Raw genomic sequence first — 276,406 nt, 5'->3', positions numbered from 1 at the left:
TTAAATGCAAAAAGTTGTGTGGACTATTAAACTCCAGCATAAAGGCGACACGGAGGTTTAAGCACTTATGCTTCTGATGAGAACAGGGTGTTTTTGTGTCAAAGCTGTGAATCCACAACAGTTTTTTTTCTATACCCAAAACGTCCCCAAAAAACAACTCTTCCTTTTTTGAAATGTGACATAACAGACCCTGGTTATAGACACAATGTCCGCTGTGCTGTTGATAGAAATGATGGACAAAATTCTCCAACTAAAGTGCCATAAAGGAGCCACTGTAGGGGACACAGAGCCAGATGATTGTTAGTTCTTAGAGAGTTTGATTTGTGAGGGATTTAATCATTCTCTTGTAGGATGTGTCCTTGTAGATGTATTTTTATAACCGTTAATCAGTGTCTGGCACAGACATTATGATCATCTGCTGTTAGAGTTCAGTTAGTGACTAACACCATGTGGGGTTCTTAGACTTTTGTTTGCAGACCGACAGCTGTTAACTCTGTTCCCGTTTTTGTTTCTTTTTATGACAGAATCTCACTGAGTTGTATTACTAAGCGAAGTGCGTAAAGCTACAAATTATATCCGCACACGAAAGACAATCCAGCGTGTAAATGTAAACTGTTTTCAGAAGCGGTGTTTGGATTTCTGTCATAACTTCGAAACACTTCTTTGTACATGTCTCAACACATACATTTTTGTAATTTTTTAGATTTTTATTTTTACCTGTGTTGACCCAACCGAACATGAACCATAGCGTTCCTGGAAATCATCATATTTGAACAATAAAGGGAATGATTAGTTGTAATAAATTTCTGAATTCCTCATGATCAGTGTAAAACCTTTTCAGTTTTTTTTTTTTTTTTTTTAAGAAATGCTGATTTATGTTATTGTTTAATTTACATAATGAGTCTATTGGAAATGGATTATTACATTGGTTTGCATTTCTCACAAATATGTTTCCTTAAAGTGAGCTTAATTCAGAAGTTGTGCACTTTGTGTATCATAAACACAATTTCCAAGAGGGAAAAAAAATGTTCCAAGTAATTTTACCCTTCTTTTCTCCTTAAAACATCTGAACTCTGAAACATTTGCATGTGGAAGGCTGGCACAGCCCCCCCGTTGTGCTGCGCTCTCTTTCGGAATGGAACGCTCCACAGAAATGTTCCCAACACCCACTGATGGAGAAAGCTACTCATGCTCGACTGTTCCGCTCTTCTTTGTCATTATTAGATTACTGAAGGTCAGAGCTTCACAATAACAGTTGGCCTTTCAGTTCCTGCAGACTGAAGGAGCAGTGAGCAGTCACCAGGACAGCAGACAAACATTCATTGGGTAAACTATAGTAGCGTTCAATCATTTCTCACTTTTCTTTATGTTACACACATTGCAAATTTCTACAGTTATTTTTCATGCATTCATGTCTGAGAACTTGTGAAAGAATTGGAATGCAGAGAGCATAAATTAGTTTTTCTGCACGAGATCCCGCAGGAATCCCAAACTCTAAGCTGTGCACACGGGGGAAAAGCCAAGTTAAAAGATATTTGTATGCGCATCTAAAATAGGAAATATCTGATAATCTGTTTGAAACTTTTGTTGTGTGTGTATTTTTTTTTGTATTTTGTTTTGTATGAAACATGTATTTCAGCTGTTTTGAAAGTACATACTTTTATTTTAGATATATATATATAAAACATATCTGTTCAACGTCAACAAGTGTCATTTCATTATACAGCTTCACAAGGTTTTGTCGAAGTAATCAAATATTATAGAAAACAGAACGAATCAATGCTTTTAAGTCACCTTAATTATCATGTCTTTCTTTATTATACACTGTATTAGCACGTTTAAAAAGAAGAAAAGTAAACGTGTTGTGTCTGCAGCTGATTTGAGCGCTGCCAACAGGAGCTGATTCTCAGCTCGAGTCCTCTCCAGAAACCTGAGCCAAACCTGCCAGCTGTGGTCAGCTGACAGATTTGTCTCCGTTCAGTCGGCTGGATCAGAGAGCGCTTCAGACCACTGGGCCAAAACTTGGCAGCAAGTTGGCAGGTTAATCAGCTGGGACTATATGGGTCAATTCATCAGTTACTCTGCAATAATGGTGTTTTCAGGAAGACTGAGGCTGATCCAAAGTTGGTCTTTTTCTATGAAAACTTCCTCAGTATCCAAGTAACTCAAAGAACTTCACAAAATTAGTTTAGATGTAATAGTGTTACTTTATCCTATTCAACAAGAGATATTTATAATAAATAAATAAATAAATAAATGAAGTACATTCAATACATTAAAAAAACAACAACAACAATTCAAATAAAAAAACAATTGTAACATTGCAGATAGCACCAGACCTGCTGGACCCAGTGTAAGGATGCATGGATGACCAACTATCATATGACTGAAATGAGAATTAATTAAAAAATCTTTCATTGCTAGTTTCAGTGAGAAAGATTTCAAAGACGACCTCCAGGACACAATGAAGGCCTAAAGCTGTACTCTACCCCGACTGGGGACACCTGGAGGCCCCTGGGTAACACTTTGAGGGACGCTGCTGAAGCTTCAAGTTTCAGCCCCTTTGAGCTGAAATATTTCTCCTCCCACGTTGTCCCGGCTGGGCTGGGAGAAGGAGGAGGAGGAGAGGCTTCAATAAGGCCCGCTTTGTTCAGGCGTCCCCCTTTTTCGCAGCGCCGCAGAGAAAGGGAGACACTCGAACAAAGCTGCATATCAATCGCCGTCCACCGCAGGAGTTGCTAAGCTACAGGACACCCACCACCTCCCACCAGCTGCCTCTGTGGCTGACGGAGTGAGAAGAAAGGAGGGCAGAGATGCAGAGGAGGAAGAGCTGTTGTTGCTGCTGCTGCTGCTGCTGCTGCACCGGATAAGCCAGAACACAAACCCTGCTCTCATCTTGATTGCCCCGACGACCAGCTCAGACACGGCAGTACGGTGGCCTCAAGTTTAGCAATATGTCCTTAATCCACCAAGACACTCAGCTTGAACCACAGTTTTGTTTGTGTGTGTGTGTGGCCTCTGCAGAGTTCATGTGGGCCTCCCTGTGTGATTTGCATCCTTTTCTCTAAACTAATGTTGATTTTTCAGATTTCTTTTTTATTCATTCATCTTCTATATCCGCTTATTCCTATTGAGGGTCACGGGGTTCTGCTGGAGCCTATCCCAGCTGTCTTAGGGCGAAGGCACGGTGACACCCTGGACAAGTTGCCAGTTCATCGCAGTAGATTTTACAGATTCAAGGAGAAAATGAACTATTCTTCTTGCAAGAATAAAAAAAAGAACAAAAAAAAATACAGAGCTCCAGCTAAATAGATACATACAAAATGTAAGAAACGACTTACTGAATGACAACTGAATCAACTGAAAAGACAAGAGAGAATGACTACTTTGCAAGTTCTGTATCCTGCATCAGTACTTTCTGCCCTTGCTGCATTGGATGTCAGTTTTGTATGTTTGTGAGAGTTTGTGTACGCATACACTTGACTTGTTGTGCCTCCAGCCACAGCAGGGTCAGGAAACACCCGGCGCTAGCGCTGGCAAGCAACCATCACCAAGACGACGGAGCAGCGCTAACCAGCAATCCTAGCAAAATCCTGTCAGCGAGTCCAGCTCTCTGTTGACTCGACGCAGAGTGAGCGCGAGGCACTCGAGAGCTGTGAGGTTGCCTTGGAGCCTTTGTTGATTTCCACCAATATTTACTGGATTTACATGGAGGTGATTTTTTGACATTTGTTGATCATTGGTGCATAGAATTACATCTCTTCTCAGTTAGTCAAATTTCAAATCAACATACACATGTAAACGTTTAAAGGTGGTATATTTCTTATTTATTTCTAATTAAATAGTTTCTCATTTATTTTTTGCGCTTTTGTCTAGTTAGGCAGCACTAAATCAACCACTAGTTCTGTATAGAGACACAAATTAAAGTTCACTCATCTCCAACATCAACAACAACAAACAAACAAACAGCAAAAGAAAACAGTGGTTTTGTATATGTTATGTGTATACGTATTTGTAACATCCTCCCAATTGTTTGAATATTCAACAGAAATCCACTCCAGCCCTAACCCGGAAGGCCTGGGCTCTCTCTGCTTGATGCTGTTATCCTGCAAAGCCACTTGAACCCCATGCTTCCCGTCACTGCCCCTCAATGCTTTGCTGCCTTGTGTCACCAAAACAGTGAAAGCGGTCGAAGTTCTGCTGGCGTCAGTGTGAGACAGCAGCAGGCGGCGGAGGCCCCCGAGGTGGGCAGCCTTGGACCGCTTCCTCTACCGAGCTGTCTGAGAGGACATGGGAAAACATCGGCAAAGCCTACAAATAAACCGTGGGGTCCTCTTTTAATCCTCATCAAACAGCACCGTCGTTGGCTTGCTGGAGATGAAGCCGTGAGAAGCCAAAATCCGACAGCGAACACGGTGGGACTTTTACACCAAAGTCATAGTCTTAAATCTGAAGCCCTCCGCAGTCTGCATATTTTTTGACACATGAAAAGAGCCGCAGTAAAGCAGCTGCATATCAGAATACTAATGCTAGATGCTTTGAAACATGCATAAAGGCATCGACTTGTATTATCTTACTAATAATCGGCTGGACATTCACTAGATAAATGGTGTTTTTCCTGGAATAGCAAGGGAGTGATAGCTAAGGTATCTATCTATCTATCTATCTATCTATCTATCTATCTATCTATCTATCTATCTAGTGTTGGGCATGAACGTGTTCAACGAAAGATTGCTCATGAACTGTGTAGCTGAAAAATCATCAACCTGCCAACACCAACCACCACAGTCGCAGTGTTGCACCGCTGCATGCGTCATCAACTTGTGAACGAAACATGGAGCCAAAAACAAACGAAGGCAGCGCAGAACTAGTTCAGACGGACTCCGTCCACCGCTAATACACCTTCGTATGATTACTTGAAATAATTTTTAAGAAAGGGTTAGTGATGATACTACTACGACGACGACGACGACGACGACGACGACGACTCTCCTGTTTCTGTTCGCATATTCCTCATTAAAAAGACCATTCAAGCAGCAAGATGTTCCTCATGTTTTTGAGAATAAACTAGGGGTAAAATCTACAGTGGCTAGTGTGGAGTGAATTGGCAGGAACAAAGTGTTAAAGTAACAATGGGGAAATAACAGTATTCTGAGGACTGTCCCTTTGATGCTAATATAAACCCTCATAAAAATGATAAATTCATAAGGATTTGATATTGGATATGCAAAAGCTCGCAGCAACATATTGGGGAAGTAAAGAAAAGAACTATGAACAAGGTCGTTTTTGGAAACATGAAAAACTGGTTCATGAACTTGAATTATGAACTATGAAAAGCGGTAGTTCATTTAAAATTTTGTGAACTGAACTTTTAACTCGTTCACTTTCGCAACACCTCATCTATCTGATGATGATGATGACTTTCGACAGTGGTTAGTCTAAAATGCTGTTTTTCTCTCCTCGGCCACTTGGCGGCAGTGTTGTCTCGTGTCTGAGGTCCAGACGTCTTGCATGCGCCGACATCCTGACACCGGGATGATTGTTCAGGTATGATGCAACACTTATGAGCGATAAATGTGAGATTTCTTCCAGACGGTGCGAGAAGCTGATGGATATCTCCCAGCCTGCTGTATTCGCACCATATTTAATAAATGGTGAACATCACCAAAAGAAAATGTAAGTGACTATGAAGGAATGTCACGGTGACGGTCAAAAACAATAACATATAGCACGTAACAATTCAAGGTCAACTGGCAACAAATTCCTCTGTTTGCTTGATATAATACCAGTTTTCTTTAAAGTTTAAATCCAAACATGATTGAATGCGTCTTGAACTTGCACCTTTACTGTAGCATCCTGTCATAGGCCAACGATTTACAAAACAGGCAAATCATCCACTTAAGCATTAGCTGTCCTCTGTCAACAACAATCTTTGCTGGATGAAGAATTTTAATGGGGAAAAAGGTCAGCATGCTATTACATTTTGCACTAGACTCAATGTTGTGTGTGAAGACATGTTGCGTTTCATTACTTCGCTACTCCGTTTGGCACAGATTTGGCACTTTGCGGCCCACGTACTTCTTATTGTGACTTTTCTTCAGCTCTGCTGTGGTTACAAAATCTAAAACATCTGCCGTCAGTTAGCTGTTTGCTGGCAAGGATACAGTTTTATTACAGAACATTAGTGCTGAGGACTTTCCATCAGCAGGCCCGAATGTGACGCAGGGTTCCTCGGTGTGCAATGTGTCTGTGTGTTATCAGCTGAGATGTTTGTACAAAGGGCCTGCAGCTTCTCAACGGCCATATTTAGACTCCCGCTGTGTCCTCCTGCTCCACTTGTTTATGGCAGCGAGACACAGGGAGACACAAAGACACAGTTCAGCATTTTATACCCACATATGGTGCGTGTGTGTGCATGTTGAAGCAGACACAATGAATCTGTGGGAACGAAACACATCTTCATGAGGTCAAAGGTAGTCTAGATTAAGGTTTGAATAAATCAGTTCCTACATGATATTCAGCTTATTATGATTCAGGAAAAACAATTTTTGCTGGATGGAGCAGTGTCATGAATGTCTAGAATAGAAAGTGAATGTCACAGCGCCCCCTACGTGTCTTTTTTTCAATGACCTTGTTTACTGACTAGATTAGCAGCTCAGTTATGCGAGTGTCTGTGAATCTCGCCTTCCCTCCCTGCCTTGAGAACCATCTTGGCCTAATAATTTGTCAGTCTTTTTTTTGCAAACACTTATACCATATTCTCCTAAAATGGCAGCCCCAATTTTAATTTACAGAAAAACAAAAGGACGCCAGAGAAATACCAATGTAATGCACAGAACAGTGATTTCATCAATACATCCTTGTTCACTCAGTGAGCGTTCAGTGCACCATTACTCCGGCAGAGCTAGCTGACGATGTACAGGAAGTCGGTTTGTTTTGGTATAATGCAGAACTAGGACATCTAGTGGCGAAATTAAATTGCACACTGCCCCTTTAATCTCCATTATGGCCATTCCCAGACTCAATACATTTGTTTTGGTGGTCTACTTCCAACAATAAACAAGATTTGTTTGGTCAAAATACTCCTAATTTGAGGCGTGCAGTCCTCTCAGTCAGCCAGAAGAGGCTGTTCTGTCCATCTTCCTCCCTCCCTTACCTGCTCCGCCTTGAAACAGCTAACTGCGTCGTGATTGGCCCCTGCCGCTCACTGGTAGCGCGAGCTAGCGGTTAAAAAATAAATTGTGATGTAAGAAGAAGAAGAAGAAGAAGAAGAAGAAGAAGAAGAAATGCTTGTTTCAGTGCAGGAACATGGACATGGCCAGTTTTAATTTGATGTTAAAGAGATGAAAAAGTCAGTTTTTCATAATAGAACCCCTTTAATTTTTATCTTTGTGAGATGACGTGGATGTTCCAAAAACCGTGTCAAGACCTTTTCTTAGGTTGGGACGACTCTGCAAAGTGGAGTCACCGTTTCTGAACATGGCCTCGGGACATTAGCGACAGGTTATTCTGCAACCACAGGTTGGTGGTGTGTTGTTCTGAGTTTGTCTATGCCTCAGGGGGGCTGTCCACGGCTAAAAACATCCAGTAAATAACAAGTTGTACTATGTCAGAGGTGCAGAGGTGGCTTGGCGCAGAATCCGCAGTCAGCATATTTTGCACCACTAAACAGCTAAATGGAAAATCCAAGATTGTCCTTGAATACTGCCAGCTGATTTTGTTGAGAGGGGAAAAAGCAATGAAGTGGGGTGTGACCTGTCAGAACACACGAGGCCGCAGTAGAAGAGTTTTAATTTTTAATTCCGTTTCCACAGGGTTTCAGTCTAATTTGATTTCCCTTTAAGATTTGCTCTTTTATTAACTAAAAGTCAGATTTAATTATCTCCAAAAATTAAATACTGGCACAATCGACCCCTCAGAATGACCGGCCGCTCCGACTCGCCTCTATTTGACTTGTGTGGTGCACTTGATATTGAAAACAGTAATGACATTACCCTAATGCATTACTGCCCACAGTGCAGGATGTAAGTGTGTGTGCACATTTGTGTGTGCGTGTGTGTGTGTGAGGGCCTTTTGTGTGCGGAAGCAAACGGCTCGTATTCTCATTTTTGATTTGCAGGAATCAAACTGAGCAGCTGCTGTAAATCAGCGTCCAAACCTCCATGCAGCCGAGAGACATCAGCTCTCGCTCTCTCTCTCTCTCTCTCTCTCTCTCTCTCTCCCTCTCTCTCGCCGCCTGTCTCTCATTCGCCGTGTCTGTCTCTCTACCTTTTTTTTTTTTCCCGTTTGAAGCGCCGCTCTATTTAATTCCCAGTTTCCCTCCCCCTCAGAGACTCGGCACTCCATCCCATCCTGTCCTTCCCTTTGTTTCTCTCCCTTCCTCCCACACCTTCTCCCCCTCTTTCATTCCATCTCTCATCATCCGCCGCCTTCAGCTAACCAGCCTCCCAGCAGAGAATTATGAATAGAATTCAAATCAGTTGAGCTTTAGTGTCTCCCGCCCCCACGCTACCTGCCCCTTCCGCGTCTGCCTCTACTTTCCAACTTTCTCCAACTGTTTACTATCGATTGTTGCGGTGACCTCGCGCCCACGCCTGCGCAGCCTCTTATACATTAACCCTTTCCGGTGCCGTCCGTCCCGTCTGCCGCTCGCTTCTCGCTCAGCCTCGGCGCTCAGTCAGCGGCTCAGTGTGAAAATAAAGATTTCAACCCCCTCCTGGAATTGGCGGTGCTACGCCGCGAGGGAAAATTTTGATGTTCACATTTGCCCTCCGTTTAGCCTGTATTTAAAATGAGACATTTTGCTTTTTGTGAAAAAGGCTTTCTTCTTTTCCTTTGCCTTTTCTTATGGTTAATTTCACATTAGAGATCAGTGTCTCGCATTATTGGACAATTTCACCATTTCTTCTCCTTCAAAAGTATGTGACAAAATACATGCATCCTCACAATACTGGAGCCTTACTTGGGCTATTGGGGTTTCGCCCTGGACAAGTTGCCAGTTCATCACAGGGCTCAACACAGGCAAGCATCCACACTCACACAGGGTCAATTGAGGGTCAGTAAACCAAATTGATCATCTTTGGACAGTGGAACGGAAGTGAAGAACCTCCAGGGAAACCGAAAAGAGAAAAAGCAAACTTCACACAGAGATACCTGAATTAGAACTGAACTCATAATCTTGTTGTTTTGAGGAAATACAGATAGCTCCAGTTATTTATTTTGCTGTTTTATGTTTTTTGTTCAAGCAACAGCGACTCACACTGAAGAAACATCAAAAAGCATGTCAGCAAACTAGAAAATAAAAAGCAATTTTCTAATGCAAACATAGGACAAGGCTGAGTTGATGTTCCCCTTCATCATCATCATCATCATCATCATCATCATCATCATCATCATCATCATCATCATCAGCATCATTAGCAACATCATCATCAGCATCAGCATATGAAAGAGGCCTTACTGCAAAAGTCTGTATTGTAGCCAATGGCATGTTGTTTCATTGGGATAGTTTGAGGCTCATTCAAACTGCATCATCAGAGGAGCAACATGATCGGTAGCACTTATGCCATATGCCGTCTGTGATGGTCTTTTCATGATTTGTCTAGTGTGTAAAACGCTTGCCACTTCATGTTGTAGCAGAAATGACTGCGGCACAGATCTGAAGTGAACAGGTTTCCGTGAATTTCAGTCCGAGGAAGGTCAGACACCAGCATACAGAATGAGTGGCGGTCTGCAGAGTGAGGCAGAGAGGAACTCTGACACACAACCCATCCTGTGTCCCACTGGGATGGAGAATTGGCTGATTTTGGGAGTGGAGACAGCAACGGTTGGAAGACACACGAGTCCCACCAACGACAGCGTCATCAATTATTTGTTTGTCAGTGGCTTTGAGAGGTGCCTGATTGCTTCGAGACTGCCGGGTGACTTGCTCTCAGCCGTGATCACTTGACCCGACAATGTCACCTTTTGTTGAGCAAATTGCAATTCCGAGAGGCGAGCCCCGTGACCTTCTGCAGCCAAACATTTTGACAGAGCCGCTGTATCTTCCTGAATGCTCTTCTGACTCAGTGCAAGTCATCAAGTCCGCGTCTTTATTTTACTGCAAAAAGAAAAGTTTCAGTCTCACTGAGCTCACTGCCACAATGCAGTTGTGGAGTTTTGTTGATGTGCTTGTGTGCCATCGTCTTTCTTTGTTGTTTTCGTCTGCTTGTCTCCTGCTCCCGGATCTAAAGTCTGTCAGCTCAGCCTGCTCCTCCTTCCACATGATCCCCAGCACACGCTCAACCTGAGCACAGGAACGGGCAAACTATGACCCAGGGACCACATACGGTCTGTTAACTTTTTAATCCAGCCTGCCAAACTTGAAGAAATGATATTAATAGGAAGTAAGTAATAAACTAGATGTATTTAATCCATTTTTAAAGTGTTTTAAGAGTCATTTCACTAAAGAGCTAACTGCCTTCAATGACATATTTTGTTGTAATGCTTGTGTTAATTTTCAATTGACATTAAAGCACGTTATATATCCAATGATATATTTTTCCTCCTATGAGGTGGGTCACTACAACACATCCATCTGCTCTTGCTCCGGCCCCCTGTGTCAAATTTTAGAACCCATTGTTACCCACGAGTCAAAAAATCCATGATCTCCCTGCACCTAATCAATCCTCAGAATCTTCTCCTTAGCCTTTTTCAAAATGACATATTGTTCAGCCACATGACCCCCTGCTCCTCGGGCTCCTCAAACTCTCAGTGGTACAATTAAGTGATTGTGTTGTCTTTGAGATAAAGCAAACACAAGGCTGTCTGAATGTATTGGATCAATGACTAAAAGGCATCAACCTCTGAGAAGCATTTGTTATCAGGTGGAACCCGAGGGAGACCCGTGTCAGGATGTGGAACCTCGAATCATTGCGACATTGACGTGTGGGCGGTCCCAAATGAAAAGCCAACCCGTCAGCTCCCCTGGATCCTGGATCTTCTTGATTGATAACACTGCTGAACCTTCCCATGGAACGATGACACCTGCTTTCCTGAAAGGGTTGAGATCAGATCCGATGCTTCCTGTCAAAACATCATATTTATACCCAATCACCCACTGAGTTTGAAGAACCTCCTGGAAGAGAAGAGGATGGGACGCGGTTGTTAAAGGGACCAGTTGTCAACATCTCACCACATCTCCGGAAAAGGTAGCTTCTGGTGCACGGCTGCATCGATCTTCAAGGCTCTTGGCCACAGAGACATGAGCTGTCAACTTTGAAAAAATGGAGCTTGTTCTCAGGTGAGTGTGACTGACGGGGCACATCTGTGTGGGGAAAAAAAATACACAGTGTGGGTGGAAACTGTATAATCTGTACGCAGAGCAGCACTGAATTATACTCTTTAGCAGACACGCCAGAGGCAAGAGTTGAGCCAACAAAATTTTCATTATTTCACATCAGATCACAGCACAAAAAAAGCCCCTAATTTTTGTCTGTCTGAGGTTTTTTAGGGTTTTTTTTCTTCAAGGATTCTGCTCTGCTTTGAACATTGTCAATGACATTGTTGACTGGTTTCCTCACAATGAGGGCGTTGAACCAATTGAAGTAAAACAATCCGATCTTTTCCCCCAACAGCAGAACATTCACTGCAAGCGATTTGTCATTGCGTGCAAATACTTGCAAATACGTGCTTCCAGCCACAGCCTTGCCTCTCAGGCCGGATGTTGTTATTGTTTTTCTTACAAGAAAATAAAGATTTGTCACAAACATACACTCATACATACATATGCTAACATAAACAATAAAATGCAAAATAAATTATATTTATAGATAAATACATACAACATGTAATCTTTCAGAATATAAAAAAAATCAAAATTTAAATAGAAGTAGAAGCAGAAGAATGTTCATTGTCCCAGCAGCAAACAATATTGTGCTGTGCATAAATGACAAGTGTATGACATTGCGGTATAATGATTGGGATGCAATGTTAAAATGAGGGGGAAATTAAGTTGTCACCAGTAGGGCGGCGACAGAGATGTTGAGTCAGGGTTTGTTGAGGGTGAACGTGGGGTGGAGGGATTGGCTGACTACCTGGAACAGGAGCTGAAGGAATGTGTCGAGGTTGGGAAGAGGAATTCTGAGGCAGCTCACCTGCTCTGTTTCCCCCTTTTTTTTTTTTAATGCATTTACTGTTCATTTGCTGTTCAATGTTAAAGAATAAGTAGAAGCTGAAGAGGTAGTGGAAGTTAAATTAGGATTCCACTGTGCACTAACAGAATTCTGGGCCGGAGCCTCTGTCCTGCTTGGTCCGCTTGAAGACTGAATCCTATCTCCTGCTCCTTGGTTCTTATTATTTTCTTGCTCCAGCGTTATTCTCCTGTGAGCCAGCTCCTTCCTCCTGCCTCCCAGCCCTGCTTGTGTTGCTGAATCATCCTGCCTACTCTCCGCCACTGATTCTATCTCCCAACCCGCCCTGTGCGCCTCTGGAATATTTTCATTTCCTTCCTCCACCGTTGAATTGCTCCCTGAGCTGCTATTCCCCCATAGTTTTATATTAAATCCTCCATTTTATTTATTTATTTTCCCCCTCCTGCATTCCGTACGGGACTTTTTTTTTTTTTTTTTACTAAATACGCTTGTATGGTAAAGTTCTGACACAATGCATATTAATACTAGTTCTTAGTTTCCTGGCAGGACGCTACATGTCCTACCGCTATTTTGTCCAAGGTCAGACATCTGGAATTATAATTCAGAGAAAAAATGTTGATGTCACTGCATGCTTTTGTCTTTCTATTCATCTCACATCTCGTGGCAGGCGGCATTTCACCTTCAGATGCACTTAGTCGAATTGTTAGTTGAGAGATTGCATAATGGGAGGGGAAGGTCGGATTTCTTAATTTCTGGAGGGTTCCTGAATTGGCTGATAAAAAAAACAAAACAAAAACAACACAGAAAGAAAAATTTAGAGCTGTACATTCTAGTAAAACGTGTCCTTCACATAGAAACCTTCGGACAATGCGCTCCACTCAGATACCCGTAAACTGATGCCGCATGCCGCATTTTTGACAGATTGTAAGCGACGGCTAAATGAGAAAGTGTGTCTTTAAGTAAGAGGGTGAGAGGGGAGGGAGGGAGAAAAAATGATTAATTTCCGCATGTGGAGGTTGAGCTGCTCAATTTAGAAGAACAGCCACCAGTTAATCAGTGTCCCAGCTTGAGCACCATGACTGCAGCGCAGAGCTGGTTATATAATGTATGACTGTGGGATTCCCAGCAGCTCTGCCTCCTCCACTCAGCAGTCTGAGGAGAGGCGAGAAAGAGGAGATGGAGGAGGAGAGGGAGAGGGAGGGGAGAGGCTACGGGATGGATGGCGGCGAGGGGAAGGAGGCTATCGAGATTGCGATCATGAGTGTGAATGGCTCAGGTTGGCCACCAGCTCCTCCGCTCTTCAATAATCCAATAATTACAAGGCCGCTTTGGAGCGAGAGGGGGATCCCTCCGCCGCCGCTGCCGCAACCCGGAGCTGAGTGCCGCTTGCCTGTTAGCGCTGAAATATTACACGGAAATTCAAGAGAGGATGGAAGAGTGTTGCTGAGTCGCTGGGTAATCCAAGGAGCGCACGCAACGTCTCTCAGAGCACACGCACAGACGCACACGCGCACATACATACACGCACACGACTGTCAAGATTTTTTTTTTTTTAAACTATGACGTTGTACGAATGACCTACAGGTGGCAGCAAAGGGGCAAGAAACGCAGTGATTATTCAGTCGAAGGCAGACAGGAAGTGGGCGATTAAAGGCCTAGGGTGATGACTTTGAGTCAGATAGAACTGAATGCTAATAATAACTGAATTTTGTTGGTTAGACCAAATCAAAATCAATAAACAGCTGCCGTGTTTTCATTTACAAAATAATTAGCAGCTGCATTTCCATAAAGAGTCAGTCTACTGAACGCCACATTCCAAAGTCCCACTGCGGTCCTGTTTGATTCACAACTTGTACGATCAAGTGGGACAACATGACACTGCTCGGATAAAAAGATGTATGCACTTTGTACATCGACAAGACGGCAGAGGAAACAAACAAGTGGTAAGAAGAAGTTGCCGATCGACACAACCTTCCGCCAGCAGGTCATTTTAAAGCACTGCATCAGTTTTTGTATTTCCTCCCGGCGCCGACTCTCCGGGCTAATGCTACATCTTGGTTTGTGCACTTTTCCATGCTTGAGTTTTTACTCCAACCCTGCAGTCATTGTAGAGTTTGACTACATTCGTCCAAATGAGAATAAATATTGCATTGTTTGGGAACTATTTTCTGTGATGGATTAACACACATTTACCGCTTTCCTCCATTCTCAGCAGAGGGACTAAGTGTGTCGGAATGAGCGGAAATAAACTACACGGTTGGAGATTGTGTGTGCCTGCGTGTGTGTGTGTGTGTGTGTGAGAGAGCGCGTGCGTTTATGGTAATGAAGAAACGTCTCACACACAGCAGTGCAGCAAAGGCAGTTGTGTAATTCATTTTTAGTCGTTTTTTTAGTCAACAATGGAGCACAGCGGGGCTAAAAAAGATATCAGATTTAGGAAATGCAGAGAATGTGGAAGCACTGAACTTCTTTCCACGCTGCACTTCCTGCGCCTCAGTAGTTGCAACGCTATCTCTCGGCTTAAATGCATAATGCAAATGCACGCGTACCAGTATTCCCAGTTAGATTTGGGCTGCAGTGTGCAGCGTTTCTCGTGTGGATGTAAAGCTAAGTACAAAACATGTGCGTGCATGTCTGCCGCTTGCGGATGCTGCGTGTTGAGTGCCGTGCGCTCGCTGCGCCACTCAGAAACTGTAGCTTTGGTCAAATATGCACAGCCATAAGAGCCCACCCTTATATAACTTATACATTATTCACAGTGTGACATGGGCTTCTCACAGAGGCCCAGGAGTTTAAAGATGCGAGCTCGCCTCCTCCACATCCCGCAGCTTATCTTCGCTGTCAGCTCGCACTGCATCAGAACAGAACTTATGACTCCACAAATCTGTTCGGCTCGGCTTTGCTTCTTACAGAATTTCTTCTATCTTTTTTTCCCCTCCCGTATTTCTGGATTGAACAGGTGTCACGGTCAGTCGATAAACTCTTTGAGTCCTTTTGAGAAATGTACGCCACATCAAGAAGTCTTGTCCAAAATGCATGTTGATCATATTTCTATAATATTTAATCAATAGGAACCGGTGGTGTAGCTCGAAACAGGGCCGTCGCACCAGCAAGTGAAAGAAACCGTGTGGGCGCTATGGAGATACCTTTCTATGCAAAACACATAATTGTTTTGTTAGATATGCAGATTTTTTTTCACAGCAATGGTACAGTGGTGAGCACTGCTGCCTCACAACAAGAAGGTTGCGCGTTTGATTCCACCCCCCCGTGTCTGCGTGGGTTCTCTGCAGGTTCCTCCCACACTCCAAACACATGGACGTTAGGGCTGATTGGCAACTCTGAATTGACTGAAGGTGTGAATGCAGTGTGCACGGCTGTGATACGGTGATAGATGGACGACGGCGTGTATTGACAGGCGCAGGACATTTTCTTCTACCAGAGTGCTTCATTATATGTGCCTGTTTCCACTTTGCAGAGATTAAACTAGACCCCGGCGCTTCTCATGTAGGTGATAAATACACACGGCCAATCTCTAAGTATGCACAAACTTTACTGGCTAGCCGCCCGGGTCTCGCTGTCGTTATTGCTAAGTTTTCCACGAAGCTTCCACGAGCGGCCAAAGAGTTCTTCTTCTTCATGGCCTCCGCTAATCTCTTTTAGTCGAGTGACCAGCACAGCCCGGAGCCTCCAGGCTACGTAGCCCCCTGGAAGCTTCCCTCTTAAGCCAATGATGTCACGCCTCGCCACGGTTGCCACCATGACGACCGTCGTCCTCCTGGCGACGGCTCCTTCTGCCAGCGGACGCCTTGATCTTGGCCTACCACAACCCCAACTCAAGTAATAATATTAATATTCTTAGGAGATGGGAGGAAAATAGCAGAAAGACAGACAAGGCACAGTTTGAATTTCCCAGGTCCAGCCTGCATCTCGCTCACCTCCGGCCGGGGGAAACTAGACCAGGGATGGGCAAACTATGGCCCGGGGGCCATTAGCAGCCCATTAAGATTTTTAATCCGGCCCGCCGAACCTGAAGAAATTATATTAATAGTAAGTCAGTCATAAAATAGCTGTATTTCATCCATTTTTTTCATTGAGAGTCATTTCAATAAAGAGCTAAATACCAAGGTGCTTCAAAGACACTGATTTTGTTGTAAAGTGTATTTTCTACATAATTTTTCGCCCTATGAGGTGGCTCACCAAAACACTCCATCCATCAGCTCCTGCTCCGGCACCCTCTGTCATATTTTAGAACCCACCAGTCAAAAAGTTTGTCCATCCCTGCACAAGAGGTTTCCGAGGTGTTGGTTGGGAGTGGATGTGCAGGACGGGAAGGTTGGGGGCGACCAAACGTGTCTCGCCAGGTATTCCACATGGACACCACATTGCTGCTGTCGTGACAGAGACGTCCAGCTTAAAGTGGACAGGAGGGGCCCCTCGAGGAGATCAATCAGCGGCGGGCTGAGCGAAGCGCGATAAGGCAGACACAAAGCTCCTCCTCTTCCTCTTTCCAAGGCGTCTGACCTCCTTTCTCTCTCTTTCATCTGCATCACCCTCCTACCATCCCCTTCCACCCCCTCCCACCCGGCTCGGCCCCACCCTCCCCTCCTCTTCCATCCCTCCCCTGACCTGCTGACTGATATTGCAGCAGAGAGTATTTCACCGGTCCATTGACACGCCATAAAACTGGGGATTTATCGCCCTCTCCCCTCTCCTCCCTGCTTCGCCCTCCGCCTCCGTGCACCGCCGGCTCCAACACTCAACCAAATGACCAGGGGCTCGATGCGTCTGGTGCGTCTGGGAGAGCTCCTCATCTCGCTTCTCACCCGCGTCCGCGATGGATGACCGCTTTTAATCTGCCCTCGTTGACTTTATTCACCCGTCCGTCCACTTCACAGTCGTGTTTGAAAGGCTTCCCAAATATTCGTCCGGAGACCCAACTTCCTCCGCCGACGTGGACAGGGCGAACGCTCGAAGACACAAAAGAGGGGGGAGGACTGTCAGGGAGCCACACGGAAGCACAAACACCAGCTGATCGACACAACAGCCTCCAGTGTTTCCCCCCCCGGGAGCTGTTTCCTCTTTGCGCCATGAATCAATGTGGATTATAGGAGCTCAGCGTTGACACATGCAGCAGCATGCAGCACCGATCGCACGACAATGTGCTCGAAGATGCTCCGTAAATGTGTGCGTGTGCATGGTTGTGTGTGTGGGTCTGTTTTGGAGAGAATGGGCTAAAAAGTGAGTGCAGCACTTGGCTGGAGCTCGATGCCGCAATGAACAAATGAATGAGTACTGCACCATTTGCTCTGTAGCGCGCGCGCTCGCTCGCACACACACACACACACGCACACACACACACAGGAGCGCACGCAGGCAAGCAGAGCCAGTGAGGCACAATTTACAGATTGCTTTTCTCATCACTGGCACAATTGATTTTGACATGGAGGCTCTCTCTGGAACCTTCAGGTTAAGAGTTTCCAATCCGCAGGTGTGATGGATTGCGGATACCGTGCATGTGCGCACACCCGCTGAATACATAAAGGGGAAGACACACCCTGGGAAAGCCTTGACCTGGTCTTTTCCAAGAGCTAACGTCAGCGCCTTTCCCCCCCTCATTCCCTCAAAGATAAACAACAGAAAGTATGATTCCCACAGACGAGACGGAGGAAGAGAGCATCAAAACAAAGGTGCAGCGGATGACGCAGCAAAGACTGTGGCCCGGGGAAAATTACAGTAATTTAATACCTGAGCTGAATGTTTGGAGGGCATATTTACTATTTGTAAATGACTCATAACATAAACAAGTTTTTAAATTTTTTTTTCCAAGAAGTAGACTCACCGAGAGCTGCGAGACACCTGCAGTTGAAGCAGGTTGGGCAGGGTTGTTGTTCTGTGCTACAGGAAGACTGACAAAAAAATATTTATGTAACATAATTTCCAATACAGTGAAGTGTTTGTCTTTTACAAAGCGAATAAAGACATTTAAGTAATTTTACAATAGACATTTCACCATGAACCTCTTTTCCGGATGGACATTTAAGACTCCATTTGAACGGTTCAGTAGTAGGACAAGCCCTTTCAGGGTTATGACTAGGTGGCTACGCTTTTGAACAGGAAACAAACAGCAGGAGAAAAATAACAGCCTCAAGAAAGAATCATTAAAAGAAGGTGTTATATTTAAAGGGTTCAAATATGTCAGACGCCCTCGGTCTGACGTTCAAATGGCTCTATTGGGATGAATTGGACCCAAAAAAAACATATATGTGGGCTCTATTCTTTATATTACTTTAAAATAATAAACATTTTTATTGACATAAGAAATCTAATAGTAGAAGGCACAATTGTATAGAAGATTTTTCACAAATGCTTCTCACCATTTGACTAAATCTCCCACACTGGGCCTTTAGATTCTGATTGACAGATTTTTTTTTTTGGAATCTGCGTTTTACTGAGTACAGTCACATCTTGGCAGTAAATGCATCAACGGTGTGGGCGTGAGTTTCCGCAGCGCATGCCGCTCCCTCCCCTCCGCGGGGGGAAACCCGACTAAACGTACGAAGCGTTGCGGAGCCTGAAGGTTGATCAGCAGCCGGGGGGGCCGAGCTAAGGAGGCTGCTTCCGCTCAATCGATGGCTGATCAATACATCTCACGCTAACCGAGTCGGTTGGGGGGAGGGGGGGCGTGTCGAGGCTGAGTTGTTTCAGTGCTAAGCGGCTGCTGCTGCTGCTGCTGCTTACAGGTGATTTTGATTTGATTCCCACCTCGAGGAGCAACGACGCTCCCGACACGTTCCCGCCGTCTTCAGCCGTGTAGACATGAATTTGAAATGAGAGAGAGAGAGGGAGGCGGGGGTGGATGGGGTGTGAGAGAGAAAGAGGAATGATGAAGATAGGGACGGAGAGAGAGAGAGAGAGAGAGAGCGAGAGGGAGAGGTGTTGCCGCGGGGGGGGAGGGGCCGATGATATGTGTCCTGCCGCTGCAAGAGTTATGGCTGCTGGTCAGCATTTCATCGCGGGCTCATGTCAATGAGGAAGGAAGGAGGGGGTGAACGCATGCACACACACACACACACACACACACACACACACACACACACACACGTTTTTCCCTGAACATTAATAGCGTGCACCGAGCTCCTCCCACTGATGGTGTTGGAGATCCTCCTCCTCCTCCTCTTCCTCTTCCTCTTCCTCCTCCTCCTCCTCCAGACAACGCCTCCAGCGGCCCCGGAGCCCGAGGCGGAGCTCCCGCAAAAGAAATTAAGCCTTGTTTGCCTTATTGCTCCCCCGTGGTTTTTAACGCAGTGCCATCACGGCCGGCCGAGTGTTACCAATTTATCCGGTGACCTTGCAGGTGCTCGGCGGAGCTCCGCCCTCGGCGCTCGTAAAGGGAGTTCCGGGCCTGCCAATCAGAGGCGAGGATAACGACCGCTCCGTCAATGGCAGCCGCTACCTCTTCTCTTTGTGTCAATCAGCCGCGCCCTGGCGTCTGCTTCATCGACTCAATGTCTGCCATTTTCTTTCACGTCCTAAATCTTCACAATTACGCTTTCCGCTTTGTATGAATCACAGCTGAATGACTTTCATTGATGCGAGCAACAGTACTCCCCCATTTTCAAAGCCTAATCTCACCATATGTCCCATATAACGAGCCTCCCCCCGCCGGCCTTAAATCCCAACTGGCTGATGAAACAGCTCTGTGCGAATGTATCATTAAATAAATAAGTCCCAAACGTCTCGCAGAGTTCACGTGCGGATCTCAGAAGAAATATATCAAGTTGTGATCCAGGGATCAGAAAAGCAAAACTTCTCTCCTCAATCTCTTGTCATATCTCTTCCGTCTCGTGCTTTGTCAAGAGGAACGCTGTCGAGCCGGTCATCTATTATTGAGCAGCCTTGGCATTTAATTATAAATGGCTGTGTCCCTTTGAGAGCGCTAATGAATCTCCCCTCACACTACATATTCCCAGTGGCTTGGCTCCTCTGTCAGTCAAACCCTGAGCCCGCCCACCCGGGGAGAAACGGAAGGATAAAAATAGAAAAAAAAAAATCAACTTCCCTGTTTCAAATGGCAGAAAATGTTGTTAAATGGCAGCGTGGTAATGCCCTCAGGTCCTTTCTTCTTCTTCTTCTTCTTCTTTGATTGAACTTTGACTCTACTTTCTTTCCTTATCATGAAGTCGCGGCCCAAGTTTATTCCATAGCAATCAAATTTATTCTACAAACTTAAAAACTCTATCTCACTTTCTGTCATGTCTGGTAAATAAATTATTAAAATTATTTAATTGAATTGTGTGTCTTGCAAAATTAATGTTGAACGTTTTCTCGATAAAAGTGTGTGTAAATGTATGAATATATATATATATATTTTCAAATCCCTTTAAAAAAGAGAGGTGCGGGGGGCTACTCCTCATGAAGCCATGACTCAATCAAAACTGGAAGCGCTGTCTTAGGCATCTATACAAAGGCCAGAATCGACCGGAAACAAATCAGTGAACATGCTGCATGTTGGTGACAAAATCAGAGCGTTTGCTAGGGTGAGTTTAAACGTCGGGCTAAATTCATCGTTGTCTTCCGCCTGCAAAATAAAAACACAATGTTTCTGTGTGCCAGATGTCCAACAAGTTTCCCTTCGTTCTGCAGTTTGACTCGTGCGTCTCCTCCGTCTCTTCCTCCTCCTCCATCTCGTTGCTCCTGACCTGATGTGGCTGACGTCAGAATGGGAAATACATTGCATCTGAACAACTCTGCAAACAGAAATGAGGAATTATCTGGCAGCGACCTGCTTCATCAGCAGCCATCCGTTCATGCAACAAAAAAAAACAGCATTTTGTGTTGAACAGGCCAGTATCATCAGCGTAGAGGGCGAGTGTTGCATTATTCTATTGACGTGCCGACCTCATTAAAGGGATCATTCACCCGTTTCACCCTCTTTTGTTGCACGCCACCTCGTCAATGAACGCTCTGGTGACATTTTCTAATCCGCTTACCTGTTTGTAACTGTGTGTAGTTTCCATTGAGGGAAATCCACCTTACGATGCTTACAGTAGTACTGACGTGGAGATAAAGCAAATCAAACAAAGAGAAAGCCCACAATAAGTCTCCATACAGCACTACTTGTGTAGGTGTCAGGACATCTGTGACAATCACTGGGACTTTAACTTTAACTTTAACCTTCAACTTTAACCTTCAAAGTCAACTCCGTGCCTTTAGCAACATACCAAATGTGGCTTTCAGGTGAGTTACTGTGAACGTGGACAAGATTCTTCCGGTCTTGTCGTTCACTCAATCACTCACTCACTCACTCACTTGCAACACATTGAGCGCGCCTCTTCTTATGCGCTGTAGTGTCGAAAATAACTCTGAAGAAGCAGCTATACAGCAGCCTGTGCATAGCAACCTCCAGGAGCTTATAAAGATCGACCACTTTGTTTTATGTTCTCAATGCTGCGGCTGGGAGGCCGACAGTGGATGTCATGGCTAAAAACAGAGAGGCAACGTTGCTGTTTTGAGTCCGGTTCGATCCTCACGGCTCTTGGATAACACCACACAAGCTGGATGGGAACAAGTGTTTTTTTTTTCCCTGCAGGATTTTTGTTTTGCACATAGCCACTGTTGGAATGTGAAACAATGTGGATTGGAAGAGAGACTCGCGGGTCTGGGAAAACAATATGGACATTCCAATTTAAGGTAAAATTTCCCTTTAAGAGTTTTGAATTTTCAAAGTGTTGGTGAGGAATGCAAATTCAACGCGAGACAAGGCGCTGCTTAGCGAAAAGGGAAACAAATCTCAAATCCACCGACGGAGGGGGAAATTAGAAATAATCCTCTGAAGCAGCGGTAAATAAATCACAAAGGAACTCCAAAAGTTTCAACGCTTGAGCTCCAATTCATCCACCCCTAATTATTTAGCACCAGGTTTTTTAAACCTCAGCCGCTTCATCTGCGGCTGCAACTCCCGACGCTCAAACGAGCGCGTCTGGGAGGACGCTCCTGTCTTTTTTTATGCTGTTTCACCGCCGTTCCTTCTCTTTCTATCCCTCCATCCTCCTCCACTCCTTCCTCCCCGTCCACCCGCCCTCGGCTCCCTTGATCTCTCTTTAGTCTCTCTCGCCTTCACCCAGAGAGAATCATTAAAGCTCAGATAGGATGGTTAGGATACATCAGAGGGGAGCTGCCGTACCCCCACGTTCTGGCGCTTCACCTCTTCCCCTGGCCCTTTTTTTTGTAATCTCATTAACATTTGACAATTACATTCCCTCCTTACCAACCATCCATCCATGAGCAGCTCTCTGTGAACCCTCTCATACTGTCTATGCAAAGGTGAGTAGATAACTGCTTTTTTTGGAGGGGGTGGGTACCCAGACTCAAACCCCAAGTGATTAATCAAATAAATATTTTCATTTTCTGGTTGGCTGAAGATTGAAAAAAATGACCTTGAAGAGCTCGGAAGATATTTAGCTTCTGCCAAATGATAAATGAGAATAAATATGAAGTGCCTTATCTGTGTGTTTCCAGTGTAAAGTATGTATTTTACAATAATATAGTCTTGGCTGCCCAAAGTTATATCAGTGGATGGTGGAATGAATGTACTGTACATTTTCAACAAGACATGAAGTAAAAGTGACTTCCTTAGCATCAGGAAAAGTGATTATTTGTTTTACTTTGTGTTGTCCAATGCAATCCAGTTTCACATACTTTTGGAAAACATTTTCGACACTGGAAAATATCCAACAGGACAAAAGTCAGGTGGCCTGATTTCATTTTTATGTGCAGCACATGTTCCTTGGCGCGCCCCAATTTCGAAGGTTTACCAGCAAACCTGTTTACATCATACATAACCACAAGTGTATTTTCCTCAGACCATAAATACTTTGCAGTGGAGCTTTGCTAGATGGATGTGCAAAAACTTTGGGAGCTCAGTCAGACTCTGGTAATGTTTTATTAATTGCCAAAAAATACAATTCAAACTAAATCTGCAGAAATGTGTCCGAGCCATGACCACAAAGTCACCAAACCACTTCAGTTTCCAGTCGTGTCTCTTCTCTTCTTTTTGTCATTCATAGCGGCCGCCAGTTTCCTCTTGTGAACCTCTTCCTCCTCTCCTTCATCGCCCTCACTCACTTGCTTGCCCTCTCTCTTGCTCTACCTGTGTTTTACTATGTCTCTCGCCCTGATCCCCGCGCCACCCCACCCCACCCATCTTACCCACTCTCCTTCCTGCTGACAGGTAATCAATGAGCACGCATCCACGAGGGGGGTGGAGGCCTCTCCTGCATGGATTTCCAATGGAGTTGGGTTGAAGAAGGAGGGGTACGGGATGGAGGGAGGAAGGGAAGGAGGTGGCGGAGTTCCACCGAAGCATCACAGCACAAAAAAATGGACCACAGGGTGTCACATCCAACCAGAGTGTGGGTTGGTAGCTCAGTCTTGTGGCGCATCCGGCCGGGGTGACATTACTGTAAATGACATCAGCTCATTGAGGAGCCGCCGCTGACTCACGGCTCATTACGAGATCTCTGAGGGACGGCCCCGGAGCAGGAGGGGGAAGAGGAGGAGGAGAGCACATTGATTTCAAGCCCACTTGTTGCAGCGATACTTTGAACCGTGAGACAGGTCGGCCCCGCCGTGAATTATTAACGTGAGAAAAGTACATTGCCGAGCGGTGTCCTTGTGACATTCTGTCAAGGTAAAGACTCGCTCAGATCTGCAGGGCGAAAGCCAACCAACTTTTGAATTCACCCTCAGTCACAGTGGCAACTCGTGTGTTTTTTTTTTGTTTTTTTTAAACTTGTTTACTTGTTTCACACGTAACCCAGAGCGATCACCGTCTGCTTTTCACGTCCCACCCTATTTGTGAGACAAACCCGCAGTGTATTGATGGGGTTCCTCGGTGAACGCTCCCTCGGCTGTGGGATTCCGTCCCCCTCTTTTTATCTCCCAGTGGTTTGTTGCTTCTACGTGCCTGGACTGAGAGTTCAGATGCTTCTTTGCCGCCGTCAGCAGACACAGTGGATTCATGAGAGGGACTCTGCCAGTGGATCATAGCTGGGGATGCACTGCTCAATGGGCTTCCCCAAATCCTCATAGATAGATAGATAGATGTACTTTAGTTATGCTAAATTTGGAATCTACAATGTTGCAGCAGTAAAAAACAGTACAAAAATAAACTATACAGTAGTTACAGAAACGTTACGAAAACAATCAAAATCAATCCATGTACAACAAACAACCAAAGCATATGTGCAAAAGACGGTTAAATTGTGCAGATGCAGGGATAAGCAAGGTTTTATTATATTTAAACCAGTAGTGCATTATTTGCCATTGGGTCAAGGGAAAAAGTCCATCTGTCACACAGTGGGGAAGAGTTATAGAAGGTAATGGCTGATGATAGAATCAAACAATAACAGCTTATTAAATCTATTCTCAAATTTCAATAGTTTCTTTTTTTTAATCTTTCCATGAACGCAGACAAAAAAAAAAAATCTGAATCAGAATGCTGCTGCATTTGATTTTTAACAAAGAGTTGAAGTCTTGACAGAGATGAACCCTTTGTTGATGATGGAACACACACAACAAACATACAATACAGCACTTATTTGATCATTTTTAAAGTTTTTCCAGTGTGTGATTTGGGTCTGTGGTGGATTAATGTTTGACTCCCGCGTCCCTCAAAGGGTGCTGTGTGACAAACGGTGTCTGGACGTAGATTTGAAGGCCAGCCAGGAGCTCCCAAGGCGAGAATCCCCTCCGAGACAGCAGCCTGTGATTCCCTGCCGTTGGTGCTCAGAGTCACCTTGAACCAAAGCCACATGTCTCCTTCGAGTCTGCTGTTTACTCTTTAGGAGGTGGAAGAAAATAAATCAAAAACAGCTGAAAAAGAGCTGGGGGTTTTCTGTGTGTTTTTTGGGGTTTTCTTGGATGCACGATTTTCAAAGTATTCACGCACGTTGACGCAATTTATCCATTCATTAATTCATAGTGATTTAGTGCTGCATTTTTCTTTTGACAGGACATGATAAATGTTTGCTCCTCAGCGGCGGAGACAGCTGACAGCAGGACACATGGGGTGGCAGTGACCTCGATGACAGCATTTATTTTTAAATTCCGCACTTCAAATCACTTATTGGAGGAACATCGTGTTTTTCAAAAGTTGGCGTGAATGTACCACCCCCTCTACCCCCTTTCCCCCACCACCACCCCTGACCTCACCATGATGTGCCAATGAGCCACAGCTGCCAGAGCTTGAAGTCAGAATATAAATGTGCTACACCACCAGAGGGTTTTGTTTTGTCTCTGTTTTTTTTTTTACCTTTGCTGGATTAGAATTGAAGCGAATGGAGGGCGAAACCTCGACAATGACCATTCTGGCTTACGTGCGAAAAGCTTTTTACCCATTTGTTTATTGAATCATTGCAATGTGAGCGGGCGGCAGGACAGAGATGATGATTAATGTGCAGCCTCTGAGGTTTCAACTAAATGACATGAAATGGCACGAGGCTGCTCTCAAATAGCCAGTTAGGGGGGGAATATCCTTCGGTCATCATTCTATATTTAACATGACGCCAAAGATGTTTTACTGAGATTTTAAACCCTGCACAACCTTGAAAATGAACTTTCATTTTGTTACAAAACAGCGCTCGACACACCGTGAGTCATTTAAACAAAAAAACTGTGAAGCTTTTGCTTTTTTTTTTTTGCCTTGTTTTGCATACTGCAAACAAGATAATTTGGACGTGCCCTTTCACCGCTGAAAGGCCGACAACTGCATTAGCGTCAGTTTCACGAGCGGCACCCGCAGCAGCTGCGAACACTTCAGGCTCATCACTGAGCAGGATGAAGAGTCTGCCGCTCCTCCTGCTGCTCTCCCCATTGAGGTTTCGTCTCAACGAGCACTAAAAGGGCTGATGTTTACCGAGAGAAACGACGGACTCCGTGAATCGATTCGCATCACGCACAGTCGGGCTCAACCACACATCAACTTCCGCAGCGTCACTTTCGTCTTTGAGAATAATATGCACCCCAAAGCAATCATTTACCCAGCCCTGAAGGAATATTAATTTGACAAACGATTAAAAAATACGGAAACGTAACCGCTGAGCAAGTGTGATATTTGCAATTGTGCAATGCTTCTGGATTGGTGACATTTCAACTCTGAATTTGCACACCGATCTCGCCGAGCAGCGCTGGCTGCAGTGTTTTCTGTCTTAAGTGTTGAGGACTCCCTATAGTTGTGACGAAAGCATAAACAGAGCACCTGTGGCAGGTCCACTGCTGTGGATCGTGCAGGTTTGTTGTTTGAAAGGCCCGGCTCCTGCTCACACTGTCCTCTGTGCGTAGATATTTACTTGGATAGCGCCGGTCCCTCTGGCCTTGCAGTCACAAGCAGTGATAGATAGTGGGTGGATGAATGATTGGAGGGATGAATGGATGGGAAACCAGATAATTATTATAACCTTTAAAAGCAAAGGACTTTTGGTAACAACACAAAATAACAACTATGTGGGCTTTTTTTCTCTCATTCAATTAACAGAGCTAAAGATATTGTGCTGTGATTAAAACAGTAATTATGCATGGCAGCAAAAGCACCAAAATTTCAGCTCTGAATTTTATATATCCACCTTGAAACGCTCTCATGAGCGCTGCTTCCAGCTGAGTATTGAGTTCAGTTCAGTTCAGTTTATTTTACAAGTCAATTCAAATACAAATACAAATAACATTCAATAAAAGTACCTTTGTTAAAATGGGACTCCCCAGAAGCTACAGCTTAAGAAGAGGGGCCCAGACACCAAACAACAACCATAAATCACAAATCAATTCCCCATTTCCACCAAATCCAGCCCAACCTAAAACCCCAAATTTCCTCAGATTCCCCAGATACAAAGATACTCACACAGATACAAACACATCAGATACTGGCACATGAAAATACATACATGGATGCATACATACACTAAAGAGAGAAGTTCATCCAGTATTTCCAGGGCCAATCAGGATCCTTTTAGGAAGCGGCAGCTGCAGCCAGGAGTTAGCTGTGACCAAAAGCAACGCCAGTTCTGGAAGCATTACACCTTGCATATGACTTTCTAAAACCACCATTGGTCTCTGTCTGCTTGCACCTGTTTTTCAATGTAGTTTTTGTGAAAAGCAAAAGCAACACCATTTGCATTGTGCATCCATCAACATATTTTATCATTAGTCCCGCAAAAAACGCAGGTAAGAATGTGACAAAGTGCAAATTGGCCATTGTGAAGAAACAAGCTGTTTGAATACTGATTGCAAAATCAAACTCAAGCCCCTGCTGTAAACACATTAATGGTCTAATTATGACTCGCTGTGGCGTTGAACAGCTGTGCCACCGGGCAGATGTGGCAGGTTGGAGACCTGAAACAACCCCAACAGGATATCAGCCTGAGTTCATCCGTTGCTGCTTGCAACTCGTCCGCATGAACGCGACGGCGTTTTGAGTTGGCAAACGAGAGACGATGCCGAGTCGTGTCCTGTTAGCGGTGCACTCAACCGCTCAGGCCCGCAGAGCCGGATAGGGGCTGACGGCTGTTTGATGTGCACGTCAACACCTTCTTATTTCTGTAAGTGTGATGGAGACGCTCGCAACTCGGACACACACCCGATGGCGCTTTTTTAAAATATCCACGAATGTCAAAGGCACGTCTGCTCAACCATCAGCGAGGGTGCTGAGGTGTTCCTCAGTTCTGCAGTATTAGCAGGCACATTTTTCTTAAATTTTTTTTTGTTTTGCTTCAAGATGACAAAAATGCATGATAATCTCAAAATCAAGACAGGTGGATATGCGCTGACGCTATACACACACACACACACACGCGCACACACACACACACACACAGACAAAATTGTTGGTACCCTTCCGTTAAAGAAAGAAAAACCCACATTGGTCACTGAAATAACTTGAGACTGACAAAAGTAGTAATATATGAAAAATAAATACAATTTTGCTGGAAAATAACCAATGAAAATCAGTCATTGTGGAATGGTACCAACAATTTTGTCCACATCTGTGTGTGCATATGTATATATGTGTTAAAAAAAAATATATATATATATATGTAATGTATATTATATATACAGTAAATAACAATTAATTTATACATTTATCAACATTATGTTAAGTAGCTATAATAAATAAAAAAATGTATTGATGAGTAAACAGATGTGTGTGTGAGTTAGTATCGCCTCTAACACAGGAGTCCACCACCCAGAGGTCTGGCGTTGTGACGCTGTCAGGAGACAAATGCTTCGGGGCCCAGCGCTCACCCCTGTGGCGCCCCGTCCTGGTTGACGCCGTCATTGCTCTCAGCTGTCTGCTTGTCGATATCCATCTCAACTACTGATAAGTTTCCTCCTGACTGCGGTGATGAATGGTGTTGCCGTGAGTGGTACGTCCTCCAGGGGACACTGGGACTTTTTGGACTGATGGCATTTCTGTTGTTTCACCTGACTCGCAGCCTGAAACAGATGTTTACATGAATGAGGCGATGTGAAGGACAAAGTGAATGGCAGAAAAATAATACTACACGCACCCTCCTGAAAAAAACCCTCTGCTGCAGAGGGCAAATGTGATTTCTTTTTTTCTTTACTCTTTACTCCCAGCTCCCCGCACTCTTCATAGATCAGGTGGGCGTCATCGATCAAGAGAACATCCACACCCACACTAAAATAAGTTCAGTAAAGGTCAACAAGATCACAGTCAGGTATGAACCAGGAACACTTGCTATTTCTATTTCCTATTTCATTGACTTTTACACTCTTTGCTTTGCCGGTCGTCAAGTCAATAAACTTATTGCCACCCAACAGCATTCTTGTCATGATGTGAAACACAACCTTCTGCTCAGTAGAAAGCGGAATTTAGAAAGTGTTTATCTTAAGGTCATTTAACCACAGTCTAAAAAGTCCTCTGAGTTCCAGTTCACAGTTTCATACTCTCTTATCAGCGTTTGTAAAGTGTTTTGGACTCAGCCTTAAAGGGGCTGTATACAAAATGATGCTCACGAGACTTTGGGGAAAAAATGCAATATTGCTGGGTGCAGATATAGTAGTGTCATGAAATCTAGGATAGAAAAAGAGGCACCATCTGCGTGTGTGGCTCTCCAATGTCTTTTCCACTTGCAGAGTGGGTCCGTCCACTTTTGTGGATATGAATCTTATGAATCTCCCTCTTTGTCAATAGACAAAAAAGGCAGCAAACACATACAACTTAATCCTAGTGACAACATAGCCTGGTGAAATCGTAGCCTTAATTGTAATTTCCTGGGACCCGAATCCAGGAACAGTCGTCTTTCCACTGACTTTGTCACTAAACAGCGACAATACAGTGATGATACGACATTTTGAGGACGCGCAGCTGCTGCTTTGTATTGGTGTGCCCTATGACAACTGCTAATGAAATTATTTTGTACTTTGCTCCTTTAATGGCTGTTTTGGTGATGACAGCACTGTCTCTGTTGTGTGTTTTGACTCCGTCCATCTCGCCAAGGATTTGACAAGTTCCCGTCTTTTGTCTCAGTGTCAGGGATGTTTTGACTGACTGCTTGACACGGTGCTACTGAGAGTTACACTAATATTATCAAGCTCATTCTGACCTGCCGTGTGGCTGTTTCAAATGTTCTGACTTCCAAAAAGGTGTTTAACCACAACTCTGAACATTGTGTAATTTTTACTACTTATGCAAAATCAAGTATGTATCATATTTTATTGTTTTACTTATTACTCATTTTGAAATAGGACGCTAATTATCCCGCCCTCTAAAATTATTATAAAAGAATCCCAAAAAAGAATCCCAATGTAGTATTTAATTTAAATACTATAATGCTATTTCAAATAATTTGATTTCCAGCGGCAACGTGAATGTAAAAATGAAAAGAAATAAAACCACGCATAAGACACGACAGTTTATATCATTTATATTCATATGTTATTATACAGCTGTAACCTAAACCCCAGAGGCTAAACATTGAACATATACTTTTCATTTATTTTTACACTGGAGCAGAGCTTTGATAAATCCTCCCCCAGCCGCGCTGAACTCTGTTGGAGAACGGGAGATGTCGGTTTTAGCTCGGGGGGAAGAAGCGGCAGCGTCATCCGGACGGTTGTGGGCCCTTGAGACAGTGAAAAGCACACGGATGCAGAGGCTGCTGGGCAAAAAAAAAAAAAAAAATGTTCGTAAACAAGCAAACAGCATAATCAGGCCAGCTCCGAGGATCTGTTCGCAGGAAAAGTGTTTGGGAGTTTGAAAAGTGTGAATTAATAATTCATGAGCTTTTCCCTAGAAGCAGGTGAGCCGGCTTGATGTATGTTCAATAAAAAAGGAAAACAGCATTCACAGATAAACATTCCTAGAGAAGAACGGAAGGTAGACATTTTATTCCATCCCAGAAATCATTGTGAAATTCTCTCACAAAATAAATAACAAAATGCCCCCAGTGTTGAGAAACCGGAAGTTTATCATCCTTGTTTTTCTCTCCGTTTTCGTCTGTTGAATGTTTGTCCTTTCAGTGTCACAGTATTTCCTCATAGTGTTGCTTTCCACTGAAATGAGGTGACCCTCACTGCAGCAATGGAGAGAAAATTGCAATGTTATGACACTGGAGAGATTGGTAGCACTCTAAAACTGATATAGACTTTTTCTTTTTTTTTTTTGGCGAAAAGGTGTTTTTCTGATGTCCTGGCACACAACAACACTACCTCTTTTACTTTACTCCTGCTGCTTCTCCAAAGTGAACTAGAGTGATGCCAAACTCTTTCCATTATGAACTTTATTTTCTCAGTCCGCTCCTTTCAGGTCACATACAGGCTGATTCTATTTGTCCCTATTGCGTTCATTTATTGTCTCTCTCAGTGTATTAGAGTACCTTCAAGCAACAAGGCCTCAACCTGCTCTTCTGTCAAGCACCGTTCGATGGCTTTTTAAACTCCACCTCTCCAGACTGCAGTATGTACGCTACTCAGTTCTGAACACTGAATTTGAAACTGCATGCCTCAATGAGTCTGTGAACTGTGATGCAATTTTGGAGTCGTACAAACACGCAAAGACACAGAAATAGCTTCATAGAGGTACTAAACCGTTATCTGTTTCAGGATGATAATCGCTGTCTGGATAGTTCATCGGTGGACTGACATCAGATCGACAGTTATTGATAGCCGCTGACCTTGCGAAGTATGAACACTGCAATACAACTCAATTGCCTGAAATCTACCCTATGAGATCTTGCTCATCCATCTTGAAAAGCTCCAGTTTAAATCTCTTCATGGAAAAATTTCAGCTGTCAGCCAATGGGCACCCTTGTATCATGACAAAAGTAAGAGGCGCCTTCTACAGGCAGAGAAGAGGAAAACGGTTCCAAATAACGGCTGTTGCTGCAGGGATTCATGTAGAAGATGACACATTGTGGCTCGCCAGGGAAAAGTGATACCCTTCCAGACAATGAGAAGCGTCAAGCTGTTGCTAGCTGGCTCAACTGGCAGTGAAAAAATTCGGATTGGTATGATAACACTGTCCTCTCTGTGTTTCTTTCTTCTCTTTGTACAAGAGGTTCGATAATTCCTGCGTGCGGTTGTTTCCATTTGGTGAAATTCAACTGATGGGAAGCTAAAACCTCTGGAGAATGTTTGTTTTTACCAGTTTTGGCATTGTTTCATTTGTTCCACTTTTAACGGCCTTGATTCTTGGTGGTTTAAGAACGTGCTTTGTTTGATTGGCGGACTTTTGCCTGGCTGTTTGGAGAAACATCGGTAGCTTGGAATAAATTCAGTGTGCTTTTGGATATGTTGCAGATTAGATCATCAATTGAAGAGGGACGTATCTAAAGAGAAAATCATTTGGCGGCTGCCGTCGTGTTTGCTTGGGTCACATCCCAGAAACTGTACGACAAATTACTGGGTCAGTTTTCAGCCTGTTTCCTAACATTTAATTAAATTTTCCGCAGTGATTAAGTCCCGTCACTGTTTATGTGTACGGCTCATTACACTGAAGAGGTACTTTTAATTTGTGAATGAGAGACTGACAAACAGTCCTGCCCCAAATATAGACGGGAATTTGGGTGATGAGGAGTGCTTGGCGAGGAAAATGAAAACCAAGTGGCCGGGCGGTCTTAGATCACTCTGTTTCATTTTAATACTCACAGCTGGGATTTGAAGCCTCCTTATTGTGCAACATTCATGTTCAATGAATTTAATTTGAAGATAGGGGAGGGGCCTGATACCTCCAGCCAGATACGGTTTCTACCTCGATCAACCTTTTTATTTTTTGTCCTCTTCCATGCACGTGGAAGGTACAACAAAGCTGGAAGCTGCAAAGACATTCACCGAGCTTTATAGATATTTAAACTGCTACTGTAGTTCAACATAAAAAACTGGTATGATATGTGAACTATTTTTAAGAAACACTTTCCTATAAATTTCTGTTAATATCTGCAAAAAAAAAGTCTTCAAATATATGACATCATTGACTCTTTTTACACGTCCTGACTCATCCTTCGTGGCGAGAGGGTGTTGTTAAAGGCATGGATGTGATAACAGCAGACTTAGAAATGGCAGGTTCTTTGGGGCAGAACATTTCATCATCAGTATGACAGCAAAGGTGAATAAAGACATAAAAAGGCAAAAAAAAAAAAAAAAAAGAATACTGCAGTCTTTCATTTTAATTACCTTGCACATAAAAATACTGCAAATTAGACCGTGTTGCCTTCAAGTGACTTTCACGACTGCAGTCTCGTTTATTTGGGAAACCTTTTGTTCTCTGTAAGCACTGATTTAGACTGACATGGTTGAAGCATCCTCTCGCTGTCCATGTCAATATCTATCTTGGCTGGTGCCATGCTCGCTCGCTTTGTCATTTAGCGCCGTGCTGGCAGCAGCGCTGAGCTGCGGCTGCAGCCCATCTCACCACCTTACGGTGAACGTGACTCAACTATTGCGCTGCCGTTGCGCTTTGCGCTCCTCTTTCGTAACATTAAATGGAAGTGCTATGAAAAGCAGCGTCTAGTCTGAGAGTGAAAAAAAAAAAAACGATGAACGAAAAACATTTACCTTACTTAATATCACCATGGGCGATCTTTTGGCTCGTTTTTTGGAGCGAGATCGCGTTACCTACCTTTACGCAAGATCTGGAGATGGATGACGTACGACAGTGCAAGAGACTTGAGGTGGTTCAGTGCAATCTGGGTTACAATTTTATGGCTCTTGTGCAGCGTCCCTGCGCGGAGCTTATGTAAAAAAGGCTGAGAGAAAAGTGATTACCACCCACTCCCAGGGGGATGGTATATGATATATGATGGAACTCAACCTTAAAGGCTAATTCGAACAAACTCCTATCGGAAGCAACTTTGCATTTTAATCTCTGCGTTCCTCCTCGCTGTTTGCGTGCAGCTGGCGCTAACCATAGCAGGTGCCGCCGTCCTGACACTTCGAATCCGACTGGTACCGTGCGACTGACGGTGATTCACAATGGACTTGGAACCCCACAAAGATCTGCAGATGGGTATGGCTGACCTAAATGCTTTGAAGGTTTGAGGCTACTGTTGCCATAGTGATCCAGGTCCAAAATCAGCATTTAACGAAATGAGAAATTGCATTGGCCGGAATGACTGAGGCACAGGCAGCAGGACTGAAACAAGCCACATGTGCGTGTTAAAGAGGTCTCGAAACGCGTGGGAAACAGTGAGGGGTCGCGCAGACTGCGGCGCAGGACGACTTTGGAGGCAGTGACGAAAGCTGATGTCTCTCATTAAAATGAATCAAAGCAAAATATTCCGGGGTAATTCTCAAGGCAGAGCTACAAATAAGCTGGCGGCTCGCAGTGTCAATGCGGCCCCCAAAGATCAGACGCTGGCACAAATATTAAGAACTTCAAACACACCTTGAACGCTTGGACGCATTCCACTTTCTTTCCATCTAGCCTTCCGTTATTCCCGCATGCGTTCCACTCTCAGACGCACAAGGGGAATAAGTGGGGGATCTGAAACGAGATCAGCGGCGGATCTGATCAAGTTTTGCGGCTCCTCAGGTGAGTCGGTCCCGTTTCTGACCAGTTTTGTCTCCTTGTTTGGAAAAACTCTGATCGTCTTTACGTAACCGCGCAGCTTTGTGTTGTTGCCATGGCTTCGATATCTGACACTCTGCTGCAGCGCCTACATGATTTAGGTGGCACAGTCACATCTGAATCAAACGCGCTCACACACACACACACACACACACACACACACACACACACACACACACCATAGCTGCAGAGTCTGTCTTTTTGAAGGGAGAACTGTATTTAGTTTTATTCAGAACTTTTTCCACCCATCCATTTTCTACAACTGCTTGTCCTTGAAGGGTGTGCTGGAGCCTATCCCAGCTGTCTTTGGGGTGAAGGTGGGGATCACTGTTGGCCAAGTATAAGGCTTTGGTTGGCTGCCTTGTACCCTACTGTCAACCAATTGATCTTTAAGGATTATTTTCAATTATAATTTCAAGGTTAAACATACATAGTGTTGCTTTCAATTTTAACAATTTTCTTATTACAGATTATAATCCAGTATTATTGTTGGACTGTTTTTGCTAATATTCAATTTTTACATCAGATCAACTAACGTGCAGGGTTAAAAGAGAGCGATGTGTCCCCCAGTTTTGCCTCATACAGTCAGACGCTCACCACTGGCTGTGCGCGTCTGTCTAATTGGATTGTGTTGCTATGGGTTTGCGCTCGCTCGCTGTTAGCTGTTGATAACAAACATTCAAACATTTAGAAAGCTGATGCCTCTGTTTGAGACAATAAAAATGACTCACAGTGGTGGTTTCCGATAACGTTTTATCCCCCCCCCCCTCTCCGCCCCCAGATGTTCACCCACTGATGTGTCAGACCAGATCATCGACATGGTCCATCAGCTCCCCACTTTGCTCTGTCTGGGCTGGATTTGCAATAGAGTGCTAAACGTGACGGTATGCAAGTCGGTGATGCGCAAGTATTTCAAGTAAGGATTTGTTTGATTGTTGTTTTTCTTTTTTGCTTTTTACAGTGCAAACGTTGGCGGCAGCAAAAGCTGAGATATTTATCAGAACCCTGATTTGGTTAGAGTGAAGGGGACAAAGCTATTTCTGCTGTTGTTCAAAGAGCATTCGGGGGTTTCCAATTACTCAACAATAATTTGCGTATTATTTAGTGTCCTTGTTTCACCATACAGTCTTATCTAACTCAGTTGGGATTACTTGAAACATAACATGCAGCCTCATGAGTTCAAGGCTTGCTAATCAGGCGTTCATCTCTCTATAATTAGTGTTTTGTCCACCCATCCATCCATCCATGCACCCATCCACTCATTTAGCATCCACCCACCTATCCATCCATCCATCCATCCATCCATCCATCCATCCATCCGTCCATCCACCCACCTACCCATCCATCCATTCACCCACCTTCCCATCCATCCATCATCCGTTCCCCCACCCATCCACCCATCCATCCAGGTAGGCTAGTAAGCCATCAGTTCATCACAGGGTCAAACAGAGAGACAGGCAACCATCCAAACTCACATTCACACCTACAGCTGATTTGCAGTTGCCAGTTAGCCTAATGTGCGTGTCTTTGCGAGGTGGGAGGCAGCCGGAGAAGATAGAAGGAGCCCACGCAGATGCAGGGACAAATTTGCATCCTTCTTGCTGTGAGGCGATAGTGCTAACCGCTGCACGGCAGCTATTGGAGTTTGCCGATTAAAAACATTAAAAAATGATTTTCTCTATGTAAACATATGGATGGTTGGATGGATGGATCAATGGGTGGGTGGGTGCGTGGATGGATGGATGGAATTAATGGATAGATGGTTAAGGGAGAAGCTGCAGAACTCTGGTTTCTCGGATCGTCTCCGTGCACAAATGAAGCCTGGGCCGTGAACAGACGCACTCGGGCTGCATCCCGCTCATTAGGCTTAATCTCAACCACGGCAGGAAGTCTGTAATCCTGCTGCAGTTCTGCGTCCTTGTGCGCGGCGAAACCAGGGGAGCGCGTGAGAAACGGATTGCCTTTTCCGTGACATCAGTCCCAAAGAAGCAGCAGCCAACACAGATGTGATTATTTCACAGTTGTACGGACACGCTCCTCTGGAGACTGGAACACACGAAAAAAGACCCGCTCACTTGTCACCGCCGCTCTGGATGGCGTTCCATTAAAAGAGCAGCTTCCATTTGAACGTCTGCTAATTAATGCACTCTGCTCTTGTTTCTCAACCAACCCACCCCGAATGTTGGGAATGTGTAATTAGAAAGTGCCATCTGTGTTGAGGCATGGCTCACTTCTGAGGTCACTCGCACATGAATCCATGGATTTTTTACATGATGAACAAGCAGCAGCAGCAGCAGCAGCAGCAGCCTCCCCCTTCCCCGCCCATTATCACCGGCATCATCCCGTCTCTTAATTGGCCGCTGCTGGAAACCACGCGGCTGCGGCTCTTTCACTGAGAGCTGCGTGTTCCGCGTCTTCGCCGCATACGAAAGGTTTTCTTCATTCATTCACTCGCCGTGCGTAGCCGTCACCCCGGTGTTGCGGTTACATATCTGAGGAGGTGCGGGTCAGCTCTGGGGGAGGCTGCAGCATAGCTACGGTGGCTCCTGGGCTCTGTTGCTATGCTGCAGCCTCCTAACTTGCACATTTAAATCCCGGCCAAACGTTCCAGCACAACTGCTCGAATTTGGAAAGAAAAGTGAAGAAACAAGAAAACATCTGAGAAGGTTTCTGCACATAAGCTCTCTCTCTTTCTGTGTGTGTGTTTGTGGGAGAGTGATTAGGAGTGTGCGTGCATGCCGGGCTCATATTGCGTGGGCTGCTGTGTGTATGTGTGTCATTTACTGTGTGGGTTGAAAATGTCAAAAAAAAAAAAAAAACACAGCCGGTTGCTGTGTTCAAAGTGCATTTTTTTTCCCTCTACAGCTGCAATATATGAACTTTAATACATGGTCATAGCGCGACAGCGTGCGAGTCTGCGCGCGCGTATATGCGTCTTTGCCTCCTTGTGTGTGTGTGCGCGCGTGTGTGTGTGGGAGCTGAGGTTGTGCCGCTGTTTGAAGTGAGCAATGGGGTGCAGCGCTGCAGCCGCTGTTTGCATGCTAATGCTGCGGCAGAGCTGGTGGACGTGGGAGAGGAGGGGAAAAGGCCAGAGCCCACCTACACATACACATACACATACACACACACACACACACACACACACACACACACACACACACACACACGCAGACAGCAACCTGCCAGTTCACACTTCTGTTGGTGGAGAATCGGGGAATCGGCTGGAAGCGTTGATGCGTCGCTGCCTTATTGCCGAGCATCAGGAGAACAACGTGCAACGAAGCGTCGACGGTGCAGAAAAAAACAACAACCCGGTTTGAGATGAAACGTCGTCAGACAGACAAATGATGGGAGCGAAATCAAATGTGCCGTAATCAGGCTTCCCTTTGAAGTTGGACTGTAGCTTTTACACAGAACGTGTCTGGATCACTCGCCCCCAACGGCCTTGATCAGCGAGTGGCGAAGGCACGGCTGTCAAGCCGTCAGTGGATGGCAGGTGTTCAGGGTCGAAAGGGAGAGAACGGTAGCAGAAATTATAGCCATTAATTCATGTTGCATTAAATTAAGCAACGTCTCAAAATGAAAGAATGGCACGCTGCTTGTCGTTCTCGTTTGCTTTCATTGTCAGACGTTGGCTGATTGTGGTTTCATAGAAGAGAGGAGATGGAAAAATGAGTGCTAAAATGATATGAAATAATAGCCAACTTCAACTTATTTCCCAAAGTAAAAGTAAGAAATTACAGGTTCTAAAATGTACGTAACTCACATAAGTACTAATTTCTAACAGAATTTGGATGTTAAAAGTTAAAAGAGGTTTATAGAGGAAAGGAGAAGGAAATGAAATGAATGCTTGGGAAATACAACAACAGTTGTTGCACCTGTCTGTGAGACGTCAGGTGAGCACCTGTGTTCGCACAGCAGCAAGGCAGGTCGTACACCGTTCATGTACACCGTTCCACTTGACATACAAAACGCTGTGGCCGTGTCAGCTCAGCAGCAGCCTCCCGATCCTGCGGTTGCCAGACGGCTGCTCGTGGCTTCAGAGGTGAAGCTGTCAAGAGCAGTAGGTGTTGAGCTCAACACTCCTCGCGCTACATTTTGCATCAGATTTTTATTTTTTTATGCATGCTGCATGCTGCATGCTGGCAATGTGTAACGAGGAATTTTGATTCAAAATAAATTTTCAGGAACACGAGAAAAACATTTTTCTGAGTCGTGGTTGTGTAGGCCACCTGACAAACACTCCTTTCCCGCCCCCAAAAACTGTGCAAGTGGGTCAAAGCAGCTAGTCCAGGTACCGGCAGAGTCAGCCAAAGACAAATTTGCGATCGCTGAACACAAATGTTGACTGGAAACGTGCAGACATGTACACACTGAGGGTCCTTCGCAGGGTCGCGGGGAATGCGCTCGCATCCCGGGTTCAGGCCTTGAGATGCACGGGCAACGACAGCGTCGACGTCGACTTCTTCAGCGACGCTCACCGCTTAATTTAGTCCTCAGCTGGCAGGAGGTTGACCTTTGACCTCGCTGCCTCCTCACTTCATCCTGATTCCTCTCTCTCTCTCTCTCTCTCTCTCTCTCTACGCCGACTACCTGTAGCTGGACGCTGCAGGTTTGCCGCTGAAATGTACTCATGTAAAAAGTAAAAAACATTTTTTCTGTAATTGATGAAACATTGCATTCGTTGTTATGCATTTGTTGTTACATACAAGTTTACACTTTTGATAACGATAACCAGTGTTGTTTTCAACATTTTTATTTTTGGAGTATCTTGGCGAATAATGATCTCTCTAAAATATCATCCAATATTATATTTTAAACAACGCAGCGTTCAAATAACTCCTCTTCAAGCAACAACTATTATAACAACAAGTGAATTACTTTCAATTGAATGTGTATCCTTTAAACACAAAGTACAGATATTGGCGTACAAATGTCGGGAGAAAAAGTAAAAAGTAGAAGAAGAAATACTCGATACCTGAACTAAAATGTACAAATAATAAAAAGTAAAATATAGGAAAGTCTTTGTACTTCCCACCTCTGATTGTCAGTGTAAGATACCACAGCAAAAGGTATGATTAGTATGATCGGCCTGCTGCTTCACTCTGGGGGGTTTTCTTCCACCCATTCACAAAACCATGACGCATAAAGAAATGAAATGGGGGAGATTCACAGAGACAAGAACAGGAAGAAAAAGGAAAACAATGGGAACGGCTTGAGGGGAGACAAAGCACAGATATCCCCGTCAGTCAATTCTCCAGTCAAAACACAAGGCAACAAGACGAGGGGCTGCTTAGCGAACCAGATACACCCACAGGTAAAACTCCATGAGAGCGCTTTTTAAATAATGCTTGATCCCTGCCGGGCGGAGAGCGCCGCGGCGTGAATTAAATCCCAAAGTCAGGGCTGCTGATGAAAAGTTAATGGTATCAGCACGCGGTGCCTCCCCCTCCGCCGTCGGCTTTGCAGTAATGAGGGGCTGCGCCTCCGTGTCAGGGACCACCGGCGGCGCTTCCGGCCAGGAGGGAAGCCTCACCTTCCTGACCGGGACGGGAAGCCCTCTGCCCGGGAATCCATCAGCTGACTGCAGGGGCTGCCAATGATGAGGAGCTCCCTGAGTGGGTGACAGGGGATTAATGTTCCATCTGGGACAACTTCGCCTCATATGGATTCACTGGTGACCTTTAACCTTGGCTGCTAAAGGCTGTATTTCTTCCTCATCAAGGTTGGAAAAGTGCTGACGGCAGGGCCAAATGGCATACATTTGAATTTTCAATGCATATATTAAAATAATTTAAAATGTACGTATGGGTGTTTTTCTCGGGCTGTGTTTATCAACGCGGCATGAAGGCATACGATCAGATGTGCGAGATAAGACTTTGGAAGAGTGTGTTTGTAAATGTTTTTAATCATTTTCAGACCAATGTTTTTGAAAAAACAAAACAAAAAACAAACCCTGCATATCGTATTATGAAATATGAATAAGCTGATCAAGCTATTTCAAGTTAATGGCCGCCTCCTGCGTTGAATTACAGTCTCATGTGGGTTTGACATTTGTGATTAATATATGAATTCAGCATTAGCATGTTAGCCATTCTAGACAGGGCACATTAATAACATACGTTCCCTGAAACATTTAACCAAATAAATAATTTCCAGCGTTCAAAGACCTCACATTCTGAGTTACTTAGTAATGAATTCACAGTCAGAATATTCATGTTACATTACATTCTTGTAGATAACAAATACATTATTTAGAGTCATGCTGTCATGGGACATTCTGCTCTGAGCGGGATGCAACGTACATATATATATGTATATATATATATATATATATATATATATATATATATATATATATATATACATATATATATATATATATATATATATATATATATACATATATATATATATATATATACATATATATATATATATGTATATATATATATATATATATATATATATATATATATATATATATATATATATATATATATATATATACACACATCTGTGGACGTCTGTAGAGGCAAATCAACTGACTGTATGTCACTTCAAGGAGTGGAATTCATGGGGCTAGCTTACTGGGCTAGTGCACATCACAGCTTAGCGCTGCGCTTGTGGAAGAAAATCTGCTCATGGTTTTCACGTTTCGTAATTTTTAAGGCTTCACCCTAAGCATGTGCAAATCTCTGTCTGGAAATATATCCTTTCTCACCAGACATGTCAGCAGCTAAAGAAAGAGACATATAGATGTTGTTACAACCCAGCTCGTTTTTAAAAGTGGGAGAGTTGTAGGAAAAAAAACTCTGGTGAAAGAGTTTGGTGAAAAGAAAGTAAATATGCTTCAGTATCCAATAAAAAAAAAGGCAAGGCAGAAGTACAACTTAAAGGGACCAAAAGAGACTCCTGACTAGAACGAAAAATGCCCCAAATGAGAAAGTAAAGCCTTGGTATATAAGCACAGCAGCCCTAAACCCTAAAACTCCTAACATAAGTACGGTACTATAACAATAATATCCTAGTGCACTATTTCTGAGGCGTACTGGCACGGTATTCAGTCGAGCCGTTTGAAAGGGGGGCAAAGGACTATGTAAGGTGCTGATCCGTGCTTGGTGTGCTTGATTAGCTCGGTGGCAGGCGGCAGGTGGTGTCGAGGCTTGGGAGCGGGAGTCAGCACACCAATTGGCGTCCAACAGGACAACAGGCAAGGCAGGTAGGCCACCCATCAGTTTGTAGCGACGGCACACCTGAATTAGCATAGACTGGCAAGGTAAATGGCGCGGAGGGAGGGGGCGAGACGGCTGGTGGCCGTAACAATGTTTAAGTTTCACAACCAAGGAAGAAGAAAGAAACGTGAGGGTGTCCCCCCCCCGCCCCCAAAATGGTAATGAGCCATTATATTGTCGTTGTGAATTTTTGACTCTGCACCACACTGCTTGCTAAAATATTAGTCAATTTTCAAACTGCATAATGTCGCAATAAGTTTTCCTGCGTGATCCGTCTTTCGTCTCCAGGGGTATTAATTCTGCAGGTGGCAAGACCCTTTTCACGGCACTATTTTCACTCGTCCCTGTGGCCCCAGGAGTAGATGCATGCTGCTTTCATTTTTTCCATTCATTTTTTTTCTGATTATGTAAAAAATGTAATATGTAAAATAACAAAAATACACAATCGGCTGTTAATCGAAAGGACTCAACAAAATTGAGGGTTTTCAAAAAACAACTTACAAATACACAGAGAGAGCTGTCATGCACAATGCTTTAATTTGGTCCGAAAACATAATACTGCAAAGAAAAACCCAGCATGTTAGCATTAGCTAAAAGCACTGCTCTACCTTTTTACGCAGACATACACTTGGCTGCATATGTTATAAGGTTATCGTTCCTCTGCCAAATATAGAAGCAGCGACTTATTGATGTTAAAGTTAAAATATCCAATCCATTCACTGCAGCAAACTCCAAGAAAGTAGAAAATGCATTGAGCCTTATTCCTGCGAAACAGTTTTTACTCAAGTGTAGCAACTTATTTTTTTTTTTACCAATAGGCTCGCAATTAATTGGCTCTCAATGTGTTCAACAGAAGTTACACAACTTAGAAAACAGCCGTTGGGGGACTCGGACCAATGCTGGTCTACATTTATCTGCCAGACAGAACAAATGGAAATAAGATCCGCGTCTTGTGCACCTTCTGACATGGAGCTCATTTGCTCTCCAGGCTGTTAATAAAAAACCTCTGCTGTACTTGCCCCTCTTTGGGTTATCATCCCTTCACATATAGAACTGACTCTCTGTATACTGTGTTCGAAGGAAGCTTGGAGAGAAGAAAAAAAAGAAAAACAGAATAAGGCTTTGTGATAAAAATAATACAGATTACGTGAGAGGGTAGCCATGGATACAACATCCAGTCACACTTGTCAGTGCATATATGGAGAGATTTATGTGTTTCCACCTCAAGTAGTTGTCTAAATGCTGTGTGTTTGTCAGATTGCTGCAGTGTAGGTGGATTCTGACCCCAGGAAGTCACAGCATTACATAAGCCTGATGGATTTGAATCACAGCCTCCATTCCATAATTAACATAAACACTAAAAAGTTTCCCTCGGAAAGTGAACTGCATCCGAACAGCCTGGCTGTTGTCCGATGATTTCATTCCGATTAGCCACTTCACAGAAAGCCTCCATGGTGATATTAAGCCTCTGTTTGAGGCTGAAGCAAATGGTTCTGACCACACACACGCCAGTCAGATCTCTTAATCAAATGCAAAAGGCTGTTTCTTACATTCATATATTGAGAATACCGTTATAGTTGTCACTGCTTCTACCTGGGATTCAAGGACAATGGTAGGCTTGGTCTGTTGTTAGAAGTTTAATGTGCCTCCTTGAATCGAATTAATGCCCCTTTGCAATGCTTGATGATCTGGCTGGCTGATTGCGATTGGGTTTGAATAGTTTAACAACACCTTTTTTATGCTTAGATTGTAAAAATTGACCAAATTAAGTGGCAAACTGTTTCATTTTATTGCAGAAATTGTATTTTTAGTATTTCAAGTTGATTAGGCCGTTTAGTCACACGGAAATCGGGACTTCAGGGTTAAATACGGCCTCTCCCTTTGTCAACACTGAGGGGACGCTGTGTGTTTCAGTGCTTGCTATCTGCTTAACAAAGGCGCACGAGCAGTTGTAAAGTTGTAAGTAGTGTAAACACTTTGTTGAGGTTGCTTACATATCCAAACTATCGGGTAGTCCGCTCCTGTATGATGGCTTTGGCTAACACCACAGCCAACATCTATGACTGGAACACTGTCAGTTCAAACTCTATTAAACTATGCGAACGACGCTCACAAAACGGCTCCAGATTTCTCTTTCAGACATAATAAATGGTGTCCTTTGCGTGAGTGCAACCCACCACTCAGCTGTGGCTTCCTTCGTCATATGTTCTGGTCTACTGTCACCGGCCGCCCGCAGCCTGTAGATAGCCTGTGGATGGTACATTGCTGAATGAGACGAGAAGCGCCGTGACAAAATGTCAATAACTGTCGGGATGGGTGTATGCAAACGAGATGTTCCATCTCACAACAGGACCCCGCCAGGACTCTGACAACGTCCCGGCGCACAGAGCGCCCGCCCCACCCCCAACCAGGGAGAGACTCTGCCAAGCTGGTTCCCTCCATCTTTTCTTCCTGCCTTCAGCTGACATCGATCCATCGCGGCATCTGTGTGCGCACAGCCGCTATTTCTCCCTTCATGCTCTGGTTTTCCATCCCTCGTTCCTTCACCCCCCCCATCCCTCTCCCTGTCACAGACTGTAAATTGTTCGGAATTAATGTCCTAAAGGCTGGGTTTGTGTTTGTGTTTATGCAAATGTTTTCTGAATTAGATCCAACATTTTTGTCTTTTGGCAAAGAATACCCTTGTGGCCAGCAGCTTGGAATTACAAGTTATGCAGAGGTGATGGTTAAACTCTGGTACCTGAGAACCAGTGTTTGTGATGACAGTCTGTATGGAGGTCGATGGAAATTTTTACTTGAGCAGACTTGATATTAAAATTAATATTTTTTCCAATGTTTGTATGATTGATCATGCTATATCACTGTTTATATAATTCCCAGATTGATTTGATTTAATTCTTTGCATATCACTTTTCAAAAAGAAGTTACGTTGTTTTTGAAAGAGACTGCAAAAAATAAGAAACTTTGTGTAATGACAAAGATGGTTGTTCATTCGACTGAACAAACAACCATCCACACTGGATGACACACACTGGAGAACCCTCCTGGACTGAAATCCTGCATGCTCTTGTGGCTGCTGATAATATTCTACTATACCTCTATGACTACAACTATGAGTATTCCTACTTCTACTGGCTGCAACATGACAGCCCAACGGTACAGCCATCATTCAACAGAACTGTGCTACATTTGTTAAAGCTCATGGTAGCGACAAAATGCTTGCTGTTCAACCCCAATTTGCCACTGCAATTCAAACAGCACTGCTGCCTTCGGCAGGTCCACAATCATAGAAGTAGCACAAATATATGTTGTAGAACTTCTTTGTTATGTTATCCAATCACACTATATCCAATTAGTTTGGCTTGTTCCATTGGTTTTGCCTGACTTGTGTATTCAAGCATGACTCTGGTTTTATTTCCCTTAGAAAAATTCTGGTGTTTTTTTGTGATGTGAAGACAAAGAAAGCTTCATGCGTAGACATAGAAGAGTGAGGCTGTGTAGTAATGACATCCCCAAAGTATCAGGCTTCAGGCAACAGGAACAGATTTCCATTTCCTGTTCTGTCAGATGAGCAGTTGTCTGCGTCTTTGTCGATATTTATTGGTGAATCCACAGATAAGGAGGTGGTACAAGTATGTTAAAATGTGGAGGTTTAATTTTAAAAAAAAAGAAAAAAAAAAAGCTTTGGGCAAAAAAATATAAAAGCGATTTAAGCATTTTTCATTTGATCATCTACCCAGATTTAATTTTCCTTTTGGGGGGGGGGGACATGTGACATGTTAAAAACATCTAAAATGACATTTTTGGTTGGCAGCTGGGGATTTCATCGAATATCAGATAAAGTAATGGTTTTTAATCATTTCTATCTTCCCAGATGGTTGCTATCTAAGGTAAAGAGTAAAAAGTTAGGTTGTATTGAAAATCTGCTGTATTGAAACACACACACACACACACACACACACACACAGGGAGACAGAGAGGGAGAGAGAGATGGATAGAGAGAGGGACAGAGGGAGAGGGAGAGAGAGAGAGGGAGAGAGAGAGAGAGAGAGAGAGACTATCTAACCTGAATTGAATGCCGGAGCAGATTTCATATCAATCTATCCACCAGTTTACGTGTTTCCCTCCAAACCAACAGGTTCTCAGCCATGAAGCATAAATGATTAAATGGCTAAAAATGTAGCAAACTACATTTCCTTGAGATGCTGCAATGTGTAGCTGCTCGCTGCTGCAGTGCCTCTGAACTGCAGGTGGAATCAGTCTCTTGTATCTGTGAAACTGCGGGGCAGAAGCACCAATAACACATCACACGGTGATGTATGACGCTATTACACTCCAGACAACCAGATCAGTCAGCTGCCTCTCCTTGGTCTGTGCTGCACCGTGCATTTTTTAACAAACACAGCTTACCATAATGTAGCACAGATAAAAGTTTTTCTTGTTTTAATGAAATCATGCCATACGTCTCTCATATAATATGATAAGGGCTGAGTACCTCATAAACTTGAGTTTATTTGAAATGAGCAAAGAGTGTTGTAGGAAATGTTTTAAAAGTGGAATGATATGGTTGATTCAGTACAGAAAATTGGCATTAATCTGCAACACAACTCCATTTATATTATCTGGGGACAAATGTATTAAGGTCTATCCAAATAAAAAAGCTTCGTGTAATGCTGGAAGATTCACAATGACTTGGAGAAGTCATGGCTCTTGCGGCTTTGTGTGTAAGTGGGCAATCTTTGTTTTGTGTGTGAACTCTCCTTCTGTCTCTGTAGCCAACAGCAGATGGATATCTATCTTTTTTTTTAGCCTGATCTTTTTTCCTGTTTCCTGTTGTCTTTGTAAGGCTGTGTCATACACGGTGTTTCCCTTTATCCTCTGTAAGTCTTTTTGTGTGTTTGCTCTAGATTCAGTGTCTGCATTTGTCGGTGAGTATAACTCACCTCGCTTAACTCCTCCAGTAAGGTCAACTCAATGCTTGTAAATTATTAATGTTAAAATACCCTCTGCTTCTGTCAGACATTGAAGTTCACTGACTATGAAACAAACCTTCCCATTCTACACGTTTTTTTGGTTGTTTTTTTTTATCACCCAAATCCTCCCCAATCATCATCATAGCTCAGTCAGTTGTCAATCGCCAATTACTCAGGCAGCTAGAAATTGTGTCCGATCTTGTGTTTGTTGTTCAAACAGAAATCCAGTTTTTGGCTTTGTTTGGACAGCTAGTCACCGTTGGCCTGACCAAACAGATGTTTCATTGTCTTATGTGGTTTTCCCAAAGAACTCCAGGTAAAATGTTTTTTATTATTCGCTATGAAAGGAGTGGCAATGCAGGAATACAACAAATCTTCTAAAGGTATAAAATCCGAACTTGGCACAACCAGGCTGACCCTTCAACTTTAACTTTTTGTTAAACTAAGATAAAGAGTCCAGGGGGAAATCATTTTAGAGTTGAGTGAATTTTATTTTTGCGTTACACATGAACCTACTGTCTCTTGTGTATTTAAGGCTCATCGTCTAAACAGAAAGTGGGTATGTAAGAATTTGTATGTTAGTCCCTGGATATTCTTTCTTTAGCCTGATCATTTTTTTTTTTCCAGACAAAACATAACCGCTATACCCACTTGTCCACAGAAGCTGCACACACTATTAATATTACACATTTAAATTAGAGTTTGACAAAAAGGCCAAAGTATGATTATCTTACCTGGTGCTCCAAATAAGTTATACATTTAATATGGCAATCTATTAGCTAAAGTCATTGTTGTGACTTATATTTTATGCTATTGGTAAAACCTGCGAGGTAAAGGTATTTGGTTGGACATTGAGTTTGTTTGTGGCTCAGTAGTTTTTAGGTTATTTCCTTCTGTGTGGTTCTGGGGGTTTTACTTCAATTCCTGTCCTGTTTCTTTTTTCTTCTTTTTTTTGAAGGTTAAACCCATCACAAACTCCCATGGGGTATACACGTGTTGCACTCTCTCTTGTTCCTTTTTTGTCCTGTCCTGAACAGGAAATCAGGGTGTCATGACCCTGGTGCTGTCTCACCAGAGAATAAAAGAACAATATGGCAGTTGGCCATAAATGTGGTGGACTGCAATAGGGATATGTAATCCCACTTTAATGGCATGAAGTATAACAGGGATAAGAAAATAAAAATATAATACACATCACAATTATTTCAGTTATGTTCTTTCCATAGTTCATGTTGTTGGAGATCCATGCTGATGTATTTATAATTATTTACATGAGCTCAAGGTCAAATTAACTGACAAAATCTATTTAGGATTTAGTTTGACATCAAATCAAATCATTACATTGAAGCTGTAGACTGTTACCTAAAAGTCTGCAAAGGCTCAAAGGCCATGTCAAGAACATCTGACTCTCCAGGTGCTAATACAATGATATTGTGCTTACTTCTGCAAGAGGAAAATAGAGAAGAGCTTTTAGAAAGGCATTCTCCATTCACCTCACCAGCAAAATCAGAACAATGTTACCTCGTGGGGAAGAATGTCTGCGCAGCTTTCCTCTACTGGGACTCAAATAAATAAAATAGAGAATGGAATATCTCAGTCAGCTGTCAGAATGATTCACAGAGACAGAACCACCATTGTCCCACAGTGCTTCAAAAATCTTCATGAAACAAACTCTACCAGTGAAAGAAAAAGTTGATTTTATGACCACCACTTGATGATTTTTTGGTTCTTCATAAGGAACATGGAAAAAAGCATCAAAACTCAGATCTGATGAGTATAATACTCATCATTGTAACAGGTGCTCAACCTTGTGATCAGTATCCCTTTATGTTAATTGTTAAACGGCCTTTGTCCCAACTGGCCTGCCTGTCCCTGCAGTGTGTATTGACAATAGATACACAGTCCTGTTGTGGCAACAGAGTGAGTGCAGGAGTGAAGTACCGCTGCAAATAAGGCAGATGAGTCCTGTCATAGCAATGACATGATCCACAGGAGAGCAAAGGAGAGGTCAATCATCAACACAGAAATATTATGTAAGAAAAGGTAATGGGGAGTTTTCTGTGATTCATACTCAAGGAGTACTCAAGTCTACTGCCAAATTAAATGTCAATGAAATATCCTGAAAAGTTTTAATTAGCAAACATCTGTGAGGGATTGAATAATTTAAATCAATAAATATGTGCACACAGATCGTCCCACTCCTTCGTATCCAAGGGAAATCACACATCCCAAATCAAATGAAAATATAACATTTGTGGAAAACGTTGAGGAAACGGTGTCGATTGCAGACACACCGAGAGAATTAAAAGCTGTTGTTGGAGGCAAAGTGTGGTGACTGCGAGCAGAATCAGTGGCATTCCGTCGTCTGCAGTCAGCAGCAGCGTTCTGTGCTGGTAAGTGGCAGCTTTAACCACCTCTCTGCCTCTCTGTCATTAGCATAGCGTAGGAGGCAGCACTGATTGAGTGGTCACTTGGCAGTCAGATAGAAATTTTCTTTTCAGATTCTTTGTTTGTGTTCTGCATTTTGGAGCAGAAATATTCAGCATGCATTAACACAGTGAGTGTGGGCATCTTCATCTCCGGTTTTAAAGTGATGTCTCCGTTTAGTTCAAAGAAGTGTGCACTACACCAAAATGTGGATAGTATCAGAGACATTATATATGTTAAATGTTTTTTTTCCAGACAACAATAATATATTTTCATAGTCAGTAATATGTTTTTCATATATAATAGCAGCCATTCAACTACCATTATGCAATAATAAATTCTCCCTCGTGACTAAATGGATTTACTCTGCAAGTCGACTTGTGGTTAAAAATTGTACTTTTAAATAAAAAGTATAAATATTAAAACGGGCATGTTTTACTATAGAGCTTTACAAAGCAAATGACTGTGGGAAACTATTTTGTCACCATTATTATTACAAAATAATGTACTATGACTTGGCACATGATGATATGATTGAGAAATTATTCCCTGGACATTGTTATTCTTATTACCTTATTCTGTACTGACATATAATAGACATTAAATTAAGTTGTTTTTTATGATATACAGTACATTGCTCACTGTTATGGCTAGGCACCATCTGCATTTAGATTGGTTCCATGTAATCCTCACTTGCACCATGCTATTCATTGGATTTCACTGGACATATTCACTGGACTTTTTTTTCTGGCACAAAGGAAGCATCCGCTATAATAGAGTCCTCCTGGTCACTATTGCCATGTATCAGTTTAACAAATGAAGTGAAATTATAGCCTGTAGAGAAAAAGAGCCCCATGAGGAGAGAGGTTAAAGAGGGTTGCCCTCCCTCCACAAGGTATTCATAACAGAAAACAATCCAAAATTTGCATTTTAGTAAATATGTGTTTATCTCTTACCTTGGGCAAAAGACAGAATTCAAACACAACATTTTATCTTTTCCACCAGCAGCTAACTGTTGAAATTCACATTTATCCTAACCGTACTTGAGGGGGGGGTGAACGGCTGTGACATTTATCAGCTCACCGAAAAATGTCTTCCTTTTTGAAATATTAAAATGTAATGTATTTGAGAGGGTTTTTTTTTTCAATGTTGATGTTCAAGTACCAAGCACTGACTCATGATAGATTCCATCCATTCTGAAAGAATTTCCTGTTGAAGATAGTGATCTGAATTTTCGATCAAGAAAGGAGGCCCACGCTTATACTGCTCAAAGAATTCTATATGGGGGTAAGGGGCAATCTGAGTTCTGGAGAACATAAATGACAGAATAAATAATAGATTTGTTTTTTAATCTTACACTTTCAATGATTCCTCAAACGTGACTTTTTTTGTTCTACATGACATCAAGTGAGCTAGATGCATATCCAACGTATCTCCCAACATGTTTCCCAAGCCTAACCCGGATGAAATGTCCTCCTCCTTGTTTATCTCAGACTTCTTCCTACCCAGTTCCCATAGATAACAGCCACAACCCGCACCCTGGGGGCGCTGATATGATGCTCCCGATTGCGGGGTTCTGCTGCTGCTTCATCATTACCTTTATAAATTCATAGATCCACCTTAAATGTAGGGTAATCCCGACCTAGTCCCTCCCTCAAACGCGGTCTCCGGTACAGGTCCACCCCCACGCCCCAAGCTTACAGTCCGGTAAGGACCCAGACTCGGACGCCGGGCTATTTTCTCCGGTCCCGTTTGAATGTGTCGGAGCTATCTGCCGCCGCCACACCACCACCACCGCCCCGCCTCGACAGTTCCACCCACCGCTCACCAACACAAACACGCCACCAGACCCCCTCCCGTCCCGCCCCCCATTTACCGGATCAGCTCTCTTCTACAGAGAGCCCTTCCACAACCTCTTCCTTCTTCGGTCTATCTTCCTGGAAAGAGAGAGGAGTCTATTATTTTTTTTCTATCATTTTTATTCACTTTTGCCTGGCTCATCCCCCAGGAGCGGCTTCCTTCTTCCTGTCCGCGCGAGGCTTTCCTTTCGCGGGCACGCAGCTGATGCCTATGCCAGTTGATTAACTCCGCACGAAAACTGCTTTATTAATCAACGTACCGGGACAAAGGAAGACGTTAACAATTCCCCGCCACCATACACCAGCAGCGAGTCCGTCGGTCATTTCCCTCCTTCTATTTCCCCCCCTTCCACGACTGCAGTTGTCAAGTTGGCGGAGCCCTAGTGGGAAATGGACAAACCCCTCTAAATTGTAGTAGACGCTGCCCTGCCTCGACGACGCTACCGCAGGACGTGATTTGGATGAGGATTCCCCGAGTGGAGGTAACGTCCATTTTTCTCACCCTCCTTTTCCGCTTCTAAACTTTATTTGCTATTATTTAATGCCACTCACTCGTGGCCGGACGACCAGAAGCAAATCCTTTTGTACATGTTTGAGTCATTTTGTTGTTGAGGAGGAGACTGTCTTGTCCCCAGTTGTCCGCACTGCTTTGCATTGGTGGTGTTCCGCTGCTTTTACCTTGACTTAAGACCTACTAGCAACAGTCCGGTGCGGTTTTTTTTCTCTTTCTACAGGTGTTGAGCGCTTCTACTTTCCTTCTCTGTGTCACTTCGACGTCATTTCGGTTTTCATTTCCGTGTTACGTTAGAATTCTGTTTTTATTAAACTCGAATGCTGCGTTCCCAACAGTGAAGCTAGGTTACAGCCCCGGTACGCGCCTCTCCGCCTCTCGCTTGTCTGCAGTCAACACTGACAAGTCTGTTCAAAAAAATGCGGCATGCTTGAACATGGACGTCGCTCTTCGACCGGGCACAAAAACTGCCCGTAAAAGCCCCACGCGGTGACCTTGTGAAATAGTTTATCAGCCCGCATATATACTTGATCGAACCGCGGCGAACTTTTGGTCAAATGTGAACTTTAAGACTTGTTACGCAGTGCTCACTGGTGCCCCTAAACCTATCGCGATGCGCCCGTTTAGCATTCGATAAAATCTTCCGTTTTTCTCGGATATATAAAGCATACATGGCATTGCTTAAAAGCCGAAATGAAGATAAGACCGGTGTCTGTGTCGACCGTCAGTCAAATGTGTACGGGATACAAAGTTTGATTATTCTACGTACGCGAGAAGATTAAATAGTTGATTTCTAAATGGAGGTGTTGTGACGGCTCCCCCACCGAGGAGCCGGAGAGCGGCCACATAGCGACTGTTGCAGTGGCGAGGGGTTGGAAACGGACCGCCCGTGGATGGCACCGAGTGTCTGGAAACTGTTTGCTCACAGTCTCTGTCGGCATTGTTTTGTTTCCGACCTATTCTTCCCCTGGTTACCGATCAGCCGCGTTTTGTCGCCATGAAATCACACGGACTGCGGTAACTTGAGCAAACATTCCCCCCCCCCCTCCTAACACCGGTTGCTGCGCTTGTTGCGCTTATTCTGTTCTTCATCGCGTCGTGTGTGCCCCCCCCCCTGACGTCCTTCAATGCGGCTCCTTCAGGACGAGCTTGTTCAGCTTGTCGGAGTGGTTTGCCCACATTTAGCCATCTCATTGTGCATGGTGTGTTCCTGCTTCTCTCGGGTCATCGTTACGAGAGGCGGCGGTTGAACGATGTGTGTGTGTGTGTGTGTGGGGGGGGGGGGGGGGGGGGGGAATTTAGCGAGCTCCACAAGCTCTTTCCATTTTAATGAACGGGCGTTCATCTAGCGAAGAACCGCCCTTGCGTCATCCTCTAAGATGGGCGGATGAGCTTCAGTTGCAGGGGCTGCTTCGTTTTCTTCCTCTCCTCTCATTTCGTCCATCTCCTCCTCCTCCTCCTCCTCCTCCCCTTCTCTATCTGGGTGTGTCCTGCCTTATTGCGTTAAGAAGGAGGGGGATCCCGCATCTCTGCTCACAATGGAGACTCCTCCTCAGCTTGTGACCTCCAAACGAGGGCATTGCTCCTCCTGCGACGCTCAGCTGCTAATTTAACCGAACATAAGGCTCCTTGTGATGGAAGCCAGAACACTGATATGCGTCTGCAAGGAAATGGTCGAATTCTTGGTGGTTCCGACACTGCAAATGTTATTTGCTGGGTCTGAAAGACGGGGAAGAGCTGACTTGTTATGCACGGGGAAAAATGCTCTTGTTTTTGCTAGTTGAGAATTGACAGGTAATGTTCACACCAGAGAGCAGGTAATTAGTGATTCGCTGATGTACATTATTGACATGTGTACTGGAATCTGACTGAGCGACATTTCGTCACAGTTCATACCACATAATTCACATGTAATTTGTTTCAAGTCTTCTGTCGGCATATGTTTGTTAATCTGTCAAATCCCTTTTTGTTCATATTTGCAAGCCCACATGTACCCAGCCAAATACTGTTTCATGGAAGTGTTCATAGAATTGGTATAGCAAAAAAAAAAACATCTCTCTTTGAGCATATTTATATAATGATGGTATCAATATGAAGAAGACTTTAGGAATGACATTATTGATATTTTTCATATTTCAGATTTGAGATTGCATACCACACTCATTTGTTTAAGTGAAACAATTTCTAATTTTGCTGCCAATGATTTGGTCAAATCCCTATTATTCACAAAACCATGACAAATATTTACTAATATGCAATTCAAAAACAAAGGACTTCATGATATTTGTGCAAAAATATTTTAGAAATAGGTATTCAACATGTATAAGAAAATTAATTATTTAGCTGGAACCCTGACACCCGTCTGGAGATCAATTTTCAGGTTTCAAATATAACTGAAATGTGAAAACCCCTTTCCTGGTGGAATCCCTGCCTATAAACCAAATGCAGCAGTACACACTTTGTCTCTTATGCAAGTCCATATGCATTATTGATGACTCAGTCCTATATTTAAGGCATGGAAGCGCTCTGCCCTGCAGAGTCTATGTTTGTGCCTATAATAGGGCTGTTGGCCTTTATCATTCTTTTATAACTCCACTGGCAGGAAGAATATTTTTCCGTTGCAGTTATGAACCCAAGTGTGTTTAATGTTTAAACATATGTGTATTTGACCTTTCGTTTACATGCAGCAGGTTGCTTTCGGGTTAAGACGGGCACGTAACGTTGACTGGTTTCGGACTAGATTCAGCAAAACGGCTGAAAGCTCTCGCTGTAGCCATGGGTCCGGTCTGTTGCTAATGACCAGGTCATTAAGATGAGGTCTGACTCTTGGTGTGCGCCCTCTCACCAAACCCCCAAGTCTTCCACTCGGCAAGACGACGAGATTTAGTTTAAAGTCCAGGTAACCATAGTAACAGCAGTGATGCTTCAGGCTTATTCAGCAGGTAGCTGACTGACACTGACCACAAACGATGAGGCTAAAATGATGTGCGCATAGAGAAGATGGCAGGCTATTCTGTTTCTCCTTGGTGGGCTTGGCTGTCCCTCGCTGAGATCACTTCTTTGTCGTTATGGATTCCCTGCAGTTGCTTTTTGGAGTATTTGCACACAGATGACACGAAGGCGTCAGCAGGATTGACGGCCGCGGCTCGGCTATCTGAGGGTGTCCCCCTGACACACTTGCATAACGCCTGTGGTTGCACGTGTGAGAGATGGTTGGCAGGTGTTTAGTGGGTGTGATTGTGGGAGGGTTTTTTTTTTTGTGTCTGTGACAGATAGTGAAGGGTGTTGTTGCAGAATGGAGATTGAACAGCAGCTTTAGCAGCTGAGAGCACCAGTGGGTTTCTTGGGACGTGGACTGTTTCAGAGGCAAAAGCAGGCTGCTGTTCAGGGTGTGTTGTTTTAAGACCTCAGCAACTGAAGATGCAATGCTTTCTGTCGGTTATGCCTGTCTGTTATATGTTCTGAGTTTGATTTCTCAAGAACACCTGTAGGGAATCCCTCAAAAGGTAACCTTCTTTCAAATATATATACATGTGTATTTTTTTTTACCTTTTGGAAAATAATATCAGCACCACTGTTGCCTCACATCAATATTTGAGTTGTCAATAAGTTAATGACATTTTTTAGCAAGTTTGACACAGAATTTTGCCAATGAACTCTCAAAATAATTAAACATTTTAAATCCTTAGATGCTAATGAATTTTGCAAGTATTCAGCTTTATAGCGCCATATTATGGCAAATTAACTTTACCTTTGTATAGCAATGTCTCACTCTACCCTGTCGCTGAAGGCCACAGAAATTAGCCCCTCTTTAAGTTTTTTTTTAATGCCCGCTTCTCCTTTGATAAGGGCATGCAAGACGCACATTTCTGAAAATCACCCCTTTGCGAAGTCACAAATGACACGGGTACCTCCACCTGGACAGTGAGCACAGTGTTTATGCCACCCTCAGACTGCACCATGTCTCCTTTCAAACATGTGAAAGGTCCAACATAGCTTCAGTTTTATCTGGAAATTAAAGTAAAGAAGTAATGTGGACCCTTTTGTTTTAAGGCTTTTGCTTTTGCACAGAGATCGTAAAATGTGTCTGTTGTCTCTGTTGCAGCTCATTTTTCATTCTAACTTTAACTTTTCACATCTTCAGGAGGTGAAGTTGTCACAGTGACACATTCAAATCTGTGACATGTGGGTGTGTGTCTTTAACGCTGTGTGCGTGCTTGCGTGTGTGTTACTGGGTTTGCATGATTCTTTTAAGTATATTGAGTGAGTGGATTGCAACAGTTGCAGATATGGAATTATTGGTATGCAAATATGTATGCATGTTTAATCTAAAAGTCCTCAGTTTAGATGTCTTAAAATTATTAGAAAATTACATATTTACATTGATTTGATTTTTTTTGTATGTGTTAATTCTATCTATCATAAAATGTTGGTTAAAAAAATGTTTGTCATTCATAATCACGGAGAGAAGCCAGTTTAAGATGTAATTTTTGGCTCATAAAATTTTTAACAGTAGCTCTTGAATTTTTCATGGATTGACTAATCATGGTATAATCAGATTTTTTAATCATGTAAATAAATGTTTGTTGTGACCCTAATAAACAGAAAGCAGTCGACTAACTCGGGGCCACGGCTGAGAATGTTGCAGTGTAATTTAGATCTTCAGCTCTGCAGCTGGGCGAGGACTGTGTGTTGGTGTCTATCGAACACTGCCAGTTAACTTGGCATCCTTCTGCAGCATGTTAACAACTGATAAAGATGAGAGACCTATAAAGGGATGCTGCAGTGAGGAGAAGCTTTTCTTTTTTTACCAACTGGCTGCTGCAACTGACACATTTTGTTCAGAGCTGTAAGTGAACGGACTCAGTTAGTGCTTTATGTCATCATAATCTGGAACTTGTATTTAACATTGCATCTTGTCGGTCACTTGAAATAAAGGTAGTAACTAGTACTCGGAATGCAAATAAATATAAATGAATATTTAATCATGCTGTCTCACGCTGCTCGTGAAGACTGTCAATTTCAAGGCTGCCGATGCGCAAGTGTGAGGTCAAGGCTTAGCGTTTTTTTTTTTGTTTTTTTTTGTGCTTCCTTGTTGATAGCAATCATGTCCAGGGTTGGACCGGGTGATACGACGATGATACACTGTGTTTCATCTGAGGATTGAAAGATGTATTTCGTTTCATATTGTGTTGTGTTGTTGCTCTCGTTGTAATCTGATGATGCTTGGCCAAGGCGGCATTATTGGTACACACAGTGTGCAGATCACAGCACTGTCACAAACGGCCGTGTGTGTATGTGTGTGCTTTTTCCTGCGTGTTCGAGAGGGAAAGGCGTTGGTCAGAAAAGTAAGGGAGCAGATGGAGGGCGGATGGAAGGCCAACAGGAAGTGAAGGCTCGATGATTTCCTCATGCTGTGCTGGCAACCGTTGAGATTTGACTTCCCTCTGCTTGTGCTGACAGGTGCTGTGGGCCTCGCACGGTCCCTCCTGCTGTTGCATAAAATAAACCCAGGCGTCTATAAATGCGTACTTGCATACAAGTGCGGCTCGTGCGCGTATATAAATTCCTGGGGAAGCCGAGTCAGGATCTCTGTGGCTACCAGGGTAAGGGAGGGTAGTGGTAGGGGGGGAACCCTGTTCTTGTTCGGGCTGCAGGTGCCACAGAGGCTCCTCGCTGTGAGCGCACTCTCTCCTGCTGTCATTGTGATACTGAGCTCACTGGGACCCCTGCCAACAGGGAATTCTGGCGCACACACTACTCCTGTCCGGTCCGAACCATGTTCAAACCCTGGTTTCGTGCATGTGTGTGCGTGCGAGGAGATGGTTTGGCGGAATGCCGTGTTTGTGTTGGACGGCTGGGAGTGGCCCTGTTTGGCCACGGTGACTGAACACAATCAGCATGCAGCCATTCATCACAGCCCGCACACTCAAAAATATGGGGCTCAGAACTGAACACGGACTCTGCTTGTCACAGCCAAGGCACTCCAGACTGGGACCAAATGAAATGTGTGGAAACGCACAATGAGAACAGCGACCGTCTCGTTCCGCTGGTATTTAAGGAGAAGGGGTCATCTAGTCTTTTAAACAAAACACTTGATTTATTTTCACCAATATATTGATGTCCGTGCCATTGAAACTTGGTGACTCAAAACTAGAACCAGATCTCATGGTTCGATGGTTTGAGATATGAGTGTCTTTTTTTTTTTTTCTTCCACTCTAAATGACAGCAGCCCTTTGGCAAAGGCGCACTGAGATCATGTGTGCCAAGCAAATGAGTGGTTTTTCATATCAAAGTTCAACAGAAGCAAATGAGCAGAAAAGGAGCAGGGTGACTGTGTCTGGAAGACAAGGCTATATCGTGTTCATGGGGATTCTCGTCTTACTTTGAGTACAATTCACGTTTTATGACTGACCGTGTGTAAAAAAACAAACGTTTTCCGTCTATTTGTGTTTCCGTCTCGCTGTAAGAGCGCAGAATAGAACAGGTCATCGGTGCGTTTACGGCTTGTTATCAGGTGCCTTTTTACCTGAACGTTCTAAAGTGCCCTTGAGCACGAGGACTTTCTGAAAAGAATTCAACACCAACATTTCTGTAGGAGAGTGAATGAACGCGTCAAACTTACACAGCTGTTGCTGTTGTTGACTTGCAACGTTTGTACCTGTAAGAAGGTAATGAATGTACTTAAATGTATGATGTGCAACAAACATTGAAATTTAAAAAAACCCCAACAACCTTAGAATCTAACCCTACCTTTTTATTTATCTTATTTAAAATCTGATCTTAACCCTCCCCTACCTGCTGTCCCTGAATGCCAACACATGTTTTAGGGAGGGGGTTGGCAAACAGTCGTTCTCATTATTACTGTGAACTTTCCGGGTGCCACATTGTTCTCCATCTGGTTATCAGTCTCACAAACGGCAGACTGTGAAGCCTTTATTCCCCCTGTCTGCACTCTCAGTCACAAGATGCAGCACCAACAGTCATCTGAGGCTGAGTAATGTGCTGTTTCACAGCATAGAGCTGGAAGAGGCAAACTGTTTTGGGCATTTCACTGCACAATAGGCACGAAAATGTCCCACAAATGCAGCAAACACGAGCTTATTAGGTCACCGAACAAAGGACCATCTGTATTATTTCTATACCAAGGCCTTCGACACTGGAGTGAAGAACTGCAGCATGACTTTAACACAGCTCACAAGTGTAGCATTTTTATTTTATAGGTATAAATAAAGACACTGAAGTACCGCTTTGGTCTTGCTGGCTGAGAAATGTAGCCTACTGGGAAATTCTCTGTATTTGAGACCTCGTCTTCTGGGGAACAGCGCCCCAGGGCCCTATCCAGATCTTTATCAGTGCATTTGGTCGAGGGCACCGACTGCATGCTCACCATAGAATGCACGTCTTGATCTTGAGGGAAACCAGAACACTTTGCGGAAACCCGCGCAGACATAGGAAGAGAACACGACGGCTCCTCACAGAAAGGCCCGTCCTGCCCTTGGAAACTGCCCGCATGACCTCCACGCTGTGGGGTGGCCGATATGACCACAGTGCCACCAGACCTCGCATATAAAGCAGCGCTGCTTTCTGGTGCTGCTTCAAAGCGTTGGTCCTTGCTGTGAGCAAAGCTAATGAATGCTTTTGCGCTCCATCAATACTAAAATTATTGAACATGAGCCATTTTCTGTAATTGAGACCTCACACATTCTTGGTTTAAGGTCTGCACTTGTTGATTTGATGCTCTATGATTTTTCGCTTTCTATAGCGAAAAAGAGTGTGTGTGTGTGATATAGAGACTTGTATTTGCATTTTTTTTTCTGAAGGTTTTCCTCTTGACTATTAGTCACTTGGACAGTTTTGACCTTTTTACCAACAGCTTGAATTTTGAAGAACCCGTTTCCTGACATCCATCACTCCAGTCAATATGTAGCATAGTTTGCCCCAAGTCTTAGTTAGATACTGTGATGTTGCAACATGCTTTCATTGGTTTGTGCAAATGGACGTGGATATATTTATATTTTTCTTTATTTTAAATTTCTACGTAATTAAGTTGCACGCTCTGAAGTGACTCTTCAATCTTGTCTGCTGGGATTCTTCCTGGCCAAGCGTGCACCTCGACAACTCCACCACCCAGCCGCGTTCCAGCTCTAGAACTCCTGACTACTGGTTGTGTTCAGCGATGTGCCTGTAAACTCTCAGTTACAGCCCAACGTGCACTTTAACACTCAAAACCGAGTCAGGTTCAACTTGAGGAGCTGGACAAGCCGGAGGCTGCAGATGTGTTGCAGCTGTACCCCAAAGTGTGGCTGTTGTAAATGCATATGAAATGCAGTCATAATCTTTGTAAACGCACCCAAATAGATGCAAGCAGTGTTGATGATTAGCTGAGGGCAACTTCCAGCTTTGTGGCCGTCTCTCTGGACAGTAGCATGTTTCAGTTGGTGACAGAAAGAGGAGGAATTGGGAGCGCAAGTGATGACAAGCGGTGGAACATAAACCAAAAGTTCAAAGAGGCCTGTTCAAGTAATGGTCCCACATTTCCCTCTTGATAAAGGGAAAACAAAGTGGCTCTAAATCTTGGCAGCTGCAGCAGTTTTAGCGCAGGAAGCTGCCAACTGTACCCAGTGCTAGCAGTACAACGGGCCTATGGCGATGGGCTCAGGCTCAAGCAGTGTTGCTTTTTAACAATTCTGATCAATTTAAAAAGCCATTTGCCAATCATTGTACTTTAACATGCAGCACCACAAGTGTGTATGTACTGTAAAAAGACCCAGGAAGACAGGAAGACATGTACACGCTAAAGTTCTTGGAACTTTAGTGACAGTACCGTGAACCTGATGTCAAAAATTAGAGCGGGTCAAGTCATTCCAGCCTGTGATATCATCCATTTAGCTTTTCATCTTGCTCATTTACCTCGACAAGCTCTGTTGCTCTGCCATTTATCTGCAAACCCTGCTTATCACTTATCACTCAGGTACAGGCATTCAGAAACACACTCCATGTCTTGCACACAAACACTTGCAGCACCTGCTGCAAGCACTGTCATGTCCTCAACAGCAAAAAGTGTTGCAAGCATAAGACTGTTCACTTATTCAAAAGCAAAAAAAACCCAACGCAGTGTTGTAATACCCCAAAGTGCCACCTGTTTCCATTGTTTGATAAGGTCTTGCAGTCCGACAACATTACTTTGCTGCTTTGCTGATGACTGTGGGGACATAGTTTGATCCCTGCTGTTTGAAACAGTTTTTTTTTTCTCCTTTGTTTGGTTGTTTTTTTTTTTGCCGTATGTACGTACAACAGACAGCCAAAATCCTAAAAGCTGACCTATGGCTTCTCGCAGAACAGAACTGTGGCGTGCCAGCTTACTGAGGCATGCAATTAAGTGTGCTTTATCACTGGGCCATTTGTGAATAGAAGAACAAAGGAAAATGAAATGGCTTGATCTCTACCAGCTGAGTGTTTTCCCCAACACCGTTTTGTGGGCATTGACTACACGGCTAACTAGAAAATTGGAGTTATAACCTTTGTCTGTGCCTTTGTCTTGTCAATGTTAGAAAATTACTCCAAATCCCCCCCACCGGCCCCCCCCCAAAAATGGGAACAGTTCGACCTGTATTTGTCTGCGACCTGTTGCGACATATTTCTTTGATTCATTTGAGCAAATCAAATGAGTATTTTTGAAAGACTTGACCACAACAGTTGTCACCCCAGTCATGTGCCTGTTTCGTTTCCTCTTTGAGCTCTTTCCCAACAGTTTATGGAAACTGATGAATCAGTGGAAAAAAAAAATTGCAAGGATTACTATTGTTAGCGGTTGACGTTCAATTTTAAACCCTTCTGCCTGTTTGAACAGCGTTTGTTTGAATTTGGCACCGTGGGAGGGGGGTGGATTTGCTTTGAGGCCGCACCTCTTAAGTACGGAGCCCCGGAGGAGGAGGCCAACTGGCTCTAAACCCCTGCTACAGGTACCTTCACCTGGGCTCTATCAAAGCCGCTTGGAGCTTGTTAGCCCTCATAACTAATTGGGAGGGACTCCCTTGAACAGATGCTGACGCACTTCAAAGGAACCCCCCCCTTCAAAGAGCGCGCAGGTCAGAGAGGGAATAGGAGGTGCAGCATGAATATATGTATGAATACATGTTCAACACTTTTGATTCCAAGAATTTCTTACGGAACAAGACAGACAAACGCAGATTTTGTATCTTTCACTCTGTAAAACAACCAAAGACTTAAACTGCTGATGATTTTAGGAATTGTACAACTTTGGGCTTTTTTTTTTTTTGTGTGTGCCGACCGCTTTCCCAATCCATCGAAACAGGGTGCTCGCAGGTTTGGCTTTGCCCTGCTTTGATGGTAAATGGTAAAAATGGGGTCAAAGACAAACTGTTGACACAGAGGTAGGCACGCTCTATTATTTCCACTTTAATTGTATCCTGGGACGCAGCAAAAAGGCAGTAAGTCACTTTTATCTTCTATAATGTGCGTTTATCTCAGCAAAACTAAATATGTGGGTGTGTGCTGCATAAATACCAGAGGGATTTAATCAAATCCTGTAATTTCACTGTGAGGCCCAAAATTCCCCCTTGACTTATTAAACAATATTCTCCCAATTTCCTGTTGGAATCACAAATTGGGGGTAAAAAAAAAAAAAATCTTTTGATTTTGTCTCTCAATATTAAAAGCAGCGCCTTGAGGAACATGCAACGCGTTTTGGTCCGCAGAAAAACAAAGTTAGAGTTGGTTAAATCTTCACTTTTTTTCCGTGAGAGAAACGATCAGGACGGCAATAGTAGAATAAAACCGACTGCTGACGGTACGGGGCGACCGCAGAGTGGCATTTCTTGTTTCGTAGAGTAAATATTTAAACCCCTCCAGGAAAACGCTGGTGACGTGTCGCTCGTGGTAATGCACCGGTAGGATGCAAACTAGCACAATTGGTCCAAGCCAGAGCCACTCTAGAGGATCAGACGATCCTTCTGTCAAACTTGAGATTAGATTAGAAGCTCCGATTGGAGAGGCCACCTTTTATTTTCAAACGGTGCAATTTCAAATGGAGAATTTGTGTATTAATGGTACTTTTCTAATTCGTTCACAATGCAAAAGAGATGATGTTGATTTGATTGTCAATCTTATAAACACTTATTTTTTTTAACACTTTCACAGATCTATAAGTATTTTTAAGAAAATTTCTCAAACGTTGGTAACAGCCTGGACTGAGGAGGTCGTCTGGCCTGAGAGCTGCTCTGCTGCTCCCACGGCCTTTTAGTGAAATGACTGCTGTTTCAGTCTACATTGCTATTCATCAGGAAGGCACAAAATGAATGCGTACACACTTTTTAGTCTCGCATTTCGCGTTGCATTCAAATTAGTGATCAGCAGTTTCTCTCTCTCTGAGGGAGGAAAAAAAATGGGGAAGTGGTTTCTGATGCTGGCTTCCTCTCAGATGTGATTGGAAGAAGTCCCGGTCCATATTTATTCTGATGTTCCGTTGTTGAGACCCAAGCCCCATTTCTTTTTTTTTTCCTCCATTTTTTCCTCTTCCCCTTTCTTTCATGATTTATTGGTGGTTTGCAAACAGCTGCTTTTATTTTATCCTTTTGTCTAACTAGTGGCCATTTAAAGGTAAATAATGCGAAAGGTCGCGTTGAGTCAGTGTTTGGTTAGCTCAAACTGCTGTGTAAACACTGCGATTTAACATGGCAGACACTGTGGGAAACGAGTGGTTCCCTCTGCGGATATAAATGTCTCCAACTCCAAGATTCTTTAGCTCGAGTTCTCAAAATAAAACCTACCCTCCGTCTCTGTCCCTATACGCACATTATAGACATTAGGCTCCATTTACTCATCAATAATGGCTTAAACAAACAAACAAAAAACACACTTTTTTTTTTAAGGATTAAATGACTTGTTGCATTCTAATGTTCATCTTTCCTGTTCCGAACTATAACTTCACAGGGACTGCAGCTGGAGCACTTTGATTTCAACTCGAGTGCAAGCCATCTCGTCCACCTCAAAGGTGTTTTTTTGTTTGTTTTTTATATATCCGTCTCACTTCCCTTAAATGACTCATCAGGTTTATTTCTATGGATAAAGAGGCAGAAGGTACAAGAAGCGAGTGTGCCACGCTCCAGAGTTACATCTCGAGATGACGCTGCTATGACTTGTAAGCAGTGGCAACTGTTAAGCTCAGGTCGCCCTCAGGTCACACGGTCGGTCGGTTTCTGTGTGATACAGGTGGTTCACCCAATCACCTTGCACTTTCTTTCCTTTCCCAAAAAACTTTCTTTCGCATTGCGGTTTCTTTTGTTACAACCAGACTGCAATTCCCACTCTGTGCATTTCCCTCGATTTGAAATCAACTAGACATGTTGTTTTTGATTTATTGCTTGCAACATGTCTTTATTGCAATGAAACACTATTGTCCATTAGGCTTTTCTCCAACAGACGATGCTCTAAATCTAAGCTTTTTTGTTATTTATTTTTTGCTGCCCATTTACCTTCATGTATGAGAACAATAGTGGCTTTTATCTGACTGTTTTTCTCTCTATCTCCCTCATGCACACGCGCACATGCACACACACCTGGGACTGAGAAGGCCGCTGCAGATCTGAGTGCAATATGATCAGGGTTTGAACATTAAGGGCCAGCATTCACCAGTGATGAGTGAGTCGGGCTTGGGGCTGTAAACAGGATTATTGAATCTCTGGATGCTCTCCAGATGTTGCTGGCTCAGATCTGGCTCTCCCCTATTGCTATCTCCTCTCAGGAAGCAGGCTTGGATGACCAAAGATTAGTCACTGGACTTCTGGCCTGCGTCTCATCTGAGAATTAGCCACCCTTTAACCGTGTCCATACTTCATTTTGAAGAGGAGGCTCTTGATTTCACTTGGGTGGGCCACACTTGCATAGTTAAATTGATTGGGCACTTTTTCTCAACATAATGACCCTGCATAGCAAACCTCGGCCATGTATAACTCGGACTGTGGCTGCGTTTCCATTACCCCTAGAATTGAGCGAAACCTAAATATCGCAATAAAAAATAGGTCATGGAAACACCTAAACTTCGAAAAACCTCATATCGCGGAACGGTTTTTACACTCAGTTTTTCAGACGTATCGATAGAGGTATATTGCAAAAGTGTCATGGAAATTTTACACGTCAGTGGACGTGATGTACAGGGTCACTTCAAGTGAAAATGGCGTGTTTTTTTTCACAGAGGTGGAGACAGAACATTTTTTACAAGTAATCAAAGGAGGAAAATATAACAACCATTCTTCACGGCAAACAAACGTAAACAAACAAAAGCAAACATTGTCATAAAAACCTGTGGGATTCGTTTTTACTCATGCGCTTCACACCATTCAATAGAAACACCCTGCAAATCGCAATTATACTTATAAAAACTGTAATGAAACGCAGCTTATCAGGTCATATACACAAAGTACAATGTTGTTGAGAATAAGAATGTCTTTATTTATCCCACATTGGGGACATTTGCCTGGTTATAGCAGTATAGACGGTGCAAAGAGAAGTAATAAAATAAGTGAATTAGAAGGAAATGAAGAAATTACAATGACAAAAATATATATATATATATTTTCAGTATTTACATATGTTTCTGCCTTTGCAGGTCTTTCTTTTTAATCTTGAAATTTGTGTAGGACAACATTTGACAAAGATCTGTACTCTATTGAACCTGGCACTTGCCCCGCAAGGCAGTACACTCTTACTCACGCCTGCAAACAGTCATACTTGTACTCGTAGCTCACACACAGCAGCACAATAGATTGGGTTGTCCTCTGATTCAGCCGGTTGATCAGGAATCTAAGGAATGGTATTCTTCTTTTAAAGCCAAACTATGAAGCGTGCGTCTGTTTCTGTGTGTTTTGACACCGTGTCGCGCTGTGGTGGAGGACTACGGCTGAAGTGGAGAGGCGCAGCTGCTGCTTAGCTACGGGCTTTGAGAGAACTCACTCTGGATTTAGCCTCCCCCAGGCGCTGTTTGCAGGCTGGATGTGAGGCTCTAGTAGCTCCAGATAAATCCTTTGTTGACAAAGGTCCGGGGGCAGCCGTGTCAGACCGAAGGGCGATTCTTCTGCTTTGAATGTTCGTTGACGATGGAGAAATTGGAGATGAGCATTCAGGATCTCTGAGTGACGTCCTGCGGTGGTTGAACTGGCCTGAAACGGACACGCCCACGCCTGCAGGCCAGCAACGGCCATTGTATGGTTAATCAAGTTTTCCCTCAGCCTCCCACCCTTGTTGTTGGTGGTTGTAGTATGGCATTTTTCACTTATATGTGAAGGGCCGTTTTGCACTGCTGTACGGACAAGTACCTCAAGAAGGCAATAGACCAGGAATGGGCAAACTATGGTCTTGGGCCCATATGCAGCGCATTAAACTTAAATTTACTGTTTAAACTTTAATCAAGCCCTGCTGAACTTTAAGAAATTAAATTTATAATTAAGTAATAAAATAACTATCACACATTTTCAGTGTTCTGAAAGTAATTTCAATAAAGGGCTAAATATCGTTGGACACTTTGTTTTATCGCATTTGTTCATTTTCAATTGACCTTAAAGCACATTTTTTCTACATAGCCCATGATATATTTGGTCCCCTCAAATTTTAGAACCTGCTGTGGCCATAGATGAAACTGAGTGTATTTCTTCTGTAAGCAAAGGCTTGAATAAATCAATTGAAGTTTCTCATATTTGTTTGTGGTCCTTGTGTGCAATTTCCAATATAACAGCATATAAAGTGATTTTGACATGTTTACAAGCCACCGCGATGCACTGTGCTAACTTTCAAGCTTAAACATTAAAACACCCGTCAATGTTGACTCGGTAAGCAGGAATCCTAAATGCCAAGTAAATGGTAAGCCATTAAAAGAAGAGAAAAAAAAACTGCAATTTTCCTCAGTAGTGCACATCTCCTCCCCAAAATACTGCAATTAGTGCACTCACACACACGGTAAACATTGCATAAGTTGTTTTACATCAGCCGGTCGATTGTGTGGTTTACGCCTGTCCATCATTAGGTCACGGTGGGTGACTTTAATAACCGTAATCGAGCTGCTTCTGCACGAGCTGCGAGATGACAACCCGGTCGACTCTGCTGACATTATCATCCCAACGTCCAACGCCGTGTTTCTCATCTGTGGGTGAGTGAGCGGCTGGGCGGAAGATGACAGAAAAACGCAACGGACGACTCAACGGCGGGCTAAAACTAAACAGTGGTCAGGGCACACCAAGGGAGCTTGTCGCCCTGAAGATGTCATGCTGATGCACCGACCTCTGTCGTCGCCCTGATTAGAAAGTGCCACATTACCGGTCAGGCTCACCTGCTCCTTTAGCATTCGTGTTACCGTTGGAGAGTTACAAATAATAATATGCCAGTAGTTCTGTCTGCTCAATGGTGCCTCAGTGTGAAATTCAGAGATAAAATAAAATGGAATGCCTTTATTAATCCCACATTGGGGAATTTGCATAATTACAGCAGCAAAATGTAGTGCAAAAGAAAAGGGGAAATTCTAATCATGAAGAAAGTGAAAAGACGAGATATTTACATGTTATGAACTTCAGAACAGTGTTCCAATGTTTGTTGCCAGTGATTCTTATCGCATCGTCGCTGGGAGAGAAAACTCATGTAAATGATGCAGGGAAAAAAAAGATCTTTAATCGTTTTCTTCTTCTGCTTGGGGGTAGTTGTGTGAACTGGAGCATCAACGATGTGCAAACACACTTCCATTGCGTTAAGCTGACCAGATGTAAAGATTGATAGCCGAGCCTCAGCTTTGTCTCACCTCCAGCGCTGCGTGCCGTGACTCACTTTTCTGCCGCAATTAGAGGCTCGTTTGTTAGGCAGCAACGCGGCAAGGCGCCGTAGAACTTTGCGGGGCGAACTCGTGCGTTTCTGTGTGTGTGCTTGTGCGCGTGCGTCTCATCCTCGGCATTCCAGACCTCTGCCTCATCTCTCTGCAGTGTGGGGATTTCCTTTTTCCACCCGGGTCACATGACTGCAGACATGGGTGTGGTCTCCTGCATTCTTGGCCTGGCTCTTTCTCTCTCTCTCGTTTCTCAGTCTGGCAGGCTCCCTCTCTCCCTCCCTCCTGCTCTCTCGTGCACACATGTCCTTGTCTAGACCAAACACACACACACACACACAGTCAACTGGTAAGTGCGCCCTGTGTGGAGAATTGCCTGCATCCAGCAGTCCGACTCTATTGGACGTTTGCGTACATCGGCGCGTCCTGAACGCATTCGGGACAAAAGTTGCTCACGGCGGCGGAGGGTGTGGCCAGCAGCCGGTTTGCATAGTGGGACTGTTTGTGCAGGAGGGCGGTGCAGGCTGCTGGTTTAGTATGCAGAGCAGGTGTGTCTGCAGAGGCAGAGAGGAGCGAGGGGAGGAGGAGGAGGAGGAGGGATGGGGGGGAGGGAAGGAAGGAAGGGGGGGTAAAAGCGGCTGAACAGAGGGATGGTCTATTTGAATGAAATGAAGAAGTAAACCTTTCTCATGAATTGAAACCAATCCTCTGAATAGGCCAAATGTGCGCTTGTCAAAAGGGTTTCGTTTGATTTTAACATCTATTTATTTTTAACTAGCAGACAGATTGAAGCGTTAATTAAGTGTGTGTGTCTCTGACATTAAACACTTCTGCAGGTTCATGCTTTTTATTTAGCCCTGTCGCTCAGTTTTTAACAGGCAAATTAAACTCTCACTGCTGCCTGATTGGCAAGAAGTTGGACTCACTGAAAAATTGATAACAGATTTAATCTGTTGCATGAAGATTCTTGATTTTATGTCAAGATCAGTCTCTTTTTGTGTCACTTGGGTGAATTTATGCAAATGCAAATCAAGCTATCTGCTGGTGAGATTAAGAAAGTGGGGGAAAAAAGAAAAATGCATTTACATTGCAGCGATTGCTTTAATTCCACACTTTGGAGTCCAGAAGAACGTTTCAGTTTCCCCTCTGGTTTGGTTTCTGTCCTGCTTTAGTGTCTTTGGTTTTCACATTTCCGTCTTTGTCTCAAGTCCTGACTTTCTAGCTCCTTTTGGTCAGTTGACGGCACACATTTTCACATCGTGCGTGTGTGTGCGTCAGTCATCTGCTCAGTGTTCTCTCCCCCAAAAGCAAGTGACACATTTTTATGACACACGATGCCATAAAGCTGTAAAAAGATTTTTCCATCTGCACATTATATCAAAGCGGGGCAAGACGGAAAGTGTGAGGGTTCAGTCGGTCAAAATAAAGTTACATCATTTCAACCGTGTGAAAGTAAAGCACGGCAATGAAATTATTCAACCTTCTGGTTCACCTGCACAGTGTGTGTGAATATTAAGTCTGCTCTGCCTTTTTTTAAATATATTTTTGCAGGTTTTTATTCATGTGCACATTGCTTAAACACACACACACACGGGGGGGCTTCAACTTAATTTTAGCCGGTGTGGATAACAAACAGATAAGATGAGCAGAGAGCAGGCACACTGTCTGTCACGGGGACACCGAGGTGATCTGTCAGGTCTCAGGGCGGGACTCCGAAATGAGAAAATACTTCCCCATAACTGCAGGCTGCTCCGTCTCTGCCTGGGAATCACAGTGAGGTATTGAAAGTAACCACCACCACCCTCTCCCACCCCGTTCACTGCCGTTTTACTGCTGTTTGCCAAGCAACAGCTGTCATTTCACATGCTCTTTGTAATGCCGGAGTTGGTTGGAAAAATAATACGCACGCATGCACGCACACACACACACAGCTTGGCAATAGTGAATACTGATAAGGCCTAAAAGCACAAAGCGCTTCTCCCAGGAGATAGCATGGCTGAGCTCCACAGAGGAAGAAGGTGTTTGGAGCTCAAAGTGTAGATAAAAGAAACTGAGCCGTGTAAATAAATTTCCGAGCTGATCTTCAAGAAAAAGTATCAAGGAAGTAATAGATGATGTTTGGATACGTGGATTAGCATGACCTCTGCTAATTTTCCTCGGTCCCAATAATTTTCATAAAGTATTTGTGGGTTTTTTTTTGTGATTAAATGGTTTGCCTGCATCAGAGGCACGCAAACTAATGAGAAAACAAAATGCTTATAGTTGTTGTATTCTGGATGTTCTGCAAGGGATGTCCTCTTGCTGACACATCCACTTCTGAGCTGGACAGTGCACGTGATGCATGTGGGTGAATATTGGCGACTGCACTGAAATAAACTGCACTTAGAGACTTGGGCCTGCCTCTTAGCGCAATACAGTACATAACAAATGCATGAGGTGTCCCAAAGACTTTTTTTTTCCTGCATATCTAACCAGTGGCTATCCAATGCTGTAGTTGTTGTGGCTCTGTTTATTGTATGTGTGTTTATTAAAAGAAGCGCAGAGGCCTGTTTGATTGGTCTTTATCACCGGGTAGTAAACAGTTTGACTAGCAATCTTTGTTTAAAGGGGCTGTATGAAGTCTTGTTGTTGTGGAAAACTTCTCTTTTGTAATCCTGATGAGAAAGAGGTTCAGAGGAGAATCAGCGGATGGAGGACGACCCGTTGGGTCCAATGTGCAGCTGTGCCGGTCAACCAGTAGCTTGTTCGTACCCTGAACAGCGTCGGCGGCGTGGCCAGTCAGGTGACTAAAGCTGCAATATGTCATGCATTGGTCTTTTCCTCTGCCGCTGTATTCAGCTGGGCCACATCGTCGTTGTTTCACTTCTCCATAATCTGATCAAGTCTGAGCAAAATGTGTGGTACACCAGATGTGTGAATCATTCAACATTATTACAGGAGTTTCAAAATTTGGGCCAACGTCGACTCTGATGAGAGGAGAGGCTGAAAACAGGACAGGAACGAATCGATCTCAGCAGAAAAGTGGATTTATTACTGAAGGGAACCTGCGACTGTGTCCAACGATCTGCAGACTGTCATGTGATGGAAATATTTTTCTCTCCATCTCACTCTGAAGCAAGTTTATTCTGTGTGTGTGTGTGTGTGTGTGTGTGTGTGTGTGTGTGTGTGTGTGTGTGTGTGTGTGTGTGTGTGTGTGTGTGTGTGTGTGTGTGTGTGTGTGTGTGTGTGTGTGTGTGTGTGTGTGTGTGTGTGTGTGTGTGTGTGTGTGTGTGTGTGTGTGTGTGTGTGTGTGTGTGTGGCTCTAAATTGTGTTAATTAAACACGTGCTCATCAAAGGACGTTTAAAGAGCACGGCGACACAGCCGCATGGCTGGTCACATGACATGGGAGGGGAAGAGAAAAAGTGTGTGAGGGTGTCAGCAGGTGTGTCGTGAAGGTCTAAAGATAGGAATGCTCACCTTTGTGCTGCAGTGGGTGCGCCGACTTCGTTAATAAGCGGCGAAGGCTTGCGCCACTTCAACTGCTCGGCGCACTCGTGGCCTCGTCCGCTTATCCTGAGGGTCGTTGGTGTTGATGAGGAGAACGGCAGCATCCCACCGGCCAACCTGCAGTTGGAGATGTAGAGAGGCCCCGCTGGCGCTCTAATGGTCTGCCTCGCTGGCTCTGTTTGACCACTCCCTTCATCCAAGGCTGCTTCCTGCTAGTACCAGGACGACTTCACGCCTACACATTCAAGAACAGGCATGGGCAAAACTACGGCCTGGGGGCCATATGCGGCACGTTAAGCTTTCTAATCCGGCCCGCCAAACTTGAAGAAATTCTATTAATAGTAAGTGAGACATAAAATAGCTGTATTCCACGCATTTTTTTCAGTGTTGTAAGAGTCATTTCAATAAAGCTCTGAACACTATGAGGCTTCAAAGACTTTCAATATTTCATTAAAGCAAGATGTTTTCTACATATCCCACTATCTTTTCCTCTGAGGTGGGTCGCCAAACACTCATCCATCTGCTCCTGCTCCGGCCCCCTCTCTCAAATTTTTGAACCCATTGTGGCCCCACCAGTCAAAAGGTTTGCCCTCCACTGCTCAAGACGTTTCATAGCTTGCATGCAACATTACCTGGAACCACGTGCTTATACCGGACCTCCGTGCCCAATTACTGTGTTGTCATAAAGTGAATTGTTGAAATGCACAGAATCTACTTCCACGCTGCAGAAGGATGATCCGTTTGATGAAAATCCCATAGCATCGTGTTATAAATGAACAGCAGTAATTGGGATGAATACATTATCCCCACCACGTGGTGGTGGTAGTAGTCTCATTATAATAAAGATCGACCACTTGGTTTTGTGTGTGTGACCCCTGGGTTAACAACCACTGACCTTGGCCATTGTCTCCGTCACCCACAACCACCACAATGTAGAATCCTGCATCTCACATTAGCTGCTCTGTGTGCCTGTGTGTGTGTGTGACGGCACAATGCAGTGAAAAATGGAGGGCACCCTTTGATGTGCACTTATGCAATTGGTGTTGATGGGTTGGAATGCTGCACTTTGCACACATGCACACACTGGCCTAGAGGTGTGAGAGCACAGGCAACCCCAAATGGACTATTTGATCCTGTCGTTTTCAAGTTTTCTCCTCACTTTCTATTTCTTTATTATGTTTAACCAGTAAAACCATTCACCACAATTTAAACTATTTGATTTCAGCAGTAAGTCTGCATGTATCTTGTGGTGGGGGCAGGGGCGGTGTTGCTGAGTTTTTAGACAGGTTTACATCCATCTGCTTTAACTTCCCTCCTTTCGTTGTCGAGCATGAATTGAATTAAACCAGCTGAAAGTGACGTGGTCGGGCACTCCTGTTGATTGTGTGTCTCGGAGGCGCTGGGTAAATGGATAATCAATTTATCTCATAATGAGCCTCATGATTCAGCAGACCTCTTTCATAACCAAAGAATTAAAAAAAAAAAAAAAAAAAAAAAAAAAAAACTTTCCTCTAATTGTCCTAATTGGTGTATGTGCTATTCATTAAAATTTGAACGGAACCGAACTGTCTCGACCTGATAGTTTTATCCACCGAGTGTTTCTACACCGTTTCCTCTCTGGTTCTGGCCCGTAACAGTCTGCTTTCCTCTTTCTGTTTTCTCTGCAGTGGCAAGAACATGTTTACTTCCTGGTTTACATGGTAACCCGAGAGGAGCATGCCCATCCTGGTCAGGAGCTAACCTGGAAGCCCAGCCTCTCTGATTGCGTCCTGTGACAGCCACGAAAGACGTCTTCAGCAGCCGCTACGTTTAACGCGCACATCCGACTGAGAGACGTCTGACGGAACAGCCGCGACACCGCAGAAATCGCCCCCTCCCCTAGTCCCAACCCCCCGCTGCTGAGAAGAAGAGAAGCAACATGGCCAACAACACGGCGGACCACCCTCCGGGGAACTCGGTCGCAGAGGGCAATGACAAGGAGTTTGGGATCTCCGTGGCAGATCTGAGGGATCTTATGGAGCTGCGGAGCGCCGAGGCCGTCAACAAGATCCAGGACACGTACGGAGACGTGCAAGGGATCTGCCGCCGCCTGAAAACCTCACCCATAGAAGGTAGGATGGCCCCCCCCACGCTGCAAACGCATAATTACCACGTTTACTGTTGAACTTTTGCAGAGGGAGACTGTGATTTTTAAGGACTATGTAGTGTGGTATCATTCTGCGTTTATCGAAATCATCATGATTTCTTAACCAGAACCTGGTGCTAGCACATAGGTGTCAAACTGTGGTCCACGGGCCTAACATGGCCCGCACTGGAGTTATATTTGGCCTGCGAGGCAATACAAAATCACCACTACAGCTGACCTGCTGTTATGATACAGCACATGTACCGCTAATACTACAAATCCCAGCATGCTCTGCTGGTATTCTGGTAGACAATTCATTTTAACAGACCATTAGTAATGTTTTCTTGATGCTCTTTTTCTTCTTTCTCCAAGGCCTGGACTTAAACAGTTGCACGTTCATTGAAGAATTATTATTAGTTAATTGGTTTATTCTTGGTATTTTTAAATTTATTTTTAGGCAGTGGAAAAAGGTTACTGTTGAAATTTAAATCAAAGGCTGCAAATAAAAAACAGGCATACTGTTTTATTTACATTTCAATAATTTTCATGTTTTTTGGTTTTTTTTTTAATTCGATTTTGCATGTGTGCAATATGAGGTTATTTATTAAGCTTTGCTTCTTCCATATTCAGGTTGAAGCAAAACTTGTCTAGGTCAATATAAAAAAAGTTCACTCTTCACTCATTGCATTTCCTATTAAGGGCACTGTCTGGTGGGCTTCCTTTAGTAATAGTGGTGCAAGATGGCAGGTGACTGGGAGCAAGAGGCACCTTGCATCAAACGGGACCTCTGATTTGTGAAGCCCTAATGGAGGCTTTTTACAAGATTTAACACGTTTTTTAAGGGTGCGACGTGGAATGCATTGAGCAGCCTCATCATGTCTGAAAGGGCAACAGGCAGAATATTCACTCTCCACCTTATTGATAAAAATGCTGAAATGGAAGCTTGGTTCAGTAACGGAACCCAACTGTTTAAAAGATTGTTAGAGGTTAATGCATTTGAGTATTATTTATTGTCAATGTATTAGCTGTGAGAGACAAACATTGGGCCTTTGCTGAAGCAGTGGCTAGGCAAACGAAGAACCATTAGCTGTCAGAACGGTAAAACTACTGTTCTGACAGATAGATAGGTTTCACTAGATGAGTCTAGTGAAACTACATTTCACTAGATGAATCAGCGTGAAATGTTTTGCACCAGTACAAAACCAGCTTCAAAATGAAGAACCAAATAACAGATGAATTTTTGTAAGTGAAACCATTAAAAGGGTTCATTAAGGATTCAGATAATACATTTATTGAATTTCATGATGACGGCAACCAGAGGAGGAATCATGTCATTATAATTATTGCTGTGATCTGTTCAGTCAAAGCTTCATATGAAGCTAGAAAATGGCCGATGCGCTTGTTGTTTCTCGCTCCCTTTTTTCATGTGTGAGAGAGGGAGAGAGAGAGATTGTCTTTGCATCCACCGGTCCATTCCAGGATTGAAATTAGTTCCAGCCCGTTCCCCTAATGGCTCCATAGATCATTGTTCTGTTCCATTTAGTAATCAGAGGACAGCTGTAGTCGTGTCTGCCACGCAAGAAATTACTCACTTTAACTGTAATTATATTTTCACTGCAGAGGCAAAGGTAGAGAGAGAGAGAGAGTGTTGGGGGGTGAGGGAGTGCAAGATCCAGGGCAAACGGATAATGATCGACTGTTGGAGGTGTGTCTGTTCAGTGTGTCTTCGCACTGGATCAAAAAGTGCAACACTTTACACTTAGAGGAATTTCAATTTGACACTGAGAGCAGCAAATCGGCCCTCACCCTTAATGCAACGCAACTGTGTGCGTGTGTGTGTGTGGAGGGTGAACTGATGGAAAAATTCAAATATGTCATCCAGGTTTCTGAACTAGCGCCGCAGAACTGTTTGTGTGTTGGTGCAAACAAAGCCGGCACTTCATCACTTTACTCCGGTCTCATTGTGAAATGTAAACGCACCGAGGAAGGAAGTTATTTCTAGGCAGCCCCCCCCCCCGACCACATGCGTTTTTAAACAAATATATCAAAATAGTGACACAAAAAGCATTTATCTGTCCCATAGTTGTTATATTTTTCAACGTAAAATAACATGGGTATATTGATTCACGATTTAAAGGTCATATGCAATGTTTATCACAGTTAAATACCTTAAACAGATTTCTTACAACTTAAATATCGACTTAATTGATTACGTCGACGAATTGTTGCAGCCCTAAGCCAGATGGGTAAGCTCACAGATTCAAAGTTGGCAGTTAGTGATTTTTGATCTTTTGATTAATGAAGTGCGGGCATATTTCTCACTGAAACATCACCCTTTATTCCCCTGCCCCTGTAATGAAACATCACTGTGTTGTTGCACACAAAAATATGTTAGCACACAGGCTCATATTTCAGTGATACAATGTATTTCTTTTTCCCATTCCAAAGGCAGGTCACCGTGGCTTAAAGTTTAGATAAAGCTGCGCCGCACTTGAATTGCAACACTGACATTTAGAAATGAACTATTATTTCTGCTTCGGTCATTGTAAGTTTATGTACAATAAAAGGCTGTTTCGAATGCATCTAATGTCACGTTGCTGGTAAAATGTTGGGTCTAATTTGTTTTGAATGGCTCTTTTTATTCAACGTTCCAAAGAGCCTCGCTGTTTATTTACTGAGTGACGGACTTAAAGGGCAGGGCTGATTCGAATGATATAGAAAAGCCAGCCACATAACAAAATAGGAACGTATGTAAACACAACGCTTGCAGAAATAGATAATCCAGCATCCTCATGCCAGACCACAAAGCCCCGGCTCTGCTTGTTTGTAGACTTTCTGGTACTAAACGGATCATAAATGGAAGCCAGGCTGCAAAGATTCCATTTCTTTTATGTCTATGGTTTCTTTATGTATTTTTTTTTTGCTTTTTTACACAAAATCCACATCAATAAAATGAATCTGCTATTGCAGGCAGTCAACAATGGACCGGGTCGATTGAGATGTGGGTTAAAACTGCGGCCGTATTTGCAATGCACGCCACACTCTAGAAAACATTGATTAGACTTTAAAGGACGATAAAAGATAAAAGATGCTGACGTCTGACAAGCGCGTGCATCTCGAGGCAATTTGTAAGCAAGTGGGGGAGCGTTTTAAAAACAGAACCCCAGGATTCTGCGTGGACCTGCAGTGTCTTTATTTGTGAGGCGAATTTGTTTTGCAAAAACGAGCCACGGCATCCTGCAGCAATAGCTGACCAACTTTTAATTGTGCACGTGGAGGGAAAATATGACGAAAAGCTAGACAATTTGTGATTAAATACCTCCTTGTGGTTGGTTTGTTGTAATTATCAGCACACCAGGTGGTAATGTTAAGCTGTTCGCCAACGTTCCAAAAAAAAAAAAATGGCTGCATGTCACGGCTCGTCTGAAGGCTCTTAAAACGTTCTGGATCCAGTTTTATGACCACACGCCACAGATTACACAAGATTGCACACAAGATTACAGGAGTTACCATTCTAATGGTTGAGCAAAGTTGAGAAAAGTTAAAGAAAACTTTGTCTTTGTGGCTAGTCCAGGAGTGGGCAATCTAAAATTTGACAGAGGGGCACGGAGCAGGAGCGGATGGATGGAGTGTTTCGGTGACCCACCTCATGGGAGGAAAAAAAATATGGATGTATATTGAAAATGAATAAAAGCAAAATTACAGTAAAATCGGTGCCTTTGAAGCCCCACGGTATTTAGTGCTTTATTGACATGACTCTTAAAACAAACGTAAAATTGGATGAATGCAAATATCTTACGACTTACTTACGATTAAAGGTGCTTCAAGTTCGGCTGTCCCTATTGGAAAGCTTAACGAGCCATATATGACCCCCAGGCCATAGTTTGCCCATGCCTGAGCTAGTCCAGTTATTTAGTCCATCCTAAAAAATTATCCCAAACGCGCTTCCCTGTCGCTTCTGACCGGTCAACAGTCGGCCCAAGTGATTACCTCGGTGACGGGGGCATTAGGGCAGCACTTAGCGACCTCCCCCTCTCCCTCTCACGCCACCTTTCTCTGTTAGCGCGTATTTAACCGTGTTACGGTATCGCTTCAACGTTCTGCCTGCGATAATGAGATGTTTCCTCCTCAGCGGCTTTTACTTTCTGTCAGTCGGCTTCGGCTCTCAGTTGGACACTTAGTCTCCATCGTCCAGAGTTTAAACGCGTTCGCACCTGCACGTGCACAAACACACGCGCAAGCACACCGGAGGCTCGTTTGCAGCCGTTGCGTCCTGCTGGCTAATGTGTATTGATGGATCAGTCTGCTGCCCGTTTGGAGGTCATCGATCGTCGTTCTCGTCGCTCTTCAAAACGCAATTCATGTTGCGAGGACACGGAGGCTTTGAGCGTGAGAGAGAGAGAGACGCGCTTTCAGATGTGAATTTGCTCAGAACGGCAGTTGAGACACAAAGAGCTTAACGAACACGGGCCTAAAAATAAGCGACTATTTTTAGGAGTGACATGCCAATGAGCCGTTTGTTCTGTCACTACTTCTCGCAGAAGAAAGGAGGTGTGTGTTGCCTCCCTCCATTGCATTGTCATGTCAATTCTTTCAATGAAACGTGTTGTCTAAAAAAAAATTAAAAAAAACGCACGGAGGTCTGAAACCGGCAGATAAAATTTAGTTCCAACCGTAACGGCCATCTGCGCAAAGGTTTTTTTTGTTTTGTTTTTTTGAGAGGAGATTGACTGAGTCTGTTCAAACTGATGAAAATTAATTAAAAATCATTTGTATTCATTTGTGCCGGGTTAATTGTTTTGATTGATTCGGAATAATCGGATTATTAATTTGGCTGATTGATTTCCAGCCTAGGCATTCTTGCCGCCCCGTTAATTAATTCTGTAATTACCAGACAAGTTAAGTTAAAAGATTTCCTCGGCCAAGTTGAGAGGAAACATCGTGAAAACTGAGTGCGGGGAGACGGCTAAACAAATAGGCCGGGATCTGATTGTGGCAAGACATCGTCTAAGATTTAACTGTCCAAACCGCAATCTCTTTCAGCCAGACTCCTTCCCCTTCTCCGACATTACTCGTCACCCCTCGTCCAGATCGGGTGCGCATCGGTCACGTTATTAGTTGCAGCGTGCCGTGCACTAAAGTTAATTTTCATTTTACTTTTGCAGCCGTTTGCACCTTCTTCTAACCTCGACGTGAGGTTTTTATTTTCACATTAAGACTTTTTAAAAACATTTTTAATCATGCATTTATTTCTTTTTTAGCAATCCACCACATTGAACATTGATACAGTCACAAAAGTTTAGTTCTATCTCAAGTTTGGTAAAGTGTACATGAAGTCGTTAGGGAAACGATTGGAAGAAGAGATTGATGCATACTGCCAAGTTTGGAAACCTGTAGGCCAGAACCGCTGTCCTACAGCATGTGAACAGCACTGCTATGCCGGTTTAATTGGTTAAATTTCTGTTTGTTTTTTTTTACGGAAAAACGGACAAAGTTTCTATCTAGTGGTGATGTAATGGTCCCCGGCCTAGACGAGGGCTAGGCAAAAGAACAGAGATGACTTCAGAACAAATGCATCATGTTATGTTGTGTGAACTGAACAATGTCCTCTGTTTTCACAAAGAAAAAAAAAGGATCTTGGTCTTAAAATACTGCATGTTTTCAAATTTTCAGAAAGCCAAAAGAAGGAAATTGTGATAATATATATAATTTTAGACACTAACTGCATCTTGAGAATAACCTAAGACATTGATTTAAGCATTAAGATTAAATGCATCCACAGAAGAATATTTATTTGTTACAAATGTCCTTGTTTTTGCTGCCACTCAGTATCTATTTTGGATCTAGATGAAGCTCTCAAAAAGAATACATGTTTATTACTAGTTTCAACTTTCTTTCCTTTAATCTCTCCCTCTCTGTCCATCTCTCCCCCTCTTGCTCTCATACACACACACACAGCGTATAAGAAGGCTCAGGGAATTCTTGCCCTCATAGCGTGTTGGGTCCTTGAAAGTGCTGTTGTGTGAGAAGGCATGAAGCAATCTGAGATTCAGCATGATCTGCATAGCACACACACACCCCCTCAGGTCACCCATTCACCCATGCCAGCTGAAGCAGAATGCTCCTTTGAGTGTGTGGAGGAGGACACAGACATGCAATGCTCTTAACCTCTTGTCTTTTCTCCCTCGTATCTGCTTCTGTATGTTACGTATCCTTTTCTACCAGAAGTAAACGCAAGTTTTTCTCCTTCCACCGCGACAATTCTTTTTTGTTTATGCGTTTGCCAGGTTTCCCCTCAGAGTGACATTATCGCTAATGCAGATGCAACACTTTTTCTGTGCGCTATGCATACAAACTCAATTTTCATGCTATTTGTAATGCAAAGCTGGCAGTAGAGCAGTATTCATAACCTGAGGAAACACAAAAATGCTTATCGGTGAATGTCGGAGAATGATTAGTTTTAAATTGGAAGTGTTCACATTGTGACACTAAATCCTTTTTTCCTCAAACTTTCTGAATTTATGGCGTGCCCCGCTTGCAACTGAGTGCTTTATCATCTTCACTGCTGCAAATATAATATCACCGGACAAGGGAGCACATTTGTTTGTTTCCCCCTGCCCCCCGCATAGATCAAGGTACAACAACAACAATAATAAATGCTGTTCTCTTATTTGGACAGTTTATCAAACCTCGCCTTCCATTTATTTTCAGTGGTACAAGCTTTCTAACACAATTAGCTAACTGTGCTTAAGTTGGAAGTCTCAAGCCCAAGTGTGTTGCCTTCTACTCTGCCCAAGCAAGAACACCTTTAAAAAAAAAAAAAAAAAAAAAAAAAAAAAAAAAGTAGGCTTTGTTATCAGCGAGCAAGTGTCCTTGTGGTTACACAATGACAAACTTGTACCAAGTTCAAACTTGAAATAGTTTCCTTTCTTAGAAGCCAAGCTTCACGTTTCCTGCTGGTCAGGAAACACTTAATCACAGCACAGTGGACTGAGGGGATTTGCTCTTCATGAATGCAAGCACCAAAAAAAACTCAAACTTGGACGCAGTTCATTATTGGCCTTTCAGGTTTCTTGGCTGGTTGTGGAATTTTCTTATTGGCCATTTTGCCCTCTGCTCTGTGGTAAAATATCCACAGCCTGCCATATTGGCACGTAGGCTTCCATTTATAACTCTGACTACATCTCTGTGTTGAAGCAGAGGTTCCTATGAGATCTCCCATGATGCTCTACTGTATACTGTGTTATTACCCAGGGTTGAAACAGAATGGGACAAACAACCACAAACATGCCACATGCTCTGGGTGGAATAATGATGAGACAGACAGGAAGTCATCAGAATGAAGGAAATTTCCTATATTTCAGGAAATATAGGACAAAAGTTCTATTGCTTGTTTGCATTTTTAGTAAAATGTCTTTTTCATACTCATGTATATGATCAGTTTTCTTCTTAATTTCTTTTGTTTGGCAAAGGTATTGAATGTGTGCATGTATTTTTTTTGTGTGTGGTTTGTGCGTCTGTGTTGTATTGTTGTTGGACATTTGTGCTTTTTTTTCTAGGCCAAATCTTGAGGGGAAAATATTTCAGTGAGGTTTATCTTTTAACCTTGTTCATAAACATTGGACTAGTACACGTTTGTTATGTGTTCGACTTTGGTTCCCTTACAGATTTATTGTTATATTGCCGCCTTCCTTAGTCATCTAACTTTTTTACAACTTGGTGGCTATTAGAACTCCTCATTTTGAAGAAGTTTCTCCTTACAGTAGTTGGATTAAGTTCACCAAGTTCACCCGCTGCTCTTTGATTTTGAATAGTTGAAGTTTTGGTTCCCTTTAACATATTTTTGCAAACATATTTGCATTATTCATGATTTGAATATAGCAATAGAAAAATGATGACATTAAAAATTGACCTAAATCCCTTTGAAACCCTTCCGAATTACCAGGAACCGTAAGTGATGCGGTGACTTGGCCCCATACATCAGTGAAAGGACAAACGGCAGCAACACAATATGATTAGTATTCAGTCGACTTCCAGGATGGATGGAACAATAGATGCACCTGAGGTGGGACAAAACGATGACCTGTTTTTGTGCGACAGTAGCTGCGTTTCCATTACCCCTGGAATTGGGGGTGGAGTGGAGGAGATGGCGATCGACACTCATGTTGCTCTCTAATGTATCAGGTGACCGAGACACGTGGATTGACATGCGTCAAGAGTTGAGCGTTAGATGGACGTAACGGAGAGAATCCAGTAATTTTTCAAAATAAAATTGTACAGACTCAGATCATGAATGAAACGGGATTCATTTAATGGAAGTTAATTATTCTTTCTGTCCGGCCCGGTACCAAATGACCCACAGACCAGCACCGGTCTGCGGCCCGGTGGTTGGAGACCTCTGCTTTACACCATTCAACGGAAACGCCTGCAAATCGCTATTTGACTTAGTCGAAATTTTAGAAATATTGCTTTTATTTTGCGAAAACCTGTCATGGAAACGCAGCTAGTGACTATCGGGGGGAGGGTAAGCGGTGGTTGGAGATATGGAGAGCAGGGCGGCTTGATGGCCCGTTAAAGTGTGAGAGAAGAGAGGAAACGGGAAGTAACCCGGACAGGGGGTGAAAGTGAGGAAGAAGCACTTTGGGAAGAAATAATGTTGCTGTGCGCCACTGGATGATTCTCTGATTTGGGCGAGACCTTATTCTGGACACATCTCGTCTACTTCTGCCGGAGGCTGAAATTCCTAAACATCTCCGACAGGCCTGTGTGTATGTGCAGTTGACTGCTCCACTGCCACTGAAACATCATGTTGGAGCTTTCATCTGTACCGGTAGTGGCCGACAGCAAGCACCAGAAGAAACCTGCCATCACAGTCAAAAACATGAAACCCAAAAATGGAAAAAATTAATTTAAAAAAATAGGCTCTTATCACTCGGAGAGCAGGAAGAAAGTTTCTCTTTGCTTTTATTAGTGTGACAGGAGCAATCACCGGCTTCAAAAAGATAAAAATCAAACTTTGAACTGAGCCGTGCAGCAGTGGGACGCAGCCTATGACGGACTTGACAGCTGGTGTGTATTTTTAAAATGCCCGTTTTTTTTTTGCCGAGCAGCGCATCATACAGATGTTCACGTTCCCACTCTCGAAGTACAAAGCTCCTCACGCAGCGTCCGAGTCAGAAGGCTCGCTCAAAATCAAACATCCGCGCTGAAACAGACTTATTTAGGGAAGAAGAAGAAGGAGAGGAGGAAGACCTGGGCGGGGTGCGTAGATTTTTAATAATGTTGAAGAGGCCTTCTGAGACAATGTCACCCAAGAAAAGAAGCTTGACATGAGGAGCTAAATTTAGAGCACATGGCTTTATTTTGTGAAGCCCATGGAATGGAATGCTCATGCTTTTTACTTGGGTCTATCGTCTTCTTGCACTCATGCTGTTGGAAAAGTGTGGGAAAATTTTCTTCGCCAAGGCAAACCTCCAAAGAACCTCAGATTTTTCTGATTAATTAAAAATAATTATATTCAGGATTAATTCATTTTCACAAAACGCAAATCACGTAAACACATTTTTGGTGTAACTAATGTCAGCAGGTTTGACCCGCTGACCTAAAGGCGATGGCAAGGGGAATTCATCAGTCAGTCAGTCACTCTGTCTGCACAGAATGTGAGACGGGTCCCGTGATGGGACATGTGAAGGCAGAAATGTGTTCATGCTGACACTTCATGAGACGTCCTGGCAGCGCCAGCTGTTGACATTCTCGTCACGTTGCCCTGCATGTCTCCCACTTCCTCCGAGGATCCACACCAGCCATGTAGTTGGCAAAGCTGTCAATCAGAAAGTACCCCCAGCTCCACCCCTGAAAATACCCATATATATAGGCTCTGTGTGATTTTGAATGATAATGAAATTGCAATTCAATATTTTTCACTGAAAGGAAGGTCATTAGTGCATCTCAAGCTACTAAAACAGAATAATGTGAAACTTCAAATGAAGAAAACATAAAAAAATGCCTGACATTGTTTTGAGTAACATTCAATGACTGATTTGCTTATTTTAATAAACTATAGACTCTTAAAACACGGAGATCAGCAGGTCAGTTCATTTCCGTTCCTATTGAAAGGAACAATACCTTTTTCCATTCATTCCTTTTCCATCCCTCGAGATGGGACCAATGCCCTCTTCATTCCTCTGACTCTGTTTATGTAAACTGCATTGTGCCATGTCACGCAGTCTTGTGTCAATTCTTTACCTCATTGACCTCTGGACTGCGTTTCTCACACTACCCTGTGTTTCTGTTGGTCTTCAAAACTCACTGGGCTGCAATTTAAGACCATTCTAGCAAGCTCATGCAATTCAATCGATGACATTTTGCATCACTTTTACCTCAATTATTTATTTTTTCTTCTTTCTTTTTAATCTCGGAAGCCAAAATTACAATTGACAATTAAAAGGGATTAATTTCTAATTTAAGTGGCCTTGTGGCCATTTTCAATGAATTGATTTTGGTGGTCTGAGCTGTACAGGCCTTACAGTACAGGTGTTTCTCTCACTCATCCTAAAGAAGAGGTACTGCCCCCCCCCCCCTCTCTGCTCCATCCATGGCTCCGCCTTGGAACAGCCCAGTCCCTTGTGATTGGCTCGCTAGTGTTGGCAGAGCATAACCGAGCTAAGCTCATAATTCGTCTTTTTTTTTCATTCTAATCGGACTTCTCTTCTTGTCCCAGTTTACAAGCAGCTGAGAAAATCAAATTATTGACGGGAACGTGTCCACCTCCCCCACACTAGGGGGCGATATGAGTCTTTGCAGCGTGTTAATTTTTTCTGCTAGTGCTAACTAGCACGGAAGATGCTACTACCACTTGCTCATTCTGCAGTGGCGTTACTATGATAATCAGGTTGGCTTCTTGCATAGAAAGTCGAGCCAAATCCAAACGACTCGTTTCAGAGCAATAGCACAGAAATATGTGCAAACTGTCATTTTTTTTGTACTGGGTGCGTTAGTTGGCAATGCAATGTAAGAATACATGTTTTTCAGAATAGGAACTTCTTAAAATCTAATTTCACATTCTACTGGGCTCTGAAGTTGAAGATGAATACCATTTGCTAAAGTTGAAGTTAATGAGGTCAGTTGGTGGACAGCTTAGCTCTGAAAATCCGTCGGTATCAAGTATGATAAAGACTTCTCTGATCTGATTCGCGCCCACATTTTTCTGGAAAATGATGTTGAATTGTTGAGCCAAGAGACTCCCCGCGATTCCCCTCTGCATATGGGAAACAGATGATTCCCTGCTGGAAAAATGACAGCCACGGCTGTGGAATCAATAACTCATAGATATTGTTTGGTCTTCAGTCAGCGGTGGGGAACGGATACTCCAGCTGAGGGTCGATGTCCAGCTGCAGACATCTCCAAATGAGCTATTGGATTTGTGTAGTCCTATTGTCATGGACGATGATGCTTCCTTCCTGATTATAATAGAAGTTCTTATTATTTTCCCTATAAGCTGACCCAGACGCTGCCTGCTGATAGGGTGCAGGTGGAGCAGCACATGCTGGGATGTTATTGGACAGTGTAGTGGTTCACCACCAGAGAATCTAATGCCACCATAATGGCATAATGGCAGGAGGTTTACCAGGATGGACCAGTCATGGAGAAACTTTGGATATTAACACACTTGCACAATATTTTTTACCGTTTGGTTAGATAAACTAATACAATTAGAGAAAACTATTACTTTGTTAAAAACTGTAGCAGAAAAGGAACTGTTGCTGGAGAGATCGCCAGGCCAAAAGAACCACACAGGAAATGTCAAACGCAGGAAAACCTTGACCAATCAGATTTTATTATCCAGTCCCAATAAAAATACATCTTAAAGTTACATGAAAATGTTTCATAATCTTTTCCTTGATTGATCATCCTTGATTGAAGAAGCTTTGAGGCTGCGTCCCTCATTGAAGCCAGTCAATGGGACGTAAACTGCGACTCGACAGTCTAGCTCTATTCTGCATTTGAACGTTCACTTGAAGCTGTAATACTTAAGGGAGGACCTTGTGTCTGTGGAGGTGCCGCTGTTGCTATGTGATGATCTAATGATGTTGGGGTATGTTTGGCCCCACATTAAAAAAAAAAAACGTCTCAAGGGCAGTGACTGCAGAGTTCTGTGCAAGAGAAGATTAAGTGTGAAAATGACTTCAGAGGGAAACCGTCCACCATTTCAGCACACAGTGACCTTAACTCACCCAGTGGTTGTGTTTTTTTTTTGTTTTTTTTCTCAGATAAGACGGAAAACAACGGAATGCTCAACCTTTTTCGAACCTGAAGCTGAATGAGTTCCTTTGTCCGTGTGTGCAGGTCTGTCTGGGAACCCCTTTGACTTGGAGAACCGTCACAATGCATTTGGCCGGAACTTCATTCCCCCCAAGAAGGCCAAGACGTTCCTGCAGCTGGTGTGGGAAGCTCTGCAGGACGTCACCCTCATCATCCTGGAAATCGCTGCCATCATCTCACTGGGCCTGTCTTTTTACCATCCACCAGGGGGAGACAGTGAAGGTGGGTACACTAAATGCCACTGAGACGACTGGAGACATTTGGCCATGTCTGTAGTATATTTATATCAAATAATAACTCATATGTTAACATCAGGGGTTTTCTGTCGAACCTAGTTTTAGGTTTTGTGGGTGTTTCAGGCCACCAAGTGCAGTTGTTATTTTTGTCATTCAGTCCTTACTGTAATCTGCATTGTCACGATATTATGTGAGAAAGATCCTATTAGATGGCAGCATGGTTTTAATCCAAACCCGCAAAGTACATTTTACTGTTTAATATACCATGTTTCATGTTAAATATTCTCAGTTTGCTGGTGTTAGATGAATATAGATAGAACCGATTCTTGTCTTTTTTCACCAGCCTCCTAAAAAGGCTCTGCTGAATACTAATCAGATAAATCATATCGCTTATAAAAAAAAGTATATCAATATCTTAATGTATTTTTTTAACTTGTAATTTAAAAAAAAAGCTTAAAATCTGTTTCTATATATATTTATATAATTTCTTTCTTTGTTTCTGTTCTCTTAATCTTTTAATCATCATTCAGGTCATTCATTCAAAGTTTAATCAGCTGCAGTGTTTTAACAAGGACGAATCATTTAAATGCAATTAAAATGTGACATAACTGAAAAAAAAAAAAATTGTGTTCTATTTTTTTGCCCTTTTAAATCGCCAACCCTGACGGCTGTTCATCCCCCTCCCAACAGCGTGTGGCCTGGTGGGCGGCGGCGTGGAGGACGAGGGCGAGTCTCAGGCCGGTTGGATTGAAGGCGCCGCCATCCTCTTCTCCGTGATCATCGTAGTCCTGGTAACGGCATTCAACGACTGGTCCAAGGAGAAGCAGTTCCGTGGGCTGCAGAGCCGCATCGAGCAGGAGCAAAAGTTTACCGTCATCCGTAAAGGCCAGGTCATCCAAATCCCCGTGGCCGAGCTCGTGGTGGGAGACATTGCTCAGATCAAATACGGTAAGAGCTCCCAGACACCCGAGTTGGAACCACACCTCCAGTTATTTGTTTTTCTGTTTTCTTTGAACAACACGATTAACAAATGGTCAACAAATAACAGATTCCCATCATCCCCATGTAATCCTCTACGTCTGGGTTCACCTCTGACAACCCGTCGTCAACACCATTTACCTGAACATCCTTCCCTTCCCTCCTCCGCGGCCACTCACTCCACCCTCTTGACCCTCCGTCCATCACCGCCGCTGTGGTGGATGTGAGCAAAGTCTTCAACAGACTCGATGCGGTCAGGTCCTCGAGGCTGGAGCCTCACAGTGTTCAATGCATAATCGACCTGGCCGCGCAGGGTTTTCCCTCTCACACATTGTCTGGTTCCCGATGATCAAGAAAACAAACCAAGCACTCAGTCACAACAGCCGTTTGAGAGGCCGAACCTCCCAAACCTCACCAATCATCCCTGCATTGGAGTGGGAGACGTCCCTTTGCTCCGCAGGGCTCGAATCTTAAAAAGGGGACTCCAGACAGCGCCGGGCTGTCCTTGACATTTCAGTGCTTCACAATAACTGACCAGATAGGAGGGCCAATGCCTCGCAAGCACCATCTGGATCCTCAACTCCCATGTCGGTCACGGTGCGGTGTAAGAGCAACTCGCCAGGCATTATGATGAGCTGCACGGCGACGCCTCGAGCGGCGCTGCCGTCTTCCCGACGCAACTCACACTCGAGTGCTCAACTGCAGACGTGTTGCACTCTGGGACGAGTCGGCGTCAAGTCTTTGGTGTCGACTGATCCCCCAGCCACACGATGTTACAAAATCTAAGCGGGTTTTATGTGCTGAATTTTCTCCGGGGAATCAGGTTTGTTCTGCACCTTCCTTCCTGGGATTCAACATCATGTACTGTGGGAGCTGCTTCTATCTAGTCAGTGAACCAGGATTCAGTTGAAAACCGATCACTTGAAGTCGGTCAACGCAAAACGAATCTGCTGTTTTTCTCTGCTCCTGTCTGCACTACGAAAGAGGATTAGAGCCGCAAGAAGAGAAAAAAATATTACAGGAAGATTTTTATTCAAGTTTTCGTTTCGAGTTTTAAATTGAGATTTCGTGAATAGCGTCAAAATTTCATGAAAAAGGTTGACGTAAAAAAGACAAAATTTTGTAAATCTAGTCAACATTTCATTAAAGTCTAGCAAATAAAGTGGCGAGTAGACTGGATGGATGGTGGATTAACTCAGTTACCCACGCTAAATATTTAAGGAGCATTTCTTTCGCAATAGACTGTTTTAAAAATCAGAAGGGACCTGTCATGCCTCTGCTACTAACACACATTAAAGATAGTGTTAGCCACTTTTTTTGTGTTGGACAATTGAGATTTCCTTTCATCTGAATGTGTGGAGTAAATAATAGCATTCAGAAATGATGGCTAAACAGATTACAGACATAAAAAAATGCATCACATGGATGGTGAATTAGTCCCAACCTAAAATGGTACCTTTGGAAAGAACATTTTCCAACCAGGGTCTTAATGACTTCTAAGTGGCGACGTGATGGCACAGTGATAAGCACTATTGCTTCACAGTCGGACTGAAGTTCTGGGCTGAATTCCCTCATGAGGATGTCCTCTCAGAGTGGCGGGAATGTTTTCTCCACCAGATGCCCCAGTTTCCCCACAATCATTAAAACCTATATTAGGTTAATGACCTGCCAGCGTTCCCATGCAAATGGACTGGCGGAGTTCCGGGTCTGGTCCTTTTGGTGCAGCCAGGCGGCTGCTCCTCTCAGGAGCATGGGACAAATACACAGAATATACTTGACTGCGCATATATACATGACCAGTGAAGTTTATTTTGTTTAAAGCCTGGGAAGAGATATGCATCAAATAGTGAATTTTTACACCCTCTGATGTCTGTTCCTGCAGGAGACCTGCTTCCTGCTGACGGCATCCTCATCCAAGGCAACGACCTGAAGATTGACGAGAGTTCTCTGACCGGGGAGTCGGATCAAGTCCGCAAGTCTCTGGAGAAGGACCCTATGCTGCTGTCCGGTGAGTGCCTGTTCACATTCGATGAAAAAGGCAAAACGAGTCCAGATATTTGAAATAATTACTCTTCTCTCTCACTCACAACAAAGAGATTATGTTTTGTTCATCAACAATTAGCTTTAAAACATATTTATTAGCTTAAAATGTATTCTGTCATTGTAAAAAGATAAGGATGTCCTTTAGACACATTAAAACATAATGGGTCTGTTTTTGGTCCCTTGATTGTCTATTAAGTTGTGCAAGAATCGTTTTTCTTCCCATTCCCGTCATGGGTTTTAATTTTTGGCCTCCCTTTCTTTCAGGGACCCACGTCATGGAGGGATCGGGCCGGATGGTGGTGTCTGCCGTCGGCCTCAATTCTCAGACCGGCATCATCTTCACTCTGCTGGGCGCCAGCGAGAACGATGAAGAGAAGAAGGTCAAGAAAAGTAAGACCCTCCAGAAATCCTCTCTCAAAAAGACACTGCTGACTGTCACACGAGGACAGCAAGTGTGTGAAGTGTTGGGACGAAAGTCGGTTAGAAAGACTATCTGCTTGTCTGAATATTTCTACTCTACTGTTTGAACAGTGCGGATTGGAAATATTGGCACTTTTTATCGGCCGGTGTTGATTTGACTCGTCTCCTGTCGTCACTCGCTGACTCTGTCAGCAGGTAGAGTTCATCCAGTCTGAGCCGTAACAGCGGAGCTGTTTGAAGGGTCTAAATATCACCGTTTGACTTTAACAAGCTTCAATCTGACCAGAAAAGGCCACCAGGGAATAAATGAGATCACCGCGGAGTTGACCTACCCTACCATTGGAACGATTCATCCACATAATTAACTCGACTTTTGATTATTTGACTTTTTGAGTCAAAGATGTATATTTCACTTTACACATTTTCACGAACTTCAAATACAAAGCTGTAATTCCAAGCAGTAATTCTCTGGTCAAGGTGTAACAAACTTGCCAAGGTACAACCTGGAGTAGCCTTTATGGCTCTGTAATAAAAAAATAAAAAAAATGACCTGCATCTTGAGGGTTATTTTGAGCTGACAGCATGAGCTTCCCTGGCTACGCGAGTTCACACCTGCAGTTGTAGATTTAAATGATTTTGCCTTTAACTTGAGTCTAAAATCTTAACATTCAAACTATTAGTACTCTGTTTTAGTACATACCTGCTAGAAAAAAAATGACTTTCATTTTAGAAGCCCATGTGGAAAGTTTAGTTGTTTTACACAACAGCCCTGACCAGCAGCCACTGGACGGAACAGCCTTTTGGTCTTCTCATTTATTCGTGGTAGTTTTAAGGCCTCTAGCCTGAGTTGTTGATTTGACAGTAGAGCCGGTTCAAACGTCAAACTTGAGTTCCTCTACTCGCACATGCAGTTGCATTTTGAAGATCCCCTTCAAAAGCCAGAGTCCAGGTGATCCTTGTACAGTCACAGAGCAGTGTGATGTAAACCAACAGGCTTCTGCAGTCTGTCTCGGTTGCTTTTGATTTGCTTGTGATCATGCTAACTCCCTTTGGCTCATGTTTTTTTCTTTTTCAGTTTCTTTTTTTTTTTTGTCCGTTCATTTGTTTTATTGGCTGAAGTTTGAGTTTGTCAGGCATTCATTGTGAACTGGCTGAATGAACCCACTCAGCGGTGAGAGACGCTCAAGATCTGTTCAAATTCGGCCACTTGTACTTCATTTTTAAATTAAACCAACGAGTTCCTAATAAAGAGAACCGCATTTTATTTTTTTATTTGATGCAATGGCAATTAAATGGGAATAAGGATCATAGGGAAATATTCATCAGCATCACCGAAGTCTCTGTTGGAGGGCCACTAAATTGTTTGCGCCCGTTTTCAATAAAAGTGTCCACATCTAGACATCTTGAAATGTTAATGAACCACAAAGAACCACCAGAGCACTGTTGTGGACCCTGATAACAGCAGTCCTTACGGTCACAAACGGCTACTTCAAGCACAACACGCACGCACGCGCCCACACACACACACACACACACACACACACACACACACACACACACACCACCACCACAGTAGTTAAATCTATCTCATCAATCACAAACCACCAACAGCATTACAATTGGCTGTGTCTGCTTCTCAGGCCGTGTGCGTGCGTGACTGTGCGTTTTCACAATAAAAGCACTTTACTGGGCCATCAGGAAGTTAACTTCCCTGAAAGGTCTGCGCGGCTCACATATCTGATCAATGACGGATGTTTAACTGAACATACACAAACAACAACAGCAAAGGTCAGACTTGTGGCGTGACCTTTTAAGTGGGGAAACCAAATCCATTACAATCACCTCCTGTCCTCTTCCTTCAAGTCCTGTAAGACAGACAGACACACACACGCACGCACATTAGGATGAAAATACACTCTAGTGAAGCACAAAATGGGAAGGTAACGCGTCCACATATCTTTCAAATAGTGTGCACATTGATTGATATCAGGGTAATAAGATAAGGCTGGCAATGAACATTAATGCACACCGAATAAATGTGCACTCCACCAATGCAATAAGACAAAGTCCATGTGCATATCACAAGAACGCCTACCTGGAGCAGAACGATCTGATGTTTAGGAGCCTGATCGGTTGGATGTGTGCAGACTGTAGTTGTGCATAATGCATAACTATTTGCATTGCAAATGAAATGAAAGTGGGTGCCAGAAGGAAGGAAGCCCAGGGGAGCAGGGGGGGCAAAGAAACAGTTGACCATATTAATGAGAAGTTGGCACTGTAGGTAGAGCAGGCGACATCTTTATTCCACCTCATACATTAGTGCAATGTAATAACACCTGAGCTTTAATCTGTATTTTTTTAATGCATACCCTTTTATTTTATAAATTCAGGACATAAAGCACCCAGTTAGTCCACAGAAATAAAGACATATAAAAAGAAAATGGAGATTGCCAAACCAGTGAAATATTGCACACCAGCAGCAGCATGGCTTCTTTAAAGAAACAACCTCTGAACTGAAGGTTTATTAATTCATTGATCCCATTACAGACTTATTGTCCTGGCCCTGTGCAGGTTCACCGTGTCCCCGGTTCTCTGCAGAAGGAATTTGCGCGTCTCTCTCCTCTGATTGGTCCATTCCTGCCCACAACACACACACAGTACACACACACCTTGTGGGTTTCAATCAGTTTGAACTTTGTGTTCTCCCCTCAGTTTATTTGATTTGAGCTTATTTTTTCCTTTGAGCCATCTTATCAGCATTCCGCCCTCTCTCTCTGTCCGAACAGGTAAAAAACAAGGACCCCCCGAAAATCGCAACAAAGGTAACCCCTCCATTCATCCATTTGTCCCTCTGTCCTCCATCCTCCCTGTTACTCACCCTCTCCTCACCCTCCACCCAGCGGCAGGAGGGGAGTGTCAAGTCCATCGCCCTCTCTCTTTCTCTCTCTCTTTATCTGCTGTTTTAGGGGGGGGATGTTTTTCTGCCTTGCTTTACCTGTAACAGGGTGCAACTCTCAACTGTCCTAGTCTTTAACAGCCAATCACAGCATCCACAGTTGTCATGGTAACTTTCTTAGGTCACTGGACTGCAGGCATTTGTGCCCGAGTGTGCGTTCTGACATTTCAGTGGGTATGTTATGATACTGCTTCGGTACTGCTTGGATTTGGTACCTTGAAGTATCTACCATTTAAAAGGACCAAAATGCATCTCTGGTCTCAGTTTGTGTTCTCATTTTTGTTCTGTAAATATTATAAATTCTGATAAACATATTTAAGCCTTGCAATAACTTATTGAGCCTTTCTAAAGGTTATTTCTAAACATTATTTAATCAAATGTTTATTTATAGTTGAACATTACAGTTTTATTTTACTTTTTATAAACATTTCCGTCAAGATTTATCAATAGGAAGTAATTCACTGTTTAAATGTTATTATAAAACACAATTGGCTTTAGAAATGTAAATGTTGAAATACATGGTTCCAAATAAATACCCATTGCAAACACACACACTTCCTCTCAATTTTAAACCCTAGCACCATAAAGTATTTAGTGCAGAAATATGCAATTTGGAACACACCCTCCTTCCTCCTGTAAATTTCCCCTAGGATCCCGCAAATTTTCTTCCCTCTGACATCCCTGGAGCCGCCAATGCGGGGTCCTCAAAAGCTGATGCTGTTTTTTGAGTCAGAGGCTTCCTCCTCCTTTGCCTTGAGGAACTGGTGATGGCACATTTTTGTTGACGCCGTCCTCACTTTAACCTCCAAAAATTGACTGGCCAACCGTGCACCGTGTCCCATGTGACCAAACGCATGTCTAACTTCCTCTGCAAGCTGTCACTGCGCGTGCATGCACACACACTCACACATACATGCTCACTCTCATGTTCCCCTTCTCCAAACCTCCTGTGGTTTGAGCATCTGCTGCAGGCATAATGTTTCTCGATATACATAGGAACGCACCTTTCACCAAGCTGCGACAAAATCTGAGGGTAAAAAAAACAAAACAAAAAAACACCTTTTGTCACATCCCTTACTTTCACTTCCATACGTCTTCGCTCTCAGGGACGTCTTGCCGCCGTCGAGGCTCTTTTGTGCATTATGGCCTCTTTATCTTCTCTGCGATTTCACCGCACATTTACTTCTTGGATTTAGTCTGAGTTTCCTCAGGCTTTGCGCTCAGCAGCACTGTGAAGTTGCTCTTTCATGCCTCCAGTGGGATGAACATGTTTATCTGTGTCTGGTGTATGCAGAGGAAGAGGCACTGGCTCACACTTCACAATGTGTCAGAATCTATTTTTCAGTTCATTTTAGTTTGAAAAAGTGGGCATCGAAAGAAAAAGTGCCCAATTCTTTAGCCTCGTTCCGACTGCCAGCCAACATCCGATTTTTAACCCATCCAGATTGAAACCTGATGGCTCTTTTGTAGTCTGAACAGTCACAAATCGCATGAAATCCAATTTTTTGCAAAATGGATTGAAACCACCTTCTGGAGGTAGTTTCAAATCGCATTTGGACTGATGTGTCTCAGTCTGAACAGCTCCAAACACACCAATGGGTTTTGGCTGTCCGTGACGTCACTCACTCTACACCAGACACAGAGCGCCATTCCAGGTGCGTAGCTACAACATAATGGAGCGAACAGAAGTAGAAAACTTGTGTAATGTCACACACTACACGTGCCAGACGACGCCTCTGCTTTGACGTCGTTGCCACAGCAACCTGTCAGAATGGTCAATGTGGCCGAGTCTGAACAGAGCCAGAGCTCATTTGGACACTTGCTAAAAACAGTGTGGACAGTCGGCCCTAAAATTGGGATTTGAGAAGGAATCTGATTTGAATCAGATTTGCCTGTAGTCTGAACGCTGCCTTTGACTAACTGGTGTCTCACTGTAAACTAGCCCTTTCTAGCTGCTAACCTGGCCGCTTCCTGCTGGTGCTTCTTCTAAAGTTCATTCCCACACACTGGTTTCATGACATATTCTGATTTCGTACCTCCTGGTCAACACCAAGGGGAGGTGGGGAACCAACAGCTGGTGACAGTGCAGTGATGTATTTTGGCTGAGGGCCGGGCTGCCAGTCTGTGTGGGAGTTGCACCCTTGCAGTATTAGTGGGCTGTGGGCTGTTGTCTTTTCCGTTTGTGAACCTTTTTGCTCCTTTTTTCTTTTCTTTCCTTCCTTGCCTTTTGATTCCCCATCTCTCTCACCGTTGCCTCCTTGCAGGGTGTTGCTCAGGACTTCATGTTGTCTTGTAATCACCGTCTGACTCTCTCCCTCTCTCCTGTTATTTCCATGTTGCTGAAGTCTCCTGCAGCCACTGCAGCCTCTTCCTCTTCCCGTCTCACTCAGTCGTGGTTCTGCATCGCTGTTGTATTTTTGTTGGCGCTGTTTTATTCATTTATTTATTCATTTATTTGTTTTTTGGGGGGGTCGATCCTTTGCATTCCCCTATCTGTATGTTGACTTGCATTCCTTTTTTTTAGTCGTCAGACATGCCACCCTCCCCTCTGCCCGCCATGCGCTCTACCATGGTTCAGTGCTGCGCCTGTTTACAGTTCTGTGATTGGTCAGTGGGTCTCAGTCCTGTTCGTGTGCAGCTGTGTCAGTTAGTTCAATGTTGTGGCTTGTCTTCAGAGTGGACCATGTGCATAAAGCTCCACAGCTTCCTGGTTTGACATGGACTCATCCCCGCATTTAGAATGTCTAAATGTCATGTTGAGGTCATGCTATCATGAAGTGGGTTTCATTTTAGCATTTAAGGCTCTCCAGTTCTTTCTGTGAACCTGATGAAATGCAGTGTAAGACAGTGATAACTGCAACTATACAGGGTTGTTTCATAAAAATGTGTCTGAAAATGAAATGTGCAGGTTTCTGCTGTAAACCTTGACTAGATTTCAAACCTATGAAAACGGAGCAGGTAGAAAATGATGCAGTCTAGCATTCTTCGACTGTCTTCCAGTGTCCTTACTTCATTCATGGTAACAATTGTAATCCTGCTACTTGTGATCTTTGTAATCCTGCAGTTGTGATACTCATTCAGTTTGCTAAATATTTTCTTTACTCTGTAACTCAGAAGACGTATGTGTGGATCAACTTTATATCAAATGCATAATACAGCTAAATTATTTACAACTAAAACACTTGTTAAACTGCCACCTGTCAGCAACACATTACAACATTTTTAAAGAGTTTCACCATTTTTTCCTAAATTATTGTTGGGTTGATAACCTCACATTATTTAACTTTGACAGAAGTGAACAAGCAAGAGCACAAAGTGCCTCATTATAGTCACTGAACCGTGTGTGTGTTTAAAAATTATTTTTAAAGAACATTTTCTTGAGGTACGCCAAATTAATAAGAAAAAACACTACTACACAAACTAGATTTAAAATATTTTATACAGTACTAGTTTGCAGCAGTGCAAAAAAGCCATACTCTCAAAGTCAGCATCTACTGATGACCTCATCTGCTAATTTAAGCAGATCAGAAGTAGAGTGTAATCTAGAAAAGTGTAAATCTTTCTCAGCAGTCTGTCAGACATGTGGTCTCCAGGAATATAATCCAGCTTCATGTCCTTTTTTAGATCTTGTCTTTTCAGTGTTGTAGTTGTCTCTATTAAAGGCAAAAATCACACAAAGACTATATTTGGGTACCAATCTAAAAACACGATAAGCCATCAAGAAATCATTCGGCTCCGACTTACGTTTCCTTATCTTTTTTTTGTACATGAGGACAGACCAGCAACACGGCATCAGATCAGTGTTGCTCCTCTCTGTTTCTATTTATCTCCCGTTCACATTCCTTTGGTGTAAAACAAACCGATTAAAAAGATCCATGTGCACGACAGCCCAAACAGCATCGCTGCTGACGAAGTGGAATGCAAATGCAGAATTAGCTTATGCAAATGAGGAGCAGGAAGTGCAGACAGACGCCATGTCAGACTCGTGTGTGTGTGTGTGTGTGTGTGTGTGTGTGTGTGTGTGTGTGTGTGTGTGTGTGTGTGTGTGTGTGTGTGTGTGTGTGTGTGTGTGTGTGTGTGTGTGTGTGTGTGTGTGTGTGTGTGTGTCTTTCTTTCGACATGTCTGCGACACTCGTTAAAAAGCTCCTTGGACCGTTTCAGTCGTGAATGTTCTGTGATCCCGTAATTTAATGAAACGCTGCTGTCTGCATTCAGCCAGAGGTCACCGTGTTGTAGATAAAGAGTCAGAAGCCTCCTCTTATTTCTCAGAGGACCACGGTTGTTGGCGGCTTCCCTTGGCGACAGAATCTGTAACGCTTTCTCTGCTTCTCTGCCCTCCATCTCCAACCACTCCTGAACCCTGATCCTCCCCTCTTTTCCTGTTCTCCAATTGATTTCATTCATTTGCTCCTTGCCAACTTGTCCTGCCTTCCCTCATCCTCTCCTCCTAATCTTGGTCATGATTAAAAATTTCCTTATGTCTTATTTATTTATATAATTTTACCCTAAAACTTCTTTCCCTATATCTACAAATTCTCCTCTTCAATCGTCCTGATAACACCCCCTTACAAAAACCAACCCTGCCTTTCCTTACCCATCGGTCCCCTCCAAACCTCCTCTCCACCCACAACCACCACCTTACCATCCCTCTCCCCCAGCCAAAACGCAGGACGGCATCGCCCTAGAGATCCAGCCGCTGAAGAGCGAGGAGGCGGCCGAGTCGGAGGAAAAAGAGGAAGTAAAACCAGTGAAGAAGGTCAATGTGACCAAGAAGGAGAAGTCGGTGCTCCAAGGCAAACTGACCAGGCTGGCTGTACAGATTGGGAAAGCTGGTAAGACGCATGCAGAAGACACGTTGGCTGATCTTAGAATAACCCCAAATATTCCGACTTTTAGTCCTGTACCCCTGGTACCGCCCCTGGTACGTCAGGCACAATGAGAGGCTGAGAGTTACTGCACTCAGATTTATTGGATAGATGTTTTATTAGGGACATGATCGTTCCGGAATTGAAGGTATTTCCTGTGTCATTTCAATTGACCTTAATACACCATGGGGCTTTCAGGACAGAGTGCAGACGCCAGCCAGAGGGTGGCTCCAGTAATAAACAGCCCGTCATTACACGGCAGAAATAGAATTCAGGGCAAAACAACTGGATACAAGGCGACAACGGGAGAAAAAATGTTGGTTCTGCTGTTTCACCTGTGCTCACCCATTTCATGTCACAGTTTCCTTTAATTTACCTTTAACCTGAATAGTAACGGAGTCAAAAATGAAATTTTAATTCAATTTCTTGTTAGAAATCATTTTGAAGACCTGTAACAGCTACCAGCACAAGGTGCACAATTAACCGGGTTGTGGATGAGAAAAATGTTCTCATTCTGATACCTCAAAACTCTGCTTCTCCCACCCAGGTCTGATCATGTCAGCCGTGACTGTCATCATCCTCATCCTCTACTTCGTGATCGACACCTTCGGTATCCAGGGCCGCTCCTGGGTTGCAGAGTGCACCCCCATCTACATCCAGTATTTTGTCAAGTTCTTCATCATCGGAGTGACGGTGTTGGTGGTTGCTGTTCCTGAGGGGCTTCCACTCGCCGTCACCATCTCTCTGGCTTACTCTGTCAAGGTAAAAAGGGGGGAGATTTTTCTTTAGTTCATGCCTTTAAACACTAGAAAGGATTTATCACTGCCAGACATTTGTGGCCTGTTTTTTTTTTTATTTTTTTTTTTTAATCTTTGTCCTAAATGTTGAGTTTAAAAAGATAAAGGTGGATATTTAGTCTTCAATTCATTTGCTCTTTGTGCAGAAAATGATGAAGGACAACAACCTGGTGCGTCACCTGGACGCCTGCGAGACCATGGGGAACGCCACGGCCATCTGCTCTGACAAGACGGGAACCTTGACAATGAACCGCATGACGGTGGTGCAGGCGTACATCGGCGATACACACCACAAAGCTGTCCCGGAACCGGACAACGTTAAAGCAGAAACTCTGGAGCTCTTGGTCAACAGCATCTCCATCAACTCGGCTTACACCACCAAGATCCTGGTGAGAATAGAAACCTGCCGAGAGCAATAATGGAAAGTGCGATTTCGGTCTGTGTGGTTTCAGTGAAAATGCCAGATTCGCAAAAACGGAAGGCCGAGCAGCACAGACCTTTGTTTCAAGACAGCCGTACACCTTTCTGAGCTCCTTCGGAAAGGCCTTTTAAAATGACCTGTTAAGATTTGCACTCATGCCGCCACCCATTGAACAGTTGAATGCAGCAATAAATTTGTTGCTCAATTTGGCCATCTATTTACTGATCTACTTTGTAAACCTGTCTCTTTTCCATTTAGCATTGTTTTTTTTTGTTTTGTTTTGTTTTTTTTGCAGAAATGCACCGGCGTCTTGCTTAACTTGTTGGACGCAATCCACGGCTCTGTGATATAGAGCAGTGCACCTGACAACCAAAACGTTTCTTTGGCCGAATATAAAGTGTTGGCCTGAAGCGCTTGCCATTTCTTGAGAGCTGGACAGTTAATTACACTTCCTTTCAGTGTAAACAAGAGTTAGACAAGCCTGCAGTCTCTCCCACCAGCCTGCTGGTCTGGTTTCAGTACAAGGAAGAAGCGTTTCCCCGCTTATTTACTTTTTACAAGCTTTTCCACTGACTCATCAAGCAGACCCCTCAGCGTGAGATGTAATTTTAAAACGAACTTTCAAAACTTGGAAACAAGGTAAATGGTCTACACTGAGATGAATCATTTTCTCAGATGAGGAAGATTTCCTGGAATGAAAGAATAGTAAGCATAGTAGCTCTTCCTCACCTAAAATTACTTTAATGTCAGCCTTTCCTTTTTTGCTGCTGAGAATCGTACACCTGTGTTCAGCCTTTGTAATTATCCTTTTAAACCTTCCTAATCCACGTAATGAAATTCCTCTTCGAGACCCGGCTCACCTTTTATCATTGATCAGGTCAGAATGCAAAATAAAGCAGATAGAATAACAACTTTGACTTTTTAAAGAACACAACCGGCAAAGTTAAACACCAATACCTGGAATTGCAGGGCTGCCCTTCTAGCCATGTTCAGACTGCCAGTGAAAACGATTTTTAGCCCATCCAGATTTCAAGCAGATGGACATTTGCAGTGTGGATAGTCAGCCCTAAAAAAAAAATCAGACATGAGAAGGAATCTGATTTGAATCAGATTCGTCTGCAGTCTGAACGCTTTATCACCTGTGTTAAAAACAAATTTCAAACTTTTATTGAAATCCATACCTGTGTCTGCTGCTCTCAGCCCCCAGAGAAAGAGGGTGGCCTGCCTCGCCACGTGGGCAACAAGACCGAGTGTGCCCTGTTGGGCCTGGTGCTGGAGCTGAAGAGGGACTACCAGCCAATCAGAGACGAGATCCCAGAGGAGAAACTCTACAAGGTTTACACGTTTAACTCCTCCCGCAAGTCCATGAGCACGGTGCTGAAGAACGCAGACGGCGGCTTCCGCATGTACAGCAAGGGAGCGTCTGAGATTGTCCTGAGAAAGTAAGAGCTGGGGGACATCGGAGGGGGAGGGATGGTTTGACAGATCCCTGGTTGGATGGAGTCCCAAATTGATGAACGTCATCTCTCTCGCTCCGTCCTCCCAGGTGCTCCCGCGTCCTGGACGCCCAGGGCCAGCCTCGTGTCTTCAAGCCTAAGGACCGCGACGAGATGGTGCGGAAGGTGATCGAGCCAATGGCGTGCGACGGCCTGAGGACCATCTGCGTGGCTTACAGGGACTTCCCAGCCGAAGCGGGGGAGCCAGACTGGGACGTCGAGAATGACATCCTGAACGACCTCACCTGCATCACCGTGGTCGGCATCGAGGACCCCGTCAGGCCTGAGGTACTGTGAGCACACTGCGTTGTTGATGCTTAACTGCAGGCTCACTGTGCAGATCTGTTCAGCCGCTACCAGTCATCAGCTGTCATGACAGTTTCTTAAATAACCAGATGGAAACCAAATGAATTAAATAAAAGACTCAGAAGTAATAAACAACATGTTGATAGAAAGTTCCTTCAAAAATTGGCTGAGGATGTCTCTGTTAATCGGTGATTATGATCTGTAACCGCCACTAATAACGCTGTCTGCAGACCAACTCTGACAGTGAGGCAAATCGCCCCGGGTTCATACAGCAGTGGGAGTGTCATTTAATTAAAATAACTAGAGCCATTGTGAGTTGTGTAGTTTTCTAAATTAGCCACAGCTTAACTCCAACGTGTGGTAACCAAAGGTTAGGCTTAAAGCAAGTTTTTGGTTTTTTTCTACTGCCGCACCACATTGTAGCTTCATTCCATGTAGAAACTATTTTTTTGTCTCAGTCTCATCCTATTTCTTGAAGAATAACGCTGAACAAAAGAGACGCGGAGCTTAAGTCATCCACATAAAGAGTGTAATGGACCTAATCGTTGAGGTTAAGGCTCCATTATTAAAAAAAAAAATCAAATGGCCTTTGTTCGGAAAAATAGAATATGATTAACGCAGTTTAGGTGTGCAAAGTTCGGATGTTCTGAAACGGAGGGAAGATTGAAAAAAAACGCTGTTGCTGTCTGCTGCTTCAATTTCAAAGCACAAATATATCAGAGAGGATCCAAATAACAGAGGAGCAGCAGGTGTCATTTGCCAGCTAATTTTCCCTCTAAGGTAATGGACACACAAACTCAACTCATTCATCTATTGAATTAATCATAAAATTAGAATATACATAAAGTTGAAATCAACCAAGAGCCCATTAATATAGTTTTTTGCCGCCCCAAAACCCCCACCTGTCCACACGAATCAACTGAAAACAGTTTTCCCAGTGCCACAATGTGTCTGCTGTGGCTGTAAGGAAAGTCGTCAACTGTGATCAAGAGGAAGGGAAGCTGGTCTGTCTCCCTGAAGGATTCGTGTTGCACATCCCAACCCCCTCCCCGGGGAAGGCTGCCGCCAAGGTCGTTCTGTTTGGAACACAAGCTCTGTCAATATGGAGGAAAGCCGTCTGCCAATATGTTCTAAGAATCTCAAACAGCTTTAGGAGATCAGTGGCACCAAGTGTTCTGTGTCATGTTAATGATTAAAGGCTGGAATTTATTGTTATTACCCCCCACTTTTTTTTTTTTCCTTTTTGAACAGAACAAGATTGCTGGAGACCTCATTTGTCTCACATTGTGCCGTTTAAAAATGTCATGAGAGGCTAACAAAGCAGGCCAAAAACAAAGAAACCCAAGAATTCTGAGCTCTTCCAGTCGTCAAATGGTTCCAAAGAGGATTAGCTTGAAGTGCGACGTGTGTTCAAAAAGTGACTTTACCCTGTTTTGGGATGTCCTGATTTGAAATGGACAACATTAAACCACGTTCAATACTATTGATGGCAACGATGTTGAACACAAGCACACACTGTGATTTGTTCACGTTAGCCATCCAGGAAGCAGGCGGACTGAAGTTGGGAGCGTAACAGAGGAACGGCTTGGTGGAACGGCCAACGCTGTGTTTACTCTAAAGTCGTGTTTGACCTCATGAGAGAGTCGAGACTCTCTGGTTGTTGCTGGATGGAATCTTGAGTGCACTGTGTGCACCGTTCGTCATCTTCTTGCACAAGACACATGGTGGTGGGGGAGGAGGTCACGCGGTCACTCGCATTTTCTGATTAGGTTGAGATTTTGAAAATCTTTTGGTGCGTGCCTAATGTTGGAATGATACTGTGATGGTGTTTTAAAGTGGGCACCGAAATTTAGCCGTCCCCCTATAAAAAATAATACTCTAGGTCAGGGGTGGGAAAACCTTTAGACTTGTGGGCCACAATGGGTTCTAAAATGTGATTGATGGGCCAAAGCAGGAGCAGATGGACGGAGTGTTTTGGTGACCCACCTCATAGGAGAAAAAATACATAATGGGATATGTAGAAAACGTGTGCTTTAAAGTCAATAAAGTTGCAACAAAATATGTCTTTGAAGCCTCAAGGTATATAGGTCTTTATTGTAATGACTCTTACACTGAAAAATGGATGAAATACAGCCATTTCATGACTTACTTACTATTAATGTAATTTCTTAAAGTTCGGCAGGCCAGATTAGAAAGCTTAACGGGCCGTGTATGGGCCCCAGACCGTAGTTTGCCCACGTCTGCTCTCGGTTGTGTCTGTAAAGGCTTTTGTGGGCATCACTTGCAGGTACCCGAGGCTATCACAAAGTGTCAGCGTGCGGGCATCACGGTCCGTATGGTCACCGGAGACAACATCAACACCGCCCGCGCCATCGCGTCCAAGTGTGGCATCATTCCTCCCGGTGAAGACTTCCTGTGTCTGGAGGGAAAAGAGTTCAACCAGCAGATCAGGAACGACAAGGGAGAGGTGAGGCCAGCGTGGCACCGGCCGAGCCCAGTGAACTTTAGAACGTGAACATGGTAAATGTATTATGATACGTGGTGTTCCAGGTCTGCAAGGAAATGAATAGTCACACCTCTTCACTGTGAATTTTGATTAATAATTTAATATTTTTGCAGGTTTTAAATAAAACAAAAACAAAACAATGTTGATGGTTCTTATTTGTTTTCTTCTTCCTTCATTTTAGGTGGAACAAGAGCGACTGGACAAAGTTTGGCCGAAACTTCGTGTTCTTGCTCGTTCTTCCCCAACTGACAAACACACTCTGGTTAAAGGTGGGTTTCCAGAAACAGGCCACATGCTTTCACATTCCTTCTAGTTTAGTATTCATGACTGAGTCCCAGACCCAAGTGTCACATTACTTGATCGTAATTGGATCATTGTTTGGATCAATAAAACCAAGAACTAATAGACAACCATGCGCTCACACACAGCTGCAATAATCTTCTCCACCTTGGTTGCCTGGTGTATCACCAAGTTTTTTGTTTTTATTTTTAGAATGCACTCACTCATTTGTGGAGTCGTTCAAAGAATTCATGATCAATTTGTGTTCTTCATCAGGTATTATTGACAGCACGGTGGGTGAAACCCGACAGGTGGTGGCAGTGACTGGAGATGGTACCAACGATGGACCTGCTCTCAAAAAAGCTGATGTGGGCTTTGCAATGGTAAACCTTTTTTTTTCTTCGCACACGCACACACACACACACAGCTCTATTATCCAGGTTGTGATGTGGAATAATACATCAATATATATTGAGCTCGTCAGAACAGTAGGATGAGTCTATCCTTTGCGCCACAGACTGTAACATTCCATATTTCATCAGTCAATGGAAACAAAAGGGACATCATAACAATGTTTCCGTAACTTGTTTTTCATCCTTTAAATTAATTCAAAAGCAGACTGGATTTTTGTTGAACATGGGATTGTCATTTGTCCAATTTAAATTCATCCGAAGTCATAAAGTTGTCTAAGGAGACTCTCTGTTCTTTCGTGAAACTGTTTTTTATCGTTAATAGAAAATGCTTTTGGGACATGTTGCAGCTTCAAAATTTTATTAGTCCATCATGCTCCCAAAATACAGTATATTTTTTGGTAAAATATTAAACCAAGACATTATTGCTGCCAGTCTTGTAAATAACAGTTTGTATGTTCTGGCGTAGTTCCCCCACCAGACGCTCTAAATTGATTCGGTTTGATCGTGAAATGTTCGCAGCCTGTTTCACTCTGCTGACATCAGAACGAGCTAGACTCAACCAAAGATGAGCAGATAGCTGATGGGGATCAAATGAGCACACATTAGAGTGCATGTGGATGGGATCCCTGACATCGAGCACATCCTCTCTGTGTTGCTGTGACCTTTATTTATTCAGGAAAGTCATCGGAACACCCGTCCCGTGCCGCCTCCTGCTGGCGGCTGAGCAGCTGCTGTGCTGTCAGACTCTCACTGCACACAGTTCCAAAACGCATCAGAGGGCCGGGCAGGGGAATTTCAAACGCAGTCACTTCCTGCTCTGTTGTGTGTGTCATCTGGATTATTTTTTCAATTCGCGGCCGAGTGCCCCTGAGCAGTTATCACCAGTTCAGCCAAAACAAAGACGGCGGCTCACGTCGCAGTCTTAGAATGGTTCCCCTTTTGAAGCGAACGGGTTAAAATATTCTCACTTTACCTGTCAACCCCTAATCTCTCAGAGGGATGGCCAGGTTCTCCCTTTCCAGCAAAGAAAGTGAACCACTGACGTGTTTTTACACAGATAATTTGAACAAATTCCCACTGCGACCGGAGCAGCTGGTCTTTTTCTACGGGCCTGTACCTGTCACACTGCTTGCAATTGGAGAAGAATTACGGTGCCAAGGCCGAGACACAAAGCTGGCGCGTTGAATGAACCTTGTGAAATAGAGCCGGGCTTCCCTTTTCCAGCGCGCACACACGGCATACGCGGCTGAGGTTTTTGTTTATTAGAGGTCGGCCGTTTTGTTTTGCTCTGCAGCTTCGCCACCTTAACCCCCCCCCATTCACATTACACTCAGTGAGTGTGTCACACAGCGATGAGCCTTCTAATTGTCTCTACCCTTCAGCAGTACAGCCTCCAGCTAGCACCGCTAACTAATGAAGTGAGGAGAGATTGCCTGGCACCCATTCATTTTTCTTTGTGGAATTTTAATAATTTTTATAGCCATTACATAATGGAACAGATATTTAACATATTATCAGTTAGGGCAAGGTGACATTCTATGTCCCTACAGCCAGGGGCTGTTTCCGAGGTCCTGGTCGTCGAGGCCCTCGACCTCGACTGCCGCCCAAAACACATTGCACCCGCCCCCCTCGACTCCCTCTGCGGGTCGTGAGCCCACAGGAGGTTGAACCCATTGTGGTGAAGAAGGAGCTATGGCGATGCTCTTGATTTACCAGACTGTCTACGTTCCCACCCTCCCCTATGGTCATGAGCTTTGGATAATGACTGAAAGAACAAGATCGCGGATACAAACTGCCGAAATGAGTTTCCTTTGTAGGGTGGCTGGGCGCACCCTTAGGGACAGGGTGAGGAACTTGGAGTAGAGCTGCTGCTGCTTCTCCACATTGAGAGGAGCCAGCTTAGGTGGCTCGGCCATCTGTTTCGGATGCCTTCTGGATTGCGCCCTGGAGAGTTGTTCCGGGCATGTCCCACTAGGCATGAAGCCTTGAGGAAGACCCAGACCATGCTGGAGGGACTACGTCTCTTGGCTGTTCTGGGAACACCTTGGGGTCCCGCCAGATGAGGAGGAGGAGGTGACTGGGGCCAGGGAAATCTGGGTGTCTCTGCTGAGACTGTTGCCCCCGTGACCCGACTCCGGATAAAGCAGCAGTAGAAGATGGATGGAAGATAGGGCAAGAAGCTAAATTTTCTTTCTTTTTTTTCTGTATGTCCACTGTACAGTTGTAAACTTTGACCCGTCTGCAGCACAAAACATCGAGAAGTCATCACACCTTCCCTCTCCAGACCACTGAACAAACGCTGCTCCTGTTTTCTTTGCTCCCTCCGTCAGGGAATCGCTGGAACCGACGTGGCGAAGGAGGCCTCTGACATCATCCTGACGGACGACAACTTCACCAGCATCGTCAAGGCCGTCATGTGGGGAAGAAACGTGTACGACAGCATCTCCAAGTTCCTGCAGTTCCAGCTGACGGTCAACGTGGTGGCCGTGATCGTGGCGTTCACCGGCGCCTGCATCACACAGGTAAGCCGCCGGTTTTATCACGTCTACAGTGGAAGCTGAAGAATGGAGTTTCCAGTGTCTTTTCAGTGGAAGCTGAAATTAAATATTTAGTCAAACTTGCCTGGTGCTGGTTTGGAAATCCACCTTCACGACCTACCTCCAACATTAACACACACAGGTTGCAAAAAGCTTTACTTCATAAAATTAGGAGGAATCCTCCTCCCCAGCCTTTGCGCTTTGATATCTGCCGTCTTCTTGCCGTCTTACTCGCCTGATTCCGTTTGATCCGGCGCGCCACATTTCTGACAGAGAGGGAGCCCTGATGACGAACAATCTAAACAACTGGGACCCGACACCGCTTTTTGTAACGCAGCGCCGAGCTGAATCGCATTTTAGCCCGTGTGGATTTCAACGATTGAACTGCCGCGTGTTACTCTTACTCCGCGTTCCGAGCCTCTCCTGCTCTCATTATATTTTTATTTTGATCCGACCGTCTCGGAGCTGCGCGGGCCGGCCAAGCAGCAGTGTCACTTTTCCTGTGTTTTTAATAATGTCTCTCTAATCAGGGAACTGAACTCCTGACACAATGGGGGGAGGGGGAAAAAAAGCAGTGAGCCAGTAACTTGCGGCTGTGTATTAATTGAAAGACTCACAGCTGGCAGGACAGATAACTAACTCATCTTCTGAGCAGAGAGCACAAAGTAGGCTAAGATACAGCCTGAAACCATGGCAACACGTCACCGCCATAATCCTGAAGTATAGCGGGGACCCAGCAGGTCTCGGTTCTCCGTGCTGCGTTCAGGCTCACTGATCATCCGCCGCCGTGTTCTGCAAGCCCACCGACATCGTCGGCACACATCATTAAAACGCAGTCGCCTCGCGGCGGAGCACCGCTCACAGCTTGAAGGAGGTTCTGTGTGTCTTGCATGCAAAGATCAGATTACTGGTCAGGTGTTATTTGTGGAAAATTAGTCAAAAGAAGTAATTTGTTTCTCAGCGCTCCCCTTCGCAGCTTGTGACTCTTCCCTCACAAATTCATTTGGCCATAGATGCATCATTTTGATAATTCCTACAAAAACAAGTCTCAGCTCAGCCTGATGTGAAAATTTTTTTTTTTTAAATATCCCGAATGGCTGTTTTTTGAAAACAAGCAAAAAAAAAGGCAACAATGACCTCAATGACCTATTTTTCCTAAAAACAACAACAACGAACAAACAAAAAAAAGCAACACATGTTGTCGCTCGTGGCTGTATGTAATCTCACTAGCTCGTCCGCCAGCACGTCTCAGCAAAGCAATGCTTTTTTTTGACAAACTATATGCTGTCAAATTGTGCTTCACGCAGAAATCTCCGCTTTGGCGAACAAACCCGAGTGTCTGTCTCTCGCCGGGGGCTGCAGACACGCCGTCGCCATGTTGTCTCATCGGAGTTCTCACTCTGATTGTCGGGTCGATTTAGTGGCACTGCAATTAAACTTGATGCAGATGTGTAAATTAGCAAGAGACGTTTTTTTTTAATACGGTCAACAATCATTTGAATAATTTACAAGTGTTAAACTGTGGCGGTAAAAAGCAGTGCGTCATGTCTTAAGTCTCAGTTGTTATTTCCATCCCTAATATTAAAGTAATGTAAAATTTGGCCTGATTTAAGATTTTTATATTGGTACGAGCTTAATTTACTTCCCATAAATACATTCAATTCAAACTTATAACTTAACATAATAAAATACTAACATAATACAATAAAAAAAAAATTAAAACCATTACGATAAAAACGTAACTAATTCAATGGAATTCAACCTTCCAATTGTTGAAACAGCCCGAATCAAACAACAAAAAATTATTCCATTTCACACGATACAAGAATTTCTTAATAAATCAAAGGACTAGAAACTTAATCAGACAACTAGAAACTCAACCTCTCTACTTGCAGGACTCTCCCCTGAAGGCCGTCCAGATGCTGTGGGTCAACCTCATCATGGACACTCTGGCGTCTCTTGCTCTGGCCACCGAGCCACCCACCGAGTCCCTGCTGCTGCGTAAACCCTACGGCCGCAACAAGCCCCTCATCTCCAGGACCATGATGAAGAACATCCTGGGTCACGCCGTGTACCAGCTTGTCATCATCTTCACGCTGCTCTTCGCCGGTACGTAGGTGATCAACGGGTTGATCATCGTGGCAGCGCTCCCTCCCTCAGCGGTGGGAGGGATTTGGAGGGGTCTTTTCTTTGGAGGTGGACAGGAAGTGACACGGTTTCCCCCAACGTTGCCTCACAGGGGAGAAGTTCTTTGACATCGACAGTGGCCGCAACGCGCCCCTGCACTCGCCGCCGTCGGAGCACTACACCATCGTCTTCAACGTCTTCGTCATGATGCAGCTCTTCAATGAAATCAACGCCAGGAAGATCCACGGCGAGAGGAACGTGTTTGAGGGCGTCTACAGGAACCCCATCTTCTGCAGCGTGGTCCTGGGCACCTTCGCCCTGCAGGTGAGGCTTCGCACGGTTGCGCTTTTCCATATTGAAAAAGTAGAAAGGTTAAGTTGGGGCAGCCGGACTTGCTCTTGCGATTGTAGCGTCTGGTGTATTGTATTTCTGACTTGATTTACACAAGGTCTGTGGGGGTAGAAACAAAAGGTGAATCTTAAAGGATGAACGGGCCCCTGATGTTGAGAGAGAGTCAGTAAGATGACCTGGATGACTTGAGAACCTTTCCAGACTTTTTCAAGATTCAAGAACTTTATTTGTCACACGCTTATGCTGGATGTGCAGTGAAATGAAAAAGTGGCAATGCTTACTAGAGCTCATGCAAACAGCAAAAACAACATTCACAGTAAGAGTAGCAGGAGCCATCTAAAATACGATATATTTTATACATTCTTGCAGTGGTAGAGTGAATTTTTGACCCGCTGGAGGTGGCGTGACTCACTCGTGCTCTTAATGGGTCTGTTTTGATCCTTTCCCCCTTCTTAAAAATCATTTTATGTTCTCCTCCTCAGATCATCATCGTCCAGTTCGGAGGGAAGCCATTCTCCTGCACGGCTCTGACCATCGACCAGTGGTTGTGGTGCGTGTTCATCGGCGTCGGGGAGCTGCTGTGGGGACAGGTGAGGCCCGGAACCGGAACCGGAGGCGGCCAGAGAAGGGGGGGGGGAGGGGGAAGCGCGTCGCGGGGGAGAGAAAAAGGTGGCGATGGTGGTGCAATTGTGGCAGCTAACTGTTGCCTGTCAAACTCTGCCGCTGCTGCCGCAGGGTTACCATCACAACCATCGCCATGGTAATGAACTCGGCACATGAAAGCAGCGCGACTCCTGTTTACGAGCTCGGAGGGAAAACAAACCCAGCGTGTCGATTCCTCTGTGGATAGACGCACGCACTCAAACACGCGCGCACACACACACACACACACTAAGTGTTAGAAAGCATGCATTATGTTGACGGGAGAAAAGAAGGGGGGAAAAAAAAATCAGACACCCAGAAGCCTTGCGGGTTCAGTTGGAGGGCAGACATGTAAGAGAGGAACAACGATGCTGACAGAAGCTGATCTCGGCTCTTTGAATTATTTTAGAGGTAAAAAGCCTTTTTGGTTCTGTGCTGAGATGGCCTGGTAGAAATGATGAGCAGCTGTGGTGGCCACCCTTAACGTGCCAGTTACGTCTGTGAAGCGATGAAAACGGTCGAACTATACTTGTAATTGAAAAATATATCTATATACAGCTGGAAAGTTGAGCAAGGTTAGAATGAATCCCGTTTCACCTCACATAACTTGTGCTTGTAATTGTGACATCAAGAAGAAATCCACCTTGCAAAAATCCACCTTTGATAATTGGCTTTGTTTTTATCATCCTAACAGTAGCATTTACATAAATATAGAACAAAAGAGAGCTTGAACCGAGTTTAATTTCACTTCAGCTGGACTAAAAGCTCATTTTTGCGTTATTTAATGAGTAAGCACTCCTTCTGTTCCTGTGATCCTGTATCGTAGCTTGATAATGAAAAATCTTTACAACGGAGTTCAATCACCAGAGTTTCACAACAACCTGAGTGGACCGACCCAAACCCCCTAACAATATTTTTTTTCTAACCCACAGCTGGTGACCTCCATCCCAACGCACCACCTGAAGTTCCTGAAGGAGGCCGGCCACGGCATCACCAAGGAGGAGATCCACGAGGAGGAGCTGACGGAGGGTGCCGACGAGATCGACCACGCCGAGATGGAGCTGAGGCGAGGCCAGATCCTCTGGTTCAGAGGTCTGAACCGCATCCAGACGCAGGTACGAGCGCTCGCCTCAAGACTCGGAACTTTGAATGTAGTCGTTCACAGGTTTATTTTTTAACCCGTAACTGATTATGTGCATATTTTACATATGATGATGTGGCAACAAAGTGCTGAAAACACAAGTTCCCAGCCACAGAGTTTCACTCGCACGTTCTCAGCTTCGAAATGGAACAATTTCACTTGACACATCAGGCTGAGCTGAGTGCTGCGAGAGGAAAGGTTTTTCCCATGTCATATGCAGACATAATGATTGCGTTGCATCACAGTCTGCCTTTAAGACACGAAAACAAAAGTATTTCTTGCATAAACCAAAAGAAGCACGCAGGCGATGAAATGTTTTCACTCTGCCTCGAAATCCTTACAGAACTGAAAACAAGAGACTGCTCGGGGAAATGAAATCCTTCATTGATCCTTCAATGATTTTATTTTTTTTTCCTTCTGAACGAATTTCAGTCTTGATTTATCAGGAAACATCTTCACTGCGGAGCGGGGAACTTTTTTTTTTTCGTGCCAAACTGAACTTTTTGGTTTTCTCTTATAGAGAGATTTAGCCGACACAGTCCCAGACTGTGTGATGAGTCAGAGGAGCGGATGATGCTACGCAGCTTCTGCTGTTTACCTCCGCCGAAGAATCAAAATATCTCATAAGCTTTTTTTCCCCTGACGGAAGCCATCTTTAATTTTGGTGTTTTAATAACATGGTTCTGTACCGGAGCTCTGCAGCCGAGTGTGAAATTAACTGGACAACCACAGAGGTGTGTGTATGTGTGTGTGTGTGGGGGAGGGGGGGTGGGAGGGGAGTGCCTGTGCGTGCTATCCTCCTCTACAGCCTAGATAACGCTCAGTGAGCATTAGCATGTCCACAGGCAGTCCCATTCGGTCCCTGTTGGGTTCGTTAGCCTCGCTGCTAACACCCACCTACTGTAACATCAGCCATTGCTGTACACACACTTGGGCGAAAGCACGCACACACTCGCACACACACTGGTAATTCTGCACTTGCAAGGACCCTGTTTCAATAGCGCAGTCCTTGGGCCTTTTTAGTTCAGCCTTCACCGTCGCGGCTAGATTACCTACAAGCCGAATTGGAAGTCGACCCTTTAAGGCAAGTCTTTTCTCCACGCAGCCTTTGAAGATGTCAAAACTTTTTGCGCTATCCAAAAACGTCCTCACCGGGCAAGAATATTTTGCCAGCGTGCCAGTACTCTAGTACGTGCACGCTTTCACAACAGGCCAGAGAGAGGGAACAAGTTTCTCTCTCAGTAGAAACCAGCTTGCATGTATGGCCGCTGCTGTGTTTTTTATTTTTATGTCCCATGACTTTAGACTGATACCAGTCGTATATGGATACATGACAGTTTTGTTAAATTTGATTTTCCCAGCATGTCTTTCTAGAACATGGGGTGACTGTCGCAAGTTTGACTGCAGTACAAACACAAAAGTCATTCTATAATGTGTAATGGCCTTTTCAAGTACTCGCTACTTGAGTACTGACATGCAAGTACTCCTCCTATTAGTTTTTAACTCTTGTTTTGCAGTTTCCCTTTACACCCAATCTAGCAATAATAATCTATTGCCATCACTTTCTGCATAAGTAGAAAAAATGGTCACAGGTTGAATTGAATTGAATTGCTCGATGAAGCACTGCATGTAAACCCAGTCAGTGTCGGATATTAGCTGTTAGCCGCGGAGCACTAGTCCTGGCAGCGAGGAAGCCGACTGGAGCTCTGCCCTACTCCTGTCCCGCCAAACGTTCAACATCGTGTCAAGAAAAGGAGGGAAGCTCTTGATGTCTGCGTATCTGAAATATCAGCACCGGCGCCCTCCTGGGGATGGGAGGATGGGAGGGGGAGGCAACGAAAAGGCTGCGAGCTAATTAGGTTCTTATCTCTTCACGCTCCCCTTCCTGTCCTCCTCCTCCTCCTCCACCTCCTTCTCTCTAATCCTTGTGGGCAACGTGGTGCCGCTCAACGCCTCGACAGTCGAACACAGTGGGGGAATAATTGGTACAAGCGGCAACTCGCCGCCGACGAAACTTTATCAGTCATTCAAAGTGACACAGTTTCTGCCTTTCCTACCCGTCTCCACGTCAAAGAGCTTCCCGTCTGATTCAAAAGCTTCTTTATCCGTTCCAGCCTTGTCTTCCTCCGTTCCTTTCTGCAGGATTTTCACATTTCTTTCCGTTTACTAATCAAATGACGGCTTGCTCTCTTTCTCTCCAGTGACGCTTTATTTTTATTTTATTTTTTTCGTCTTAAACTTCTCGACCCCCCGCCACCTCCCTCCAACACCTTACCTTCTCGTTGCCTTGTCTCTCCCTGTGTATTTGTCTTTCTGCTGAGAAGCTCTTCACTGTTTAGGGTAACCTGTAGGAGGATGGGTTGTGTAAACTGTGCTATAAAAAACACACTTCTTTGCTCTTTTTTTATTTTTTTTTTACATGAAAAGAAACGCAGATCTTGCTTGCCGTCTCTGTGGTGCTGTGTCCTTTTTCTGTCAAAACAGTCAAACTTGTGCAAAAAAAGAGGCTGAAAATGTAAAATACTTACCAAGAAGTAAAGGTTAATTTCCACTTGGCTTGTATATCTGCATTTTGAAATAACAAAAACAAAAAAAATTAGATTTTAATTAGACAACTATGATGGTATCAGCAAATTTAGTGTTATCAAAAACAATATTTCTCATATTTTAATAATTGTGTTCATTTGATGCTTCCATCTTGCATACAATTCTTATTCTTTGACACTAATCTGTCTCTTAAATGATCATCAGTTAATCAGCTGCAAACAAGTCAACATGTCCATCAATCATCAGAATGCAAGTGCAAGTCACACTTTCCAGAAAATCAGCACTTCCTGGTGCCTGTTCTCACACAACTTCTGCTTCCTGTTTCCTCTGACTTGCTTCCTCTGTGACTTTTTAAAAATTGTAACAGCTGACCTTTAACTCACACCAGCTTCACTCTTTGCCTTCACCAGCTCTCCTCTGACCTCCTCAGCCAGGGGTCCACCTCTCTCTCTCCCTTTCTCTGCTGTCTAACGCTGTGTTGTGGCTGTCCTCTCTTCAGATGGATGTGGTCTATACCTTCCAGACGGGCCAGGCGCCGGTGCCCGGTGCCCTGCGCCGGCAGCCCTCTGTCGTCAGCCAGCACAACGACGCCGCCGCTGCCAAAACTCTCTCTAGCCCCACCCACGTAGGGCTTAGCGCCTCCTCTTCTCTAACCAACTCGGCCGGGGCCCCGCCCCCCGCTGCCGCCGCCGCTGCTGCTTCCTCCTCCACTGCAGGCAGTGAGTCGGTGTAGAAAGGCCAGCTAACCCTCCCCCCCACGCCCTTCACACGCCGTCCCAGCTGGACTATCTACTTCTGTGTTTTATGTGCAAAGAGAACATGAACGCCGCATGACTCATCTGCACGCTTTCCATCATCAGCGCTTGTCTGCACATCCTGAAAGTGGCCTCAGCGGATATTAGATGATTTGTTTGATTCAAGTTATTTAAAGGTCCAGTGTGTAATATTTCATTTATGATTTTTATTTTGGTAAAAGGTTAATATACGGCTCATAAATACATTAATAAGTGTATACTAGCAGTACCATAAAAAATATTTATTTTTCCTACCCTTAGAACGGTTCTCATATATAGATATAAGAACATTCATATAGACAGGGTCTTGCTCCCAGTTGGCTGCCATCTTGCACCGATATATTTCTAAGGAAGCCTGGTGTGGACAATCCAGTCCCCCTGACATCACGTTTCATATTTAGGGTTCAAATAAACCAACGAAATGTAACACGTGCAGGTGACACTTGTTTATCGAACACGTCATGGACATTCAGCAATTTACAAGGACGCTACTTAAAACCAACATTTTTCTGGACCCATTTTAACTATCAAAAATGGTGCAGTGCCGAAATTTATCCAGTCAGCAGTTAAAGTGTACACAGAGAGCCCAGCGTGACAGCAGAAGCAGCAGACGTGATCAAATTGAGCCGTGGCTCAATAAAATGCTGCTCATGATAAGAATTTGGAAAATCTGCTATTAGTTCTGCTTAAGCTGGTAAACAGCTTAACACTGATGACCTCCAATGTTCTTTTTCTCCATTCCTTTTCACTTTGGTCATCGACCTATTATCATGAAGCTAAAATACAGTTTAATTAATGTTTGGAAACAGGCTTATGGATGAGTTGAAATAGCAAGGCAGTTATAATTTCACTGCTTACTTATTATAATTATTATTAAGATTATTATTATTTTGTTAGTTTCTTTTAGGGGTTGAACAGATTGGGGTGCTTACCCATGGTTCATGTTAAGACCCAAAATGATACAAAGCTAGAACACAAGTTGGCGTAGGCTGCAAACGGGGAAACCTCAACCGTTGCTCCGTCAGCCAAACGGGAGATACAGGCAACACCTTCAAAGTTCTTATTCTTCTAATTGGCACGTTCTATCTCTCCCGTTGAACCTGTGTGGCTATTTAACCGGATCACATGCCAGTGACCTGATGCAGACTATCGTCAGGATTTGTTTATTAAAGATGCATTTTTACACTCGCAGTCAAAGTAGCGAGTGAAGCTCTGAGGATGATGATGATGGACTTGCAGACAACCTGATCGCCGTCATTCCTTCTTTTTCCTCTGCTTTCTTTTCTTCTGCTGTTGTTGTTTTTTGTTCTATCTGCTGCTCTGCTTCTGTTACTGCATCTCACGGAGATTCAAACTTCCCACCACCCACCCCCACCCTGCCCGATACAGAAGTGTTGGCACGCATGGCCGGTAACCAGACAGAGAAGCTGTATATCGCGATGGGGGAATGAGAGGGGGGTAAAGAAAAATCCCCCAATCCACATTCTTTGTTTTATTCCTTTTCTTTTCTATCCATTTTTTTCTTTCTTGGTGGCGACAGCCTGGGCACCAAGATAATTTTATGGGTTAATCCCAAACAGGGTTAAATCTGTCAGGCTCAGCGAGTCCCTCGCGGTTTTACAGCCAAGAGCTTTTTAACTTTAGTGCGTGTGTGTTGCATGTGTGCGCTAAGCTGCAGCGCAGGGCACCGCTGCTCTCCTGTGGTTCGGTAATGGAGAGCTTTGAACTGCAGGGTTGTTAATTGTGATGAAGAGTGCTCACTGGTGCGTATAAATCGGTGCGATCAGCTGCAGCCTTGGTGGAGTTATGACGGAGCGGGAGAGGACAAAAGACACTCTTAGCATTACGTGTGTCTGTGTGTTGTTTTGCCAGGACCGTGGATCTGGATCTATTGTCTAGTTCAAAACTGCTGTCAAAACTGTTTTATTGATGGAGCCGTTTTAAATATTGCAGATTTTGGTGACGACACGAGAGAGACGGAGGTGATGTCAATGGATTGGACATTATTCAGTCAACTCCCAGCTCAGATGTGAACAGTTGACACCAGATGAAGAGATTTCCAACACGCCTGGTGTTTGTCCAGAAACGGTCGTCAGCTCTCTGATCCCAGGCAGCTGTCCAAAGCTCGCCGTCTCACAATAAAGGGCTTTCTGACGGAAAGCCTCATCCGTCGGACGTGTCGTATTATTAAAGGTCACTAATACCCCGGGGTCAGCACATCCACGGGTCAAATCGGTTGCGTTCGGGATTTGTTCCTGCGTCTGCTGGGGTTCCTTCATGGCCTTGAAGTTTGTTGTGGTTGGTAGAAGCAACAAGACTTCCCCTGTTTTGTTTTCTATCAAAATATATCAAAATAATGATACGCAAAGCATTTATCTGTGACATAATTGGTACATTTTTCAACGTAAAATATCATTGGTGTATTAATTCACGACTTAAAGGTTATGTGTGCTGTTTATCACAGTAAATACCTTTAATAGGTTCCTGACAACTTAAATATCAACTTAATTTGCCCTAAGTAACACGGTTAATAGCTGATAAGTGAAAGTGTTGCAATTCAGTATAAATGCTCGTATTGACAGGGCATGTAATTCACTAATTACAATTATTGTCGTAAAGTACGTTTTTTACCAAAGTGAACTATCGTTCGCTAAGCTAGCTTGTTCCATGGTTTCCCGACGTTCGGAAAAACGTATTATGTACTTGCGTCATAGGCTGATGATTAACAAATAAGCATGTCATTTAAAAAAAAAAAATATCTCCGACATTATTTTTGAATTCTCTGCGGCGCGTAATGATACAGCGACGACGACGGGGTGTCCGCGTGTCGCCGTATTGCTAGCACGGAATGCTCAGTGAACTTCACAGAGTTTGCACCCTACGTGTTTCGTTGCTTCATTTTCTATGAAATATTCCTAACCTTTTGAAACTTGGAGTCAGTTTCCGAGCCTTTTCAGAGAAGAAGCCTTTCTTCTTCTCTGTTTTTGCAGGGCGTAAACAACGAGCGACACCACCCTCAGCGCTCAGTACTGTGCTCCATGTACAAATGAGCATGTAGCGGCTATTATGATTGAACCAAGTTATGTGTTCCTCTTCATTAAAAAGGCAAAACTAGTAAGGTGGATATGGATCACATGACAGTGGATCAATCAGATTTTTTGGCTCAAGGTTAGCAAATAAGGTCAGTAACTCCCTGCTGCTCGGAGGCTTCTTATCAGTGTTGAGTTGCTTATATTTATCGGAGGCTTCAGAGATGGATGAGCAAGATTTCAGAGAAGTCCGAGCAGCCATGCGAGGTTGGTTCCTCAAAGGTCCAATGTGTAAAATGTTTTAAGGAAGCCCGCCTGACTGCGCGTTTCGTATTTAGGGCATGAAACCGCTTACTAGTAGCAAGAACCTTATGAGAACTTTTTTTAAGGTTAGGAAAACCAAATTACTTTTATTGTACAGCAAGTCTAGAATAAGAAAAACAAGCGAGCTTCATTACAGAAGAGGGGAAAAACAATTTGTGTGTAAGTTGGCGGTTGGTGTCATATTTTTTCATTTTGTTCAGGTTTTCCCCTCCCAAAAAAAGCTCATCTGCCTCCAGTGATTAGTTTCCGTGTTGATGTGTTCTTTTTCGTTGTTTCGTTGTTTCTTTTTTAATTTATAGTGTGGTTTTTGTGGTTGTGCTTCTCCCAGATTCATATCATCCACCCCCCCTCCCCGATCTCGGCTCTCCCCTCCATCACCTCCACCAACCACTGCTCTGACCTCTCCCCCCCCCTTCCTCTTGTCTCTTTGCAGATTAAGGTGGTGAATGCGTTCCGTAGCTCCCTGTACGAGGGGCTGCAGAGCCCAGAGTCCCGTAGCTCCATCCACAGCTTCATGGCCCATCCCGAGTTTGTACCGCTGTCCGAGGAGGAGGCTCGCATCCCCCCCATCCAGGAGACCGGAGACGAGATCGAGACGCTGCCCGGCGGCGCTGCGGCGGGGGGAGGAGGAGGCGGGGAGCCGCCGAGCGCCTCCGACCGCGGCCGCCAGTCACCCGTCTGAGCTCCTCCCACCCCCAATGACCCCTCCTTCCCTCCCTCCCTCCTCTCGATCAGCGTCATCTGTCATCCCACCAACTGAACTGTCCCACCAAGGAAGGAAGTCATTGCTCTGCTCATCCCCGCCTCCCCCATTCTACACACACACACACACACACACACATGCGTCGCCTCTCCTCTCCAGTCATTCCTGCCACGTTGTTTTTTTTTGTCATTTTTGTCGTTTTTTTCATCCTGACTGTGGCGTCATTCTGCCTGTAAGTCTGTTCCTCCACCTCCTCACGCCGAGGATGGAGTTCACTACGGGAGGCGCCGCCCTCGTCCATTTGTGTAATTTTTTTTTTGTCTTTTTTTTTTTTTAACTTGTCGATCCCTTTTTGACAAAAGCTTTTTTTTAAAACTCAGGTCGGGTTCGACCTCCCCTGCGATGGGACTCGCGGCAAGCATGTTGTGTTCTGTACTCGCTTCATTCCTGCGCAAAACGCTCTCCGAAACAAAATCAAACAGACGAAACAGGAAAACAAAAAAAACACTGCACCGAACTTTTCCGAGAGTGCAGCGATTCTCGTGTACATAACGCTTCGGCACCTCGACGGCGCTAACCAGCCCGGTTTTGCTGTTCGCAAGATTTTTAGGCAAAATGCAAAAATGTATCCTTTCTCTGTTTCTTTTAGTTGTTTTTTTTGTTTCTTTTTTTAATTTTTGTTTTTAAAATCTAAAGATTGTTCAATGATTGTTGATTCAAGTTGCTCAGAATGTCTTGAGTGTGACACTACAGTCTTTCAAGGTTCAGCTGTTTGGAAGAAAAAAAAAAATTCTCCTCTTTAACCGTATCTGTGATTTATTTTTTTCTCCTCCTTCTTTGTTCAGCCCTTTATTTTCTCCCTTTAGCTGCTGTGTTGCATGTGGAAGGACAGAATGTTTACTACCCCTGCTCCCAGATTAACTAAATGTGGCAGTGTTGTAGGGAGGGCTCACAGTCTGCCCCTCATCCCCCCCATCCAGAAGCGTGGAATCGCTGCCTCTTGACCGCTAGTAGGATGCATGTCTGTGTTCCGTTGTCGAGTCGCATGATTTTCGAAAAAAAAAATTGGAATGAAATATGTGGGATTCCGTTTTTAGACAGCCATATGTATGTGTGTGGGCGTGTGTGTGTCTGTCAATCTCGAGCAGCGTCTCCTCAGAGGTCCAGTTACTTCCTGTCTGTCGGCCTGAGTCGCCGATTGACGCAAGCGAACCGTCCGTCACCTGTTCTCCTTTAAAAAAATATCCAGTTGGGTGCAGACTGTGGGGGGCGCTCTGGTACATTAGGCCATCACAGAGGTGTAAAGAGGTGTGGGGCTGTGGGGGGAGGGGCGGGGGGAGGGTCGATCCAGCAGAGTTGGGTGTGAGCAGGATAAGTTGTAGAGTTTGAAACCGCCGTGAAGATTCCCCCCCTAGTGACCATGTTGTGAAACCTCTGAGTGGTGGTAAAAAAAAAAAAAGGGCTTCTGAATAAAAACGGATAAATAAGATCACCCCCCCGTGTCCCCCTACGCCGGAAGCCCAAAACTCCCGATGACCGACACACTGTGAGGTGTGAGGCCCCGCTGAAGCCGCTGGTCCTCCCACAAGAGCCCCACGCTGACAACAACCATCCCTCTGCTAGAAAGTAGGAACCTCGTGTCGCTTGAGTCGCCATGTCTTCTCCATTTGCTTCAATTAGTTGTTTGTTTTGTTTGTTTTTTTTTTGGTTTTTTTGATGGATCCGACCAATCAGGGGGCAGTCTAGTCGCCCCTCCCACCCTTCCCGGTGTATCCCTCAGCGTTCCCAAACCAGACGGGATGTTTAATCCCATCAGTGGCTCCTGCTGCTGCTGCCTCCCCATCATCATCGTCATTATTTGAATCATTATCGTCAAGACGTCCTCAGTTGCTGGTAAGCGGAAACACGTTTCACCTCCAGCTGACTCCCTGTTTGCAAGACACATTGGAGGGGGGCCGTCGCTCTCCCGACCCAGTCGGACTGGAAGTGAGTGGATCTCTGATCGGGGCCTCGACTGTCAAATCTTAGTAACCAAATTTGCACGTTTCCGCCCCCTCCTTGTTGATTTTACTCTTAATTTCTTTTTAAATTCAGAGTTGACGGACAGAAACTCGACCCGCTGTCCCTACTGAAGCGATGTGCTACTACTGCCATATTTTCCCAACTTTTTTCCGTCATGACCGCGTTCTTCCTCTCGTTCCCTCCACCCCGTGATGAGCTTTTTCTATGTAACTCAGAGCCATATTTTATAGGTTGTCTGTATTGCTTTTTTTTTTTGTTTGTTTTTTTGTTTTTTATCTCATTGTTATTGAGGTTTCCTTTTTGGACTCCCGCCCCATTCCCACTCCCGGGCCCTTTACTCCAAAAAAAAAAAGAACATGACCAAAAAAAAGCAAGGAAAAAATCTTCAGTCGTCACTGCCGAAAACAAAGGTTAAAGGACCTCTAACAATGTTTACATGAAAAGCGAGTGGGTGGCAGTTTCGCCTGCGCTTCTCTCATCCCACCACTTCCCTTTTCATTCCCTTGCTTCCCTCAATATTAGAGTTACCTATTTGACCAATTGGGGAAAAAAAAAGAATCTTTCTTGCATGGTTTTCATATAAAAATTCAATGTTTTGCTCATTTTTTTACAATTCTTCTGTATTTTTATATTAAGTACTTTTTAATATTTTGGAGATATATGAATATATATGTATAGGCTGAAGAGTTTAGTGACGGTACAGTACATGAATGAGATCCATCTAACCTGGACTGTGTCTTTTTACAATTCTGAATATTGAATGCCACGTGTATCATCTTGGTCACCTGATGCTAAGGCTCCAAAAGGAAAGGAGAGGAAAAAAAAACCTACAGTAACTTGTTTACTTCCTGTTGGCTGTCCAATTGGATTCTCGACGAGCTCGTCCCATCGACCCCCGCCTCCTCAACACGAGTATATTCGCTGTATCGACAATGTTATACACTACACACCGTGTGATTTGTTTTATTTTCTCCCAAACCTATCCAATTCCATTAGAGTTCAGTAAATGCAACATGAATACGGCATTAAATGGGAGTGTGTAATTCTTTATTCATCCCTGGGGCTTTCTTTGTTGTCAGTTGAGAGCTACTATGACTCCAGTTTTTTCTTCAGTGAGCGGTGTTTGTCGGAGCTGCCGTTTGTTTCTTATTGAGAGGTTCACTGACACCTCCCACTTCAGGCTCCGCCTCCTCAGAGGACCATCCAGTCCAAAGCAAAGTTCCATTCTCACTGTGTGTGTGTTTGTTTAATCTGAGAGGAGTAAAGTATTAATTTAGCAACAATTTATTAAAAGGTATTTAAAAAAAAAAAAAGCCTTTTGCAGTTGTTGAATGCTGCAGGTAAGATTAGTTGCGAGGACACTGAGTGGTAGGCGGGTGTTGTAATTATGACTCAAGACCGAAAATTTCTTTCCCCACCCCTGGACCAGGAGTTCTGTCCATAGTCCAGAAACAAAGAGTGAATAAAGATGATTTAATGTCATAAATTAATCTTTTTAATTGGATGATTATACTTGGAGGACACGGTGGAGCAGTGGGTAGCCCTGCTGCCTCAGCAAGAAGGTCGTGGGTTCTCCAGCGTCCTCCCACAGTCCAAAAACATGCATGTGGGGCAAATTGGTGCGTGTGAGTCTCGTCACAGTTCTGTCACCCTTGTCCAGGGTGTCACCCTGCCGTCGCTCGATTACAGCTTGGATAGGCTCCAGCAGACGCCTGTGACCCTGAGTTCAGGTGGAAGTGGGTATTGAAAGTGGATGAATGGATTAAACTTCGGCTTTAAAGGGGGGCGGGGCCTGTGAGCAGACAAAGCGGCAGCTGTTGTCATCACCCTAACTCTGATTTTTTTTTTTTTATTAAAAAAAAAAAATTGCAGGAGGAGGACCTAACTGTTAAAATATCATTTCTTCTTCCTGTGACATGTCTTTCTTTTAAGACGTACCGCTCACTAGTTTCTTTTTTCCCTCCCTTTACTTACCAGAACAGCTGACTCCCACAGTCGATACCATGTGTATATATATTTTTCTATTGGTGAATGACGTGAACCTGCTTGTCTGTGACCAATGTGGGCAAATGGGGGCAATCAGCCAATCATCACCCTGCAAAGCTTTAAGAATGTTCTGCCAAAGCCATCGGTTCTTTTCTCGCTCCGCACAAGTCGACTGTCACACGGCCGAACCCTCTCACCCCCTCTCACTCTCTCTCACCTCCCCATCCACCCTCATCTTCCCCCAAACCTCAAAGTGAATACGTTTTCAACCCTCTGTTGGACTGGTTGCCCCTCCACCACCACTACCAACACCACCATCAGAGACTCGACCAACACACATGTGCTTCTGGTTTTAGCCGCGTCCAGATGAGACTCTGAAAAATAATTTCCGTCAGGTTTTAGTTTTCTAAAAGGTCCTTTTAATTTTTCTTTTTTTTTTCTTTCTTTCTTCGTTTTAATTTTTTTTCAAGAAACCAACTTTGCCACCAGTCGGACTCCTGTATGGAAAAGGAACTCACTCGGCTATCCAGTCATTGTTGCATTTTGACGGCGTTGCTTCCTCTCCAGAGCGCGCCGCCTTTCCTCAGAACAGCTTCCTGTTGTCGGATCTTAAGGAGCGCTGCGGAAACGACGCCATTTAGCCGTTAAAAAAAACAACTGGAATATAACACTTGGGGGTTGTGGGGAGGGAGGGATCATAACCACAATACATGTGTATCTGTATATTTATATATTATATCTACATGTTTCTATCAAAGATGTCGGATACAAACATGTAGATGTATGTGGTTTCTCAGTTGAACTTTATTGCAAAAAAAAGAGACTGAACTTTTGTTTTTTTTCTGTAAGTACTATGATACACGATAATAGGCATTGGTGTTATTTTTGTAAACATAATATCATCTATGTGGCATGCATGACATATATACAAAAAAAAAATTGGTGGTTTAAAGCAATATGTCCAACCTGGTGCGATTGATTGCGTTGTGTTCTGTGTAGCCTAAAGCCACTCTGTGCTAAAAGAGGAAAAAAAAAAGACCAAAAAAACAACAAAGAGAAACTGCATTTGGATAAAGCTAACTGTTCAGTATACGTGTTCAATGTTCTGTGTTCTGCATGTTTTGGTATGGAATGAAACGTCCCCAAAAACTGACTTGTTTTCTAATTCGATCACAAACGCACCCTTTGGAACACACGCACAAAAACACACTCACACACGTAGATATTTGCACTGTGAGGTGGAACACGATGAGGAAATTAAAGCTGTGTGACTTCTGATGGATGGATTGATGTAAGCTCGAGATTTGTTTGTTTGTCTGTCCGTTTGTTGCCAACTCATCTGTCCATAACTGCAAATTACGATTTCACCGACTCTCCTGTAATCATCTGTTTTGTTGACATTGACAAATGTGCACCAAAAAAAAAAGAAAAGCAAATCCTATCTAGTCTGCGCTGGTGCCACCGTCCCACCAATCACAGTCGTGATCCATCGTCCCCCCCGGCTGGACGGGTCGGGGGACTTTGTTTTTTATGTGTGTTGTTGTCTGTCTTGATGATGGAGTCCCACTGCAGATCGGTGAGAGTGCAGAAGAATCTAACATGGACCTGTAGTTTGTCACTAACACCGAAACTAATCTTCATGAGAGAATCCATGAAGCTGTCGGAAAATGTCCCTCATGATTTATTAAAGTGCAAAGTGACTTTAAAAGCAGACGTATACTTTTAGAATTCTTCTTCCTGTCTTAAAACTCAAAATATCTGGTTTACCAGATGGTCCACATTGACTTGTATCCATCCAGAGATGTGACAAGTTGGCTGACACCTGTATCCAATAAAATGGCAAAACCTTCTCTCCATTTAATCGTTTTACTTGCTGAACAAATGGTTTTGACGCCTTCGCCATCCTGCTAGTCAAGCCACTAGTTCGCTAATCTGGCAGGTCGAAATCACACGCACGCAGAGCCTCATTAAAATGTGAGTGAATGCGACACCTTATTTTCCATTTTGTTCATAAGGTGCTCGTTAGTCGTAGCTAGCGACGGAAAGGCGAAGGCGTTTGAGTTGCTAGAAATGTCTGAACTTCGAAGCACTTGGGTTAATTGTCTAAAAAAAAAAATAATCGCACATTCCATCTTTAGTATGAGTCGCAGGTATCCTATCTGCGGGCCTGGTGGATGAAGTTATTCAAATTCAGCCCCGGCCGCCTTAAATATTTCACACGCACCACTTTCGACTGGAACATTCCTTTGATCAGTTATCCTCGAGACGTCGCTGGAGGGTGGGCGAGGGGAGATGAGGTTGTCTGAGGAGGCTGGAAGTCACATTTTAAAAAATAAATAAAAAAATAAAAAAAATCTGCATGTTACCCAGCAGCCTCAGCCAGGTGGTGGTGGGGTTTCGGCTAAGAGCTAATGGGGGGGGGGTTGCATACGGCTGTGACACCTGTGCGACATTGCATTGCTAATGTTGTCGTTCCACCGCTGAAAGCCGAGGACGAGAGCCAAAATAGAGCTCTGTGTGTGTGTCTGATGGGAAGTGTGTGTGTGTGTCTTGCACTCCGTCCCTCCCACCACCACCACCGCTCTCTCTTTCTGTCTCAAACATCCTGTTTGCTTCAATCTATGCAACAGAATCCTGCAGTTGGACTCCAGCGGTCCATCACACTCTTCCTCTTCCTCCTCCACTTCCTCACGCCGTCCGCTCGTCTTCGTCTGTTCCCACCTTTAAAAAAAGAAAAACGTTAAAAAAAAATAATATATAGAACTCGACGAGAAGCGCCGTTTGTCGGTTCCCTCTCAGCGCACAGAACCACGACACCTGTACATTGCTGTATGTGTGCGTTGCGCGTTCGACAGGTGAAACACTCACTCATGTTCTATTGGTTTGGGTTTTGTTTTTGTTTTTTTTTTCCTTTTACTCTTTTGTAAGATAATGATTGTGTGGAATGCCTTGGTCTTAGTGTCATGTCGTTTGAACTTAAGCTGAACAAAAGATGATAATCAAGCAACTGAGTAATAGTTGTGACAATAGTATATATAAAATATAAATATATATATATATATATATAAATATATACAAATCTATATACATAAAATAAAGCCATTTGAATTTGAAATAAATTGGTGTCACTGTGATTTTTTTTTTTTTCTGAAAGAATATATCCACCTTTAGTTACTGAACTGTGAATGGAGAACAGCCAAAACATTTACATTTGTATTCCATCCCGCCAAGCTGCTGTTAAAACTCCACAGGAAGAAGACGTAGTGAAGCCTCTACATGACGGCGGCTGCTGCTCATGTGATCACCGTGGATGAACAGACAGCGCGAACATGTGAAACGTTTTGGCTGGATGCGACGCGACGAGGCCTCACTGGGCAGTTGACGTTTGCAAAAAAAATATATATATATATAGACCCTTTATATGAATATTAATGCAGCTGAAGGTGCCTGTGACTGTGCCTGTGACTGGTTCTTCATCATAACTGACTGACTAGCACACACAAAATGACACCTGCTGTTATTTGTGTGCTGGTTGGGAAAGGTCAAAGCTCATCATCACCATGTATCATATTGTTCTATGTCATTACAGTAAAATAATGACTCAGGTCTTCTACATAACACATCTTAACTTCTATATAAATTGAAAAGAAAACACAAAGAAAGAAAATACAAAAATGATTATTATTAGCAATAGTAGTATTAATAATTTAGAATATTAATTAAAAAAAAGAAAATACAGAAATATTGCTGAAGACTGTATGAAAAAAAAAAAATACATTGACATGACATTGGACAAACCTTGGACAATTAAAACAGACCAGCGGCAGCTCCAGGCTGCCTAATGTAAAAGACATCAGATGCTCAGCCTGAGCTCAGACACAAACATTTTCTTTCACAGAGAAAATGTCTCAGTGCTGTTTGCTTTGTTTTTCTGGGTTTTTTTTGTCCTTCCTAACAGTCACACTTGCTGTTCGCAGAGGCTGCTTCCCGCTTTTGTCGGTGCGGATCAACGCACTGCTTTCAACAACATCAACAAAAACATATATGTATATTAAAAAGTCTTTGGGATGGGAGCTTGGCGAGATGGACGTGCAGCTTCTCGCTGCAGGTCTCGGTTGCCACCGAACATCCACTGCAGCTTCTGTAGCTTCTGGATCCACACCTGTTGTATGTGGCATCTGGCCCTCTCATTTCATGACTCTCTGCTTCAGCTGTAATCTAACTGGGAAAAGGATGAAGCTCTAGTTTTTCCAGGCTGAGGAGGGAGGGCGGGGTAGTTGAGTGGATTATTGTCATCTAAAGGAAATAAAGAATCAATCAAAGTGATGGTGGTGATGCTGCCAGACGCAGAGGTCTGACCTGCAGTGAAGGCCCAAATCGTCGCCAACATCCGCTGCCTGCAACAGGATGCAGGCCAACCTCCAAACACGTTGTGATACTGCGCCACTTCCATCTCCCCACGGCCAAGCAGGCCGCCAGCATCGTGGTACAACACTGCCACCGTGCGGACGTGGGCTGTATCACACTGATGAGTCATGGACCAGGTCGATCACACAGGGATTGATTATTATATAATTGTGACGAGAGATTAATTTAAAGGACCAGTCTGTTGTATATGGCAGCCTCTACTGGCAAGAAAGTATGTTGCCAAAAAAAAAAAATTGTTAGTCTTCTTAGACTTCTTACTCATAAAACCCGGAGCAGATCATGTTCTGGTCTGGAGTACTGTAGGCTACATACATATATAGTACAAACTCCAGTTAACAGTTAGACTGAAGGGTTTATGACTTGCTTGTATGTTCAGGCTATGGATACTTTACCAGTCTTAAAACTGCAGACGAAGCATAAACAGCATGAACCTGACACAAACTTAATGAGGCCATAAAACAAAAAGAACAACTCTAGAATATATATTTCTTTCAGAAATTGGAATGAATTCATGTGTCCATTAAGTCAACATGGCTTGAGTTTCTGGCTCCACTGTGTATGTCTGCACCCTCAACACCTGGAAGTAAGTCCATGTTTTTAACTTTACACTCTGCTTCAACGTAGATTGCAAATGATTAACAATCATCAGAGTGATGTTGATTGCGAATCCAGGCGGGATTCCTTCTCTGACATAAGTTGGAATCAATAAAGTTGGTATCAGTAATAACTGGAGGACAGCAATCGTGTAATTGTCTCTGGTTCTTTTCCGCTTATGACTTCACCATCCGCCCAGAGCAGAGATACTGTCAACACGCCATGATTCCTGTTTCCTCTGTCAGCACACTGCCACCAGAAACCGCCTCCGTCCCCTCTTCAACAGAACAGCAGAGATGTTGTTCACGTCAGCGTGCAGCGCGACAGCCTTGTAATGTGTCTCACAATTAAAAAACAAACAAGCAGTGTCTCAACCTCAACACCATCATCTCCCGGCTTTCGAATTCTGCTTTGTTGTTTTTTAGGGACTGAGCCCACGGAAGACCAGTTCGAAACGAAGCAACTACAATAGGGTCTTTCGCCCCTTGCGAAAGACCCTATTGTATTTGCTTCGTTTCTTTTTATTATTATTATTCGTACACGGCTTTCCGCCCCATTTTGACCCCCTTCCCATATGTTAAAAGTCTTGGAAACTTCTGTGCAGGTCAGACCTGCTAAAAAATGTATTAATTTGAAGGAAATTTTCAAATCGGCTCAGTAGCACCACCTACATAAGCCAAAACACAAAGACTGTGTCATGAGTTGACAGTGGACAATTGGACATGTTTAAAAGGCCAGGCTTTAATAATAATTAAAGCTGCAAGCAGCATTTGCGGGACTGAGCCGCCATGGCTGACGCAACCCCTGATGACCCCGACCTCTGCCAACGCCTGCAATTGACCCCCGTCCTCTACTGACGCCCGGCGACATCTGCTGAGTCTGAAAGAAGTCTATGCAGGATGAGTCTGGGGGGCCTCGGCAGAGGTCGGGGGTCATCAGCATGGGACGGCAGAGGTTGGCGGCTCAGTCCCGCAAACGCTGCTTGCAGCTTTAATATTCTTTTTATATTTGTACAGCGGCCAGCTAATAACTTTTTCTAGTTTATACACAAACTATATTTGCAAATTATTTATTGTTATTCGCACTTTGTCTCAAGGAAATGTGTGGCAGATCATGCCGAGTGGTGATAAAAGCATAGCAATTGAAGATAAATGCTATCAGTATGAATACCTTCAAGAATATATATTGTCTTGAGAGTCACGTTTTCTTTTAGAATCAGAAAATATTCAGATTTTATCGTCATATTACAAATGCCAGGAATTTGACAAGATGTGAGAGATTTGGGGGGGGGGGTACAAATCTAAAAATCAAATAAATTATTTTAAGTCAGAGGTACGTGAATGTTTGTTTATTTTTAAATTAAAACACACAGTGTTAATTAGAGCAGAGCTGGTCTAAGACTCGCTGCTGGGTCTTAATTACACAAATTAACCAAACTAAGCTCCTTGGAACAGACATCCTTTCATATAGGCCTGCTTCAACTCCATGCTGCGTGTTCTTCGGCAGCGAGATGGATTTGCGCTGATCTTGCAGCCCTCGATCGTCCAGTCTGAGAGTCTGGGAGCCGCTGAATACCAGAACACGGCTCCTCCAGCCTCGTCTGGCTGCACCCTGCTGCTGCTGCTGCTGCTGCTCTCCCCGTGTCGAGTGCTGTAGGCTGCGGCCCCTCCGCGATCGTGTGCAGGATGAGCTGTGACAGATAACAGGGGGGTGGATTTAGCAGTCAGAGCGGGAGGTAAAGCGGCCTGCGTCTTACTGGAGGGGGTTTTATAGCCTGTGTGTCTCAGAATGCCCAGTGCACGCTGGTATGAAACCCTGCTGTGGGCTTGAGATAATACAGATTGTTCACCAGGCGGCGAGTCAAAGAGACGTGATAAACAGCTGCTCCGCGCCGGAGGAGCCACAGTTTCTGGATCTGTGTCCTCATGACTTTCAGAGGTGGAAGAGGAAGAAGTAACAAAGCACACATACTTTGTTACTTTACTTTTAACAGTATCTGTACTTTACTTGAGTGTTTATTTTTCTGATGACTTTTTACTCCCTCCAAATATCTGCGCTTTCTACTCCTTATATTGCAAAAAACATGCTCGCTACTTTTGTGTTTAAAAGACCCAAAGTCTGTTCAAGGTAACTCACTTATAATTTGTTAGTTTTTATGTTGTTGTAATGTTGCTTTAAGTGGAGCCACTTGAGCTATGCTTTTGTGTAGTTACAAAATAAAAGTGGATGATATTTTAGAGGGAGATTAATTCTGAAATCAGTGTTTTTCCACCGTTTTTGAGGACATTTTTTACATTGAAAAATAGAGCAGGTATTGGAAATGGATGGACAGATGGATGGAAAATAACATTGGTTATTGTTATCAAAAGTGTAAACATCAAATAATGACTGATTGACAAATACATTTTTTATTTAATGACTGAAGTACATTTCAGAACCTGTGCTTTCTTACTTTCACTTGAGTAAAATAGTTGAATCAGTACTTTTACATTTTTTTCCCCCAGGAGTATCAGTCCTTCTACTGAAGTACACCTATGGATCTCAGTGATGTTTGAACCTGACCAGGGGGGCTGATTCTATGTATGCTTAACACGCTCCTCTAGGGAAGGAGGGGGGTCCCAAACGAGTTTTGCTGGCTGCGGCCCTGCACGGCAACAACCTGATCTGAACCATCCTCCTCCTGCAGATGATCCCCCGCCCCTTACGCCATTTTTCTTTGTACGTCTTCACATCATTGACTTCCCATAATGGGATAAATTGCCTGCCAGTCAGACAGAGTGGGTTGGGGGAGGGGGGTGCTGCTGCATGTCTCACAGGGAGAAACTCATCCCGGGGGCCGTCGTCAAGACGGCTGCATTTCTGAGGGCGACATGGCGCGGGGCCGCGGCAACCGGGAGACTTTGTTTGGGTTCATTAACGGCTGGAAACGTGTCAGCGAGTGGCAGACGAGCTCCGAGTGACGACTCGAGGAGTCGTAAAAGTTTCCACGCGCTCGCTGACGGGCGGTTTTGGGGCGACGCTCCATGAAAGCCGCTGTGACTCATCCCTGCGTGCTTGCACCCTCAACACCAGTCGACCGCCTTCCCCACATCCTGCCTCGTCAGCCGACTGAATTTCTCTGATAAGGAATAAGAATAGAAAGAAATGGAATGGAATAAAATGGAAAATCTCCTCAATTGAATTTCATCCCCCTTTTCAAAACACCTGATTATGTAAAGAGGCCGTGCGAGCGTTTAAACCTCCTCAGCTGTGGTATCGAGGTGCACAGGGGCCTCCATCAGCACAAATAAATAATAACCTCCAAAACACTGGAATTTTTTTGGTCTCCTCTTTTCTCTCCGACGCAAACGTGGAATCACATGTCATATGATGAGGCTGCTGACGTGTGTTCCGTCAGCTAATCAAAGTCCAGACAGTGAATTAGCCGAGACTCGCTCTGAAGCCTGTGGGAGGTCCGAAAAACGTTTGTGTGTGTGCGTGTGTGTGTGCGTATGTGTGTGTGTGTGTGTCGGGGTTTTTTATAAAAGGTCTTCAGCTCGAAAACTGGAGTCAATTAATCGTCAGATCTTCACAGGAGCAGTCGTGCCCTACAGAGACAATGTAAGTACTTCTGAAAATATGTGTACATCCATCCATCCATCCATCCATCCATCCATCCATCTTCAATTGAGTTTGTCCCAAACTCAAAGTTGCGGGGGATATGTGTACATTTTTTTTTTAATAAGTGACTTTCACTGCCGCGTTTATTTTATTGAGATAAACTGCTTGAGATTTAATAGAAATGTTTCCATTTTTATATTTTTTTCATTTAAAAAAATAGAGCAGAAGATTGGGAGTTCCATCCTCTTCCTTCCGTTGTCCAAACAGGTTTAAGTGCACGGTAACTGGAAGCGTCTGTAGCGTGACTGCTGATGAATGCCGAGTGATTTAACACCTGAATGTCTCATTCTGTGGCTCAGCCTGAGGTCGAATCAAACACGATGCGCACCAGCTGGAGCGGAATTGACAGTCAGTCATCAGACATCAACATTTCTCAGCACAGAGCTGCAGAAGCTTTCAGTGTAATCCAGATAGAAGTCTCTTATTGACTTGTGTATGTATCAGGACTGTCTTCTAACCAGGAAATCCAAAACACAGAATTTGGTTGTTGATTTGAATTGATTATAAAGGTTTGTTGCTGTGGTCAGTGCAGATTGGAAGGGAAATGTGAGAAGTCAAAAGCATCTGCAACATTTTCCTTCTTTGCTTGAAACAGGGCACGCTTATCGTGGATTTGTTTCACTCTGCTGGGAATTGTACGTCTTTTTTCATAAGCCGGCTATAGAGGCTGAGAGTAAGAAGAGCACATGCAAATGAAATGCCGCAAATAAACATCCTGGATTTGTGTTGTTTTGTTTTTTTTGTTATTTGACATTTCTCATTTCATTCAAACGGTAATTCAAATTTCAACAGATCTGACCGACACAGCTTTACCACTGTGATTAATGAAAGTCAAAATTTTACATTGCATGCAAATTGCATTTCGAGCATTTGTGTGTTTTTAATCTTGAAGTGGAGAGTTTTCTTGTGCTGCTCTGATAGCAGATTTTTTTCTTTGTCCTACAGAAGATGCAGACACCCTGCAGGCCAGTGCGATGGCTCGCTGTCATGCTGCTTGTCGTCGTCACACCTGGCCAGTGTCAACAGGTGGAAAGGTGAGACATCGGTGTGTGTGTGTGTGTGTGTGTGTGTGTGTGTGTGTGTGTGTGTGTGTGTATTTATACTGACAAAGTTGTAAGGTCCAGAATTCAGGACTGCACTGCACTGAACTAACACACAGCCCCTTTTTCCGCCTCCCGCAGCCGCCGTTCTGTGTCTGAACACCAGCTGATGCACGACCGCAGCAGAAACATCCAGAGCCTCAAGAGGCTCATCTGGCTGTCCAGCGCCATCGAGGGCCTCCACACTGCCGAGACGCGCTCCGCACCCCTGGAAACCACAAAGGGCCTCAATCTGGCTTTGAATCCGGCTCTGGTCTCTGCCGCTGGAAGTCCCCAGACCAGCCGCGTGCACAACCTCCTCAGAGACTTCTTTAATCCCAACCTGATTCAGGTGCCAGATAGAGAGCCCGACTATTAGGCTGCTGCAGCAAAGGCACTCCAATAAAGAAAGAACCACTTGGAGAAGATCAGCTTGATATGATAACTAAAAACAAAACAAAAAACTAGAACACACGGAGAAAACAGCTATGATAGAATGTGCCCCAGCAAGACATGAAGCCTTTACAAAAAGATAATCTTTGCATGTTCAGTGGTTTGGTGTGCTGTTCTTTTTCTGATTGTATCTTTTTCCTTGTTTTTGTTATTTATTTTTTTTTGGTGGGGCGGGGGGGCGTCTTCATTTGTTTGCCATAAAAGGTACCATCATCCTCTGAAAAATGTGCACAAATAGCAAAATAATTAAGCTTTGCAATGTGTTTCTTTTATATGCATAAAAAGTTGTTTGTTTCTGTTTGATTGCAATTCGTCTTTTCAAATTCATTGAAGAGCATCAACTGCAGCGTGTTTAGCATTTTTCTTCTCTTTTTTTTTAAAGAAATGTTTTTAAATTGAAGCAGTCTCACTTCATTTTTCATGGTGAAAAACGAAAACATTTGTATTGCACATTTGCTTTTCATTGCTAAAACTCTCATCCCATCAATGAGGGTACTCTGGTTTAGGTATATAGTAGACTATGAATGCTGCTTTTACATAATATTGCATTTAATTGACACCATTATTCTTAGTGTGTACAGAATTTCTTTTAGAGGAGTAAAGACAAAAATTTGTTGTGAATGACTAAAGTGTACAACGTTATAGTTAAGCCAACAGAAGCTTTTTGTGGCATCGTTAAACCACTCAGTTGTTCGTTAAGGCTTACTGCAGATCTTTGTTAAGGTCTTTGTCAAATATTGACCACTTAGCATTTTTGGTGCTTAAAGCTGGAATTGAGTTAATCAGGGCAGCAGAGAAGGGACTCACTCAAAAGAGATGATGGACTTGTAGTGATAAAGAGCTCTCTAGAGTTAATTTCGTTTTCCTGTGTGTGCGCATCATTCATTGTCACTTTTTTTGCACTTTTTGACAGAGACATTCTGTGAAACAACAAAGATTTAGATTTTAAACATAATTTTTATTTTATATAGTAATTTTAAATAAGATGATCCCAAGTCAGATTAACTATTTATTTTTCAACAGAAGCAAAATGTGCAATAAAGCATCCTGGTCAGCATTGGTCGGAACTTGAGTCAAACTGAATCACGTTCCATACATCTGTAGATTTGTGGACAATGTGTTTATCAGATATTTGTTATTCGTATTTTTTTTATTCCATTTGTCATTCTTATCACCTACTTTGTGAATAATTGTGTTAAAAATCAGAAGTATTCATTGATGTTTGAGCACCAGTTTCTTGGACCTCAGTCATGCCTGATGCTGGGTCAAAGTGCAGTGACAAGAGGAAGTCAAGAGAACTAAACAGTGAGAATCTTCCATTGATAGGTAATAGAAATACGAAAAACAAAAGATTCAATTAAATGAAAAATGCTAAGAACAAGAAATACAGAAAGTCGAAGTACAAACAAAAGCATCTGGATAAATGTGTTTTTTAAATAAGCAAAAGAGTCAACAGGCTGCAGGGAAACAAGATCCAGTTTTTGAGCTACCGTTTTAAAAGTCTTAACGTGAGTGAGAGACATGTAAATTGTGTGCAAACTGATGCTTCTGGGTCCTGCTTCTTAAACGAGCTGGAGCCAGATGTCCCAGTGCTTGAAATAGAAGAGGGCACATCCAGAGAAGCAGGAAGTTTAAGTCGAAGAACTTCAGGACAGAGAGGAGACTTGGCGAGGAACATTCACCAAATTGAAAGCTGGATGTAATAGCTGCTACTTTTTTTTTTTTTTTTTTTACAAAGAAGGTAAGAAAAATATACGATAACCATAGGTGGTTCAGTCCTACTGCGAGAATGTAAATGAGTTAAGTTTCTGAGTTACTGTTTGTTATTTGGGGGGTTGGGAGCATATAAAAACTGAACCTCGAGTTTTTGGTTTGAGATAGTATGTGATTAAAAATTGCTTGTATAAATACAATAGGTACACTGCAGAGCAACTATTAAGATTTTATTCCACACTTCCCCCGCCACTGGCTACCATCTAGCCAAATTAAATCAAATCAAAAACTAATTTGTAAAAACAGAAGATTCAAGCTTGAATATGGATAACAATAAATCATATTTCGTTCCTTTAGATTAATCGAAGATGTGACCATTATAACACGATTACAAAAAAAAACAACCCACCACCACCACCAACAACAACAAAAACAAACGCTAATTTACGTCGATGCCTGAAAGACGACTCTCGGGGCGCGAGGCTCCCGCCCTCCCGTTAAAACTGAAAGCATCGCGAGATTTCCGGCCGATCGCTAACGTGAAGTAGCTCGCCGTGACAACCACAGTGACACCGGTCGTGGAAAATCCACCGACAGCTGCCAGCGTCCCCGCGGCACCTCCATTCATAGACCGGGTGTGTAAAACAAGCCACCCGCGGGGAGTGCCTGTCCGTCTGCCAAGCAGCCCCCCTCGGCACCCCAGGGACACTCCGTGGCCCGCGTCCTTTATCCAGCCAGGTCAGTCCGCGTTGCATCCGTCGGTCTCCGGGGGCAGGGGGGGAGGAAGCAGCTAAGTCAGGCTAGCCGAGGCGTCAGTGGGAACGGTTTGATTTACGAGCGAGCGAGATGGCCATTGATATTTTCAGCGTGACAAGTGCGAGTGGTGAGTCAGAGATAAGCGGCTAACTTTGCAAGGTGCGAGGTGACATGCGTTCTCCCGCAGCCGAGCTTCCCCGGAGATGGTTCTAAGCAGCCCCGGCTAATGCTAATCTCCCCCAGAACATAAGCGATGTGTCAAGAGAGCTAACCGCAAGTAGCCTGGTTGCAACATCAGCAAACGAGCACCGAGGCAGGCTGTGTTTGTGCATGTGCGCCGTTCAAAGTCACAGGAAAGGCTTTGAGTCGTGCTGACACGCAGGTCCTTGCGGCGAATGCCAGCAGAATGCTGAATTTAACCGGACCGTACACTCCCCCCCCCCCCCCTCCCTCTCTCTCTCCCTCTCCCTCTCCCTCTCCCTTAACAAAATGGTTTGTTGTACAATGTCAAGACAGGTATTCCATGTAAATAACAACATTAAGCTCCCTCCAGTTATTCTCGCGATTGTTATCTTTAAACCTAAGTCTAAAAGAGGAAAATAAAATAAAATAAAATAAAAAATAGCATTACCACAAGTTCATATTGAATCCAAATGATCACACATGAGAAATGGACATGCATGCGTGGAGAGGTTCAGAAGGTTCTTGAATTTCACATTGCTGTCCCCAGTTTGTCGCCGCACTGCAATTACCACAATTGCCATTAGGCGTTTGAAAGGTCAGGTCAGTGGATGAAAGCGTTTCTTGAAGAGTTGACGCTCCTTTACTTTTACACTTTAGTCTGAGATTAAAGGCCATGTGAAAATGAGTGTGTCTCTTAACGCTCGAGTGTCACATGCGTTTCAAAGAAGTGAAAGCACGTATTCATTCGATTTGAGCTCGTTGAAAACATTCTGTTCAATTTTTTATTTCCAAAACATTTCAATCTTATTTCAGCCTGGCACGTGCTTTATACCATGACTACAGCGTCTTGTGTTGTGTGCAGTTGGAGCCTTGCTGGTTGCGTTTATGAATTTCTTGACCTTTAAATTGCCTTACCCTGTTTGATAACCTCGTCTCATTTGAAAGCATCAAAATACCGCCAAACATGCTTCATAAAGAGAAGAGTGACTGGGTGTTGAAGAACGCAAGTGTTAGAATGCTGACGGCGGCCACGCCGCTGCAGTCGCTGCCGCTCTGCGCTGCTTTGCCGTATGCCAGTCAAATGGAAAGAAGAGAAGGGAACCGGAGGGAGAGACAGGGACGAGAGCGAGGAATGCAAACAGAGTGAAGCAATGCTCGCGCCGAGGAAAACACGAGGTGCCGTGAGGAAAAAGAAAAGCTTTCGCCTTACCTTCCTCGGGTCATTTTTGCAGCAGCAACTTCGGCAACTTTGTTCCCTCACACCTTTACTGATGGTTGCCTCCTCCCGTGGAGGATCTGATTAGTTCTCCGTTAAAATAACTTGTTGTTCCGCTCTCACAGGACACTACTGCCGTACAGGTGTGGCCCACCCTCGCTGCGGATCGTTAGCCGACCTCAGCAGGACAGTGGCACAGCCAGAGCCATCGGGGACCAGAGCGGCAGGCAGCAGGGCTCCATGACCACCACCACCACCGCCGCCGCCGGGCAGCAGCAGCAGCAGCAGCAGGGGGCCGGCCTGCGCTCTCGACGAGCCGTCGGCCGGGACAAGGACCCCGGGCCGGACGTGGGCATGGACGCGTCCTGTTGCATGGTCCCCGGAGTGCTGCGCAGGCTGATCGAGCTGCCCTCCCCTCCTCTGTCCCGGCACCAGCTGAAAAGGCTGGAGGAGCACAGGTACCAAAAGGCCCATAGATGATAACACACATCAATGAAAGAAAAGACATTCAATTCATAGGTTGTGTCCAAACTTCTGACTGGTAGCGTATGTATAGATTTATACATTTCAAAGGGGGAGAAAAAAAATCTGTGAAAAATAAGTTGACATGCTAAAAAAAAAAAAAAAAAAATGTCAACCTATCAGAAGCCGAGTTAGATGAAAAGATGAAATTCAGTAATGAACCTTGTTGATACCGGAGTAGGTGGGTGACTTTGACTGTGCTGTGTGCGCCTGCAGGTACAGCAGTGCCGGCCGCTCTCTGCTGGAGCCCCTGATGCAGCGCTACTGGGAGTGGCTGGTGGCCAGGATACCGTCCTGGATCGCACCGAACCTCATCACCATCATCGGCCTGGCCACCAATGTCTTCACCACCCTTGTGCTTGTCTACTACTGCCCGACTGCCACCGAGCAGGTCAGCCATCCCGCCAAGCATGCGATTGCAAAAGCAACTGATGAAAATCGTGATGTTGTCAAGGAGCCATATTTGAATTGATTGTTTTGGGGGGGGTTGACTAGAATTCAGCCTGACACAAGTCGAAGAGCGTTTCAGCGAATACACAAGTGAGCCATTAAAAATGTCCAGATGCCTCACCTTGAAGACAAGCTGATACATATTGGAACATGTCAGGCGTGCTGACGAAGGCGAGGCTGCTGAAGATTAGTTGAATTTCAATGGCTGTGGAGGAAACTGAGGAATAGGGTTTTTTGTGTTGGTGTGACTGGTTGAGAACAATTCAAACATTGTTCATAGTGCAATACAAATCCAGCGCTTCACATGCACTGACAAGGTGCAGTTATAAGAAACTAGACTAATCACTAGTCAACAAGTGGCCCGACTGGGCCAGCTGGCTCGACCGCAGTGTCTCTGCACCGGCTTCCTTGCTCTGCTCTGCTGATGCACTGTCCCTTACTCATTAATCTTGTGCATGTGTAACATTTTAAAAAGGAAGGGCATTTTAGCCAGTGGCTTCAGGCTAACTCATAATGATAATTAACATTTTATCACATTTTTTGTGTGCATGTGCTCAGAAAAGTGCATTGAAACTACCAGTTTGCTTAAAAGTTCATATGAAAAAATATATAATATATAAAAAAAAAATGTATTCATAAGAAAAGTCAAAGCCCAAAGATGTGGTTTCTTAATTAGCAAAAGAACAGGAGAGGGATTAATATTATAATAATGTGCTGCACAAGGCAAACGCATAAAAAACAAAGCATGATTGTTTTCTCCAGTCCCAAGTCAATAGACGGTGAATAAACAAGAAGGGACACAAGGCAAATGAGAGATTAGTAAGTTAAATATTCAATACTTTACGTACACATTCACCACTGATCAGGCAAACAGACAAGTAGGACCACACTTGCACTGCGTGTCAGCTTTATAGGGCAAAAAATATTTATGTTCACATGTTGGCCACCACATGTGACTGAGCCGACGCTGAACCAATCAGCATGGTTCTATTTCTACTACTGGGGACCTTTTGAGACCGAAGTCTGACTCACTTCCTCCACTCTGTTTCTGCCCTGTGAGCCAACGAGAGCAATGTGTGCCCTCTAGTGGTTTGGATGAATAGCTGTTAATGATTAAAAAGAAGAATGGTGCCCAAGCTAAGATGTAGTTTCTGAAAATGTTTAAATATGTATTTTGTTCAGCATCAGTGTTCGTCAGACGCTGCTTCACCAGGTGGTGGTGCTTTTCTTCAGTGCAAGTAGTGTAGCACAGTGTGAAAATGTGTTAACAGTCATCATTAACTGTGAAACAGGGTTTAGATATCTTATTTAGAAGATCCTTCAGATGGTTTTCAGTTGAACGCTGGTAGCTCCCAGTTTATTTAGCCTGGATCAGCTCATGTGATGTCAGACTTTATTAATTCCAGTTTGTCAGTGGACAAAGCGAGACCTGTGAGTTTTCTGTCTTTCCTGAACATGTCCTTGTTGTTTTAGGCTCCTCTCTGGGCGTACCTGCTCTGCGCCGTGGGTCTGTTCATCTACCAGTCGCTGGACGCCATCGACGGGAAGCAAGCCAGGCGCACCAACAGCAGCTCTCCACTGGGGGAGCTGTTTGACCACGGCTGCGACTCCCTCTCCACCGGTGCGTCTGCCGACCCGTCAATGGCGGTACCCCCCCCCCCCCCCCACCCCACCCCCCACTGTCCTCCTCAACCAAGTCAAAGCTCTCAAAGTGCCTTCTTGTGTCTTGTCTCCACAGTGTTCGTGGTGCTGGGAACCAGTATAGCCGTGCAAATGGGAACCAACCCAGACTGGATGTTCTTCTGCTGCTTCGCCGGGATGTTTATGTTTTACTGCGCTCACTGGCAAACCTACGTGTCAGGGACACTGCGCTTCGGCATGTGAGTCGATAGAGACCGCCTTCTCCATCTTCTCTGCATGAGATAAACAGTGTGCATGCTAATTATGTTCAGCAAATCTGTTTTTTTCAGGGTTGAGGGTTTTTTGTGGTGGCTTTTGACAGAGAAGCTTCAGTTGAAGTTGTTTGTCAAGCGTTAAGTTGTTGAACTTTTTGTTCTTGTTTTATCGTCATCCTTGTCAAGACAGAAGGTTAAATTTCTCCTCAGGCAGTTTACTAATTTTTCAAAAAAAACATCAAAACAAGTCCTTCGTCTCTCCGCCACAGAGCTGAACATGAAGGACAAGATGACATTGCAGCACCTTCATTAAACTTTGCTGTAAAAAGTACCTGAAGCTTTAAAGCTTGAAACTGTTTTTTTTTTTTTTTTAGTTTAAAAAGTTCATTGTCAAGTGTAAACAACTACATTAGATCCATCCCTCCATCCATTAATACCCACTCCATCCTTCACTCAGGGCTGTAGGGGTCTGCTGGAGCCTCTCCCAGCTGTCACAGGGTGAAGGCAACATTTGAGTCATCACACCATAAATCACCTTGTGTTTCGCTCAGTTTGAGTATTGGGTTTAATGTGAAGCTGAGCTGCTGTCAACGTGCCTGTATTGTGTGTATGTGTGTAGATTTGACTGGACAGAGGTGTGGCTCTGTCTGGTAGGGTTGCAGACACTCACAGCCACTGTGGGTCCCTGCCTGTGGAACATGACGGTAAATGTCCCAGCAGCCGCTGCACACAGATCTCCTTCCACAGTGCGACTGCTCGCCCCTCCCTCCACCCCCTGCTCTCAATTGGAGTATCAAAATCGGCTCTGCCTAAAGGTGCAGCCCGCATGATATCAAGACCGCAGTCTCGGGCAAAAACGCCAAAAGCTCCAACATGACAAAGACGCACTCTCTCCACTCCTCAGCCAGGGACTTCCTGTTTCCTGCAGCTCGATTTTTCTCAGAGGTTGCCCCATTACGGGCTGCACCTTTAAAACCAGCATGAGCGCAGTCACTGTGGAAGGAGGAGGCTGTGTGGCGACGGCCTGCTGGCCTGTACCTCGCTGAGCTGCCCTGTGACGTCTCTGCTTTTTCTCCCACCCAGCATTGACGTGACGGAGGTGCAAATCTTCATCATCCTCATGTACTTGCTGGCCGCCGTGGGAGGATCTGCTTTTTGGCAGTCGCTGGTAATTGTGACATAATTGGCTCTAATTCTTTCAGGCTAAGACCAATGATGGCGTAAATCTGGGTTTTTGGCTGATGACTTCATTTTGCACTGCAATTATTTTTCTCTCAATATGACTGATGTGACAATCTCAACAATTTTCTAACCGTACTCGTGAAGCTTGACTGTTAATGTGCTAAGAGACGACAAACATAACTGGAATCTAACGTTGCGCTTTCACCACCTCAGTGTTGCCGCTGATTTCTTTCTTTTTTTTCTTTTTTTTTTTCACCTTGACTTGTAGATCCCCATCCTCAACATCCAGATGAAAATGCTTCCTGCCATCTTCACCTTCCTGGGTGCCATCTTTTCCTGCACCAACTACTTCAGAGTTATTTTTACGGGGGGCGTTGGCAAAAACGGATCCACAATAGCAGTAAGTGTGTGTAATGTGATTATTGCAATAGATTAAGAACTATGTTTTTCTGAAATTATACATGTTTTGGTTTGCACGGGTTTATTTCAGTATCTCCTTAATCTCATAATAATCTGTGTTTTGCTCTTCCGCATGCGTGCCGTGCCGTGCCGTGCCGTGACATTCACCGTCTGCTTCTGTGCCTGTGCCCTCAGGGAACCAGCGTCCTCTCCCCAGTTTTCCACATTGGCTCAGTTATAATTTTGGCAATGATGATATACAAGAAGTCTGCTGTTCAGCTCTTCGAGAAACATCCCTGCCTCTACATCCTGGCCTTTGGCTGTGTCTCGGCAAAAATCACAAATAAATTAGTTGTAAGTACTGCAGCTTTTTTAAATACAATATAAAATGTAAAAAAATTAACTATTAACATTAATAGTGCTATTTTAACAGAAGACACTATGATTATTTTGTTACGTTTTTCACCGCCCTAATAAAATGGAAGCGCCGACAGCACGGTGTTCAGGATGTTTTGATGCTGACTGTGTGTTCTTTATTTTTTTCCGGCCCTCAGGTAGCGCATATGACGAAAAGTGAGATGCATCTCCACGATTTAGCCTTCCTGGGACCAGGGCTACTTTTTCTGGATCAGTATTTTAATAGTTTTATTGACGAGTACCTGGTTCTTTGGCTCGCACTGGTAAGTACTCGGGGCACCACAGCCTCACGCCTGGTCCTGTATTCTGCACATTGTTGGCTCTTGACTTTTTTTTTTATCCAGTACTGCACGATTTGATGTTTAGGCCTCTATAAGGCCTGATGCAAAATCTGTGTTGTCATTGTGCCTGCCACGTTTTCGCAAAATAAGGCAACTGCAAAGTGACTTCAGTTGGTGGAACCAGCACATGGTTGGGGATGTCACTAACCTAGAGAGGCACAGGGGCTCTTTGTGATGTCACAAAGTGTATTTAAATACGTCATTTCTAAATAGCGGGACAAGCAGAGGAAGTGACTTCTCTCATTTCTGGGAACTTCACTGACAGGATAGAAACCACTGTTACATTAGTGTTGCATAACATGGTGTCTTTTATAACTATTAATGTTATATGTCTTTAATAACTGACTTTGTGCTGGTCTTCAAAGTATCAAGCATGATTTATTAAAGTGTTGCATTTTGTGTTTTTTTCCCCCTCTCTCTTCCTCTCGCAGATCATTTCCTTTTTCGACCTGCTGCGTTACTGCGTCAGTGTTTGCAACCAGATTGCCTGCCATCTTCACATCTTTGTTTTTAAAATCAAGCCTTGTTCAGTGCTCACCTCAGCGGCTCACTGAGGACACGCCGGCCATTACTGACTCTGCCTCTTCCTCTTCGTCAGTCGCTCTCATCTTCTCTTCCCTCCGCGCACCCTTGACGAGACGCCCAGGGGCGACATGGTGTAAACTATGTGCTTCATGCCAACTGAATGTGAGGACAAATAATATATATATGTATGTATATATATTTATATATGTATGTATATATATGTATGTATATATGTATGTATATATATATATGTGTGTGTATATGTATGTATATATATGTGTGTATATATATGTATATGTATATGTGTATGTGTATATATACATATATACATATATATATATATATATATATATGTATGTATATGTATATGTGTGTGTGTATATGTATATGTATATATATATATATATATATATATATATATATATATATATATATATATATATATATATATATATATATATATATATATATATATATATATATATATATATATATATATATATATATATATACACACATACTGGAGTATTACCGTCATTGTTTCTTTGGGTTTCTTCTTATTTTTCACCGGTGAGAATTTACTTTGTACCAGTTTGATCTTCTGCCCCAGTAATAAGAATTCTCCTTCTGAAAACCTTGAGGTTCTGCAGCAGATGTTTCAGGAGAGGAGAGGTGCTATTCACTATGTTCAAGGAGAGAAATGTGTGTGTTTTAACTGTCCTTGTGTAAACAAAATGTATAGGAAAAGAATTGATGCTTTCATGACTATGATTTTTGTAATATTGCATAACTTTGCTATTGTAAATACTAAACTGTTACAGTGTCTGTGCTTTCCCTTTTAAGTTAAAATTTCCTGCTTTTGGCACATTTATAAACTTTTTTTTTTTTTTTTTTTCATTTGTATGATTTTTAAAAATCTCTTTATCTCCTGCACATGAGATGAAACGGTCCAGACATGTCACGTTGGCAAAATGTGGTTTTGGAGGAAACTTAATGTCACATGTTGCTTTTTTTTTTTTTTTTTTTCCTTTTCTTTTTACGCACTGAGGGTCTCTGCAAACTATGAACTGCCAATGTTATTTTCATTTTTAGTTTGCCTACTGAAAACTGACTTGGGTTTTTGGACACTGTCCGTATTGTGGTGAGGAATCTATGTGTGTCTGTTGTATGTAATATGATTCGCTAATATATTCAACTTGAGGTTTAAACTGTAGGTCATGGAAAGTGGCTTCCTCTAGGCTTTATTGCTTTTTGTTTTTTGTTTTTTTTTAAAAAGCAAAAAACCCAGAAAGACACTTTATGTAGAAGAGGGAAAGGCGCGACAGCCAAAGTCAAGTTTTTACACATTGAAGAAAACGTTCAATCATTATGAGCTGATTAGTTAGAGCTTGTCAGTAGGCTTCAAGGTCAGAAATGTTACAAGTCTTAGTTCCCCCCTCAGGTAAAAAAAAAAAAAAAAAAAAAAAAGACAGTATTTTCTGTCACGTTGCCTGCAAACCTGTGAACAAATTCTACAAAGGACCAGAGCCAACAGTGTTTGACTTTATTTTCCATCTATGCTTTCTTCCGTTTGACTCGCTGTCTGCCACACACTCTTTGTGAGCCTTTAAAATACCTCATTAATATTCTAATAACAAGGACGACACCTCATTAACTCGCTGTCGTCTTTTTTTTTGGGACTGTGCTCAGTGGTGGTTCTGTTTCAGCAACATGTTTTTGTCTTGATTCTAAACCGGGGTGTGTGCAGCGGTGACTATATTTTTCTAACGACTTCTGTTACATCGTTCTGTCGACTGTTCTCTAAAGCTGGTCAGTTATTTGTTGGTTTTGGTCTTTTTGTTAAAATTTGTTGACATTAACCAGCCTGTTTTTTTGTTTTGCTGTTGCAAATCCTTCCTTCATCTCCCGACGTGCCACCATCACACTCCTTCCCGCGTTGCTTTTTGGATGCTGCTACTTAAACCGACGCACTGTTGTGTTCACGTGTGCTCGACCACAGAAACCAACTGACATTGTGTTTCCCTCAAAACGTGCCTGACTAAATAGCAGTGTCCACCTGGGCTGAATGTGTAGGAGATGAGGTCACCTGACGTCACTGTTCTCAAGGTGGTGGCTGACACGAATTGCATCAATCTTCTGTTCCTGACAGTTACTGATAATAATAAAAAAGAAAAAAGCTGAAAAGATTGAAAGCGGCTAATGCTTATTCCAACTTTGACTGTTGTCTAACTGTATCCTGAGTGGCCGTGTTCTAACGCACAATGGGACAACATGTTTGTGCTCAACGTCCTTTGTTCTCTCTTTTTTTGCATTTACATGTCACAAGTGAGTGAAGTGTTGCCTGCATTGTGCAAGAGTCGCACATTAGCATTGTCAGCCCTGTACGATATTTGAAAGCAAAAATGCTGAGATGTCACTTCACCTGAATCGCAAATTTGAATTTTTGAATGGCTTTGCTACATTGTGCATAATTATTTGATGATCATCAGCAGGTTCTTAAGATAAAGCACATGATGGATGTGAAGTTTGAGAATGAATGCATGCAGAGAAATTCAACCAATGAAATAGAATATTAGAATAAACTAGGCTCATGCAGGGAGTGATGTCCAGTATATTTTTGAGACAATGCATACATTATAACAAAGTTTTGACAGGACCTGCTTTTTTGGCAGGGGATGTGGGGGGCAGTGCAATTCAAAAACATTCATGAGAAGGAGGCTATGCATTTATGTTTGAAAAGCAGTAGAGAAAAAAATCTGAACTTTCACGTAGGAAAATGTTGGTAAACTACTCAAATGCAATTACTGTTCGTGTTTTCCGTGTTCACTACAGTGGAAAGCACTCATTTAATTCTTATCTGCTTGATTTGTAACAGAATGAAGGCTACTTTTGGGGGAATGGAGGTATTAACATTTGTGATTTTGGTGCAGTGATTGTTCAAAGGAACCAAGGTCATTATTAACCACTAACACTGTCCCCCCCCCCCCCCCCCCTCATTTTGTGGTGGGGATTCGGCAGATAACGAACTAAGGGTAACTAAGTCCTTATGTCACTTTTAGATTTTTTTTTATTCTAAATTCTACCATGGATTACACTCTCTGTTACAGCTGCAGTTTGTCCATATTAACCTAAAACCAACAACTAAAGTTACAGCTTCACTAACTTGCACACCTGTGTTTTGCTCAGGCCATGTAATTGTTTCCGGTAAAAGTGAGCCTTAAACATGTTTGCTTTCCATTGTTTTGTGCAGAGAAAATACATTTCTTGGCGGGCATGTTGTCATCGTTCAGGTCTCTGCTCTTAAAATATGTATAAAAGTTTGTTTTGTCTTCTGTGGCCAGACTCAGGTTTAACACCACCAGTGTGCACTGCAGTGCAAGTGTTGGGAGAAGAACGTCGCAAACACAGTAACCAGACAATCTCTCATTTACCTGCCAGTGCAAATACATTGAAATAAATGTAATACTCCAACATGGACCCGGACTCTGTGCTTTCACGTGGTTACCATGAAACAGTGCTTCAGGTTCTTACTTCTTGGTCTGCAAAGAAAGAGAAAAGGAAAACGTTATGCTGCGTTCAAGGTCCAATCAATGGCGTGCTTTCTGTGGCCATTCACCATTGAACTTTTGATGCCAACTGTTGGTATAAAGAATACCTTTTTGGTTACCAAGAATATCTGTTTTCTTTCATTTTTCACACGATTCTTTGAAAATCCAAAAAATATTTTATTCAACATAGTCACACCAGTTTGTGTAGAATGAACATCCACGGCCCGTTCTCAGACAATTAAACCACCTCATTAATTGGTTCTTCGCCGCCGCGCCTCTAAACTCTCCGGCGAGGCAAAACGCAGGACCAAAATAATCCAAATAAGGAGCCATATTGGCGCATGCGTACTTCAGCGCTCACCGATTCTGAACATCTCCTGGGCTCCACAACAGTGGCACGGGATACACAGCAAAGTTCCCTCCACCCCCTGTTTTCCCCAAGTGAAAGTGAAACGGTCAGTCAGTCGTACGTGACTGTCAGGAATATTAGATTTCTTTTAAATGACAAGGCCTCGTCTTTGTTGCCGGGACGGAGCGTAATGGCAGCTGGTGGACACGAATAACGTGAGTGAAATTGAGTTATATCCAATTCTGCGGCTCATTCACATGACCGTGTTTCCTCAAACGCAGCAGAGGAGCAGCTCGGCTGTCACTCACCGTGGCTAAGCTAACGTTAGCCGGCAGAGCTGCGCTGGGTTCACGACGTATGTCTCTTTTTAGGATTTATAGCGGCGGTAAGTGTGATATTGTGTGATTTTTATGGTTATTATTTAGATGGCATTCGGCGTGTGACACCAGGAATCATCGGCAGCAAGAGGCAGCCACTATTCACTTCCTCGTTAAGCCATCAGTCCTTCCTCATACCGCGGAGCACTGAGCATTCTCATCAGAAAGGTAAACTTTTGTTTTTGTCGTGTCCGATTTGTTTTTTTGTATGTTTTTAAGCTGTTCTAAATCGACACTTGCCCCTACGTGTGGATTTATTCAGTTGTGTCACAGACAGTCGATGATTTATCATCACATCGGATTTGAAAGTTGTCTGAGGCATTTGTCTTGACTCTCCCACTGTTAATCACCTGATATACACACAATGTTATGTCATCTTATTAACGTGTAACCTACCCCAAATCATTTGACTCTGTTAAAAGTCCGTCAAACTCTCAATCGAGCTCAGTGGTTAAATCAGCTCAGCATTTTAGGAGCAATTCTGGTTCAATGTAAACGCATCTAAAATGAATGGGGGAGCGAATCTGGGTCTTAAAGTGGGCACATACAAACCCTCTGGGTGAATACAAGTAAATTCATGCGTGACTTGCTTCCTGTAAGGTATTAAGTTAACCTGTTCTCTTCGGTGATGAATGATAGTATCAGTGGAAAGAAAGGGGGGGCGGGAATACTACATAGAGTTTTATGTCTGATGTGTGCCGCTGTGTTTGTGTGTTTGTGCAGGACGCGGGCAATCAAGTGGACGCACGTGCGCAAACAGGCAGTCATGTGGTGGTTCCAGCAGGGCATGTGCTTCCTGCCCGCTGCCCTGGTCATCTGGACGGCGGCCTCCTTCATTTTCGCTTACATCACGGCGGTGGTGCTCAAACACGTGGACCCCTTCGTGCCATACATCAGGTGCCGCTCTGGTCACAACACACACAAACACACACACACACACACACACACACACACACACACACACACACACCCTAAAACATAGAAATCCAATGGTAAAGGATGCAGAGGAGGCGCAAAGAGGAAAATATTTGTTTGTGTCTGTTTTTATTTCAACACTAGTTCCGCTCGTTTCTGATTAATCCGTCAAAAGCCTTTGTTTGAAGAAGTGCTGTGTGTTGCAGCGACACGGGGACGACTGCACCTGAAAGATGCGTGTTTGGCATCATGCTGGACGTTTCAGCCTTTTTAGGTAACAAGATTTTTCTTTGCTGCGTAATTACACACATCTTGCTCATACATGTGACGTCTTTATTATCTATCTGAAGTGTGGAAAGTTGTCGGACTGATCATCCTATCGACTTTTAATTTGTATGCGTTTGTGTGCACAGGCATGGCCACAGTGTACGTGCGCTACAAACAGGTGCAGGCTCTGATCGCCGATGAGGGCGTGCGGCTGAGCAGACTGAACTGCGTGGGCTTGCTGCTCGGCCTCGTCAGCTCCCTCGGGATGTGCGTGGTGGCCAACTTCCAGGTGAGAGCCGCTGCGGGAACGGCCGCCGAGTCGCGCGCGCTCCGCAATGTTGTCTGCAGTCGCACGTGTGTGTGTTTGTGCCAGAGCAGAAGACCACGCTGTTCCCCGTGCACATGCTGGGAGCGGTGCTCACGCTGGGGGTCGGGGCGCTCTACATCCTGGTCCAGACGCTGATCTCGCTCTACATGCAGCCACAGTTCCACAGCAAGACCTACTACACAGTCCGGCTCTGCATCGGGGTTTGGACCTTGTGCAGCATCATCAGCAGTATCCTTCCAGCAAGCTGTCAAGGAGGAGGAGTCGTGAGACAGTGATCGTCTCATGTAGTTTGATGAACATGTTTTCAAGCCAACCCTTATGACGTCTAATGACTCATTCTTACAGATAGAAACAACTGAACCATGACATTATTTCAAATACTGTTGAAACAATCACTATTGAGCATCACCGAAACCTTCTTCTTGTATGTTTTTATTTTTCCCCTCGTTTCGAGTCTTGTGATCCTTAACAGCGCCCCCCCTCTGTCAGTGTTTGTATCATCAGTCATCATGTACACCAGCGCGCGAGATGTGGACTTACCTCGCAAATTGCACTGGACCCCAGGAGATGAAGTCAGTGGAGATTTTGTGTTTTTCCCGTACTTCCGGAACAAAAATTCTCACTCCATCTTCTCGGTGCAGCCTTGAATCCGGTGTTCAGTGCCGTTTGTTCTTTTTCTAGGGCTACACGGCTCACATCGTCAGCACGGTGTCTGAATGGAACCTGGCCTTCTCCTTCATCAGCTTCTTCCTCACCTACATCAGGGATTTCCAGGTATCTCCTCGTCTCCTCAGCCAACACACCTGCTGGTGAAGGTCGGGTCAATTGGTTCTGATCCTCCTCAGGTGACTCTTATAAGGGTCAGCACAGGGAGTTGAAAGGTCGCTTAGTTTCACAGCATTATTTTTTCATCAATTCAGAGGAGGGGCTACTGAGCTTTTTAATCCGGCCTGTCGAACTTGAAGAAATTATTTTGATAGCAAGTAAATTATAAAATAGCTTTATTTCGTCCATTTTTTCCAGTGTTTTAAGAGTGATTTCGATAAAGAGCTAAATACCGTCAGGCTTCAAAGACACATTTTGTTAGAACGCTTTTGTCATTTTCCAAAGACATTAAAGTACATGTTTTCTATATATCCCACAATATATATATTTTTTCTCCGATGAGCTGGGTCACCAAAACACTCCAACCAATCTGCTCCTGCTTCCTCCCGGTCAAATTTTACAACCCATTTTGGTCAAAAAGTTTGCCTACTCCTGGGCTATGCACATTGTCTGTACATATCTGGGGAAAAAAAGTGCAATTTATTCTTCTGGTAACTGTACATAGTACAGTGCAGTTCTGACGTTGCTTCTTTCTGCTTCGTGAAGAAAATCAAGCTGCGAGCGGAGGTGGATTTGCAGAGCACCCACCTGTACGAGCAGCCGCACGCCGGCGTCCCAGCTCCTCAGCACGGGCGCGAAGCATTGGAGTCGTCTCCACTGCTGGCAGGAGGAACGTGACCGCCGGAGGCCCCGTCGCAGCAGCGTCGACGCCAGCGCCAGCCTTTCAGGTTTTCGCTCACGTTTAAGAGTTTTTAAACAACTTTTTCACTCAAAGAGTCAGTTTATTTCAATAAAATAATCAAAACGCTTCATCACCAACACGATGCTGGGAGATGGAGCGGTCAGTAAACTGTCACGTGTCAACCTTAACTCTCCTAGAAAGACCTTACATGAGGATTTTTGGGTCATTATAATTAAAAAAAAATATATATATATCTTAATATGTTAAATCGCCCTTTTAAACCCAAACTTGACGCTTTGCACTTTGTCAAACCTTAACGCTAATACTTTGACTGATCATTACAATATAAGACGTCTGTGTACTGTACGTGCATGTCTTTTCTTTTCTTCTGAAAAAAAACAACAACAAAAAAACAAACTCGCACAGCTCAACTTATGTAATTAAATCAATAACCCACAAAAAAACCTTTGAATTAAAAAATAGTTTTGGTATGATAGAAATAACAGCTGTGTTTAACTCAGGAAACAAATGACGTGACAGTAACGTCTTGTCCACAATGTATGTTTTTTTTCTCACAAAGGAAGCTTTTTCTATGTAGTTTGCCTGTTAATCCAACAAGCAAAAAATATTTTTAGATGACAAAATTCTGAGCTGTTGGGAAAAAATCTTTTTACAGTATTATATCATTTATAAAACTGTCTGATTGCTGACGTCTACGGAAGAGGATTAGGGCCATGTGAATAAAATTTTGCAATTAATGTCAACATGAAGTAAGTCACAATGTATATAGTATATAGTGGAATGGTCTAGCGGAGTACTTCCGTTTTCGCCGGTTTCCTGATACGGTGGGTGAACCTTCTGGGATACACCTGTTTTTGACAGTTTACTTTTAACTCTGGGTAACTGGATTAACCCACCATCCACTTTATTCCCAAATTTTCCACTTTATCTGCGTCAACTTTATTCATTAAATTTCTACTTTATTCACAAAATCTCGTCTTTTTTTTTTTTACTTTTTTCACAAATTTTCAAAACTTGAAATGAGAACTTGAATAAAAATCTCCTTCCTGTAATATTTGTTTCTCTTCTTGTGGCCCTAATCCTCTATCGTAGACGTCCCTTTTGTCTGCCATAAAACTACAGAATAAACCAAATTAGCATTCATGTCAATGTATGCCTACTCTAAAACTAGTGCTTGGGACGAGAACCATCATATGACGTGCTCTTGTATTAATAGTCCAGTTTATATCTCAGTGTCAGTCCACACGTATGACTACCTCTAGCATTACGCCTTTGCTGGTAATGTGCCCTTATAGCTTTTCTTCGACCCTCTAATGGTCTGCTGACGTGTCATTGCACTCGCTGGAGACCCGCCGCATATGCAGCTGCATGTGGTATTTGAACATGCTGTCTGTGTGGATGGGGGGGGTTTAAAGAAGAAATACTCGCTAAAATTTAAATCTGCTTGTGTGTATGTGATATGTAACTGTGATCAAGTTGTTAATATAAATGAGGTGTGAATCAGACCAGCATCAAAGCCCTTCAATGACTTGAGAAGTTTTATAAATGAATAACTGACTTTTTTTTGCTCCTTGCTTTAATACTTTGCTTTGTTCCTTTGAGTGGTTATGCTTCTAATGCATATGGAAAACATTATCAGTGTTTTGAGACACCGCAGAAATTGTTAAGGTTGAAAAAACAGAAGTGTAAGCCTAGAGTTGCAATTAAAGACATTTAAATCACCTTTTAACAAAACTGTTCAACATGTGATTTTTTTTGGAGGGGGGGGGGTTAAATTATAGTTCTGTTTCTTTTGTACACATATTCTTCGTATGTTGAAATGAATGTAACAATGATCAATTTCTTGGTTGTAGAGTTTGCAGAACCGCCTCATTCACTTCTGAAACCGAGTTCAGAGTTTAACGTCCTCTTTTTTACGAAAGTGGAGGGTTTCAACGCTACATTTCCTCTTTCAATTCCACAACTCACTTGACTCAAGGGACATTCATTTTCAAAGTTAAAATGATTCCTCACCAAACTCAAATTGTTTATTCTCAGTGAGTTGTTGTTTTGTTTAGAGAAAAATCCAATTAACTCACGCAAGTATAGGACAAGCCCCTCTCATTAAACTCTTGATATCTTCCATGCAAAGAGGCATTTTTAAAATATTCATTCAAACTCTGCTCAATTGCTCCTGGCTGGTGGGTTTTTCATGAAACAGAAACAAAGGAATTAGGCAGAAAAACATCTCAAAACTCCAACTGACCCACCACTTTGGCAAACTGACGAGCTGCTCGGGCTTGCAAAAGACCCACTGAAGCTCAAATGAACACGTTTTCACCTGCTGTGTCACAGAGCCGTTCATCCGTCCCATACTGATCACAGCGTATTCATATTACGACACATTCCTGAAAATGAATGGCTTCAACAAATATACATACAATCTTAACAATAAATAACAACACTGAAGTCAGAGAAGCAGCTTTTGTCTGTGAAATCAGTTTGAGAAAAAAAAAATCACTAGAGGATGACGGCGCCTGATGGATGTTTGTGCTGCGCAGGTTGCTGAGAATGAGAGGAGCTGTTAAAGGGCCAGTCTGCCCAGAGTACAGCACTGGATTTATTTCTGGGGAGAATTTTCTGCAAACATCTGGACAAACTGGCTATTTAACTTTACGAAATGAAGGAAAAAGCTTCAGGAATTATGTTGTAACGTAACTTCTGACTCCCGGAATGCACAACAAAAAGTGACATTAGGCTCTTGTGTGTGAGATGCGGACAGATTAGCTCAGCTGATCAACCTGTTTCCAGTCAGCAGCATCATCTCACATCAGTGTTGCAAATGCAAAGTAAAAGCTCTTTACAAGCTGCAGCTGATGCCCACTTGTGTTCAGCACAATGACAGATAGAGAGAGAATGACACTTTACCCCGGCTACGGTACAATATTGTGGTGCACAACTCCCACGTCCTGGATTCCAGATCGGTGCCCTTTGACCCATCAAACCCACCAACACATGGTTTTCAACTTTGTCTAATGCAGCTCGGTAAGATTTCTAGGCAGTTTCTTGAGTAGTTATTTTAAGGACCTGCTGGATTTCCGATCATTAGTGTGTGCCGATGCCGTGGTGTTCAGCGCGCACGGCAATTATATCAGCATTGTTGTTTTGGCTAATGAACCGAATCCAGAGAAAGACCAGGATCCTGGTTTTCACCGCATAATAATGTAACTGTCGTGAGATGATAATGATAAAAATGTTGATCGAAACAAAAAAAAACTCCCTAATTGACTTTAAGGCAATCAATATGTTGAACATTTTTCCATTAATAATAACACTAATTTGCCCATAAACCTGATTGACTCCTTGATTAAAAAAAAAAACAATTGGCCCCTGCTCAGCACAACACTGGAGTTTCTAAATCAGCTAACAAATTGTTGTTGCGAGCCAATATTCTAGACTCAGAGCGACACCACCAACGAGACGTCCCCCGCGAGTCCGTCAACTTGTTTCAATTGGTAGTGACCAGTTTGAAGCTATTGGCACGAGCCCGGCAAAGCAGCGCTGCGGGGGAGGAGGGGGAGGCGAGACGACCGTTGACTTCTTCTGCAGTCTGGAAAGTTTTTTGTGAGTTTTAAATCAGCGTCTGGTGTGAAGTGGGTTCCAGTCCTCGGACACACGCTGGGGTGGACGTTATATCTGACGGGGGGCGGGGGGGCTGGCTTTTAAGGCATTGGTGGGCGAGAGGCCGCACGGGAGAAAGACCAGTGAGCTCCGAAAAACGTCTCGGCAGGAAGAGGACACATTCACGTGCGATGTGCTTGTCGCGGCGGCAGCGCGTCCCTGAGCTTCCGTCCTCGAGCTGAAGGCTTAGAAGGCCGATCCGTCGCAGATGATGTTCTGGCCTCGGCCGGGGAACAGCTCCATCTGCCAGTACCGGGGGTCCGCGTACACTGCCGAGGGAGTGGGGGGAGGGCAAAAGGTCAAAGGGTTATTTGTGCGCCGCAGATGTTGCCGTGTTGGAGCATTATTTGTAGGGATGCACCAATGCAGATACCAGTACCGGTTATCGATACCGACACCGGAGTTGAGTACCAAGACACCAACACCAGTTATATTATGTCAATTTGTCAAACTTTTGGACTGGTGGGCAACAATGGGTTCTAAAATGTGACAGAGGGGGCCGGAGCAGGAGTACAAGGATGAGGGTTTTGGTGACCCATAGGAGAATAAAATAGATCATGTATATGATCTATTATATACATATGAATATGTAGAAAATATGTGCTTTAATGTCAATTTAAAAAAAGGAACCAATGAGTTGCAACAAAATCAGTGTCTTTGAAGCCCCACGGTATTCATTTGAGTCTGTATTGAAATTGCTCTTAAAACACTGAATAATGGTTGAAATACAGCTTTTTTTACGACTTACTTACTATTAATATCAATCAATCAACTTTTATTTGTTCAGCACTAAATCAGATCCAAAAACGTCTCAAAGTGCTTTGTCCAATCAGAGAAAAAGGAACCAACTGGGCCCCCTGAACAAGCAAAGTGCGACAGTGGCCAGGTAAAACTGCCCTGTGGGAAGAAACCTAGAGCAGACCCAGGCTCCAGAGGGCCGAGAGAAGTAGCCAGAGTGGCAGACAGGCCAGAGTGAGTTGCAGCGTTAAAGCTCTCACAATAAACAGTAGATGTAGATATATCAGAATAAATAAATAAAATATAGATGGTTGTTTTTATCAATATAATTTCTTCAAGGCCGGTGGGCCGGATTAAAAAGTTTCACGGGCCGCATATGGCCCACGGGCCATAGTTTGCCCACACATATTCTAGAAAAACATGCTGAGGAATGTTCCAATAACAGAACATCTGTGGGGGGGGGGAAATCGAAGTAATTCCAAGTACTCATTATTACTCTACTCATTCTGTTAGAAAAGTGGTATCGGTGCATCCCTACTCGTGATTACTCGTGATGCCGTTTTAACAAGGCCAACTTGCTCTGTGTTACCCATGTCTCCGGGCGTCAGCCACAGGTTGAAGGAGCTGCAGTGCTTCTGACAGTGTTGGACAGGCAGAACTCGAACCGTGGGGAGTCCCTCGCCCACCACCAGCCAGCCGAACACCCCGACGCCCTGACACACACAAGATGCGCTGGGTCAATGATCCAGTATTCGATCACAATGTCTCATCGCCTGAAGTGTTTAACTGCTCATTTCAAGGCAAAGGTCCGGAGAGAGGTCGTCTGAAGATTAAACGCAGCCCTGCGGTCTGTCAGTTTCAGACTGAGCGCGCTCGGTTGAACTGACCTTGCTCTGAGAGTTCGTACTGTGAGTGACGAGGCAGCGCTGCACGATGGTCCCGGCACTGTCCAGCAGGGGGCAGAGCTCAGCCTTTGGAAAGAGCCATCTCAACACCTTCTCCCTGGTCCCATAGCTGAACCTCCTGGAAATCACACATTTAATTGGTGATCTGCTGGATGACTGAACTCTCAGGGACAGTGTGGAGAACACAATGTGGTTCCCAGCACTGTTAAAAACCACTACAGAAAGCCCTGAAGAGGAATGTGTACCAGAGAAGGGTGAAGTTGGCGGGTCCTTGCGGGAGGCGGAGGTTGTCGCTGTGCACGCTGCCGTCCTCCTCCTCCTCCAGCAGGATGGACATGGAGCCTGAGTGAGCCAGGTAGAGCTCCTCCAGCTGCTGCCGCTGCACGCTGAGCGACTCCCCTCCCTGCAGACACGGAGGTGGACAGGGAACGGTCTGAATGCAAAGAACACGTTCATCGCAGGCCCCCAGACTCCAAGATGGCGGCCCATTCATTGCCCTACAACCCTGAGTGCAGGAGGAAGCGGGTGTTGAAAATGGACGGATGGTTGACAAGGGTTTTGTTTTTTTTCAGCGCCCAGCCGCTCCTCACAGTTCGACTACAGAGAGCTTTGTCGCCCAGTGGCAGAATGCCCACTGCGCTGGCCTCTGACCTTCAGCAGCACAAGCTGCGGTCCTCGCCGCAGCGCCACCGTCCCTCGGAGGCTCTCTGGGACTTCAAGCACTGAGGAGATCTCGGCACAGCCCGAACAGTTGACCAGATTCTGCCTGAGAGGGGCGGCGTTCCACCACTCGTGGAATCCTACAACGCACACACACGCAGTGATTCTTTTTTTTTTTTTTTTCCAAAGAAAAGGAAGTTAAGCCATTCAAAATGATTCCAAAAGCAACAAGGAATCTGTCACTCAGAACACTAGAAATTGTTTCACTGGTGCTAATTTGTACAAGTGTGTTTTAGGATTGTTTTTTTTTAAAGTGAAATGCAAAAACAGATTTTTGCTACTGAGACCGAAAGCTTTTTTTTTTCTTTATCACAATCTAAACATTGGAAATATGGCCTCAGGTTGCACAAAGATAACCACAAATAATTGGTGCTTGCAAGGCAGCAAGGCTGATTTTCAGTTAAACCTTAAGAAATTTTGTTTGATGTAATTCAAATCGAGACTGCGCTGCTTAGTGCTGACGTAAAGTGAGTTCTCAGTAAAGCCTTATTGCTGATTAGTTGTGCAATAATAGACTCGCCATGGTTACACCAATGGGCTGTACCATATAGGCCCTCGTCCTAACCCTATCCCTTTAGGTACAAGGTAAGTTTAAATAGAACTTTCTTTAGAGCAAAAGTGTGCGAGTGTGCTTGAGACCTTGCAGGTTGTACTTCTTGGCAATGGGAAGAGACAGAAGGCGGACGTGGCTCAGAGGAGAGGACCAGTTGTAAGGGCCCAGGTTGACCAGGCCCAACTGCGGAGCATTCTGAGGGTAGGTGAAGGCCAGCACGGCGACCAGCAGGAAGCCCACCGCCACCACAAACTAGAGGAGAACAGGGATGACAGAGCCAGCGTCAGTGCTCTCTTCAACATGGAACACCGAGCAAGACTGAAACACAATCAACAAACTGTTTAATTCAAGTTGAGCCAGCTGGTGACAAAACAGAAATAGGGATAAATAAAAAGGGGAGAATAATGTCCTATTTAATTATAACTTACAACATTGTATTTGTAACAAGCAATTTAAAAGGGCAATTGACTCCTGTGAATGGATTTCTTTTTTTTTTTTGTAACGGGACAACCTGATTGTACGATGCGAGAGCTGAGGCACTTAAAACACAGCTGCTAACTGACGCCGACCTTGATGGTGGCCCTGAGGATGGGGAATTCCGGAGGTTCCCTCCTGGGCTCGTTGGTCTCCAGAACCTGCTTGATCAGCCTCTCGATCTCCCGCTCCGACATCCCGTAGCGGTACCCCGACTGGCGGAGGATGTCGATGCTCTCGGACAACTTGTCATAGATGCACGGCTCGCTCATCGTGGTCCCCATCGTGACGGGAGAGCGACGGACGATTCTGTATCAAACACGACGTCGATGATCAGCTGCTGCGGGTTCCACTTGCATGGTGTCGCCTGGAACGCATGTTTCAGAGTTAGATGGAATCGCCTTAGAATCAGTACCGAAGAGCTGTGCGCGGTTGAAGCTGATACACGCCTCTTTTTTTTTTTTTTTTTAATGAACAAAAATAAACACTGGGCCCGGTTTGAAAGAGAAATATAGTGTATTTATCCTCATTGCGCTTTGTTACAGTACAGTACATGAGCATTTTAATTACAGATTTAAAAGTCGTAATAAAGCACCGTTGAACTCCGGTAATTGTTAAGGCACTGCGATTTGTTTTATTGATCTGAGATACAAACTTACTCCACCATAACAGTACGACCGTGTTCAACTGACAGCCGACAAACTGACAGTTTAGCCTGTTAGCTAGACTTCAGTATTATTATTATCATTTGCGTTTTTAGTTGCTCTAACAAAACTAAGGGCGCTTTACCTCCGAGCTGGATTCGTCGCCGTTGTGGCCTTCTCTTCTTTGTCACGCTTCTTTCCGAAATAAAGAAAATTATCTTATTATTACATGAGTGGGGAAAACAGCTTCGAGTAGATGCGCATACTTGCTGTCAGAGCACGGAGTCTTCACTACTTCCTGATTCGCCAAGAAGCGGCGTACCGCCACCAAGTGGCGTGGAAGGTGAAATGAAACTTAAAATTCTGTTGGGGAGAAGGGGAGCGAGGACTAAATGTGGAAAAACATTTTAAACTGAAATAATGATTGGAAATTGATTTGTACGTCTCCATTTACATTTTTTTTCTTAGCTGCCTCAGTACTTCGAAGAAGATAGTCGCTGTTCATGTAATTCGGGGTTGTTTACTGGCATCCTGAACTATTGCCCTTCCGACAAAAACAGCGCGTCGGGACCAATGAACGCGCAGCAAACAAAGAGAAGTCCCGCCCCGGCTTCCGTTTCTTGTGCAACAATGATATTGCAGCAATTTGAGTGAAATTGCGGACTCATGATGACATTGACACAAAATATAATATTTGGTAGATGTAACAGTACAAATAAATTGAGAAACGTAAACATTGTATATTATAAACTTTTACTAAGGAAAATATATGCGCCATCTGCTAGCCCGGTCCACATCTCTTCTTTTTTGTGGGGTTGACAAAACGTGATCTACTTTATTTTGAAAGTCTTAATCGGAAGTGACGGTTTCTGTCCACATGTTGACTTGTGTCAGCGGCATCTCTCGTCTCATAACGAGCGACTAGACCTGTCTGTGTGCATGCTTTTATCCCTTTACAAAGTTCTGGTTTAGAAGTTAGATCTGTGTTTTGCTCAGCAGAGAACAGCCGATATACCGGGTCTTTGAACTCGGATTTCGTCGGTCATTTGTTGAGTTTTATTGCGTCGCTATTGGAGGTCAGTGGGTCTCCAAGTGAAGATGCTTTCCCCAAGCAAGACTGTCACCTCTCGGCTGCTCAGGCCTGCTTCTTGGATCCCTCTCCGACTTGGTGCCGACCGAAGAGCTATCAGTACCCTGCAGAAAGGTAACAGCATTCCGACGCAGATTCGGTTTGGTAATATAGCATAGAAGTAGCTAGCACGAAGCTAATCCGCAAGTGACGCAGTTCTCAGCGATCACAAACTCCTCTGATGAAACGTTTCACTTTGACGCACAAGAGTGCGTTTACAATTTGGCTAAAGTAGCAAGAAATAACTTCTTAAAAACCAGTGTCAGTTGTCTTAAATTGTACACCTCGGCTGTTCATAACAGTTCTTTCAAATGAACTAACTTGCTTTTCAAGGGTTTCCTTCATTCCCCCTTTATTTGCATTATAAACAGGATTTGCCATGATCTACCACCTTCCTCCCCCATCAGCTTTGTTTTCGAGTTTGCGAAAACTGTAGGTGCACTGAATGCAACTTGATCGTGAAAGCCTCTCATTCATTTTGTTATGATTTTGTCTGACAAGGTTTGCCAGATTCATAATAGTCATAGTCTACAGTTTTTGTATAACTAACCCTTTTTTTTTTTTTTTAAATAACACATTTTAGTGATGCATTTCTTCGTAGGTATTTTAGTATCATTAATGTTTAATTACAGACGTGCCAACGTGTATCTTTCTCTGTCTCACTCACTGGATGGAAGCTGTGAGCATCACAACATGACAATGACTAAGCCAAATTATCCATGCTGGTGATATCATGCTGCAGTTATTCGCTACATAGAACAATATGAAACCTTGTATTCCTACTAGAGCAGTTACCATTGATCCATATAAACTGATTATCTTTGTTGTTTGTGGGCTGCAGAGTTGGTAAAGAAACAGGAACTGGAGAAAGATGAGCTCCGACCTCTTTACATGGACTTCCAGGCCACCACGCCTATGGTAACCATCAGCAACTGTGATGCTTTGATAGCTTGTCCAGATGCTGTACTAGACAGAGTTGTATTCTTAATGTGTGTCTTATTAGGACCCAAGGGTGTTGGATGCCATGTTGCCCTACCAAGTGAACTACTATGGTAACCCTCACTCCAGAACTCACGCGTATGGCTGGGAGAGTGAGACTGCCATGGAAACAGCCAGGAAGGTTTGTAGAGACTGGAGGGTTTTGTTTTGTTTTTGTTTTTTTAAGGATAAGTTTAAACTATTTTATTCTAATATAGATTGACAGAAAGTAACTGTTGTTTCTTTGACCCTGAGCAGCAAGTGGCAGACCTGATTGGAGCTGATCCCAGAGAGATCATCTTCACCAGCGGAGCTACAGAGTCCAACAACATGGCTATAAAGGTCCTTCCCTCTACTCCTACTCTATCGTTGATAGTGGAGATCCTCCACTGTCATTCCCTCAGTTTATTGTGAACAGTATGGTAAAAAATATCCTCATAACGTGTTGTCACATTATTTCAATATCGCAGTATCTTCAGAAATGACTGCTACTTTGATTGACCAGCTAGTTAACAACCTTGTTTGGATGTGAAAATAGTGACCAATGATCATCTTTCGCGCTGCAGGGTGTTGCAAGGTTCTACCAGGCCAAGAAGCGCCACGTGATCACCACTCAGACAGAACACAAGTGTGTTTTGGATTCATGTCGAGTTCTGGAGGCTGAAGGATTCAATGTCACCTACCTACCAGTCCAGAAGAATGGATTGGTGGACCTTGAGGTACACCTGCTGAGTGTTACGAGATATCAACAAGTTCAGACTTTGTGTTAAAGTCATTGTGTTTATTCAGGACTGTGTGTCTTTTGTATTTAGCTGCTGGAGGCTTCCATTCGTCCTGACACCTCTTTGGTCTCAGTGATGACTGTGAACAATGAGATCGGAGTCAAACAGCCCATCACAGAGATTGGTTAGTGTTTCAACTTTTATGAGCAATTCAATATTTATTAAATTTCTTTAAACCTGTGACGGCATTGCCAGTGTCTTCTAGTTTACATCTGAGTGTCTGATTAGGTTTTACTTTTACTTTCACATTGAAACATTACATTGTCATTCCCCTTCCATCTGCAGGTCGCATTTGTCGTTCTAAGGGAGTCTTTCTTCACACGGACGGTGCCCAGGCTGTTGGAAAGATTCCACTCAATGTCTCTGACTGGAAGGTTGATCTGATGTCCATAAGTGGTCACAAGATATATGGCCCCAAAGGTTAGCAGTGAATGATAGATGTTTAGTTAGTTGAGGATTGCATATTTATTAGTGTTGGTTATTGTTCAGAAAAATGTCCAAATACACTCACAGCAACGCCCCAGACTGAAACTGTAAAATAATCCAAATGAAATGTAAAAGGGAAAAACCAAAAAAAAACAAAAGTGTCATTGTGAGTAAATGTTCTTTATTTTCTCCATTGTTTCTTAAACAGAAGGGGATTAACTATTGATCCTTGTGACACCCCAGAATTAATGCTAGCCTTTCTCGCATGTATTTTTACAGGTGTGGGTGCGTTGTACGTGCGTCGCAGGCCCCGGGTTCGCTTGGAGCCTCTGCAGAACGGGGGCGGGCAGGAGAGAGGCCTGCGTTCCGGCACTGTCCCCACCCCGCTGGCTGTTGGACTCGGAGCAGCCTGCAGCATCGCCCAGCAGGAAATGGAGGTAAAAAATTAACCCGCCAAGCTTTGCTGAATAAAGTCTGTTTGAAGAGTCTTCCTTATTCTTCATGCAACTTGTGCACAGTATGATCATGAGAGAATCTCCATGCTGGCTAATCATATGGTCCAGAAGATCATGTCTGCGATTCCTGACGTCATCCTGAATGGAGATCCAGAACAGCGCTACTCTGGTATAGTTACACAGAAATAACAAAAAGAAGCAAAAAAAACACCACAGCTCTCACTTAATCAGACACCTTACTGTACCTTGATATATTTCTTTCTTTTTGTTTTTGTTTTTTCAGGGTGTATCAACCTGTCCTTTGCCTATGTGGAAGGGGAGAGTCTGCTGATGGCACTGAAGGATGTCGCCCTGTCATCTGGGAGGTCAGGCACTCTTCAAAATGTTGCAGTCTGGAGTTTAAGTCAATAATGCAGAAATACATATGAGTGTGAATTACTTTTCTTATTCTGCTATACTTGCTGTTAAAGCTGGCTAAATAAAAATAAAGGTTTTTCCAAATGTGTGTCTCCGTAGCGCATGTACGTCAGCATCACTGGAGCCATCGTATGTCCTACGAGCGATAGGAGCAGATGAAGATCTTGCACACTCTTCCATAAGGTACAAACACTGGTCACTGTATCTTCAATCTAGATTTAAAGAAAAAAAACACTTTCATCTGGAGGGCAGTGTGTGAGCCAAACACACGTGCCTCTCATTCAAGAAGTATCTAAAATATTGCACAGTTTTCACGAACTGATAATTTCCCAATGGCAGTAGTGTTCTTGCTGTTTGCACTGGTACAAAGTAGGAGTCAAAAGTGTGTGTGTGTGTGTGTGTGTGTGTCATAGGTTTGGCATTGGCAGGTTCACCACAGAGGAAGAAGTGAACTACACCGCAGATAAATGCATCCAACAGGTCAGCAGACTCCGAGAGATGAGGTGAGTTTTCTGCTAACACAGGTGAATATTTGCCACCATTTTTTTTCATGCATTTTCACCAGTTGTACTCAAACCTTACAGTATAGCATAATGGTCCTCGGAGTAACGTTTATGGATTATACTATTTGTAAATATAAAACTGGAAATAACCCTTAAATATAGAATACGTAAGTAAGTCAAGAAAGATAGGCTTTAAATTGATTTAGCTCACAAGGAGTTATGGACCCTATGTTAAATTATGGTTAGGCGTGGAGCACTAGCTTGGAATTCATCAGGAGACTCTCTTCTCATGACGTTGCCTTATTCTTCTGTCTTTTCAGTCCTCTGTGGGAGATGGTTCAGGAAGGCGTCGATCTGAAGAGCATCAAGTGGTCACAGCACTAGACTCCTCCCAAATCCCGCTGAACTTCCTGGCTGACGATGCTAGGATTTTGAAGAGTAGTCCAGCTTTATTCTCTTCCCGCACGCAAACACGCACAAACTTCCTATCGGACTTGAAGTCTATGTGTAGCTGTAGCTCACTGTCTTTGTAAGAGCTCCTATTGTTGATATTTTGACCAACATGCAATTAATTTAATGTGTTGTAGATTATCAGCTTCTGGCAGTGGAACAAGTTGATCAGGTGTTTTAACTGTGGACTATAAAAGGTCCAGGATGTGTTCCATTAGCATTGTGCTGTACCTCCTCTCAGTGTGTCTCCTCTGGGGTCAGTCTGAGGGCAGGCACACATTAGGCTAACAAATGGGGACTGCACTGGTTAAAATATGTCCAGGCAGGATGTTTTCAGGATGTTTTTGGAACGATGATGCCTGTGACTTCCATTAAATGAGATTTAAAGGGCCAGGAGCAGCTACAGCTACAAACCCCTGCTGACAAGAAATATGATGTAAACAGTGGTTCAGATTGCCATATAAAGCAAGTTAAGGCAGCCTGGCTTCACCAGCTTCATGTAGTAATTTACTTAAACATTGAGCCAGAGCTTTACACTGGGTGATTCAACTACTGTTTCCTGTCCTTCGTGTCTCTGATTTCTCCAACTCTATTTCAGCAAGCTTTTCAGGTATTCATAAACCGCATCATGACAGTGTTAGCCACCACTTTGCAATTATTTGTTAATACCTGGACACCTTACAAGACTGTACCCTTGATTTGACTACATTGATTAATAGCTCAATTACAGTTTCTGTTTATCAGTGACTCTTCTTCCACCCAAATACCTCCGAGATTAGTGTTGGTCATTAAAGTCTAAACAAGAGAACATAAAAGCATGAATAAATGTGTGTCTTAAAACTACTCACAGACGGTGAGGGAGGATTCAAAAAAGTCTTGTATCGCGTCCATGGATATTATCAGCTATGCCGATGCAGGATGTATTTATTAGAATCCTGTATTAATGTTACAACATTTAATTATGTAATAAAATGCTACTTAATAAGGATGCAACTCTGGGATTGTTTTGTTTTAATTGTGGAAAGCGTCGTTTTTTTTTTGGTTTTTTTTTTATTTAGGTTCTGAGATTCTACTTTTCTGGGAAGGTCAAAATACATGTTATTTAAGGCAGCTGAAACTCAGGATACATTACAAATCATCAATTTATGTAATAGGACTCATTTATCTTTAAATGCGAATTGAACAATAATAATAATAATAATAATAATAATAATAATAATAATTGTCATTAGTTCAAGTCTTTTGCCGTTTCAAGACAGTAATAGTTATATATATATATATGTGTATATATATATATATATGTATATATATATATGTATATATATATATATATATATATATATATATATATATGTATATGTATATATGTATATATGTATATATATATATATATATATATATATATATATATATATATATATATATATATATATATATATATATACATATATATATATATACATAAAAAAACTTACAAAGTGTCTGAAAATTCTGCTGGTTCCAAAACAATCCATGTGCTTCTGCTTTCTGCGTTCTGAGTCAACACCGTTTAGTTCTGCAAGAGCTAAACTTAATGGATGCTATTGAATCCTGAATATACTAAATTGGACTTGAGACTAAATTAAGTCCCAAACGACTCTGATATATAATTAAATACAAATAATTAATTAAATTTTACAGAATAACCTCGACAACCCTCACCCATAAAACGGCATAGAATTAAGTCGTTTTGTCTGTCATGCCTGCTGGTAAACTAGGAAACTATTATACAGCTCTCGGCCCAATATCTCGCGGTAACGCCATTGGTACCGCGAGATTTACGCCGACATTTCGTGTCTCTACAATAATCTGCACACACACACGCCAGAGAAGAGAAGGCGAAAGAGAATTCCAGAACGTCGTTAATGAGTAAAATCTCATTGCGTTTGTTGGGGGAAAAAAAATCTCGGTAAGAATCTAGCAGTGGCGGCCCATACCATGATGCACTGACACAAGGGAGAGAGACTCTTTCGCTTGCATTTTGCTCTTTTCTTTCTCAACACACAAAGCGCTAGCATCCAGCGATGTGGCTAAATGAGGTTAGCATGCTTAGGTAGCCAACACAAGGGGAACACGCTAAAAATGAACATATCTGCCATTTACCATCTTCCTGATTGCTAGTCTTTCTCTTTTACAGGCATTTTGTAAGATATCTCTGTCTAGGTAAAGCGCCTGTGCAAAACGATAATGGCGACACGGAAGGTTTTAATAGTAGCTTCTCGCCAGCGATCCGCTCGCTAGTCAAAATGCAAATTTTCATCGTGTGGCTCAGTGTTATTTCCATTACAGTTTCCGGTAATTTGAAGTCTTGAAAGTTGTGACTCTGGATTTTGACAGTTTAATGGAACTGCAAGCTTATATGTGCCTAAATCCTCTGAGGTGGAACTAGAAAATTAGAGGCAGAGTCCACGCCCCTGGCCAGTGACGTAAAACGTCCGCCTGTATGTAATCGTCGACGTAATCGTTGTTTTTAATGAGGGAACCAATCTTTAATACAACTGCAAATAATTTATTTTTTAAATTGATATTGCAATTACTAGTGATAAGAAATGTTCTTGTGAAACTCTTTGTCAAATCTATGCAGGGGGTCTGTACTTTTCTGCATCTCTGTTTGTGTTCTGTGAAGATCAGCGGATTTTAGTGCAGCCGCCTCTGTCGAGATGATGGTGGTAAAAGAGCTGAAACATGTGGCTGTTGGTTCTCCAAAGGATGGAGGGAACAGATGGTGTTGTGCCATATCCCGTTGGCTCTGCGCTTCAAGACGCCTTTGGGTTTGATTTAGCGCTTTACAAATAAAAAAAAAAAATTGGTTGATGGATTGATTGAATGTCCTGTCAAAGGAATTTTGAACTCCCAAGTTTGTCATGTGTCTTGAGTTTTAATTGGGAAACAAGATTTTGAGAGCAGACAGAATTTTGGTGTTAATTTCATGCTCATCATTCTGGTCATTTAAAAAAAAAAATGTGTTTTTTGTTTCAATGTTGGGCTCAGGAATTAAGGCGGTGATTTTGCTGTTAATTAGACTTTCAGTATTGGATTTTGTTTTACTGTACCTAGACTTTGTGCAAGCTATGATAGCTCTTTTGGCCTGTTTTCTCTGTGCCAATTGCTGAAGACTTTGAAGTGTTTCTGCCTCTTTGTGTTTAAACCTGTCTGTGCTGTTGATGTTTTGATGCAGTAAAAGAGGGATGGTTTTACTGATTTAGAACTGGATCTCGAAGAGGTGTGGGGTGGAGAACCAGTGTTAAGTTACAAGATGTGAGTGACAATGCTGACGTTCACACACTGATTTTTCTGTTATTGATGATGATGATAATGATGATGTCTGGTGTAAAAATGAAAGTCACTTCAGGAACCAGAGAATCTTTTTATAGACGCTTTTTTTAAACAGTTTCTGGCCGTCATTTTGGAGTTGTGGAATTTTTTCAAAATGTCCACTATGAAGTTTATTGTTTAGCGTTGTTGTTGACCGCGGTTCATAGAAGCATTAAATGCTTTGAACTTGTTTCCCTATGCTGCTTGTTGATTATTATTGTTCACTGCTTTTTATTCAGTAAATGTTTGGCTATGTTATATTCAGCATAAGCTGATGCTTCACCTCTTTTGGCTTTCTCTTCTTATCAGCTGCTTTCTGGAACTGGTGATCAATTGCTGATATTGCTTTTTACGCTTATAATGCTAATGTTGCGCTGGTTGACTTCATGCTTGAGATGCTCTGGTTTACCCAATTTTGGCTTTGCACTTGTTAATGTGATGATTACATTGCTATTGCTCTGGTGTTCAAGTCCTCCCATGATGGTCCCAATATGTTTTGCTGGGTGTTTTATTGCTGGTTGTGTGCTGCAATCAGTTAATGGGGTACTTTTTTCTCAGGTTTTACAATATGAAGTTTCACATAGAAGGATCGGTGCCTTTCTGTTGCTGTTGTGTTTTGTAGAGGTGTAAAACTTCTTTGTTCTTAATGTTGATGACTACTTACAGTATTCGTGTGAGTTTGATGGATTGGATTGTTGAATTTAGTTTTGCAGTCACTTGTAGTGGTTTTAGAGATGTAAAAATAGCTGTCATACAGAAGGGTTAAATGCGGATGTTTTAGAGCTGTCAGTCTTGTCATAACTTTCATAGGTTGAGAGAAGGCATTTTAAGTCAATTTGTGACTAAACAAACTACATTTTTCTCCACATTCCTCTAACCATGTATATAACATGGTTACCCCTGCTGTCTAATATGAAGTTACTGTTACAGAAAAAAGGATTATGGACAGGCTTACGATTGTTTGAAAAACAAAATAAAACAAGGAAGGTAGTCAAAGCTGATAAAAAAAAATATTGAAAAGGCATATGGGTTGATTGAACTGTTTTCTCATGTCATTGTTTGTCAAAATCTTCTGTTCTGTTAGTTTACACATCAGTCCGTTGCATGTCAAAGACTTTTATATTTGCAAATTATGAATGACTTTTCATCTGTTACTTTAGATTTAAAATACAGAAATTAAAGTCATTTGAAATAGGTATGTTGTATTGATTTTTGTAGGTGCTAATCCTGTTGCTAAATTATATAATCTACTTCAGTGGAGTAAGTTATTTTTTTAAAAGCCAAAAAAAGTTGTTGAGAGTTTTGACTGAGTTTATTTCTCTCACTCATGTGAAAATGTTAATTTCTAGTGTTGACACCCAAAGCTCCTTTCCAAGCACCACTGGTTTCCAAATGTCTGATCCCTAAAATGAATTTTCAAATTAAAAAAAAAATATATATATTTACTTGGTTGTCCAGAAGGGACTTGATTTTGAGCAGTATAGGCAGCAGAGCCATCAATTTTATCCAACATTGGATCAGAGTTTCCCTAAGGAAGCATCTGGAAACCACTGGCATCTTATTTCTGCTCTAAATCTGACAGTAGTGTTGCTTTCTCCCCAGGTTGTAGGGCTGTTGTTTAGCAGTCAGTATGGCCGTAGTCATCAGGCTCCAGGGTCTGCCCATAGTGGCTGGCACCATGGACATCAGACACTTCTTCTCTGGCCTCACCATCCCTGACGGGGGAGTGCACATCGTAGGGGGGGAACATGGCGAGGCCTTCATCGTCTTTGCCACTGATGAGGATGCACGGCTGGGAATGATGCGTACAGGTGGGTCCATTAAGGGCTCCAAAGTGTCTTTGTTGCTTAGCAGCAAGACAGAAATGCAGAACATGATTGAACTGAGCCGTCGCAGATTTGAGGCCGGAACTGGAACCGTGGAGACAGCTACAGCTACCGCAGGAAATGCAAACAGACAAGCAAATGCTCCCATACCAACAGTGCAACCCGGAACAGCGGGCCGAAGTGGAAGTCATGCAAGCCATGTAAGCCATGCAAGCCATGCAAGCCATGGAAGTCACGCAAGCCACGGAAGCCATGGAAGTCACGCAAGCCATGGAAGTCACGCAAGCCACGGAAGCCATGGAAGTCACGCAAGCCACGGAAGCCATGGAAGCCAGGGGTTCAGTAATACCTCCGTGTCAGTCACAGCAGCAAGCTCATCTCAAGAGCCCCAAAGCATCAAGGCAGTGGCCAATATTGTCCCCAGCTTCCCCAACAGCTATAGTTCTGCCCCAACTACTATCAGCACAGCTTTGGCATCACTAAGTGCAGGTCCTCCTCCCATCCCTCCCCTGCCAAACATGTCATCCATGCCTCCAATGCCCACTCTGCCCACCCTTTCAGTACCTCCCCCTGTGTCCTCTCTTCCCCCCGTCCCTACTGTCTCTCAACTTTCCCAAGGCCCTCCTGTTCCTCCTATGTCTCATCTTCCTCATATGTCCTCACTGCCTCCTTTCAACCCATCTCTTCCTCCACCAGCTGGACTGGCCTCTGGCCTCCCTCTCGGCACCCCCAACCCTATGTTATTTAATCCTCTCTCCCCTCTGGCCTCGCTTGGCCTCCAGGCCCATATGAAGGCTGCTGTAGCAGCCAGTGGAGTAGTCAGCCCAGATGAGTTGTTTGTCCTCCTGCAAAATCTCCCATTCTCTTGTACAGAGGTAGATGTTAGGAGTTTTTTCCGTGGTCTAGGAGTGGATGGTGTTCGCCTGCTTAGAGATGGACAGGGCCGTCCAAGTGGCAGGGCTATGGTTAAATTCTTCTCACCCCAAGACAGCTTTGAAGCTGTGAAACGGGGTGGTGGCATGATGGGCCAAAGGTACATTGAGATTACCCCAGGCTCTGAACGGCAGTGGGCCAGCATCAGTGAAGGTGGACCTGGCGAGGCTTCTCGTAATATCAGCAAATTATCAGCAATTAATGAGCCACTAGAGCAGCTGCACCGCCGTGGTAATGCAGGAACTGGAGGAAGGGATCAGCGAGAGAGGTCACGATCTCCTCACCGGCAGGAGTACTGCGTCTACCTTAAGGGGCTTCCTTATGAGGCAGACAAGACACAGATAAAAGAGTTCTTTAACAGTTTGTCTATTATCGATGACAGCATCTACATTGCATATGGCCCTAATGGAAGAGCTACAGGAGAGGGCTTCCTTGAGTTTAAATCAGAACAAGACCACAAGACGGCGCTGGGTGCTCACATGCAGTACATGGGAAGCCGTTTCATTCAGGTTCACCCAATCAGCCGTAAAGGTATGCTTGAAAAAATAGAAGCCATCCGAAAACGTGAAGCTGCACACGGCGATGGGAAGAACCCAGATGGCTCAAAGAATCCTAGGAACTGTGCTCATATTACCAATATCCCTTATAATATCTCCAAAAAGGATGTCCGTGCTTTCCTGGAGGGTGTGGCTATTTTTGAAGACACTCTTAAGGTTCTGACGGACAGTCATGGCAACGGTTTAGGTCAGGCTATCTTTCAGCTTCGAGCCGAAGAAGATGCCCGCAAAGCTGAAAGACTTCACCGCCAAAAGCTCAACGGACGTGATGCTTTTGTACATTTGGTCACGTTTGAACAGATGAAGGAAATTGAGAGGAATCCTCCTCCCCAAAACAAGAGGGGCCCACGCAACCAGAATCCAAGAAACCAAAATCAGAACCAGCACCAGCAAGTCCAGCCCAGTCCACAGCAACCCCAAATTAACCCATTCGCTGGTATTAGTGGTGATGAGTTTAATTTTCTCAGAAGCACAATGGGAACCCTAAACAACGCCCCTTTCGTGGCTCAGTTCTCAACCCCAGGAAATGGACTAGCAGGTCCTCCTCCACTTCCTCCCCTGGCAGCAGGGCTTGGGGATGTGAATCTGGGTGTTGCTCCTCCCCTTGTTGCAGGTCTTCCTGGAGCTCCAATCCTGGAGCCACCTGTCTTTCGACCTGGAGCAGCCGGGGCAATCCCATTTGGTCAGGAAGCAATTCGAGGGTTGGTGCCCTTTGACAATCCCAACAGAAAAGCAGGTGCTGGAGCACAGAACCGAGCAGGAGGGGCCAATAACAGCCAGGGTCGCCCAGGCGCTGGGCATGTTGGCGGACAGCCAGTCTTCACACCAGGAGCTGAAGCTCTTCATAACCAGCCGGCTCCGGTGGGAGCAAGCAATTCCAATGGTCAGCGCAGTGCTGCTGGGCCAACAATTGTAAAACTCCAGAACATGCCATTTACCGTGACTGTGGACGAAATTATGGACTTCTTCTATGGATACCAGGTTGTGCCAGGCTCGGTATGTTTGCAGTTTAGTGAGAAAGGCCTGCCAACGGGTGAAGCCATGGTTGCCTTCCAGAACCACAATGAGGCCAGTGCTGCCGTCATGGACCTCAATGACCGGCCTATTGGAGCGCGCAAGGTTAAGATAAGCCTGGGCTAAAGCGCTTCCAAAAACAGACCAACAAAGATGTAAAAATAAAAACAATCAGACTGTCGCTACCAGGGTCGACCACCCCACGTGAAAACAAAGCCAGCCGAAACATAACTGACACCCATAATCATAGCTTTCAACTCAACTGTAAAGTAGCTGCTTTGCTAGATCATGCCCACCAACTGTTGCTAGAAGCTCTGCCTCTCCAGGTTGATGGTGGGAGGTAAGCTGTCATCTGTGCTCTGCATTCTGCGACTATGACTGAGAGATTTCCTTGCGCTCCTCAATTTTCTGTGGTTGCTCAAACTTATGTCTGTTTGGGTAGACTTGATGTTCTTTGTCAATCTGTTTCCATTGCATCTTTTTTTGCCAAGTCATATCCAGAGGTTCAAACACTGACCATATTCACATGTTTTGTTGCAATGTGATGTCAATATTTTTTATGATGCCAACAAACAGAAGTGGTGTGTGCGCTCAAATATGCTTTGCTGTTCTGGTTTCAAATGTACATGCTGTTTAAAAAGCTATGTTGCCATGTTCAAATGATTTTGCTGTGTTGCTACAGTGAAGCATGGACATGCCTCCATGTTATGGGAAAAAAAAGGTTGACTTGACCCCAGTGCTGGTGCCATGTTCGAGGCCTGAACCTCAGTCGTTATGGTAAAATGTAGACACGTGGTGTAAAAATGCATTGTTGATATGTGGAGGATGTGGAGATGACAGGTCTCTGACTTATGTTTTACTTTGTAAATATTGACTTTTGGCTGCAGTCTTTTTTTTTTTTTTTAAATGTACACCTTTTCTGATGTTGCTTTGTTTCAACATTGCCTCCACCTTACCCGCCCCCCGCCCCCCGCCTCACCTCTTGTGGCTACCATGCTGAACAGCCATTTGGACTGTAGAGTGCAGAGAGTCTAGCATTTTTGTTTTTTGGTAGCGTGTTTTAGCTTTTCGTTGTATGCATGTTTTGATCATGAATTGAATGTGATCCGTTAAAGCTTTTTTTGTTTCTACTGTCAGTCTGAACAAGTTTGTATGATCGTATAACATTACATTATTGGAGTCTTTGCTTTGGTTAATAAAAGGATATTCCTGATCCTCATCTGCAAACGGCCCTCTCTGATTGCCAGCTCTTCACTGCCGGATAATGGAAACTTTCTGGTTGATAGTTGTTTTTTTTTTGGCTATTTATTTATGTTCTTTGAATATAGAGGACCTTCAGTGCAACATCCTCATTGCAATACCAGGTATGGAAATGTCTAAAATGTCATGTTGAGACTGCTTTAACGCCTGCAAATTGATTCCAAATAAGTGAGCGGGGCAGTGTAAAGTCAGTGGGTGATGCCGCTTTACTAAAACCACTCGCATACACATAAATGCATAGAAATATAATCCAAAGTATAATGCAGATATAGCAAGTAGACAAATATTCTATATACGTATTAGGCCTTATTGTCATCTATATAGATATTTTTTTAATCTAAATTTTTAGTGCTTTTATAAGTCAAACTTTTAAGAGTTTTAAAAACTCTTAGTATAGATGTGAAAAGCTGCACTATCAGCTAATGATAGCCTTTGTTGCTTTCCTCCTGACAGCAACTACACCTTTTTATCTGTGTCTGCAAAGAAATATTTAATCTATTTTTCAATCCTGACTGGCTCTTGTTAATGGCCTAATCATTAATGCTGTTTCTATATATGTAATGTTCACCACTCCAGTGGTAATAATCATTTTTCAGCTTATATTAATTTGTCATGCAGCTGGAGAAATGTCCCCATTTGGACATATTCGTACATGTTGGGGGGTATTAATTGAGTAAAAATATCTGTGTACATGTACACATAGCTGTTAATATAAATATTTATGATGTGACAATGACAAATTGTTAAATTGCAGTATTTCCAGGATTATTCTGTAAGCATTTTCCCATAGTCTCATTATAACAGCCTTTGGATCGGCCTTCCCCTCGCTGTCCCGTTACTTATTTGTTGTCCATCCCAGAAAATAAACTGCTGGCTGGCAGGCAGGCAGGCAGGCAAACATGGAGTTGAAGATGTGACCATAGTTATATTGTACAAATATTTAGCCTGGTCAAGACGGTTAATGGTATGGCTGAGAGCTGCAAGAGTTGCTGTGCACTTTCAGGAATGAACTAGCGAGCCACAATGTTGCATCCACTTTGTGCCAGTGGATGACGAAAGTGCTGAAGTTGAAGTGCTGAAGTTTATGTGGAGTGCGGAAAAAGAAACGCAAGTATTAAAGTGATTACAAAGTACTGCAGGTGAACATAAAAGTAGTTGAGTGACTGGATTGGAGACTTGACATCTCCTAATTAAATTGCTGTGAAATTCCATGTCCAATCAGGGGGAACTTTATAAAAAATATCTTCTTCAGGCAGAACAAAGTAAAAATGAAACAGTCCATATGATAAAACTGTTGCTGTTAAAGTTAAAGCCAGTTTTTATCAAAGCAATACACAAATTCACACAATGGTCGTCTGGGCTGCATACATAACTCAAAGTAGTTTGGCTGCTTTTTGCCTATGTGATGCGCTTCACCATGCTCATTCTGCTCAATGAACATGCAAATTTGGCCTGTCTTATTTTTCCGGACCAAGCTGAAGTCGTCTTGTTTGAAGATTTGCAGCCTACTGCTTTTAGAGAGTAGTGAACGTGTTGAAAAGAAACAATATTAGCGTCCGAGTGGCTGTGCATGCGATTGACAGTTAAAGAAAGTGATACCGGGGACATAATAAATCAAAGTGCTTACAACTAATGTGTTGTTGCTATAGTTGATTGTGTCTGTGTGGTGGGTTTGGCGTGATGAGAACAGTGAAAGATGACACGATGACTGACGTTGCTCCTGTTCATGGACGCGAGTCCGAACAGTCGGCCGGCATTTGGTGGTGAGAGTCGGACGAGTTGTGATTTGTGACTGCCACAGAGATGGCACCCGCCTGCTGAGATTTACCCCATCGACTGATAAGTGTTCAGAAACCTACAGGTGAGTGGTTGGTGGTTCATGATAAATATATATATATTTATTATATCCCTCTCTGCATATGAAACCCTGTGTCTCAAAAGCCCTATGTAAAGTCAAACCGATATGATTCCCAAATTGTCAGTGAACTTCACAGTATAAGGAAGGCCGCCCTTCTTTTCCTTGCTCTGCTTTTCAGAGTGTTCTAAAATAAAGCACATTAAAAATAATATGTTTGTTGTGGCATAAAAGGCACTGATACCTGCTGTATCCTTGTCTTAGCACTTTGAAAGGGTTAATTCTCACCCAACATTCACATGTATTGAGTCCTACGTAGCATCAGCTTTGACTGGGATATTAAAAGTGATGCTTGGTTTTGGAGGAGGCTACAGAGGTAGCAGAGGGATAAATGGGCTGTTTTTCTTTCAACCGTTTAATTCATAGTAATTAAACTGACAAAGCTGCTGCTTTGGATGTCAAGATTAAAAACCAAATACACATCCGCCTACAATATTTTGTTGTGATCCTCATCACATACATGTTAATGTTAATGTGGAGGCTTTCTGTGGACGGGGTTCATGAAAGCGAGAAGAACCTGTGGGTGAATGGATTTAGATTCTATGAAGTGGTCAGACCATGGTAGATGGTGGGAAATTAATGAATAAACAGCCACTACCACATTTTGTGACACTTATACGTCATATACTCTGTAATAAATATAGAACTAAAACCAAATGATCAGTTTTTGTTTATGCACTATTGTGTGGGCTTCTTCCAGCTCATTATTAGAACTGTGCTTCATGCTTTTTGGATTTGTTGGCCTAAACTTAATGTGAAGGGTGTTAAAAGACTGCTTGTTGAAGCTGAATGGAGGAAATCATTTTCATCTCACTGAGAACTGTGTGTCAAGCTCAGATCTGGATGACTCTGCAGCTTACTGTGTGTGCTGGGTAGCGTGTGTTTTTGAACTGTACGTCTGTAGTTTGGTGCGTTGTGCTTATTTTCTCCATTTTTCTCCTTCAAAAAAATGTGGTTGCTCCTGTGTTTTCATTTTTTTTTTTCCTGCAGAGGATGAACAGAGAAGGGGCCTGCTCCTTTGTGTGAGAAAGATGTGCTTCCCCCTCCCCATCCTCTGCACCCCAACTTTGCTGATACCGTTTTACTGCTGAAGTAAAGCATCCAAATCGTCACTTGACACTGAATGTTTTTGGCTTGAGCGTTTGTCCTTCAACACAGAAGCACACGTGTCACTGAGTGTGAACGTTGGGCTCAGGCTGACAGTCCACAGCGGCTCCATATGTCCAGCTGTGATGGGTGTTTTCATCAAGAAGAAACAATTATAGCACCCTGTCATTTCACTCCTGTCATTACACTGCTACGGACCTGTGTATCTTTCAGATGTGTGACTGCTCAGTCAAGCTATTGCGGTGCACTTGCTTTCTATCGTTTAGGGCCTTGGTAAATAAATAAATAAATCTTGGCTTATCTAAATGTAGTATGTGATTGACTCTTGGCGGAGGGGGTGGTGAGTTTTACGAAGAAAAACTGCAGAGGCTGGCCGCAGTCCAATTAACTCTGGACTGCTTTCATGACGCTTCCTTCCTCTTTCGTTGTCATGCTGGGCATCGGCAGGATTAGAACTTGAAAATGGATTTGTTTCCCTGTGATCAATAAAGTTGTTGTTTTTTGTTTTGTTTTTTTTAAATGAGAATTCCCCACGCGTGTGTACATGGACGTTTTATGCAACGTACAAATGAATTCTGAAGCTTAACTGCTGTTACATTTTGCACCTTCTTTGATCGGTTTCTCTTTATTTGACGTGGGTGACGACTGCAAACAAGGTGATTTACAGCCGTGAGCGCGTCGTGTTCAGGGGGCGTTACTGACAGCCAACTCGTCCAATTAGAGCGCGGCTGTGAACCTGACCGACCAATGAGAATTTGTCGGTGTGCCTGCCGCTCCCTGCTATCTTGAGCCAACGAAAGGTGCTGGTATTGGCTGCTTCCCCCCATAATAAAACAGTATTTCAACACAAACTTCGTGGCCCTATCAGGCTTAAAACAAACGGTGACAGTTAACGCCTGGTGTAGCCTCGCTTCTTCCCCCTCCGCTGACTGACTAAAGGGCGGTTTCCTGTTCCGGACTGTGAGTCATTCGTCTCCGCCTCAAACTCGTTCCTGTGCTCCCCGACGAAGATCAAGCAAACTTCTGACACAAAGAGGTGATGCTTTTATTTCCTCAATCGTTCGGGGGGGAAAAAAAATATGAGACCTGTTTATGTTTTTTAGAGAGAGGAAAGGAGGTGGTGTGTTTGTGTCTGCTGGCTGAGTGCTGTCGCTGCTGGACTGCTTTCTCAGACTCCACGGTGCGGGTGTTGCCTTCATGCGCCGCTTCGGCGGGTGCGCACAGCTCATCGGAACATACTTTGTTTTATTGCTTCACAATTCTGCTTTTTATTTCACCCAGTCACCGTTTTAAAACGTTGGTTTGGGAAGCACGCGAGCTTTGTGTTGAGTTGTGTCAAAGGCATTTCGTCATTCCACACGATTGCAGATTGTTCATTGGGTTGGGGTTAGTAGTTCATTCAAAGGGCGAATCGGACGTGTGAGTGGAAACTTGAAAAGTTTCAAGTCACTAAATCTCTGTTTGTGGACGAGCTTTAACTATGTTTTTTTTGGAAGAAAAATAATATTAATGGTTGGGCCTGACAACGAGACAGGTGTTCTCTATGGGTTGAGCCCTTGGTTCGTCAATGTTTGTGGGCATTGCGAAGTTGCGTTCGACATACAGCATTGTCTTAACAAGTTCATAGCAAATTCTCACTTTTTTTCCACTTTCCTTTTCTCCTCATTTGTTTTTTATATTTCATTCTTGTATTGCAACTGAGTAGCTAGTGGCAAACTTTTTTCTTCTTTTTCTTCTTTTTCTTTTTTTTTTTATTTACTGCAGGTTGAAGTCCAATAAATTGTAAATATAGTTCTTGAGATAGAGAAAACAATATCTCCAGTCCTTGTCACTCTAGATTATTGCCTGTTCATCTCCTCAAGGTGCTTACATTTTGCTGTATGTCACCATAAATCAACTAAGGAAACTCATTAAGTGTTGTTTAAAAAAAAACTTCTTTGTGTAATTTTATTTTCTGTATTTTAACTATTGTGTGATTACTTTTTCATTTTTTTTTTTAAATTTTACTTATTTGAACTAAACTTAACAAATACATAATCAGTCTATCACACAGCAGCAACTCAGTTTGTTTAGAGGTAACACCTGCTGAAGTTCAGAATGAGGAACAAAGTCGGTACAAGTGACTGTATTGTGGAGTGGTTGTTGGTGCTGCTCTGTTAGTTTTAAGACGTTGACATAACAGACATAGATTGAAACAGATTGATGGTAGATAGAATTGGCCATAGGGTCTGACCTTCAGACGTACTAAACCTATACATTCAGGGAAGCTCCTTTCAAAGCGAGCCATGCAAAAAAAGACAGATGTATGGAATAGCTTCCTAGGCTTGGTGCTTGATATTCAGTTTTAGCTGAACAAGTTCACATACAGTGTAGCATTCATAAACTACTTTGGAACTCATCAACAGACCTGAGAGAGACACTACCCCCCCGCCGTCCCCCTCAGTATTCTAATCAGGATTTTTATTATGGTGGCGCACAAGTGAACTTGCTGGCTTTTCTGCAGGGTTAAGTCAAACCTTTCAGTGGTGACAACGCTGCTGTTCAAGAGAAAATGAACTTCACTCTTTGTCGCACTAAAAGGCTGGCCTGTGTGAACATGACCTGCTGACGTCCAGAATTCTCCAGTAAAATTCTAGCTATCGTGCCGTATGCTGTCTCAGCTTCTGTGTTTGCTCAATCTCAGAGTCAATGTGAAGAATTCCTGTTTTGTTCCCTGTGCCTCTCCTCTGTGAATCTGAGAGCACAATGCAAGGTGATTGAAGGTGGTTGGATGGATGGATGGATGAATGTTTGCTGTTTTCCTGAGATGCTCTACTCATTGGAAATAGCTGTAGTCCCAGCTTGATAATTAGCCTGTATATATATCATTGTCACGCCAGTGGATGGAATCATGTCACAGTTTGTCCTTTTTATGGAAGAAGTTTGTGTGAAAACACTGCGGTGTTATATTTGACAGTCACAGCATCAGCTACAAAGCACCATGGTTCTCATTGTGTATTGTTAGCGTAGCTGAAGTAGATACTTCTCTCTTGTGACTGTCAGAAGCAGCTCACCGTGGACAAAGTGCAGTGCAAAACACGCTGCAGTCTGTTGATGCACACGCGCTGGAAAAGAAGAGCGATGGCACCTCGATGCTTGTCGCAGTTTTGCGCTGTTGGAGTTGCTGCGGTAAAACTCCAGTTTCATCACTGGTGTTGGTTGCCATGGAGACATTTGTTCTGCCCATGGTGGTTGGGCTCAGAAATGGGTTTTTTTTTTTTTCAATCCCACAGTGAGCTTCCTGTTCTGACATGTCGCAATGAGCAACTGCAAATGACGGTTACAGACCAATGAAGGTGGAATCCGCCCGAGCGGTTCAGTCACTTTTCATGCTGGCGTCTTGCTCCGACTTCTACCCACGCCTGTGTCCTGTCCTGTTCTGATTGTGTCTCTCTGTCGCCCTCCAGATGGCAGAGTGCGTTTCTAAGGTGGAGCTCACCGTTTCCTGTTCCAATCTGCTGGACAAAGATGTCGGGTCAAAGTCTGACCCGCTGTGTGCTCTGCTGCAGAAGTTGGGAGGAGACAAATGGACTGAGGTAGCGTGGTGCACGCGCACACAGACACACACACACACACACACACACACACACACACACACACACACACACACAATACAGGGGACATGCAATGATCATGATTTTTTTGATTTGTTTATTTTTCTCCCTGGCCACCAGCTTGGACGCACAGAGAAACTGGAGAACACCTCCAGTCCATCCTTCAGCCAGCGTCTGAGACTGGACTACCGCTTTGAGACGGTGCAGAATCTGAAGTTTGGGATCTACGACATCGACAACTCCTCCTCCGACCTCGGGGATGACGACTACCTTGGTGGAGTGGAGCTCACTCTGGGACAGGTACACATGCCAGAATATTTTTTATTCATATTTAATCCTCAAATCAGGTGAAGGTAGATTAAAGCAGCTTTTATTATACTCATGTTTAGCTATATTTTCTCATAATTCAAATGATAACATCCATCTCTGATGTTCATTGTTTTCGTAAAGATCTGACATGAAACGTTTTTATAGCCACTGACACTGATGTCCACACTTCCCTCTGCTGGACAAACTATTTAACTACTACAGCCTGTCCAAGATTTGTGAATTGTCTGTGCTTTGTCTCCAATGCACACTTTAGTGCAATAATAATGATAATAATTAAAGTAATAAAGAAGGGAAAATCCACTCTGTTTTCAGATTGTCTCCAGTAAAACTGTGACCAGGCCGCTGCAACTGAAGAAAGACAAACCTGCAGGAAAAGGAACCATAACTGTAAGTGCAGACTCTCTCTCGTTCTTTTTTTTTTATTTCAATTCTCTCTTAAATGCAAATACATCAACATAGGTTGTGTGTGTTTTATTTAGATCACAGCAGAAGAGATCAAAGACAATAGAGCCATTGTGTTGGAGTTGGAGGCTAAAAACCTTGACAAGAAGGTTAGTCCACACGTCCTGTGAATTTTGGAAAGGCCCAAGGTTTTGGTCTTTGAAGAAACACCTCTGTGAACAAAGTGGCCTCAAGCACACCAACTGTGTGTTGAGATTGCATCACATTGTGTTCTTCTTCTTCAGGACACGTTTGGGAAGTCTGATCCATTCTTGGAGTTCTTTAAAAAAGCAGATGATGGAAAGTGGCAGCTGGTCCACCGGACAGAGGTACACAAACACACACACACAGTTGTTACCAGGATGGAGATAGTGTTTTTGTCATGATGGGGATCATGCCTGTGGTTTGTTGGTAGGTGGTGAAGAACAATCTGAACCCCACCTGGAAGAAGTTCACCGTTCCCCTGCAGACGTTCTGCTCCTGTGACCTGGAACGACCACTGAAGGTACTACTCCTACTACTAACAGCAATTTAGCTCGTCACCAGTCACATGACACTCACCCCCCGCCTCCCTCTGCAGGTGGATTGCTCTGACCACGACAGCGACGGGTCTCACGATCTGATTGGCTCATTCACCACCACAGTCACTGAGCTTCAGAAAGGCGCCCACGGCTCACTGGTGAGCTCACTCAGAGCGACGTGTGTCACGTGTCATGTGGTTGTGTGTGCCGGTCAATTCAAACTGTCCGTCTCTCTGTCTGCCAGGTACAATTTGACTGCATCCACCCTGAGAAACAGAAGAAAAAGAAGAGCTACAAGAACTCTGGTGTTGTGTCCGTGAAAAACTGCAAGGTAGAGAACACGTTAGGGCTGCAACTAACCATTATTTTTATTGTTGACTAATCTATTGATTATTTGTTTGATTTGTCACAATTGTTTTCTTTGGTTTCGTTACCTATTTTGGACTTCTGTTTAACTTGCTTAAGTCTTTACACCTGTGTTATACTGTTGTACTCTGACAGCATATGTTTTTCAAAAGCATTTATCTGTCACATAGTTGCTATATTTGTCATTGTAAAATATCATTGGTATATTAATTAATGATTTAAAGGTTAAAGGCAATGTTTATCTGTGAAATTAATAATATAGTTCATCTAATAAATCAGTTCTCACAACTTAAATATCTAATAAGCAAATAAGCAGAACTCCCTCTGCTTCTGCAGCTTGTGGCTCAGTACTCCTTCCTGGACTACGTGCTGGGCGGATGTCAGATCAACTTCACTGTAAGTTTATAAAACACAACACGCACTAATGGGGAAAACAATGACTTCCTGGAGAGAGAAAGGAAAAAGGATGCGTTGCTGTGTGATCGCTGCAGGTGGGGATCGACTTCACCGGCTCCAACGGTGATCCTCGCTCGCCAAACTCTCTCCACTTCATGAGTCCAGATGGGCTGAACCAGTACCTGTCGGCCCTGTGGTCTGTGGGTCAGGTGGTCCAGGACTACGACACGTGAGTACAACCTCACACAGACACACAAGCTGGGCTTGAAAAACTGCAGGCTTAACAATGTTGTAGTGAATCCAAAACAATGCACACAAGAATGCTGCGTTTCCGTTTCACTGATTTTATTGAAACAGAACCAGGACCGTGCAAGTGAACCCTGCCTCCCTGTCCTGTAGCCTGCTGTGCTCCCTGCAGACTGGAGACATATTATTTTTCCAGTGTTTTTACCAGTGTTTTCAGATGTTAATGTGTCTGCAGCCTGTGTGAAGTGCCCAGAAAGTTTCATTCATTAGGTGCAGCAAAACACATTTTTTGCATTAGAGTGTTTTTGCATTAGACAGTAAATAGACAATCAAATGCAAAGTTTTCCGGAGCCGCATACAGTTTTAATTTTTAATGGCGTGAGGTTGCTGTTCAAGATAAGGACGTGTTTGTCTGTGTATTTCTCCCTTTTGCAGCGACAAATTCTTCCCTGCTTTTGGTTTCGGTGCTAAACTGCCTCCAGATTTCCAGGTTGGTGTTTCAGTGAACCAACGACCATCAGCACATCTCTCATCTCTTCATGTGCACCTTGCAGGCAAATGTTGAATAATCAGTGATTGACTGGTGTTTTGAACAGTGTTGTTGTTTGTCTTGCAGGCTGCACACCACGAGTTCGCCCTCAACTTTAACCCCACGAATCCCCACTGCCAAGGTACAGTAGATGAGATGCATGACGATAGATTTAGCAGTCAATTAAACTACATTAAAATCATTGTATTTATTTTTTGACGGAACGGGGAAGCTATTTGTGTTGTTCATATAACGAAGAAATAAATCACAAGTTAAAATATGTTTTTTCTTTGTGTTCCCTGCGTCTCTCTCTCAGGCATCCAGGGGATCGTGGAAGCCTACAGGATGGCTCTGCCCCAAATCAGACTCTCCGGACCCACTAATTTCTCTCCGCTCATCAACCACGTTGCCGGCATAGCGACCACCGGTGCCCAGAGCAACAGTGCCTCTGTGAGGACACACACACACACACACACACACACACACACACACACACACACACATGCAAGCACACAGACCCTCACACAGACCCTGAACCCGCTCTGATGTCCTCTCCGCAGCATTACTACGTGCTCCTCATCCTCACCGACGGTGAAATCACCGACTTCGACCAGACCCGGGACGCCATCGTCAGGGCGTCGCGGCTGCCGCTGTCCATCATCATCGTGGGGGTGGGGCCAGCCGACTTCAAGGCCATGGAGCTGCTGGACGGAGACGACGGCGTCCTGAGGTCGACGGTGGGCGAGGCCGTTGCCAGAGACATCGTCCAGTTTGTCCCCTTCCGCAAATTCAAAGATGTAAGGCCAGGTGTTTTTTTGTTTTTTTTTACAGGTTGTGTTTGTACTTGCGGTGTACTTTAAAAAAAAAGAAAGTGACTTTAAGACATTACATGCGTTTCCATTACCCCTAGAATTGTGCAAAACCTAAATATCGCAATAAAAAAAACTTGGTTATGGAAACGGCTGAATTTCGAAAAACCTCTCAAATATCGCTGAAAGGTTTTTATGCTCTCTCGAGGCGGTTTTTCAGACGTATCGATATAGACGTATCTCGCAAAAGTGTCATTGAAACACTTTTTCTGCATTTATGCATCAGCGGTTGTGACGTACCGGGTCAAGTGATCAGTTCGCTTCAAGTGAAAATGGCTCATTATGATTGGACGGAGGAGGAGACGCAATGTTTTTTTTACAAGTAATCAAAGAGAAAAATATAACAACCATTCTTGACAGCAATCGAAAACGTAAAATGTTTTGTACCTCCTCCTCAAAGTGGGGTCTCGCGGGTCGAGAGTTCACGAGAATTACGGCTGATGCACTTCACACCGTTCAATGGAAGCACCTGCAAATTGCAATTGCATTTTGTCGACATTTTAGAAATATCTCTCTTATTATGCAAAAAACTGTCATGGAAATGCAGCTAAAGTGATTGCTCTCCCTCTGTGTCGCCCCCTGCAGGCCCCCGTGCAGGCGCTGGCTCAGTCTGTCCTCGCGGAGGTTCCCAACCAGCTGGTGTCTTATTACAAAATGAGAGGCCTTGAACCCCCTAAAACGCAAACTGCCCCTAAATCCTAAATCCCGCCCCCTCCCCCGCCCCCACATCAACCCCACCCCCCCTCCTCATTCCAGGATCAGACCACGCACATCTAGTCTGGCTCCACCTACACAGTTGACCGACCGACCAACCTGCTGGGACCAACCTGATGCCTTGCATCTATTCCTGGCCAATTATTATCGCACTGAGTCGTCAGCCAATCAGGATGCCACACGCAACCATTCCCTTTTTTAAAAAAAAAATTCAAAAAATTATATTGCTTTTTCTTCTTTCTCTTTCTATTAGTTGGTGGAATGAGCAGAAATGAGTATTGAATCCATCTGCTGCTTCCACTGCGCACTATGCTAATCACACACGTTTAAGAACGTGTTTATTAATCACACAGCAGCTCACACACACAATGCACAGGGTCATCCCTGTGTGTTACTGTGTGCGCTGTTCTAATTAGCAATATTTATCAGGTATTAATACTTTGCACTTTTGCTTCAGATGCTGGAAAACTTTATCACACATGTATATGTATATATATATTTATATTTATATATATATATATATATATATATATATATATATATATATATATATGTTTTCCAAATCTTTTTATAGCCTCACTTTTGCCTTAGTGTAGCTGAGTGATCTTGTCTGACCTCGGCTTCTGCTGCTGCTTCAGCCTGAATGTTTCCTGACTGTTAAGTCTGCGCTCTCAGTGGCCTGTGGATGCTGCCAGCTGCACTCCATCAAATGACCTTTCTTAATTAAAGAAAATAGTTTATTCACATACACATATACGCACACAAAAATCACAAGATAGTTGTTGACGTGCCATTAAGCTAAGTGGAATGTCACTGACACTCTACCAAAGTTAGCCAATGAAAACTTCCTTGATTACTTGTTTCCTACTGGAAAGCCCGACACACACACACACACACACACACACACACACACACACACACACACACACACACACACACACATACATATATGAATTTGACTCACCACTGCTTTGGTGCATATTTTCTATGCAATTCTTTAGGAGTCATTTTAGCACTGTTACTTTCAGTTTTATCAAATATCACGTTAGGGACCATTCACCACATGGTGTGATAATGATCAGCTAACTGGAAACTAACTTTGATAAGTGTGCCTCTCCAGGCAGGAGGAAGACATCAGTGCCATGATATGATTTTTATTCTTTTTGCCTTGGTCAAGTCGAGCTGCGGCTCCTCTAGTTCCTGACACGTTCCTTTGTTGCAAACATTAATGTAGGATTTTATCACATGCAATGTAAAACTTTGCCAAGAGTAGGATTTATATTTGTGTTGTGCAATACCCTCTCGCAGAAGGGATGAGACTGTGTACATCATTAAATAAAATAGAGAGTGGACTAATTCCAGTGCGACGTATGCAAAATGAAAATTCAAAGTATTTGGTGTTTTTATTCAATTTGGCAGTAGGACTGATGACATGGGATGAAGCCACTTTAGATGAGAAGGGCCTCTGAAGACTTAACTGCATTCAATTCTGGCAAAACTAAGCACTCCGAAATGTACTCTCTGTTTTATTGAAACCTTACTGGCTTCCAAGTCATTTGTAGCCAGAAGAAAGTCCTAATCTTGGACATGTAGTTTGTGCCTTTTAGCCAAAAACTCTGCACTTTGATTGCAACTATTAGAATGAAATAAATTAAACAAGCCATCAGTGTCGAGCCTCAAATGTCTTGATATAATTTCATATACATATTGGAAACTTTCCCATTATATAAATGAATATGAAATGCTCTTAACCTATAGCTTAGTGGTTGATCCAACACCACCAGTTATCCTGCTACTAACCAGCATTACCACTGACATGTCTGTATGGATGCTGCCTGTAATGAAACAAATAAACAGCTTCAGGAAACAGAAAAGATGCTCTTGTCATGTCTTTACTGAATGTGCCTGTATTTTTCTTTTGCCATTTTCACCGTAAAATACCCATCTAGCGTAAAGATGTTTCACATTTTTGGAAGAAGAGAAGCTTATTTGTCCTTTTTTAAACACTTTGCTACATTTCTTTTCTTATTTTTCCTTCCTTTAATGGCATTGTTATTACACAATGAAATTAGAATAGTTTATGAAGATAAATAAATAAAAGATAATAGGTGGTAATTTAAAACGCACGTCATGGATAATTAGAATAGATGGTGGACTATAGTGTGGTTAACTCACTAATTCAAATTGCATGATGTTGCTTTTGGTTGAGTAAATATTTGCTCAAACTCAAGTATCCTCACTGGCGTGAGCGCTGCTTCTTGCCCCCGTGAGGTGAAGGAAACTCGTTGTGCAACTCTATTTGCCTTGCCAAACAGAAGACAGGACCTGCCCTAACAGACACAGGTGCCTGACACCACATGCTTGGAAGGAGAAGAAGGAGCCGCGACACCATGTGAAGAGGTCGGTTCCAGCAGTGTCGCAGGAGCAGCACCAGCACCAGCACCATGTCCATCAGCGTGTGTCTGAGGAGGATCAGCAACCTGCCGGGACGCTCGGACAGGAAGGTGGAACTCACCTTCAGAGGTCAGTGACTCGGGAGTCTGCAGCCTGAACTGGAGACGTCACAACATGGCTGATGAAGACGTGGAAGGATCTTTTGTGGGGTTTTTAACCCCAGCGCAGCAATACATTGTTTGAACAGTTGCGTTGTCGTACTTCCCAGCTAGTCCATTTTCCCAGTCAGTGACTCTGAGATCAGCTTATAGCTTGCTGGTTTTTGCTCCCTATGAGATGGAGAAAGTCCATAAAAGCCATGCATTGTGGCTGGAAGCTGAAGCTGAACACTTTCAGAGGCCGATATAAGCAGAGAACTTAATCTGCTATTGGCTGGAAAACACGTTTTTTGAACTTTTAATTATGTAAAAGCTGCTCGTCTGAAATTGGAGTATATGTTGCCTCAATAAAATTGAACAAATTATTCTTACATCTTAAATGTGGTTAATCTACTTTCATGGCATTCTTAAAGACATCTAGTTGGTCATTGACAAAGTTTTTCAAAGGCTTCTTGAACTTCGGGGGGGGGGGGGGGGACACATAGTTTATCTCTGTTGTTGTTGTTGTTGTTGTTGTTGTGCCCTGCCTGCTTTGAAGCATGCCTGTCGTTTTGTTCCCTTTTCAGGCTTCACTCAGAAGACCAGAGCGCTGCAGTGCGAGAACCTGGCCATCTTCAACGAGGTCAGTGAACCCTCACCATGCATGCTGTGGACACACTGACCAATCAGAACACAGAGCAGGATCATGATCTCAATATCTGCGAACAGCAGCTCTTTACGTCAGATTGAAACTATTTTTACAGGTCTGATAGGAAATGAAACCACTCCTAGAGAACACACACACCAATACAAAACCACTCCTTTAACACACACACACACACACACACACGTTCATGTGATTGGGTTTATCTCATTCCACTGGACTTGGTCCATGACGGTGTTATGGGCCAATGAAAACAATAACCAACACAACTTGACAGAGACATATTACAGGTTTAGATTAAAATGTAGTGATGAAGATGTACTGCAGTTGTTAACTGAATCATTCTCTGCTTGCATTGTTTTTTGGACCGTAAGAAACATTAACTGTTAATCATTTAAATTTCCAACGGGTGGCATCATCACATTGTCACAAGACTTAAAATTAAAAAAAATAGAAGCTTAATCAGTCCTGTTTAGCAACTCTCAGAGAACAAAAAAACCCAATCAATACAATCAATATTTATGTTTGTTTGTAATATTTAGTCAAGGATAACGGAGCCGTTGAAAGTTAAAAGTGACTTTGGAGACATGAATTTTAACAAAATCAACAAAAATCCCAGGCACCCTCCGGTGACTTCAGTGTTGTGTCATAACGTGGAATAACTCACATCGAATCCTCTCGAATCTGACTCTTCTGACTGGACCGAGATGTGGAGAGATGTCTGAGGATGTCATCACAGTGTGGTTCTGAGACCACACCATCACGCTCCCACCTGGCAGTCAGCTTCAGTCGCGGTTCAACCCACAGTGACCTACAGATCAGGCAAACACAGCCAGATTTTACAGCGCAGACGCATGTCAGGCAGGTGTTTGTTCATCAGGTGGGACCAGGTGTTTTTCCGTCGGCGTGTGTCCACGCCTCAGCAAAGTGTCCAGAAACAGTGCTTGACTGTTGCTGTGATCAGAGGGGACTCAGTTTGCCTTGTTCAGAGGTTAGTTAACCTGGTATTAGTGACAAGATACATACTGTATTACCTCTGAGATAAGAAGTCCATATTTACAGTCCTCTGTATTTATTCAGCGCCAGCCCATAAAGAAAGTGTGGTCAAGGATAAAACTGCTAATGCAGCATACTATTTTTGTTAGGAATTCATGATGAAATCTGATAAAAATCATGAATTTTGAAAATCAGACAGATCTTTTCAGTCACTCTCCCTTGGTCACAGCAAATCAAGACAGTCGTATCGGGATGTAACAAAACTGTTTGGGACATTTTCTGTGTGTTTGTGCGTGCAGAACTTTCGGTGGCCGCACTACGGCAAAATGATCAGAGATGAAGTTTTATCCATCAGCGTTTACAACTGCAGCAGGGTGTTTTCCGACAGGTAAAAAAAACAAACAAACAAACCTACACACCCTCAACTCTCTCACAGACACACACAGATTTCATGTCAACATCAGATACAAATGCATGTGTGTGTGTGTGTGTGTGTGTGTGTAGACTGCTTGGAAAACTGGTTGTGAGTCTTCAGCATGTTGTTACTGCGGGAAAGATGCACCTGAGGGAACCAATCACTGATGGCAACCACAGCCTGACAGAGGTGAGGACACACACACACACACACCACACACACACACACACACACACACACACACACACTTGTTGCAGACTAATTCATTTTCTGTGTGGTCTCTGCAGGTCTATGTGGAGCTGGACATCAGGTATAATCCTGTGGAAGGAACAGCAGGAAGCTGGAGGGTGCAAGACTTCATCAGAGCTGAAGATGACAAAAAGTGAGTTCACGTCGGCTCCACTTGTTACGTATAATATTATATATACATATAAGTAATATATGTATAATATAATGTAAATATGAAAATAAAAACCTTGTAGAAACCTTCCTGTTCTAGGCCCATATTTTCTTGACTTATTTTTGTCCACTATGTTTTCCTTTGCTTTCTTCTCACTAGATCAGATCTGGTCATCAGGAATGAAGCATTTACTGAATCTGAGAGGTGAGAATCCACTCATTCATTGTTTTTTTTGGGCCAAGGTGAGACCTGACATTCATATCACTATAATGCCAGTAAAAAAAAAAAGTATCAGTCAGATTTTCAAGCCATCCCTGCATCCATGGCTAGTTATTGTCTCTGTGCTTTTCCCTGTCAGTCAGCTGGATGTTGCTCGTCCAGGGCAGCTGGACAGGGAGTTGAGGCGTCTCGGCCGAAGCCTGGTCCTGAGTGAGGAAGAGGACGAGGATGATGATGATTATGACGATGACCTCATGGACTTGGAAGCTTCTAACGTCATCTTCACTCCACTGCTGAGGTCTGTTCGCACCGCCGTCTCTTCAGCTCACCCTGACTCAACCTATCTCTTCTGATATGCCTGAATGTGTGTGTGTGTGTGTGTGTGTGTGTGTGTGTGTGTGTGTGTGTAGTCGTCTCAGACCGATGCCCACAAGCGTTGCTGCAGCCACGCCCAGACTGCAAAGCCTCCAGGTGGGTGAGCTAATATACCTCAACATTAGGGTAATTTGTTTTTTCTACTTTACATCTAGTGCTTCTAAAGGGTCAACATCCAGGGCTTTGGGGACAGACAGAACGAAGAAGTACCAAAATATATTTGGACATACCTCATTCCATCAACCTGAAGAAGAAGTTAATGCACTGTGATGTAAATACGTGGCAGCTCCAACCTGTTGAATTCCCTGAAAACCAAACTTGAATGGTCTGAATTAAGTCTGTCAGTCTTTGTCATGCGCTGAAAGGTTGTTGACCTTGGTTGCCAAACTCGTTTTCACGGGGCACAGCATCAGCATTACTGCTGTGATGTAACTGATCCAAGATCCACAAGGGCACGCACTCAAGTGCAACCCCCAAGGGAAGCGGAAGAGAGGAAGGCCAAGAAACACCTGGCGGCGAGACCTTGATGGTAACATCAAGAAGATGGGAAAGACCTGGAGACTACTGTAGAGAGCAGTACTAACTAACTAACTAACTAACTAATTGTCAGACTGTGTAAATGTAATTGCTGCTTTATTAGGTGAGCGTGAACATCCTGGAGGCTCAGAAGCTGGTCGGCGTGAACATCAACCCTGCAGTGTTCATCCGTGTGGGGAATCAAAAGAAAAACACCCAAACGCAGAAATCCACCAACTGCCCCTTTTACAACGAGGTCCAGCATTTGCTATCACAATACGATGTGGTGTGCGTAACAGTGCATGACTGTGAAACGCTCACTGACGTTTGTTTCCTCCTTTGCTGCAGAACTTCCAGTTTGAGTTTCAGGAGTATCCGCAGATCTTCTTCGATAAAGTCATCGAAATAAAGGTAATTTTCCCTCTTTGGTTTTCTCCTGCTTTACTTTTACATTTCCTCTGCTTGAGAAAGAGGACTAATCTACCCTCTCTACACCCAGGTGTTCCACAGGCGCAGTCTGGCCTTCCTGATGAGCCACATCGGAACCTTTAAGATCGACATCTCCACTGTGTACAAGCAGCCAGGTGCCAGCACTGCTCTCACTTCACTTTCCAAGAACAGAAACATGCTGCAGCACCTTCTGACCTACTCCTCGACATCTCCAGACCACCGCTTCCTCAAGAAGTGGGCTCCCCTCACTGACCCAGCAGACACCAGGTCAGGGCTCAAAGGTTTTGTCAAGGCCACTCTGACTGTGCTGATGAAGGGGGACTCACCGAGCGTGCCCAGTCTGCCTTCCACCCCCTCATCTGGATCAAGCGATGACATTGAAAAGTCAGTAGAAACACACTGTTACTATGTAAAAGCACAGTCGCTCTTATGCTCACATTAAATACACAATTCAGTCCTTTCAAAGTCCTTGGTTGAGAAAACATTGCCAGAAATACTCATCCAAATCAATTGTGCAAACATTTAGCATCTCTAATGGAGCTAATAACGCTGGCAAACCTCCCAACTTAATGAAGAAAGATTGCGATTGTAAGTGTAACACAGGTAGGACCCTGTGTTTAAGAATAGACTTGTTTAAATATGTGCAGTGACACAGTTCAAAGAAAAAAAATGCAAATGGATGAGTCGGCCTGTGCTGCATCATCACTAAACTCTAAGATAATGTTTCAGCCTGGCTGAAGAGGTTCTGAGTCTGCTGGTGTGTTGTAGGAACTTGCTGCTTCCTCGTGGGATGGCCTCTGAGCGTCCGTGGGCTCGGTTCCGTGTCAGGATCTACAAGGCCGACGGTCTGCCCACCATGGATGCAGGGATCATGGCTAAGATGGCCAATGTCACTGACCGGACCGTCTTCATTGATCCGTACATACGAGTGACCTTCGCTGGCCAACAGGTGCACGGATCAACCCAAACTTTATTATTATAGATTGTGGCTATTTAAAGTTTATCATAATTATTACACCATTAAAGATGAAAATGAGCAAGTTATTGCCTATGGAGTACATACATAGCATGTTCTGTGTGAGGTATAGGACCAGCCAACATAAGGGCTGTTGTGGAGAAAACCCAATATGTTCCTAATTACTCATCATCATCATAAGTCATTTTATCCATTTTTGGAACATTAATTTCTAACTGTCTACTAAACCTAAAACTGGGCTCAATCATTTTCACTGTGAATGCCCGTGTGTGTTTGCAGGGGGAGACAGCAGTAGCCAGTTCCACCAACTGTCCAGAGTGGAACGAGGAGATCTCTTTTATTGAGCAGTTCCCTCCTTTGGCTCAACGAATCGGGGTCCAGATCCTCGACGACGCTAAGATGGGAGACGTGGCTCTGGCGACGCACTTCCTGGACCTGCAACAGATTTCTGATCCCACCAGGAACGGTACACTCCGGATCCCTCTAACAATCACACATGTACTAGAAGGGCCGGGTTTTAAGGAGAGACAGGCCTTCATTTATGCTTGAATTTTTTTCCACTGAAGTGACTGTTGACTTGTGTGTGTATTTCTAGATTTCAATTGAAATCTTATCTGGAGAGGGAAATACTTGTTTGTTTGCAGGGTTCAACCCCACCTTCGGTCCATGTTGGGTCAACCTTTATGGTTCCCCCCAGAACTCCACCCTCAGGGACGTTCATCAGGTAAACAAGATGAAACTAAATTGCGATAATTAAAGTCTCCTCTCTTCGCTTTTTGTTGTCTTAAGTAAGACTGTAAACATTTCCTTATGTATATGGTAAATATGAATTCCCTGCAGGAAAAACATATCATATATTATATTGTTCAACAAAACCCCCACTTCCTCTATTTTAAATCTTGTTCTATATTTAGTAGCCAAATAATGGAGAATCTAGTTTGTTCCTTTGTTTTTGGAAGGGGTCACATGACTCCATTTCAAACCAAAACCAAAAACAAGCAGTTCTTGTTTCAATACAATGTAGTTCTGACTTGTCCAGTATTTCTGTAGAGTGACATTATTAGTTGCAACAAGCAGGATTCCCTAAGGTCGACTGTCTCAATGCTGCGCTGAATGGAGTGTCTCCCTTCCAGGCTCTGAATGAGGGTCTGGGTGAAGGGGTCTTCTACCGTGGTAGAATCCTCCTGGCTCTCTGCGTTGACATTTACTCCTCCCCATCAGCTGTGGCAACAGACTCAGGATTGGCCGCGCTGGGAAAGGTGCACTGGCTTCCTCTCATTGATTTCTTTTACATCACCAGTCAAAGTTGATTACACTCACAGTCTCACAGGACTGACGTATCAATGTGACCTGATGTTTGTGTGTCTTCAAAGGCGAAAGCGAAGGCGGGAAAGCTCAAACTGAGAAGGAAAAGCAAAAAAAAGGAAGGTGAGTGGGTATTGAACTCTAGTATGGATCAGCAAATAGCAGCTTGTTATGGCCTTAACAAACATGTCTGTGTACAGCTGTATTCTTTTTAAAGAAAATGTAATAACACCTTTATTAGGTGTAGGGATGGAGGTTGCGATGTAAAAAAAAAACAAAAACAAAATACCTGAAGCAGTCATGCTAATCACATTTTAACACCCAATTCTTAACATAAACACTGTCCTCTCAAATCTTGAACCTTGAAGCCAACCAGGACACCAGAGGGCGGGCGGAGGAGTCGGGGGAGGCCGGAGTCGAGGTGCCAGAGGCTGTCACAGTTGAAGTGGAGGACATCCACCCACTGCCTGAGGTCAGTTCTGTCACCACAGGTTATTGAAGCATTTCACGTTAAGCTTGCGGCTGACATGTCCTTGAAGTTGTATATTTAAATGTCAACGCTTGTTAACTGAGACACGATAGACAAAGTCAAACAGTACATTTTCCATGTTTATATTTTTCTTCTGGAAATGTTTTTTTTTTAAATTTTTTTATTGGATATGCTCTGATAAAAACATGTCAGAGCATGTCCAGCTTTCTTTTGACACACATTTGGATGAGAGAGCATTCTAGAGATCTTTCAATCTCTTTTTTTCCCCATTAAAGACAGAACACTTTTAATTTTCTATAATATGTCTTCACTTCAGTAACAGATTTTTTTTTAATTGACTTGAATATGTTGTGTCATTTTTGTCTTCAGGGTTTTCTTGGAGAGAAGGAGGATTTTCTGCTTTTCGCATCCCTGTTTGAAATCACCATGATGGACCTGTCTGTTGGAACCAGGCCGATGACTTTTGAACTCTCCATAGGTTAGAAGAATGTCCTTTGTGCTAGATATGATCAATGCTGTCGCACAATGAGATCTGTTCTTGGGTGACAATGTCATTTTCTTCTAATTTGAAAAAAAAAAAAAAAAAAGTCCCACTGGAACAGTAGTGAAACTGTCACCTGACACCACAGGACATTGTGTTCCAAGAAGCCTCAGGTCCTAAACAGATTGCTGGTAGTGGGGCAATCCATCCCACAGCCAAGACCAGATTGGCTGGGGGACGGTACCACACTTATGATCTTTTCAATATTTCTCTAGCATGGGGCTAACATATGGTCAGTAGAATCGTGCATGTAGAAAAATTGACTTTAAAACATTGCTATATTGGAATTTTAGAGGGATTGAGACACGAAAACACAACAAGCACCCATCACACACTTTGATGTCTTGCCTGTCTGCCTTTCTGCTTGTGAAAGGTAACTGCGGGAAGGCTTTCGAGGTCAGAAGATCCAAAAAGAGCCAGAGCAAGGAGGAGCTGAGGAGGAGCAGAGAGGAGCTGAGGAGGAGCAGGGACGATCTGACTGAGGAGAGTAAGAGCCTTCTGGACTCGGAGGACGATCTGGACAGGGAGGAGGTGCTGAACCCTGAGCCTGAGAGCAGATCTGTCTCTGCTCCCATGAGGCCTGAGCCCACTGAGTACGACAGGTTAGTATTTGCTGCATCCACACAATTAGTCCATCTGGCATCCATGAAGGGGTTGTCACTGCCACGCTGATAAAGGGACAAACCCAACATCGCTGCCATCTTTCTTATCAGTGGTGTTGTTTTATTGTTTAAACATCATTAGCCAATTAGAAAAACCCTTTTTTACTCCCTCTGAACTGAAGCCAATAATTGTTTCCATCCGGCAATGGGCTTCGTTATTGGTTCTTGAAGATTGAGTTAAGACAACTGGACTGGTTTTGGTATCTTAACGATACTTCAAGATCTTGAAAACCAGTCCAGTTGCGTTGACTTTATCTTCATGGACGACGATGACCTGGATGATGGAGAACCTTCATAGACATCACCTACTCATTTATGATGTTACAGTGGGAATTTCACAAGTTGCACTAATTCAAGGCTCTCCTAATCATGCTGATTAAGTATGTACCTGTCTCTTAGGTCATTTCAGTGTATTCCCCTCCAGCCACCGTCTGTCAGACAGAAGCCTTGCCTGTTTATCTGGACACAGTTCGAGGACCATAACTTCCGTCTCTACCAGGCCAACTGGCTCAACAAGATGGCCGACAGGATGGTGAGAGCCGTGTGCCCTTTAATTCCACAACATGCACCACCTGGGGACTAAAGATGTTCTCTTTCAGGAGATTGGACTTGATGACGTGGAGAGTCTCTTAAGGAGACCGAGAAGTAATGCAAAGGAGCGTTTGGTGGAGGTGCTCTTGGAGCTGGTGGCCTCCTGCAAGTGAGTCTCCGCCTTCTGAAACAATTTTCCCCCTCTCTGTCTCATCACATGACTCATGCATCTCTCTGCAGACACTTAAGCGTTTTTTCAGACAGAAGGTCTCATTCCCGTCCAAACAACCTGGACAGATGCAGAAAAGGATTCATTAAGAAGACTTTGGTTAGTCTGTCTTTTTTTTTGATCAGCATAACTGTAAATGACCCGTGTAGTTAACTTGTATCTAATGTCTGGCTGGCTACCACCAGACCATGGTGGCCAGACAGGCAGTCAGATTGAGGAAGAGGGTCACCCGGCGGACGACCAAACAGCGTCTTATTGACAGCAGGAAACTCCTGAGGTCACTCCGCCTTTTGGCTAAAGAGGTCAGAAGTCAATGACTGCTCATCAAAGACATTAGGATGGATCATAAGACGGTCTCACAACTCTGTTGCCTCTTCGTAGCCCCAGACCACCATCCCGGATGTTTTCCTGTGGTTAGTAAGTGGCAGAAAACGATTGGCTTATGTCAGGATCCCTGCTTACTCCATACTCTTCTCATTGGTGGAGGAGCAGAGGGGGCGGGACAGTGGCCGAATCACCACACTCTACATGAAGGTAAAAGTTCTAAAGGCAAAATGACTATTATATTTGTTCGTCTGGATACTTCCTGGTCATTAACCCACACCATTGGACTGAAACATTCCATTAGGGTTTATGAAACGATCCATTAGGGTTTATGTTGCTGTTTCCCACTGTGACTTTCTCAGACCTGCCTGCCTCTCTGTTTCTACCTCTATTCCTCCATATCACTCCATTATTTTCTTTTCACCCCAACCATTCAAAGCAGATGACTGCCCTCCAGAGTCGGGGTCTGACCAAGGTTTATGCCTCTGGATGTGATTTTGCACTTTATAATTAACAGTTGATTGATTGACTGATGGATTATTATAGATGCTTGTCTGAGGTGGCCAGGTTCTGTCCTGAATAGAATGACTGTAACTCACTCTTTCTGTCTGCCCAGTCTCCAGGTAGTGCAGCAAATGAGATCTTTGCAAAGTTGGAGGTCTACCTGTGGCTCGGTTTGGCAAAGTACAGCAAAGAGGCCACCAACAACTTGCCAGACGAGTTTTTACCAATTTTTGAAGGGGAGGAGGAGGAGGAGGAAGAGGAGGAGGAGCAGAAGAGGTTGATGCCCCCTGGGATGAGGAAACTCCCGGTCCATCTTGCCTGCCAAGGTACGCTGGCTGACCCCATCAAGGTGAAAACTTTCCGTCCTGGTCATCTAATGGTCACCAACCCACCCCGGCACCACTTCCTTTGCAGACAGCAAGTACTTCCAGCTGCGATGCCACTTGTACCAGGGGCGTGGCCTCATGGCTACTGAAGATAATGGCCTGTCATCTCCGTTTGCTAAGGTCCTCTTTGCTACCCAGTGCCAGGTCTCAAAGGTAGGCAAAGCAGTGCCACGAGTTTAAAAACGACAAGCCTTCATACTGCCTGAAAACACTGTCACAGCTTAAGTCTTAATGTCTCATAACGTGGCCTGCAAAGGAATTTGTTTGTTATGGAATCAAATCTATTCCTTGATAACTTAAGTAACAATTTCCAGTAAATGGAATGGAATGTCTAAAATTATGCTTTTAATGATGGCTGTTATTATTTCACTTCTCTCTGTGTCTGTGTGTGTGTTCAGGTGTTGGCCGACACTCTCTCCCCAGCCTGGTGTGAGACTTTGTTATTTGACAGAGTATTATTGGAGGGAGTGACAGAGGAGCTCCAACAGGATCCACCTCTGGTCATCATCAATTTCTACAGTTATCAGAACATGGTGACAGTCACACTCAGCTTTAAATCTGTACATTCTACTAACCCTGTTTGAAGGTGTCATAACAAAACACCCTGTATGTGGGTGTGTCTGCAGGGCAGTCCGGTGCCTATGGGCAGGGCTTTTGCTGAGCCAGAGTTTAAAACGGTGGAGAAGTACTACAAGAAGCCCCGCCTCCGTTTCTTCGACGTTAACATGGGGCGGGTTTGCGCAGGGGAGCTGTTGGCCACCTTCGAGCTCATCGAACTGGACTACTCTGGCTTTGGAGAGGTGACACAAGTTATGCAAGTTCAACAGCTCAAAATGGAAATCGAATAAATTCTACAATGCAAATTCTACTGAAACGCATACCATTATTGTAATTACAAGCTGCCTAGACCTGTTTTTACTCTTGATCTGATCATGTATTATGATTTTCTGAATAGTGAAATAACTAATCGTGTTCCCAACATTTCAGGTGCTTTTTCCCGATTTTGTTGTTGACTAACATTATTGGTTTGTTTTCAAACTTTCCCAATTTGTGTTTCTTAAAGCATCATTAGCTGTCATTCATCATTGTATTGACAGTTGCTGATTTGTAGTCTCTATAAAGTATTACAGAGTACGAACCAATCAACAACACAGTTAATCTGAAAATGTTTCCATGCCCTTCAGCCCTGTCTCCCCAGCAGTGTGGACCCTCAGGAACTGACATATTTGGAGGACGAGAGGCGTTACATCATTCCAGACGGGGTCCGACCTACACTGAAGACCTTCAGGATTGAGGTCTCACACACAATTTAAGATGACGTTTGTCTTCAAATCAGTCCAGGACTAATTTGGTCTACCGTCCTTGTATCCGTGTAAAGCTCTGTTTCTGTATACATGTGTGTTTAGGTGTTATTTTGGGGTCTGCGGGACCTGAAGCGTGTGGAGCTCTTTGAGGTTGCTCGACCCTTGGTGCGGATGGAATGTGCAGGACAACAGCTGGAATCTGAAGAGATCGACAACTTCAAAATTCACCCAAACTTTAAAGAAGTGGTGCACTTCATTGATGTGGTGAGTGAGCTTCTGTAAACCAATGACAACACTGACAGTAGTTTCAGTTAATAAAGCCCAAAGCCTTAATTTAGAGTTGATAAACGCTTGCATGGCTTACATTGCCCCACCTGATCACTTCTACCTCTATCATCTCTCTTTGTTTGATCCAATCAGGAGCTGCCGGAGCAGGCCTACCTCCACCCTCCTCTGACAATATTTGTGGTGGAGCATCGAGCGTTTGGTCGGCTTGCTCTGGTTGGGTCACATGTGGTCCAGAGCCTCATGGATTATGCCCCGCGTGCGCTCGGGGGGGAGCCTGAGGATGACGATGAAGAGGCAAAACCAAAACAGAATTGTAAAAGCAATGTTGGGGTCAATCAATGCACAATTGTGTTTCTGTAGTTTTCTTGAGAGATTTATTGTGAAAAGCCATTGCATTTTCCTTTCAAATTAAGTTTTGGGAATTTTAGGCAAGTAGAAGAAACCATTCAACATCAACCTGATGCATGTGTTTTGATGAGTGTGACCGATAAGTTGGATGAACGATTTTAAAATTTCAATGAAAGTAACAACAACAACAACAAAAAAAAAATGCATATTGCTCAAAAAATGTAGTTGAATAATTTAAATGTTGATGTTGGTTCAACTGAAATGCTATTGAACAAAAGGTTTGGAGTCTGAGGCTCTACTCTAATAGCCAGGGCTGTTATTTTGGGACGTTCTCTCCTGATGTCTTTAATGGTTTCTTCAAGCGTCTCTTGTGATGCGGCGGACAGTGAAGGTAAACCCTCTGACGACGGTGAAGAACATTGGACTCAGTGGTCTGCATATCAAGCAGTCAAAGATCCCCATCAACCCTCTCAAGCTGGTTGGTGTATGTATTATGACAAACTTTCTCTAATTCTCTTTTTTTTAACAAGTTTTTATTTTTTTTGACAATTTCATAACAGTCTACTATTTGATGTTCCATACACACCACCCCAGAGTCCTCTAAAGAAACTAATTAAGAAGAGGGAGGAACTAGAGGAAGAACCACCAGAGAAAGAGGAATTAGATTGGTGGTCCAGATACTACGCTTCCCTGGAGGAGTTAGAGCGAAAGGTGAGTCAGACAGAAATGATGGATGGAAAAAATAGGTTGTTTAACAGTAGTGGTAGTTTGTTGCTTAAAAGATCAAAGCAGTACAATATAGAAGATTAATTGCAATGAAGTTCCATGAAAAATTCCCTTAAAGAAAATATATTTGTTGATGATGCAGTTCTTTGTGAATGGTGTGTTGATTGTCTGTAGGCTGTGGAAGAAGAGGAGGAGATGGAGGAACAAGCAGAGATGGGTAAGATTTAATTCTTCTATTATTTCAGCCATGATATTAACTAACTCTTTGTACAAAAAAAAAATAATAATCTGAAATCACAAAAGCACAGATGGAACTCTGTAGTGGGGAAAACAGTCATTTAACGAAGGGTGGCTCCGACAGCAGTGCAGTTGAATTGTTGTGACAGATGAATGTCTGTGAAAGTTGCTCTGCACAGCATTCATGTGTACATGGATACAACTTTTCATACAGAAAAACTCATACACAAATATGTCATTGTTATTATAATTTAACATCATCATAATAAAAAGAAAACCGTTTAGAAAATTGTGATTCACATTTTTGTCTAGAGGCCAAACACCTGACGATGGCGAGCATTGAGGATGCTGATAGTTTTGACAGCAGCGAGAATGGGGAGATGGAGACTGAAGTCCCTAAACGGATGATGATTGCAACGCTTAAGGTGCGAGGTCATGTTTGTTTCCAGAATTGATAAAATGAGTTGTGATGCTGAAAATAGTAAGACTATTATTACCGCTTTGCCTACAGTTGAGGAAATCCTCCTTAATCCCTTCTTGCTCCGACTCCGTAGTTTTCTTTTACACAATCAGTGGTTCCACTGAATTCTCATATTTTGCGCAGGAACTGGACTGCTCGAATTTAAAATCCATAATATATTCATATCATCCGTCTTTCAAACCTTCAACTGAGCTTTTTTAGTCTCTTTTAATTCAATTGTTTCCATTATATGCTGAGCTAATTACCTGCTGTTGAACACGAGCTGCTGACAGCCACAACGTGACAGGAGACTGTACTTTCAGTGTTCTATCTACATGTACCTGTATATGTCTAATTCCTACCTGTCCTCTTGTTTCCATGTTTGCAGCTGTATGGTCGTGATCTTGAATTGGAGTTCAGTCACTTCCATGACTGGTTGAAAGTCTTTCCATTATACAAAGGAAAGGCCAATGTTGAAGATTACGAGGAGGATGAGGAAGAGAGGCTGATGGGAAAATACAAGGTATCATAGACTGGGAGATATTTTACCAAAGTGTCTTTTGAGAAACAGAAATTATTGAAATTCATACTGTCCTCCCTCAGGGTTCCTTCTTGGTGTATCCCATTGATCTAGAAGAGGATGAAGACATCCACTGTCAGATAACCAAAGGGATCCCACCAAATTCTGCAATCAAAGTCTTGGTCCGAGTGTATATTATCAAGGTCTCTTAATTATTGGTGTGATCGGTTTACTTCTAATACTGTTGCTATTAAGTAAAATATCACCAAACTTCTGAGATTTCTACTGTGTCTTTGACCTACAGGCCACTAATCTGGCTCCCCAGGACCTGAATGGTAAATCTGACCCATATCTGTTGGTCCGCATTGGACAGCAAACTCTGGATACCAAAGATCGATACATCCCCAAGCAGCTCAACCCCACATTTGGAGAGTCAGTACTTTATTCCCCCCCTGCATTTATCCCCTGCTCTCTGACTGGGCGAGTGTTTGACTCCCAGCATGCTTTGCACTTTCTTTCAGGGTGTTTGAATTCACAGTGTCCTTCCCGCTGGAAACAGAATTGCTCGTCAGAGTTTTGGACCATGATCTCGTGGGGTCAGATGATGTGATCGGTGAAACGCGGCTTGACCTCGAGAATCGCTTCTACAGCCGCCACAGAGCCACTTGTGGTCTGGCTCTTTACTACGACACGTGAGTGCCTCACTCGCATACTGCTAGCCTCAATATCACGGCACCATACAGTGTCATCTTAAAAGCATAATGACTCAAAAATATGCCACAATTGTTTCAAATCTAAAACATGTGAAGATGAACAAAAAAAATGTGAAAGAACCAAAACAACTTCCAAAACCAAATTTGACGAAGAGTTGTACACAGTAGTTTCATATAATCATAAAAAATGACCAAAATCGTAACATTAAAACATGGGAAAATTTGGAATATAATTTCAAAAGCAATGAGTACTAAACATAGGGCTAATTTAAAAGAACTGGTCCAATTTGTTAATGCATGGAACCAGCCACTCATCACTGTGACTGGATGCTAAAAAAGGATATATTGCATTTGTCACTGATCCAATATCAAGTAAATACACAGCTAGTCTACATCACTTATATGCGTATACTAGTACACATATAATTAGCAAGAGCTAATTTTACTTTTAAAATTAGCTCTTGCGGGTCTATTCTATTCCATTCTGTCCTATTCTATATTTTTTTGAAATAAAATAGCTGCAGGGATTTTCCTATTCTCTTAACTTACTGTTAACCCTCTACATGTGCTTGTCGTTGCAGGGACGGTTACAACAAGTGGCGTGATGCAAAGAAACCGACAACCATCTTGGCTGAGCTCTGCAGGACAAATGGCATCCAGAGTGCAGAGTACCGGACAACTGAGGTCAAAGTCCTCAATAAGATATTTAAGATCCCTTCTGATGCAGTCCCTGAAGGTACACACATGCCGACACACAGCCAGACAAAGCCGGGGAAGCGTAATTTGAGTATTAGCGTATGCACAAGTGACGGGTTGAAACCAGTTCCTCTCTGGAGGCACTGGGGCGAATACTGTTTCCAGCAGTGAGTATTTTGCAAAAGCGCTGCTGCCAGCACTGACGTGTGTGTGTGTGTGTGTGTGTGTGTGTCGTTATCAGCTCTGCTAAAGAAGAACGACCGGACCCCAGAGGAAATGGCCGAGTTTGAGGAACATGCGGCCCTGAGCGTTCTGCACCGCTGGGGCGAGATGAACGAGTTCCTCCACGGAGCTGTTCCTCTGGTGCCCGAGCACGTGGAGATCCGCTCCCTGCAGAACAGCCTCAGCCCTGGGCTCCCACAGGTGACAACTCGCACAACAGTCTCAACAACAGGTTCGACAATCAAATTGTTAGCGGATCTTCATGGCCGGTGTATTAACGGTGAGTCTTTCAGGGTTACCTCCACATGTGGGTGGACCTGTTCCCCACTGACATCCCAGCCCCGCCCCCCGTCAACATCAAGCCCCGGCAGGCGGAAAAGTAGGTGTTTGCCCTTTTAGTAGAGAAGTTGCATTCACCAAAGATTGTTGTTGCAGTCACAGTTTGTTTTTGCTGCTGCTTTAATTTCCACAGTTACGAACTACGTGTCATCATCTGGAACACCGACGATGTGTTTCTGGACGATGTCAACCCGTTCACTGGGGAACCATCCTCCGACATCTACGTCAAGGGGTTAGAAGAACAGAGCACACAGACACACATACACAAAGCATAGAGTTGTACGACTGGAGATCTGTAACGTTTGAGTTATTGAATCATTTATTGCATATATTCCACCGGAGTCCTGACGTGGGTGTATTTAGATTGATAGTTAGGCAATTAAATTACATCATCAGCATTTACTGATATATAATTTATCAACACCCGCTGTCTCATTTCTGACAGATGTCGAGTTGATTTTGGAAAGTTTTGCAAATGGTTTGTTTATTTTTATCACGTTGTGGTAATGTGTTTGAAGTAGTAATAACCCTATTAAAAATCAACACGAGGGTCGTTCATTTCCTGGTCTTGGTTTTGGTCCCTGTGTAGATGGATAAAGGGTTTGGAAGGAGACAAACAGGAGACCGACGTGCACTTCAACTCTCTGACCGGAGAGGGGAACTTCAACTGGAGATTTGTGTTTCGTTTTGACTATCTTCCAACTGAGGTGCACACACACACACACACACACACACACACACACACACACACACACACACACACAGAGTGACAATGCTGCTCTGCATGGATTTTTCTTCCCTCCTCATTCTGCAGAAAGAAGTGGTTTATAAGAAGAAAGAGTCATTTTTCTCCCTGGAGGCGACAGAGTTTCGACAACCAGCAGTTTTGGTGCTTCAGGTCTGGGACTACGACCGCATTTCCTCCAACGACTTCCTCGGTGAGGCACAAAGTCAGGACCATGATAGACTTCATAAAAAAACAAAACTAATTTATTTTCAATTATATATGTATATTTTTATTAACATTATTACCTTAATGTAGTAAGAAATATCTTTTCGTTCCTCCTTCATATTTTCTTTCTTCATATTTGGTTATTTTAAATCTCTGATGAAAACTTTTTTGTTCGGAAAGGCCTCAGAGAACATAAAAATCTAGGCGCGTCACAAGACATTTCGCATGTTCGTATCCCTTGCCCAGGCACCATAGAGTTAAATCTCAGCAACATGATACGTGGGGCAAAGTCGTCCTCTCAGTGCACCATTGAGTTGGCCAAGGACTGGGCCAGCCCTCGGTTCTCCATCTTCCGTGCCAAGAAGATGAAGGGCTGGTGGCCGCTGACCCGCCTGAAAACAGCCGAGGATTTTGAGCGGGAGGAGAAGGCCAGGCAGAAGGCCAAGAAGAAGGGAAGGAAGTGGAACCGAAAGAGGAAGGACAAGTGGAGCCACATGAAACAGGAGGACATCCAGTATGCCGACAACATGGGCAACACCTACCTGCTGATGGTACGGAACTGCCCAAATCTGGCTGAAACCTTTTTAAAGTTACACTGAGAACTCGGGCTAATATTAATCTCGACCATGATGTTGCGATTCACTCTTGAACTCCGCTATACTATAAATGCTAACAGATTGATGTGTTGTAGGGGAAGGTGGAGGCGGAGCTTCAGCTGGTGACATTAGAGCAGGCGGACTCCAGTCCTGTTGGGCGGGCCCGCAAAGAACCAGAGCCTTTGGACAAACCCAAGTATGACACACACACACACACAAAATACTAAATTTACTCCATGTTCCAAACTTTAGTTTACAGAATAGTAAACTGTAGGAAGGGAAAACATTTTTTTAATAGAGACAGTTGAAGTTGTAATCATAATACTAGGATCTTTTTTCTCAAGGCTATCATATTAGCTGAATCTCATCCCGAATGGAAATACTGATTATATATTTAATGACTGGATGACGTTGAGAAGAGGGCAACTATATAATTATAGGACTGGGACTAGAGAGGATCTAGTTCTGTGAAGTCACTACGGATGTGATGTGTGAATATATAAATCCTCTTGTGTTTCCCTCTAGTCGCCCGGCCACCAGCTTCGCCTGGTTCACCAATCCCATGAAGACCTTCATCTACCTGATCTGGAAGAAGTTCAAAAAGTACATCATCGCTGTGGTTGTCCTCGTCATCCTCACTCTTTTCCTCGCCCTCATTCTCTACACGATGCCGCAGCAGATCTCCGCTCTGATGTTAAATGGATGAAGGAGAAGCAACAACGGTGCCTTTCTCCCCTCGTGGTGGATTGTCCCAGTGTCTCGGCTTTGTGATCCTGCCGTCTCACTGCAGGACTGACTGAAGATATATTTAGCTGCATTAACCATATCTTCATTTTACATAATCACAGGCTGAGGTAATGTTTTATGCAACATACAGGAAGTTTGTTGCATAAATCATAACCGTAAAAACCAGGACACCTATTGTGAAGATTAAAGCGCCATTTTTTTATGTGTATATTCCAGACGGCTTTATTCTGATTCTGTTGCACCCCACTTTTTGTATGCATTTGTTATTGATTGAACAATTTTTGATTTAAACAATTGGATTTGTAAATACGAGATGCATCTCATGCATCCGAGCTGTTATTGTACAGTGAATAAATCCACAAATCTTCTTCCATATAAACATAATCACACTTACCTTACATTAGTGTTGCCATCTTTCATCCAGAAAAACAAAGGAGGCCTCCCGCAGTGCTCGGATTGTCGCGACCATCATCACAGGACAGTGTAGTGGTAAATCATAACTTCAAATAGGGTTTCAAAAAAGTATATGGTTCACATAGTTTGAACTGCATTTGGTACCAATAGACATTAGAAGTAAGATGAACGTTTAAATAGGATTAAAACATATTACAATTTACATTTACACATTTAAATATTACATTTACAAAACATTAAAGTGCAGGATAAAATAAAAATAAAATAGCTCGAATAGACTACCTTTGCATTGTTGCTCCTGCAGGCCCTCTTCTGCCCCACTCTGCTTGATGTAGTAAATCCTTCAGCTTTTTCTCCTCCACAATTCCTTGATCTATCAAGACGTACTTTCACAAAGCAGTTTGGATTAATTGGAGGTAGATGACTATTTTAGTCACATCTCAGATTCTTGCAGTGCTCGGCCGTCATTTCTCGACAGTTTAGTGTCTTTGGTCGTTACGGTTGCTGCGTCTGGAGGGGACAGTATATATATATATATTTTAGGTTTTGGCCCCTCTAATGAAGAGTCTGGAAGTTTAATTTGATTTCAAAGCGTTTCAAAGGTTGTAATGTGTCACATATAACAAGAGCTTGACTTAGCTCTTGAAAAAAAAAAAGAAAAAAAAAAGAACAGGTCTCCCAGTGAATTGGGGGAACATTTCATTCTAATTCCATTTGCTTCCATTCATTACAAAGAAACATCAGTTCAAGGCTGCGCCACTTTTCTAACAACGCGAACACCAATCAGACTAGACTAGCCCTGCGTGTGCACTGAGGCGAACACAGTCCAGCTCGTCTTCCACAGGTTCACCGCGTCAAACAGGCAGCCGCGCCGCCGCGCCTCATGAACGCGCTTTCCCCCCTATCCAACCTCACCATGAAAAGAAAACCTGAAACAAAAAGCAGCTGACGGTTATTTTTACGGAGACGAAGCTGTTCCCGGACCGAAAGCCTCCGACTGTTTTTTATATATATATATTTTTTAGCTGCTTTGTTTTTCGGAAACTAGCTTTCATTTTTTTTTATTTTTGTGTGTCTCCGCGATTGTGTGTGAGCGCACCGCTCAGCCACACCGCTCTTTGTCAGCCGGCACACACACACACACACACACACACACACACACACACACACACACGGGCGGGTTGAAGCGTTTTTTTTCTTCCTGTGACTGGAGCATCTACGCTGAGAGGCTCGCCGGCGTGTGTGTTTTTTTTTCTCTCTCTCCCCGCTTCCGGTTAGTTGTTGAACTGCCTGCTGCTGGATTTCATCGGGGTTTTGTTTGCCGGAAGAAGAAGGAGGAGAAGGAGAAGCAGCTGATGCTGCGGTGAAGTCACGCTGGCAGGCAGAGAGAGGGGGGGGAGAGAGAGCGGGTCTCGGTCACCCCTTAATGCCCATTTCTCCTCAGTGGAAGAGCGGAGGGGCCGCTGACGGAGCACTGATGGAGCTGCTGAACCTGGAACCGCCGTCCTTATTGTTCTCTACCCCGTTATAGTCGGCTGCCGGCTCTCGGAAGAAGAGGTTTCGGTGGGGTTAACGCCTGCTCTCCTCCGGTCTATTGTGTGTGTGTGTGTGTGTGTGTGGACCGGATCCGTCAGTCGGTGTTTCCTCCCACCACCACCACCAGCACCACCAGTCCCACCAGTCCGGTGTGTTCGCAAAGCAAAATGCCCGAGTGCGTGTCCGTGTCCGAATTTCTGCAGGAGGTCCAGGAGGACTGGAACTCCCCGACCACCTCCTCCTTCACCTCCAAGATGCTGAGCTGCAGGAACACCGTCTACCTGCTGGAGGAGGTCAGTGCCGTCACACAGGGTGCTGCTGTTGGCGGAGGTGGTCGTGGGCCAGCAGCTGCAGTATACATATAGACTTGACTGGTGGTCATCCATCATCTGGTTACTTTTATTGCATTATCATGGATAATTATCAATGATCATGTCCTGTGTATTCAGGTCTGGCTCACACTTCTATTGTGGCCAAAGATTCGCTTCCAGACCACCGCAAGCCTCCTTCTTTTACCCAGAGATTTCCACTGTTGCATCAACCTGCATGCTAGGGCAGTGCGATTAATCGATTATAAATCGAAATTGGATTTATTAGTCAAGATGTTGTTCAAAAAAAGGAAAATCTTAAAATCGATTTTCCCTTTTATTTCTTAAAGTGATGCTTGCTGAAAGACAGTTATGGTTGTCACTTTATCCACAGGGAGATTAATTTGTGTTTGGTTCTTAAGTTTTCACTTTATTCCCAAAAGTTGATCTTTGTTCTTGAAGAACCTGTTCATTTTCAAGTGAATTTTGGTGAAAGGGATTTTTTTTGTCCAAAATCGCCCAGCCCTACTGCATGCATAGAAGATCTCTTTTCCTTCTAAACCAGATCATATTTGAAGTTGTATGGAAAAACAATGACGTAGCCTACAAGGCTAGGTACCATTCTGGAGGTTCAACAGTTTATGTTGACTCACCAGAATATTTTCCTATACTGCATCTCATTATTGATCACTGACAATAATGGTGTGACTACACCTATGTACGTCAGCTTTCCGATCAATAATGTTAGCTGAACATGTATCATCCATCACAAACAGGCCTGAATACACAGACAAGCAAAATAACTAGAAAGCCGTCACTTAAATCTGCTGTGCTGCAAATGCAATGCAAAATGCCACGATCATTTCACAAATGATCACAACAAGTAGTATATATTTTTTTTATTTCAGCTAATATTGGTTTAGACAAATGTAAAAATCGCACTTCAATTGAAGGTGTTAATAGTTTAACGAGGCGGTTAAAATGTAGTCGCTAATGTAGCTGCTAATTGCGTTGACCTGTTTGGCTGGGAAGTTTCCCTGCTGCTACAATGTGGTGGTAGTGGTGGTGGTGGGAGGGGTGGCCTCAAAACAATCTCGCTCGCTCTCACACACACACACACACACACACACACACACACACACACAGACACACAGACACACACAGACACAGACACAAGCACACACACAGGGGTCAGTGACCCGAAGACGTCACACCCTTGGCTGGCCTGAAAACCTCCGACTCTGAGACACAAACTGCCCCCGTGTCCTATTTTTACCCCCAACAGAGTGGACATATGTTGGCACAGCAGTACATTAATCCTCATCAGTATTCATCAGTTATTGTTGATTCATGTGAATAAGAAGCAACCAGAGGAGGGATTATTAACGAGCATGGGAGTCCATGTGCAACCTGCTCACTGGCCACACAGTTTATCACGTGCACAGAAAGAAGTTGTTCATGTGTTTGGGAGCAGACAAAACAAAGCTAATATTTATAGAGAATGCACTGAATGGGAAGGAGTCTTATGCATTTTACAAACATATGTACATCCGGAGTGGCATAATTGATAACTAATTGTGTGTGTACAAAACATTTTTCCTGCTTTAAAATATATTAAAAAAAAATGCAATTGTGAGAAGACACAATCAAACACAGTCTAAACTAAAATAAGATGATGTCACTACAAAAAGACAAAGACAAATTTCAATTGTAGTCCAAATCACAGTGGTACAAGATAATAAAATATATCAGCAAGTAAAAGGAGAGACGATTGTGGGAAAACAGCAGGAAAAGTAAACTGACAGTGGCACTGAAGTTACACTGGGGGTGTAAAATATTACACAAAAAGTTAGTGTGTTAGTGTGTTGGGGTATATTTTTCCTCACAGAGAGGTTGTCCGAGTTGCTCATCAGTTCTCTCATTGAACTCAAAGCAAGACAAGCTTTCAAAGTGATCAATGGAAAGTTAACACCTCTGTTATATCAACCATAGATCCACTGGATGGAAGACCGCAAATATCCTTTTATATCAATGTACCGGCAGAAAAACCTGGTCTCTCTTTTAAGTGTTGATTTATTTTTTGAGAAAGGCTCCAAAGTGGAGAAATCAGGACTCGACTGCCACTGACATTTTAGCAGCTTTTCATTGTGACAGAAAACAGACAATAATTCCGATTAAACTGAACGTTGAAGGGAAAATGCTCTCAAACCGTAGTCAAGAATATGAACACCAGCATGACCTTCTGGCTGCAGCTGCTTCATGGGGACGTTCAGACCAATGAGACACGCACACAGGAACGTGGCTCTCTGTTGTCAGAGAACAAAACCGGGCCTCTGTGCTCGTGTGTAGAGTCAGCAGTTTAATTTAATTCTACTGCCTTCTGCCTCAACACACACACACACACACACACGGGCGCGCACTTAGACACACTCTCGCACACATGGCATGTAGCCTGTTTGTTGAATGCGGACGGAACATTAAGAGGCACAGGAGAAAGTGGTGCAGAGTTGACCAATATTTACTGTGACTAAGGTACTTTCCATTGACAAGTGCATCAACCATGCAAGCCCGTCTTCAGAAATAGCAGAATGTCTCTTTAACTGCGTGTCTCCCTAACTGTCATGCAGACCAGGTGAATTGCTCTTTCCTGCCACTACACTGTTATAATGATATCAGCTACCCGCGTAAAAAAAATTCAATTAATTGTGACTAATTTAATTTAATCGACAATTAATCGATAATCAATGAATTGTTAACATCCCTATTCCAAATAAAGTACCTATTGTTTTGACAATGAAATTCATATAGAACTATAACTCTATACTTTAGCTACACAGTTGCCATAGCTATTGATTTACAGCGCTTCACCATACCTAAGTTACTGCAACTGGCTGTACTTTTCCAGTAATGCAACTCAGCAGCCAGTTTCCAGTTAGCTGTGAATAGCAGTAAATTTGACCTGTTGGCTGTGGTTTTACTGCCCCTGCACAATATCAATGAGAAGGAACACAATAAAGACTTGTGCTTTTTTAACTTTTTGATTCAGCCATTGAAATGGCAATTGTTAACATCATGTTGCATTACAACAGGACACTGACAGCCTCAGAGATGAAAAATATTTTCAACAGGGAGTGTGAGTGTCTCCTATTAGTCCTGACTTCTGTTCAACATTTCCCCTTCAAAACGTGCCCATGCCAAACATGTACCCTAATTTTCTGTGATTACACACACCATGTCCCCCTCTGACTGTGTGTGTGTGTGTGTGTGTGTGTGTGTGTGTGTGTGTGTGTGTGTGTGTGTGTGTGTGTGTGTGTGTGTTCAGGCGCTGGATAGCGACCGACTGGTGTTGCAGAAGATGAGGAAAGCTGCCAAAGCCAAATACACATCAGGCCAAGGTGACAACACACACACACACACACGCACACACTCACACCGGCACAGAAACTGACCAGCTGTGTCCTCCGTCAGACCACGTCTCGCACCTGGAGCACTACATCAGTTCCATGGAGAAGCTGTCGGTCAACTGTCACTCCAACGGAGAGATGGAGGTGGGCTCGGCCTTCTGCCGGCTGGCCGACTTCTCCAGGGAGCTCGTCTCTCCCATGAAGAACCTGGTGAGTGGTCAGTAGGCGTGCTGTCAATGTAGGCCGGGGGTCAGAGGTCGCAGCATTGGCAGGCCCAAACAAATTTCAAAATCATTGTTTTTCTCCTCCGACTCGAGTATAGCAGTGATTCATTCATCCGTACCTATCAACTCTTGATATAGAGGAATTTAAACTGACCAAACTTGATTCGATTATAGACATGGTTTTCAGTTCAATAGTTACTAATGGACTTGGCTTGAAGTGCTTTGTCCGAATCACAGACCGGAGTAACTATTTTAGGAGGTTCATTTGAACAAATACAATTTAGATGTAAGCACTGGACTCCAAAAACAAATCGGAGCTTAACAGTTTAATCAGTAGCCTATAAAACCTTAGTATGTGGAGTCAGGACTAAAACCAAAGGAAACAAATATTCTAATAATTTCTTGCTGTGTGTGTGTGTGTGTGTGTGTGTGTGTGTGTGTGTGTGTGTGTGTGTGTACAGTTAAAGAGCATGCTCCACAACATAAACTTCTTCCTGGATTCGCTGGTGAAAGGAGACTTGAGGGAGGTGAAGGGGGTGAGGACCCTTTTTTTTTTACCCGCTGCTTTCACTTCAGCAATATGGTGCCTTTAAACTGTGTTCATCACGTGAGGGTGACCTGGTTATCATCTCGTCTCTGCCTCGTTCCCATTTAAAGATCGTGATGCAGGTATATATGTATACGGTCCGTCTGACTGCTGGCAAGCAATGCTGAGGATTTTATTCTTTTTTTTTTATTGTGTTAAGAAACACAAAACACGGCATTGGTTTCAGTCGTAGCGAGTGAGTATCAGTAGAATAACCAAGTCTGATTAAACATGCATATTTTACAATAAATCTAGTTAGTTGTAGTTATTTTCTGTCCCGTTCAATCTCTTCTGGTCTCTAACCTGCACCATGTCCTTTAACTTGATGATCATGACCATGTGTTTACGTCCTGCCATTGAGCCTCATAGGCGACATAGTTCCTCAACATTAAAATGCCTGTACAGTGTTACAAGTCTCCTCTGCACTCCCACCTTCTCTCTTAGACTGAGATTTGTTTTCTTTGTAGGACCTCAAGAAGCCTTTCGACAGAGCCTGGAGGGACTACGAGAGCAGATTGTGAGCTCTGATAACATCCTTTACTGTTTACTCTCGCATTAACTCTTCTTTCATGAGTGCCTCGTGCCTTCAGATATATTATTAATGTTTAGCATGGCCTGGATACTGAGCATGTGAGCATGTGATACTGAGCATGTGTACAGAGCAAGAGTCACTTCGGCCCATTTCAAGACTGGTTGGTTGTCTGCTTTTGTGTGCGTGTGTGTGTGTGTGTGTGTGTGCACGTGTGCGTGTGCGTGTGTTTGTGCGTCTTTGCAGTAAGCAGGTGGAGAAGGAGAAGAGGGAGTTGGCTCGTCAGTATGGGATGGTGAGGAACGAGGTTAGCGGAGGGGAGATTGCGGAGGAGCTGGAGAAGGAGAGGCGCTCCTTCCAACTGGGCATGTGTGAGGTCAGCGCTCCCACCACCCGACCCTTCACAAGCCCTTTTCCAAACCTTCCATCATCCCACCATTTCTCTGTTCAATCTTCTCCTTACTCTACAGTTTATCTTCCTCTTGCTCCTCATCTCATTCTACTGTAAAGATGTGTTGGGAGTGACTGAGACGGACCTTTAAAATGAGTAATGTGAGACTGTGTGATTTTTTTTTTTTTTTAATTTCCTGTAAAGTAACACTAGCCAGAATAATAATCTTGGTGCTGCAGGTGCTTTATGCATGTAGTGACTGAAGATAATTCAAACATCGCTTGAAGAGACAGACATGTTTTTGTGTGTGTTTTTTCTTTAATTCTGGATGATGGTCCAGTGATGAGGGAAAACAAAGCCATAGCAGGATGGCAACACCTCCAAACTCAGCTTTAAAACCATTAGCACCATCTGTTAATAAAGGTCCTATATTAGGGTTAGAATTAGACTTGCATTAAAATTAGGGTTAGGCTAGGGTTGGAGTTGGAGTTAGGGTTAGCTATAGGCTAGGGTTGGGGCTAGGGTTGGGTTAGGGTTGGGCTCGGGGTTGGAGTCGGGGTTACGGTTGAGGTTAGGCATAGCAATTAAGCTTAGGTTTGGGGTTGGATTTAGGTTTAGTTGTTAGGGTTGGGGTTAGGTATAGTAGTTAGGGTTAGTAGGTTTGCCCGACCCCAAGCCAACTCTAATCCCTGAAAGGTAAAATGACTCTCCATCCGTCTGTTTTCTCAGTATCTCATCAAAGTCAATGAGATCAAGACAAAGAGGGGCGTCGACTTGCTGCAGAACTTCATCAAATACTACCACAGTCACAACAAGTGAGCACATAAAACAAACACGCTCACATGAGGTCAGTAATTCATATGAGGCTACTTCCAGAAATGGTGTGTGTGTGTGTGTGTATGTGCAGTTTCTTGCAGGAGTGTGTATCCACCACTCAGAAGCTGAAGCAGTACATGGAGGAGCTAAACGGATCCCTGTTAACGGTAAGTTCTGTCTTTTATGAAATTTTCAGCCTATTGGGGGCGCTATTTGGCCAAGTTAATCATTATAACGGGTTACGCTACATTTCAGAGTTCTAAACATTAAAACAATAAAACATGTAGGATGGTGAGGATTGACAAGATCATTTCAGCCCAACGTCGTAAAAGCATTTGCAGAGCATCACTGTGTCGAGCGTCTGTGCGTCTGCAGGTGAAGCAGCGTCAGGAGGAGGAGAAGAAACATCTGGTCGCTCTGAGAGACCAGCTGAGGCCGGTGGTCCACACGGAGCAGGTCAGTGGCACCAAAACACCCGCACGGAGCAGCTTCCCACATTTGTTGTGCATTAGCAGGTGGTTAGTGACTGTGTTGCTCCTCTGTAGGACACTCTACCCAAGCAGGTTTACTCCATGCATCAGCTGATGGGAGACAAGCAGTACGGGACGGAGAGATCAGGGTTCCTCTACAAGAAGAGTGACGGGTAAAAATTGTTTTGGTTCTCCCTGATGCATCTGTGATATCGTGCTAAGAATTACTCTGAAGTCACCAAGTGCAATTTCTTTTAAATATGATTTCCATGCGAATACCTAAGGGCAATATTTGAAATTATGTAAACATTTAAAGGTGTCCAAAAACCTTTTTCCTACCACTGTGCCACACAACATCTGTCACTCTTGCTGACAGAAAATTGAACCAAACCATGTTTCTTTTAGGCTGAGAAAAATGTGGCAGAAGAGGAAATGTTCCGTTCACAACTGTTACCTGACCATCGCACACGCCACTGTGAGTCTGTGCATTCACTCAACCAAGCCATTATTTCTTTACCGAAATGTTTTACAATCGTTGCAACAATATGCGTGTGCTACACAAAATGCTTTTTGCATTAGTATGACATCATTTCTCTCCATCTCTGCAATGTCATCTCTGAACAACTTCCACTGGGGGGCACTGCAGAGACACCACAACGTGACATTGTTTTTTTCTTTTCTTGTTCCTCGTCTTTCATGCAGCCGAACAAACCTCCAACCAGACTGAACCTGCTCACCTGCCAGGTTAAACCCAGTGTGGAAGACAAGAAGTGCTTTGACCTCATCTCTCGTACGACGCACACAAACAAACACATGAGCCATGCCAACCCCTTCCCAAGTATAATTACAGATCTGGCATTTATTCCACCAATCATTTTGTTTAGCCACAACACAAAATTTTTCACAGGACGCAAACCTAAATTTCATAAACTTAAATTTTGAAAGCAAAATGTCCTTCCTAAGAAGCCACTTATCAACAAGAAGTTTCATAATTTCATTTGATGTGAACAAACCCCTTTGCAACACTTTCAAGCAGTCAGATGGGTGCAAACACACAAGATGCAACTAACATTTTTGTCCCGCAGATAATCGAACTTACCACTTTCTGGCTGAAGACGAAGCTGAATGTGTAGCGTGAGTCCAACGTCCGTTTGCTGTCACTTTGAGCAGAGCACGTCAGTGCTTTTCTCCTTCATTCCAGCTCATCACAGAAACGTAGAGTGTTAAAAGTGTGTTTTTCTTCCCTGTGTGTGAGTGCAGGTGGATCTCGGTGCTTAGCAACAGTAAACAGGAGGCTCTGAATGTAGCTCTGGATGGGAAGAGGCGAGGGGGAGGAGGTGCGGAGAGCAGCGTGGACGAGCTGGCCCGGGCCATCACCGAGGACATCAGGCGGATGCCCGGGAACAACAACTGCTGTGACTGTGGAGCTCCAGGTGACACCACGCTCGCCGATTTGTTCTGTCTGCGGGAGAGAAAGAAGAGAAAGAGTCTCTAATTTGAAGGGTCAATGTTCAAAGCTGCTTTCACTTTTGCGTCAGATCCCGAGTGGTTGTCCACCAACCTGGGCATCCTGACCTGCATCGAGTGTTCGGGGATCCACAGGGAGATGGGGGTCCACGTCTCGAGGATTCAGTCTCTGAGCCTGGACAGTCTGGGAACCTCAGACCTGCTGGTACTTTCAGTTAGAGGATAAACTGACCCCCCAGCTGGCTACCTTCATCCAGTAGACAACAGCACGGTTTAGTGTTTGGTCGAGCAGTTTCCATTTGCCACGTCTGACCCAGTGTTTGTTTTCCCACCGGCCTTATCTTTGAATGTGACCGTGAAGTTTCTTTCTCTGCTGCTAGCCGACACGTCTGTCTCCTCTCGATTCCAGCTGGCCAGGAACGTCGGCAACATGGGTTTTAATGACATTTTAGAGGCAAACCTGCTGAGTCCGTCGCTGAAGCCCTCACAGCACAGCAACATGTGAGAAAGATAAAAAAAAACAAACACAAGAATGTTAAAGCCGTCTTCACCTTGTTTGCATGTAATTTTGATACCATATCGCGGTGTGTGTGTGTGTGTGTGTGTGTGTGCACGTGCCCTCCAGGCCAGAGCGCAAGGACTTTATTTTATCAAAATACCAAGACGCCAATTTCGTGAGGAGGAAGTACAGCTCCACTGCAGCGCTGCGACTAGGCCTGCAGGAGGCGACCAAGAGCTGTGACATCTATGGGCTGCTGCAGCTCTACGCACAGAGGGCGGAGCTCAGCCAGCCGCTGCACACACACATACAGGTAAAAACAAAATATATTGAGAAAAAAAAAACAATATGTATATATATGTATATATGTATATTTGTGTGTACAAAAATATACATATATAAACATATACGCACACACATATATGTATATATATATATACATATTCAAACAAGTAAATCTTTAACGCACACACACTCAGCATCGTTTCCATGCCAACAGGAGAAAGGTGAGACGGCGCTCCATCTCGCTGTCCTATTGGCTGACAGAACGTCGCTGCACATCCTGGACTTCCTAGCTCAGAACTGGTCAGTTTCTGTTGCGTTTCGACGCCACTCGCTCACCAGCAAGGGCGCGTCCTCCGCGTCTCACCTTCGCGCCGCCTGTGCCTCTTTGTCTCCAGCGCCAACGTGGACATGCAGACATGCTCAGGAAACACAGCGCTGCACTACAGCTGCCTGCACAACAAGAGCGACTGCGTGAGGCTGCTGCTGAGGGCCAGGGCCAACACACAAATCAGTAATGACAACTGCGCACACACACACGTGCACACAAAAACAATCAAAGGTTAGGTGTGTAACATTTGGAGATTTTAAAGAAGGAACAGCGACATCAAGTGGTTACATTTCAGATTGCAGGGTCCCTACCCTTACTGAGCTTGCCAGTGAACTACAGTGGACTGCACACCCAAACCTGGATACCTTGTCAACCTTCTTCTTCGTTGGTTTATTTGAAGACATGAACAGTCACACTAATTAAGAAACATGCTGTCAGGCAGCTGGATCTTCCACAACAGGCTTCCTTCGAAATATGGCTGTGCAAGATGGCAGCTAACTGGCAGCAAGACCCTTTAGCTATACGTATATCCTTAAAAGAAAACCCTTCTAAGAGTAGGAAAACTGTTATTGTACTGCGATTGTACAATTTTATTATTGTATTTATTGGCAGTATATTAAGCTCTTACCAGTATGAAAATTGTAAATCAAGCCAAATATTACACACTGGACCTTTAAATCAGGTTGGAGTAGCAGCTGACTTAGGCTCTAGATTAGTTGAGGTCACAGTTACGCTGTACGCTAAAACATTTGTAATTATTACCACATGTCGTCTGCGTGTAACCTCAGAGCATCGTGTCAGTCATGTGACTGTTCCAACAGAGAACGAACTGGGAGAGAGCGCCCTGGATGTGAGCCGCAAGCTGAAGCACCTTGACTGCGAGGCGCTGGTGAGCTCACACACTTTGGCTCTTTGTTGTGTCACGTGACTGTTAATGAAGGTTTGACACTATGCTTGTGTGTATGTGTGTGTTTTGTATGTGTATGCGCACGCACACGCAGCTGCAACAAGCCCAGTCCAACCAATTTGACCATCACGTCCATGTGGAGTACGAGTGGCGTCTCCGTCGGGATGACCTCTACGACAGCGACGACGACTATGAGGAGAAGGTAACAAGACCCGCATTCTCCTTATTTGTCTTTCGGTTTTAGAAAAAGCTTACTATTGTTGAAAATCAAAGCATAAATTATCATCAGTACTTTTAAGTTATTATTTTTAGTAAAAATGTTTGGGTTTGGTAATACAACAGATTGACATGCAATTAATGGCAATGTTATTTTTTCACTTTCACTTTCCACATATATTTTGTATATAAGCCTGTGTGTGCAGACTATGTGCAGAGTATGGATTGTCTTATATTTTATATATAAGTGGATATATTCTAATATTAGGTAGTAACAATGTTTTATATTATGTTAGTTAGGCCAAAAATTATCGACATATACACACATGTATATATATATATATATATATATATATATATATATACATATATGTATATATATATATACATATATATATGTATAGCTCGGGACTAAGCGGGTATGGAAAATGAATGAATGAATGAATGATGTATATATATATATATATATATATAATTTTATTTTTATATATATTTATATATATATATATATACACATACATATATTTGTACACATATATGTGTGTACATATATATTGTATGATATTGTATGTGTAATTGTATGTGAACATATACATATACAATATATACAATATATAAATCTCAACACCCCTACTTTCGTTTCAGAATGGTCCAGTGAAGAAGGAGCGCTTCTCCTCTTCCTCGTCCTCCTCCTTCACGTCATCCTTCTCCTTCTCCTCCCGTCCCTTCAACTTCAATCCGCCCACCGCCTCCTCCAGCACCTTGTCCTCCTCCTCCGGGGGTCTGCTCAGCGTGGGCCGGAGGCTCGCCATGGCCATGGAGCTCCACAGCCGCCCCGCCGGCTCCGCCTCCAGCCCCCCACCTCCGCCGCCGTCCTCGCCTGCACCCCCCCTGCCCCCGAGGGTCAGAGGTCAGCTCCGCTTCTGGAATGAAAAAATAAAAGCAGATAAAGTTAGATTTGTAGTGCTCAGACGTCTCACAGCATCTCACGCCGTCCTCCAGTTCCCAACGTTCCTCCGCCGCCGCCCCCTGCTGGTGGGGAGGGAGCCGATGAATACGAGGAGGACGGGGAGGTTTTCTTCTCGCACACAGGACACAAAAAGTCCTCTTCTTTCTTCGCCCCTCCCATCGCCGTCCGACACGTGAGGAGCTGCTCTGAGTCTAGCAAGAACGGTGAGATTTCAGACTCTCTGCAGCAGGTGCGTCCAACTGCTAAAGAGTCAAACCGGCCTCTGAATTCTGTGTGTGCAGACTATGGGTTGCCAACCAGCCCCAGGATCTACAGAAGTCCAGACTCCTCCTTCAAGAAGTGTGTGTGAGTACATGAGTACACTTTAAATTAGTCTTTCCTCAAATTGAATCAAATTCCTGAGAGTGTGTAGCACGGAGCTCTACTGACCTCTTGTGGGTCAAAGCGTGAACTTAAATCCTGGACATGGAAAACAAATTCATTTTTTTCTCCTCCTGCTTCTGTCTTCTCTCCACCTGCAGGCCATCTTCTCCTCTTGGCTCGTTGGCTGAACGACCGGAACGAGGTATTTCCTGTCAGGAAACATCATTTTGTCTTTCTGTTCCAAGTCTGGGAGATGCATTGCTCATATATTTTTACAGATGGATGGAAGCTCATGGTGTGGAGTTAGGAAAAACTTCAACCTGCTGGGGAACAGATGACAGGCACAATTCATTCTGTCATTGTAGTCTGTCTTTACAGCACTAAACGTGAAATAAATTGCATTTCCAGGAGAAAATACAGTTACTTACTTTTCAGAAAAGTCACGTAGTCTTCAACGGCTAGACGAGACAGCAGTGAGATGATTTCCTCTTCCAAGTGGCCAACTTTTGGTCATCTCTGATTTGAATTATTCTGGGATAAAACATTTTAGATTTTGTTTTTTTGTTCTCTGAGGTTTTCGGAGAGCTGACAGTGAAGGTGGCTCCTCCCACTTCACGTACCCAGCCAGTAAAGGCCCGCCAAATGGCTCGCCCACCAGTCAGCGTTCGCAGAGCTTTGAGTGTGACAGACGTGGCCCCGCGCCCCAACCGCTCCCTCGCAGATCATTGGTGAGATCTTCAATCTGCAACAGAAATTTAGCGTAGAAGTAAAAGTCGTTAAAGCAGGAGCTCAAGTAATAATAATAATGTTATTTGCCAGAAAAGTACTATATTATTAGACATATACCTAATAGCAAGTTTTATCAAGGTATTTTTAACCGTTTTGTTTTTTTTATTTTAAATGTCCCTTTAGCCTCGAGGTGCAACGACCCGTCGGGTGGAGGCGCTCTACGACTGCCAGGCCGACCATCACGACGAGCTGAGCTTCGCAGAGGGGCAGGTACTGGTGGTCCTGGGTCAGGAGGACAGTGATTGGTGGGTAAGTATCAAACCGTTCATCCCTCTCTGACTCTCTAAAACTTCTATGTTCTTTATTTTAGCAAGACTAGGAGTATTACCAGTCACAAACTGCTTATTTTTTAAATGAAATAACAAATAACCTTAAAGTTTATTCATTGGGTAATGTTAATGTGTGTGTGTGTGTGTGTGTGTGTGTGTGTGTGTGTGTGTGTGTGCAGCATGGCTACATAGAGGATGAACCGGAGCAGAGGGGTTTGTTTCCGTCCTCCTTCGTCCAGCTGCTGTCGGACTGAGGTGAAGAGGAGCAGGCCTTCGTCCTCGGCCGTGTTCACACAGAGGCCTCAGAAGAATTCTGGAGCCCGAGGAGGAAAACAAGAGGGGGACCAGACCAGCGCCGTGGACCGTACCCGACCTTCAGGACCACCCGACCTTTCCTACGAAGCAAGTTCAACTCACCCAGGATGTATTTCACTTTGTCGGCTTCACTTCACCTCACGATCGCACCGAAGCAGCCACACATAGGCGGTGATCAACTCAGTGAATCCACGCAGGGTTTGCCAAACGAACACAGAAGAGGCGGCGTTTGCAGAATGTGATTGCAGAAATGGACAGAACCTGCAGAAGCAGCGGCAGAGCGGCTCACTTCACGAATGAGAAGCAGACTGTTGAGTGTAAACAAGTATGATTTCAAGCGAACCGCCACCTGTGGTGCTGAAAACCCGGAGTTTATCCCAAAGTTACCTCGCCAAATCTCGAATCCTGCTTCGTAGCCAAGGCCTCTGGTCCACGTCCCCTCCAGATGACCAGACCACCAGCATCCTGTGCCTTCTGTTGCCATGGAAACGTTACAGGCCCGCCCAGACCCGGGACGTGTGACGACGTTGCCATGGACACGACGCAGCACAGCCGGTCACGTCTGACGACTGGCAAGACTCTTGAAAACATTTCAGTGATTTATTTATTGCCACATATCAGCGTAAAAAAAAAAAAAAAAAAAAAAAAAAACTTTTATGAAACACAGAGAAACAGACAACAAAGCACAACACTTCAGTATGAAACAATCCTCTGGACTTTTGTATTTTAAAGTTGAATTAAGTTTAATTTAAAGAAACATATTTTTTGTTGTCGTCGTTGTTGATATCGGTAGTTAGACGTCACCGCACACAAGCCACAGTTGTCCCATTTTAGGCCCCACTACCTTCAAGGGGCAGGGGCACACGTATAGCGGGAACTGTAAACCAAAGGATAATATAGGCTTGGATGTAGGAGTGAAGTGGTGGAGCCTGAAATGGGAGCCAGCTGGTGTTTCTGCTGCCTTATATATCACCAGATGCCAATGCTTCAGCTAGCAGGTAGCCACAGTGACGGAGTGTTTCCTCCACTTCCAAACAAAGGCTCACTTTAATATTGTTCAAACTTTTAACAGCACAGCACAAATTTTCTTCAAACTTGTAACCTAAGTAAAAAACGTTGTTACAACATCATACGATAAAAATATAACTTAAAAAAAAAGAAAAGGAAACTGTGTTTTTTGTTACTGTGGCAGCTAAAAAAATTTTTTTTCCAAAAACGAAAGTCCTCATTTAGGCGTGATCGTGTCAACATTGACCTCTAGAGTTTTTGAATGAAAAGAACAAACAACAACCGCTGATTTCATTTTCATATATTTTTTATTAAATTCAAACAGACAGCTGGATTTATGTTGTTGGTGAGTGATCACAGTGCTTCATTTGTTTGCATGACATTTGTGAACGAATAAATGAACGGATGATCCGGTTTGTTAAGTGAAGCTGAAATTTCCGCCTCCTTCCAGTTAAAGCACGATGGCGATTAAAGCTGTGACAACAGGACAATCACGTGCACGCATTTGTCTTATTTGGTTAGTGTGTATTTTTTTTGCTGTGCTCCCAAATCAAATTGCACGTTTTAGTTTGCAAAACTGGCAGCAGGCGCTTCATTTGATTTAATTTGTAGTTCTTTAGTCAAACTATTTAATTATTCCCAGACTGCTGCACAGCTAACAAAATAAAATAACAGGAGCACAACTTTGGATTTCTGCGCACACCTATGTTATTTTGAAGATCGGTGCAAGACACCAGACCGCTGCTGCTTAGTCATTTAGTGGCTCGACTTTTCTCATAAACTGTAATATTTCCCCCTCAGGAAATCTTCCTGGAGGAGCCAGGAAAGTCTGAGAACCCCGGCAGTTGAATGAAAAGTGTACATAAAAAAAAAAACAGCAGATGTTTATGATTAAACATGACTAAAAAAATGTGTCAGCAACCAGCTTCTGCAAGAGACTGGAAAGTGCAACTTGGAAGCGCAAGATGTGCGAATAAAACGGCAGCAGCCCCCAGATAATGACTCAGCATATGTGATTTAATCCAGGGAGGCCTGGGTCTGCTTCAAACACAGGAGCAGCTGTTGGAAATGTTTCAGGCACCGTCAGACAGTCCTCAAGCCACTGACAGTTTCTCTCCCTCGGGTGGGGGGAGGGGGGTTGGGAGGGAAGTTACGAGTCATTTCCTCCCCGACTTAAAGACACAGAGCTCCTGGCCCCAGTTCAAGGAGTGGGTGGCGGTGGGGCGCGGCCAGGAGAGGATGACTTGGACCGTTTCCCTGCCAGCCACCGTAGACAACTGTAAACATTTCTTTATGCTTTCAGACAAAACACCTGAAGAAAAACTGGTTTCTCCTTTTGCAGCCACAAGCAAGTTGGTCCGAAGCTGACGGAGCAGTTTCACACGAGGCAGGGTCGGGTCTGAATCACGATGCGGGTCAACAACAACCGCTGAGGTTAACCTCCTTGTTTTTTTTGAGTCATACTACTGAATGCAACAGCACAAGGTGAGGCTGCATCAACAAGACTGACCAATAATGATCATAAAAAAAGAAAGTGTGATGACAGTAAAGACGGGAAAAGATGACGATGCAGATGAGGTAAAAGTCCCTCAGAAAGACAAATCAAAAACAAAAAATGTATCTAACGAATGACTGGGCAGAAACACAGATGATTTATCAGAATTTCTTGAATCTTGTGAACTTTACAATTTTTATCAGCAATTTCTTCCCCCAACACTGTGCTAAGGACAGGGTCATCTGGGGGCAGAGGATTCGCGGCGGCGACCCTGAATTGAGCAGCCATGAGGCTATTGGCCTCCACCTTTATCACAGAGAAATTATGAGAAAAATTCTCAAGACAATGTGTGTGTGTGTGTGTGTCTGTATGTATGTATGTATGTATGTATGTATATATAGTTGCTAGCCTATTTATTAACAGGCTAGCAGATATACCATTCACATTCACTAGCGAACTCGGCTTAACGATAATGACATACTGTATACATATATACATATATGTAGTTAAGTTAGGAGAAAAGTAAAAGAAAAATCAATGTGAGCATCTTATATAAGACTGTTTTAATAGTGGAACTGGAGCAGCAGCGTCTGTTTTTTAAATTCGGACCACTGACACGGAAACTTTACGAAGCCGAGCGACGCCAGGTTGGGGCGTAATACAGTTGCGGGGCCAAAAGTCTACGGCGCCTTTCCAGCACTTGGAATATAACAGCGCCATGGCGAAGAGCGAGCTAGCTACTTCCAGGAAAGCATGGGAATGGAACTAGCACTGGAGCGGTGGAGTAATCGCTCTCACTGCTCCACATATTAAGGGGGGAGGGGAATAAAAAAAATCGCTACTCGAAAACAGAAAGTTCAGCGAGGAGAGAAACCCGCGCAGCTCCGTGTGACGACACTCAAGACTCAGACTCGATGTGCCCGCGTGTGAAAAGCCTCCGACAAAGTCGAGGGAAACTCGAACGAACGTTACGACAGCTTGATTGACAATCAGCAAGTTTTTATGTACATTCACAGTGCAGGCGTCAACGGCCCTCCACGGGAAGTGCAGCAGCTGAGCGACTCCTCCGCTGCCTGTTCGGCGGGTCAGCACCTCTTCATCTACGCGGTCGGTTATTATCGGCATTTTTCTTCTTCTTTTGGTTGCACACTGCCCAACACACGGTTTCACTGTTTGTTAAAAGTCGTGCATCCTTACAGTCAACACCATCACTCAGGCAGCCATGTGATAACAAACTTAAAATTTCTTCTGCAGTACAGCAATCGCATGTCCCATTACTGGTTCCTCATCAATATACATGTGGATTTGCTCATCCAAAAACAAACAAACAAACAAACAAACAAACAAACAAACAAAAAAAACCCAACAACTCTCAACTCAATATTATTTTACGTGCTTTTTACGGCAACTATTTTTTTTACGCATGTATTTTATGTCTATAAAATAAGGAAATAAGGAAAGTGTGATTTATTTGAGCCAACATTGATTGACTTTGTGCACTCGGGTTGCTAATCACATGTTATTTAGATAATTGTACAGCACTTTGGTCAGCTGAGATTGTTTTGAACGTGCTACTCTGACTTGAGTTCAACAAACTCTGACTTGGGTGGAGGAATACCGGGCTGCAAAACTTCATTAAAATACTTTTTTGGAGTTTGTAAAAAAAACAACAAAAAAAACAACATACATGGATGGATTACTGATATTTAAATATATATCTTGCTGGAAGAAGAAGCAGCAATTTGGCAATTTGCTGTTTTCTTTAAGGCAAAGTGCTTTCATTGGAAAAAAAACAGTGTGTTTTCCCTGTGTGACCTACAGAAGGGCAATTTAAATAATAATAACAACAATAATAATCATTAAAAATAGTGATAAAACATATGTGGTTTCCCCCCTGCTCAGAGCACATTCTGTGTGGTTTATGCGCGCAGTCGCAGACGGCAGGACGGTATCTCTGCTCCAGCAGTGGACGGAGCCGGACGGGATTCAGAGCTTCTCGGTTCCAAGGACATGCAGTTGAGGACAAGAGGTTCTGGATTTGGACTCTTTGGACTCCTCGAGGCTCTTTTCCACAGGTGATCGCGACTACAAGAGTTTAACCCTTTCCAAAAGGAAAAAAATGAATTTGCTTTCCAGGTTTAGCTCGTGCGCGGCCTTCGCGAAACGACGATCCGACTCGTCCGGAATACGTTTGAACTGGCACTCTCAGCTACGTCTTGGTCTCAGAAGTGTTGAACAATCCGTTGGTCAGATTCAGAAGGTCACTTTGGAGCTAAAGTCAGTTGGTCAGTCGGTCGGTGGGGTCACAGTGGTGGGCGCTCACAGGCGCAGGCTGATCTTGCCCTCCTTGGCCAGCCGGTGGATGACCTGCGTCTCAAAGTCGGCGTTGTGGACGCCCGTCTTCCTGAAGGCCCCTGCGTAGCGGTTCTCCTCCCAGTAGTGGTGCCAGTTGCCCTGCTGGTCGGCGCCGTAGCCAAACACAGACACCTGGACACAGACAGCAGTTTGAGGCGCCGCCCACCAACAAGTTATCAGGGCGGCCGCATCCCATAATGAACGATGCACCGGAGATTAGAGCACATGGAGAGTCTACAGTGGGGGTGTCAAACTCAAATCCACAGTTGGGGTCAAAATGTAAAACTTGGGCGAAGTTGCAGGCCAACATTGATATTTATTGAAAAATTCTTCCTCCAAATAGAACAGTGAACTTTTTTACATGAACAAAAACAAGTTTTGCTTCAACCTGAATATGGAAAAAGCTGAATCTTCATACTATACAATAAATAACTTCATATTGCACACATCCAAAATTGAACTTGAAACTAAAAAACACATCGAAATTAATCAAATGTAAATAAAAATTGTATACCTCTTTTTTATTTACAGCCTTCTGATTTAAATTAAACAGTAACCCTTTCCCACAGGCTGATAATATATTGAAAAATAAACTAATGAACAAATCATAATATCCCTCAATAATGTTCAACCATTCAAGCCCAGGCCTTGGAGTAGCAAGAAAAAGTGCATAAAGAAAATGTTAATTATAGTCTGTTAAAGTCAATAGTCTGCCAGAATACCAACAGAGCATTCTGGGATTTGTAGTATTAGTGGTACTTGTACTGTATAACACTGACGGGGCAGCTCGAGTAGTGATTTTGTATTGACTCACAGGCCAAATATAATTACACTGTAGGCCAAATTTGGCCCGTGGGCCATAGTTTGACACCTATTATCTACAGCACTAAACCTTCACGTGACTTTTTGACTTTTGTGGGTTGTTTTGTGATTTTGTGTTAGTGCATGTTGATCTGTTGATCTTTTTAACATTCATTGTTTCATGTGGGAGCTGCGGATGAAATATAGCTTCCCTGCTAATTCCGGCGTATTTTCACTACTTCTTGTGTGTACTATTCATTAATATGCACGGTCACGTCTAATTGAATAAGTCCCTAAATGAACCCACCTGGTCGCAGATGTGCAGTGCAAAGACGATGGCCAGCATGCCGGTGGAAGGGTAGCGGCCATGGTGCTCGGTCCAGCGGTCACTCACGTACTTGAAGAACACCGGGTTCACCACCAGGACCTGAGCGCACGCAAGAGACATGTTGTTACTGCAGCAACGGGCTTAATAGGTTACTGTTCCGCGGCCGAATTAACGCAGTTCACCGAAGAGGCGAAATGGCGCGATTCGTTTACAGTTTTTTCCAGAACTTATTTAGTTCTTTGACACGGTCACATGATGTGATGCATGTAGAGTTTATAGCTAATGTCTTTACCAGATTAAAGAGAGTTCTCTACTCTTGCAGGAGAGGGATAACTGTCCGAAGGTTGTCCTGCAGAATATGAATTTTGCTATTTCTATTTCAGGAGCTTCTTAATCCATGATCTTTAGAGCTTGATTATAAGGGGCGCAAATGTCTTCATTTTTGAGGTCAACTGAACATTTTATGTAAAAACCTTCAAACATTCTGCAAGTGCAACGTGTCCAATTGCAGGATTCATCTCACCTTGTCTTTATCAGCCTCAACTCGTTCTTTCACCCTCATGTACGTCCTGAAAACAAACACACACACATGATGCTTCTCAAGTTGCTCCTGCTGCAGAGCAGCTATCTTCTCTCTGAGTGTTGTGGTCGTACATCTTGACGGTGCCGGTGGAGAGGGCGCTGGTCAGCCACTCCAGGTCTCTGAGTTTGAAGGGCAGCAGCACGAGGCCGACGCCGGGCGCCACGTCCACCGCGCTCTCCGGGTAGAGGAAGTGATGCGTCGTCCTGTTGCCGACGTCTTTTTCAAAGCCTTTGGTGATGGCCTTGTTCATCCTGCGAGGAGGAGGAAGAGGATGAGGAGGGTGACGAGGAGAGCGATGGGAAGGGAGGATGCAGAGGTAGAAAGACTGCATACAAATACTTTGTCACTGTACTTAAGTAGATTTTTAAGTGGTGTCTGTACTTTACTTGAGTATTTCTTCTTCTGATGACTTCTTACTTTTACTCCCTACATTTGTACTGAAATATCTGTATTTTCTACTTCTTATGCTGGAAAAACAAGTTTGTTACTTTTGTGTTTTAAGACACACATTCTGTTAAAAGCTACATATTACTCATTATAGCTGTTGTTGCTTGAAGTGGGTACGTACCGGAGGACGGAGTCGTGGGAGTCGATCAGCTTGCCGTTGCTGGACCACCGCAGCTTGCCGGAGTTGCCGACGACGGCACAGCTGCGGCAGCGGGAGGGGAGGGGCTTGAAGTCTCCGGCCGGCGAGGAAATGACCTCAAACATCTTGGACAAGACCCCCTCGATGGACTGGTCGTTACCGGACCGCTGGAGGCCCTGTGGGGAGGAGGAGCAGCAGCAGCAGCAGCAGGTGTTAGACAGATTTAAGTCCCAGGATTTTTTTCCCTTATCATGAAGTTGTGACCCAATTGAATTGTGTGTCCTGCTAAATAAATGCCCAACATTTTCTTGATAAATACATAATTATTTTGCCGGTGAAGCTTCTCAGTCATCCAGGTCATCTTAAGAAGCAGGGCTAAGTTAGGGACTTGTTCTTGCCATCTTAAAGATCTTCAAGATGGCAAGAACAAGTCTTGCCATATTGAAGATCTTGACATGTTTGATGTTCAGGTTTGCTCGACAACGACAATGACAAAATGAAATAAAAGCTCTTTAAAACAAACAGACTCCCCACTTCAGGACAAACACACTACCAACACTTAGTCATTTTTTTGCAATTTAATTTCCCAAATTAAGTCAAAATTGTTGTATCACTATTAGAGAACTAACAGTAAGGAGTTGAATGTACTGTATGTGCGCAGCGTTGCTCTTCTTTGTCTTAAGAGAAATTTCACACATCCATCTTGTCGCCCTCTATGCACAGTTTTAGCAGCCTCCACACTGTTTACCGTGAGCCCTCGTCCAACGCCAGACCCATAAAGCAGAATTCCTCCGCTCTCCCTCCTGGCCATCCCCCTTTAATCTACTAATGGTTTCTGCAGGAAGCAGCGCAATCTATAAACGCTGCGGAGAGACTCAGACGGGGCAGACAGCTTCGACTTTTCTCTAAATTTAAATTCCTACACGGAAGCCATACTCTGTGGCCCAGAGTATTTATTTCTCTCATCTCACATTTACTTCATAAGACGACCGAATGGTTTCCGGACGATACACTATAATACCGTTTCCTGATTCTGCAGATGTACTTTGGCAGCTATTTATTTTGTTACGCTGATTACGGACTTGCGCTGCAGTTGAATCAAGACAAACTATTTCCATCGCTGCAATACTTCTGGAACCACCCAATAAACATATCTAAATTGAGGCCCTCCTTAACTTTTAAACACAACCTGTCAGTTTCATATGCAAGTGTCTGTTTACTAGCCTGAGGCAAACGTCTTTTAATTGACTCCAGACAGAGCACAACTAAGCTGCCAGGCCTTCAAGAGGTACGATAGAAGATCACATTACTCCTATTCACCATTAGGCTCAGGCCGATATTATTGAAAATTGCGATATTCAATATTAATGAATATTGCGATATTTCCTGTCAGATGCAACATTTGTCCACAATAGCAATCATTGAACAGTAGTTACTAAAAAACAGTTATTTTTATTGTCAAAGGAAAATGGTGACCCAAATAATTTAAATGAAGCCAGATGTCATCTTTGCTGCGAGCAGGTGTTGATGACGCAGGGTGACACCACAAATCACTCAGTGGGTGCACTGTGTTTGTTAGTTTTTTTTGGTCCAAAGAATAAAGTACATAACTAAATACATACTACAAACTTGAAAACACTAGAAAACAGGTGGAAAACTGGTGGTGTGCAAAATTTGACAGTGCTAACAAATTCTGAACCATCCATCCATCCATCCATCCATCCATCCATCAATACCCGCTTACTTAATTTAAGCAGCACTACTTCCTGTCCTTACCAGCCACCATGCCAGTGCTTCAGGATCGAAGCTGTTGTTGGATTTGTGAAGGACGGGCTGCTGTTTGGGGTCGTAGCGTTGGCTGAACCACTGGGAGCCCGTCGGGTCCGAGACGCAGGATTCGGAGCAGCCGCAGGACCTGACAGAGAACGAGGCGCTTCAGTCAGACAGAGAAGAAAGCAGGGGCTTGTGGGATGCGGCGCAGCCCGCTTGCATACTTGCGGCTTTTCTGCGAGGTTTCCGCCGCGTTGGCTTCCCGGTCCGGTCGGACGCCGTGGGGATCGCTGAGCGTACTGGGTGGGCCATCGACGACGGCAGCGTGATGCACTGTGGACATGAGAACTGCAAAGAAAAGAGTGGACGTGAGCAGTGCATCATGGAAGCTCTGGGATAAAGTAAGCACCTCTGTCTGGGACAGGCTTGGGCAAGAATAGCTCAGGGACCAAACGCGGCCTACTAAGCTTTTTACTCCAGCCCGCTGAACTTGAAGAAATTATATTAATAGTAAGTAAGTCATAAAATAGCTGTATTTCATCCATTTTTTCAGTGTTTTAAGAGTCATTTCAATAAAGAGCTAAATACCGTACGGCTTCAAAGACACTGATTTTGTTGGAACTTTTCTTTGACATCAAAGTACATGTTTTCTACACATCCCATAATGTGTTTTTTCTCCTATGAGGTGGGTCACCAAAACACTCCATCCATCAGCTCCTGCTCCGGCGAACCCGTTGTGGCCCACCCGTCAAAACATTTGCCCACCCCTGGTCTGGGTTCATAACTCCTTGTGACCTTTCAAAGTGCTCAAACTTGAAACGACCGGCGTCTCACCCGTGTCCTGTCCCGCGGGCGTGGTCCAGACGACAGGCAGGGGGATGGACAGAGGCAGGAAGGTTCTCCTCTGGATGCTCTGACTGGCCAGCATGAGGAAGAGGATGCCGGCGATGAGCACGGCAGCGCACAGCTTCCTCCGTAGCAACATGGCTGGACGGGCGGCGGCGGCAGCGACAGCGACGACCAGACAGCGGGGGGAGGAGGGCGGGCTCAGCTCTCAATTAACTGCCCAGCCAGCCAATAGCAACAACGTCGACATATCCGGGCTGTTGTCATCTGGACCCTCCCGTCTCTGCTGCCGGCGCTCCAAGCCGCTTCATTCCCATGGGGCCTGTGAGTGAGCGATGCCGTGGTGGTGCCAGCGCTGCTTCCAGACTGCAGGGGCACTTCTTCTTACAACTGCACCCGGATCACACACAGAGACGACGTCAAGATTAATTTATCAATTAATCACGCGCGCACACACACAAAAAAAAAAAGATGGTGTGAAAAGCTGCAACAGGAGCAGCGGTTGGAGTGTGACTGTGTTTGGTGTTAACGCTGCTTCAGTGTGGTACACTACCAGTCAATAGTTTGGACACAACCTATGAATTGAATGTCCTTTCAATCTTTCTCATGACTATTGACATTGCAGTTTCTCACTTAAGGCATCAAAACTACCTATGAACCCACATGGAATTATGTAGGAAACAATAAAAGTGTAAAATAGCTATTTTTCTTCAGAATTACCACCTTTAATAAAAAACATTAAGTTATTCAACGTGTTTTTCTTTGCTGCATGATTGCATATATCTCGCTCATATATTTGATGTCTTCAGTATCTACTGTACCTGCAGTGTAGAAAGTTGTAAACATTCCAAAAAAAAAAATTGCATGAGAAGGTGTGTCCAAACTGTTGACTGGTAGTGTAGGTCTGGATGACTTCCTGGATGTACTAACGATTTTATTTATTAATTTGATTAGATCTTTTTCAAGGTAAAATGATGGAAGAAATGTTTCTGGACAGAAACTCGATGGCATCTTAATTTGATTTAAGCCTATAGCGATACACATAGTTTCAGATTAGGGATTATTAGGGATTATAACCCAAAAAGCCCTTCATTTAATCTGAACACCAGAAGGAACATTTCTCAGGTAAGATTGATTTACATGTCTTTAAAAATACACCTGAATTGATTTCTCTTGTCGGAGAAATGAACAGATTATCCATTATCTGCCGTCGCTGAGCTCCATAGGTCAACCTTGTCGGTGATGTCATCGCTCACGCTGACAACGAAAGTTGTCAGCACCTGCTACACCCACTCAACAAAAGGTCTACCTTGAAAGGGGCAGAAGGGGAGAAGGGGCTGGTACTACTCAGCCTTTGGTTTGTGCTGATGAATGGAGTGACCCTCTTCCTCCCACAGCACAGCACAGCGCAGCACAGCACAGCACACCTCCCCTCCCTCCTGCTGCAGGAATGTCTCCCTGCAGACGGACTCAGCTGCTGAATACCAATCAGATCTGGACCTGGTTCAGCCTCTCCTGTTTCAATCCCCCCTCACCCTCCCTTCTCATTAAATTCTCCCACTCGTGCTCCCTCTCCCCGTGTGTTCTTATGTTCCAATCAGCTGATCGGTACGCTTGCGTGCGTTTGTGCTTTACTACGACTACTGTTGTCTAAACAAAATTAGTTTCAGAAAGTTTTGATGTAATTTTGGAGAAGAACAAAGAGAGACCCCCCCACCCCCCATCTTGTAGCTACGCTAAATCTCCTTTCGGGCCTCGTTATGTAAATGTGCCAGCTCCCTCACATAACATGAAAGCCCTCCTGTAAATATGCAGAGCTCTGACCAGTGCACTCGAAGCGTCCAGGGCTGAGAGAGTGCAACGCAAACAACTCAGACGTATTGTCCAACTTTCCTTCCTGAGCGATTTGTATCCAACGATCCAAAGACCTTAATGATTTTTAGGATTTTTTTTTTAAAAAAAATGTGATTTTAATGCTGGTTTCTGGCGCCATTTAGGTCAGATCTTATTGAGTCTCAGCATCTACTTGATTCATTTCTCATAAATGTGGTGAATTCAGGGATGGGTCACACATCCCAAGTGTTTCATACGTTCAGCTATGGAAATGTGGAGAGACAATGTCCCTTAACGTCGCTGAAAACAAAGTGAAATGGCTTTATTTTATTCACTCACTGGCCTGCACAGACAACCATTCACAACAACAGGCAGGCGAAGCTACACCCTTAATGTTATTCATATAGGTGTGAGTTCCACACACTTTACACAATTTCCAACCGAAAATTCTCTAAAACAACAGAAGCTCTGCACACTCCAGTGGGCAGTTTATTGTCACCTAAAAACTACTTCTTTTTTTTTTTTTTTACTTACTTTTTCTGGTGCATACATACCACATTCTGCTCTCACTGTAACTATTAAGACAACCTAAAAATTGATTCTCAGTTCAACAGTGCCGCTAGAGTTAAAAATGACTCATCGATTAACAACAGACGCCTAAACACAATTGGAGAAAGTTACAGGCATCCTCCACCGGCAGGAAGTGGCATTGTCCTTAGAGGAAAAGGCTGGCCAGGGTTCCTGGCAGGAAACTGAGTTCCAGGACTGGCATGTTCGCCGCTGTGTAAACTGGGCTCAAAACGTTTGAGCCAGCAGGATGAGGAGGAAGCCAACACGGGACCGACTCATCATCTGGATGTCTGATGTAGATATCGTCCCCCTCGCGAGCAGGAGTCAACACGTTTGTTTGAAAAACTACAATCTTGGAATGAAACTCTAAAGCGCTTTGAGGAGGATCTGAATGTGGCTTTTTTTTCTCTTTACATCATAGAGCACTACAATAGATTATTTTAGCTATCATACACTCGAGGCCACGCACTGGACTTCAGCCTGGATGTGTTCAGCATCAATTTCTGGCTTGTTTACGTTCCAGTGTCAATAAAGAAATGCACTGCGGACAAACATGTCTTATCTGTTTGCGACACGGTCCAACGCGGATGTTCTCTGGGTTCAGCCCTCTGGCCAATCAGAAAACCTGGAGGACCACATTGGGAATGTTTCCCAATAGCTATAGATTTGCCAGCTCAAAAAGCCAAGGGAAACATTTTTCTAAGTGGAGGAGAAACCATAACAAAGATTGGGTGGACCTTTTTTTTTTTTTGAAGTTGGCCAGAAGAAACTCTGAAAACAGACCTGACAGATTAATCAGTGGTGTGCGGGGCATTCTGGCAGAGGAATGCAGCTCACTGATAAGACTCAGGGAGACCAAACTGCCAACTCGGTATTGCAACAGGTTCTAAATTTCCAGGGGACCATTTAGAAATCACGGCAAATGGCAGTGATATGAATTATAAGTGCGTGCTGAACTTACACGATCAGTCACGTTATTCACTCAACAAACATCAGGAAAACTACAGCACCACCCGAAAAATTTGAATATCAAGTAAAAGTTGTTTTATTCTGGCAATTTAACATAAACAAAAAATTGTATTGAGCCATTACACGCAAATTGACATCTCAAGCAGTTCCTTGTTGTAACTTTGCTGATTAAGATGTTCAGCTTATTAAAACCACAAACCCACAAACTCAGAAAATTAGAATACTATGAAAAGCTTCAGTTTTGTAAGAGTCCAAAGAATCCAAAACACCTGCAAAAGGGTCCTGGGCCTTTAAAAAGTCTGTCTTGGGTTGGCACAGAAGAGTTCAGACATGGGGAAACACATTTTCAGGATATTCTAATTTTCTGGGTAGCACTGCATGTAGGCGTTTGATCTCGACTAGTCATTTGAACCAACGCATCCACTCTTTTCACCGTCATTATCAATAGTGGCAATGTTCGCTCTTTCTCCATGTGAATGGATGTGAAACTTCAACATCACGTCACATGGGTCGCTCCCAGTAGATGTCTTTTTTTATGTAACAATTGAGCAACAATATTGGCTATGAAAGGATAAGCTGTTTATTCAGTCAAGAATTTAAGGGTCGAAACAAATTTCTGCAATGGCCCGCAGACTGAACATCTCGCCCGTGTGTGCAAATCTCAATAAAAAGGTGCCTCGGGCGAGAGAGCTCAAAAATGTTTGGAGCAATAAAAGTTTTTTTGCAAGCTCAGCACTACACACGATGCTACAGTCTGAAAGCAAATAGAGTTTCTTCTCATAAGTGCAAATGTTTTTCTTTTAACTATACGTCTATGTTATCTATAGTGTTTTGGTTTGTAAGTTTTGTATGCTGGTTTTTACTGCACAGATGTGTGCGAGTGTGTGTGTGTGTGTGTGTGTGTATGTGTGTGAGACAGTCCAGTGTAGAATGTGTGATGACTGAATCAACAGATGCACACACACAAAGGTGTTACCGGTGCGCAGCTTAAAAATAATGAATCAAAACCACCAATCTGAAAAAGACGAGCCGGAGGGATTCAAAGCTGAGAAACCAGTGAACGTTTTGGTAAACTGCAGCGTCGATCAATCAGCTTTTTAAAGTCAGCACCGAGAAGATGGGAGAGGGTCAGTTGCTTGTCAGCCGAGTCACAAGGCTAAAGTGTTGTCTTTAGAGGGGCTGGAGAGTGGCGGTGATGGTGGTGGCTAAGGGGTTAAAGGTCACGCGCTTTTCTGTTCACAAAAAGCCATGTGACCACTTCCTTTCCAACTGGCTCACTCCCTCTGCAGCTTCTGACCTCCGCGTTGACACCAGAATGGAAACCAGCTGCGTGGGCTGGTGGGCCGCACAACACGGCGGCAGAAGAAGTATCAGTGTCACACACGCGCACACACACACACGCACACACACTGAGACGAGTTTTCCTGTCTTCGGATAGGCGTCAGGTCCTCTGGCTTTTTTCTAAACCAAACACGAGACGAACGAGTTGAGGTCAAATTGTTTGAAAGAGCGCTCAAAACCAAATAAGCCTTCATTCTTTCGCTCAAACAGCCAGTGAGTTTTGACAAGATTTTGCGCCAAGTACAATAGACCTTGTGTACCGCAGCATCCAGAGGCCCTTCACTACGCTGCCTTTGTTTACTGAAATACACAACTGTGGGGTGGGGGGGTGGGAATGGGGGGTGGTGGGATGTGAGGCCATTGCACACTGTGGGTCTTTGCAGCGTGAGCCGGCACTACGCAGTCACAGCCGGTAAGAAAGAACGTCAACATCACACACGCAGCCACCCACAGCCATCACAACACCATAACAAACCTCAGCCCTTTGATGGAAGCTGCGGTTCTTAATGCGGTTCTGTTCAACACGTTATTTGACATTACGTTCACAAAATCAGTGCTAAAGGGTCAAGAGGGTCAAGAGGACAGAAGCCAAGTTTTTACTCACTCAACGTTTGCCCGAAGACATGAAAACATATTATTTGCAACTACAACAGACAGGAAGCAACAAGGTGCCGTTTCTTCTTTGCAGCTCTGAGTGTCGACTCTAGGTCAGAGAGTTGTATTTTTTTTTTATATTGCCCATAAAGGTTCTTGAGTGTTTGTCACTGGCTACTGATGAATACAAGTATGCATGAAGCACAGTGCAAAGAAAGGGAGCGTGTGTAGCACAGCTCAACCACTGAGTTTTGCAGAGAAGGAAAGTATAAGAGCAAAAAAAAATAGAAGTGAAGCAAAACACCGTCCTCCACCTGCTGAAAGTACATCTGAGTTTCATGTAGAAGTAACTAGAGGCACTCACGCGTACTTCCATACTAAGCTGGTCCTCTTTCGACTGCAGCACCTGATTGTGACCGAATTATCAACGAAGGGTGACATTTAAACTTTCACATTTGCATATAGTGCAAGTCCCGGACTGATACTATAGTCTGCAGCGACCGCTGCTTGGGGAATTGGATATTTCATGAGCTCGGCCAGTTCTTAAGACATCAAACTTTCCACTAAAAAAAACTGTGTACAATTTCCTGAACGTGTCGACGACCAGACGAAGGAAAAAATGTTGAGTTGAAACTGCGCATGACTTCAGACGCACGCATGCACGCAAACACACACACACACACACACACCTAAAAAAGCTATTGAGGAACCCGCCTACTTCCTGTTACAAAACTGTCAGCTGCCATGTAGCTGTAAATAATAAGACTGAACTCTGCATGCAGTGACTGTCTTCAGCGCTGGGTGACGTGCAAGAAGTCCATGTATTCTCTGCTCCTCTCCTCATTCAAGCTATGCCTCTCTTTTCTTCATGTTCACAAATCACAGGCTGCGAACATAAAATGACTATGCGGATCTGTGAGGAGTCTAAATGCGACTCTGTCTGGACGCAAGGCGAGTTCTCATACAATCTACGTAGTTCAGATTTAGAACTGGGCCTCTGTAATTACATCTGTCCAAATGCGGTGAGGGAGCTTTGACACGCGGGCCACACATCGTGCCGCTCTATCAGTGAGAGAGTCAAGGGGTCGTGGTGTCCAATTATTGTTATTAAAGTTATTAAAGGTTATGCCTGTACTCTGGGCCAATAAAAGAAACACTTCAGCATCCTCAGGATGTTAAAATGCACAATAAACAAGCGATATCATTATCTGGCGATAAAACTGGTAGAAGACGAATATCTGACAAAAGCAATTCCAAAAAAAGAGAAAATAGTTGCACTTTTCTTCAAATGATATCTTATCTTCAACTATTCATTAATATTTTATCTATTAAATATCACACATTTATATTAAAGCTGTATGTTCTTTGGTTCCCAGGTTTCGGGGCATCCAAGTTAACCTTAAAATCTATATAAATAACGTGGGCCATTGCAAGTTCCATAAAATCACATCAAAAGGTATCATATTTTGTAACCAGCACAATGCAGCAGTGGCCTTTCAGTACAGAGCTGTCGAAAAGTGGCACGTTCTCTAAACTGTCCGACAAAGTTTTCATAACATATCTGAGGATCAATAATCATATGGGAATAATCATTATGAGAAGAGAATAGAAAAAGTAAAGAAGACCGTGACACATAAAGAGAAACTCAGCGGCACGTGGGAAACATGAAGAGGGAGACACACAAAAGATGACTGTAGACTTCTGGTTGATTATAGTAATACTGCAAGAGATAATAATACAGTGGGGTACTGTAAAGTCAACACCCTTTCAAAGTTGTACTTTAAGACATTTGCATGTATTTCCTGGGAGGGCATTTGTGGGGGTTGGTCAGTTTCAGTTTCAACGTGCTCGCACTGACAGACAAAGTTTCAAGTAGATAAATTAGTCATCGTTCATTGTTCCTATAAACTCTGTTTGACTAGAGGTCTTCCATGTTACATGGAACGCACTCCATAAACCTGCCGAGATAACAGATGTCCATCCAACTCTCTCTCTCTCTCTCACACACACACACACACACACACACACACACACACACACACACACACACACACACACGGTCACGGTCACTTCAGACAAAAACTGCCAAGAACTAAGGCATTGCCAAACTGCTTCCAGACCACGACCGGAAATTAAGACAGGGAGAATAACTGAAAAAAAAGTTGGTCACTCTCCTCCTCCTCCTCTTCCTTTCCCTCCTACACCACCTCCTCCTCCTCTCCTCCCTTCCCTCCCTCCCGTCCCACTGGTTCCTATCGTTCGAGGGGAACCACCGCTCTCTCACTATCTCTCTACACACAAACGGAGGTTAAAAGAAAACAGCGCCCCCCACCCCACAGCAGTCGGGTGCGGAGTTAGCCAAAGTTTTCAACTACGAGTTTCAGCCATGAAGCGGCCGTCCGCACACACACACACACACACACACACACACACACACACACACACACACACACACACCACTAGACACGCGTGAGGACACAAGGTCTAGCACACGTCGTCCACTTGACCCGGTAAGGGGACGCCGTCCCGCCGTAGCAGCAGCACCACCACAAACCCAGTCGGTGGCCTCGGTGAACAGAGCCGGACTTACCCCGAGTCGGCCGCCGTCTCCCGGCCGGTGGTGGTCCTCTGAGTCCTGCTGCTCTTTGTGAGGCAGCCTGCTGGACGGACACACTGGTCGAGACTGAAACTGAGAACGAGAGGAACAGTCCCGCCCACCGGGGAAGGGGGGAGGGGAATTGGGGGTGAAGAGGGGGGATGTCTTGATAGCTATACAGTAGATATCTTGCGCGCGCGTGTGTGTGTGTGTGTGAGAGAGAGAACTTTAAGCCTTGCTAAGATATTATTCGATTTTTTTAAGTCAATGTTTTACTCCCCTCGAAAATTTCTAGATTCATCAGAGAAATCCTGATGGTATTTTCAGGATGGATGAATGAATGAATGGTAAATGGATGAATAAATGATGAAGAGATTAAGACAAATTATTGGTTTATATGTTCATTTTGTTTGATCATTACCCACTATGAATTATTTCCCCTTGTAGACAGATAGCTAGATAGATAAATAGATAGATAGAAATGTTATTGTCTGTTTTTGAGTAAAAAAAACAAACAAACTGAAAAAGCTTTAACAAATAAAAACATTGAGAAAAAAATCCATTAAAAATTTTTTTTTTCCTGTTCAGAGCAGTTACTGCAGAAGGGATGAAGGATTTTTAGTTTTTTTTGTAGAGGTTTTTCCAGGCCAGTGGGGTTCCGTGTTGTTTGCCTGATGGCAGCAGCGTGCAGGAGTGGTGCAGGGTGTGGGAGGGGTCCTCTGTGATAAAGGTGGCTTTCCTCACCACTGAGTGCCTGTAAAGTTCTGTCAGAGGGCTGTTCTGGTTATCGTGCTGGCCTGTTTTATTATGCGGGAGAGTTTTGTTTTGGTGGCATCAACATTTCAAAAATATTGACGTCATCCCCTCTTTAAGATGTTACAATTGATTTCAATGTACTTATAAACTGTTCAGATTGCAACATTACATCATTCAAAATTATATGTGAAAACATTTTTCTGGTAATTTAATTATGAAGTAAAAATTACTTTCTTTTCATCCCAGTCAAAATGTATTAACAGTGAAAGGCCTGAAGCTAGAGTTGACCTTCGCAAAATGTGTTTCATGACCTGGCTTTTAAAAAAAGCTGCTCAAGTTTTATCAGTTACAAAGAGTTGTTTTGGGCGTCCACTGACCACAATTCTGGAGACATATGTGAGAAATAATACAACTCATTGTCTCATTGTTCTTTATTTATATTGTTGTGTTCCTGTACATCAGGGCCAGAGGAAACACACAGCAGTCCAGACGTGTTGACTGGCCGTGAACCATGCACCGTTTCTTTTCTCTTTGTCATCATTTTCAGATTTTTACAAAAGTATCTGTGTCACTTTGCCAAATGCTTTGGTGTTTTTTTCACATTCTTTTCCATATCAAAATTGATAGTCCTGCAAGCAGGAATGGGCAGGACCTAACCCTGCACTTATTATTATTAACCGTGCAATAAAATATATAATAAATGGTGCTTACGAGTGAAATAATCATGACAGAGAAATGTGAGTCTAGTTATTTTATTTCAACAGGAGCCAGTGAAGGACTTGCCAGATCAAATACAGATCAATAACATCAACGTGATCACAGCGTTTGCAGAAGAAATCAGTCAATATCACTTGAAGGCTCTTTTCATCGAAGTTCAACGTTCACAATGTAAAGGCAGAAGGTGCGGTCACATGGAGTGCATTTGAAAGCACTTGGGCGTTGCTGAGCGGACTGCACAAAAACTATAATCCTTTGATTGATAAACAACGGAAGCGGCATGGATATAAAATGTAGGCGGTAAATACATTCCCTTGAAGAAGCACCTGTTATGTAGTATACATTTATTGGCAGTTAATATCATGAATGGAAGCATATACAGAAAGTTAACCTGAAGTGGTATTATCCCGATATATAGAGGTAATAAGAAGCATCACAGAAGATGATGCTATACGAGCTGCGCATGTCACATGACATTGTATGTCACCAGGCGTGGCAACGATCCTAACGTCTTATGGTTCATGACATAAGCAAACGTGGTAGCAGAATAAACAAAGGTAAGTGTAATGAAATACATTTACAGCATGGAAAACTTAGAAAAATTGATGTTTTATAGCCGGCAAAAACATTACGGATTTCTCTAACTCAGTTTTTACTTTAGCACCAACAATTTTGCCCTCAAAAGCGCCAGCAGCACCGCTCAAAGCGAACATTAGACATCCCAGACACAATCCTAACGCAACAGCTAAGGAAGTTGATTTGCGAAGAAACTGGAACTGATATATATTTTCAGTCCAAACCCATAAGTTTTTTTTTTTTTTTTTATGTATTTTTTGGACGGCTATTAACATAGAAGCAGCAAAGACAGAGTAGGGATACGACACATCCGTGCATGAAACCTGAGACAATAACAGGAAAATGATGGACCTTAACTTGTTATTGACATTTGAAAGAACACAAAGGCAAACTGATTAATTGGTTAGTGTACCATTTCTACATAAGCTCACCTCTCCACCACCCAATTACATACAGAGATCACAAAGAGCGTATATATACTGTATGCAAGTATATATACAGTACTGCAAGTCAAGTCCCATTACCCTTTGGCTGCATCTAGTGTCTCACGCTACACACTTTTATTACACCCAAACTGAATCATCTGAAGAGACAAGTGCAGGGGCGGTGAACAAGACACAATGTTTGAATGCAGTACTTAGGACAACAGATGGCACATTGGGCTCTGTAATGTTTCTTAAGCTTGTCAAGGCAGTTTAGGCAAGATACATTTTTGGTAAGTGGTCTGAAGGTATGAAGGTATGAAGGCTGAACAGAGACCTTCAATGAAAACCAATAGAAGATTCTTTTGGGACAAAACACAATATAGATTTCTCCATGTATACTGTGTGTGTGTGTGTGTGTGTGTGTGTGGTAATACATCTTAATGTTGTTCATATCTGGACATTTCTGTACATAATCTTTTGAGTGCGTAACTGTGCAAAGTGCCTTCACTTTGTGTATGAAAATGCAGTGCACTTGTTGCGACACTCAGTGCGTGGTACAGTGGTGTTAGCATGCTAGCTGACGTTGAGCTAAACGATTCGGGACATCAGGACATCTTCAGCAGGCATTATTAAGTAACATCTATGCAGCTTTTATCCTAAATGAGAAATTTCAAATTTTTTAAAAAAAAGGAGAAAAAGAAGGTTAATCACTTTTAGTAAACGAGAGACGGCAGTTCCACATATGGCCACTACCCATAACAAATGTGCACCACACAACAAGTACACTGCATTTTAGCATACTAACAAAAGTGTTTAATTTTGGGGCTTCCCATTTTTAAAAAAAATACAGACCACATGACAGTCAGTGTTAACATGGGAGCACAATATTACATTTTGGGAGTCCATTATTAATTTGATATGCAAAACTCCAAGTTTGAATCAATGCTGTTCTCTCTTTTACTCAGCTGGTCCAGCATCAAGATTTAAATAAAAAAAGAAAAGAAAAAAAAGCACTTGTTCTTTCAGCAGATTCTAATATAGAATGACTGATCCAGACAACCCTTCTATATAACGATTAAAGTGACGGCCTTTGGTTACCCTGGAGGGAGAGGGCAGGTTCAGTAGGGGGGGGAAATAGAGAGAGAGCGCGGTGAGAGCAACATGTTTGGGATGGCTGAGACCTGCTCTGAGTCAGTCAGTGTGTGCCTACTGGATGACACAGCAGCAGGTCGCTGGGTAGTCAGCGCTGACTTTGTTCTCATTGCCGTAGACGTAGTAGGCGTGAGTGTTGCCTTTCCACTTGTACTGCACCTTCGTGATGGGGATCAGCTCCACTGTCTGCCTCTGCGAGGGGGAGGGGAAGACAGAGGAGTGCAGTGATCAGATAGAGCCGACGTCTGTTCGAAACGTCGAGAAAACATGTCTCCGCACAGAAAGATTTAGCAGCCTCTAGTGGTGAGAAAGCATACTTCGGGCAGTGCAGTTAATCCACTGTTTTCTATGGAACTTGATCTCACATGTTTCTTCTACCAGCTGAGTTCCCGAGCAGGGACAATGATGATGAAACCAGAACGGATCCACATTCTGGGATACTGAACATTGGTGGCGGCACAAAATGGCCGCCTGGTTACATGTGGAGCTTATAAATGTCAGTAGCTGATATTGCATAGCAGCTTTACCCAGCTAGAAAGCAAACAAATCAATTTTATGTTCCATTTCATGCCAACATACCCCTCTAAATGTCACATGCCAGCCTTTTAACATTTCACAGACTTCCAATGAAGGAAGCTTACAAACTCCAGACCCTAACTAGTGCTGCTCGTCCCTGTCATTTTGAAACAGAGATGATGCCAAACTCCCATCTCATCATGTGATCAGAGGACGGCTTCTTCTGGAGACCTACCTGCTGCAGGATCCTGGAGGCCTGGCCGTATTTGGCCTGGTGATCTCGCACCATACGCTCAGAGGCCTCAGCGATGGCCGGGTTTGGGAAGCCTGTCACTGGGTAGATCTGGGGAGGGTGGAGACAAAACACACTTTAGAAAAGTTGGAAAACCCAATCTTCACTTTCATTAAAGTAATGAGGGGTGGCGTTTTAGAGGTGCACAGTTAAGTGGTTATTAAAACCTGATTGAAAAGTGTCATAACACAGAGAGAGAGAGGAATACACTTTCATCAAACATCATACTGGGATTGTTTGACTTGTCAGACAGCAGCAGTATCCTGGATACTGTAGCCTGAGATCTATGACTGACTCTAAAGTGCGTTCGAGGTAAACAAATAGACAATATAAATAAATATGTGCATAAAAAAAATAGTTTTTTTAAAATTGATTTAGCTTTAACTGTTTATTTTATTTCTCTGCCTGTTCAACTTGTTATCTTTCTGTACGTTGACAGCGTTGGTTGCTTGGTCACTCTTAAAAAAAAGTTTTATTTTATGAGTGTGAGTGAAATAAAGGATATTGAATTGAATTATTGTGTACGTGTGTGTGTGTGTGTGTGTGTGTGTGTGTGTGTGTGTGTGTGTGTGTATGTGAGTGTCTATACCAGGTATTGGCTGTTCTTGAACAACTCCTTCCCGCTCACGGCCTTAAGGTCACCTTCGTCCATCCCAGAGTTCTGGCTCACCACATGGTCCTCCACATTGTTAAGCCTACACAAAATATGGCACAAGAAAAAAATATGAAACAAACAGAGAAATATAAAAAAATTATACAAAAAATACACAAGATGTGGCAAGATTTGCACAATGTTTTTTTTTCGTCTGTTTCATCTTTCAGCCACTAGAGGGAAGAAAAGTCAGACGTGATTAGACACCAAGGAAGGAAAACAGAGGAATCACTGTGGTGACATCAAACTCAATCTGTGTGGATGTTGTTGCGCATCTCTCAGTGATTTGTTGACTTTGTGTTTAGTTGGTGCTCAGCTCTTTAAACTGAGTGGGTGCTGCAGGACGGGACTACGCAGCAGGACATCCTGTAGGTTCAGACCGTTAGCACCGACTTGTGATGCTTCTTTTAGTGCTGTGGCCTCCTCAAAGACCACAGAAATATCTTTAACGGCTTTAGGAGCCACTTCACCCAGCACCGAGAGATCCTCAAAGGCTGGCGCTCATTAGTTCTGGTGCCTACTGGAGCCATTTGTGAACAATGCTGCTGTTGTGTTGTTGTTTTTTTTGTTTTAAAGTCAAATCACTGGTGGAATCAGCAGGTCGTCACGGTTGCCATTTTGCCATCATCACAAGTTTCAAACATTTTGCTGTTTTCTATTAAACTGGATCAACAGCACAACAGATTTTCATGGTCAATTATTATTTTTTAAACGGTCCACATCTACTATCAAAGGTGACTCTGGACATGGTGAGAGTATTTGCTCACTTGTGGCCTGGAAAACTAAAAAAAAAAAGCCACTGCTGGACTCTGGAAGTAAACAATATTTTGCAATGGGCGCGATTAGCTTCTGGCTGCAGCAAATATTCAGGTCAAATTGTAGTGCTGAGCTATTTGGAGGACAGACTTGAGTGGTTGTTAGCCGACGCCTGCAGGCTGTAAAAGTCATCATACATTCTGTGGGGTCTTAGAAGAAAACACAATAAAACTTTCAACATTTTAGGGTGTAGTAGAAACACCCAAACCTCTCTAGTGGGTGTATGCAGCAGTAACGTGCACTTTAAAGGAACCATAGACTAACCCCCAATTCACACCAAAAGCGTCTGCAGCCATTAACGTCAGTGTGCAAGTTCCCATCAGGCGTAGCGAGGGCCCGTTTCAGAAGCGCCCCAGAAGCGTGAAACTGCACGCTTTAAGAAAAATACACAGCTGTTCTGTTTTTCACTCTTCATGTGTGGCGACCGCGTCAATAGCAGCAGGTAGAGTCGGGAAAACATGGATCCGGATGATTTTCATCATAATATACAATGTGCTGGAATTTGTTTTTACTGTATATGTGCTGGATTACACGGTGACGGCTTCAACACCGTTCAGTTCGGCTGTCAAATAATGAAGCAGATCTCACTTTGAATCAGAAGCTATGATGAATAAAATGCAGGTAAACTTTAAATACCGAATGGAGCATCATGGAGAAGGTCAGCTCTTAAAGACTCTTTAGACTTCTCTCTGTTTCATCAGGACCAGATCAGCCGAGCAGCTGGACACTCACCACTCCACTTTCAGCTTGATGTAAGTCAGCAACATGCGTTTTCCTTTGCAGGTGTCGCACTTCTTCATTCCATTGACGTCGCACTCCTCGCACCTGTAGGCGGAGACACAGCGGGACGTGTGTTAACCTGCTGCTTCTTCTCCTGAGCAAATATGCACCTTGGGGCTCCCATTTCAAATCACTCTTCCTATCACTTCCAATCCTTCCACACACAAGTGGATTCAAATCATCTATGTCGAGACTGAAGGTTTAGGATTCTAATTTTTTGGGGGGGATTTTTTGAAATGTTTTTTTAAAGACAACCCCAAAAATGCCCGTGGCTGCGTCCACAGCATGAAGCGACCCTTCCGCCGTACCTCTCTTTGCCTTTGCCATCGCAGTGGTTGCAGCTTTCATCCAGCTTGGTTCCGGTGCCGTTACACACCCAGCAGTTCTTCTACAGAAACACCAGCACGAGGCTTCATGAATGCATGAATGTTTCACGTGCCGTTGCCGCATTGCCACTTTTTGCACGTGCATAACAAACGCCTTACATCATATCCACTTCCTTGGCACTTGTCACACACGATCGTCCCGGCGGCCTGGCAGCTGCTGCAGTTCTGTTGACACGCACACACACACACACACACACAGGCCACAAGCACGCAAAGACAAAAATAGAGGAACAGCCTTTAGCACAATTAAAAAGATCAGCAGGAAAAAAAGACACTTGCTGCATTTTTCTGGCTGCAATGAATTTGGTAAAAACACCCACAAAACATCACGATTGCCCGCAGAGGGGTTTTTCCCAGCATGCTGTAGGATCCCATTCATCTATTGGAAGAACCAAAGAGCACATCTGATATGAAGGAACTTTTTTGTTTATAGATAAAACTATAACCAAAATCAGTCACTATGGAACATTGTTAAAAATTCCTGGCAGTGGCACTGGGACAAAATGCCTCAGCTGTGACTGAATCCTATAGAAGTTCAAAGAATTCTAATTATCTTCCATGGACTTCATGCCACTCCTATTTATAGAGGCATGAAAATGCATAATGGATACTATATACCCCCTGTGGAGGGTTACCTCCATTTTCCCTTCTTCTCCCTCACACACTTCTCACTGGCCTTAAAGGTCCATGCATAATATTTGGCCGGATTTATGATTTTTAATATTGGTAAAAGCTGATTATAATGTCCATAATTACATAACAAAAAGCGTACACTCGCAGTAAAATAAGAGTCAATTGGTTTTCCTACCCGTAGAATGTATCTTTTTTATATACGTGAATATACATAGAGCTAAAGGGTCTTGCCCTTTGTTAGCTGCGCCGCCATAATTCTAAGGAAGCCTGGTGTGGACAACCTATTATGAGGTGCAGGCACCACTTGAACCTTGTTCACTGTGTAGGATCATTTGACATGATTTTATGGACGGCTGAAACTTATCGTTAAAGAACTCAAGAACTTTTAAGCTTTGAACTTTTAAAGCCCGCTGTTCTTTACATCCTGTCCTCAATAATCTGAATCGCAGGACCGCAAACAAGCTATTCTACACCTCCGCATCAGAGGTGAGCGGCGGGAGACTTCAGCAATCGGCAGGCTGTGGCAGAAGTCACCTGGACAGAGGAGGTATAGGGTACTCGGATCTCCTGCTTGTGTTTGGTGAAGTAGTTGGGAGCTTGAGCCAGGACCTCCCAGGGCCGCGGGGCCGTCTGGGTGTAGAAGTCAGCCTGCTCACCTGTCAGCGTCAAAACCAGGAGGACAAAACAGCGAGCCGTTAATGGGCTGAATGTTTTATTTGTGTGTGTCTGTACGTGCGCGCACGTACCTTCATGAGGCTTGGTGGCCCATTCAGTTGACCTGGATTCAGTGAATGTCTCCAAGCGGTACTGTAGAAGAGCAAACGCAGTTTTGATAAGATAGTGATAGAGCATAAAGGTGAGAGGAAGAAATAAAAACAGTTACTTTACCTTACTTGAGAAGCCAATTACATTAATTAGCCTGTGAAATAAAACACTTTCAAAGGGACCGAAGACTGCTGCTGCACCCGCAGTGCAAGAAGCAGCGCTACAGCAGGTCATTCATAGCTTCATAAATGTAGTCAATAAAAAAATAAATTCTAACATTGCACTAAGGTGCAATAAAACACTTGTTTATATATCCAATGTAATGCAAATGATTGGTAGAAGAAAATATAACTGTCCATTGATTCCTTTCTTACTCTTTTCTTTGCTACTATTTTATTTATTTATTATTTATATAATTTTTTCTTCTCTATTGCACTACATGTTGCTGTAATGAGTTAAATTTTCCCATTGTGTGATAAATAAAGGCATTCTAATTCTAATTCTAAGAACTTTGGAACAAATTGTGCATCTCTGTGTACAGCAAACAGAATTTCTGGAGATTTGGGGGAATGCTTAAAATCCCGTCCACAATGTGAAGCGGCAACTCTCTCGTCCGAACGTGAACTTCATCACCACTAGGTGCTTTGACCGAAGCTTCCGTCCACTGAAAACGACCCTATGAATCCGCTCTGCTCATATCGCCTCCACTCACTGTATGTTTGTCATTCCCCACATTCTTCTTTGGAAACACAAACCGACTCGCCTCACAAACATCTCAAACTTCCCATCGAGCGAGAAACTCTGGCCAACTTTAGCGATTAATCACACTTCTGCGACTGCGTAGAAGTGTGATTTGACGTCACCCTGACGGTCATGTGAGAGTCCCGAGAGACCAGTTTGCAAACTGCTCCGAGAAGATTCTTCTCCTCGAGGACCGTCATTTGATGCGTTGAGTGGGCGGAAAATTTGTAAGGTCCAGCTGAAAACGTAGATCTTTTGATCAAACAGGATGAAACTTTATCCTGTGACATTCTCATCCTGCCTCGCCCAGGCAACAACCTCTCACATTGCGAGTTGGCTGGGAAAGCGGTTGCGCAACCTCCACAAGGCCAACTGTCGGCAGCGGAGTTACTTTGATTTGATCCGCCACTGATCTGCTCATTCACTCACGCTTAACACAGACGATTAGATTGACACTTGGACTCGGAAGATGACGTCACCCTGTAGGTGTTGAACGGCTCCGTGTTGGTGATGACTCCGTCCTCGGCGGGGGACGAGCTGTAGCAGCAGTGGTCGCTTGCATAGCTCTTGAACGCACTCCTGGCCACGTCCTCTGTCAGAGATGGGATGCTGCGACAAAAAAAAACGACAACAAAAAACACAAACACAAAAGCGTTTGAATCTCTGATCTCTGATCCCGCTGGCCGGGGGAAGAGGGTACGTCTTACGTCCAGTCCTCTGGAGCTGGGCCGGGCTGGGGCGGGGCTATTGGCTCCAGGGGCATAGGAGGGGGCAGGTAGCCTCCTGCAACAACAACGACAGGAACATGTATTGACAGGTCACGTCAATAATGCACATTTCAAGAAGGACCGAAGCTGTGGAAGTGCGTTGCAAGCTATTAATAGCAACGGGACATGAAAGGCGAAGACAAGCGAGCAATGGCAACTGTCAAGTGGGCAAAGCTTAACTAAAGTTCAGAGCCAGAGTACCAGTAGCTGTGTTTCCATTACCCCTAGAATTGCACAAAAGCTAAATATTGCAATAAAAAACTTCAAAACACCTAAACTTCGAAAAACCTCTCAAATATCGCTGAAAGCATTTTACACTCTCATGCGGTGGTTTTCCCCACGTATCGATATTGAGGTATATCGCAAAAGTGTCATGGAAAGACTTTTTTCCGCATTTACACGTCACCGGACCGGATGTGACGTATGGGGTCAAAGTGAAAATGGCGAGTTATGTTTGGACGGCGGAGGAGACGGAATATTTTTTCCAAGTCATCAAAGAGAAAAATATAACAACCATTCTTGACAGCAAACAAACGTAAACCAACAAAAGCAAACATAGTTCTCTTGCGGGACGAGATTTTACGAGAATTCCAGCTTATGTGCTTCACACATTCAATAGAAACACCTGCAAATCGTATTTGTACTTTGTTGAAATTTTTAGAAACATTGCTTTTATTTTGCGAAAAAAAGTGCAATGGAAATGCAGCTAGTGTGCCTGCAGCAGGAGCGTGGAGGTATGAAGAGGCAGCGAGTATCTGATTTGAGAAGGAAAGCTATGGCCAACTGTTTTTAAGTCACCAAGGAGTTTCTGGTTGGCCGACCTCAGCACGATGACTGCAGCATCGACATGCAAAAGTTCAGATTAATGTTTGTATTCCTATTCAAACCCCAGAACTGCATATTTGGTAGACTTTGTCAATAGCGGTTCTGCTGACATTTTCTCTCCCACTGCATCGCCGACTTTCACAAAGGGAAAGATTTCCGCACAATGGAAAACTATTATTGAGGCCTAAAACTTGCATGTATAAAAAAAAATAGCTGCTGAATCTGACTTGAAACTGACGTCACATCTTCAGCCAAAACATCCACTGCTGCCTTGCTGATGAATTTTACGTTCCACAAAATCAGTGAAAGCAAAAAAACAAACAAACAAACAAACAAACAAACACAAAACTGAACACTGCAGAGTCCAGAATGATTATTGAGGTTGAGACTGAGTGCGACTAACTGGTTGACATTTAAATAGCGAGTGGTGGACTATCCATTTACAAAGGAAAAACAGTGATATTCATCAATAAGGATGTAAAATAAATAAAACATTCCAAAGACCCATGTGCAGTATGAGAACCACTTTCATGGCTTCACTTCGATGCGCTTTCCGGAGATTCGGGAAAGGAGAAGCAGTTTTTCATCAGTAGGTTATCAACAGCCCTGACTGAGCCAAGAATTCCCTGTGTAATGACTTCATGACAGGTGGGAGGGGCCCGCTGAATGTTTTCTAAAATCTAAAGCTGCAGAACAGCTGCAACAAGGCTAGTCACAAAGAATGGGGAAAAAAACAGATGGAACTTTATAGTGTTGTGGTTAACCTGTGACCACTATTAACTTGGAAACCCGTGAGTGCCTTGATACATATTCACTGCAACGACCTCGGATCACCTCAAGAAACACAGCAAGAGCGCAGTAGTGCACTCAGAGGACCAGTATTTCTGGCATGACGGGGGAAAAAGCATTAGTGGCTTTACTCAGCGTATGTGCTTTGACTTCAGCCGATCCAATAAGCAACGAAGCAGCGCTTGGACCAAAGTGGGCTTTTCAGTGGACGACGCCAGTAATTAGAGAGTTGGGAGAGGGTTGGCTCGGTGGCTGGAGTATAAAACCGCTGTCATGCTGCGGCTGTTCCGTTTATGTTAGGTTCCATAATACGAAGCAATCAAAGGCGCCCACCGAAAAACAGGAAACAGACCCAGAAACATGTTTGAAGATAACAATGTGCAGTACCTCTGGTTTCAAAACACCTCCTGGTCCTGTTATATCAGATAAAACTGCCTGAAAGTATTAGAAAACTAATCAAAGCGGGTGGAGATCTAGTTCTCACAAGTACGAACACTAACTGCCGACGCTTCACGATGTGGAAATGCAAAAAACAAAAGAAAAAAACTGGATGTGTCTGCTCACTGATTAATTGGTCAACCTCTCGTGGAAGCAAAGTTCCGTTGGGAGGCACCAGAACGACAAACAAGACGACATTCACAAAACTGGGGGTATCTGGAGGTAATTTTGGTGGCTGATTGCAACAACATGTAATTGTGAAGTGGTCTCTCTTACCTCCTCCTGCCACGGTGCCTTCGTAGCCGGGCACGTTGCCAAACATGTTGCCTGCAGGCGCTGATACTGGGGGATACATGGCTGGGGGAGAGGGGCACAATTTTAAACACAGGTCACATCAGTTCAAGGAAAAAAAATGTTTAGCTTCAAGGCAAGTTTGGAGCAAGCAGGGACCGTGTCTTTCTATACTTTGTCAGCTGAGCAGACAGCGGGTCTAAATAGTTGGAACGCGCGGCGTAGGTGGAAGTAGGTGTGTCTGACCTTTAACGAAAGCTATTTGACATTTTGGAGAATACAGAGAATACGGTTGAATGTAGGTGAGAAGATTCCGGCTATGCTTAATGCTCTTATGATGCCGAACGTGAAGGTGGCGCTAGCTGCTGCTGCTCGGGGAACTCCGAGGAAAGGAAAGGTGTAATTAGAAGACGTGCGTTTAGATTGGAAAACGGTAGCTGGAGGTGATGTCACGGGGGGGTAAATAGGGAAGTGAGGAAGAAATTTAAAAAAAAAAAGTGCACAAAAGAAAGGGAGATGTGAAAAGCAACAAAGACCATCCTGAAAAATGAGAGGGCATCAAAAGTAGCTGAGTGAGAATGGAAAAGTTCTGGATTAAAATGGAGCCTTTGAGGGTTGATAGGAAGTCGGTAAGAAAACACAAGAAAAAGATGGGATGGGAGGCAAAAGGGAGGGGCTGTGCCACATGAAGAACTCACGCGCAATTACAGTAACTAGAGAGCCCCTTGTAAAGTTAGGAGGAAAGAGGGAAGAGTAGACAATGAAAGTAAATCACTGCCAGTGCAATCAAGAGGTAATTCAACAAGAATTTTAAATTATTGTGCAATAATTGGAATGGAAGAAGATGTTTAGAGGAGGGAAAGGAAAAAGAGGAAAATTAAAAAGTGCCGTCTGCGTGGTGGCCGAACTTCAGAAGAGAAGCGAGAAGAAAACAAGGAAGCCAGGGAACTCAAAAGGAAGTGGAGAATCAAACCAATGCCGCAGAGCATGCAAGTTGATCGTATTGGAATCCAGCTGTAGCCTCATTCTTAATAGTTCTTATTAGTATTTTGCTTTAAATTTGTAGTTTTTCTCTCTCACAGAAAAACATTCACATGATGGAATGTGTTGCATGTGAGGTCGCAGCCCTCGTTAAGCAGGCACTTCTGTGGCGCCTGAAGGATCATATGTGAAACAATTTTAGGAACATAAAGGCTATGGAAAACACGTATAGCCGTGGCTCATCTGAATCTGCTCAAGGTTTCAGAAGTGAAGTGAAATCAAGAGAACCATCAGAAAACAGCACTTACTTACTTACTTAACATTGTTCACAGTATAACTGCTCCTGGATCTTACAGACTGGGCCTTTACTTTCTGAACTATCTTCAAAAAAATTTTTTTTTTTTTTAATAAAACACTTTCTCATCAAACCCTAAATTTAGAATTTCTTAAATTATTCACCCCAGCATGTATGAGCGAATGTTCATACATGCTGGGGTGTCAAAACACGAGGACAGTGTCCTGACTCGCGGACCTGCTAAAAACAAGCACAATTTTAAGAATTCGGAACAAAGAGGTGACTTAAACCAAGTAAAACCAACGGCATCTGTTTTGGCCGGGGGGGGGGGGGGGGGGGTTCCAGGAGTGTGCAGCACAGGTCCGCCACTGGTCAGCCAGACGCTCCTGCCGCACAGCAACAGTCCGCTGTCGCGCTCATGTGTGCTTGTCAAGTCATATCGAGCCTTTTGCGGTCGTTCTTACCTGCGCTGTTCATCGTGCCGCTTTCCGACCACTTTCCCTTTCAATCGATGCGGATAAAAAATGTCCGTTACTCGGCCACACTGTCTGCTGCACGCCCGATAGCTGCAAAGCGGGGTCGGGGGGGCCGTTCCACCAATTCCCTCAACAACACACAACTCAGTAAATCCGGTCAAAAACTTCAAAATAAATGGTCTCTTTAAGGCTATTTTAAACGCCGTTGAGTTTTTACTGTCCTAATGAAATACATAAAGAAATACACAATAACAACCACAGCAGCAACAACAACAATAACAACAACAATAATAATCTGCTGATTAATTTCCTTTAAAACTCACATTTTGCATTTCTAACAAATTCATTCATTCATTCATCTTCTATACCTGCTTATTCAGGGTCACGGGGGTCTGCTGGGGCCTCTCCCAGCTGTCTTAGGGCGAAGGCAGGGGACACCCTGGACAAGTCGCCAGTTCATCGCAGGGCCACATAGAAACAAGCATTCACACCTACGGACAATTTAGAATGTTCAATTGACCTCACATACATGTTTTTGGACTGTGGGAGGAAGCCGGAGAACCCGGAGAGAACCCACGCAGACACAGAGAGAACATGCAAACTTCACACAGAAAGGTCCCAGGCCCGGGCCCCCGGAATCGAACCCACAACCTTCTTGCTGTGAGGCGGCAGCGCTAACCACTGCGCCACCGTGTCGCCGTGTCCCATTTGTTTGCAAAACCAACATATTTTTATTTAAATTATTCCACATTATGCTGCAGTATCAATTAGTACTGGAAAACAGTGCAGTTAAAATGTGTGTTGTTTTGAAATCAAATAAATATCCTTTGTAGTCATTGCAACAGGTTGCTACAACGAAATTGTTTTTGATTTAATGTATATGTGTCTTTGTCTAGTCACTGGATTGTCCCTGAGTTGGTAATGAGGAAACCTAAATATAGAAACAAGCTGCTGTCTACGTCTACTCAATGCTTTTATTTTGAAGAATAAGTCTGGAACGGGCATCGTGAAGGCTGACTTCCTTGGGGTAACTTCATCGCTCTATTGTCCAGGAATGTGGGCCACGCCCTATCTGGAACGGATTATTGGGTTAATTAGTTTAATTCACGAGCATCAGAGGAAGTGAGAGACAGAGGGAGAGAGAGAGATGGGGTGGGGGAGGAGGATGGGAAGGGGGGGGGGGGTGGGGTTGCGCTCACGGGAACGTTCCCGCTAAATAGACGAAGGCCTCCTATTTATTGACGCGAGTTCCGATTAATTGCACGGTCACAGTGTAGGCGGGGTTTATGACGCAGTTTCCCTGGCATCAGTTGGTATCGCAACCACCGGCGGCCATTTGTTTGGAAACTGCATGTTCAGACTCTCCGTGTTTCCTCAGAAGACACATGTGGCGAGTGTCAATCCTGACAGCTGATGTCATATGTCAACTCCTCCGCCCCCTCCTCCCACACCCCAATACAGTGTCACGCGGGTCTAGACCAGGCATGGGCACGCCCCTTAAGCTTTTGTAATTCGGCCCGCCGAATTTGAAGAAATTATATGAGTAATAAATTGATAAAAGAGCTGTATTTCATCAATTTTTTCAATGTTTTTTCAATAAAGAGCTAAATACCGTGGGGCTTCAAAGACAGATCATTTGTTGTAATGCTTTTGTTCATTTTCAAATGACATTAAAGCACATGTTTTCTACATATCCCATGATATGTGTTTCCTCTTATTAGGTGGGTCACCAAAAAACATCCATCTGTTCCTCCGGCCCCCTCTGTCAAATTTTAGAACCCATTGTGGCCCACTAGTGTCCACCCCTGACATAGACCCTGTTGGCTGTTGGCACGATATGTATAAGCGTAAAGGCTGACACGTTCCACCCACAGCAACAAAGAGAGACTTTAGAATAACCAAGAATCCATGTAATCCCCCCACCCCCATTTATAGTATTTTCCCCTAAACGTCTTTATTGTTCCAACACTAATATGTTTGTTTTGATGTTGTGTTTTCGTGTATTTATTAGAATTCATTAGTCCAAGAGGGACTAACAAATGTTTAGTGCAATATTTTCAAAAGTATCATTTTTGATTTAATATTTTGCTCGTCCTGCACTGTTCAATTTTTGCGCGTGTATATGCAATGTTATTTTGCACCTGTATGTATCGTCCTGTTAAGTCTCATCTAAAGACATCCTATAGCAATAGTTTTATGTTGCTATCTTCCTAGGACGCACGTGAAGATGAATGACGCTATCTATGATTGATTGAAGCGATGATTATGAAATGACTTCCCACATGCTGCCAGTAGAGGTCACTAAAGCGCCTCACACTGCCAGTAAACTGCGTCAATTCACATTCCTTTAAAAGTGTGCGTGTGTGTGTGTGTGTGTGTGTTCGTGTGTGTGTGTGTGTGTGTGTGTGTGTGAGAGAGAGAGAGAGAGAGAGAGAGAGAGCGAGAGAGAGATGATGAGATGATCCCTTAACATAAGGATAAAGTTAATTCTATTGAGGAAACAGTGCAGAGTCAGTCCAAAGATTCTTCAAAGACTCTTTGAGAGGTTTAGCTGTGACTCAGCACGCTGTTACCTGTTGTTTCATACATTAGTGTATACATTAGTATATTTACTGCATTATAGCTTTTTCTGTTTTTCATGCCCTGCGATGAAATGCCGACTTGTCCAGGGTGAGAACCTGCCTTTGCCCTATGACAGCTGGGACAGGCTCCAGCAAGCCCTGCGACCTGGAATGCAGCAGAAAGCAGGTATAGAATGAATGAATATGGAGTAGTTGCTGGAAGTTTAGGAAAGGTTTAGACTCTTAAACCTCAGATGAACCCTCTGACAATCACTTTCAAAGCAGACCAAACACACACACACACACACACACACACACACATATATATATATATATATATATATACACACAGAAAAATATATATGTATATGTATATATATTTTTCTCTAGCTTAGCCAGTGAGAAAAAAAAAAATCCTGCGTGTGTGAGGGGCAGCAACAGATGCTCACTGCACAGTGAAGCGTCGTAGCACTGGGGAAACTCTTGCCGGCAAAGTTAGCAAAGCAAGAGCGATTCGGCTTCATTGTAAACTTGCTACACGCATTAACACTGGGAAATTGGCACTGAGATAATGCCAAGAAAACATAACTTTTTTGTCCTAATGGACAAAATGTATGAAGTTGACCTGAAGGAAACTAGGCCTTCTTTGTTTTCATTGGTTAGATTTAGTGGCTCACTCAGTCCAGATATTGGCCCACATTAATCCAGATGTGATGTATTTATCAGTCTTATACCATCAAGCAAATGCAGCCTCATCTCAGCTTTGTGGATACACAGTAAGAAAAGAATGACAAGACCCAGGTGTTTTTAGTCAAAACTATCTTTTTTTTTGAAAAAATGAAATAAATCTGTTATCTATCTTTGTCAAATCTCATACACACGAGAGGAGACACAGGCCGTAGGACTTAACTCCTCACAGATTGGGGAAGGAATAGAAAACACACCGCTGAGCCTCTGCTCCTCCTCCACTGAGAGGATGTTTACACATCGCTGTGCATGTGTATGTCATCTGGGTTAAGCGGAGTCATGCATTTTTTCCATTACCCTCATCAAATCAATGTTAAACACGCTTCATCCACTGTGGCTGCGCAACCACAACAGTGCAAAAACTGTGTGTGTGTGTGTGTGTGTGTGTGTGTGTGTGTGTGTGTGTGTGTGTGTGTGTGTGTGTATTTGTATTTGTTTGTGTCTCACCATAAGCGAACACTCACTCAATAAGCCAATATTTGATTGGTTAAAAACTGGGACAACAGGTCTGGCAGATGTGGCTTCCATATAAGCAGCTACTAGTTTCAACCAGTTTGTTGTTATTTCTCAACCACCACATCTGCAGCTTTAATTCGCCTCTGAGCAAAACGCTATCATAATTTCAAACCTAAAAATATAGTTATGACTTAATTTTATATATTTTACAGCATTGAGGCACCATCCAGCATCTCTTAAGCCACAAGAAAAGCAGGATGTGACCGATATTGGCTGAAAGGATTTTTATCAAACACAGGAAATGCTTTTATGCATAACTGCTTGTAAAGGCACTATCATGGATGCTGCAAAAGTGACAGATTTATACAAACCAAATGTAATTTCCATGTCAAAATAATAACATAAAAGGAAAGCCTTCTTTTGAATCGATGTTTTTACTTTGCTGCTGACTGGCTTAAGCAAATGAATTTCATCGTGGCACATCAAGTCCCACAACTTGCATGAAGGGAAAGACTTGGGCTGTTGCTAACTGGCTAGACAGGCAGTTAAAAAAACAACAACAAAAAAACTCATTGGGCCACTTTGAATGTGTTACAAAAAAGGCTTTCCCAATCACCTTCCAAGTTCTCCAAGTTCAGCATCACCCTTACAAACACTTCCTCTGGGCTCTATAACAGGTGGACAAATGAGAAAAATCTAAAGAGTTTAGAAAATGTTCAAACTGTCATGTCATGTTAGGTGTTAGCAGCTAGCTTGTTTGGCTTCAGCCACATCTTAGCCTAATTCTTCCACAGTAACTAAGCTAGCGATAGTATACAGATATGCTCATTTGGGAAAGTAAATACTGTATAGTGGAGTGAATTCCCACACTGCACTAGTCATTTTCCACCTTAGCTGTGTGTTACAAAGTCTGATCAACGCAACTGACGCAAAACTTTTCATCTGTCTATTACCACAACAGTCACAGACACCCAGTGAACATTGGCTAGCAGACGGCGACTCATGCTTAGGGCTATTTTTCAGGCTGCCGTAGCCGTTAAATTTCACAGGAGGTACGTGTGCAGTTTCCATGGACCATCAAGGCTTCCGTCATCGCTCAAAAATGGGAGTGGCTTTGCATCTAAAGTGGGCTGTTAAAGCATAACACACATCCAAATAAGGTTTGTGAGCAGTCTGAGAAGCTCAACCAGGGGCCGAAAAGTACTGCTGGAAGACCATCCCATCCATCAGCTAAACACTCGTCTGCTTTCTGTCAGCCTCGCGGAAAGTGTCATCGCACGGCCCCCGTCGTCACGAGGACAGTAAACCTCCTCTTTGGCGACTCAGGCTAACGGACTTCAGGTCACCATGGATTTAATAAACACTTGGAAGGGGCCTGGGGTTGATATGGCAACCTGAAGGATGAAGTGGAGTGGAAAATCAGATCCATCCCACCGCCACATGAAAAGATAACCGCTAATAAACAGAACAGAACACGCACGGCTGCGTCTTAAAATAAACATCAAATCAAACAAACACTAAATACTGGACAAAACTACACCAAGTTTGGAATTGAATGAAAAGGCAGCAATATTTTTCACTCAAAGCATTTAATTGCCCCTTTATCAGTTTTACAACACTTGGGTGCTTCAGTGACAGCTCTCAAATTGTGTGTTATAGTGCACAGAGAGAGCACATACTTTCACTCTGTCTGTTTTACACTAAGCACATTGGCTAAAGGGTTGAATGTAGCTTTTGTCTAGAATTTCCCTCTTAACACACTCAGGAAAAAAGATGAAGGTCTCAATCTTAAAAAAACAAATAAATAAAATAAATGACTAGATTCTGTATGTACTGTGGTGGGATGCAATTTTATTTATTTTTTCATGAAGATTCTGTTTCTGTTCTTACAGCATGTTTGGTTTGTCATTGTCGATAGATTTTTTGATTGTAGTTAAATTTTGTTATTTCAATCTAAAAAATGAAGTAATTTTTTTTTTTTTTAAATCAATGTGAAAAGGTAAAGTGACAGCACCCGAATAAACATGCTAACCTGTAGCTCTGGCAGGGACGCTAGATTACCAGCTTGCTTGACAAGCTAATTGTGCAACCCCTAATCCATTTATCTTCAAGACAAAACATTTGCAAAACCATATGATAAAACAAAGGTTGAGTTTAACGGAAATGTTTAAATAAAAAAATAAATACGAATAAATAAAAAAAAACCCTACAACAGTCATGTAATTATGATAACATAAATGGCAAACCTGTTTTGATGTCAGAAAAACCTAGTTTAAATGGAACAAGACTGTTCCTTGAAGACTTTATTCCTGGTGCTTCAGCGGAAACTACAGAACATCTTGAGCAGATCTTCAGCTTGCACTCCCCGAAACACAAACTCAAACTCACACTGAGCAAACTGACAACTCTGTCAGCTTCAAATGCAGGTAAACCTTATTAAAAGTTCCCGAGGAGCGCAATAATCACTTGCCCACTGCGAGGGAGGCCTGCTGCTCAATGACTGTCAAGAGTGCAGAGTTCTTCAGGTCCGGGACCTTCAAGCTCAGAGGTCCTCCTGCTGGACGTGTGACCTCAGAGGACGGCCAGGTCGTGGCAGCTCTTGGACCGCACTCTGACCGCCATGCGCTGGTTGTTGCGAGCCACCAGCCGGTCCAGGAAGCGCCGGGCCTTCTGGGTAATGCTCTCTTTGCGCTTGTAGATGGAACGTCGACGCTTGATGGCCTCGCTCCCGTCGTGACGGAGGCGGATCTGGCGGACCACGCCCTCAAACAGCTCGGCCACGTTGTGCTGCAGCGGTGCCGACGTCTCGATGAACTTGCAGTCAAACACCACAGCGCAAGCTCGGCCCTCTGGGGAATGAAACACCCACACAATTAATGAAAAAAATCATGTGTTGGTTGAGGAAAATTGGCTGTTGCACTGGTGACCTTTGACACTCACCCTCCACAGCGACCTCTCTGGACCGGACCAAGTCACTCTTATTGCCCACAAGGATGATGGGAATGTTTTCTGCCTGGCGGATGCGGCGCAGGGTGATGCGGAGCTCGGAAGCGGCGTCGAAGCTGGCGCGGTCAGTCACGGAATACACGATGACGTACGCGTTCCCAACCTTCAGACAGTCTTCTTGAGAGGAGCCACCGCCGCCCCCACCTTCCTGACGGGTGGACAGAGGAAACAAGTCACATGACCGTCACTGTTATTTTATAGTTTTGTTCTATTTCCATTAAGTTTTGCCTCTGAATGGATATCACAGGCGGAATGACATGTAGTTGTTCAGAAAACAGTCAATTTAGCCCCCTGTTTAGAGCTTCCTGCATCATCATCATCAACACTGATGCCTTGCTGGATGTTTGGAAGGGGGCGAACAGAAGGAAGCTGTGAGGCGGCCTCAGAGGGGGAACTAACACCTGGCTGAGGCTGCTGATACTATTCTGATGGCAACAGAAGTTCAGCATTGGCAAGACACTAACGCACAAGAGGGCTACCTGTTTGTCGCTTTCCCAAGTGTCCATGACGATGAGTGTAGTTTCCTCCCCGTCTACAGTCAGCGTCCGCTCGTACGTGTCCACTGCAATAACAAACAATGAACTGCGTGAGCAACGAGAGTCAAGCCAGCAATAGGCTCAGTCAGCATGCCGGAACTATGATGTTTGGTGAATATTTTTGTTTCAATGGCTAGTTTTGGTTCAACAACACGGACGGCTCAAAATGCACAGACGTTGAAGGGATGGCAGGTGGGTGTGGGTCACTTTGTGATTAAAAAAAACCCCTAAACAGTCAGACTAATACTATATATAACAGTGGCATATTAAGGTAGGGGGGGATTATTTGAGTGCTTCAAGTACAAAAGCGTTTCCGTACTTTGGTTCTGTCTGACACAATCATTGAAAAAAGAGATGCTGAGTTGGCTGTACAGCAGGAGAGGCACTCACAATAATCTTTAAAGTCAGCCCAAAAGGTTAGAAAGTAATTTAAGTGGAACTTCAAAGAATGGGGAAAAAAAGAAAAATCCAAAAAGTGACCATTTATTTCCAGGCAGATGCCAGCAGGATAATGTTTGCAAACAGTGGGACAGGAGTGACATCTGAAAAAACAACTGCAATTTGTTTGAGATGTCGCCACCAAGCAATTTTGCTAGTCTGCAAACTCAAACAGTAAACAACAATGCAGTAAATGAAATAAACAACAATGAGAATATTTTGGTGCGCACTGACACTCAAGGACATATACTCAGAATATAATCAGAAACACAGTGCAAAAAACTCTGTAACTGGACATTAAATAACAGCAAGACATGCACCCAACTTCAGCAAAGAGCTCCAGAGGGGCACACGCTCCGCCCCCCTCGTCCCATGGCAGACTGATCAATACAGACTGTCAATCATGGCCTCGGGCCAATCACCAACTGACACAGGAGCTTATCAATGATGAGGGGTCAGTCAAGGTTGTGGTGTTAGAGCAAAGTCAGACAGAGACAGCCGCAGTAGTAGTAATAGTAGAACAGCCACAATGCAACACAAAAACAAAGCCGAACTTAAGGAAATAAGATTCATGTGCAAATACAGAATAATGCATGCAATGAAGATCCGTATAAGATCTGATATAAGATCTGTATATTCTTGGTCAGTTTCTTGCCCTTCTGGAGGGAGAGCTTGTTCCTGATGTACCCATATGCAATAATGACAAGTTAATTGGGCTTGATGTGAATGCAAGTGTAAATGGCTGTTTGTCTTTCTATGTAGGACTACAATAAACTTGTCTACCTTTCGCTCCTTTGCCTGAAGACCCCACGCCCCTGAGTGCAGGACGAGCAGTTGCAGAAAATGAAATAAAATGAAAACAAAAACCAATAATTTCCAATGCGAAATACTGATATAATCATAAAACATTGACTAATAAAATTATATGATCTAGACATTGCATAGTTAAAATAGTTATAGTAGGAAGGACCTCTGTCACAAAAGTGAAATAGAAACACATTTAAAAAAAAAAAAAAAAATACATAGTCTCATAACACACACCAAAGGTATAATGTTGTGGTATGTATATGTACACTGTGCGAGACGTGAAAACAAAAAAGTTGCAACAGAAGAAAGATGCTGCTATGAAGCATGTCTAAAGGGAGAATCTCATGGAAAAGAAACCTCTGCAGAAGTGTTGCCAGTGCCGACTGCCCAAAGGACCAAGCATTACATGACCAACCAGACAACCAATGAACAAACCAACCAGCCAGCCGATTACAAAGCCAACCAAATAACCAACCAACCAACCAACCAACCAACCAACCAACCGATGACACAACAAATCAAACAACTAAACCAGTTCAGTGGTCCACTGACAGAGTGTCTTTTCCTGAGACTGCTTGGCACTCAGGTGATGTAACCCCGTAAGTTGAACCTCGAATACTAATGATTCCTGAATGCTACTGCTCAACACTTCCTCAGGGAAGAGATCAAATGCAGAGGACAAATTTCACAATTTTTGGGATGTGACAATTAGTGGGACTTTAACCTTTAACAAACAACCAACAACAGTCAACCAACTGACAGACGGTTGAAAACAGGAAAGCAGGCTTCCTGGTGAAGGTCCAAGACTGTCGTCAGCTGAGCTCAAGGGAATGAAGTAAATCAATTACTGAAGGTCAGACCTGTGTGTGTGTTCAACAGTCTGCACCACAACTGTCAGACTCACAACAGTGAAAATTTAAAACTTGAAGCCTTGAGCGGAACCTAAACCCGAATACATCCGAATAAATTGGGGCTAATTGTGCTCAACAACAACCTTACAGATCGTCCCACCTCCGGGCTGCTCATCTTTATCTGTGATCCCGGCAAAGATTCCTGCCAGGCTGGTCTTTCCGACGCCGTGGTCGCCCAGCAGAACCACCCTGTAAACACAGTCCGAGTCACTCTGCGAGTCGTCATCTGAGTCGGAGCTCCACTGGGCCCGGTAGTGGAGCGACTTGTCTCCGGGATGGTAGGACGCCGACTGTCCCAAGGGCGGGTGGCTGCGTTGGGCACGGGGCTGCTCGGGGTCGGGCTGGGAGCTGCCAGTCAGGCGGTCGTCTCTGGTCAGCGACGGATGCTGGGACAGACGGGAAGGATGGATGGGGGTGCTTCCTCGCCGTCGCAGGGGCGCCTTCTCTCTTTGAGTGTTGAGGGTCATGTTGCTACATGATGGGCCTAAAGGGGCAAGACGGGACAATTGTGGTGTCAGAAGCGTAACACAGACCCTCCATGAGACAGTGCTTTTTTTGGTCAATCAAATGACTTCTGATGGAGGGGAGGCTCTGCGCGACTTATTTACATGCTTCTCTATCGCGATTCGGATTTGTAATACAGAGATATCCAGAGTGCAGATCTATTGGAAATGTGCCAACGATCGAAGACGTTAAAAGACGACTCTTGGTTTATTTCATTGAGCAGGGAATTGTCCAGCTCTTATCTCTGGAAAGGATGGAAGGATTGTTTTACCAAAAGCGGAACATGGGGCTCAATTGACGTGGTTTCTGCTTCTTCTGTATTTCTGTGACATAATGTCTCTTTTCATGTGCACCTAAAACATTGTATTTGTCCAAAGCCTTCATAAGTTAAAAAAAAAAATCCATTAATTTTCTGCGGTCTGACAAACATTCAAGCAACAATATTTTTGCTGGCATCCTGTTTGACTCCCCTTTGAACAGTTGCATAGCGCTAGATTGAAGTCCTGCTGTCTTACACGGACAACGCCGTTTGGAGCCAGAGTCAACAGTCTGCAGTATTGTTGTAGGATGACAAGCGCGGCAGTCTGCACTTTCTCACCCAACATCTCTCAACAGCAACCATGAGCAGGGCTGACCTGCTCAATCGACGTATTCCCAATTCCACTTCTGTGTTAAGAGTTATGACATACATATTGTTGTGTAAGCCGAGCCTTATAAGCTATACACAATTGGTTGATATCGTCAAGAGGTTTGATCAAGCCATCGTCACCCAAGCCGTCAGTTTTAGCCTCGGCATGCATGACTGGACTTGTTTCAGGGAAACTCAAGGCAACCGTTTTCTCATTTGGGATTCACTCCAACTGGAATCAGTTGCGACAAAAAGAATCCTGAAATCAAAATGCAAGTGAGGGAAGACCAGAAATCCCTTAAGTCATGTACACCTTAACGCCAAAGTTTAACTCTATTCTCTCAGTATTCAAGAGGTCTAGACAAGTTTATGACAACTTTTACTTTTTACACCATCATTCAAAACAACTTAATGTTCCTGCTTCATGTTTATCATTTTCCTTATAAAGAAACACCTCTTAAATACAACAACACATCTTTTTCTGGTCCAATTTCAGCGTGTCATCTACAACCGCTCCAGCACACTGCAGAAAGTCAGCAGGTCAAAAGTCTCTTATGTCTGATTATAAACAGCAGTCAGTGCTGCTGCTGCTGCTCGTACTGCTGCTGCAGCTGAAAGGAAAATAAGCCATGCTAAGTTTTGAAATGTGTAATATCGGAAAATCTAATTTGTAATCCCCATAGTATAAAATGTTAAATTACTTAAGAGACAAGTGGGGGAAAAAACAAGGGAATACACACATGCAGTAGACGGACAGAGCCACTTACCGTGCACACCATGCAGTCTCGTATGGTATCCTGCCTCCGTAAACAATGAGACTGAATTGAACCCGGCGTCTGTGTCTCTGTCGGTGTAACAGTATCCCAATGCCACAGTAACCCGGCTGGAAAAAAAAAGTTCCACAACAGCGTTAAAAATTCAGCAGTGGAATCACAGAGTTATCTACCTCCCTCCCTCCCTCCCTTTCTCCCTCTCTCTCTCTCCCTCTCACTCTGTGTGCGTGTGTGTGTGTGTGTGTGTGTGTTGGAAAGACAGCAGAAGAGAAACAGATAACTTGGGTTGGAGGAGTGTAAAGCACGATTATCAGTATGGAGAGAGAGCTGGTGTTGGAAAATTTTGTCCACTTCCTGTTTAACTCAAGGGAGATTTTATAAAAAAAAGATATTTACTCCTTCAGGGATTTTCTTTTTTTGTTTGTTTTGAAGGCAACTTTTCAAAGCCACCAAAACCCGGCCGAACATACTAGTACACAAGTAAAATGCTGCTGTGAAAGACATTGCATTTATTTAGCATATTTCATTCACTGTCCAGCGAATACTTTGGGTAGCTAGCACTGGTGGGACATTTGGGCTTCTGGGATCTTTTTAGACGTAAAGTTGTTGTAAAATTGTTTTCTCTAAAATTTAAATGTGTAGTTGCATAGTAAGATCAATGAGAAATTTAACCCACTGCAGCACAAGTGCTCTTGCAAACCAACACTTATATCATGTCACGTGATTGTGAGATTTTTTTCTCTTTCCCGTTTAATTTTATCCCATCACAGTGAGTGACTCAATTTCTGGACTTTGACTTTTCTACTCCCAATTTTGGCTTTATGTCATAATTTTGGACAATATATCTCATTATAATCACCATTAACATTTTGTAAATCAAGACTATCTTTCCTCTGCTTGTCTGACTGCAAAATTCGGCCTTTCACCCAAATCCAGCATAAGTAACTTATATCGAACATTTGGGTAAGTAGTTGTCCTGACCTTACATTGTGAGGTACTATAGAACCACTTTTAAACTGCACTCGTTCAGCATGTCACAAGTCAAAAATATTTTTTAATTGAAATTTTCTCACACTGTCCTCACAGAGACGGTTTCCCATAGTTTACAAGTGAGCTGACATGGAAACTTAGATTAAAGAGAAGCACACTTCATTTCCTCTCGGCGCTCTTTACAGTCAGTCAGTGCATCACAGATGTTTACATTTTGAACGCCCCCTCAGTTTAAAAGTTGAAAATCCGAGAGGAGGAGTTTTTCCTCCTTGAGCTCGGTGTCATCCATCTGTTAAAAAGGTCAATCACTGCTTCCTCCATTTTAATGAAGTTTAATGGTAGAGGGCATCCAAAGTGTCACACCACTGTCATTTTCAGTTTAAATTCACCTATCCCATTCACAACACTTAGCTCTTATTTTCTATTCCTCACTCATTCTCCTCACTTTGTCTTGTCTTTTCTACATTTCTATAATACTGCCATCTTCCACCCCCTTTTTTCAGGACAATCACCACCAGCTTCATTGCTCTCTCTGCTGGTCAACTAATGTTACTACCTGACGATACCGAAATATGTACGTGTTCTCCATTTCCGTAACGTCTTAGTGCAGTAAATGTAGCTAACGCAAGAATGACAAGTTTGAAATGCAACGTTTTCACACAGGCTTCCTTTTTTAGAAATGGGTTAGTACTTAAAACTCTTTCGTGAAGGGATGATAGGCATGCAAGACTGACAAATGCAGGAAGTGATGCAAACATAGGAGCTGACCGTGGACTGTAAAAAAAGATGGAGGAGAAATGAGAGATGAGCTTCCAGTTTCAAAAAGGTGGACGCACCTAAAGCCTGCAATCTATCATTTGGCCAGTAGGGACCGCCAACATTGGTTGCAAAAAGCTAAAAATAACTGACTGCCCCTCCCCCCTGTCTTTTTTTTTCTAACCAAGGGTCCTGCCCTTTTACTTTTTTCATGTTTTCACAGGAGAGGGAAATTTAAAATGTATGTAAATGACCTGCTTTTTTTTGCTTGGGGTTAATTCAGCGATCATTTTACTGTGTGTGGGTTCCAGTGCATATTTCATTTCACACTGAATCCCTTCATCTTTTGGGGACTTACAGCTGATGTTTCATTCCTCACTAGAGTGGCGACTCCATCCAGAAGCTGCAGGAGGGTAACTCAAAGCCGAAGAGAGTCTCCCCGGTAGCACTCTGCGCTCTCTGCTCACGGCTGCCCCTCTCAACAGAGTCAGACTCTACATTGAAGGACACCAATAAAATGCTTCATTTATGGTCATAAAAATGGAAGTAAAAATGTTATCATCAAATGTCGACACTTTTCCAGTAAACCTACTGTTTCTCTGCTGAAGGTTCAGTAAGCAACCATTCACTGTTTCCAAGTGTACGATAATTATTGCATTCGTCCGATAATTTGGACCTTCGTACCAGAGTTTTTCGCGAATCTTGAAGGCAACTCATGTTTCCAGCAAATCATGTTAGGTTGAGCATAAGACAAATGACTGACGTTTGTCTCAGAACAACAACCATGATTGGCTGAATGTTGCATGATTGGCTGCCCCTTCCAAAGACACGCTCCCACTGTGTCTTTATGTGAACCCGCTACCATGTCTGTTCCCTACCAGCAGGGGGCCTCCAGGCCTCGTGAGCATTTGATGATTATCTGGCAGGTGGAGGAGCCATTAAACAAAGTCAAATGTTACAAGTTGCAAATGGAACATGTCTGGTTCTCATCGAGGCATTTCGGTTCTCGCAAGACGGCAAAGAAAAGCAAATACTCCATGACTCTTTAACTCTTTTCAATCTTGTCCACTAGAATAAGTTTTAATTATTCCAATTATTATTGGAATTATTCCAATTATTCCAACTCTTAATTTTTATTCCAAAGCAATTTCTCAAGCTACAGGTCCCTCGACTGCACTCCTCTATTTCTCAGCACAGACCTCCGTGTGTTTCTTCATATGAGCTATCCTCTTCTCTCGCTTCACCTCCTGTTGTAGAATCAGCTTCACGTTCCTCATATACCATCATTTGGTCGGGCAGCGGTTGGACAGTGTCACGGCCACTCCTGAAGAAAATAAAATCTAATGAGCTGCAGCTGTGAGGCTAAAGACGTGTGAGGCGGTTAAATTTGATCGAGCTGACACCTCTGGCATTCTTCTTTTTTTTTTTTAACGCAATAACAACTTACCGGCCCATATTGTATTGAACCACGCAGAAAATAAGCAGAAGAACAATCAGAATCAGCAGCATTAGCACCATTAGCAGCACCAAAAACACAAAAATGAGTTCAGATTCAGAAAGCGTCTCGGTCATCCGTGGATCAAGACTTGAACTACAGGGGGCAGCAGTGGACTGTGCTCCTCACTGTTTGGAAATAAATAAAAACAAGAGTCATATATATGGTGAATAAAGTGACTTAACATTTCATAACTTTATTTCCTGGTTTGAAATCAATCAATGACAAATTTCCAAATAAGAATCGTTTGCAAAACGATTTGTTGTAGAAATGCTGCTTACCAATACATCTTAGACTGTTGAAAAACCTTTTCGTTTCTCTTCTAAATAGTGGCACATTTATCAGGAGCATGTGTTTGAGAAGTGATGAGATGGGAAGGAGAGGTGATTGTGTGGGTGGGTGGCGCCCGTGAATACTTTGTCAAATCTTCTCGGCCAAAGCAAAGCATCTTATTTGAAATGTTGCTATTGACTTTTGTTTGAAATTCTGAGTTTGATTCATTCTGGTCCAGGCTTTTGGAGCGGAATACTTAAAAGTTGACTCACCATAGTCTTGAGCTCAGGAACGGTGAGCAGGTCCGGTGTGAGTGAAGGCCTGATGGGTCTGGGGGGCTCATGTTGCACCGCAAGAGCTTTGGCTCTGGACCATGAAATGCTTTACAAACTGTATCTCACAAATTTTACCTTCTCGTAACTGGGGCAGAAATTCAAAATGAACGCTTTCTTACACTGCTGTCTGCAGAGATTGGTGTGACAGATACTGTATGTGCAACGCATTTTTCACTGTGTTTAAGTTCAGAGGTTTGAAAATCGATTATGGAGCACAGTCCCATTATCATCCAATCCGATGTTTCCTTTAGTTTAAAGAAGCCAATCACCTGCTTTTCAAGGCTTGCCTCGGTTCCACTGGGTGCTTTAATCTCAAGCAACAGCAGCAGCAGCAGGAGCAGCAGGAGCAGCCGCTTGGCCATTGCTCCCTCTGCTGGTAAGCAGAGGAACGTCCGTAGTGACGCTGAATGACCACTGAATGTTTTCAGTCTTCATCTAACTCGGTGGGTTTTATCAACTAACTCAGAACTTGTGAGGATATAAGAGCACATGGATAGAAACCGTGTCACTGCAGTGCTGCACGATGGCGTAACACACATGAAAGACATGCTGACCACATAAAGTCACATTAAAAAAAACTCTTAATAGTTATCTTTTTCACCCAATCAGGAAAACCAGGAAATCTATTGTAATAATAAAAACATACTTCAATGTGAGTAATAATCACATTTGCAGGGTTTATTATCTTAGTCTATAAATATATTAAGTTACTTTGGTTACTGTTGCAAGTTTAGGGCCCTGCTGACGCTCAGGAGCAACCTGACAAAAGTGTCGCGGCTTTAAACTCTTGAGTTCTGTGGAACCTCCTGGGCAACAGTAAGTTTGACCTGACTCATTTTCCTCTGTTCTGAGTGCGGGCTGCACTGAGGCAGGAACAGGAAGCAGGAGATGCTCGAGAGGATAAGGAAGTTATATTTATTTACAAAATAAAATGCCATATCATGTCAAAAAAAGACAAACAGAGAAAAGTTACAGCAAAAATTTTTGAAGCACCTTAAGAATTCCAACTCTGTACTTTATATTAGGCACCATCAGATTGGTCATTATATTATTATATAAGTAAATAAAAATAGGACAAGGAAAAGAGAAAACCCCAAAAGACTGCTTACACTTGCAGTCACCCTGTTGGGAATGTTTTGGGAGGATGTAGATATAAATAATGATTTCTTCACAAGAACAATAATAATAATAATAATAATAATAATAATAATAATAATAATAATAATAATAATGATAAAAACAAAAATCAAAATTCAACAAAGTCCTTCGTGACAACAGAATCATGAGAATGGAACCGCTCTGAAATGCGACACAAGCACCGGTGGCATACAGTATGTACATGGTGAACCGAAGAGAGCACTCAGACAGCATGTTTGGTGTTGTTGTTGTTGATTTCCATTTTACCGATCAGTTCGGTCACCAGCTGCTGCACGGTTTGGGAGCGCAGCCGCCCGATCTCCAGCACGCCCTCGTGGTTCACGCTCTCCGTGTCCTCGTAGCTCTTCACCACCTACACGGGTGAATCAGTGAGTGAGTGAGTGAGTGAGTGAGTGAGTGAGTGAGTGAATGAACACTCAGAAAAGATGGTAATCAGTCCACCAGTCAATCATATTAATATCAATCCGACTGACTGACTGACTGACTGACTATCAGCTGTGAGGTCAGTCAACCAACCCTGCGCACAGGTTTTCACACGCACATCTCCTGTCCTGCGAGCGAGCAGCTGAGTTCATTTGCACGGCAGCTTTTCATGGACGCCAAGTCATGATGTTATCTCCCTAGAGTGCAGGCCTAACGGCCGAGACGAGGCGTTTACCTTGTTGGTGATCAGAGAGAGGCCGAAGACTCGCAGGCCGCAGTGGGTGGCCACCACGACCTCGGGCGCCGTGCTCATGCCTGCAGACGACAGAAAAGTGAATTCAGGGGCGCCCCCTAGAGGTAATCGCTGACAAGTATTCCTGCCTGGGGAATATATTTTAGCTCGCAAATTGCATTCTTTATTTTATGGGATTTTTGTTTCATATTTTGCTTTACTTGAGTGTTTATTTTTCTGATGGCTTTTTGCTTTCACTCCCTACATTTGTCCACAAATATCTGTCCTCCTACTACTCTGGAAAAACAGACTTGTTACCATTGTAACCATGTTTGTTGTTACTGTTTTTCAAAGACACAAATTCTGTTAAAAGTAATTCACTTATTTTTTTCTTTTCTACTTGAAGTGGAGCTGTTTGAACTATGCCACTGTGTACTTCAATGTAAAAGCGGATCATATTTTATGGGGAGATTATTATTTTAGAGTAGTCCGGCTTGGGGGTCACTGTTCTGGACGTTTTCAGTACTGACAAAAATAAATGTAAAAAATAAAATTGGTTATTATTATTAAAGGTGTAAGCACCTAGTATTACTAGTAACTACTACAAATTAAAATGCAGTTGTGCGGCAGTAGAAAAAGAAAAAGAAACTTTACTATTGAGTGTAGCAAAGCTGTTAAAGCAATCCAGATGCTCTTTAACACCTCTGGTCAGTTCGGTCCAGATTATACTGTCACAATCTTTGCAAAATTATCAACTAATGTGTTGCCCAACTAATGGCAAAAAACTAAAACATGTAACTTTTTACATACTTTTTAAATTTTATTTGAGGAAAGGAGCTGAATCGAATTGAATAAATTGAGTAATTTTACCATAGTACTGGTAACATAATCAATTTATGTTTACATAAGTATTTGTACTTTTACTGCAGTGCAGAGTGTGAATACTTTTGCCACCTCTGCTTATTGCAGGTCTTCAGTGAGTGCACCTGTTGTACTTAAACAGTCAGATACGAGTTGAGGAAATAAATTGAGTCGTACCAACAGCGTCCACTCCGAGCCGGTGCAGCAGCCTGGCCTCGGCGATGCTCTCGAAGTTTGGCCCGCCCACCATGGCGTACACGCCCTCCTGCATGATGCCGGCCACGCCCAGCGTCTTGGCCACCTCCATCGCCGTGCACCGCAGGCCTTTGTCGTAGCAACCGGACATGGCGGGGAACCGAGGTCCGAACCTGCGACCAAAACACACGGAGCGCCGCGTCAAGTCGTCGGAAGTCATCAGAAAAAGCGGCACAAAGCTGCAAAAATGCGCAAATCTTGATTACTTGTCGTCGTTGGGCCCGGCCAGCGGGTTCAGGCCGACCAGCCCAGGGAAGTTGACGTGATCTTTGATGATCATGATGTCACCGGGCTGCAAGCCGTCGGCCAATGAGCCGGCAGCGTTGGTCACGATCAGAGTCTCCACCCCCATCAGCTTGAAGACTCGCACTGGAAATGTTGTCTAGCAGAGAGACAGATGGACGGACACAATCTTAAGTCTTAAGATTAAGTGACCTCATTCTTGGATAAAGTGACAAATATTTTAGCTTGAGAAAAAAAATACATGTCATGATTGTGAATGTGTGTGTGTGTGTGTGTGTGTGTGCAAGACACACGAAGAAACAAAGGAGCATTCAGCAGCCTGCTAAAAGGCTGCATGTGACTCAAGTCATTCATGGCCATAGCTGGGTTCACAAATACATACACAACACACCCGCACAGACGCACACGTACGAGCGCGCACGCACACACACACAGGTGGAGATTTGAGTTTACCAAGGTTTCGTGGCTGAGATGCGTTAATCAGCTTGCACACAGTGATTGTGTAATTATTATATAAAGACTTGGCCATATGCTGCGGGTGGGTATTTGTGTTTGTTGTGTATTTCACAAATGTTGGCACACTAACAGTCGGTATATTATGCTTTCAGTCTTTCTTAAACAGCACTGTTGGACACGGTGGACTCCAGTGCACAGGAAGATTAATCCATCCATCAAGGGTCGTGGTGTGTGTGTGTGTGTGTGTGTGTGTGTTTGTGTGTGTGTGTGTGTGTGTGTGTGTGTGTGTGTGTGTGTGTGTGTGTGTGTGTGTGTGTGCGTGCGTGTGCATACCTTGCTGAGTGAGTGTCCTTCATACATGTGGAAACGTCCCTGCATGCAAACACACGTCTTCCCTTTCAGCTCCCCGAAAACAAGCCGACCTGCGTGGCCCTGCACTACACGCACACACACAAACACACACACACACACACACACACACACACACACACACACACAAAGGTAAAACAGGGATTTTCATAGTTTTTCATACATTCTAATTCACTTCTTGCTTGTTTGAGCTTCTGTAAGCGATTTCCTTCAGTATTCCAGGACTTGTGCTAAACCTTAACCTGCTGAAATCAATGAAGTTGTTTAAGCTGAAGAGAGGGTGGCCAGATTTGCTAAAAAAAAAAAAAAAAACACTCACTGTGGAGCGTCTGCATTTTGAGGAGAGCTGTGAGTGCCGAGCTCATCCTACCTGTGCTCTGGGGGAAGCCTGGTATGTCAGAGTAGGCAAAGGTGTCCTGACACTTGAGGGTCTCGGCCAGCATGCCCAGTCCGGAGCCACAGATGATGGCCACCTGGGGGCGGTGTTTTGTGTGAGACAACAGCCAATCGGCTGTCTTCTGGTATTCGTCGTGACTGTAGAAAGGCAGGGAGATGACAAGAGGAGAGGACATTAGTCGTATTTCTTCCACTTGGCTTTGATGTAACTGAGAGTCAGAAATATCTTTGTACCCATATGATAAAAAAAACAAAACAATTTAATTCTCAGGTTTGAAAACATGGAGTGGAGGTAGAACAAAATTACACATAGCCATAGTTTGTTCAGGTCTGACACAAGGACCTTATATTGCATGAAGATTTAATGCAATTAAGGTTCTCCTGACTTTTCTACATCTGTTTGTGATTTAAGATATTTAGTTTATCGTGAACATTCTGGCTTAATGTCAAAAACAACAACAAACCAGAACCCCATAACTACATGTAAATCAACTGTAGGAGCTCATATAGACATAGATTTTTTGTTTTTTATTTTATTTTTAAAGTCGGTCAATAATTAAGCTGACAGAGCTTGTATTAGCACAACATTCAAAACTGCTCACGCTGAAATTTTTTGAAGTGGTCAGAGATTCTCCTTCACCAAACTGCAACTTAAAGCATCTTGAAGCACCCCGAAGAGTTGATGCACCAAGCTCTGTGCCTCAGTTCAGCCACAATTGCAAAACTATTTTATTTGCAATATTCCTTTACAGTTAGCCATGTTGTAGCCAATGCCTATGAGTGCTGTTTGAGCCATTAGACTAAATGGCATTTCTCATAAATTAAAAAAAGACTCACCGGTAAAAGTTGTTTAAAATCTAGTGAGTGTGCATTAGTGAGAGGAAACGCAAGGAATAAAATTGAAACCTGTGGGCAGCAATTGTTATGTTGGTCATAGTGAGCAAAAACACACGAAAGATTTCTTTGAAAAATAAGAATTTTGCTGAAGGCTTTTTAATAAGGTGCACACTGTTCTTCACAGACTCTCTCGAAAAATGAAATGACACAGCATTTGTAATATCACGCGACGATACAGGATTGTATCAAAATAAGAGCAGCAATCAGTTTGAAAAGAAGAAACTCAGAGTTGTATGTTCAGAGTATATGTCAGAAATATTCAGATTCTCAAAATCAAAATCAAAACAAAACAAACAAACAAACATGCAAACAAACACACAAATCATACAGATGAAGGAAAGCCAGTGTCCTTACCTGATGTGGTCTTTGCTGTGCATGATGATGATGATGATGATGACGATGATGGACGAATGACAAACAAGCAACGGCGATGAAAATACCAGCTGAGTGTCTATCTGCTTCTGTCAGCGACTCCGAGTCTGCATGCGTGAGTGGAAGTCAGAGTGCGGCCCGGCTGATGCCGAACAGCCTTGATATTTGCTGGTCACATGCTGCTGATTGGTTAACAACTTGACCATTCATCAGCGAGCAGCCAATGAGACTGCAGGGTGTGTAGAGCGTCTACGGATTCCTGGGATTGTTGGGAAGGAGGCGCAGCCCTCGCTGTTACGTCACAGCCGCGATGAGAGAAATGTGATTCTGGTTTATTGTGGACTAATTTTATCCGTGAGTTCTCCCTCTCGTTCTCGTGCGCACGCGGACACACACACACACACACACACACACACACACACACACACACACACACACACACACATTGCAGCCCAACAGTCACTCAATGCAAATCAAAATATTGTTGCAACTAGATTTTTTTTCCCATACCAATATGACTATGTATACACAGCAGTGTGTTCTGGGATGATTTTTGTGCCTTTATTTTGACATCTCGGGGTCAAAGCTGGGGAGCACTCTCAAGCTGCATTACAGACTGTGACTGGAGCTTTTGACGCTGCTGCAATCTGGAGGCTAACGATAGTTTAAAGTAAGAGAGGAGTTTTTCTTGTCCAGTTCAAAAATGGAAAGGTCAGCGCTTTGACCGATTCAAGTTTATGCAGACTAGAGAAAACACATTACTTCTGCATTATATTAAGAGCAAAAAAAATAGGCCACACTTACACACTTGTACACACACACACACACACACACTGAAAGAAACTAACTTTGGCAAATAATTGCTAACAAGCTAATAAGTCAATGGCAATTGTGCTGTTTAAAGTCACTCACACTGAATGACCACAATGAACCTAACAAACATACACTAACTGATGAAAGTGTCTGTATATTTATACACTATATATTAATATGTTACCTGAAATTGCATTTTTGTATATATGTATCTATATATGAAAATATGTATATAAGTAATACAATATAAACATTTATATACAGCCGCAATTTGCAATTGAATCTGTCAGAGCACTGAAATTGCATTAGTATATGTGTGTATATATATGTATTTATTATTTTATATAGTTATATATAATAGAACATAAACATATACATACAAATATAGTTTCAGGTCACATATTAATATCCAGGCACTATGTCTCGTCTGTCCGTCTATCAGTGGGCAATAACCTAGGAGGCACTTTTTTTTTTCTTTTTAAATATTATAAATGATGTGATGAGTTGCATATGGAATTAACTCAGTTCAACCTCAAGGATTCACACAGTTCAGGACAGGCTGCCAAAGTTTTTAACGCGGCTGCACAGCATAACAAGCGACAATTCGTAAGTCAGTCCTCTTTCAATTTGAACTCAGCGCCAGGTCTCATGACCACTTAGCGTAGTGCGCACACCTCACATGTTCTTCTACTGCTGATCAGCTTCAGCTTCAGCTAATTAGACTCATGGGGTTCCGAATGATGAGGGCTGGAGATGGACTGGGTCCAGCAGATGAACCCTCTCAGGAAGGTTTCTGTCTAAATTGAATTCTTTTTTTATTTAAATAATATGTATTTAAAATCTAAAAATATGTTTCTGCAGTTGCCTTTTGCCTTGATCACATTAAATTATCAGTTTCATGAACATTTTTACAGACTGTATAAGAGCCAGCTGTATCCCTGCTACATTAACTTATAGGGTGGGTTTTCAAAAGCTTGTTCTGAGGTCTCTGCGTAGTTTTAGTTATCTGATGTTGTCTGTTTCCTGGTTTCAAAGTATAACTCAGCGTTAATATGTTAATGGGTCCTCTGCCTTTAGAAAAACTGTACTTTTGGAACAAAAAGACGTATGAAAGTCAGTGAAACTTAGATTGCTGGTTTATTATCTTTATTTTCCTGTTACTAATTGGTACTTTCACAAAGGTACTTTTTTCAAACAAAAAAAAAAAGAAGAAGAAAAAATGATGTGGGTCATAAATTCCTGCATGAAGATTGGATTAAAAAACTAATTAAAAAAAATATATTATTGAGAAGTAACACATGATGACATTATTGTGCTTTGACATGAAACAGATGTCAGATTTTTTTTTTTTGCCTATTCTGTTCTACCTATTCTACCTATTAGTTATACACGTGCACCCACCACAGCATGTGTGTGTGTGTGTGTGTGTGTGTGTTTGTGTGTGACAGAGCTAGGTTTAACAGGATCCACGTGGAAGCCTGTTAACAGGTTGATGTGCAGAGTACAGCTGATGGTTATACACACTGAGTGACTACAATGACATTGGTAGAATGTTGGTATTGTGCGTTACACAACATGTTTAACAACAAATATAAACGTGCGCAGTGGAGGGAACCTATATTGCTTTTAAATGTTGTTGTTGTCTTCCTACAACTAACTACTGTCTAAATCTTGGCCGAGGAAGTTGATCATGTATCAAACTGAGCCCAGTTTGCCTTCATTACGGTGCTCCAAGAGGAAAAAAATCTTGGGAATTTTTTGGGACTTCGTGATTTTCAAAGCAAGGTGAGACGTTACTATGGCGAGCAGGAGAGGAAGCCAAAAGAGACCGCCAATCGGGTCAATGCAAGGTCAGCAACTTTGATATGATCCCGGCTCTTCGTTTCAGACCAATTTTTCTGAAACTTGCAGTGGTTTCTGTTCTGTTCTGTTCGCTTGTTTCTTCCCATAAGAAGACTTCAAGCCACGGCTCTGGAGAGCAGACGAGATGTTTCAGGGATCCATTTTCGAAGAGGGCAGTGCTATGACGACGCACAGCTGTTGGGGGCTACGGCCCATCACGTTTAAGTCTAATTGTTCACGAGTTTGGGTTCTTCCCAGACTAATGATACTGGGATCCTTCAGAGGAAGTGGCACTCCTGACCTCTGTGGAGCGTGTGACAAACTGCGTGGTGCCACTGATTCAGTTACTCTGTTGCCTACGTGCATCCCTTTCGTGTCCACAGATGTCGAGGCGGATCATTGGCCGTTGGTTATGGGATGAGGGATTTCAGTCAATCAGCCGCCTAAAATGACAAACAAATACATTCGAGCCAAAATAACAAAAGAAAAACAAAAAAACTGGGCAGGCATCTGAGCCTACGTGGAAGGATCTTTCGAAGAGGAGCGTAAGCGAGTCAACGATGTGAGTGCTGGTGCCAATATAAGCAGAGTGCAGCCTGAACACACGTGAAACACGGCTGATTGTTGCATCGCTTTCCCAAGTCATCAAATACCATCCAGCCGGGTCGCTTGGCTCCGCTCGCTGGCCCATTAGCATACCACGGGTGAGGTATTCAGTGACCTGAGAAGGAGACTTTCCATCTCTGAAATAAAGGGACAGTTTGTCCATAACACTGTCCACTGTCAGCAGAGGCCCTGGTGACATTTCTCTTACCCATGTAACCGTTCCGGGGTTTCATGGACAGACAAGATTTCACCAATGTCAGGGACTCCATTTCGACCTACGTCAAAATAGAGCTGAATAATACTGGGTCGAAGTTCAAGTTTGGGTGAACTACTGATTTAATAGTGCAACTTTTGGGTTATGATTCATTCCATGTAGGTTCTGCAACCAGCTTCATTAACCGAAATTAAACGGCAAAATTGCAAGGGTTCATTTTAAATTCAAAATTCTGTCAAATCTGCACTAATTTTCAGCATGATACTGATCATTTGCGCCTGCCTTGGATAAATTTGAGTCACTTGATTTGAAGTTTTGCCGTCACATGCTGAATTCAGTGATATTCTCCTCCTGCTGGGTTTGCCGAGAAGCTGTCCAACCCTGGGCGCTGCTTCCCCTGCGGGTCTAATGCTCGGCTGAAGGCTCGGCATTATGCCGTTCCTTCACCTCAGTGGAAATGTGAAAAATGTGACTGTGGCCATTACAATGTCATTCACATGCTTGGCATTCTTGGATGTATGTGATCTAGGGGCAGGTTTGTTTAATTCCTGCTGGCCTCAGCTTGGTGTGTGGATGGAAATAGGAGAAAAAAAAAGTACTTAGTTATTTTTAAGCTGTTACCGGTGCTTCAATTTTTGATTTGAAACATCGAATAGGACATATATTGGAGAATAGATAGATAGATAGATAGATAGATAGATAGATAGATAGATAGACTGTTTAAAATGCCACTCAACTTAAATCATCCAAGAGCCTTGAAAATAGAAGAAAATGGCCTTAAATGTCTATCTATCTATCTATCTATCTATCTATCTATCTACCTACCTACCTACCTACCTATCTATCTATCTATCTATCTATCTATCTACCTACCTACCTACCTATCTATCTATCTATCTATCTATCTATCTATCTATCTATCTATCTATCTATCTTAGCAGTGGCTGTGTGCATTGTGGTGACTGTGTTTTGCCTTCTAGTCACACCGCGCTGTGAATGTAGGACACACCGAGGCTGACGTGCTCCCCTAAAAACAACCCGAGTGTGTAAAACGCGGCGGGACATATTTCAGATTCTCTATGACTCAACGTAAACCGTCTGCTGCTTGTTTATGTGCCCTACAAACCGGTGAGGACGAGGTCGTGTTTTGTGATTTAGTTCGATGGGCGTTGAAATCAGTTGAATGACAGCGGAGAGCCGGCGGTCCTTACCTCAAAGTGAAGATCTCGCCTCGTCCTTCATTACGTCAGGTGACATGGGAAGTTTCTGCGTTGTTTTGAAATGGAAAAACATTCTCAGCGGAAAGGAAACATGCGCTCTCCTGCGTCTAATCGAATTACAGCAACGTTTCGCATGTTTTAGGGTTAATGTCGGCGTGTTAGATGTGTGACGCAGGTTGAATGAAAAAAAATGAAAAGTTTCTACAACTGTATCCCTAGTGCTTGTCAGGGTCTGGGTTGCCAGACCTGAGAATTACAAACTTTATGAAAATGAGAATTTGGTGTTTTCCGTTTCTCATATCCGTAGCTCTCGTGTGTCACTCACAGGCGCCCCCTCTAAATTGATTGTTGGCGTGCTTTTTGCCAGTCTGGGCACACTACAAATTCGCACAACAATCAGAAATGACTTATTTCAGCTCAGCTACCCATCCACCCTTCCTCTATATTACCTCTAGCTTCTCCTGCACTCGGGCTCTCGGGGTGTTGCTGTTCATCTCAGCTGTCTTGCAGTGAAGGTGGGTCACACGGTGGACAAGTTGCCAGTTTATCACAGGGCCACACAGAGAAACGACCACCTACGCTGGACTGGGCCGCCACCTTTATCCAAGAATATTTCAGAATGTTAACCTAAAGGAGAAGCTCATTTCCACCGACGGAAACATGATGGACTGGAAGCAAACTAAGTCGTAAGAGTCTCCACACAGCAGCTGCAGGTCAAACAAAAGAGCACTAACAAACTCTGACAACGGGGCAGAGACTAACTGACAGTTTGGAGACGTACACAGCAAAAACTTCAGTCAGCTCATCACATCACTTTATGCCAGTGTGAACTTGCATGTGTGTGTTACGTCCACATCACAAAATAAAGGTTATGGATCACATCCACACAGGACTTGTGAGCATCAGATGTGAGGCACATGCTCTAGTGCCAGCTGAGCCCTCGGCTGAGGCACACACACACACACACACACACACACACACACACACACACTTACTAGAGCTTCGAAAAGAAAACTGCTAAACGGGCAACGCATGCAGAAAATCACATGGAGCCTTCCGACCCGATTTGACTCAAGCAAATCGGAGTTGGCAGCTATTGATTTACGTTGCATGTGGGAAAAACAAACAAAAGAGTTTTCCAAGGCCCAAGACATAACATGAAGCCGACATATACGGTATGCCAAAAGTTATTTGAGCGTGTTGTAACAGAAAACTGGCCGAGCATTGACATACGAGCGAACTGCTGATTTTCTTTTGCCAAACAAAGTGAAAAAAATCTTTTTAAATCAACTTTCAGGCCATTTAGTGTGTCTAATAGTTTCCAGTGGCTGCTGATAAGATTGGCATAATTTGAGCAAGAGTTCCCTAAATCAGTAGCGGAAGGAAAATAGACGGACGGAGGGATTGATGGACAGACCATGGATGTATTATACAAACTGGATATCGGACTGGCAATATGGCGGCACGTCGGGGTTTCCCCCCAGTGGCCACCTGAGGTACTGCCGGGAAAAGAAATCCCATGGGTGCAACAAGCATCCCCCCAAAAAAAAATTACCCCAAAGTTTTTCTGAACCGCGTTCCATAGCAAATCTTTCAATTGCAGATGGTTCAGTCATGGCCTTTTAGCCTTTTGACGAAATTATAAAGGCGAGAAAATCACCAGAGAAGGGTTTATTCCCAGCGAGACATCACGGCATATTACCGGAGTTACAGCCGCATGGTGTGAAGTGCGCATGCTCGGTGTGCCCTCTAATGCGCAAGTCAAAAACTTTTTTGGCGCGTCGCCATATTTGCCAGTTAGTTATCCAGTTCTTATAATACATCAATGGCAGCGACCAATCAAATAAATTCGGGGCGTGGTTAGGCCTATTTCCTCCCTGGGAAAGAAATCTCGCGCCTAGGACAGAGCGAGAGCCTGCTGCAACCGTGGGATTTGTCTCCATCTAGTGGCTGAGACACCGCTACTGACTCGCCGCGGTGAGGCCGTGACAGTCGGTGGCGCTGAATGGCAGTCACGGAGCCGCAGCGGGATGAGAGCGGAAGCTGGAGTGACGAGAGTGAATCACCTGAGGTTGTGCTGGTCGGTGTGTGAACTCTGCGAGTCTGTTAGCGTCTCGTGTGATGTGACCGAGTCTCACCGCGCCTCACATCCGCAGCGTTCGCATGTCACTCAGTACAAAGGGGCGATGGTGTATTGGCGATTGTGCGTGTGTTGCATCATGCCAGCATTCTGTTCGCATCAGCACGCGCGCGCACACACACACAGACACGCGCGCGCACACAATCTAGTGTTGTTCAAAAAAAAAAAAAAAAAAAAAGAATCAAACAAACAGTAAAAGTAGAGATTTATTCGCTGGTAACTAAAGTAGACTAAAATTAAAGTTCGCCTTGTGTCATAATGCCTCTAGTCATATGAGTGGGTGTTATTAGTCATATCGATGCTTGTTGTTTCGAGAGTTGTCGGTCTCCCTCCCTCAAAACTCATCAAATACACAATCCAGCAACTCCAAAACAGTCT

At 43.6% G+C, this 276,406-nt stretch overlaps 14 protein-coding genes and 1 long non-coding RNA gene across 21 annotated transcripts; 9 read left to right on the top strand and 6 right to left on the bottom strand.

Moving 5' to 3' along the window:
* Window positions 1-50,578: 50,578 nt before the first annotated feature.
* Window positions 50,579-120,749, top strand: LOC142887461 (plasma membrane calcium-transporting ATPase 1-like). 3 transcript variants are annotated; one of them, XM_076025127.1, is made up of 22 exons: window positions 50,579-51,185; window positions 72,196-72,639; window positions 84,999-85,196; window positions 85,901-86,158; window positions 88,071-88,196; window positions 88,496-88,621; window positions 91,438-91,473; window positions 96,266-96,439; window positions 97,020-97,234; window positions 97,416-97,658; window positions 98,891-99,132; window positions 99,237-99,474; window positions 101,780-101,959; window positions 102,180-102,267; window positions 102,554-102,660; window positions 105,021-105,212; window positions 107,123-107,336; window positions 107,467-107,678; window positions 108,188-108,295; window positions 109,280-109,462; window positions 112,535-112,754; window positions 116,616-116,753. In XM_076025127.1, exons 2-22 carry the CDS (start codon window positions 72,447-72,449, stop codon window positions 116,618-116,620), a joined length of 3,558 nt encoding a protein of 1,185 aa, XP_075881242.1. In that variant the 5' UTR covers window positions 50,579-51,185; window positions 72,196-72,446; the 3' UTR covers window positions 116,621-116,753. The 3 variants fall into 3 exon arrangements, with proteins under 3 accessions (XP_075881242.1, XP_075881243.1, XP_075881241.1); XM_076025128.1 differs by having other exon boundaries at window positions 50,580-51,185; window positions 112,535-112,624; window positions 116,616-120,749; XM_076025126.1 differs by lacking the exon at window positions 112,535-112,754 and having other exon boundaries at window positions 50,582-51,185; window positions 116,616-120,749.
* Window positions 120,750-127,623: 6,874 nt separating this feature from the next.
* Window positions 127,624-131,468, top strand: pth4 (parathyroid hormone 4). Its single transcript, XM_076025125.1, has 3 exons — window positions 127,624-127,853; window positions 130,521-130,609; window positions 130,757-131,468. The coding sequence occupies exons 2-3, from the start codon at window positions 130,524-130,526 to the stop codon at window positions 131,031-131,033; spliced, it is 363 nt and encodes a 120-aa protein (XP_075881240.1). The 5' UTR covers window positions 127,624-127,853; window positions 130,521-130,523; the 3' UTR covers window positions 131,034-131,468.
* Window positions 131,469-133,363: 1,895 nt separating this feature from the next.
* Window positions 133,364-140,935, top strand: cept1b (choline/ethanolamine phosphotransferase 1b). 2 transcript variants are annotated; one of them, XM_076025124.1, is made up of 10 exons: window positions 133,364-133,558; window positions 135,101-135,433; window positions 135,714-135,888; window positions 137,421-137,568; window positions 137,686-137,827; window positions 138,926-139,010; window positions 139,293-139,424; window positions 139,619-139,777; window positions 139,978-140,103; window positions 140,613-140,934. In XM_076025124.1, the coding sequence occupies exons 2-10, from the start codon at window positions 135,216-135,218 to the stop codon at window positions 140,733-140,735; spliced, it is 1,308 nt and encodes a 435-aa protein (XP_075881239.1). In that variant the 5' UTR covers window positions 133,364-133,558; window positions 135,101-135,215; the 3' UTR covers window positions 140,736-140,934. The 2 variants fall into 2 exon arrangements, with proteins under 2 accessions (XP_075881239.1, XP_075881238.1); XM_076025123.1 differs by lacking the exon at window positions 133,364-133,558 and adding an exon at window positions 134,642-134,978 and having other exon boundaries at window positions 140,613-140,935.
* A 3,726-nt stretch (window positions 140,936-144,661) lies between these two features.
* Window positions 144,662-149,578, top strand: dram2b (DNA-damage regulated autophagy modulator 2b). Of its 2 annotated transcripts, none has more exons than XM_076025131.1 (9): window positions 144,662-144,818; window positions 145,029-145,148; window positions 145,704-145,877; window positions 146,102-146,169; window positions 146,309-146,451; window positions 146,541-146,718; window positions 146,980-147,062; window positions 147,172-147,264; window positions 147,862-149,578. In XM_076025131.1, the coding sequence occupies exons 3-9, from the start codon at window positions 145,747-145,749 to the stop codon at window positions 147,991-147,993; spliced, it is 828 nt and encodes a 275-aa protein (XP_075881246.1). In that variant the 5' UTR covers window positions 144,662-144,818; window positions 145,029-145,148; window positions 145,704-145,746; the 3' UTR covers window positions 147,994-149,578. The 2 variants fall into 2 exon arrangements, with proteins under 2 accessions (XP_075881246.1, XP_075881247.1); XM_076025132.1 differs by lacking the exon at window positions 144,662-144,818 and adding an exon at window positions 144,857-144,958.
* Window positions 149,579-150,067: 489 nt separating this feature from the next.
* cunh6orf89 (chromosome unknown C6orf89 homolog) lies at window positions 150,068-156,122 on the bottom strand. Its single transcript, XM_076025130.1, has 8 exons — window positions 155,858-156,122; window positions 155,164-155,435; window positions 154,681-154,846; window positions 153,973-154,121; window positions 153,567-153,724; window positions 153,304-153,439; window positions 153,006-153,129; window positions 150,068-151,947 (listed from the first exon to the last, which is right to left on the bottom strand). The coding sequence occupies exons 2-8, from the start codon at window positions 155,350-155,352 to the stop codon at window positions 151,865-151,867; spliced, it is 1,005 nt and encodes a 334-aa protein (XP_075881245.1). The 5' UTR covers window positions 155,353-155,435; window positions 155,858-156,122; the 3' UTR covers window positions 150,068-151,864.
* Window positions 156,123-156,595: 473 nt separating this feature from the next.
* On the top strand, window positions 156,596-161,840 carry nfs1 (NFS1 cysteine desulfurase). Its single transcript, XM_076025129.1, has 13 exons — window positions 156,596-156,916; window positions 157,683-157,759; window positions 157,845-157,961; window positions 158,078-158,161; window positions 158,386-158,538; window positions 158,632-158,725; window positions 158,887-159,021; window positions 159,307-159,464; window positions 159,546-159,651; window positions 159,766-159,847; window positions 159,999-160,082; window positions 160,313-160,402; window positions 160,723-161,840. Exons 1-13 carry the CDS (start codon window positions 156,811-156,813, stop codon window positions 160,784-160,786), a joined length of 1,350 nt encoding a protein of 449 aa, XP_075881244.1. The 5' UTR covers window positions 156,596-156,810; the 3' UTR covers window positions 160,787-161,840.
* A 950-nt stretch (window positions 161,841-162,790) lies between these two features.
* Window positions 162,791-182,697, top strand: cpne1 (copine I). Of its 2 annotated transcripts, none has more exons than XM_076025122.1 (16): window positions 162,791-162,800; window positions 176,265-176,393; window positions 176,532-176,711; window positions 177,054-177,128; window positions 177,221-177,292; window positions 177,428-177,511; window positions 177,598-177,687; window positions 177,763-177,861; window positions 177,948-178,034; window positions 178,406-178,465; window positions 178,561-178,694; window positions 179,147-179,201; window positions 179,328-179,382; window positions 179,557-179,690; window positions 179,801-180,037; window positions 180,695-182,697. In XM_076025122.1, exons 2-16 carry the CDS (start codon window positions 176,265-176,267, stop codon window positions 180,809-180,811), a joined length of 1,608 nt encoding a protein of 535 aa, XP_075881237.1. In that variant the 5' UTR covers window positions 162,791-162,800; the 3' UTR covers window positions 180,812-182,697. The 2 variants fall into 2 exon arrangements, with proteins under 2 accessions (XP_075881237.1, XP_075881236.1); XM_076025121.1 differs by lacking the exon at window positions 162,791-162,800 and adding an exon at window positions 173,653-173,854.
* rbm12 (RNA binding motif protein 12) lies at window positions 162,821-169,755 on the top strand. Its single transcript, XM_076025120.1, has 2 exons — window positions 162,821-162,930; window positions 165,809-169,755. Exon 2 carries the CDS (start codon window positions 165,837-165,839, stop codon window positions 168,660-168,662), a length of 2,826 nt encoding a protein of 941 aa, XP_075881235.1. The 5' UTR covers window positions 162,821-162,930; window positions 165,809-165,836; the 3' UTR covers window positions 168,663-169,755.
* Window positions 182,698-183,193: 496 nt separating the features above from the next.
* Window positions 183,194-201,885, top strand: fer1l4 (fer-1 like family member 4). Of its 2 annotated transcripts, none has more exons than XM_076025119.1 (49): window positions 183,194-183,346; window positions 183,942-183,997; window positions 185,314-185,402; window positions 185,519-185,618; window positions 185,717-185,811; window positions 185,989-186,033; window positions 186,188-186,346; window positions 186,459-186,519; window positions 187,064-187,195; window positions 187,288-187,350; window positions 187,439-187,523; window positions 187,605-187,773; window positions 188,158-188,338; window positions 188,645-188,831; window positions 189,010-189,089; window positions 189,499-189,624; window positions 189,739-189,793; window positions 190,039-190,142; window positions 190,530-190,638; window positions 191,075-191,303; window positions 191,763-191,895; window positions 191,963-192,063; window positions 192,135-192,222; window positions 192,309-192,425; window positions 192,505-192,657; window positions 193,064-193,277; window positions 193,366-193,490; window positions 193,736-193,870; window positions 193,964-194,137; window positions 194,522-194,632; window positions 194,744-194,905; window positions 195,062-195,242; window positions 195,640-195,755; window positions 195,872-195,988; window positions 196,178-196,220; window positions 196,553-196,665; window positions 197,089-197,223; window positions 197,304-197,423; window positions 197,525-197,652; window positions 197,742-197,912; window positions 198,515-198,669; window positions 198,871-199,052; window positions 199,145-199,230; window positions 199,324-199,422; window positions 199,780-199,897; window positions 200,005-200,128; window positions 200,389-200,693; window positions 200,834-200,934; window positions 201,264-201,885. In XM_076025119.1, the coding sequence occupies exons 1-49, from the start codon at window positions 183,268-183,270 to the stop codon at window positions 201,442-201,444; spliced, it is 6,192 nt and encodes a 2,063-aa protein (XP_075881234.1). In that variant the 5' UTR covers window positions 183,194-183,267; the 3' UTR covers window positions 201,445-201,885. The 2 variants fall into 2 exon arrangements, with proteins under 2 accessions (XP_075881234.1, XP_075881233.1); XM_076025118.1 differs by having other exon boundaries at window positions 195,640-195,761.
* Window positions 201,886-203,451: 1,566 nt separating this feature from the next.
* unm_sa1614 (un-named sa1614) lies at window positions 203,452-217,254 on the top strand. Its single transcript, XM_076025116.1, has 28 exons — window positions 203,452-203,728; window positions 207,066-207,138; window positions 207,212-207,357; window positions 207,833-207,907; window positions 208,425-208,474; window positions 208,733-208,862; window positions 209,607-209,692; window positions 209,785-209,860; window positions 210,069-210,149; window positions 210,239-210,336; window positions 210,569-210,638; window positions 210,866-210,953; window positions 211,249-211,297; window positions 211,424-211,596; window positions 211,702-211,835; window positions 212,040-212,131; window positions 212,256-212,442; window positions 212,629-212,714; window positions 212,810-212,925; window positions 213,564-213,631; window positions 213,744-213,851; window positions 214,511-214,775; window positions 214,868-215,038; window positions 215,117-215,180; window positions 215,357-215,400; window positions 215,772-215,926; window positions 216,111-216,236; window positions 216,436-217,254. Exons 1-28 carry the CDS (start codon window positions 203,603-203,605, stop codon window positions 216,508-216,510), a joined length of 3,012 nt encoding a protein of 1,003 aa, XP_075881231.1. The 5' UTR covers window positions 203,452-203,602; the 3' UTR covers window positions 216,511-217,254.
* On the bottom strand, window positions 208,881-212,434 carry LOC142887455 (uncharacterized). The gene is made up of 3 exons (XR_012926544.1): window positions 211,725-212,434; window positions 211,263-211,625; window positions 208,881-210,274 (listed from the first exon to the last, which is right to left on the bottom strand). It is a non-coding gene; the product is annotated as an uncharacterized LOC142887455 (long non-coding RNA).
* A 614-nt stretch (window positions 217,255-217,868) lies between the features above and the next one.
* Window positions 217,869-226,765, bottom strand: st3gal8 (ST3 beta-galactoside alpha-2,3-sialyltransferase 8). The gene is made up of 8 exons (XM_076025117.1): window positions 226,332-226,765; window positions 225,722-225,845; window positions 225,504-225,642; window positions 223,710-223,903; window positions 223,213-223,392; window positions 223,082-223,127; window positions 222,538-222,657; window positions 217,869-221,561 (listed from the first exon to the last, which is right to left on the bottom strand). The coding sequence occupies exons 1-8, from the start codon at window positions 226,480-226,482 to the stop codon at window positions 221,394-221,396; spliced, it is 1,122 nt and encodes a 373-aa protein (XP_075881232.1). The 5' UTR covers window positions 226,483-226,765; the 3' UTR covers window positions 217,869-221,393.
* Window positions 226,766-237,562: 10,797 nt separating this feature from the next.
* On the bottom strand, window positions 237,563-248,424 carry LOC142887452 (protein SSUH2 homolog). The gene is made up of 12 exons (XM_076025115.1): window positions 248,304-248,424; window positions 246,549-246,629; window positions 244,161-244,236; window positions 243,933-244,062; window positions 242,694-242,754; window positions 242,482-242,603; window positions 241,414-241,479; window positions 241,237-241,316; window positions 240,881-240,973; window positions 239,270-239,375; window positions 238,624-238,731; window positions 237,563-238,064 (listed from the first exon to the last, which is right to left on the bottom strand). The coding sequence occupies exons 1-12, from the start codon at window positions 248,314-248,316 to the stop codon at window positions 237,927-237,929; spliced, it is 1,074 nt and encodes a 357-aa protein (XP_075881230.1). The 5' UTR covers window positions 248,317-248,424; the 3' UTR covers window positions 237,563-237,926.
* A 4,687-nt stretch (window positions 248,425-253,111) lies between these two features.
* rem1 (RAS (RAD and GEM)-like GTP-binding 1) lies at window positions 253,112-263,767 on the bottom strand. Its single transcript, XM_076025114.1, has 9 exons — window positions 263,469-263,767; window positions 262,876-263,051; window positions 262,628-262,752; window positions 261,787-261,922; window positions 259,677-259,792; window positions 257,878-258,261; window positions 255,565-255,647; window positions 255,020-255,233; window positions 253,112-254,928 (listed from the first exon to the last, which is right to left on the bottom strand). Exons 4-9 carry the CDS (start codon window positions 261,798-261,800, stop codon window positions 254,651-254,653), a joined length of 1,089 nt encoding a protein of 362 aa, XP_075881229.1. The 5' UTR covers window positions 261,801-261,922; window positions 262,628-262,752; window positions 262,876-263,051; window positions 263,469-263,767; the 3' UTR covers window positions 253,112-254,650.
* A 640-nt stretch (window positions 263,768-264,407) lies between these two features.
* Window positions 264,408-269,331, bottom strand: pnp4a (purine nucleoside phosphorylase 4a). The gene is made up of 7 exons (XM_076025111.1): window positions 269,176-269,331; window positions 267,899-268,062; window positions 267,493-267,596; window positions 266,667-266,842; window positions 266,383-266,573; window positions 265,348-265,427; window positions 264,408-265,041 (listed from the first exon to the last, which is right to left on the bottom strand). Exons 1-7 carry the CDS (start codon window positions 269,196-269,198, stop codon window positions 264,892-264,894), a joined length of 888 nt encoding a protein of 295 aa, XP_075881226.1. The 5' UTR covers window positions 269,199-269,331; the 3' UTR covers window positions 264,408-264,891.
* Window positions 269,332-276,406: the final 7,075 nt, after the last annotated feature.

The sequence above is a fragment of the Nelusetta ayraudi genome, unplaced genomic scaffold (genome assembly GCF_046127955.1).
Source record: "Nelusetta ayraudi isolate G7.1 ecotype Tasmania unplaced genomic scaffold, CSIRO-AGI_Nayr_v1 ptg000017l, whole genome shotgun sequence".
Classification (NCBI taxonomy): Eukaryota; Metazoa; Chordata; class Actinopteri; order Tetraodontiformes; family Monacanthidae; genus Nelusetta; species Nelusetta ayraudi.
Note: the sequence above shows the minus strand (reverse complement) of the source record. Positions and strands in the feature narration are given on the sequence as shown.

What these genes read in the sequence shown, in the direction of transcription:
- pth4 (XM_076025125.1), top strand. Translation starts at nt 130,524, where the DNA reads ATGCAGACACCCTGCAGGCCAGTGCGATGGCTCGCTGTCATGCTGCTT. An exon ending in CAGTGTCAACAGGTGGAAAG is followed by an intron (nt 130,610 to 130,756) that starts GTGAGACATCGG and finishes CGCCTCCCGCAG; the next exon opens with CCGCCGTTCTGTGTCTGAAC.
- nfs1 (XM_076025129.1), top strand. Translation starts at nt 156,811, where the DNA reads ATGCTTTCCCCAAGCAAGACTGTCACCTCTCGGCTGCTCAGGCCTGCT. An exon ending in TCGCCCAGCAGGAAATGGAG is followed by an intron (nt 159,465 to 159,545) that starts GTAAAAAATTAA and finishes ACTTGTGCACAG; the next exon opens with TATGATCATGAGAGAATCTC. An exon ending in AGCAGACTCCGAGAGATGAG is followed by an intron (nt 160,403 to 160,722) that starts GTGAGTTTTCTG and finishes CTGTCTTTTCAG; the next exon opens with TCCTCTGTGGGAGATGGTTC.
- rem1 (XM_076025114.1), bottom strand. An exon ending in TAAAGATGAGCAGCCCGGAG is followed by an intron (nt 255,648 to 257,877) that starts GTGGGACGATCT and finishes TTGTTATTGCAG; the next exon opens with TGGACACGTACGAGCGGACG. An exon ending in CTTGGGAAAGCGACAAACAG is followed by an intron (nt 255,234 to 255,564) that starts GTAGCCCTCTTG and finishes TCCACCCGTCAG; the next exon opens with GAAGGTGGGGGCGGCGGTGG.
- cpne1 (XM_076025122.1), top strand. Translation starts at nt 176,265, where the DNA reads ATGGCAGAGTGCGTTTCTAAGGTGGAGCTCACCGTTTCCTGTTCCAAT. An exon ending in CACGAATCCCCACTGCCAAG is followed by an intron (nt 179,383 to 179,556) that starts GTACAGTAGATG and finishes TCTCTCTCTCAG; the next exon opens with GCATCCAGGGGATCGTGGAA. An exon ending in CCTTCCGCAAATTCAAAGAT is followed by an intron (nt 180,038 to 180,694) that starts GTAAGGCCAGGT and finishes CGCCCCCTGCAG; the next exon opens with GCCCCCGTGCAGGCGCTGGC.
- dram2b (XM_076025131.1), top strand. Translation starts at nt 145,747, where the DNA reads ATGTGGTGGTTCCAGCAGGGCATGTGCTTCCTGCCCGCTGCCCTGGTC. An exon ending in CTTGTGCAGCATCATCAGCA is followed by an intron (nt 146,719 to 146,979) that starts GTATCCTTCCAG and finishes CCCCTCTGTCAG; the next exon opens with TGTTTGTATCATCAGTCATC. An exon ending in ACTGGACCCCAGGAGATGAA is followed by an intron (nt 147,063 to 147,171) that starts GTCAGTGGAGAT and finishes TTCTTTTTCTAG; the next exon opens with GGCTACACGGCTCACATCGT.
- rbm12 (XM_076025120.1), top strand. Translation starts at nt 165,837, where the DNA reads ATGGCCGTAGTCATCAGGCTCCAGGGTCTGCCCATAGTGGCTGGCACC.
- cunh6orf89 (XM_076025130.1), bottom strand. Translation starts at nt 155,352, where the DNA reads ATGGGGACCACGATGAGCGAGCCGTGCATCTATGACAAGTTGTCCGAG. An exon ending in TCCTCAGGGCCACCATCAAG is followed by an intron (nt 154,847 to 155,163) that starts GTCGGCGTCAGT and finishes GTTCTCCTCTAG; the next exon opens with TTTGTGGTGGCGGTGGGCTT. An exon ending in CAAGAAGTACAACCTGCAAG is followed by an intron (nt 154,122 to 154,680) that starts GTCTCAAGCACA and finishes TGTGCGTTGTAG; the next exon opens with GATTCCACGAGTGGTGGAAC.
- cept1b (XM_076025123.1), top strand. Translation starts at nt 134,830, where the DNA reads ATGCCAGTCAAATGGAAAGAAGAGAAGGGAACCGGAGGGAGAGACAGG. An exon ending in GGGACACTGCGCTTCGGCAT is followed by an intron (nt 137,828 to 138,925) that starts GTGAGTCGATAG and finishes TCTCCCACCCAG; the next exon opens with CATTGACGTGACGGAGGTGC. An exon ending in AAAACGGATCCACAATAGCA is followed by an intron (nt 139,425 to 139,618) that starts GTAAGTGTGTGT and finishes CTGTGCCCTCAG; the next exon opens with GGAACCAGCGTCCTCTCCCC.
- LOC142887452 (XM_076025115.1), bottom strand. An exon ending in GGCCACCAAGCCTCATGAAG is followed by an intron (nt 242,604 to 242,693) that starts GTACGTGCGCGC and finishes TGACGCTGACAG; the next exon opens with GTGAGCAGGCTGACTTCTAC. An exon ending in GATGGCAAAGGCAAAGAGAG is followed by an intron (nt 240,974 to 241,236) that starts GTACGGCGGAAG and finishes CTCCGCCTACAG; the next exon opens with GTGCGAGGAGTGCGACGTCA.
- LOC142887461 (XM_076025128.1), top strand. Translation starts at nt 72,447, where the DNA reads ATGGCCAACAACACGGCGGACCACCCTCCGGGGAACTCGGTCGCAGAG. An exon ending in TCTGAGATTGTCCTGAGAAA is followed by an intron (nt 99,133 to 99,236) that starts GTAAGAGCTGGG and finishes CCGTCCTCCCAG; the next exon opens with GTGCTCCCGCGTCCTGGACG. An exon ending in TCGTCAGCCAGCACAACGAC is followed by an intron (nt 112,625 to 116,615) that starts GCCGCCGCTGCC and finishes GTCTCTTTGCAG; the next exon opens with ATTAAGGTGGTGAATGCGTT.
- fer1l4 (XM_076025118.1), top strand. Translation starts at nt 183,268, where the DNA reads ATGTCCATCAGCGTGTGTCTGAGGAGGATCAGCAACCTGCCGGGACGC. An exon ending in CCCAGTGCCAGGTCTCAAAG is followed by an intron (nt 193,491 to 193,735) that starts GTAGGCAAAGCA and finishes GTGTGTGTTCAG; the next exon opens with GTGTTGGCCGACACTCTCTC. An exon ending in TGATGATTGCAACGCTTAAG is followed by an intron (nt 196,666 to 197,088) that starts GTGCGAGGTCAT and finishes CCATGTTTGCAG; the next exon opens with CTGTATGGTCGTGATCTTGA.
- pnp4a (XM_076025111.1), bottom strand. Translation starts at nt 269,198, where the DNA reads ATGCACAGCAAAGACCACATCAG. An exon ending in CACAGCAAAGACCACATCAG is followed by an intron (nt 268,063 to 269,175) that starts GTAAGGACACTG and finishes GCCTTTCTACAG; the next exon opens with TCACGACGAATACCAGAAGA. An exon ending in AAGGACACTCACTCAGCAAG is followed by an intron (nt 266,843 to 267,492) that starts GTATGCACACGC and finishes TCTCTCTGCTAG; the next exon opens with ACAACATTTCCAGTGCGAGT.
- st3gal8 (XM_076025117.1), bottom strand. Translation starts at nt 226,482, where the DNA reads ATGTTGCTACGGAGGAAGCTGTGCGCTGCCGTGCTCATCGCCGGCATC. An exon ending in TCCACCGGCACCGTCAAGAT is followed by an intron (nt 223,128 to 223,212) that starts GTACGACCACAA and finishes GTTTGTTTTCAG; the next exon opens with GACGTACATGAGGGTGAAAG. An exon ending in CACTGCACATCTGCGACCAG is followed by an intron (nt 221,562 to 222,537) that starts GTGGGTTCATTT and finishes GTCTGTGTCCAG; the next exon opens with GTGTCTGTGTTTGGCTACGG.
- unm_sa1614 (XM_076025116.1), top strand. Translation starts at nt 203,603, where the DNA reads ATGCCCGAGTGCGTGTCCGTGTCCGAATTTCTGCAGGAGGTCCAGGAG. An exon ending in CCGTCTACCTGCTGGAGGAG is followed by an intron (nt 203,729 to 207,065) that starts GTCAGTGCCGTC and finishes GTGTGTGTTCAG; the next exon opens with GCGCTGGATAGCGACCGACT. An exon ending in TAAACGGATCCCTGTTAACG is followed by an intron (nt 209,861 to 210,068) that starts GTAAGTTCTGTC and finishes GTGCGTCTGCAG; the next exon opens with GTGAAGCAGCGTCAGGAGGA.